Source organism: Pipistrellus hanaki (genome assembly GCF_964339955.1).
Source record: "Pipistrellus hanaki genome assembly, chromosome: 3".
In the NCBI taxonomy this organism is placed as follows: Eukaryota; Metazoa; Chordata; class Mammalia; order Chiroptera; family Vespertilionidae; genus Pipistrellus; species Pipistrellus hanaki.
Window position 1 is genome coordinate 162,098,070 of NC_140505.1, and position 288,358 is coordinate 162,386,427.

General features: G+C 40.0%; 1 protein-coding gene, 1 long non-coding RNA gene and 1 pseudogene across 8 annotated transcripts; all 3 read right to left on the reverse strand.

The window, feature by feature from the left end:
• Positions 1-6,624: 6,624 nt before the first annotated feature.
• On the reverse strand, positions 6,625-210,993 carry PLEKHA5 (pleckstrin homology domain containing A5). 6 transcript variants are annotated; one of them, XM_084877192.1, is made up of 31 exons: positions 210,712-210,972; positions 210,462-210,541; positions 208,159-208,216; positions 93,328-93,411; positions 92,474-92,594; positions 90,040-90,144; positions 88,229-88,301; positions 82,864-82,964; positions 79,466-79,581; positions 75,165-75,629; positions 69,627-70,092; positions 65,890-65,973; positions 63,199-63,318; positions 62,302-62,355; positions 44,191-44,271; positions 39,708-39,743; positions 39,132-39,194; positions 37,928-38,008; positions 37,645-37,794; positions 27,839-27,940; positions 25,476-25,587; positions 22,837-22,883; positions 21,888-22,073; positions 20,943-21,060; positions 17,201-17,319; positions 15,908-16,120; positions 14,611-14,751; positions 13,704-13,828; positions 11,442-11,587; positions 9,876-9,981; positions 6,625-7,499 (listed from the first exon to the last, which is right to left on the reverse strand). In XM_084877192.1, exons 1-30 carry the CDS (start codon positions 210,801-210,803, stop codon positions 9,887-9,889), a joined length of 3,834 nt encoding a protein of 1,277 aa, XP_084733318.1. In that variant the 5' UTR covers positions 210,804-210,972; the 3' UTR covers positions 6,625-7,499; positions 9,876-9,886. The 6 variants fall into 6 exon arrangements, with proteins under 6 accessions (XP_084733318.1, XP_084733313.1, XP_084733314.1 ...); XM_084877187.1 differs by lacking the exons at positions 39,708-39,743; positions 44,191-44,271; positions 62,302-62,355; positions 63,199-63,318 and having other exon boundaries at positions 210,712-210,969; XM_084877188.1 differs by lacking the exons at positions 21,888-22,073; positions 39,708-39,743; positions 44,191-44,271; positions 62,302-62,355; positions 63,199-63,318 and having other exon boundaries at positions 210,712-210,967.
• Positions 185,923-189,147, reverse strand: LOC311619187. Its single transcript, XR_014794457.1, has 2 exons — positions 186,738-189,147; positions 185,923-186,098 (listed from the first exon to the last, which is right to left on the reverse strand). It is a non-coding gene; the product is annotated as an uncharacterized lncRNA (long non-coding RNA).
• A 13,484-nt stretch (positions 210,994-224,477) lies between the features above and the next one.
• LOC311619751 (phosphorylated adapter RNA export protein-like) lies at positions 224,478-234,069 on the reverse strand (annotated as a pseudogene). The gene is made up of 4 exons: positions 234,006-234,069; positions 233,738-233,824; positions 231,278-231,338; positions 224,478-225,239 (listed from the first exon to the last, which is right to left on the reverse strand). The product of its transcript is annotated as a phosphorylated adapter RNA export protein-like (transcript).
• Positions 234,070-288,358: the final 54,289 nt, after the last annotated feature.

Here is a 288,358-nt window from a genome sequence, read left to right on the forward strand (position 1 = left end):
TTTGAATCAATCTGGAAAGATGTATGGCTAAGATCTGGAGGTCACAGCGGCGGGGGGAGTGGAGGCGCAGAGGGGAAGGGCAGGAGGCCTCATCAAGTGGATTTGATTAACGTTATCGCGGATATCAGGGTTTTCTGTGAATGTGCAGTATACACATGTATTTTTAGCAACGTGGAATCCTGTGGAACACATTATTTTGTAACCTACCCTTTTCACTGAGTACACAGTGAGGGAGACGAACCACGCCACAGTGAGCGCCTGCATACCATGGAAAGTGTCTGATTTAGTTCATCAAGTCCCTCCTGGTGGACATACGGGTTGTGGGGCATTTTTTGCAGCGTGGCTCACTCAACACCCGCGTCAACTCCTTTCTCACTGCCCTCCTTTATGCTAAAAGCTGGAAAGATATACACTTGCTTTCCCAGACACCCTTGCAGGTCCGGGGGCCCTGTCACTTGGTTCTGGCCAGTGAGACAGATGGAAGCAGCGGACGATGCTTGCCAGGCTTCCCGCTTTCCGCAGGAGGCACTGCCCAATACGTGGAGGTCACCGCTGACACAGAGCAGGAAGAGAACATCTCTTAGCGAGTCTCCAGTTGACCCTGGGCTCCCTCCCTTCTTATGGCGGGAGACAAGTAGACCTCTTATCTGAATCACTAACAAAGTACAAAAAATTCACTAAATTATTCCTTTAAGATAAAGTCATAGAAGAATTGCCGGTCAAAGAGGATACATTCTTAAGGCTTTTGAAAGGTGTTATCAGTTGCCACTCCCACCAACCTCATATCAATATATTCCTTTCTCTACACCCTAATAACTCTATAACTCACTTATTTACTTAAATACATTTCTAATTTATTGATTTTAGAGAGAGGAAGGGAGAGATACATTGATTTGTTGTTCCACTTATTTATGTATTCATTGGTGGATTCTTCTATGTGCCCTGATTGGGGATTGAACCCACAACCTTGGGGTATTGGGATGATGCTCTAACCAACTGAGCTACCCCGTCAGGGCTCTATCACTCTTTCTTAAAAAAAACAAAAACAAAAAACCAACACAGCTTTATTGAGGTTTAATTGACATATGAAGGATGGCACACATTTAATGTGCACAATTTGATGAGTTCAGACATATGCAAACACTCATGATACCACCACAATCAAGGTAATAGATATCCAACACTTCTGGAGTGTCCTTGCGTCCCTCTGTGGGTATTATTTGGTGTGTGTGTGTGTGTGTGTGTGTGTGTGTGTGTGTAAAGAACAGTTAACGTGAGATTTACCCTTAATTTTTTCCCAGCTTTTACTGATCTGACATACATTGTGTAAGTTCACTTCTTGAGAAATTTTGAAATGCACAATACCATATTGCAATGCCATACTTTTTTTGGGGGGGCATCATTTCCAAAATGATGGGTTAAAAAAATGATTTTACTGTTTTGTATATCTTTGAAAGCCACTAATAATGAGCACCTGTTTCAATGTTTATTGAAAGCTTGTATATCTTTGTAAAACTCAAGTTAGACCAGAGACCTTTCTAGAAGGAATTGCTTCCCTCATCTTTGCTTATGGGCAGTTTTGGGGGACATGGTTAGGCTAGGGACCTGTTTGTTTAAAATGCCAGCAACGTCAGCCCTGGCCAGGTGCTCAGCTGGTTGGAGAATTGTTCGTACACCAACAGGTGGAGTGTTCAATTCCAGTTCAGGGCACCTGCACAGGAAGCAACTGATGCGGACTGAAGGGTCCCGGGTTCGATTGTGGGCTTGATCCCCAGCAGGGAGCATGTAGGAGGCAGCAAATCAATGATTCTCTCTCATCATTGATGCTTCTATCTCTCTCTCTGAAATAAATAAAAATATATTAAAACAAAAACATATTGTCAGGTGAGGATTTAAAAAAAAAAAAAAAAAGCGAGCAACTCCATCACCTGCCTGCCACTTTTCAGTAGGATGAGCTCTGTCTCAGCATTGCTTTTTGGCAGTTTCCAGATGCCTCACAACCCAGCACCCATGGCAGGAATGTAATTGAGATGTTATTTCTAAAAAATAATAATAATAATAATAATAACCAAACAAAAAAACAAAACTGCAAATCTTGGAGCATCTGCTAATTAGGTAAATTCTCAACAAGTTTCTAGGCAGCTCTATCTGTTCCTTCAAATACAAAGGAGCGAGTCATTCGTTTTCCTATGTTGGGCAGAACCAGACAGCTAATAGGCAGAGAATAGAAATTTCTTATGAACAGCACAAATGTCTCCATATAAATCACATATTTCAAATAATATAATTTGAATAGATAATGACGTAATTATTCTTCATGGGTCCTTCTCCATTTTGACATAGAATAATATATCTCCATTTACCCAGTTTAAAAAAATATATATATTTTATTGATTTTTTACAGAGAGGAAGAGAGAGGAATAGAGACTCAGAAACACCGATGAGAGAGAACCATTGATCAGCCACCCTCTGCACACAGCCCACTGGGGCTGAGCCCGCAACCAAGGTACATGCCCTTGACCGGAATCGAACTGGGGACCATTCAGTCCGCAGGCTGATGCTCTATCCACTGAGCCAAACAGGTTTCGGCAATACTTCTTTTTTTTAAAGTGAGCTTTATTGCCCTACCCCCATGGTCAGCAAACTGGCTCGCGAGCCAAATGCAGCTCTTTGGCCTCTTGAGTGTGGCTCTTCCACTAAATACCATGGGCTGGGCGAGTCTATTTTGAAGAAGTGGGGTTAGAAGAAGTTCAAGCTTAAAAAATTTGGCTCTCTAAAGAAATTTCAGCCGAGACCGGTTTGGCTCAATGGATAGAGCGTCGGCTTGGGGACTGAAGGGACCCAGGTTCGATTCCGGTCAAGGGCATGTACCTTGGTTGCGGGCATATCCCCAGTAGGGGGTGTGCAAGAGGCAGCTGATCGATGACTCTCTCTCATCGATGTTTCTAGCTTTCTATCTCTCTCCCTTCCTCTCTGTACAAAATCAATAAAATATATTAAAAAAAAAAAAAAGAAATTTCAATCATTGTACTGTTAATATTTGGCTCTGTTGACTGAGTTTGCCCACCACTGCTCTAGTCGGTTTGGCTCAGTGGATAGAGCGTCAGCCGGCGGATCAAAGGGTCGAGTTTGGTTCCAGTCAAGGGCATGTACCTTGGGTGCAGGCTCCTCCCGTGCTGGGGGCCTGGTCAGGGCTCCCACAGGAAACAACCAATCAATGTGTTTCTCTCATATGGATGTTTCTCTCTGTCTTTCCCTCTATCTTCCACTTTCTCTATAAAAACCAATGGAAAAATTTCCTTGGGTGAGGATTAACAACAACAACAAAAGGGAGCCTTATTAAAAAAAAAAAAAAAAAAAAAAGAGCAAGCAGCATTTTATTGGGAAGATGGGCTGATATCTTCTATTCGTCCCTCTGGATCTGCTATTTTTCAGCTGTGCTCTGCCACAGGAGGCTGACCAGTAAGAACTACATGGGATTTCTCAAATCTCTGGTCTCAGGATTCTCACATGTTTTTACAACGATCGACTCTAAGTAGCGTGTTTTGTGGGTTACATCTATTACTCTTTACTGTAGTAGAAATTAAAGCTGAGAGGTGTTAAAATATTTACTCGTTCATCTAAAATAACAGCAATAAAACCACTACATATTAGAATGAACAGCACACTTCTGAATAAAAAACATTGCTTTCCATCTTTGTTAATCTCGTTTCTGTCTGAATTAACAAAGACAACTCGATTTGCATCTTTGCTTCTGCACTTAAATCTGGTGAAATCTCTCAGGTCAGAGAGCCTTTGGGAAACACCACGCTTCACTATTGAGAATGAAAGTGAAAAAGGCAAATAACATTTTAGTGTTGTTATGAAAATCATTTTGACTTCAAGGCTCTCCTGGAAAAGGTCTTGGAAACCCCCAAGGGTTCCCAGCCACCCCCAACACAACTCCTGTGACCTCTGCATCTCACCGAGTGCAGCCAATGGGAGTCTGAGCAAGAAACAGGAGCCTTAAGCCAGTGCTGTCATGTTCTCCTGGCTCAGTCCCTGCCGGGCTGCCTCCACCAGGGCTGGCTTTGCCTCTGGAAAAGAGTAAGGTTCTCCAGTTCCTTCTCCCCTCATCCCTTTGGGCCACAGTTGTTCCATTATCTTTCTTAGTTCTTCTATACTCTGTGTATATTTTTGTAAATAAGTAAAAGCTCCTGAATTTACCCCAATTTTATTCCACTACCCATAAATAAAAGAAAACTCAACATACAATACAGAGTGATTCTCAAAGAGTGTGCCCAGAGCATCAGCATGAGTATTACCTGGGAACTTGTTAGAATTAGAATTCCCATTTTTGGACCACGCTCCAGACTGGCTAAATCAGAAATGCTAGGGCTGAGGCCCAATAATGTGGTTTTAAAAAATATATATTTTATTGATTTTTTTTTATAGAGAGGGAGAGGGAGAGAGAGTTAGAAACATCAATGAGAGACCTGACTGGTTTGGCTCAGTGATGGAGTGTTGGCCTGTGGACTCAAGGGTCCCAGGTTTGATTCCGGTCAAGGGCATGTGCCTTGGTTGTGGGCATATCCCCAGTAGGAGGTGTGCAGGAGGCAGCTGATCGATGTTTCTCTCATTGACTTTTCTTTTTTAAAAAAATATATTTTATTAATTTTTTACAGAGAGGAAGGGAGAGGGATAGAGTTAGAAACATAGATGAGAAACATTGACCAACTGCCTCTTGCACACCCCCTACTGGGGATGTGCCCACAACCAATGTACATGCCCTTGACCAGAATCGAACCTGGGACCTTTCAGTCCGCAGACTGACGCTCTATCCACTGAGCCAAACTGGTTTAAGCTCATTGATGTTTCTAACTCTCTATCCCCCCAAAAAAACAACAAAAAAAGAAACATCAGTGAGAAACATCAATCAGCTGCTTCCTGAACACCCCTCACTGAGGATGTGCCCGCAACCAAGGTACCTGCCCTTGACTGGAATCGAACCTGGAACCCTTGAGTCCGCAGGCCGATGCTCTACCCACTGAGCCAAACCAGTTAGGGCCAGTGATGTGTTTTTAAGAAGCCTGTGCTGACTTACTGTTTGCAAAGATATAGTTAGCACCTGGCTTTCTAAGATGTTGACAAGAGTTACAGTTCCTTTATGCTGCTTTCTCCTAACTCCGGAGGCTTCCAGGTACCCCAGGATAGAATATGTTTCCTTCGTGAAATAGTTAAAAAAAAAAAAAAGTTGTGCTTAATGAGACCAAAGCAAAACACACACACAATCCAACAGAAAAAGCCCCACAAAAGGTCCCAAACGAAAACCAAAGAGAAACTCTCCCTGACACACTGACAAAAGATCTCTGACAACGACCACATCACAGCTAAAGGGGAAAAAATGATTTGTCGACGGTTTCCCTTGAGAAGACCTGTGCGTGTCATCTTTGTGTAAAACATGTTAAAATGGACGCAGAGAGCCAAATGCTATCCTCCCATTTAACCTCTCCTTTCATTGACCTCCTACAGTATAGAGGGTATCTATTTGCATTTCTTTTAGAGTGATTTCGTTTGGAGCAGATGAATTTTATACATCTGCGTTTTGAATGAAATCTAAATCCTCTTTAATATAGCATGGAGGGGGGAAAAAAAAAAAAAGGAAGACTGACCGCTGCCAATTTAGTTTCAGCCATTTTATACAGGAATCCAAAAGCATCAGATTTCCTCACACTCTGGGAACAATATAGAGCATGAACAAAAGGTTACGGAGGGAAGGAAGCGTAATTGATTCTGAAGAGCGTGAACATCTGCAAAGAATGGATTGTAAGAGAAAACGATCTCTGAGGGTCCCGCTTAGGATGAAACAGTTTCTAGTTACTCATGTCGGAGAAATGACCCTCCGCTCCGTACTGCACCCCTCCCCTCCGTACTACCCCCCCTCTCCTACCCCTTCCGTTCCCCCCCGCAAGTCCAAACCACAGAGCAGAGGGAGATATAGCTGCTTGGAGCTGGTTTCCACAACACGAGGTGGGGAAACCTCAGAAAACTAAATTTTCCCAGTGGTGTTGAGCTGATGGCCTTAGAGGACAAGTCAGAAAAACTGCATTCTGGCCCAAATCCTGTCACTAAGTCAGCGTTTTTCAACCGCTGTTCCACGGCACAATGTTGCCTGGTGTGCCGTAGGTGCAGACAAGACAAGAATTTTATAATTTTTCACTATTTTGTTTACTTAATATTTCATAATAAAGTAATTATAAAATACTTTCTTTGTGTTTATTTGATTCCTATTCAAGAGAATTACTTTATATATAGTCAATATAGGCACAGAGTTAAATTTTTTAACATTTTCTAATGGTGGTGTGCCTCGTGATTTTTTTCATGAAACAAGTGTGCCTTTGCCCAAAAAAGGTTGAAAAACACTGCACTAAGTGAAAGGTATGAAATGGAACTGTGGCCAAAGCAATTTAGCGATTTGGGCCTCAAGTTCCTCAGCCTGACAGGGGAGGCTGGGCTCCATGACGGAAAAGGTCCTATTTGATGTTCTCTATAATGATAAGATGAACATTACACCCCCCCCCCCAGAAGTCTCTTGGTCCTCAGGTTTGCAATTTCAGATGGAAAAAGCAAAAATTCTAACACAAGTGATTTAAGAACATCAACATTTATTTAACATGATAAAAAAAGAAATGAGATATGAACATTTGCATTTAAACAATAGTAAGTAGCCTTTAATACATTACATGTGCTCATTGTATAATATATATACAATGAACATAATTACATTTGTACACAAACTAAGTACTGGATTTGAAAACCTGCTTATTGCTGTACACATCGATTCCAACGAAGTATAAGCCCAGTACTTCAAAATACCCACATTTTTTAATTGTTTTTTTTTCAAGAAACAGTAAGCGATAACATTTGTGTTTAAGCTGACAAGAGAGTGGCAGTAACTGCTGACATTGCAATCTGAATGAGAAATAATTATAGCGGGAAACGAGACATACTTCACTTAGCAATAATAAAATGGCACATTTTAAATATATATATATATAAAATTTTTACAAATCAAGTGAGAAACAAAGCCTTGCAGTAGCCAAAATGGAAGGAAAACACGAAACAAAACGAGCTTCATTGGAAAGAACCAAAATGATGTACTGAAAAGAAAAAGGAACTATAACTCCACCGAGACTCTAGAAACACCCAAACCTGGAAATCAGCAACTAAGTGAGCGCTGGCGGTGGACCACACAGGAAAAAGCACCTTGACGTATGTGCTCTGAAATCATAGCAGCAAGCTGGTGTCAGAAGAATAACCTTGAGATTACGGAGTGCACGTATGGGCCATTAAAGCTGTTTTGGAATAAACATTTTCCAGAAGTGATAAAACGATGCTCTGTGGCCAAAAGCATCAGAACTATGAATTTCATAGATTTAAAATATACTGTACAATATCTTCTCACATCGCCGAAGGCCCGGGTCCTTGGGTCTGAATAGCTTCCGCACAAGTCAGTGTAGCTGGAAAACAAAGAGAGGGAAATTTACTATGACACCTGCAAGTTAACGAATGGCCATTTCCTAAAGCAGTGTTTCCCAAAGTGTGGTACGTGTACCCCCAGGGGTACGGGAAGTTTGGTGGGGGTACGTGTTGCACCCGAGTTTGGTGGGGATATGCAGAGACAAAGGCACAGTGCTTAGCTGCGCCTAATTCTACGTTCTCATGAGTACGAGGGGTACTCAGCGTTAAGAAAATCATAGAAGGGGTACACATATGTCAAAAGTTTGGGAAACACTGTCCTAAAGCAATGAAGGCTGACATTCCGTAACAATAGAAGCATGGCCTTGAAAACCCAAAAAACCTAATACAATTAAAGGACATTCTCTCCTCCCGTCCAAAAGCTCAATTCACAAAGCAAAGAAACATAATGCAATTAAAAGAGCAATTCAGAATCCAAACGATCAGCAAAAAATGAGCCAATATTTGCATAACTCCACAGTGAGCTGCCTGCAAAGCAGTGCTGTGCGTAAAACTTTCCTATGTTCTGTCAGAACTACTAGCCTGGAAAGATGACACAGGCACAGCACAAAGATATAAAATAACCGCAGTTGAGTGTCACTTGTTCGCGGTGGCTGCGTGCCACAGGACTGGAAAACATCAGGCAATCACTGTACCTCATTCGAGTGTGTAATGCTAATGGCTCTGGAAATAGAAGTAAAACAAAACAGAATCCAATAATAACAACTTAAGGAACCTGGAAATGTGCTCGAGTTTTTACTGAACACTTGTTAGTACCAGAACGGCCCGTGTACAAGGAGCTGGACCCTGTTTATCGAACCGAAAGACAAGGAGCACGGCTTCTAATGCACATTTCTCCACCGAGACGGGCGGAGGCCCCCGACCACACCTTCAGACAGGGGGAATCAGATATTCCTCTGCCGGATGTTATTCTGCCACTAGTGAGAGCTGTCCCTTCCCAACATATTAAAAGTTTAAATTCACGAGCGACAGAGGCAAAGGCACAGGTAAGACTGTAACAGATCGATGGTTTGTGACTCCAGAAAAGATGTCAATCCTGTGTACCGATAGGGCTCCAGATAGACACAATCTCAAACAAAAGTTACAAACAGGACAAGACGGTTCAACACAAACCCCTCTGGCTGAGAGGAAGGTCGCAGATCAGAGCTGCTGCCAACAGGTGTGAGCGGAGTGAGTGGGCTCCAGAAAAGACGCTCACGGAACAAACGTGGTCGGGTTAGCGCCCGCACCCGTTTACTCTGAGAATCTGGGAACCAGGCAACGTAACGGTGCTCAGGTCTCAAGGTGTTTTCGCTGCTTATAACTGTGTGACAGAAACTGGCGGCCACCCGACAGCACAAAGATTACTAGATCTGGTAAACATGTTGAGGGGAAAAAAATGCATAAAAGGGCATAGTATGCTCCTTCCGTATCTTACTGATCTTCTGAAAAGTTAATAAGTGTATATCTACTTGCACAGGAGAGCAGGTAGCATTTAGTGCTGTTTAAGTAATTTAAGGTTTTAGTCTTAGTTCTGAAACTGTGGTTGAAGGAACATTACTCCAAGGAAGGCTTTCTCCTCTCTCTCCCTGCCCAAGGCTTTTTGAGTAACTACTTCCCTGTCTTAAAATCCCCCCCCCACCCCCCGCAAACCGGTTTGGCTCAGTGGATGGAGCGTCGGCCTGCGGACTGAAAGGTCCCAGGTTTGATTCCAGTCAAGGGCATGTACCTTGGTTGTGGGCACATTCCCAGTGGGGGGTGTGCAGGAGGCAGCTGATCGATGTATCTCATCAATGTTTCTAACTCTCTATCCCTCTCTCTTCCTCTCTGTAAAAAAAATCAATAAAATATATTTAAAACATTTTTTCCCTTAAATTTAGAAATAATTTCTGATATATCTTAAAGATTTTAATATTCCATCTATTAGACTATCCCATAAACATTTGTCCTTGGAAATAATGAACATACTCCCAATGCGGTAGATAAGTCAAACTAGCTTAGAAACATTAGTCCATCGACATTGTAATGACTTCAACAGACTTCTGCGATCCGGTTATGGAAAGGAACACTCAATGGGAACACAGCTGCAAAACACTGGGAGGCCTGTGCTGGTGTAGGCCGTCCCCGCCCGGTTTTGCTGTTTTCACAGATGAAATAAGAGACAGGGAAAATGCTGGGAGACGCTGGAAGACAGCCAATCCCTGGAAGGGCCAGCGGTGGAAACGTGAGTACTGCCTGTGGTTCCAAGACTTGCTCTGCCAACCATCCCCAGGCCTGGCCCGGGCTTAATCTCCGTTTTTATTCCCTAAACCAGCAAATGAATACAATTCCCGCCGGTCAGGAGGGCCAAGGGGAAAGCGCGAAGGGAAACCACATACTTGGTCCGAGGCTACACACACATGAAATGCGACCCCTCGGTGAGCTGCGGCTGGGCGGGCGGGCCCGGGGACGCGGAGGACTCCGGAGACGAGGGCAGGCTTTTCACTGAAACACCAAGAAAACACGAGAAGAGAAACATCTTTTAGACACTTGGGGAAGGAAATCTAATGCTGCGGAGAACATGTTTTGAGAAGGAAGGAATAGTTAGCTGCATTTGGTTTGTTACTTTCTAATCTGGGAAGGACTATTCAGCATGAAATGTCTCTGGAACACTGTTTAAACTTTTTCTTCTGTGTAGGTCTTAAACTTACATAGTGTTATGTCAATTGTATCTCATAAAAAATGGGGAAAAATTAAAAAAAAAAAGATAATTGATGCTTGGTGCACGAATTTGTGCACGGGTGAGGTCCGGCTGGCAGGGCGGTTGGGCCAAGCTGGCGGGGAGGGGCCTCAGGCTCTGCCCCCTGGTTGAACTCCAGTCCATATCCTGGTGGAGGGAACAATTTGCCTATTATCCTTTATTATATAAGGACTTTTTTTTTTTTTGCTTTGAAGTCAATTTCCAGGTGTCTAATCACTTTTAAAAGCCTTTCTAGTTCCATGCGGGTATAAACCACAGTTTAAACATTGTGGTTTTAATAGTCACAACACCACTTTGACCCAGACGGACCACAACAATAACTAAAATTGTCACTGGCAATGAAAGCATAAGTGAGAATTCCAGGGTACAGCACCTTGTAAGTGACAGTGAGACAAAGGAAGAGAGAGCGGTTACTATTAGTTACAAAGGATCATGCGGAGATAAATTTGCATGTTATATGCATATCAAATGCAAAAAAAATGCTTTATCTAAGGACAATTCTGAATAACTGAATTTCATTGTACCTACCCTTCTGCAAAGTGATCAGAAGGGTGGTGGGGGAGGGGGAGGATTACTAGGAATAGTTTTTTGAGCCGATAATATACATTAGTGGTATGATCCCCACCCCCGCCAAAAGTCCTAAATGCAGAAAAGAGAGAAAAAAGATGTGAAGAGTTTAAAAAACGTGAACGAAGAATAGCACAGAAATCTTTAATTTTTAGCTATGGATTACAGTCTTCTACTATCAAAGAAAAGCCCAGATGTGGGTAATAACCCATTACTGCAGTAGAGGCTTAACAGATCCATTTTACCAACTTAGACATTCAGTCATCCAGTTTCTGTAGTGGTAGGTTTGTGAACACTCTGAAAACCTCCTCTCAGAGACCCTAACAGATAAATTTTCCAAGTTCTGAAGAATCTTCTTATTAGAAAAGAATTTATGGCATGTGTTAAGATTAAAAGCAAAACCAAAATAAAAAAAATGATCCCAATCGAGGACAGCCTCTGAGGGTACCTAGCTGGTTAGGCAGGGGTCACCCTTTCCTCCTTTCTCAGCGGAATCCCTCCTGAAGGTGCTTGTGGGAGGCAAAGGTTGATGGATCTGTAGTCAGGGTACTTAAGCGTCTCTCTCGCTTACATGGGAAACAGGTGCAGAGGTCCAAGGAAGCGTTGGTGAGAAAACCATGAAATGTGTAATATCTACCTGTCGTTGTTAGGTTCCCTTTAGAAGCCTCAGGAGTTAGTTGATAAGATTCAACACTTTCTTCCTGCTCCTCAATATTGTCCTCTGCATTTTCTTCAGGATGGCCTTCTGACTTATGATTTGTGATCTGTGTCTCATCTTGAGGGCTAATGAAAATAGATGTTTTAAAATTTATTACAAAATGCAATTAATTTTTCTTCTAATTTATTAAAATGTGTGTGTGTTGTTTTTTTTTGTTTGTTTTTTTGTTTGTTTGTTCTTTTTAGTTGATTTTTGGAAAGGAAAGGAGAGGGAGAGAAAGAAACATCAATGAGATAGAATCATCGATTGGCTGCCTCCTGCACACCCCCTACTGGGGATCAAGCCCACACAAGGGCATGCGAACTGACTGGGAATCAAACTGGTGACCTCTTGGTGTACGGGTCAATGCTCAACAACTGAGCAACACCAGCCAGGCTGAACTCATAGATTTTTAAAAACTGGGTTTATTGGGGTAATATTGGATACCATTATTAGGTTTCAAGTGCACAACTCAATGAAATACCTGCACCCTGCACCATGTGCCCATTGCCCAAAGCCAAGTCTCTTTCCATCCCCACTTACCCCCTTTGCCTCTTCCACCTCCCCCCCTCCCTTTCCCTCTGGCTGTCCCCATACTGTTGTCTATCGTATGTATATTCATTATACTGGGTGTGTTTCCATCTATGCCTATTAACAAAAAATCAGCAGAGATGTTTTTCTTATCAGCTTTTGCCAAATATTTTGTTCCATGTCTTCAGTGAATAGCAGAATTGAATTTGAAATATAAGGCATTGCTAATAACATTAATTCATAGCATTTCTCTTTTCTAACACTGGTAACTTTTTAAATGGAGGATGACTCTGAGCATATGCACCTAAAGATGCTAGTTAACAAACACAGCTAAAAAAATAAATAGCAGCCGAGACCGGTTTGGCTCAATAGGTAGAGCGTCGGCTTGGGGACCGAAAGGTCCCGGGTTCGATTCCGGTCAAGGGCACGTACCTTGGTTGCGGGCATATCCCCAGTAGGGGGTGTGCAAGAGGCAGCTGATCGATGACTCTCTCTCATCGATGTTTCTAACTCTCTATCTCTCTCCCTTCCTCTCCGTACAAAATCAATAAAAATATATATATTAAAAAAAAAAAGTATATTAAAAAAATAAATAAATAAATAGCAAAGCACCATAACTGTTGAAACACTTATCAAACAACTTAGACTTCTTTTGATCTATGTCTATCATTACAAAGGCAATGTCTATCATTACTTGGCTATAGCTTATGTGCCTGTTGGCATTTAAAGAAAAGGTATCGAGGTGCTCCCCCTCCAGAGAGCATACCCATGCCATTTTATTCCCCCTATTCCTTCCCCACAGGCACTATCCCCTAATCTCTAAGGGACCGCAGGAGACTTAAACCAGAGGTTTAAGTCAATGGGCAGCGGCAGTGCATCCTGGGCTAACCCCCTGAACCTGTCTCTAACGCTCCCCTTTCTCCCACTTCCCAGTGAGCCAAAGCAGCCCAGCCTGGGCTCTCCTGTGGCTTCTATGCCCTTCCTTATTTCACTGCTTGGTCTTCTAAAAAACTGAAGGGTCCCAGGTTTGATTTCAGTCGTGGGCTTGGTCCCCAGTGGGGGACTTGCAGGAGACAGCCAATAGGTGGTTCTCTCTCATCATCATTGATATGTCTCTCTCTCTCTCTCTCTCTCCCTCTTCCTTCCTCTCTGAAATCAGTAAAAATATATTTAAAAATAAATAAATTTAAAAAGGCATTAACTACTTCCTAGGTGCTAAGCACAGTGTTAAGTGCTAAACATGTTTTTTATTTTCTTTCTTTTTTAAATATATTTTATTGATTTTTTCAGAGGCGGGGGGGAGAGGGATAGAGAGTTAGAAACATCGATGAGAGAGAAACATTGACCAGCTGCCTCTTGCACAGCCCCTACTGGGGATGTGCCCGCAACCAAGGTACATGCCCTTGACCGGAATCGAACCTGGGACCTTTCAGTCCGAAGGCCGATGCTCTACCCAATGAACCAAACTGGTTTCGGCTGTATTTTCTTTTTTAACCCTTACAACACATTTGTGAAACAGATACCTTATTAGCCCCATTCTTCTAAGAGAGAAAACTGCACCTTAAGTAGGTATATAGCTTGCTGGGACAGGAATACAAGACTTTTTGACTCTGAAGTTTACCATTTTTAAGCAGTTATGTGAATGATTTGTTTGTTTCCCTTAATTATTACCTGCATGAAACATCTTCTGGCATGTTTTCTCTGTTTCTTCCTTTATCCGTCACTTCCTCAGAATTTACGCCATTTGGTTCAGGCTTGAGAAGTGTCTCGTATAAAACGTTTTCTGTTTTTTTAAACTACAGAATAGAGAAGAAAGTTTTCTTTTTCAAGGCATTCATACCATATCTATATTTAGTAGTAAATCTAAAATAATTACCAAATAAGAGTTTTAAAAAATTATATACTGTCAAATATTTACTGAAATACAAATGTAGGTTCAGGTTGTCTTAAAAATATTAACATTAAAAACATTTTTTTTTGAATTTTTTAAAATATATTTTATTGATTTTTTACAGAGAGGAAGGGAGAGAGATAGAGAGCTAGAAGTGTCGATGAGAGAGAAACATCGACCAGCTGCCTCCTGCACACCCCCTATCGGGGATGTGCCCGCAACCAATGTACATGCCCTTGACCGGAATCGAACCCGGGACCCTTCAGTCCGCAGACCGACGCTCTACCACTGAGCCAAACCGGTTTCGGCTAAAAACATTTTTTATAAGAGTTTATTTGCATCAAACTGACATGCCAAGGAGCAAGATCTAAAATGCCTCAACATTCTTTATTACTAACATGAAAAGTAATTTGCCCAAAGGGACGGAGCACATTGCTTTAGTTAGTTGTTTTGGGATACACGAGTCCAAATTTAATTGGGCCAGCAGCAATTTAGTGCAGCCTTGATTGGCCATGCTTTGAAGTTTTAAAGTAATCAAATTATATAAAACTGATCATTTCACTTAGATCTTTTCATTGCCTTTTGTGGCAGAATGAAATAATACTTGCATCCTTAATACAACTGATCTCATCTTCAAAAACCTACCCCGACCCCTTAGAATTTTCTGTCCAAAAATAAGGTCTGTACCTCTTCACTGAAATCTGTGTTTTGAGGTTCAGCTTCTTTTAGTCGAACCATTTCCTCTGCAGGAGTTTCGTGGTTTGGCTTTACGTCATTTTCTCTAATGACAGTGTCCGGGTCCTTACTGTTATCATCCTTCCTTCGAGTCTGTCCAAAAGACACAGAGCAGTCTTAGGGTCACACTATGCAGCCAATGAGATGGCACCTGCTGATTTCCAAAGAAAGCTACATCTTCACTCAACATGAAAATCAACAGGAACAAGATCTATTCTATTCAATATATATCACTATACTTATATACATCACTTACATATTAATTATTTAGGTATTAATATATGGCATACTAACAAAAGGCAGTATTCCACACACTTCTTCATCCTCATTTCTCTTATTTTTATTTAAAAAAAATATATATTTTATTGATTCTTTACAGAGAGGAAGGGAGAGGGATAGTGAGCTAGAAACATCGATCTGGCACACTCCCCACGGGGTATGTGTCCACAACCAAGGTACATGTCCTTGACCGGAATCGAACCTGGGACCCTTGAGTCAGCAGGCCAACACTCTATCCACTGAGCCAAACCTCATTTCTCTTATTTTTAAAACCAACCATTTTGTAATTTGTAGACTGCACTTATTCAACTGCTAATCAGCTGACTCTCCAGCAGTGATGCCTGCTTTTGGTTAGATGAAAAGGAAATTTCTACGAAGACAGGGAAGCATTTTCAGCTGATCCATGCCTACTATCAGGGATAAATCAAACTGAAGCTACTACGCTCTGCTTTATTCAACAGGGTAACAAACAAACAAAGAATAAGGAATGAAAGGTTGTCAGTTTACGAGACTGAAGCTGAAATGTGATGAACAGCAGAGCTTTAATTTAGAAGCTCTCTCCGGCTCTAATTTAGGTCATGTGAAATTAGGCCACAGAGTCATACACATTTTATTGGGAGGGGAATTGGGGACTCTCTTGGTAACCTGCACGGCATTTTACTACATTTGCTGAAAGCACTTTTATCTTCTTGGTATCTCTGTGGGGGAGAGGGGACACATTGGATCATTACCTGAGTTACAGCAGAGGAGATTAAGTCCACGGCTGGTGCAAAAGCACACAAGCTTTGGTTTTTGAACACAGGGCAATTTCCACTATACTAAGCTGTCCTAGCTTATTATTATACCAGTTAAATAACAAAAATAACTATCCATACAGCAGACACGCGAAAACCCAGAAAACATGTAACTATGATTCTAAGATTCAAGTGATACTAGATTTTCACACAATGATTAAAAGGAACTGATATACCTGGGTAATAACCCTGAATGGATTATCCCTTAAGTTTGAAGGACTCTGTAAGGGTGACTGATCTAAAGCACCAATAACGTTTAATGCTTTCTTCTTTTCCCTTAAGCATGCTTGTTGATGCCTCCTTATTCTTTCCATTTGTTCTTCCACAGTCATCCTAGGTCGAGTAGTTTCCGCCAAACACAGTTGCTCCACTGCACTCCTTGGTCTTTCCTTTAAATTAAAGAATAAACATATGAATACATAATTATTGTGACTTCGGAAAAGTATGTTGAAACAAAATGCATTTCTTTTCTCCTCAAAATCAAAAGTGGAGGTTTTGAATGTCACTTATATAACACCAGAAAGGCAAGTTATTTTAACCTTAATAGGTAATTGGTGATGCACAGTCTATGATGAAAAGAGAGGAGAAAGAGAAAAGAAAATAGTAAGGGTAGCCAAAACCGGTTTGGCTCAGTGGATAGAGCGTCAGCTTGCAGACTGAAAGGTCCCAGGTTCAATTCCGGTCAAGGGCATGTGCCTTGGTTGTGGGCACGTCCCCAGTGGAGAGGGGAGGGGTGCGGGGAGGGGGGGGGAGGTGCAGGAGGTAGCTGATTGATGATTCTCTCTCATCGATGTTTCTGACTATCCCTCTCTCTTCCTCTCTGTAAAAAAAATCAATAAAGTATATTAAAAAAAAATAGTAAGGGTATTTCTCTCTCTATGAACAAATAATAGTATTATAGAATCATGATCACTGTTAATATTGACACATAGCTATTATTTTATTCTACATTAATTATTCCTATAGATCTTTATAATTTTATATTAATTGAAAAGATAGTTCTTATATATAATTTGTCATATTTTTTTTTGTCATATTCTGGGTAGCTATACTTTAATATCTTTCAAAGATAACCATAGACCTTTTTCTTTGTCATACCATTCAGTCTTTTCTTATAGCTTAAAATTATCTCATACCAAGTAAGTAGAGACTTTGCAAAGATGCAAAGTAAAAGTTCTTTTGCAGCTCAAATTTCTAAAACTACCAGCCTGGTTTGGAGCCAGTTTGAATTCAATGATCTCAGATGGAAGTGTGAAACACAGGATTTATTTCCCAATCCCAACTCACATTTCGCAGAGTAGCCAGAGGACTGGCAAACTCCAAATCCACCCCAGGTGAGAGGCCCTGCAAACTCAGGCTAGCTTGGAAACCCACTCACTGGGGTGACCACAGGACACGTCTATCACTCTCCCCAAGGAAATTCTTAGAAGTGTCAGAATCCTTCTAGAAATTAATTTCTAGCTAAATACCGTTCTTGAATCCACCATCTTCTTCGTTTTCCTTAAGGTCACATATGAGGCTATTGTCGAAGATTCGGGTGTTGGTGACTTTGTTCTTGGAGACACCACTCCAACAGGAAAGTGGGAACCTAAAAATTAAAATAGGAGTCATCTCTCACATAACATGGCTTTTTTTTTTTTTTTTTTTTTAACATACTTGATTTCTGAGGCTTTTAAAGTCATAAGACAAATTTATTGTTTGGAAAGAGCCAGGGAAAATGTACTAGCCTTCTATTACCTACTAGAGGCCCGGTGCATGAAATTCGTGCAGGGTGGGGAGGATGGAGTGATGGTGTCCCGCAGCCCAGCTGGCACCCTCTCCAATCTGGGACCCTCTCACAATCCAGGACTGCTGGCTCCCAACTGCTCGCCTGCCTGCCTTCCTGATTGCCCCAACCACTTCTGCCTGTCAGCCTGCTCATCCCCTAACTATTCCCATGCCAGACTAATTGATGTCTAACTGCTCTCCTGCCAGCCTGTTTGCCCCCAACCTCCCTCCTCTGCCAGCCTGGTCACCCCTAAATGCCCTCCCCTGCAGGGCTGATCACCTCCAACTGCCCTCCCTTGCAGGCCTGGTCCCTCCCAACTGCCCTCCCCTGTTGGCCATCTTGTGATGGCCACTTTGTGTCCACAGGGGGGGCAGGATCTTTGACCACATGGAAGCAGCAATCTTGTGTTGGAGTGATGGTAAATCTGCACATTACTCTTTTATTAGATAGATACAGGCCTGGTGCACGGGTGGGGGCCAGCTGGTTTGCCCTGAAGGGTGTCCCTTGGGGCATGGGCGGCCTGGGTGAGGGGCCTGTGGTGGTTTGCAGGCCGGCGACACCCCCCGGTGACCAAAGTGGAGGCCCTGGTATGTGGGGTTTATGTGTCTTCTACAACTGAAACTTTGTAGCCTTGAGTGGTGGCTTAGGTCAGCTAAGGCAGGCGGAAAGCTTGGCTTCTTCTATTGCCTGGGAAACCCAAGCCTCCCTCCTGCTCTCTGTGGCTGCAGCCATCTTGGTTGGGGTTAATTTGCATACTCAATCTGATTGGCTGGTGGGTGTAGCAGAGGTATGATCAATTTGCATATTACTCTTTTATTAGATAAGATTCTAGCTCATAAGCTAGCCAGTGATATTACCAGATAAATTTAGGGTTAGATTTAGAAATAAAGTTCTACAGATTAAAAGATGATATTAAAAATCCTTTGGCTGGGTAGCTCAGTTAGTTAGCATGTCTTGATACAGTAAGGTTGTGGGTTCAATCCCTGGTGAGGGCCCATACAAGAATAAACCAATGAATGCATAAATAAGTGGAGCAATAAATTAATGGTTCTCTCTCTCTCTCTCTCTCTCTCTCTCTCTCTCTCTCTCTCTCTCATCAATCAATAAAAAATATTTAAAAACTTCAGTACCCCTAATCGATCATAGATCCTTGTGGGTTATTTGCTTCCTCAAGTCCACAGAGCTCAGCGGCAGCATGGCTGGAGCCTGCGTTAGCCCTCTGCTGCTACTCTGCTTCTTCAGGAAACATTCACATTTTCAGCACCTTAATGTAATCCTCTCACATCTCTCAGATGACAGAAAGGAGCTGGGAAGGTTTAAGTGATTTACCTATATGTCCTTAATTTTCAGTTGGTCTCTTTCTTTTTTTCTTTTTCTTTTAAAAAAAATATATATTTTATTGATTTTTCACAGAGAGGAAGAGAGAGAGGGATAAAGAGTTAGAAACATCGATGAGAGAGAATCATCCATCAGCTGCCTCTTGCACACCCCCCACTGGGGATGTGCCCGCAACCAAGGTACATGCCCTTGACCGGAATCGAACCCGGGACCTTTCAGTCCCCAGGCCGACGCTCTATCCACTGAGCCAAACCGGTCCCGGCAGTTGGTCTCTTTCAATTATACTGGACTGTCTCAATAAAGAAACCACTAACAAAGTTAACAAAGGTAATCCTTGTCACTTATTCTTTTACAATTAGAAAAGAACTCACATCAACCAGAAAAAAGAAGTGCCTTACACTCCCCCACCCACAAAGGCAAATGGTGTAGGTCAGTCATTCAGGACCCCTTTAGGTTATAAACCAAACAGTCTGCAACTCAATTATTTGCTATTGTTGTTTTTCGATTTTAGAGAAGAAGCGGGGTGTGTGTGTGTGTGTGTGTGTGTGTGTGTGTGTGTGTGAGAGAGAGAAATGTCGATATGAGAGAGAAACACCAATCAGTTGCCTTCTATACATGCCCGATTGGGAATTGAACCACAACCTGGGCATATACCGTAATTTGGCATCAAATCCACTGTATGATGTTTCTCTCTCATCGAAGTTTCTAGCTCTCTATAAAAAAATCAATAAAATATATTTAAAAAAAGAATTCTGAATACAAGGCCTTTGTCAGATGTATGTATTGCTAATATTTTCTTCCATTCTGATGGGCAGAAGTTTTAAATTTTGATGAAAAGTAACTAGTTTTAAATGAGAATAAGTTACAAATATTCTCCCAAGTGATTCAGAATTCACATAACACATTCTCATACATGACCACAATATCATAATATTACTTACTATTAGATACTATCTAGAATATATTTATATTTCCACAATTATCCCAAGAATGTCTTTACAGAATTTTCCTTCAAACCATAATCCAATCAAGGTTCAAACATTGCATTATATCTGGCATTTTCAACATTTTTAATCCTGAATAGCCCCCTTCCTGCTACCCTCTTCCTTTACAATACTGAAGAATGATCAGCATTAAAAAATAATCGTATTATTTCATGGAATTTATTCATTTTATAGAAACTTGATGAAAATTTGTTTCAGCCCTTAATCTTTTATGTATAATTTTTTTCCAGTTTTCTCATCACCACTTATTTTTTATTATTTTTAAAATTTCTTTCTTTCTTTCTTTTTTATTTATATTTTATTGATTTTTTACAGAGAGGAAGGGAGAGAGATAGAGAGCCAGAAACGTCGATGAGATAGAAACATCGACCAGCTGCCTCCTGCACACCCCACACCGGGGATGTGCCTGCAACCAACGTACATGCCTCCGACTGGAATTGAACCTGGGATCTTTCAGTCCGCAGACCAACGCGCTACCACTGAGCCAAACCGGCTTCGGCTAAATTTCTTTATTGATTAAGGTATCACATATTTGTCCTCAACTCCTCATTCCAATCCCCCACCCACCCCCCACTCATGCCCCCACCCCCCTATTGTCCTTGACCACTGGTTAGGCTCATATGAATGCATATTAGTCCTTTGGGTGATCTCTCCCTTTTATCCCCACCCTCCCTTTGAGGTCCAACAGTCTGACCCATAGCTCCTTATCTCTAGATCTGTTCTTGTTATGTATAATTTTTAAATAGAAAACCAAAAATAAAAAAATAACAAAAAGAAAAGCCTTTTACAAGTGTGTCATAAACTTATTTCTCAGTAAAACCTAACAGGAACTGATTTATCCCACTTAGGGTGAACATTCCAGAAATATCAATGTGTTTAAAAGAAGGTGCTGCCTCATGCCTAGCTGAGGTGACATCATATATGGTTTATGGGTCATGTCATTTTTAAATATATGAACCTTCTGAATTAAAAAACTTGTCAGATCCCAAAGTTTTCAGATAAGGGATTGTGGACTGTTCATGTACTAGGTCAACATGAAAATGGAATTTATTGCTGAAATGTCTGAAAACACAGGAGATAAAACACATCCCAAGTTCTGACCTTTAACTGAAGCTTCCATTTCTGAAACAGGTTCTGATTTTTCTTCTCCATTAGATTCATCAACTTCTGCCACAGTTGTTAACTCTGGTTCACTCTTGTAGAGTCTATAATCTGGACCCTTGAAAGGAAGATATGCAATTAAACAAAAAATTGGTGCAAGTTTCTTGTAAAATGTTTACCAATAAAGACTCAAATCAAACTCTAAACATTAAAAGCCTCAGTTACCTATCTTGGGTATAACACAATAATTAATATATGCTACAACTAAGAAGAAAAACAATTTGAAGTATTTTTAACAGGTAAATGTTTTGGTTTTAAAAGTTAGTAATATTCCTCTTGGGAATAGAGTCATTTTTAGAACATTTTTATCATAATACAACTGAGGCCTGAAAATAATCATATCATATTAACTCAATTAGTTCGATTGCCTTTTTCCTTATTCACTTTTCCTTGTTTATTGCATTTTACATTTATTTAACCCAAACCTCCATTTCCAGTTTCCATGGGTGATGTCTCTGAGTGGCAATGTCCACAACCTTAACAGTTTTTCTAGACTGAACTGCCTGCGTGCTTCCCAACCCTTTTATCATTCCCAGCAATCCTTTTCTTTCTGACCTAAAAAGATTCCATTTGTCCATGACATCCCGACATGATAGGTTTAAAATATGACTCATCTGACCATGTGCAAAGCAACCATTTTATATAAAAATATTTATGAAAAATATGAAATTATGAAGGGTGATTACAGTTGTGAAAACATTAAAAAGTGAGAATGATATAACCCAAACAGAAAAAAGAAAAACCAAAAGGATAACGTTAGAAACAAAAACAGCCCTGGTTGAAAGCGGTGTTATAAAAAAAAGTTTGAATGTAAAATAAATTCACTTTCAAAAAAATGAGAGGGCATATAAAACTGATTATTCTGTGGCTACTGCAGCCACTTACACAGTGAGATCCATTTCTTGTATATCCTTGACCTTGAGTCTTCTTGTCTTCAGGCAGATGGACTGGGCCCCTGCTATAACAGAGCAAGGAGCTGCTATCACTGGGCAGAGGGGGGATTATGGGAGGCTGCTCTGTAAAGTCATAGGACCGAGGAAGTGGAGGACGAGGTGGGGCTACTTCCTCTTCCTAAAGATTGTAGAACAGTCACCTTATTTAGATAAGCATACTGAGTTAAGTAGATCTAAATTCTTTGCAATGGTAAGTTAACTTAAATTAGCTTTAAGATAGTTAAAGGGACACTGCCAAGCCAAAAGTCTCATATTGAAAAGTAACACCGAAAATACTTATGGTAAGTCAATATAGTTTTAAATAGGGTTGTATCTTTTTTTTGGTAATTCAACGTCTAAAACAGATACATGAAATGATTGCATTGCATTTTAAAAATAGAAGAGAAAAAAAATTAATTTGAAAATCTTGTTGCCTATGTTTTGTGCCATTTTCAATGGAAGAAAAACAAACATCTCTTTTTGATTGGCTTTCATACATAATTTAAGACCATAGATGCTTTCAATTCGGTTGACAGTATCTCTTTGTAGTTGCAATTTCTTTATAGTATGCACGATACACAGCCAACTTATCTATCAATCATCCTACAAATGTTATCAAGTATAGCAATGATAAAAATTCAAATTACTTTTATTATAAAAAGCATGACAATGTTAAAGTTCTAACATAGAGATGAATAATAGTGATTAAATTTTTTGCATTAAGGGAAGAAAAATCACATTTGTTAGAAGTACCAAATCACTGAACCAGTGAAATTTCAAGATTAAAACAATAACTAGAATGTATTTAAAAAATAGGTTTGTTATGAGTTTATGAATAGACAATTCTAATTCATGTTTTAAACATTTAAAATAACATAGTTAGACAAACAATTCGAACGTACCTCATTTTTGTACTTAACTGTTGTGAAAGGCTTTGATACTGCTATACCTATTAAAAAAGCATAAAAAATAACTTATACTAAACATATCTTTTTAAATCTACAGAAAAAGGAAATAATTTCATTTATTTTAAACTAGGGCCCTTGTGCACAAATTTTGTGCATGGTTCCCCATAGTCCAGTCTGCACCCTCTCTAATTGGGAACTCCTTGGGGGATGTCCAATCTCTGGTTTAGGCCCAATCCCTATGGCCTAAACCAGTGGTTGGACATCCCTCTTGCAGTCTGGGACCGCTGGTTTCTAACTGCTCACCTGCATGCCCACCTGATTGCCCCTAACTGCCCTCCCCTGCCAGCCTAATCTTGCCCCCAAGTGCTCTCTCCTGCTGACCTGATGTCACCCCCAACAGCCCTCCCCTCCTGGCCTGATCTCACCCCCAAATTCCCTCCCTGTCAGCCTGATCACCCCTAACTGCCTCGGCCCCTACCACGATTGGCTTTGTCTGGAAGGAAGTCGTACATACAGAAGATGGCTGGTTGACCCAGTCTAATTAGCACATTACCCTTTTAGTAGTATAGATTGATTAAATATAGGATAGAATTGCTTAAATAGGGGGGAAGCCTTTTTCAGCAGGAGATGATCTTAGCAGACAAAAACACATAATCCCTATATCTGGACTATAGCCAGCCTATGCACTATACCAGTGTTTTTCAACCTTTTTTGGGCAAAGGCACACTTGTTTCATGAAAAAAATCACGAGGCACACCACCATTAGAAAATGTTAAAAAATTTAACTCTGTGCCTATATTGACTATATATAAAGTAATTCTCTTGAATAGGAATCAAATAAACACAAAGAAAGTATTTTATAATTACTTTATTGTGAAATATTAAGTAAACAAAATAGTGAAAAATTATAAAATTCTTGTCTTGTCTGCACCTACGGCACACCAGGCAACATGTGCCGCGGAACAGCGGTTGAAAAACGCTGCACTATACTACCAAACCAGTCATGAAAATATTGAACCGCTTTCTTACATCTTACACCAAAGAGCTGTTGCTCTTAAAACCCCTCCTCAGTCCCCACCTTAGGTTCTGCCTTCACAGTTCACCCAGATTAAATTCTGATTGGTCAGTTTCTATGCTAATTAGTGTCTCTAGGCCTATCTCTGGGCCTGATCAAAGAGGCGGGGCCGATCAGCAGCCCCTGAGAAGGCCCCGAGAGGAACAGAGGCTCGGCTGCCAGTCAAGCCAGGAGAGAAAGGGAGAGGCAACAGCTGATCAACAGCTACCAGCTCAGAACCTGTCCCTCTCTCTGCAGGCCTCCCTCTGGGCCTCCGCAGCCCCCTAGGCAGTCAATGCTCGACTTCCCGTGTTGGTCGAGCCTTGGTGGTTAGGGACCCTGGCTCTTTATATACATAGATTAAACATTCAGTTTCTAATCTCTCTTTTTAATATTTTCAGAATTTGAAACCAACTACCTTAAAAAACATAAACTAAAACAACTTATATAGGTAAGTGAGTTTTCTCAAACATTTACTGGTGTAAGTACATTTTGATATCTTTTAGGAAGGTAATCTGGCCAGGCCTAGCAAAATAAAAATGTGTCATTTCCCACTCCTTGAAATCCAAAAGTACTAGCATACACACACACGCACACACACACACACACACTAATATTCATGACAGCATGGCTTATGACCAAGGAAAATAACAACAAAAACTCCAAAACCTAAAAACATGTTCATCATCACAGAAATGGATATAGTTTGAAAATTTGTTTTTGTTGATCCTCACCTGAAGTTAATTTTATCCCCATTGCATTTTCAGAGAGAGTGGGAGGGAAAAGGATAGAGGAGGGAAGAGGGAGACGGAGAGAAAGAAGGAAAGAGGAGTAGAGAGAGAAGGGGGCGGGAGAGACATCGATGTGAGATAGTGGCGGAGAGTGAACATGCCATACCCTTCACTGGAAATTGAACCCGCAGCCCTTTGGTTGTTGGCTGCCGGTTCAAACACTGAGGTACCAGGGTGCTTTTTTCTTCAAGCTATGTTTTTCTTTCTTTCTTTCTTTCTTTTTCTTTTCTTTTCTTTTCTTTTTTTTTTTTTTTGAGAAAAAGGAAAGGAGAGAGAAAGAAATATTGATTGGCTGCCTCCTAACATGACCCTTACTAGGGATAGAGCCTGCAACCCAGGCATGTGCCCTGACCAGGAATCGAACAAGCAATCTTGTGGTGCATGGGACTAAGCTCAATCAACTGAGCCACACCAGCCAGGGGCACACAACGAATTTGTACACAGCCATTATTATATTGCAGTTAAGAACCAAAGAGCAAATGGCTGATAATAGGTATAGTATGATCCCATCTTCTGTTGTGGGGGGAAAAAACCCTCACCCAACCAAAACACTGTTTGCGTGTCTATAATTACAGTGCACATAACACGATGATTTATTTTTGAGTGGGTGAGGTGGGCAGAACTTTTGCTTTTTTACTTTATGCACTTGTGTACTGACTCAACGTTACCAAGAAGAGTGTTGAAAAACCTATTAAAATAACAAAAGTAACCCAATTTTCTGTGTCATCCCATTTAGATACAATACTATGGCCAATTACTGCACAACACAATGCAAAATGCAAACGTACCTGTTTCCGTAGTGCCTCTTTGCTGTTTGTGCTTACTCAGGCCTTCCATGACATCCTGAATTCTCCAAAGTTCTTTCTGAATCTGTGCACGCTGGATTCCTGCTGATTCGGTCTATCAGTGAAAACAGACCGCATACAGAAAAAAAAAATCATTAAAGTTATATATTCTGCTATTTATATGTTTTATTATTTATATGTTTTTAAAAAAAGATTTTTAGTGGCACTGATAAAGGATAAAGCAGAAAAAATATAATTTTTCAGCTATAAGCGTATTATTTCACATCTCCTCAGTAAGCTTTGTCTTGTGTTATTTATGACTCCAGAAAGAATACTGGTCAGAAGGGACTAAAAATGGAAAACAGAAAAACAGAACAAAATAGAAACTCTCAAAACTCAAATTTAAAAAAAACAGCAACACTTTTTTGGGGGGAGAGGGAAAGCAATGGAAAGTATATTAATTTCTGAAGTCCTAAAACATGTAGACATGCCAAACAAACAAAAGGAGTTTTTGACTCATGGAGTTAAACGCGTTTGCAGAACGAATTCTCAATTTTGGGATCTAAACTTATCACTGCCATTTTCATTCTACGTTACATCCACTGTCTTACTTCTAATACCCCATTTCATGTCCTCAGGCTAAGCACTGTAACTGAACTCTATGAATCTTACTGGTAGATACTTAAGATAACAATAAATATCGTAGGAATGGAACATTATTTAAAAAAATAGACATTGAATAGAAATAAGTGTCCCAAGTCTAGAAACATAAGGACTATGTGCTAACACTGCCTCCAGATGTACTGCATGACCTTAGTGATCCAGCTCTCCAAGCCGCAGGCTGAGAGCACCAAAGCAAAGGAAGTCCTGACACGGGGCCCAAGGCGATGGCAGCCCAGACATGCGGATACTGCTATGAGCACAGGGAGGGAACAGCAGCTACAAATATTTGATACTATATATGCTCTATATAGAATCTGTATTACTTATGCAACAATTAAAAAATTATATATATAAATAAATATATACACACTTGTTAGCAGTCTGAATTTTACTTTTTTATGAATTAAAACTAGTCATGTTCTCCATTCATTTTGCTAATGTACTGTTTCTCAAAAAAAAAAAAAAAAAATCTTTGCAGATCTAGACAGTAACTCTTATTGAAGTCTAGGAGTTAAGACAATTCTTTCCAGTATGTCACCTTTTGAGTTTGTCAATGTTGTCTTCAGTGTTTAGTTATTTAATAAACTCTTTTACAATATGCTTTATGTGTCTGATGCTGTTCTAAGTACTCCAAAAACATCAACCCATTTAATCATTATAAGCCAATAGAAGTAGGTACTACTATTATTTTTATTTTATAGTGTGGAAACTGAGGTGCAGAACTGTAATGTAACTGGTATAAGGTCACATGTGCTATGCTACTTATCGTAGAGTGTGCCTTCTAGTTCTTTATTATTACTACTAGAGGCCCGATGCACAAAGATTCGTGCAAGAATGTGCCTTCCTTCCCCTGGCTGCCAGCACTGCCTTCACTCTGGCTGCAGTCACCTTTTTGCTCAGGCTCAGAGCAACCTTTCCACCTTCCCACACTGCCCAGAGGCCTGGAATGGCTGGGGTGGTGCGGAATGCCTGTGTTGTCACCATGGTAATGATATAAGCATCCTATCCCGCCTTGGCCACTCAGCACCTGCGAATGCAAATTAACCTTCCAGATTTGTTGGGTTAATTTGCATACTCACTCCCGATTGGCTGGTGGGCGCTGCGAAGATAATAGGCTAAATATAGTTTGTTAAAAGAGGCATTTGATATAAAACGAATTAGAATAAGTCAGAATAAACTTTATTTTATTTTATTTTTAAAATATATTTTATTGATTTTGTACAGAGAGGAAGGGAGAGAGATAGAGAGCTAGAAACATCGATGAGAGAGAGTCATCGACCAGCTGCCTCTTGCACACCCCCTACTGGGGATGTGCCCGCAACCAAGGTACATGCCCTTGACCGGAATCGAACCCGGGACCTTTCAGTCCCCAAGCCGACGCTCTATCCATTGAGCCAAACCGGTTTCGGCAGAATAAACTTTATTTTAAAAAAAAGCTAAAATATCCATTATTTGATAAATTCTTTTAATTCAACACCTACCTCAATGCCATGAAGTTAGCTAGGAACACAGAACACTACACTATGCACCTGATGGAATAAATGATTTTAAACAGAGAGAGATGGGAAATCTTGTGAGATAGTAAGATCCCTATCATTGAAAATACTCAAACTCACGTCTTAGGTGGCCAATACTGTAAAAACAGTGATGGGCATACATGAATCTATGAAAATAAAACAACGTAAAAAACATGACACTTATACCTGAACTTCACCAAGGCGATCTAGCTGCTCTTGCATCTGGTTCCTGGTAATAGTTACATCGTATTCTAACTTATCATATTCTCTCCATGCTCGCTCCAGTTCCTAAAAGCGAAAGGGCTTTCATTATTCTAATGTTATCACTGCAATTATCATGTAGTTTATAATGGGCAGAAAACAAAACACCTTTGTAACTAATTTTCCTTTATTGTTTTTTTCCCGTCATTTTTTTAATTTTTAATTTTAATTTTTTATTTTTATTTAAAATATATTTTATTGATTTTTTACAGAGAGGAAGGGAGAGAGATAGAGAGCTAGAAACGTCGATGAGAGAGAAACATCGACCAGTTGCCTCTTGCACACCCCCTACTGGGGATGTGCCTGCAACCAAGGTACATGCCCTTGACCGGAATCGAACCTGGGACCTCTCAGTCCGCAGACCGAGGCTCTACCACTGAGCCAAACCGGTTTCGGCTCCCCTCATTTTTTTAATTAAGGTAATTCTATGTGTACATACCTTACCAATTCCCACCCCACCCCCTTTATTGTTTAAAACAGTTCCTTATATGCCTTGATTAAAATTCTTCCATGAATAAAAACACTAAATACGCTGTATTTTACCATGTTAGGTTTTCAATAACACAGAAGCCTGATATGAATTTAATTACTTAAGAATAAATTTACAGTAACCTATAAATCTAATTCAGCTAACTACACAAGCCATAGACTCAAAGACACTACTCACCTCTACTTTTCTCCTTTGGAAAAACCATCACCCCCAAACTCTAAAATCATAGAGAAGGTTTTCATACTTGGTCTAACTCTATTGAATATAGAACGATTCTACAAGTGCTCAAATTACATCATGATTATATTCTGCTTCTATGGGTTGCAGTTACCCTTCAGACATTCAGAGAGTGGTGGTATGAGGTCAACAACTTGATAAACTAAAATAAGGCAGGGACTATATTTTATTAATTTCAGAAAAAGGAAAGGAGAGGGAGAGAGCAATAGAAATATCAACAAGAAACACCAATGGGCTGTCTCCTGCTTGCCCCATACTGGTTTCATGGAACGACACTCAATCAACAGATCCACACTGGTAAGGTGCAGGGACAGTATTCGATTACTATTTTATCACCAGTTATCTGTGTGGTGCTGGCACATGTAACATAACCAACAAATGCTTACTGAATGCTGTTGTAAAAGGAATTAATGACTCTTGTCTAAGAACCTCCCATGACCAGGAATTTCTTGCCCTGAGCTGCTTTGATGAAACTTCCCTAGGAAAGGTCAGTTTAACAATAGCAATAGTCTGGGGACAGGAAAGAGGGTACTGATTGTGGAAGAAAGTATTTAAAATATTTTAAGAGGGTAATTAAAATAATCTTATTAAACAAATAAACAAACAAACAGCAATATCTCAAGTTCCTAGAGGAACTCTTTTCAAGGTACATACTTTAAAAAAATTAAGTTTTAGAATCTGGTCATTTGGAATCATTGCTTTTTGAGTTTAAGATTCTCCTTAACAGGTTTACAGGTGTGTGTGTGTGTGTGTGTGTGTGTGTGTGTGTGTGTGTGTGTGTATTTCAGAGAGGAAAGGAAAGGGAGAGAGATTTTAACATCAATGATGAAACCTGCATGCTCCTTAGTGGGGATTGAGCCTGAAACCTGGGCATGTGCCCTGACCGGTGTGTGTGTGTGTGTGTGTGTGTGTGTGTGTGTGTGTGTGTATTTCAGAGAGGAAAGGAAAGGGAGAGAGATTTTAACATCAATGATGAAACCTGCATGCTCCTTAGTGGGGATTGAGCCTGAAACCTGGGCATGTGCCCTGACCAGGAACTGAACCGAGACCTCCTGGTTCACAAGTCAATGCTCAACCACTGAGCCATGCTGGTCTGACTCCTTAACAGGTTTTCAATAGGTAGCCTGAGGAGCCTACTAAGCAGATTTCACAATGAATTAAATTTTAAAAAAGCAAAGTAATAAAGGACTGAAGATTTTCATATGATCTTGATGGTATAAACACTAGCCTCCTTACTTGGCTTCAGCAACACTCTTTTTACCGGAATAAACAAGGATATGATCCCCTTTAATAAAAATAGCTTCTAGCCATGTTCTAATTTGTACACACATTAAAAAAAAAAAAAGAGGCAAATTTAGGTAGAGTGCTTTTGAAGGCTTCAGGGAGGGTAAAATGAGGGTAATGGATCCGATGGCAGCCCAGTGATTAAGGGAAGATGGTATTGCCAAACTAACACCTAACACCCCACAGAAAAGCCAGAGTTTGGGGGAAGGGGCACAGGGAGAAGGGGAGGAGAGGAGGAGGTGGGCCCAGGAGGAGGAAGAGGGCCCCCAAAGGCACTTTAGAAGCATCTAAATATAAGAACATTTTATTTTTTTACAGAGAGGAAGAGAGAGGGATGGTTAGAAACATCTATGAGAGAGAACCATGGATCAGCTGCCTCTTGCACACCCCCTACTGGAGATGTGCCCACAACCAAGGTACATTCCCTTGACCGGAATCGAACTCAGGTCTTTCCAGTCTGCAGGCCAATACTCTATCCACTGAGCCAAACCGGTTTTGGCTATAAGAACATTTTAGAATGGTGGGAATCCTCATCTTTCTCACAGAAACAGGAGAAAGAGAGACTGAGAGCTAGAGATCACTTTTCCAATACCGTATTTTCCGGCGTATAAGACGATCCCCTAATTTTACAGTTAAAACATAGGTTTAGGCCTATATTCGCTGTATAAGACTACCCCCCACTTCCGTGGCAACACCAGTTCTTTTTTTAATTAAATTTTTAATGAATGACATTTTTTGAACATACCGTAATATACCGTACTTTGATACGATAAATGGAAGGTCTCTTCACAAAATTCATTTAGCGGCATATGGAGACGTTTTTCGGGATATACTCGGCGTATAAGATGACCCCCGATTTTCGGTTGACCCTTTTTCCATTTCAAAAGTCGTCTTATACGCCGGAAAATACGGTGGTTTAGGAGCGAGGAAACATAATATACTTTCAGTTTTCATAACCTGGAAATTCCCGCATCGCATTGTATCGTTTGGCCCGAGTCCCATAATCCTGTTGGGCCTCCCATTTCTGCCATTTTCTCTCAGCTCCTCAAACATGAAACACCAGTCAGCAGGTGATCCCAAGAAAAGGGGTGGCACTGGCATAGCATCGGTTTCCTTCCAACACCTGGCTGGGTGTGTCATTAAAGAATTTAACGGATTATGCAAGCACAATGTTAAAATCTTTAAATATGTCTTTACTATTTTCTCTCTCTCAAGAAGATAATATATAAGTGCATCAAGGCAATTAAAAGGGTTTTAATGACTTTCAAGTAGGCAATTACCTTAAAACAGTGCTTGAAAATAAAAATGTGTACAGTTTCATATCATACAGTTAAGAGAATGGATGAACTCTTGCAATCTACAACCACATGGATGAAAGTCACAAAGTTAAAGAGTATATGTGATATGATCATATTTTATTAAGATACAAAAACAGGCAAAGCTATTGTAATATATAGTTAACAGTTTAAGTGATGTTTTTGGGAGAAGGCAATAAAATTCAATGCCTTGATTTGGATAGCAGGCATATCTGTGCATTTACTAGTGTAATTTTTGGAGAATATGTTGTCACAGTTAAATATGTGTGCATGCATGGGGTCGTTTCAGGAATGGCAAAAGAATAAAAAATCCCAACTTAGCCAACAAGTAAAATTTTTTGGTTAATCCTGACCTGAGGAAAATTTTTCCATTGATTTTTAGAGAGTGGAAGGGAGGGAGGGTGGAGAAAGAGAGTAACTGATGTGAAAGAGACACAATCCGGACTGGGATGGGGCCTGCAACCTGGGCACATGCCCTTGAGCAGGAATTGAACGTGATTGCGGGCCCAATCGCCAATAAGGGGCAGGCACGAAGGAGGCAGCTGATCAATGATTCCCTCTCATAACAGATGCTTCTATCTCTCTGAAACCAATAAAAAATATATTAAAAAAAAAAAACACTTAAAAAAATTGTAACACCCTCTTTCCCCTACTCCCTTGCTACATATTTGTTGAAGAAAAAGCTTTTTTTTTCTGTAAAGGTTCTCCTACTCTAGGCTTTGCTAACTGAATCCCTGTGATACTGGTTAGTGTGCTTTTCTGTTTCCTATAAATTCGTAGTTAGATATGGAGACTGTTGAGATTCAGACTTGATTTTTTGGTAAAAATACCCCTTAAGTATTGCTGGGTACTTCCCACTGCAGCACACCAGGGGGCTGTCACACCGGGCTGTCTCTTTCTCGGGGATGTGGCTGAGTAATCAGGAAGTAACCAGGGTATTTAAAACCCGTCTTACAATCCTTCAAAGCAGTCCGTGACACTTCACTCGGTCTAAATCCCTCCCTGCTTCCATGCCCCTTTAAGCTTACAATCTTAGACGTGCTTTGTCCACTGTGGTCTAAATTCCCCACTTACTCACGGCCCTCCTGTCTCCCAGCCAGTTTAGAACACAAATAGATTTGTTTTTTTGTTTGTTTAAAAAAATATATATATTTTATTGCCAAAACCGGTTTGGCTCAATGGATAGAGCGTCGGCTTGGGGACTGAAAGGTCCCGGGTTCGATTCCGGTCAAGGGCATGTACCTTGGTTGCGGGCATATCCCCGGTAGGGGGTGTGCAAGAGGCAGCTGATCGATGACTCTCTCTCATCGATGTTCCTGGCTCTCTATCTCTCTCCCTTCCTCTCTGTATAAAATCAATAAAATATATTAAAAAAAAATATATATTTTATTGATTTTTCACAGAGGAAGGGAGAAAGATAGAGAGCCAGAAACGTCGATGAGAGAGAAACATCGACCAGCTGCCTCCTGCACACCCCTCACCGGGGATGTGCCCGCAACCAACATACATGCCCCTGACTGGAATCGAACCTGGGACCCCTCAGTCCGCAGACCGACGCTCTATCCACTGAGCCAAACCGGTTTCGGCCACAAATAGGTTTTAATGGAAGTCTACCCATGCTACTTATAATTGCAATCTCCGTGTCTCAGTTTTCCACTTTCAACATAGTAATAATAGTACCCACGTCAAGTTCATAATGAACTCGGCAGCTCATGAGTGCTGGAGAAATATTCACGATTATTATTACTGTTTCATATAGTGATAGTCTTACAGTGGATCAATACGTAAGCCCTCCAATAGGACAATTCAGGATGACTGGGGGCCTTTATAACTTGCTTCTGATGTCTGAAATCCCAACTTTAGATTTTTTCATAAGAAAATATAAATTTGATTTCTTTTTTTCCCTTTTTTATTTAAAGTCTTTATTGTTGAAAGTGTTGTATATGTTTCCTTTCCCCCCCACTGACCTCTCCCTACCACTCCTGCCACCAGCATGGTTTGCATAATTCTTTTTTAAAAAAATTGTTTGAAGCATTACACATAGTACTATACAAGTTCCAGAAAGTACATGTGACTGTCTCGTGAGGTGGAGCAGGAAGTACAGAAGCCCCAGAATGAAGTGTTTGACTTAAGAGATGCTGACTCTGGTCGACCTTGTTCCCTATTAGTTTCGTCACCTTGGCAAGCCTCTCACTGGGAAACCCCTTGAGCATTCTGCACATTTTCTCAGAATCCTCAGTGGGACCAAAGTCCCGCTGCTCACAGCGGTAACCGACTCAGCAGTGAAACCTTCACTGGCTTTCCCCTCTCCCTCTCCACACTCAGTGCCTCTGTTCCTGCAATCACCTCCACCCAAACTTTCTGAACCCAGTTCCTCATCTCAGGGTGTGCTTTCAGAGGAGAATCCAAACCAAGACAGTTTATACATTATGAAAAATACCAAGGTATATCAGACTGCTTTAATAATCCTGCTCACTAATCGAGTTTAGATAAAGTAGAGGTGAGAACACCACGTGCCTAAAAGCATGTGGCTGTGCTGGGTGGGGCTTATGGAGAGGAGGTACAGCTTCAAGAATTAAATAAAACATAAAGGGAATGCTGCTTCACATGTTTACCTTGTGCTAATCCTGGTTTTATGTACCTACATAGCCAACCAGAGAGGAGATGTTCTCTGAAACCCAGGCTCGATCATTGGATGCCTTAACGTTATGTCTCTGATGTTCTATCTCTTATACCTCAGAAGTTAGATTTGAACCAGTGCCCTGAATCAATTGTGAGGGAATCAGAGGACGCCCTTTGAGATTCTGCTGGCATAAATGTTAAATCTAATTTAAATCTAATCAACATCCACTGAGTGTCCATCCTATGCCCAGTGTGATGCTATGCATCATTTGTGGCCTTCAGCTGCTAATATGCATTAACTTTACATAAAGGCACAAATTAACACAGTTTGTATTCTATGCAGAAGACATGTCTTAGAAGAACACACTGAGGGCTTATAATGATCAATTGAACAATGCCGAAGGCAAGGGGAAAGAAACAACACAGAAAAGTGATTATATGGGATAAAACCAGAAAGCAGGATACTAAAACATGATTAATTTCTATTAAAACATTTTTAATAAACTTCTATCAGTGCTGCAGTTAATCTTGGGATGGAGCAAATTCTAAGCCTCCTAAATGAGATTTAAGCCCATCCCCAGAATTCCCTAAAACAGATATCAATCATGAAATAGCTTTCAACAAAATTTTGCTTTGACTCAGGTCATCACAGGAATACTGAAGCTTCCCTGAGTTTGGCACTGGCAGCCCCATTTCCCTTTCTAATCTCACATTCCGATCCCCGAATTCTAGTCAGCTGGTTCCACTTCCAGCTTCTCCAGACACGTCTTCCACATTCTCATTTCTGTGCTGTGATTCGAGGCATTTTGTCCTGTATGGACCACCTTTCACTTCCCCTTTCTTCCTACCCAAATCCAACCCATCATTAACTGGTTACCATCTTGTGGACATTTCAGGCGTACTCATTTTCTTTATGACTACACTAGAGGCCTGGTGCACAACATTCAGATCCCCTGGGGATCGGGCCTAAGCGGGCAGCCAGACATCCCTCTCGCAGTCAATGATCCCTCGCTCCGAGGCTCCCACCACAGCTGCTACATTCGTCAGCTATGAGCCTGGCTTCTGGCTAAGCTGAGCTCCTCCTATGAAAGCATGCTGACCACCAGGGGGCAGCTCCTGCATTAAACGTCTGCCCCCTGGTGTTCAGTGCGTGTCATAGCGACCAGCTGTCCCACCGCTAGGTCGATTTGCCTATTAGGGTTTTATTATATAGGATTATAAAAATCCATGTAATCTAAGCCTTCAGGTCCAATTTGTTTTCTGGACATAGCACTTCTTAGTTTTGTCATGTTGGGCAAATCATTCAGTTCAATCAATTCATCCAATTTTCAATGCACATCTTAAGAGTGTTGGATGCTACGGCTAGGCGGTTCTGATATCAAGATCACAAGTGAAAGAATATTAAACTTTTAAAAAACACACCTATAACATCACCACATAAGTAACAGACGTTAAATGAGATAATTTAAATAACTTTAAAATCAGGGATAAGCATCCTGCATAATAAAAGGCTAATAAGCAAATCAACTGAATGGTGGGACGACTGGTTGCTATGATGCGGGCTGACCACCCCAGGAGCTGCCCCCTGGTGGTCAGTGTGTTCCTACGGGGGGCGCGCCGCTCAGCCAGAAGCCAGGCTCACTGCTGGTGAGAGCGCCTCCTGCCTCCGCCCGCAGCAGTGCTAAGGATGTCTGCCAGGTTAGGCTCGCTCCCCCTGGGCTCCCGGACTGCAAGAGGGCACAGGCCAGGCTGAGGGACCCCCCACCAAATGTATGAATTTTGTGCACCGGGCCTCTAATATTAAATATTAGATATTTAAGAATCATAAAATCTAAGTTATGATTTATTTAACACCATGCTATATTCACTTAAAAAGAGCCCATGGTGAATTTTAATTAATTAATTAATTTATTTTAAATATATATATATTTTATTGATTTTTTACAGAGAGGAAGAGAGAGGGATAGAGAGTTAGAAACACCGATGAGAGAGAAACATTGATCAGCTGCCTCCTGCACACCCCATACTGGGGATGTGCCCACAACCAATGTACGTGCCCTTGACCGGAATTGAACCTGGGACCTTTCAGTCCGCAGACCAATGCTCTATCCACTGAGCCAAACCGGTTTTGGCTTTTTGTTTTGTTTTTAAATCCTCACCCGAAGATATTTTCCCATTGATTTTTAGAGAGAGTGGAAGGGAGGAGGAGGAGAGACAGAGAGAAATACTGATGTGAAGAGCGACTCATTGATTGGTTACCTTCCACATGAGCCTGCAACCAAGGTACGTGTCCTTAAACAGGATCCAACCTGGGACCCTTCAGTCGTGGGCCAACTGAGCCAAACTGCATAGGGCAGTGGTCAGCAAACTCATTAGTCAACAGAGCCAAATATCAACAGTACAACAATTGAAATTTCTTTTGAGAGCCAAAGTTGTTTTTGTTTTTTTTTGCTTTTCCTTTTTTTAAAAAATTGATTATGGTATCACATAATTGTCCTCATCCCCCCAATCTCACCCCAAACCCCTCCCCACATATGCCCCCACCCAGAGAGCCAAATTTTTAAAACTTAAACTTCTTCTAACGCCACTTCTTCAACATAGACTCACCCAGGTCATGATATTTTGTGGAAGAGCCACACTCAAGGGGCCAAAGAGCCACATGTGGCTTGAGAGCCGCAGTTTGCCGACCACAGGGCTAAGGCAAAAATAGCTCATGTTTGGAACACTATTTTAGTGTTCAGAATCGAAGCCATGTTGAGATTCTGGAATCCTGCCAGCGTGAAAAGACCTTTCTTAGTTAAGCCGTGGACCTTCTTAAAAGGTAGCTGCTCCCTAAGGAGTCCATTGGAGCTACAGACAAGGATGTGTTAGCAGCTTTAACAGGTGGCTTTTGCGAGGATTTCTCTTTCAAAGGCTTGCGTGGGCAGGTGCTCTTACCATGTCTAGGGATGACTGCACACAGGATCTAAAGCAGCCTGTGCAGACTCATAAAACACTTTAATTTAGAAACTGCACGTAAGACTTTTAGATTTAGTAATCCCAAGAGACTCTTTATAAAGCGACAAGACTGTGGGTTAAAAGGTTTGGCTAATTATATTTCTTACCGAAACCTATCATCTAAACTGAGATTACACTGCAGCCATGAAACAGTAATGTTGACAGGCTCTTAGAAGCATTTCACAGGTGCCTTTTACTGAAATGGTTGGTTGAGGGAACCTAATTACCACCTTCTCAAAATTATCCCAACCCATTTAAAGTTAAAAAAAAAAAATTTTCCTTACTATAATAAATCTAAACATATTTAAACATTTTTCATTTGAGTAATATACAAACAGAAGTATTTATCTCCTATGAAAACAACTATTTCACAATAAATAAGATGCCTATTACTAATTAGAGAAATGAAGACCAACCTTCATTTTTTACTATTATTAATAAGTTAATTTCTAGTTATAATAAAGAAATTCTAAAGACAGTCCAATCATATAGAAATAAAGGAAAAACTGCCTAATATTTGAGGGAGTCTTTTAGATATATTTTTATTTTTGTTGATTTCAGAGAGAAAGGGAGGAGGAGGGAAAGACAGAAACATCAATGATGAGAATCATTGATTGGCTGCCTCCTGCACGTCCCCCACTGGGGATCATGCCTGCAATCCCCGGCATGTGCCCTTGACCAGAATTAAACTTGGGACCATTTGGTCCACAGGTCGACGTTCTATCCACTGAGCCAAACCAGCTGGAGCAGGGAGTCTTAACAGGAGAACAGAATCGGCTACTTACGGCAGTGGCTCGCGAAAGCTCTCGACACGTGCTGAGCAGCCCGTTTTGTAAGTCATCCCTCTGCAGCACCACCGTCTGGATGGCTGCTGGGTTATCGGCGTTCATTTCTATCTCTTGGCTGGCGGAGAGCAAAGCCTGCTCAAGCGTGTACTATTGCAATAAAAATAATTACATTTAATGTTCTGCACCATGGAATTAATTCTTTTACTTCAGTTATCACAGTGTGCCAATAATAACCGTATAAAGTAACACCAATTGCAGATAATAAACATAATTGTCCTACTTTCTCCTTGTGGAGCTGCTGGAGTTTCTCTTCCAGAGCATGCACCACTTTATCTTGTTCACAGAGACGGCTTAACTTGGCCTAGGTTGTAAGAGAAGATACCTTTGGTTAGCAGTTTCCCCATCCTGTACCCGGAGGTATAATAGGTTAGCTATCGCTCCTGTAACTGGAGGTGATTCTAACAAGAAAACACACTCAAAAAAGCTATGGAATACCTAATTGTGTCAATCTTTATTTTTTTACTTTTTTGTTAATCCTCACCCAAGGATATCTTCCATTGATTTTTAGAGAGAGTGGAAGGGAAGGGGAGAAAGAGAGAAACACCAGTGTGAGAGAGACACATCAATTGGTTGCTGCCTGTTTTTTCTTGTACATACATACACTTTTACAGCTTCACTTTGGTATATCTGAATTGCCACCATCTCTACTCTCGAGCTTTGAGGCGGTCATTCAATAAAATAAGGGTTTACTCGAACACAAGCATTGCGATACCCTGACATTCGATCTGATAATGGAGATGGGTATGTGATGGATGAGTAGGTGGGGAGTGTATGCAGCAGGAAGGAGATGATGGACATAGGGATGAATCAATCACCCTCATGATACTCAGAATGAGATGAACTTTAAAATTTATGAGTTGTTTATTTCTGGAATATTTCATTTACTATTTTGGATCTGGGCTGACTGCAGGTCAGTGAAACTGCCCAAAGCAAAACCAGGTAAGGGGGAACTACTGTAAACTGAAATGAGAAAAAGGAACAACTCAATGAATAAAGCCAGGGGAAATGAGGGAAGAATGGGATATAAATAAGTAAGAATGCATGGCAAGCTATCAATCTGAAATATGATTAAAAAAAATATGAAATTTAATAAAAAAGGAAGGAGTGATAGAATTTGTAGAGTGTATACTTTCTCCAAAACATTTAGACAATTTTACTTTGTCCTCAGTCCAACATAATTTTTAACGAAATAGTCTTGTACTTGCTCTTACATGATTCTTAATATATTTATTTGACTGCTAACTACGGGAGTGAAGATTTGCTGGAGAATAGACTCAATCTAAGTGCAAAAGAAGAAAATGCTAATTCATTTGATGCCATTTTGGAGGGCAGAAAAGGAAGAGGGATTTTTTGTCATGCTTTATTTACAATGTTTTGGCAGAGAATATGACAGCACTGACAATACACAGCAAAGGAATACTTACATCAATATCTACTTCGTCAGGCCTGTATTTGTATAAGGTGCCTCTGCATTCATCTTGTGACAGCTATAAGGAAAAATGTCATATAGCAACTTTAACACTAATATTCAAAAATATACTTATTTAGCCTATAGTTAATATTTTAGGTTTATATAACAATAATAAAAATGGGGTTTTAATGATTCTTATACTTTCAGAAGTTTAATTCAAACAGAGATCATTACAAAAATAGAAAGATATTTCACAGTGATACAATATGCAAGATACATAAAAAATGGTGTTAACTTCAGCTTATCAAACAAAATAATAAGCTGGTCACACAAAATTATACAGCACCTTACATTTTCCATTTGTAAGACACACATTTTAATGAAAGTTGACAAGTACAATTGTGGCAACTATATTGGATCAAATAATTTGAGTCAGGCATATTTCAACGTCAAAACTGTCATTCACAGTATACACATAATCACACAACTGTGTATGTGTACACTCAAATGTCAACACATCTTAGTACAATTTTACCAACAAAGCTTATAACGTATTGTATACAGATACATAATATATAAACACACATACACAATATAGACTTATCTTGCTCTTCTGTCTTAAGAACTAAAAGATAATGGAGGAAAAGTATGGGTTTAATTGAAAAGAAGAAAAAAATCATTCAAAACCTTATAAAACTGAAAGCCTATATTATATAAACTATGATAGTCAAATTTCATAAAAAAAACTTATATATGTTCACTGACATTTGTTTTACTATACTGTAAATAATAATTATTCAGTGTATTTAAACATGGTTTCTTCAGCTTCTTCCAAATATCTTTTGGTCAAACAAATGCTCCTTTCTGGTTGTGCTTACCAAGATTTCAATAGCCACCCCCATCAGTTATAGACAGATCACATCACAGTCTCTGCAGGCAGTATTTCACTCTCTCGTTTTAAGAGTTTATATTGACTGCTAGGCAGTAAAAACACACAGTAGAAAAATTTAATTGGGGCTCATTGCATGTTTACTAAATGGCACATTTTTTCTCAAAGTGGGGATGGGAGTAATGTATTCCCAACCACATTCTAGATTAGAAAATTAAATTTCATATGTACACATATAAATATATAAGAATACATAAATTATAAGTATATATGCCCTTTCTTTAAAAAACTGCTCGACAGTTCCATCTTTAGAAGGAGGCATAATTTAAATAGCAGATAATTTTGAATGGATCTGGAAATGTGGGAATCAGGGTAAATGCCAGCATTCCAAACATACAATAATAATCCTGGATTTCCGTGTTTCATTTCAAGACATGACTTTCACGTACCTCATGCAAATGAACCCGTGACTATTTAAGGTATGCACAGTGATTGTAAACCACAAAAATTTCATAGAAATGAACATCACATGAAAAATGAATTGTGTCCAAAGTCAATACTTGTGCACTATTTTGAAATAGAGATCACTGAATATGTCCTTAGGAGTGTAGTGTCAATTGTCATTCTAAATTAAAGCTTCTAAACCCAAGAAAGGGATGTATACTCCTATCAATGAGAAATAAGTTTAAAAATGCTTAGATCGATGACAAAAAATATAAGTAATATGAAAAAATAATTTTTTCATTTATTAAGAATTGAAAGATATAAAGCTTTTAGCTACTAAATGTCCAAACATACTTTGCTTATTTAATATTTAAAGTTAAATGCAGAACAGCTTTACTAAACAATGGAGTGTGTAATTTGAACATAACTGGTAGACAGTATCACATCAAAACTGAAATAGGAATTGTATCCTATATGCCAGGGTCAACAGCAAAAAGATTAGTAATTTTTTAAAAAAATATATATTTTATTGATTTTGTACAGAGAGGAAGGGAGAGAGATAGAGAGTTAGAAACATCGATGAGAGAGAGTCATCGATCAGCTGTCTCTTGCACACCCCCTACTGGGGATATGCCCGCAACCAAGGTACATGCCCTTGACCAGAATCGAACCCGGGTCCCTTCAGTCCCCAAGCCGACGCTCTATCCATTGAGCCAAACTGGTTTCGGCAAGATTAGTAATTTTTAATGAAAACTTAGTAACCTGTAATAAGTATTTTGGACATTGGTATGTCATTTTTATCTACGGAATATTATTGCATTTTCATTTTCCTAACAGTTAGCATAGTATAAAAAAGAAAAACATGTACTGCATAGTTATAATTTTAGAATGACATATCCTTATAGATATCTGAATATATTATTTACACAAATTAAATTTTTGTTGTACCTAAAAAGTATAACAGAAAAATTTATTTAAACCTTTTATGAAATAATTCAATAAAGATATTCATTATTAGATATCATTGTTAAACATTCATTATTTAGAAAAACTCTTAAAATAAGCAAACTTCCACTATCCAGTGCTTTTAACCTGTCAGAAGAAGCATATAAGAAAACAAGATTAACCCTTAAATAATTAATTTTTAACCAGGACCTATTTGTCATTACTGATAACCACTGACGCTGTGCTTAAGAAAAGATGGATATAATTTATTCAAAAAACAATTTCCATCTAGAATTGGTTTGTTATTTAGTCCTCAATATGAAAACCCTACTACTAAAAAAATGTAATTTCATTAATATTCAGATTAAATACAATTTGCATAAATTAATGTTTCATGGCAATACTTTTTACCATTTTTCAAAGTCATCTTTAGAAGAAAAAAAAGTCTGCCAAACGTCCTGGGCTTGCAGTACTTCAGCAGCATTAGAAAAACAAATGAAAGTGGCCAGGTAGGAATTAGATGAGCCTGAGCACTGCCCGGCTTCAATTAGAGAAGTGTACTATGCAAACCTGACTGAATGTGTAGGATATGTACTGCATCTTATTTAGGAAGCCAGAACTTTTTCATAAGGTATCTAATAATCTTGGAAAAAAAAAAAAAGGGGGGGGGGGCTTGGCATTAAGCAAAACAAAATTAGTTTTGTCCATTAAAATTCAACTTTCTACAGTATCCCTTGTTATATATGTGACATATGTAGGTACACACAAACCCCAAGAATAATTTTTGAAGAAATATTTAATAATTTTAGACATTACACCCTATGCAGATTCAAAAATGCTCACAGGGCTGTAAGTATTTGCTATTAGTCTGTATCTTTTGTATCTTTTAAAATGATTATTTATCAGGTGATTAATTTCACTGATTAATTATATTATAAAAACCCTGCTTACAACAATGTAATTATGAAAGATGGTAGAATAAATAAGAGGAATTTTTAAAACTTGATGCTTATTTCTTTAGATTCAGTTTTCGGTCCTACTTATTTGATTAATTTTAAGATAATTACTGTCTAGGTAATTTCTTCTTCTAAGAAAATGCCAGCATGAAGATCCTCCTGAATGAAAACTTCAACAGGGTGATTTAGAGTAACAGGTCATACAATATGATATTGTCGCTATATTTTCAGCTGAACTCAGGAGCCATTAATACAGTATTGTAATGCAATGTCAGAAAAAGCATAACAGTGTTTAATGTAAAATCTGATAAAGGTTTACTTTGGATAATAACATGACAAAGGAAACCTGGAGAGAAAAAAAAATTAATATCTCCACATAAAAAAAACAAAAAACAACCCTCCAATTGGAACTCTTAGTGTGACTGAATAATTTCAATCAGCAATGATGTCTGCATCATGAACGCTGATTAGTAATCAATATAAAAAAGAAAAACCAAACCAAACCTAACCGAACAGGAACACCCAGGTTAGCACTTTTATTAACCTAATACAACCAAAATGGCTTTGATCTCAGATCAATTTAGCATCATACAAAACAATAAACAAATAGCTTTGACACAGAAAGGTGTCAATCCCAGAACACGTGCTGAGGTTCTCGGGGTATTACTTTGGAAGGAGGGTGGTGTAGGTTCTCTCATCTGTTGACTTTCAGAATGGAAAGGCTCCATTTTCTGTTGAAAAGTAAAGCTGTTTAACTTTAAATATTTAATACTTTCTCTCTTTATTGCAAATGCAAAACTATGCTCAATCACAAAATATACTTTAAATGTTCTGAAATCTGCTTGGAAGTGAGTCACCCTCCCCCCAGCTGTTTCAATTTCACAGCTGCAAGGCCACGATGCTGAGACAGCAAGGTGACTAAGGCAAACCAGAGTGACCTCAAGGCACTTTAAAAAACAACAGCAGATGTTTTACATATTTTAGTCAAAACATATATTCATTTTTCATGTTAGTTAATTTTCTTCTCTACGATTTAAGTAACTAACAGGTCATAGGCCACAGTAATTTGAGTGTTGAGGTGGAAGAAGCTGATGTTGCAGAACACACAGCTTAGAACATTGAGACCATGAAATAAAAAATAAATAAAAAAGTGGATAAGAATGTATAACATGACTTCTTTTGCAGATCTGCAGATTACCAAGGTCCTACATGAAAGCCAGCCAACTACATACATATTCCGAGTTAGGGGAAAAGAATGAGGAAAGATAGGACTATCTTGATAACTGCATAAGGATGATAAGAATACAGGGAGAAGATACTCCCAGTATGTTAAAAAATGGCCATCTGTAGGTTTTACCGGACCACAGTAGAGAAGCTAGATGTAAAGGACTTCCATACAAATATCACCTATTCCTAAAACATTGAGGGGAAGGGGGGTGGCCCTTAAAAGGAAAGAAAAAATAAATTAAAGTTTTTCCTAAAAATCAGTTATAATGTTTTTACAGTTAATCAATATTAATGGCAATATTAGTAAAAAATTTGCAATTGTACTGCAGACCTCCAAGTACATATCAATCAAATACTCTGCACAAAAACTTCAGGAAAATGGCACACTCAATATTCAACAGCAAAATGTTCAGCGAAGCCATGCTAAGAATACTGCAGCATCTTGAAAAGCATGGATGAATTGCATTTTTCCAAGTAGACAGAAACAAAAACAAAAAAAAATGGAATAAGAAAAACACTGATGTTATGAGTAACTCTGAGGATAAACCAAAACTGTCACTGAGGGATTTTGCAGATGATAAAGCAGTATCATTCACTGTCCAAGACCTTACTTGCTGGTACAGTTGGGGTCTTAGCGCCGAGTTCTCAATCATTGTGTGAACCATGGTGATAATAGGTTCATTTTCTTTCATCTATTTCAAATCAGGAGGAGCATACAGCAAACATCAGTTTACAGCATAGCTAGATTTGAAAGACGACACTGTAAATATAGCCTCTACTTTAATATCTTCCTAATAGTGCAGTTGTTTACATTTCACCCCACAGTTGTATAGATCTCGCTTATATAAACCATTTTGAAATATTTAATATTTTTATAGCATACATTTAAGGTGACACCAAAAAAAGCTTACTAAAGACAATATTGCTGCAACTAGGCTTTGCTTCATATATATAATCAGTATAGTCAATTAATAAACAATCCTACGTATAGAAAAGATGATAAAGCATCATGATTCCAAGGATAAACTAGAGGGTGATAACCAATGAACTTAAAAGGAGAGACACAGCCTCATTTGATTAAACAGTAAAAGAGCTTAAAATGATATTCAGTTCTTTATAAGGTTAATCATAAAATTTAGTTCTCTAAAACATTAAAATTTTAATGTCATAAGATATCCTGTCACTTAGACAAGCACACATTTTATTAGAGTTAATTTAGACCGACATTTATATATACTCTCTTTAGAATTTTCTCACAGTGTAACACCATATGCAGGATTATTTCAAGGATGTGCAAACTAAAATGCACTTAGCAAAGATTCAATGTGTCTCCCTAGCCCTGAAAAGGCTGAAGCCATGCCTCACATTTCCAGCGATGTTGTACTTAATTACTGCCTCTAGAAAAACATTTGTTTGAGCAGGCTCTGGACTCAAGAGTGAAAGCATTCAAAAGACAATCATGGTCTATGCCGAATCCGGTTTGGCTCAGTGGTAGAGCATCGGTCTGCGGACTGAAAGGTCCCGGGTTCGATTCCGGTCAAGGGCATGTACGTTGGTTGCGGGCACATCCCCGGTAGGGGGTGTGCAAGAGGCAGCTGGTTGATGTTTCTTTCTCATCGATGTTTCTAGCTTTCTATCTCTCTCCCTTCCTCTCTGTAAAAAATCAATAAAATATATTAAAAACAACAACAACAACAAAAAAACAAAACAAAAACAATCATGGTCTAGCTGGTCTGGCTCATGGATAGAGGGTTGGCCTGTGGACTGAAGGGTTCAGGGTTTGATTCCAGCCAAGGGCACATGCTCAGCTTTCGGGCTCAATCTCCTGCAAGGGGCGTGCAGGAGGCAGTCAATCAATGATTCTTTCTCATCATTGATGTTTCTATCTCTCCCTCTCTGAAATCAATAAAAATGTATTTTAAAAAAGAGAGAATCATTATAGTGTATATAGAATTAAAGGCCAACAGAGTTTACACCGTTTGTAAGCAGATAAGTCTGTTTATAATTGCAATTTGTGACACTTAGTTTAAATAGTTTTAATCCTCTATATTATAGAAAATAAGCATTTCTATCATGGTTAACCAAGGTTATTTTTACCGATTTAGCTAATCTACAACAAAAGTTTACTAATTTTAAGATTAATAAACACATAAAAGAAGCAAAAAAAAAAAAAATCAATCTTACAAACTGTGTATCTAGACAAGTTTATTTTCAGCCTAGCTTCCAATGTTTTATGTCAATAAAATGTTTTGGTTGTCAAATTAGAAACTTCCTGTGACTGGTTTAAGCTACTTTTTAAAAAGTTGTTTCCAAGCCAAATAATTTATTTTTAAATGTACACATCTACATTTTAGTCCAACTAGAATTTCTACATATTGGGGGAACTCAAACCTCCACATCGCTTAACCTCAAACTTCTTTTCCCCCTTCCAATATTATCCAACAGCATTCGTAGGTGACATCGCATGCATGCAGGAAACAATGCAGTACAGGTTGTATTTAGTGTTGGAAAGGAACTTATAAATAGAAAACTATAGGTATAATATTACCAATAGCTTAAGTCCCCATTCATTTTTGGTATGATGTAATTTGAATTTTCAAAGCAATCTCATCTATACTCCTTATTTCCCAACACCATGCCATGGAGATTAGACAAGAGTCCGTGACTCACGGATTACTGAGGGAGGGGGGTTTGGAGGTGGGAGAAGGGAGAGTGAAGGTCAGGGGCATGAAAGCTTTAGAAGTAATGAAGATCACATACAAATGTAACAGATACTCAGGGTCCCAAACTGAGATTTTTCACTGAGTCTTGGATATCTGGCACTACACACGGGCCACAGTGTGCAATGGCCAGTTCTGGCCCCTGGGCTCGCTCCTTTAAGAGAAACTCCAATAAGGCACAGTCAATGACTGTGTTCATACTCCAAGACTGCGGAATTTACTTAAAAATGTATTTAAAAAGGTCAGGGACAATACGGTTTCCGTAAAGAGGCATGATTCATCTAGTGAAAACTTTTTTTGGTTTAATCCTCACTCAAGGATATCTTTCCCTTTATTTTTTTTTTTAAAAAATTATTTTTCAAATATATATTTTTATTGATTTCAGAGAGGAAAGGAGGAGAGAGAGATAGGAACATCAATGAGAGAGAATCATTGATCGGCTGCATCCTGCATACCCTCTACCGGAGATCAAGCCCACAACCTGAGCATGAATCGAACCTGGGACTCTTCAGTCTGTAGGCTGATGCTCTATCCACTGAACCAAACCAGCTAGGGATCAAGTGATTTGTAGAGAGTGGAAGGGAGGGACACACACACACACACACACACACACACACACACACATATCGATGTGAGAGAGACACATCGATTGGTTGCCTCCTGCACGTGCCCCAACCAGGGATGGGATCAAGACTGCAACCAAGATTTGTGCCCTTGACAGAAATTGAACCTGGGACCTTTCAGGCTGTGTGCCAATATTCTATCCACTGAGCCAAACCAACTAGGTATAAACATGCATATTTACTTTGAGAGGGTAAATATGTATGCATATCAGGGAAGCCATGGTGTGTGATATGGAAATGCCTGTTTAATTTACATGTCAAAGATCATGAAATATTAAGTCACTAAGAAGGAATCAACTGGCTTAGGAACAGAAAAACTAAAAGCAAAAGTAATGCTTAAAATATACCAACTGCAGAGTGTATCAGAGTTGCTTCTAGAGTAGACTTTTTCATTGTGAAAAATTTCAAACATACACATCAGATCCTAGAATTTTTGAATCAGAAGGCCTCTCCTGAAAGCTGACAATTTAGTACAATGAAGGAATGAAAATGTTTGCAGCAATTATTTTGAACTGTGGGAATGTGGATTATTATTTTTTTCTTTTTCTGTAGTTCTCTACATTTCCCAAATTTTCTCTGCTGAGTAGATTCTGCTTTTCTAGTAATATCTGAAAAATGTATCAGAGAGTCAAGAATAAAAATACATAAACATAAAATATGCTATGGAATTATTATCCTCTAGCAAATACCCCTTGGTGACATAAAGAGGTAAGGAAAAATGTGAGCACCGTGTGTTCATATGTTCAATCCTGGAGGTCTCGAGTGCAGGGAGGCTCTGATCTACAGAACAGTTTTCCCAGCCTTTATTTTTTATTTATTTTTTAAAATATATTTTATTGATATTTTACAGAGAGGAAGGGAGAGGGTTAGAGAAGTTAGAAACATTGATGAGAGAGAAACATCGATCAGCTGCTTCCTGCACACCCCCAACCGGGGATGTGCCCGAAACCAATGTACATGCCCGCAACCAGAATTGAACCTGGGACCCTTCAGTCAGCAGACTGACGCTCTATCCACTGAGCCAAACCGGTTTCGGCCCAGCCTTTATTTTGACTTATGAGTCTACAGCCACATTTGAAGTGTCTTGGAAGAAATGTTAATGAATTAAACAGTAAACTACCCAATGCATTTGCAAATACATAGGACTATCTTATAATACTACATTTTATTCCTTTTTATTACTGGCTACTTCAGAAACCGAAGTTCAAGTGTGTATAGACCAGTGGTTTGTAACCTACACCAGGATCACTGGAGGACCTTAAAAAGAAGACAGTCGTTTTGATTCCCAGATAATTCTAACCTAAGTCTTGAGAATTTTTAATGTAGAGAATGTCATTAAAACATCAAGGTGGCGGGCTAGTCTAAAGATTCCTTTGGGCAGAATTCTGAAGGTGTTCAAGTAAGCCAAATGCAATTTTATAACAGTGGGCGTTCCTCAGCTCGTATACTCCTTGCGGGCCCATTTTACCCAAGGTGAAGAGATGGGGTAAGACAACATGCAGAAAGGCAGAAGCAGTGGGACCATCTCAGACTTCCCGTGGGCACCACACCCACTTAGTTCGTGACTCTCAGGAGGACTGGGTAGCGGGCTGTAACAATGGTCTGTCACCACATAAAGGACCTCTCTCCTCGTACCTGACATGCAACAGCTGAATTCAACTCAACACAATAATCAGAATCCCATATGAAGCAAGTTTGGCCCCTATTAGACAATTTCAATGATCTGACTGGAACCTTCACTCTTTGCAGATTTATTGAACTGGAAATAGCAGATCTGCTTTGTCTCCAAATACATCCTAGGCATAGGCTAGTGGTTCCTTTCACACAATTATCTCTGAAATACCCCATATTTTAATACTTAGAAACTGTCTTGTTTCTGTAACTTACACTGAAACCGCACGTTTTATCTGCCTTTTGCCACATAAACTTCGTAATAGTTTTTGAGTTACACTAGTAAAGTCTAACCTAAAAAATAAAATACAGAATGTTCCATGAGCTCTTTGGGATTTCGTCTTCAAGTTCTTGGAAATGGGAATAGCTAACAAATCTCTCCTGGCTTAAATACAAGAATCCTAGACAGCATTATGATAATGGTGTTAACGGCCGACATGCTTTGAGGAATGAGAGCAAGAGAAAGACTAATTAGTACATGGAGGATGTTTAATAATTTACTTGGGATTGAATTAAATGCTCTGCTTCCTGCTTTAATTCCTTCTTTGTAGTAACAGGTAATACAGGCTCAGGTTTCAGTTAATTGCTAAATTATAAAATGCCCATTATTTTATAATAATAAAAATGAGAATGTATGATTCAGACATTCCATTATTTTCATAATTAACTTCAGCAATTAAACAAGAAAACATTTAAGTGGAAACATCTTAAAAAATACACCTCGTTAGGCCAATGCATTTCTGCTTACCATAAAAACACCTATTTTTACTTGAAACTGTAAGTTCAAGTGTTTAGAAAAACTACCTAGAAAATCTGATACTTGTTTCTAGCGTCTTTCTCAGCTTTGAGATACCCTGAGTAATATGAATATAAAGCATTCTTTGTTACTATAAGAAATATCCTGATTTAAAAACTCATCACCACAAAACCTTTTCAACATGATTGTATGTAACTAGATCACACTTGCTAGGATCGGAAGCAGAACTTCCCAACTGACCCTGTGGGCTGGGAATGGGTCACAGGGGAGTGGAGATAGGGACCCGAGACCTCAGCGGGCCAGACATGCTCCCAACAGGACCTCCTCCAGGGTCTCCCAAGGCTGTACAAATATCGCCACTCTGTGTGTCATCCATCAAAAAGCTTAGAAAGCACTAAGATGGTGTTTGAGAAAAACTAGACTTCTTCTTTCTTTGGTGTTCCTAGCAATTATTATCCTCAGTTCTCAACCTGACTGGAAAAAAAAAAAAATTGGAGATTTAAAAATATATCCAGGGCTGGGTGAGCTCTGGCAATCCCGATTGGAGGGGGTCAGGGGCAGAGAGCCTGGAGTATTGGACACTTGGATTTTGTTTTTCTGAAGAGCCCCTGGAGGTTCTGACAGGTAACCAGGCTTGAGAACCAAGGTCCCATCCTGGCATTAAGGCAAGTAATTGAGGACTAATTCAACTGTCACCAGTATGGAGTTTTTCAAAGTTTTAACGGGTCAGTACAAAATGGTGGTCAGGATCCCTGCACAACTATCAAAAGATGAAAAATTTCCAACAATTATCTGAACACAAGTATTGCTTCTAGTGTAAAATATTCTGTTGTCATTGTATAAAATATAGCATCAAGAGACTTAAGCCCTTTAAAAAATAAACTAAGTCTTCTTATTAATAGTGTTAGTGGACTCAGCAGAATCAAAGGGAACCTGGGATGCTAGTCAGGAATCCAGTTTCTATTCGCCAGTTCTATTATTCTAGCGACTTCTAACTATTGGTTTCAAAGTCTCTTATCGCTACAGAAATTAGAGCAGATACAAACGCAAAAGGAACAGGATAATGTAACCCGTGAGATAAATGTACCTGAGAATTTTTAGGGGGAAGGGTAGGAAGGAGAACAGCAGTGAGCAGAGCCAGCATGTTCATTCATATAACTTAGCCTTAGAAAAGACTAATCCTCCAATCTTCCTTTAAGTATAAGAAGTGGTTAAGAAGTAGCTTAATTACTATTGTAGTTTAAAAGTTCATATAATAAATAACCTAGAATAGCACTGTCCAACAGAACGTCCTGTGATGACAGAAATGTCTACATCGGTGTGGTCCAATACAGAGCCACATCAGCACATGCGGCTCTTTCGCCTTCAAAATGTGTCTAGAGCCGGGACCGGTTTGGCTCAGTGGATAGAGTGTCGGCCTGCGGACTGAAGGGTCCCGGGTTCGATTCCGGTCAAGGGCATGTACCTTGGTTGCGGGCACATCCCCAGCGGGGGGTGTGCAAGAGGCAGCTGGTCGATGTTTCTCTCTCATCGACGTTTCTGACTCTCTGTCCCTCTCAATTCCTCTCTATGTAAAATCAATAAAATATATTAAAAAACAAAAACAAAATGTGTCTAGAGCAACTGAGGAAATGACTTTTACTAGTACTATTCCAAAAACATTAACTAATTTGAATGTAAATTTAAATAGCCACAAATGGCTAGTGGTTAACATATTAGACAGCAGGTCTAGAAATTCCAGACCAGTAAAATAAGTATAACTTTCCCCTGATCTGGATCTCATTCACAGGAGATGAAAACCGCTCAAGCTCTACCTTTTTTTTTTTTTTAAAAAAAATATATTTTATTGATTTTTTTTACAAAGAGGAAGGGAGAGAGATAGAGAGCTAGACACGTCGATGAGAGAGAAACATCGACCAAGCTGCCTTTTGTACACCCCCTACCGGGGATGTGCCCGCAACCAAGGTACATGCCCTTGACTGGAATCGAACCTGGGACCCTTCAGTCAGCAGACCGACGCTCTACCACTGAGCCAAACCAGTTTCGGCTCAAGCTCTATCTTGTAACTGAGTTTCCTTGAGTCTGAATCTGTGCTGACAGCTTCTTCTTCTTCTTCATCTTTTTTTTTTTTTTTTTTTTTAAGCGAGCTTTTGTCCTTCCTTGATAACCAATGAGAAGGCCAATTTCTGTGATTTTCCATTTAAATGGAAAATGGACTTTCCCTGTGTTCTAATGACATCTTAGAAAAAGAATTTTTTCTGTTGGGAATCTGTTTTAAGAATAGCAAAAACCCACTGATAGCCTAATCACTGAAGAATCCATTTCTTAAGAATGTCCTCCTGTGTAGATAATCAGCTCTTCAGATGTGAGGCAAAACTAAAAAGCCAAAGAATTTGACATGCCCCGGGCGAGGCTCTGAGGAATGCGAGGGCCTTTAAGGGCCTTTAACGCAGGCCATTTGGACAATGACAATGGAAATGCAGTCCACTCTCACTGGGCACATCTGAGCGGCCCAGAACCTGAGACTGAAGGCTGACTGACTACCTATTGAGACTACTCACTGTTTAACAGGAAGCAGGGAAATGTGAAGTGACTTTTTCAATAGAAGAATGTAAATAAGTCTCTTTATGACTGGTGGGGAAAAGTACGGAGGCCTATTTGAAAAATTTAAAGCAATTAGAATAAACGGACCATGTGGGAAGAATATTACAATTGCTATATATTTGAAAGAACCAGAAAGGAACAAGTTGGGAAACTAACATAGGAGTCTGACATCCCCTTAAAAAAAAACAAAACAAAACAAAACAAAAAAGACATTTCCAAACTGGCTTCAGAATATAGATAAAACCCACTTACTGAGAACTACCCTGAACCCAGCAGAACATAATTTTAAAGGCTACCATTTTGAGTTATATACCTGTGTTATATTTTGAAAAATGCTGAAGGTCTAAGCTAATGTCTTTATAAATCATTAACATATAATTGATCTCCAGTGAGATATATATATATGTGTATTTTTTTTTTATAGATTTCAGAGAAAAAGGGAGAGATAGAAACATCTATAAAGTGTAATTATGCTAATTAGGACAGCCTAATGACCTTCCGGATAGAGCTGGGGCTGTGAGGGCACGAATTTTGTGCATCGGGCCTCTAGTCAACGATAAGAGAGAATCATTGATCGGCTGCCTCCTGTAAGTCCCCCTAGTCCGCAACCCTGGCATGTGCCCTTAGGGGAAATTGAATCATGACCTCTTGGTTCATAGATCGATGCTCAACCACTTAGCCACACTGGCTGGGCCTTTGCAAGTGTTTTAACAATACAATTTTAAAGGGACAGAAGATACCAAAGTGGAAATATCTCTGTTAGCAAAAAAAGATATCTGTTCTGGCCATGGTTATGTACTCTAAAATATGTCTGAGCTTTAAATCAAAACTGAAATATCTTCTAGATGTAAAGATCTGGGTTTTATTAATACAATTGTACTTTACTGAGTTATAATTGGTACTGAGAAGCAAGATTCCTGCCATTAATTCAAAGACTTATCGGCTTATGTATGTAATTAAAGACATAATCAGACCTTAAGTTAACCCTACAAGTGTTTTTGGCATTTAGGCTCAACTTTATTTCCTTCTTGGGCTATAAAAACCACTTATGAATTCTTACTTTGTAAGCACTAACATGCTGCCCTACACTAAGCTCCATAAATCTTTGCTTAATAACTTTCTAAAAAAATATATAATAAAAACACAACATTGAACTGTTACACATTTTAGGAGGGGTGGGGAAATTCTGTTTTAATGAGGAGCTGATAGTCCTCAGGTAACAAAGATCAGCAGCCTGAAACAGAACTACTCTAAGTTTAAGAACAACTCCATTAATTTAAAAAAAGACAAAATTGATGAAAAAAAAATAAAATAAAATTCATGCCCTCGCCAGTTTGGCTCAGGGGATAGAGTGTGGACCAAAGGGTACCGGGTTTGATTTGGGTCAAGGGCATGTACCTCGGTTACAGGCTGGTCAGGGTGCATGCAGGAGGCAACCAATCGATGTGTTTCTTTCACACCAAGGTTTCTCTCTGTCTTTCCCTCACTCTCTTTAAAAATCAATGGTAAATTTGATCCTCAGGTGAGGATTAAAAAAAATACACCCAAAACCAAATAAATAAATACTTAAAAAAAAAAAAGTAAAATTCACTAATACAAAGCATTCCTCCTCGCTCTGTGATGTTAGGCAAGTTATTATAATAGAACAGACTGACTGGGAGTAAGTTCATTAAAACCGAACGGGGTTAAAAGCCACACGAGGCTATGGATGAGGAACCAGTGGGATACTGTACACACAGGTGCTTTGACAACTGTAAAATGACAGTCAAGCTATCAGGGTGCACAGATACCAGACAGGTGCACAGTGTAGAGAAAGGGTGTGCTTTGGAAATGCTTGAGGAACAAAGAGCCGCGGGCTGGAGAGAAGGGCTTACAGGGGAAAAGGTGTTTCCCAGGTTGGGGGTGGTAGTGGTGGAGTGAAGGTTTGAATGACAAACCGAAGAGAAACCTTCTTTTGTAGGGAACAGAAAGCTTGTGAAATTTCCCCGAGTTAGACAAAAGACATGTGGCAGGTGGTTTTTGCTCTGCCCGTGTTTAGTGACTCATTGTTGGGGGTGCACTGAGGGCAGAACTGCCAAATGGAGATCTCCATGAGCAACCAGAAACATAGAACTGAGACTGCGGAGAGGGAGAGTTTGTCTGAGGCACCTTTTGTGCACGGGGACCCACGGGGTGCTCATGCATGCGTAACGCCAATGTGCTGGCAAGCTGGTCTTTAGGGGAAACCCTGGGTCAGTGAAGGGTGAAAGCCGGCACAAATGCTTCCCTCTTCGGTTGCTCAGGTGGGCGATTCTGCAGTGTTTCTATGCATCTGTCCACAAGAACCAGCCAAATGAAGCTCTCACTGCCTACTGCAGTTGATAATACCGCCCTTCCTTCCTTGTTTACTCTCTTCACTCCTGTTGTACCACTCCCCAAAGGAAACTTTCTAAAAAATAAGCCCATGCCGAAACCGGTTTGGCTTAGTGGATAGAGTGTGGGCCTGCGGACTGAAAGGTCCCAGGTTCGATTCCGGTCAAGGGCATGTACCTTGGTTGAGGGCACATCCCTAGTAGGGGGTGTGCAAGAGGCAGCTGATTGATGATTCTCTCTCACTGATGTTTTTAACTTTCTATCCCTCTCTCTTCCTCTCTGTAAAAAATCAATATTACAAGATAGAGCTTGAGCCGAAACTGGTTTGGCTCAGTGGTAGAGCGTCGGTCTGCTGACTGAAGGGTCCCAGGTTCGATTCCGGTCAAGGACATGTACCTTGGTTGCGGGCACATCCCCGGTAGGAGGTGTGCAAGAGGCAGCTGGTTGATGATTCTCTCTCATCGATGTTTCTAACTCTCTATCCCTCTCTCTTCCTCTCTGTAAAAAAAATCAATAAAAAAAATATTTAAAACAATAAATAAAAAATAAGCCCACATCACAGGCTCTGCTTTTTGGGAGACACCCAGGGGCTAGAATGGAAAACAAAAAGGTGACAATTGGTAAAATGACTGGGTGGACACCAAGAAAAAGGGAGAGATGAGTTACTGGCAAGAAGCAGGGGAACCATGGTAATATGGTGTAAGCAATGGCGAGGCCAAGAGGTCAGAGTACTGACACACGTACACTGTTACTCCGCATTCCAAATTCTATTCTACCCACCGTCTTCTTAAAAGTTCTGCCGCTGTGATGTCACGTTCAGCCTAAGAATTTTCTGGGTGTCACCCCTTTCTCTCCCCATTACTTTTAAGATCACATAATCAGAGGAAAGTGGCAGGAAAAGAAAAAGAAAAAAGGAGGAATGGGATGTGAGGGAAAGAGAGACAGTATCGTTCTTAACAGCCAGGCATAAGAAAATATAGATATGCTGTACCATCTAACTACTTTGGGTGAGCAAGCGTTAAAGAACACATGTTCCGTTTTCTAGTTTCCTTGGTTTGCTTTTTCCAAATGCCTCTTCTACATCGCCTAGAAACATTACCGTGTGGAGCTCTCAATCATCCTTAGAAATTGAAGCTCCAGGACCCCTTGAAATATGAGAGAAAATGGGATCTTGTCTAATAGCTCTCGGTAGAATGAAGTTGCTGAGTTGACATGAACAATGAAAGCCATCAAGGATCTTTTCAATCATCTTGTTAGCATTTCTTCCCTCGGAGGGAAGCTGTCTTTCAGGAACACAAAGAACAAAATGCAAAAAAGTTCTCTGGGGTTTTTACCTCGAAGGGTTTCAGCACCAATTACACACACCCAGCTAACCATTCCTTTTCTGCATTTCCCTTGGCATGGTTTGTTTAAAAGTGGCCGGAGTTCCCGTCCATAGAGTTTTCTCACTGTGGTTTCTTGAAAGGATTTAGAAAGCGTACTGATAAGGAATGTCCTCAGCAACCAATGACAGAATATTAGATTTCTCTCAAAAGTCACTAGTAGTTTTAGTATACAGTTCATGAAGTATTAGTGTTTACTAGAAAATCGTATCATAAGATCTGAATAATATGAGCCTGAGCTGGTTTGGCGATAGAGTGCCAGCCTGTGGACTGAAGATTCAGTGAAGGGCACATGCCTGGGGTTGCGGGCTCCAATCAATGACTCTCATCATTGATGTTTCTATCTTTCTCTCCATCTCCTTTCCTCTCTGAAATAAATAAAAATGTATTTAAAAAAAAACACAAACAAAATCTGAATAATATGAAACTTTTGCAAATTCAAAACGTTAGCTTACTCTCCAAGATGTTTTATAAGTATTAAGCAAAACTGATTTTATCCTTCCCACAAGTACTTGATAGTACTTTACAAAAATGTGCTGATAAAACGAGACAGAAGGATTTAGCTACTGACTCTTGTGAACCTTAAACATGTTCATGTAACAAGGAACACCATAGGAATGCTGAAGCTGTATGCTTCTTTTTGTCTACGATGGCAACCTGGGTTGTCATGGGAAACCTCCAGCTCCTCTGTGAGAATTTAAGGATAAGGCCCTTTAGCCACGTGGTATGAGAGAATTGAGAAAACAGATGCAAATTGAGTCATCCCCAGTGGAGTTGGAGCTGTCCTTCCAGAGGAAGGCCTTGCACACCTCTTGCTCCTTTGGAATGTGTGAGCTGGGCAAAATAACCTTTGAACTGGGCCAAACCAACATTGTCTCCCAAACAACTGAGTGTAAAGCTAACAGCCAGGCAGACACCCAGACTAGGGGACTGAAAATTCAGTACGTTCTTTAGAAGTTGCACCACTATGAATAGCTAAAGAATAACTCATTAGCACCAACAGAAATTCCCTCCTTCTATTCACGTAATGATTTCCTTTCGTTTCTCATAAAACTCCTTGCCTTTACCCCGTAATCAAGACAGGATTTGGGTGTCTGCCTGAATCTATGCCCCCAGATTGCAATTCTTTTTCATCTCAAAGAAATGCTTGTTTCCTCTTACTGTGGCCTTTTCTTTTTAGGGCTAGCAGAATATACTATTATAGTTGATGCTATCTTCAGAAATGACTTAGGTACGTTCTAGCTGGGGGGAGATAGTCCAGCTGCGTAGAGGCAAATGAAGTTCATTAAATGATGATAGCAGAGGCATATTCTTTCCTCAAAAAATAACTTTTTAATAAAAAAATATATTTTATTGATTTTTCACAGAGAGGAAGAGAGAGGATAGAGAGTCAGAAACATCGATGAAAGAGAATCATCGATCAGCTGCCTCTTGCACACCCCCTACCGGGGATGTGCCCGCAACCAAGGTACATGACCTTGACCGGAATCGAACCTGGGACCTTTCAGTCCGCAGGCCGACGCTCTATCCACTGAGCCAAACCGGTCTCGGCAAAAAATAACTTTTGAATACATTGGGCACGGGCAATCCCCAACATAAGTGTCACCAACTGAGGCATGTCCCTTTCGTTCCCATTCTCATGCAGGTGTCTCTGATGCAATTAACCATACTGACTCTTAAAGGGAGAGGAGTGAAGTCACAGTTTTAAGGGCAGTTTGTGACAGTACACTCAATGTCACTACACTCTTATATTTAAAAGATGAAAAAAATACCTGCTGCGGGACCAGTGCAAGTAAAGCTCAGCTTTGTTAAACTGCAGAAGTCAAACTCGATGAGCTGCAGCTGGCATTCTCAGAGAGCGTGACTGGCTGCTGAAGAGGTGTAATAGCAAAGGCGAGGGTTGCTATATACTCAGTTCACCCACAAGGGGGCAGCATGCTTAAAAAACTCTTGTGAAACACTGCTCCAAGTTTCTTGATCCTATCTCTCCCACACTGTGTATCTCTTAGCATCTCATTTTCCATTATCGCTGCCTAACGCGGAAACTGACAGGAAGGTTTCAGGAAGAAGGAAAAGGAAACATCACCTAAATTCCCCCATAACTGTTCTTCAATCACTAATAACAGGAAATCAGAAAGAGAAAGCAAGTGCCGGAGAAAGAAACAAGTGGAAGGAGCTAAAATAGGAGGAAAGCTGATGAAGGGATGGGATGTGTTCGAATTTCCTCATTCCTACTAATCCTCCCTTCATGACTGCTCAGAGAGCCCCAGCCTTTGCTCCACGTCTTCATCCTGTCTTGGTTTCTAATGATCATCATTATTAGGACAACTTATGTACAGAAGTGCTTTTAAAAATAACAAGAGCTCTGCTAGAATCTCCCCCCTTGCCACCCCCCATTTTGAAGTATACCTGCTTAGCTCCTCTTCAGCTCCTGGTCTAGATTCTAAAACCCTAGCTTCACTTCCTTGCTCAGTCCAACCAGTTCTACCGGAGCCAAGGACTAGACACTAGTTAGGGTACATGACACACACAGTAAGTAGAGTTGTTAGGTATACTAGACACAGCGTTTTATGGCCTGGACTGGGAATTTAACCAACAGGGTTACTATTAGAAAATAATTTAACAACCAGTACGGGTACAGGAACCCAAACAACCAGTGTGCCCTTCCTATATCTTACAGCTGAACACCAGATGGCTGACTACAATAAGGTGCTCTGGAAACCATTACCTCAACTAGAGGCCCGGTGCACAAAATCTGTGTAAGAGTGGGCCTGCCTTCCTCCTGCTGCCAGCACCAGCTTCCCTCTGGCACCCGGGATTCGGGCTTCCCTCTAGTTCTGGCTTCATTTGGAAGGATGGCGGGTCTAATTAGCATAGTATTCTTTTATTATTATAGACGAATTATGTTTAACTCCACAGAAACATCAGGAACTCCTAACCATCAAATGATCGTTCAGCAGGGCCATACAGTCACAAAAATCATGCTCAATCTGCCCTGTTCTGAGAAGAAAGTGTAGCATGATATTCTCTTTTCCCTCACTCTCAAGGCACTACGACATTCCCTTCCGGAGGCTACTCCATTATAAGGGCGGGTAACCGTGAACTTATTTCCCACTTCCTGGGAAGTACAGACCCATTGCAAAATTTTACTGACAGAGCCTGCCACCCTTTCTGGATTCTGCTAGGAAGAGAAATAAACAAGGGAAAACTAATAAATGTTAAATCAATTTTATAGGTATATTTTAGGATGAAGCTTGCAAGTTTCATTTAAATTGTAACCAAAAGTTCGTCTCATATTCGGTGATAAGTAAGCTGAGTGAGAAGAAAATGAGCTACTGATATATTATGTACTTATTCATTTAAGAAACAGGACCTGGATGAGGTACATAAAGTACACAGTTAGCATTATTGTATATTCCCAGGTAATACTATGGAACTATATTTTCTGGAAATTCACAAAAATAACAAATAAACCTACATTAGTCTTTTTAAAAAATATATTTTGCTGATTTTTTTTACAGAGAGGAAGGGAAGGAGAGAGAAACATCGATGAGAGAGAAACATGCGATCAGTTGCCTCCTGCACACCTCTTCCTGGTTATGTGCCCACAACCAAGGTACATGCCTTTGAACGGAACCGAACATGAGACCTTTCATTCCACAGGCTGACCCTCTATTCACTGAGCCAAACTGGTTAGGCAACCTACACTAGTCTTAATAAATGTAGACTCTGAATAGTCTACTGAGCTATAAAAACAAACAAACTAAAATAGTATACTTCAAAATGAAAACAACAACAACAACAAAAAACGCAGGGAGAAATTCTACCAAAGCTTTTGTTATTTTTAAAAGCACTTCTGTACATAACTTGTCCTCATAATGATAAGTAGAAACCAAATTATATTGCTCAACTTACAGATATCAGAAGTCAAGATTTTTGGATTGACTGTGTAATATGTTAGTCCTCAGAATTCCAATAGGTATTTTTAATTATTATTGCAAGTATTCCAGAAATATAAGAAATGAATTTACTTGTGAAGCAACTCAGAGACCAACCCTTTGTTTTATTTTCGTGAATAATGACAGGAATTGAAAGAACTTAAATCAATTAAAATTCTTCTTTGATGATGGTGGAGTGTGACAAGGGGCAGGAGGAAGGTGAATTTGTTGGCCTTAGGCTATTCTGATGATTTATTAGAGCAAGCAGAACAAGGGTTGAAAATGTGTATCAATTAGTACATGTTCATTTGGTATGATAAATAGCATAAAATGGGACCAGAGCCTTTTCCTTTCACTTTAAGATTTTAAAATCTATTTCCCAATTTGTACTTATATAAAACTGATGAATTAATTTATAAACCCAGGCAAACACTAATGCCTATAAAATTAACAGACCTGGTAATTTAAAGTAGGTTACCGGCAGTAACAAGATTAAAAGCTGGAAATGTTTGAGCTGAATAAAAATTTATTATTAAATTTCAAAGTTATTAATAATTATTTTTATAAAACTTAGTAAGCTTACTACTGATATGAAATATAGGATAGTAAAAAATAAGATGCGAAAGCAGCAGTTATTTGAAACCATAAGTTTTGATTTAAAGAGAGATTTTCTTTAGGAAACCGTAAGGACATACGCATTTAGGAATACCGGTATCTGAGTTTCTGAGCGAAGCTCCCATCGTGTTTTTATAAATTGTCCGATTATCTAAAATTGGCCCAATATTGTTTCCCTTCAGACATAGTCTCAATTCAAAGCAATTCAAGCAGTCAGATTCTGTAATTATTTTTAATATGTTTTTGGTTGATTTCAGAGACTGGGAGGGAGAGATACTAGTAAACATCCATCGGTTGTCTCCTGACTGGGAACTGAACCAGGGACCTTTTTTGGTGCATGAGGAGATGCTGAACCAACGGGGACACACTGGCCAGGACAGGTTCTGTAATGCTTTACATTATCGTATTACTTAAGGGTTGGAATAATACAACTTTATTTTAGGATCTAACACAAGAAAAAGGTGGATTACTGGAAAACCTCTGCTGCCATGTTGAGAGACTAGAGAGGCTCAATAAAAAGTTGAGATTGTAGAAGCCTCCTCTAGGACCACTGGCCGGGTGCAATGGGAAGGCTCAGCAGAGCATGCTCAGAGAGGAAACTGCCACTGTGGTCTGGGTCGCCCAGGTAAAGGGAAGGTTCCTTTGTCCGGGGAAAGAGAGCTGAGGAGGAGCATCTCAGCAAAGAGTGGTATTTTCGATATATTGACCTGTCCTTCCCTAAGATTTTCTCCAGTTCTATGCCTCTGCAATTCCAGTTTTGATTATTGGGGTGAATAATAAATTACAGCAAACCACTAGGTTTACTTCTAGGGAATTGCGATAACTTCAATTCAAATTTATATCACTGTGTTTTAAGCCTCATTTTTGTAACATTCCACTGTTTTTCTGCGCTATCTCTAGCTTTTTTAGATAAAGGAGTTTTAAGACCACTATTTCCCATGTATCGTAGTAGTGTTTTGGCAGTGTGGAATTTTGAGGGGAGACTTTTTTTTTTTTAGGGTGCTTTCAAAGTATACCACATACACTGGTGAAATTTCAGTAGCACCAGTCCTGGAGGGAAAATCTGAATTTGGACTCACGAATGCTGATTTCTAAAGCATCCTCATTGGCAAAAATCATGAAGAAAACGTTTTGCGGAAAAATAAATAAATTTTACGTTTACCAATATATGTATTTTTTTTTTAATTAAAGGAAGAATGACTTAACACCTTATAAAGGGTTATCCTAATGTAAAATCCCCCTTTAAATTAGAAAAATAACTTAAAAAAGCATTACATTATTTTGTTTCAAACAGGCAAAGATAAACATCATCTTTTCCACAGTAACTTCTTTCATGGTAAAATATTCAAGCATGAATATTTTAAAAACAAGCTCAAAATGGATTTACTGAAGAGATGCTGTTTAAGAACATTAAATTCTCATCCAATCAAAATCAAATAGAGAATTTCATAAAAACTGGAACGTGGAAGTGCCAGTCCTGGCTCACGAGCTGCCTGCCACTCTCACTTTTGAATCTTCACCTTAACCAGTCCCACTCATTGCCACCACGGAGTGAAACGGACTCTGTGGCTTAGCAAAGACCCAGCCCTGGGAGGAGATGACAAATAAGGGTGTAGGACGCACATTCAAAAATTATCTTCAGGCTCCACTTCACCTGTCCGTAAACTCCCCCTGGGGGAACAGACTGCACTGCACCTGCCCTCCTCCCCTCCCACCAGAGCAGGCCCAGCGTGGCGCCCCTCTCTTTACGGTCAAGGCCACGCTGAGATAAGCTTTGATGAGGAGGAGGTTTCTTGGGATGATAAAGAAGTCTAGAGAATCCAAGATCTCACTTCCAGGTGACCCAGCATCTGCGTCCCTGCTCCTTTCCTCTACAACTGCCTTTCTACCTGTTGTTATGGTATTCCTGAATTTACCCAGCTATGGATGTCTCATCCCGTCACTTGTAAAAGTCATGCTCTTAACTCAAAACGACAGAGATATCTAAGTAGCCTGAAAAATTGCACTACATTTAGAGTTCTCTTAGGCATTATATGTTAAGAAAGTTCTACAAATCCCACCTGATGATCCAAATAAATGGTGTTCCTTTGAAGATGATGCGAAAGAATTTCATTCTAGTAGGCATCAATCAAGAAACAAAGGAGTAGAGAAAGAAGGGGCAGAATTCATGAAAAGGTCAATTTTGAAATAAGAAAAAGCAGGTAGTTTACCACAACCTATAATATCACAATATCACGGTAACTCTGATACACATGCTCCCCTATACAGATGACATATGAAATTATTGTAAGATTATACTTAGTTTTCTAAGAAATTAAGTGGACATGCACACAGCCGAAATGTTAAGCAGAAAAATCCTTCACATGGCTTCAGCAGACACAATGGTAGAAGCTTTCCAGGTTAATTCTTTTCTGCAGCATAGTAATGCTTCTTTGGATCTTTCTCATATAATTAGAGGCTATTAAACCCTTTGAGAAATGTTTACATGTGTCCATTCTTTTTTAATCAAGAACAAAAGAAATATCTTAAAAGTAATCTCTGATATTTAATAAGTAGTATTAGAACTATAATCAATATAGTAGTATTAGAACTATAATCAATTTTCACCTTATTGCTTGATGGGAAATTATAGGACTTTTCAATATCCGTCTTACCAGAGGCGGAAGTTACAGGATTTGGTTAGGTGACAACACTATTTTGAAGTCTGTTTGAATGTCACTGCTCACAACCAAAAGTTGGCAGGGAAGGGGGTGGATGGAAGGCTAAGGAGCAATGCATCCTCCCGGTATTTTAAGAGGATGTGCAAACACGTGAGTTCTCAAAGGGTCAATAGGAGATCCTAACATTGCTGTCCTTGCGATGACAGTATGGGCTCATGCTCACCACCAATGACCCCGATCAGACTGATTAATAGATGACAATGGCAGACGACACAGACAACGCTGTTCATAGCTGACCTTCGGGCTGTGGGCCTCGAGCTTTAGCTGCATGAGCTGTGCTAACGTGTGCTCCCGGATACTACTCAGTTCCGCTTGCTGCCGTCTCAGCTTTATGAGCAGCAGCGTAAGCTCCTCTGGCTGAAGGAGTACAATTTAAGAATCCAAACAGTGGAAAACAGATTAATGGTTGTCTTAAGGGACAAGACATTAAACCAAGATTTCTTGGCAAGTTTCCTCTCATGGCTGACATCAAACATAGCACCTAAGCACTATGATGATAGGTCCTACATAAATGCATAGACATCTAGAGAAATAGAAGGAACAGTGTTATTTTAAAAGAAGGGCAAAAAGGCAGTATATTAAGGCAATTTTCTCAGAACTCATGAGAGAAATTTAAATGTTAAGCATAAAAAAAAAAAAAAAGCATACTGCTAAAAAGCATGACAAAGATTGCATATTAGAGGTATCAAAAGATTATTAAAACTAGTTCAATAAGATGTTTTAAAATGATACTTAAGACTTTTACACCAACAGAATAATACTGACATGTCCAACCCTCTATTTTACAAAATAGAAGGTAAATAGAAAGAATTAAAATTCACATAACACTTGGACGATACCTTTCCATCATTAAACTTAGTACCTGGGATCTGTTCATTGCTTTCCAGTTATGTTTTTAAATGCCACTGGCAGTACCTTCATAGGATAAAAAAACAGTTTTGACTTTTTAAGAAAAAAAAAACAAAACCAAAAAACTGAATATTCATAGAAAGTTTTCATCAGTTCAGCAACCTCCTTCTACCTTCTGGGGAAAGCAGAGAATCATTGTGGTTTCCAACTGGTTCCTATCACCCCCAAGAGGGAGAAAAATCCGAAGGTAGATAAGATTCCCCACCAGGCCGATCTGGTAAGTTTTTCTTTGTTAGAAATACAGTAAAGTATGAACGCTGGCAGTGTTATGAGCCATAAAACAGCAGTGGGCGTTTCTCTGAGCATGGCTCCGATTAAAAACTGCAGCCAGGCCAGAGGGAGGCCCTCCTCACCTCAGGGCTACAGGGTGCTTTCAAACTTCCAGGCCAAAAGCTTCCCTGAGATCAACTGATTTTCCCCTCAGCACAGCTTTATACCAGCTTCCTCCTGTTGTTCATTTGCTGTTGCTCTTTTTTACCCCATACCGTTTTATTTTTAGGGACAAAAATAATCTTAAATTATTACTTAAAATGACATTAGAAACTTGGGCCTTGAGGTGAGAAAAAACATCAGAAGTAAATAAACCAGTTGCTACTGGCTTCTTTAGATAAAAACTGAGTTTAGAGATGAGACAAAAGTCTTTTACAGTAATAGTCTAAGAATGTGTGTATGACTTGAAGAAGAAATTTCGTAACAAAAAGAATAGTTGCTTTTAAACTGATGCTAACCGCATCTTGTGACCTCATGACTGTGGGTAGTCTCTGTCTTATGACCAAGCCCCTGAGGCCTGACCAGGCAGAGGGTAGGGTGGAGTAAGAGAAACAAATACCAGAGTGCTATTTGGCAGACATACCAAGAGAAATCTTCAAACTCTGGTATGTTGTTTATGGAGTTAAAAAGATAAAGAGATATTCCCACAGAAGGATGGAATATTCCAATTAAGTTTACAAGATATTTGAATTTTGAATCAAAATAAAAAAGAGGCACATCTGACTGCCTCAAAAGTAGATGCTAAATAATTTTTATCCTAAATACCCACTAGAGGGAGCAAGGCAGAAGAAATATTTTATAATATGACATTTAGCATTATCTCATGTCTAATGTCTGTTAGTTAGATTTACAATTTAGTATTTTAAAATTCCAACATCTAAAAGTTTTTAATTTTAGTCAAGCAATATTTTAACCTTGAATGAATAAATCGCAAGTAATTTAAAGCCAGGGAATCTTCCTTATATCTAAGTGTATAAAAGATAAAAGAATGTTTGTAAAATACACCTATGATGAATTTGTTCTGATTACTGCAGGAAGAGAATTTTAAATAAGGAACGACTACAGCATATAGGTCTTCAAATCACATCTCCACAGAAAGCGAAACTACCTACTGAGAGACACTAAAGCATAGTTCTCCTGATAAAAGAATGCCATTAAATAAAATGATGAAAAGTCATCTTTTCTCTTTAACTTGAATAATAGTGTCCTGATAATATAGCTCCTTCTCACCTTGAACGTAACACTGATAATAAAATGATAATGATTAAGTATTTTTATAGTCTCTCTTTCTCTTCATAAATATGCAAATTAGTTTTTATTCTGCTCCAAAGTAGTTAATCTATCTAAAAATCCACAGGAGAAACTTCTTATGAGGCTTGTAGTTTTGACTACACATGGCTGCTTGCTGAATTGGTTCCACTAATGACCTATTCCAACTTCTGTCTTAAGGATGAGGGGATCAACACCCAACGCAGTAGAGAAACCCACTCAGGTTCTACAATAAAAGGTCAAAATACGATCTTAGATGGAGGCAGTCAGACATTGTAGGGAGAGCTGTCCAGCTGGACTCTGAAATGGCTACATGATTCCAAATTCTTCTGATGAGCATTCTCTTCCACAAAAACATGCAGGGCTTTTCTTTGGGAGGCACCGGTTTGAAAATTCAAACTTACAAGCTATGTCAGATATGTGCTATCATGTCAGCACATACATAAAACACGATATGGTAAACAGAGATATCATACTCACTGTTTTGCCTTGCAGGCTCTGGGGACTGACAGACTGTAGAGTCAGGCCAGCTGGCATTGACCTCCTGTCAGGCACATAGACATGCTAGGAAAACAAAGGCACAACATACATATTTCTGTGGTCAATGTGAGAGATGAGAAATCTTAAATTTACAGTGTAGAATACCATTTAAAAATTGCTGTAGTGCTTATGAGAGAAGATAGATAGTGGTGGAGGTGAAAAAGGATATTGGAGGTTTGTGTGTGTGTGGGGGGAGTAAATGGTGATAGAAAAACAAATAAAATAAAGAAAAATAAATAAAATAATTAAAAACAAACAAAACAAAAAAACCAAAACAACAACCCCCCCCCCCCAAAAAAAAATACTTAAATTTCTTGACTAAAATATAGATGCCGACAGGGTAATTCTCTATCGCTCAGTGGTTCTTCAACTTATTGATCTTAGGAGCCCTTTATATCCTTAAAAAGAAAATTTACTGACAAGGGGGATACTGTTTTGCAGTTCTAAAAATCTCTCTAATGTCTGGCTAGATTTTCATATTTGCTGCTGTATTCAATCTATTGTGATAATCTTTCTAGTGGAAGTACACAAAGAAAATCCCACCTACAATATATACATAGATATTGAAAAGGAAGAACTTCAATAGTTTTTTTGGCTGAAACCGGTTTGGCTCAGTGGTAGAGCGTCGGTCTGCGGACTGAAAGGTCCCAGGTTCGATTCCAGTCAGGGGCATGTACCTTGGTTGCGGGCATATCCCCAGTAGGGGGTGTGCAAGAGGCAGCTGGTCGATGTTTCTCTCTCATCGACGTTTCTAGCTCTCTATCTCTCTCCCTTCCTCTTTGTAAAGAAATCAATAAAACATATTTTTTAAAAATAGCTTTTTTGGATAATTGTAAGTATCTCTGAAATTACACTAAATCTTGAGAAGTGATATTTTTTTTTTCTTTTTTTTAAAATATATTTTATTGATTTTTGTACAGAGAGGAAGGGAGAGAGATAGAGAGTTAGAAACATCGATGAGAGAGAGTCATCGACCAGCTGCCTCTTGCACACCCCCTACTGGGGATGTGCCCGCAACCAAGGTACATGCCCTTGACCGGAATCGAACCCGGGACCTTTCAGTCCGCAGACCGATGCTCTATCCATTGAGCCAAACAGGTTTTGGCCTGAAGTGATATTTTCTTAAAGATTAGTTGCAAAGTGGTATCTGAAACTGTATCAATAAACTTTCGCACTCTGTTTCAGTAACATCCATTAGTTTATTTGCAGCATGAATGTGTAGTATCAAACATTGGTCACGTGGAAAATATTGATTTGGTGAGTTATGCAGATTGATAAACTTGATCTCAGCATACAGCACTAGTAATTCCCATTTGTTAGTACCACCACTGATCTTAAAGCACGGGAAAGCTAGCAAGCTCACAGAAGCAGACACGAGATTTCTAAAATTCTAATTTTTGCTTGGAGGGTCAAATGTTGTCACCAGTGACAGATACTGTCAGCTGTTTTCCATGAAGTGATGGGCTAACATTTGAGAAGTGTCTGTCAAATACTAAGTCTGTCATTCGTTTCAATATTAAAACTATACTTTGTCATTCATTCTTTCAAGTAAAAATGTTGTTTCATGAAAAAAATAAAATTAAAAAGCAGCTAGTTCAGCTTGCAACTCAAACAATCATGCAAGTGTTTTTTTCTGGGAGACAACCATTAGTACTCTGATATGCAATAGAAATGCTTGAAGTATATTTCCTATTTCACCACACAGAATATTGAAATGATAAAATTGTCCTTTACTGTTTTATCAAAGGGATTCTTTTTTTGAAATGAGAGAGAAAGGGAGAGGTAGAGAGACAGAGAAAAACATCAATCAGATGCCTTCTGCATGCCCCCTACTGAGGTACATGCCCAAAACCTGGGCATGTGCCCCGATTGGGAATCTAACTTGCAACCTTTTGGAACATGGAACCAGCACTCAACCAACTGGGCCACATCAGCCAGGGCTCAAAGGGAATCTTAAGAGAAACTGCTCCTTTATTTATTTTTATTGCAAGTATAAGGCTGCGAAGCATACAAGGACCTCTAGCAGGGTTTGGAGCCCCGCAATTTAGACTAAGGTACTAGTACTTTTACCCACCACTGCTTTTGCACTCTTTGAAAATGGTAGCACAATGGAAAATGCCTTATTATAATAAACATAGTTTTGAACTTACTTACTTACTGAGAGAATCATGGGGACCCTCAGGGAAACCCCCACCTCCCTCCCAGTGGTCTATGGGCCATACTTCGAGAACCACTGATCACATCCAAGACAAGATTGTTGTCGGGTGGGGAGAACTGGCAATGTTGGGGAAGTTTACTGGGGAGGAGGAATTAACTGGGAACGGAATAAAGAGCACATATTCATTTGCTATTTATTGTTAAAACAGATGATAGGCCTATCTGGTTTGGTTCGGTGGATAGAGCACAAGCCTGTGGACCAAAGGGTTCTGGGTTTGATTCCGGTCAAGGGCATGTACCTCAGTTGGAGGCCCCTTCTGAGGAGGCAACCAATCGATGTCTCTCTCTGTCTTTCCCTCTATCTTACAATCTCTCTAAAAAACCAATGGAAAAATACCCTTGGGTGAAGATTAAAAAATAAACAAACAAACAAACAAACAAACATGATAAATTTTGGCTGGGAATACAAAAAATTCTAATAAATATGAGAACACTTTTCAAGCACACATTAATAAGTTGTATTCGATCAGATTTCTCTAGAACGTTGTTACTATCTTTATCACATACGATTTGCCTTTGGATGTACAAAGTGACAGACACTAAACTTAGTGACAGTGAAGTTCAAAGTGACCCTTTCCTCGGCAAGGCTCACTTCCGCCAATCAGAAACTTCTGGATGACTTGTCAACTTCTAGCTAACTCTTATGTATGGAAAAAGCAAGCAAAGGCTTTAGACAATGATGTACCGGAAAGATTCAGCCCATCACAAAGATAAGAACAAGTGTATCTTAAAGTGGTATAAAGCAAGAAATTCTTTATAATTAAAAAGAAAATAACAGCCATCAGAGAACAGGCTGTCTGATCGGAACAACTCTTTAGCATTATGAGAAGCTAGCTGATCGATAAAAACATCCCAAAATCACTTCTAATAATCTGCTGAGCAATGCTTTAACTGACTTAAGATACGAATTAAAACATGATCTCTTAATCTCAATTCTTTAGAAGTCTACACCAGTAAGCGTCGTTATTCTCATATTAAATTAGTATGTAAGGAGATATTGCAATATGCCATGTACTCAGCTGGTGGTCAGGAGACGGGGTTGGCAGGTGTAGAATCTGCACGTGAGTGAAGAGCCAATAGAAATGCATGTGGTCTGAACCTACGTGGGAAGCGGATGAGGGATGCCACCAAGCAGAAGAATGCATAATGCATCCGCTCCAGAACTGTTCCTGTGCTCCTGAGAGATTTGATAGGAGGTTTTGACACTGCAGAATATTCTTCCTTACTTTTGAAAACAACAACAAAAAAAAGGAGCTACCTTGCCTGTTTCTCCCTATATTTCTGTCTGCACATTCACTGCAGCTGTTCTGTGAGTTTAAAATCACTTAAATAAAAATAAACGCACACCCAAAAATATAAAAATAAATGAATAAATAAACGAGAGACTAGTGTACTAGGAAAAACCCACACACCACAGCACGCATAGAGCAGCGGCTGACACAAGATCAGCAGACACTTACCTTCGGGTGGTGGGCCCTGTGCCTGCGGTCTATCGTCACGTCTCCTCTCTGAATCGGGGAGGTCACCTCTGACCGGTAGGTCCGCTGGGGAGAGTATCCCTGGTAAGCGGCTATTGACCCGTGGGACGGTGACGTGGGGATCGAGTGCATGGTCTGGTCCGAGATGTTCACCATGGTCTTGGGGCTGGGCAGGGTCCCGTGCCGAGGGAGGGTGCTCTGCTTGTTGTAGAACTGGCGCTGCTGCCACTCGTACAGCTGCCACATGGTGTCGTCCCTCATGGACCTCCGCTTCTCCTCGGCGCCCGGCCCCACCGTCTTGTCATGCGCGGACGGGGTGACGCTGCAGAGGCTCTCGGGCCTGGTCTTGCTGTTTCGCGGGAGCGTTCTATACCCTTCAGGGTAGCGGGCCACGACCTGGGCTCGGTGGCTGGGCATATTCCTTGGTAACGTTTGGTAAGAAATTACTCTAAAACGAAAGAATTGAAATATAAAAAATGAAGGGGAGAGTTGCTTTCCAGATTCTGTATTTTTTCCATTTCTGGTAAGTACAATACATCTGAGGACTTTTTTTTTTTTTTTTTAAAGATCAACATATTGATTATTATACAAGGCATACATTATTAATTAATGAACACATTTTAATCTTTTCATGAAATTTAATTTCATGGATTTAGTACATTACATAAACAGCATCTGTCACTTACATAAAAGACCATTAGTTCTGCACAATGTGGTTTAAAGAAGAAAGAATATTTATACTTCTTTTATAACAAAGTATATTCAATATCTAATTTCGTATTTGTCTCACATCTTATTTGTTTTTGTATAAGAAACAAACTCCCAGGATCTCATTCTCATACATATCACTAGACAGTTAAGTAGGATTTCTGTATATGGATGGAATACCGAAGTCTTTGAGTTGTGCCCAAAAAACATGAAGACAGGAAATGAATAATTAATTGCAGGGCTATGTGGCTCCTCTATTGTACCCTTTCCGACAGAAAGCACGATCATGGAAAAGGCACATCAGTACCCTGTGTTTTAAAGAAATAATTTCCCTTGGTTACTTTTCTTAACTTGAAAAATAAAAATCACTTAACGCTAAAGCTAAAAATTTAAAGACAAAATACTCAAAACCCAACATTTCAGTCATAAAACTGTGAACAAAATCTGGCCAACTAAAAATTTGGGAGATTTGGTTTTCTTATGTAGAAGATGATTTTATCACCAAGTTATGTTACAGTTTGAAAACCCCACATCTTATTCTGTATTCAAAATAGTTCCAATTTTTTCTACCTTTTCCCTAAACTGAATTTCCTTCATCATGCTAATTGTTCTTTAGCTTTTCAATGCCTCTATGCATAACGGAACACAGCCCTCTGAGAAGAGAAACACTTCGGCGAGGACCATCTGGTGATGCTGGGGCTGAAGTACCGATGCTCTGACAGGACCAGTGTAAGCAGCTCAGTTCTTTGCTGTTTTCCTTCCATAGACTCCCATCTCCCCTGCGTGGTCTCCCTCCCAGTTCCCCTTTGAAAAAAGGCCAGAGTTGGCAACCATGGCTATCTGGAGAGGGAGCTTGTCAGTCAGGGAATTTGATGCCATTTGAGGAATTCTGCTCTAGTACCAAAGTAATTTACCCGGCATGCCTTCGTTTACTTGCTCTTCCACATACTCAAGAGATACTAGAGTGGCCTTGACATGCAAAAGGCTCTGGATGGGGCACTAAACTACATCACAGAAGCAGACACTGAAAATATAAATGGTATTAACTTTATATCGAGTTTGGAAATACCATATGTACGTGAAAAGATCATTATATGATCATGCAATCATATAAGGAAGGGGCATCCATGGTCCATCCAAAACACACTAAAAACTGCCTGTGAACTAACGTGTAGCTTCCAGTTCGGAAAATGTAACCACAGCAGACAGCTGTCCGTGCTCTGAGGGGCTCCTCGCACGTGAGCTGCACCCTGCTGGAGCGGTGTGTACTGAACTCGATCTGTAAGCCCATCACGTGGTCACCAACACAGGCTGCTCTCCTACTCAGCTGGACTAATGAATGACCACAAAGTTTAAAAGCCTCCTCTGCCAGCTCTGGGACCACTTTAGGGGAATTAAAAAAAAAATACAATAAAAATAGGTTATTGACAAAATAAGTTTATCTTTATTCCATATCCTGTCCAGCATTTTGAGACCCGGTTTTCAAAATCGACAGTTTCCTTCTTGTGGTCTTCCCCAAATAAATTCCAATGAAGTAAAAATGTGATTTACTTTTAAGTGAAAGCTTAAAAGAAGGAACCCCGGGGGCTCCTCCGTCAGGTTTAGTGCTCCATTCACCGGCGGCTGCCTGTCAAGCGCCTGAAAGGCCAGGCCCCAGGCCCCCGCCAAGCAGAACAATGGCCCGAGGCCAGTGCCCCTCGGCAGGGCCCTCCACTCACAAAGAAGGCTGGAGGCTCTGCTCACAGACGCCGGGGTCTATGTTCTGGCTCCGAATTAAACCTGTTTTCTTTCCACCAGAACGTGAAGAAGAAAAGCAAGCCTTTCTTAAAAGTTTTACAAAATAAATGATTACTGTGAAATGCCATTAGGCTTCTACCCACCAACAAAAATTAAGTTATTTCATTACAAAACATCACAACTATTTTTTTCCTCCCAGTAAGAGGTTTACATAATAATGGAGAGGATATATCTCAGTGGTCCATTATGGACATGACCCAGTGAAGCCAAGGCTGGAAGAGCAAGGCAGAGAAACCTTAGCTCAAAATAACCTCGGGCCAGCAGCCTGCAGAAGCTGCCTTCGGAAGGAAAAAGTCACAGAAATGTGAATTATACCCATCAAGGGGCCTAAAAGTGCCTGGGAACCAATTGCCATGCTCAACCATTTTAAAACCAACTCCCAGCTATCTGTCGAACTTTTTTTTTTTTTTAACTTTGAACCGTAAGAAAGTATGATTTTACGTGTAGAAAAGTGATTCCACAAAGATGTGAGATTTGACTTGCTGGGTGCAGATTCTGCAAATCTTCTGGCTGGCGTTTTTAGTGTTGTTTCCTGAAAATGATTACTACCTCAATACGTATTTCCAAACATCCTTTCTTTCTTTTCTTCCCAGAACAATCTCTGGCTCCTCTTCGGTCTAATTAATTTTACTTTTGGGAAATAGCAAATATTTCTGGCAATTCTCCCCTGGGGACGTTAGAAAAGGGAGCCCTGAGGGTGGGGAGGAAGAATACGGGAGTGAACCACTCATCCCCGGAGAATGTGTCTGCACCTTGGGGGAGCGAACCAAAGATGGAGCCAGCGCACCCAGGCGTGTGAGCTGTGCTGCTGGACAGAAGACAGACTCCGGCCGACAACTGTGGATGTTAAGCAAACTGGAGGCACCTTCCTATGCCTTAGGAGTTTCACTATTAAGATAAGTTAATCTTCACTTAATCGAAAACATCAATCAATGCCTTTGTTTTCTGGTTCTCTGTTACTGAGAGGTAAGTTACAATAACTCTGAAGTTAATTTTTATGTACATATGCCGATACCTTAGAGAACTTTTTGAATCTTGCATCATTAAATTCCCGATGAATGACAGAGCCCTTTTTCTCATCCCGCAGGTACCTGTTTTTCCTCCATTTCCTCTGGCCTTCGTTTTTGTCTCCTTTGCAGACAGTCCCTTACTCCTTCCCCTTCACCCTTTAACTTACCCCGCACCATCATTCATGACCTCCTCTCTTCCCAAATCTTTCCCGCACAGTAAAAGGCACCAGGCAACTCTGATGACCAGGGAGTCTTTCTTGATTTTGCTCAGTCACTCACACCGGACTTGAGCGAAACCAGTTTGCAATCAAGCACATTCAAGCACTCCACTAGACAAGTCAAATGTATCTTGAACACATCACATTCCACCCCACCTCCCCTTTCCTCATTTCAGTTACTCCAATAGCTTTTGAACTTCCTCCAATTTATTCTCCAGATTCTGTAGCCAGGATGATCTTTCCAGAACACAAATCTGAATACATATATTCCTGCTTATCTCTCCAGCCTCGTTTCTCATCCAGCATTGTAGCAGTGTACTTAAGCTATACTGGATGTCTTTGGGTTCCTTTCCCTGCTCTCTATCTGTACTTCTGCATATCTAAACCAACAGGAGCATATCTTTGTATGTCGACTGAATCCTGCTCCTCCAGAAAGATTTTTGTGGGAATCTCTAGACTGCACTGGCAGTCCCTGAAGCATGTTCTTATAGCATCCTGTTCTTCCTCCATAATATCTGTCACTAGATACTGCACTCATTTATTTAGCTTTCTCCCCTCCTAGATAAGAACCTCTGGGAGAAATCTGGACTGTACCTTTTCATTGTTTTATCTTCTGGTCCCATGATTAGCACATAGTACTGATCAATAACCGTATGAAAGAACATGTGTGTGCATGAACGATAAATGCTTAGATGAATAAATATAATACTTAGTCATGTGTATTGTGAGTTAAGAAAGTCAGGGAAGCTGAAACTGGTTTAGCTCAGTGGATAGAGCATCAGCCTGCGGACTGAAAGGTCCCAGGTTCGATTCTGGTCAAGGGCATGTACCTTGGTTGCGGGCACATCCCCAGTAGGGGGTGTGCAGGAGGCAGCTGATCGATGTTTCTTTCTCATTGATGTTTCTAACTCTTTTATCTCTCTCCCTTCCTCTCTGTAAAAAAAAAAAAAAAAAAAAAAAAAAAAAAAAAAAAAAAAAAAAAAAATCAATAAAATACTGTATTTTTCGGACCATAAGACGCACTTTTCCCCCCCCAGAAGTGGGGGGGAAAAGTCCCTGCATCTTATGGTCCAAATATAGCCTACACATATACTGTAAAAAAAAAGTTTTTTTACTTGCCCGGCTCTGTGTGGTCTCTGTGTGCTTGCCCGGCTCTAAAATGGTTCTAAATGCTGCTGTTTACTTTACAGGGTTGATTACATGTGTTTATGACTGTGATGTTGGGTTTTAATGCACATAAAATATTTTAGGACACTATTTGTTTCAGAATCTTTTTTTCTTCATTTCCCTTCTCTAAAAACTGGTGCGTCTTATGGTCCGGTGCGTCTTATGGTCCGAAAAATACGGTATATTAAAAAAAAAAAAAAAAAAAAGTCAGGGAAGAAGAGAACTAGAGAGCATAAGCCATTACTTCTGTTACTTGCCACAGGAGATCTCTGCACACGTTACCAACGGAAGTCAGTCAGAGGAGGGAGATGGGGGGAGAGGGGGAGAGAGGGGTATTCCAAACAAACATGATCTCTACTCACAACCTAAGCTTTCTCCTGGGCCACGGGAGAATAACTCCTGGTCATTACTAGTAAAGTTGGGTGACAACAATAGGAGACAGAGAAAAACACACACATTCGATTATTTAAAAAAAGAAAAAGAAAAGATATAGTAACAAAACTATAACATCTAAATCACAATTTAAAGTAACACCTTTAACTGGCATCTCAGAAGCCAATCTCCCCCAACACAGCATGAAAGAAACGTAGGCTCATAACACGCAACAACAAGACACTCACCCCCTGGCTTCTTCTTCCTGACCTCTCCCCTTCTGGATTTTAATCCACTGCTCCAGCTGCTGCATCGAGTTGGTTCTTTGTATGATGCGGTCAGCCTCGGGGTGGAAGGGCCCCGAGTTTGGGTGACTGCCCCCTCTGAGATCCGCCAGGCTAACATTGACTGTTTTGTTCTCTGAACTATTCATATTGACTGGCCTGTAGTGTCCGGTCTGAGCCGGGCCTGTTGACACATCGTATTCAGATGGCAGAGAATTCAACTTGACACTATTGATTTTTGTTAGTGGTCTATCTTGACCATCCTTCTGAAATCCATATTTTTCAGCTTCTAACGCTTTCTTTTCTTCACTTTTGCTGATTTCCTTGTTTTTCTGGTTGTTCTGGACCTCCGGTTTAATCAGCACCCGATGGTTGGGAAAGTTATTGATTTCTTTCGCTGGTGCGTTTTCAGATGTGATCTTGTCCACTCTGAAATCAGAGAAGAAAATCATAGTGAGTCGGACGAAACAATGGACATATTATTTCTGTGATTCAATCTAGGAAAGATATAAAATTACCTTTTACTAAAAAACCCCAAAACACACACAAAAGAACAAAACAAAGAAACAAACAAAAACCCCTAACAGGGTTCACTGAGGACAAGCCAGTACAACTCCTCTGTATGAAACAAAACACACAGAAAGTAAAAAGTGGTGAGTGTACCCACCATTAGAAATCTGGAAATAAAGCAAAATAAGATTGCCCTTTCGCAGTGAAACCACAAAAGCCAAACTTGAAGAACTGCAGCATCTAGCCATTAGAAATAAACAGCATAGTTTCCAGCCAGGAGGGCTAATTCATCATGAGACAAACATGAGTCTGGTTTGTGGAAATGATGACACCAGGAAATTACAGTCTGGTGCTATCAGAGATCTGAACCACATGACTAACCAACTCTGTTCGTGTTCAAGAGCATCCGAGTTTCGGTTAATTGCCCTTGGAGCCAGACTACACATATTTAGCTTCCAGCTCTATCTCCTTTTAGCTGTTCCTGTCTTTGGGCAAGGCGCAGAAAACTGCTGTGCCTCCGTCTCCTTTTTGGTAAATGGGGATAACTGAAGGATGTGAGGGCCAGAGGGGTACATCAGTGGCTGCCACATTTATTACCATTATCACCCCATCCCATGAAGCCATTTTGGATGAGAATCTGGCATCCCATGTCCATCTTTCACCAGAAGGATGTGCCGCTGAACTGTGTGTGTGTCTGGACCACTGGACAGTTTTGCTGCTCAGCATCCCAGCTGCTATCTCTAGGTCTTTCTGATGAGCATCAGCTGCCCTGAGACCGATCACTTCCAGGCTCTGACAAGGCCAAACTGAGCGTCTGAACCTGCATGAAACGGCCAAGATCAAGCCATGCTGGGAGCCCTTCAGGAACTGGCCACACTTCACTACGCAAAAATGCTGTTGAGTCCTAAGCGTGGCACTGCTGCCAGTTTCAGTGACGTGCAGACAATAATCCATAATGCACAGCTGTTGATAGGTAGCTTGGAATATGATCAATGGGACTATTTTAATTTATCTTTATTTTTTATATTTTATTGATTTTTCACAGAGAGGAAAGGAGAGGGATAGAGAGCTAGAAACATCGATGAGAGAGACACATCGACCCAGCTGCCTCCTGCACACACCCCACCGGATATGTGCCCGCAACCAATGTACATGCCCTTGACCGGAATCGAACCCGGGACCCTTGAGTCCGAAGACCGACGCTCTATCCACTGCGCCAAACCGGTTTCGGCGGGACTATTTTCCTTGCAGTGAAGTTCTGGACTACCTATTTATTCAGGTTAGATATATAAAACATCTAGCATCTAGATTGGAAGCAATATAGATACTGAGAAAATTTACTGATATGCTATGCGGAGTGCCTTCCCTCTTGAAAGACAATAGTCAGAAGACTTCGACAAAGGCACACTCATCCTAAATTTGGAGGTGGGGAGGGAAGGAATTTTTATCATGGATATCAAATATCTGGAAAGATTTTTTTAAACTTAGTTACTTCTAGTCTATCTAAAGCTATATTTTAAACTAGACCTTCACTGCCTTTTGTCTTATTCCACCCCACCCCCCCGCCCCCAAAAAATGTAACATTTAAGAAAATGTAATGTAAAAAAAAAAAAAAAATTACACATGCTGAATTTTCTCTAACTGAAATAAAACTGATTCGGAAATGTACCCTAGGATAATACAACTAATGCAAAGCTTGGGCTCTAACATTAAGAAGAGTCATTTAAGTTAATGTAGAAGATACATGCAAATACAGAAAATGAAAATAATAGGCCACGGAGATGGAAATTATTCAGAGAATGTATGTAATGCTTAGATTGCTTTATTCCATCAATGATCTGCACACTAGGGGACTATGTTAAAGTTCACAGCTTAAACACTTGAGGAATTCAGAAGCAATGAACTATCTAGTTAAAAACGAAATGTTATTATCACTTAGGTGATAAGCCTTAATAAATACTTCTAAGTATTCTGGCCATAGGCAAGAGAGCTCACTGCCCTAAAACCAAGCAAAGAAAATCCCCCAATAGTAATGAAATGAAATATGACAGTAATTAGGTACCTTCAGTTTTAATCAATATTAACAGGGCAGATAAAAATATAACAGCTAGAAGTAAAATAAAAAATAATTTCTACATGGCAACAGTGACTGACACCTAAGTGGTGTTCAATAATTCCTGGCTAACCACACAACGGGCTAAAAATTGTTACGGGCACGCAAGGCTACCAGAAGTCAAACCAAAATATTGACTGTCATCTTTATTACCCTAAATTACGAGTAGTTATTAGTTTTTAGAGTGGAAAGTATCAGGAAAAAAAGGTTAAAAGTTCTGAGATTATATAATACTGAAATTATCTGGAAATAAAATATTTTAATTAATATATTGATTTCTGTATTCTAAATAATTCCCTAACAAATTGACTTTGAAGTTAAAATTATTTTTAAGATTTTCCATTAATTATTTTCATCTACATTGTTTTCTCCAGCAACCAGTGCTAACTACTTCACTGTTATGTTCATTCAGGTCATTTTAACAAATGGAATTCCTTTTATTAGGTATCAATCCAGAATATGCATATAGTTGAGGTGGATTTTCTTAAAACTATCTGTCCTGAGTTCAATTACGGGCCTTCTTTTCTTTTTTTTTATGCTCCTTATTTTTCCCATGGCTCAATTACTAGTGGTTACTTAAGTTGCTTTGAACTTGGAATTTTAACAAACAAACCCATAGCATCAACTTAAGTCTTTTAGCCAATAAGTCATAAGACTTTATCTGAACACTAAAAAAGACTAAAGACAATCCTCTTTTTTCCTGAGAAGAGAAAATACCCAGAAGCACAAGTTGGCATTTTCCTTTTAAGACCTGCTCAATTATCGCTGACTGGGAAAAAAATATTTTAACTTTATCATACATCTTTCTTTTAAATTATAGAAATATAAAAAATATTTTTTAAAGCACATTATTCAGCTTTAGAAACAGATTTCCTCTCACTAGTTCTTAATTTAGTTTAATATTAAAATGACCCATGTTTAAACAGGGAAAAAATAACATTAATTTTAATAGTACATGTTCATATTATCAACGAATCTAAGTGCTAAGGTTTCAAAAGAAATGATGTAGATTTCAGCAAAAAGGAGATATATTTAGAAATAATCTATATGCTTGATGTATTATTTTCTGGAGACATTCATCATAAAACAATCAATTAACCAAGCAATGCTGAAACACACACACACACACACACACACACACACACACTTCCCACCAAAACTCAAAACAAAATTTTATTTCAATTTATCAAACTTTAAAAACACACAACATAATTTTTAAAATATAATTAACTTCATGAATATAAATTCTCTTCTAAGATTCAGGACCTTAAAAAAAAAAACACCTATCTTGTATAGTTTTAAGATAACAATTAAAAATGTACTTACCGGAAATTAAAGGTAATTCTGTAAGAAGAAAGAACATTCGGTTTGAATGTTAGAATTCTGGATTCACCTCAGTACACTGACAGGTGAAAATGAATGAGGAGGAAAGGTGGAATAAAAATGCAGGTGGTATCTCAAAACTAACTTAGTAAGGTGTGTTAATTTTATACAAAACATGAATGAATCCTTGGTTTCTAAGAAATGATTTCATACCATGACTACTAAACTAAAATGATATGTACTATGATAATGACATACTTACAACGCATGGAATAAAATGTAAGTGGAAATCACCCATATTTTTCCTACAAGCCTTTACCTTTTCACAGGTTCTGTCTGTACCAGGGCAGCATCTAACATGGCTTTCATCCATAATTCCATCTCCTTTCCTGTATCAGTGCAGAAATAATAGGTCCGCATGTTTGGATGGGCTGCCTGATTGAAAATGACACGATCGCTTTAAATAGGAACATGGGATCTGTAAAAGAAAAAAGAAAAACAATTAAGTGGTTTTGTACATAGATCACTACCATGAAATTTCAAATGAGCAGACTTGTTATATCTCCAGATATAGAAATAAATGATTTAAGAAAAATATAATTCAACCTTGAAAATGTATAAATATTAATTTTTCCTTTTAACTTTACAATTTTTCTTAAAAAAAAAAAAAAAAAGAAAGAAAAAAGAACGGGAAGAAAGGAGGCAAAAAATGAAGCACTTAATTGTGTCGTTCCCATGTAAAAGTCCCCAGCAATTTCCATTTACTATAATTCATGCTTTATACAAGAATGTACCATTCCAGGTTAGTGTGACTCAGTGGCTGAGCATTGACCTATAAACCAGGAGGTCATGGTTTGATTCCCAGTCATGACACTTGCCTGGGTTACGGGCTTGGTCCTCAGTGGGGGCTTTCAGGAGGCAGCTGGTCAATGATTCTCTCTCATCATTGATATTTCTATCTCCCTCTTCCTTCCTCTCTAAAATCAGTAAAAATACATTTAAAAAATTGTCCCAGAGAAACCAGCAACAAAAGTAACAAATATGTACATATCTTAGTATTTCCCCTTGTTAGACATTCTTTTAGTCCTCAAAAGGTGCTACTCTTAAAGCATTACCCTCATCTTTATAGACACCTATATACAAACATAACAGATGTATCAATAATCCCAAATGGTATGTCCCTTTAACTTTTATTCCCAAGTTTCAGGGTTGAAATATAAGTGTTTTGGGTTTGAGGAAGGAGGCCTATGTAAGTGGTAGGTTGTGTTTGTTTGATTTTCTTTATGGTGGGTCAATGTGCCTCTGTTCCAGAGAAACAGGAAAACAGAATGAAGAAGGTACTGACGAGACTGCTACCCAAGTTGTGAGCACTGAGCTCAGCTTAACCCAGGGGCTGATCTGGCAAAGATGGACAGCATCAGCAGTGGCATCCAAGTAAAACAAACAAATGAAGCAAAACAAAAGCAGGCCACGGTGGGGATTCTGCGGGGGAAGCATTCTTCAATTCCATTTGAAGATGCCCATGACAGTTCCTTATTAGAAAATGAGCAACAAGGAACAATAAATAAAGGCTATGACAGAACAGAATGAGGCAAAGAAAAGAGTACTTAGTATATAGTCTGCAAAATATAAAAGACAAGAGAAATAAGTCTGGAACTACAAACTTTATTTCAATATCCTAACTGTCAATATCAGTTAGCTTCTTCAACACTTTCTCCAGAAAGCATCAGAATATAAATAAATTCAATAGACACAATAATCAAAATAACTATATAACCAACAAATCTCACTTAACTATGTAAAAGACATAAAACGATCTATAGATACAATAAAAGTTTAATATGCAAATTAAAAAAAAAAGATCTATAGAAATAACTCAAAAGAGCTTGGCTGGTGTGGCTCAGTGGTTGAGCATCTACCCATGAACTAAGCGGTCACAAATTCAATTTCTAGTCAGGGCATATGTCCGGGTAGCTAGCCTGGTCCCCGATAAGGGGCATGCAGAAGCAGCTGATTAAAGTTTCTATCTCCCTTCCTCTCTTTCTAAACAAACAAACACACACACACACACAAAAGAAATAGCTCAAATGCTGTATGTCGCTAAAATAATTAAAACCACCACAAAGTGTAACTGATCTGAGTGGGATTTTAGAGAAATAAAGATCACTGCCCATATTTTGATCAATGGAAGGAAGACTGGCTGGTGCTAAGAAGACCCAGTTGCAGCCCTGACTCAAGACAGGCTTGCCACGTGCGAAATAGAAATGTTTACTAGACGATGGCAGAGTTCCCTGTCGGCTCTGAGACCCCCCGCACTGTCTAACAGCTGTCTGTGAAGATCCTACTTACCATGGTGGTGAGCAGCAGCAGCAGTGTCAACGGACTGAGAGGTAAAAGCAGCTCATACATTCAGAGGAAACATCACAGAAGAGAGGATTTGAAACAGAAATTACTATCATCGTTACTGATAACATTTAAATTAAATCAAATAATTACAGAGAGAATACAATTAGCAGCCACTTTTATTGCTATTTTAACGTTCTAGTGTTGTTTTTAAGAGCCTAAGAACTGAACAAAATATCCTAGGAATAGTACAAATTCAACAAACCTTGGCCAAATTAATGAGCTAACAAAACAAACACAAAAAAATGAACACACACACACACACACACACACACACACACACAAATCTAAACCCATGGTCAAATAACATTGTCAGTGCCACTCAGTTTTAAATGTATACTTTTTAACAAGGAAGGGGGTAATACTTGGGTCTGCTAGATTTAATAATAAATTTTATGTCTCAACTTAAATGTTTTCTCAAAAGTACCTGATGTTCACAATGTACTTAAGACTAAAAAAAAAAAAAAAAACATTTGCAAATATTCTATAAGATCATAAATGTACATAGTTGGTGTCTCTTATAGTACTATTAGAGGCCTGGTGCATGAAAATTCATGCACTGGATGGGGGAGGTCCCTCAGTCTGGCCTGCCCCCTCTCACCCTCCGGGAGCCCTCAGGGGCAGGAGGTAACCCGGTGATCAGGCGAAGGCAGCACCGCGGCCGGCCCTGGTTATCTGTGCCTCAGGCGGCTCTGGGTGACTGGGCATCCACCATCCGAGGCTTGCCTGCACCTCGGGCCTGCCCTGAGTGGCTGGGAGGTTGAGGGGACTGGGCACCACCATCTTTGAGGGCGTGGCAGTCAATTAGCATATTCCTTCCTTCTTGGCTGTGGGCACTGCCATCTCTGAGGGCGTGACAGTCAATTAGCATATTCCCTTGTTCTTAGCTGTGGGAAGATTTTTTTTTTTTAGTCTTAAGTACATTGTGAACATCAGGTACTTTTGAGAGGCATGAGGGCCAATTATCCTATTCCCTCTTTATTAGAGAGGATTCCCCAAAATTTATTATGAAAAATTCAAGCATTTAGTAACATTAAAAAAAATAGTAGAATTATCACCAGAACACCTATAGCTATATATCTACCAATTATTAGCATTTTTACATATTTGCTTTATCTAGAATCATTCGAAAGTATAGACATAAAGCCTAAATACATGACTTCCTAACTGAAGGATATTCTCCTCTTCAATCACAGGACTATTAACATATTTAAATATAAAAATGACTGACTGAAATATCTTTTTGTAATAATCTATTTTTTCAATCAATGCAAGATTCAAACTAAGAATTAAAAAGCCTGAATATTTCCTTACCTTAAAAGCATATTTGCGATTGATGTGATCCTCGGAGGTAAGCATAGCTATCTGAAAGCTAGGCAACAGTATGCTTCCCAAGATACCCTCTTCTTTCTCATCTAAGAAATAATTGAATATCTGATTAGAATTTTAAATGTTCTCATGAAGAATTAATTTTCTCAAAACTTATTTTGACCAAATCAAAAGGTTTTTTTTTTTACATATAAATGAACTGTATTCATGTACTGTTTAGTCTGGTACTTTATAAGATATTTAGGGAAAATATTAAATAGCCAAAGTATATTCTTCTTTACTTTCAACAAATTTCCCTATCCTAAGCAAATCAAAATTGGTTCCACACACCAGAAAAATGTCAATCAGAAATGAAAGCATACATTTGTTTGGCATATATATGGAATTTTACAAAATCCTCTGACATGTGATTTATTGGAAATATATTGGCATGTAATAAATTATAGGACTTTATATAATTAATCTACCCACATTCCTATGAGGATTAAAAATGCCCAACAATTTTGAGCCCAGACAAATGCATGGCTCTCCTGCTAACAACTTTCAGGCTTGGCTCAAATGACTCACCAATAAGGCGTTCCTTTACCCATTTTAAAATGCTTCCCAGAGCCATCACTTCTTTCTGGAACTTTATTACCCTCCATCCTCAATATCTCTGACATACTATAGGTATTTATCATCTTTCTCGTCTTATTAGAATGTAAACTCCCTGAGTAGTAAGTAGATGATCAAACATTTTTGAGTAATTGAACATACCCGGAAGTATATATTTTAAACTATACCATAAAAATCCTATGCTTTTCAGAACATATAATCTTGATGGTTTGCTTTTATCAGTCATTCTAATATACAATAATGTTGTGGGAATAAATTACAGGCTTATAAAGTAAGCATATAAAATAAACGTAGGAAAAGAAAACACTTATCTTTGCCTAGTATGGATTCATATTAACTTTGTTTGGGGGCAGAGATGTTTATAAAAGCTGAAATACATAGTTTGTTGTTAGAGACTCATAAGACAAGTTAATAAAGCTATGCATTAGCTGATGAACTCATCAGTGAAAAAAAAAAACAGAAATTTTTTTAATTTAGCTTGCCATTTTTTATTATCATAAACTTAACAAGGTATTTTTGTCCTCATTTCTAGAATGGTGAACTTCTAAAATAAAAAGCTGCATTAGAAAGATATTATTTCTATAGCTTGTCTTAAAACATGGAACAAAAACTTGGTTTTATTATACTGTGCTTATTCATGTGTAATTCACAAATATAAAGAAAAAACAAAACTGCAGATTTAGTCTAAAAGGTAAAAAAAAAAAAAAAAAGATACAAAGTTATCAATTATCAAGAATGACAATTTAAAAGAATGAGTGACATTCTGATTTTTAAATCCAATTTTATGTTTATATAAAACAAATCAGAAACCGCTCATAAAGACATCTTTAGTAAAAAAGTCATTATCAAATAATACATTCTTCTTTGTGGAAAAAAACTGACTTTCCTGAAGTTATTTCAGAACGTGCGGAGGGAACACAGCACGGGCCACTTCCCTGTATGGTCATGGATTGTTCTCCGGCAGGGCACCAAGCAGCTGTGAGGTCTCAGGCAGGTCTCAGTATCTGTTTCATCAACCAGCAACGTGAGGAAAACAGGACTTACCACCTCAAAGAATTGTTGTGAGCTAAGACCGGTTTGGCTCAATGGATAGAGCGTTGGCTTGGGGACAGAAGGGTCCCGGGTTCGATTCCGGTCAAGGGCATGTACCTTGGTTGCAGGCATATCCCCAGTGGGGGGTGTGCAGGAGGCAGCTGATCAATGACTCTCTCTCATCGATGTTTCTAACTCTCTATCTCTCTCCATTCCTCTCTGTACAAAATCAATAAAATATATTAAAAAAAAAAAAGAAAAGAATTGTTGTGAGGGCTAAGTCAGTTAATAGACATAAAGAACATAATAATGCATTCCGTACATATCAAGTGTTCAATAAATATTGCTATTATTATATAAAGTTAAAAACTGCATATAAAGCCTTTATTATTTTTAAAAAGATTTTTAATTGATTTTTTAGAGGGAAGGAGAGAGAGAGACACACACACACATAGGCATGCCAGTAACCTCTCGCTGCTTCAAGCCCTCAAGCCCACAACCAGGACCGTAACTTTGTGGGACAACACCCAACCAACTGAGCCACACCGGCCAAAGCAGCCACTAGATTCTTCAAACGTTCCCAATCAGGGCATTCTTCTGTTTGGTTCTGTCAAGCCCGAACTGAATAACTGCCTTATTGTCTATCGCCCAGATGGCGGGATATACTGCCAAGCAAACGGCAAGTGGTGAACGATGTTTATAGGTGAACAAACTCTCTGTGGGGCTCAGCTGAGCCTTTTTAAGGTTGCCCGGCTGTGCAATTTCTCCCCCTGCCCCATCCCACCTCCTTCCCTTCCCTGCCACAGGGAGCTGCCCCTCAGACACTCCCCAACAAGCCACTCATCTCCATCATAGAGTTTGCTTCCTGGGGAACGCTAGCTGGGACAGGAACCACAGAATCTCACCATTTGATTGGATTCAAGTGACATTTAAAATACCCATTTAAATACTCCTGGTCTTTTTTTTTTTCTTTCTTTCTTACTTCTCTGAGTTTATTTACTGTCTCTCAGACCTCTCTAGTAAGTAAACTTCATGAGCGCTCTCTCACGGGTGTTTTGACAGCACCTGAAATGAAGCAGGTGCTGCTCAATAAACATGTGGTGAATGAACTGAGTTCCACGGTAAGTTTTGTCAATAGGCTGGCTATAGGACAGAGCAATCTAAGGGATTTATCAGAGCAGGTTCACGATCTGCCTGCTGTATTGCAAAGCTTCCATCTGGTATTTGTTGCCGACCTATTGTAAAAATAAATAACAAGTCACTTGTTCTCTTTCATTTTCCCTATCTGTAAAACACAAACTGCTTGCTCTGTCAAAAAATTCTGACAGCACACTCCGTGTGTTAGTATACCAGATGCTTTGAGAGATATGGAAAAATGAATGAGGCCAATGCATTCAGCACCCAGGAGAGATCTGGGTTGGGCTAAAAACTGGTGATTAAGAGAAGTGCTTGGGTGACAATTCTGCCTCTGACACTTACTAGTTGTGAGACCCCAGGCCACCAAATTGGCCTTGCTGTCCCTTAGTTCCCTTTTGTATAAATGAGTTCAAGATGTCACATCTTATCAAATGGCGGTGGGGAAGAGGTGAAATAGATCATCTATGTTATATGCTTAAACACTCAAACAACAACAAAAACCACTGCAAACTGTTCTGATCATCTCATTAAAATCTGATAGCTTTTATGTAAGACCCAACATTTTCTGTTGATAAAAATAGTAAAAGTATGTAATATCATATACTTCTTTCTAACCATCTGAAGAACAGAAATGAGTTAAAGGTCATTTATATCCTTTTTGTCCCCCTTTACATTCCTGTCAGTGGGACTACACTAAAATTAATTAATACACTGCATGCAAAATGCATATGGAATCTCACCCTCAACATAGCTTCTGAACTTACCTTTATTTTTCTCAAATTAAGTGAAAAGTTTTTTTATTTTAATAAGTGATGATGAGCACATTTCCATGGACAATACTAATAGCAAATTATAAAGAATTCAGTGTTGTTGTTTTTGTTGCAATTTAACATTTAGAAAATTTTTACATGAGAAATAGTAACAAGCATTTTCTTGTTCTCATTTAAAGCTTGAAACAGTTTATAAATAAGCTGAAAAGGAAAGTACAAACTGTAAGCTTAGGATTGAAGCCTGAGTTACACTCCTGACTTTCCTGAAAATTGTCGAGTATGCTTGGCACCGAACTGAAGATAACACCAAAATTACAGCCTGACCAACATCTCTAGGACAGAATGAAAATTTATAGGTTTAGTTAATTCTGACTCAGCAGCGCTTTTCAACCACAGTCTGCAGTGGGGTGGGAGGGAGAAGATGAATATAAGTCTGGAAATTTCAAAATTTGAAGGTTAATATGCTTTATTATTGCTTTGATAGATGACTACAGAATTTTGCCACTATTTTTTGGGGTACAATCACAAAATAAACTTTAAAAACTGCTGATTGGCCCCAAAATCTTGTCATATATTTATCTAGAATAGATATAAATTATTGATGACATGTTGACAATCTAATTCTTTTGTGACTGTTTCTTTTCTTTCTTTCTTTTTTTTTTTTTTTTTAATATATTTTTATTGATTTTTCACAGAGAGGAAGAGAGAGGGATAGAGAGTTAGAAACATCGATGAGAGAGAATCATCGATCTGCTGCCTCTTGCACACCCCCTACTGGGGATGTGCCTGCAACCAACGTACATGCTCTTGACCGGAATCGAACCTGGGACCCTTCAGTTCGCAGACCAACGCTCTATCCACTGAGCCAAACCGGTATCGGCTTTTGTGACTGTCTCTTACCCGACTTTAAAGTCGGGAAGAAGTGATTGCTCAGATTCATGATTTTATATTATAGCAGAAACAGACTTATATCATGAGCACAGCTCCTGTCCGCCTTTCACAGTTAGGTACCAACTCTGCAAATACCTAACAGATCCATACAGCATATGCACAGAGACTCTGACTTCACACTCTGCTAGTCCTTTACTTAAAACTGTACTGATAACAGAAAACAAAGAAAAAAAGAGATTATGATATCCAGACAGGGTTACTGAAGACTGCTGCTCCACACCTAGGCTAATGCCTTTTATTTCCTCTCCAGCAACTCTGATAGCCTGGTATGCATCCTACAACTTTCTCCACCTTTCAGGGAGTTGTCACTGTTTGTTTGAAAAAGGAGGGGCAGGAAGGGATCAGAATGAATACATTTGTAAGTGATTTTTTAATTTGCCAACACACCCTAGTCGTCTTTGATATTCTAAAAGTCATTTGCTTGGGAGAACTGGGTGTTTGGTGGACCCAAAGCGCATCGGATAAAGGTGACGTGCAAACAGAATCTCATCAGACAAATGATTTTTACCCATTAGGCTCCGTGTTAAAGGATAACGTGATACAGTGGAGATTCATATGCTCTTTACACAAAACAAATCAGATTCGCACCATTAGATTATAGAAACGAGACCAAAATTCAGACTACTCTGAAAAACTAGTATATCATCTTCTGTTCTATCTCAATTACTAGTATTAATATGTCAATGAAAAAGAGGTTTTCTTGATACTGTTTGTTGACATAAAATAACAGATAGAACTGTAATGTTTTTCTCTTAAAAAAAAACAACCACACATAAAACCATACTATACTTAAGATATATTCTATTGCAATTATGAAATGACACATAAGACAGTGGTAAACTCACCTCTATAATAGAAGAGACAGAGGTCAGAGAGCACGAACCAGCGTTTCTTCCACAGCTTCATGCCAGTGCTGTCCTGCATTCAATCAGCATAACAAAAGAACTTGTTTTCATTTCAGGAAATTAAAATCCATTTCTGGTGCACTTATTTACAATGAGCTTTAAAAACAAGGTTTGGTATGGCTAAGGAAAGAGTAATAAAAATTTGGGGTAGAGCCGAAACTGGTTTGGCTCAGGGGATAGAGTGTTGGCCTGCGGACTGAAGGGTCCCAGGTTCGATTCCGGTCAAGGGCATGTACCTTGGTTGTGGGCACATCCCCAGTAGGGGGTGTGCAGGAGGCAGCTGATCGATGTTTCTCTCTCATTGATGTTTCTGTCTCTCTTCCTTCCTCTCTGTTAAAAAAAAAAAAAAAAAAAAAAAATCTGGGGTAATTTTCTAGGGACTTGCATCATATAAAGATATTCCAAAGTACACTTGGTCTCTGAAGAGTAATACAGTCATGTAAAAGGAATACTGTTGAAGCAATCCGTTTTGGTTTCACATTTTTTAAACAATGTGAAATTCACTCTTCTAGAAACATGTCTGCGAGATGTTTCTAAGGATCATGGAACCATGAAGCAGTGCGTGCATTCTTGTAAACCGGATTTAATAAATATGTTAATCGTCAACAGTAGAAAAGTATGCCAGGCAATTTAAAATGACTGTGCTAAAGAAACCTCAGCATATAAATACATTTCACAAACACAGTTTTCTTCTTACGTATACGGTTTGCATTTTGCTCATTCGGCAGAAAAGAGTGCCTATTTGGCAGCTCTTTCTAAATAATTTAGTTCATAAAAATACCAAGCTCAAACAAAATTACAATTTTAATGAAATATATCTTCCCACATGTCCCATTTAGAATAAAGCAAGATTGCAAGAAAATATGAAAACATGGATATGAAAAAGATGGAAAGGGGAAAAGAAAGAGGCCAGTTTTTTTTAAACTATTTTTAAAAAAACATATATTTTATTGATTTTTTACAGAGAGGAAAGAGAGAGGGATAGAGAGTTAGAAACATCGATGAGAGAGAATCATCGATCAGCTGCCTCCTGCACACCTCCTACTGGGGATGTGCCCGCAACCAACCTATATGCCCTTGACCGGAATCGAACAGGGGACCTTTCAGTCCGCAGGCCGATGCTCTATCCACTGAGCCAAACCGGTTTTGGCAGTAAATGATTTTTAAATAAACATGAAAACTTGAACCAAAGTTACATACCCAATCAATGGAGTAAGGAATTGGCAAAACTAATTTTGGGATTCTTTGGATTTTTAAGATGGTCCTCTTCTAATACATTAGCTTAGCTGCCAACCATCTTTCAGAGGGAGCAACATTTAATGAATACTTCATATCAAATTCATTATTAATTTTAAGAATATAATGATTAGGTCATCTCAAAGCAATTAGCACTATTTGACAGAACAAATTATACACGGCCAATGAGCTATTATTTAATTTGTTCTGTATCACCTGTATACATGTAGGATCAGAGACAGAACAAAACCAGACAAAGGTCTTAAATGCCAAATGCATCATCTCAGGTAGCTGGTGGTCATTTAGCTGAAACCTAGTTGCAAACCAGAAATTAAATAAATAAAAAACCCAGCAGCCTATATGCAGTCAAAATAGATGTCATGAAGCCCAATGTACACGCATCCTTATTATTCCAATACATATGACCAAGTTCCAAAAACATTAGTCATCAAATTCAACAGAAAAGTCCCCTCTATTCTGTCCTTTTCCCACACCAAATAGGAAAAAATAAATACCTGCTTATAAAGCCAGCCTCGTCTGACCACCGGTGCATTAGGGTTCCTTTTGATTGAATTTGATCTCTTTCCAAAGTTATGAACTTTTTTCGAAGCCCGTGAGGTCTAAATAGAAGAAAGCACAAGGTGGTATTAATGATTAGATATTTGAGCTTATTTTTCTTCCTTACAAAGTTAATCTCTTTTTCAGATTCCTCTGAAACTTGCAGGACTTAAATCTTTTCAGATGAATTATTGCAATTCTGCTTTTGCTGGCTTAGTTCTTCCAAGTGTAATAATTCCGCACAAAGACTTCTTCCCCCAGGATATTACAAAAGGATCACAGGTTTTATAATCTCTTCTTTAAAAGATGGACATACAATTTCTAAAAAGGCACTGGGGATAGCAGTATTTTGTCCTACCTGTTACATAAATTGAATGAACCCTGAATAAAAATTATTAACAAATCTTGACGAATAAGCCAAAAGACAGAACTTTATGCATTATATCTGCATTGAATAGTGTTTCAACTACGAAAAATTAGCAGCAGGTCACAAGAGAAATATTCAGATATAAAACATAAGCAAACAAATCACACATCAAGTCAAAACAAGGCTTAATGTCATGGACAAAACTGAACTTGAATGATACCAGACAGATGGTGTTTACTATGTTCTTAGAAGTACACATAAGGATATGCAAACTTTTAAGATACTGCTATGTTTAGCATAATGATTTATTTTGGCTTAAGTGGTAGTAGAAACCAATGAACATAAAAACAAAGAAGCTGAATTTTAATTTCTGTATGAAAGTAAGTAATTTCAAGTGATCTCTTAATTTCCAACTTAGAATCTTAAAGCTAGTTTATTTTATTAATATTTTTTGTTTTACCTAAAGCATATTTTTTTAAATAAATTTTAATTTGCTTTTAATGTTTAAATATAATCTAAGACTCAAATGGTACAAAAAATATACACCAGGACCCATCTACTTCCTTCTCAGCTCTGGACACGAGCAGCCAAAGAATCACTGTGTGTGCATCTTTGTGTTTATTTACCTCGAATAATTATTTTCATAGCCATGGAATATCTTCCTACACCCCCTCCCCCTTCAAATGATTTAATATATAATATCTACTATTCTTGGAGCTCCTCTATTTCTTGGAGCTCACTATGTAAAGAAAATGGCTATTTACACTCTTGTCTGTGCTATAAAACTTTTAAACTGTGTAAATCAAATAAGTGAAAAAAACGTGTCCTTTTCTGGTTTCCACTGGCATTTTTTCATATTATGAAGGATCTGATACCCTTTTTCACATACTTTTAGAAAAAAGCTATTTTTCCCCCTTCTATGTGATTTTAAATATGTAAAAAGTGATTTTACATATTTGCCTATTTAAAAACTGGGTTTGTAAGCCCTTTTCTTATTGATTCATAGCACCGCTTTAATTATAAAGGAATTATTCTTTGTTACACGGATTGCAGATTTATGCATGCATGATAATTTTATATGTTTGAAACTCTCAATTTAAGTTCTGAGTTTTATATCATTTTTAGAAAGCCCATTCACATTCTGAGTTTCTTCTTTTCCTTTTCTTTCTTTAATATTTTTTATAGATTTTTTGAGAGAGGGGAAGAGAGAAGGAGGTAGAGAGAAACATCAATGTGAGAGTTAATCATTGATTATCTGCCTCCTGCACACCCTCTATTGGGGATTGAACTCAAAACCTGGGCATGTGCTGGGACTGGGAATTAAACCAGCAACCGTTTGGTACATGGGATGACACCCAACCAACTGAGCCACACTGACCAGGACCTTTCTTTCTTTTTTTCTTTTTTTCTTACAAACAACCAACCAAACCAAACAAACCTTTCATTGTTTTCATTAACATTTCAATACCTGATCTACCTGGAAAATTTTTGTTGTAAAGTATGAGGCATCGATCCCACTTTCTTTCTAGACAATGACTTAGCGGGCCCTAATCCACCTACAATTTTTCTAGATTTAAATTAAAATTATTAATAAAGCATTCTAATATTCAGTTATCCTAGTAGCATTTTATATTATATAAGAACTACAAATTATATAATTATTTACATTTATTTTTAAAGAGATTAAGACGGCTCATTCCAGGTGTACTTAATAGGAATTTCTAGTCCCTTATATTAAATTGCTATTCTTTCACACAAGCACCCATTACATTTGTAAAATTATTTGAAATCTGAACTCTGTAATAATTTTTGAAAATGTAAGTCATTGCATTATTAACACATAATCTTATTACTTTATATTCCAGGCCATTGCTTATGTCAATTACTGCGAATGTAATTAGGTTCATGTAATAATAAAAATGAAATAATTATTCTATAAATATAAAATCTACTGAGTCATAGCAAGACACTGACTATCAATTATACCAGCTATCAATAATTAACAGTAAGCAAAAATAACTTACTCTGCCTACAGGGCTCATTGGATGTACTGCGTAATCGGAAGTCATGTTATAGTTAGAAGCTTCGTTGGTCATACTTATAGAGTGTTCCTTCTTGTCTTCGGATGTCATAGTTGGGACAGTCCTGAAAATATATGTCAGAATGCTAGAACTTTCAGAGTATTTAAACAGCTTTACAATAAAGTTTACCTAGAGTTAACAATGCTGGAGTCCTACTTTCTCAAAAAAGGTGTATAGTAGGTGAAGCTTAATAAGCTCTACAGTCAAGAATTAATGTTTACAACTACTTTAATACTTCTCCTAATCACAACATAAGTATGTTTATTTTAATAAGCATTAATAGATATTCTACTTGGAAATGTAAAAATTTAGTTACAAGATTAGCTATTTAATACTGAAAACAATAACAGCGATATCAATAACTAATATTTGCAAACAGAATTCTATTATAGTATAAGATATTCCCACACATATTTCACTGGATGCTTATAAAAATCCCGAGAAATGGTAATTACCACTATCTCTGATTTAATGATGAGGAAACTGAGGTCAAATTAGTTTCATAGTCTGACCAAGTTTATAGCCTCTGACCTAACACCCTGGGCTCTTGAAATATCTCTTTTTGAACTACTGGATACATATCTTTTGAAATTATATTCCTTATAATAAAAACACTTTTTGGGTAATATTTCTATACCACACAAAATAAACAGATGTCGTTCTGTTATTATACTTGACTGCACATATCCAGATAAGAAAACTGTTGAATTGCACTGCATTAAGTAGAATATGGGTAACAGCAATCGCAATGCGAATGCCATTTTGAACAGAGGCATTCCACGAAAATCTGTACTTACTGTTCATTCACCACAAAAATACAATTGTCCTGTGATGGCTGTCCTGTGACTGGGTGTTTACAGGTCACTTTCCTTTCATTATGGCTGAGAGAAAAGAGAAAGAGAAAATGTATGTATGTACTTTCATCATTACAAACATTTTCCTAATATTCTTATAGCAAAATAGCCACTTCTATATCTATAGTAAAACACTGAAGTTAGTGAATAAAAGAAGACGAAATTCAAACCCATAGCTGTTGAAATATAGCTTTTTACTACCCACTGTGTGTACACATGTAAACGCCACTTACAGATTTACAATACAGATAAGCTCAACTCTCTAGTCTAACCTCAATTCTTTCTTCCCCACTATTTTATAAATAAAGTTGATTTGTTTCCACCATCAATGCATTTTACATTTGATAGGTAGGCCACAAAAGTGAGTAGTAGTATCTACCCACCTCCATTACTTTGTATCTCAATTTAAGCACTTAATGCTAAAATTCACATATGGAGGGAAATTAACAGTACTACTATAGGGGCACTAGCACGTTAACAAATAGTACCATTTGAAGAGCAGTAACTTAGAGTGTTTTTGTTTTACAAAAGAATCTCTATATAAATAATGTAATGGGATTGCTTTTTGTGATATTTGAGGAAAATATGCTATAAAAAAGTGGAATCTGCAGGAGAAAATAAAAACCTTAAATAAAATGTAAAAACAGAAACAAAGAAAAAATCTACTTGTTATGTGTGCTGAAAAAAGTTTTCTTTGAATTTAAGGATGACATCACTTCTCACCCTTTTGGTTAAGATCAAGTGAATAAAAGAATTACTATTTTGGGGGAGGGAGTAAGACTTTTGCATAAGAAATACTATTCTTTCAAGGCTGAGTGATAAGATTAGGTCTTCTACTGTTTTCTTGAAATGAGAGTAGAAGATATCCCCAACTATTTATCTAGCTAAGCCGAAGATATTAGATGCCCAAAGTAATACGCAGTTATACATTGACATAGAACACATATCATCATGTTAAAATTAACATTTTTTTTTCCATTGGGTTTTATCCATAAAACAACCTAACATTGGTATGCTTTAACTTAGAAGATTTACTTTCATTACGAGGAAGAATTTCAAAATGTTATATCATATACTGCTTTTAAATCTTCAGAGATTATTACATGTGCGCTGAATTTTGGGAACTCTACAACCACAAGCCACAAACTTTCTGGCAAACTTTAGACTCTTAAGTTCCTTTTCCAAATCCTAACTGCCATTAATATTTTACTGGTATAGCTCTGTACTTGAAATTCTAGCCATTAAATAAAACTAATACCATATAGAAGAAAAAGTACAGAGTTACAGTTTTTTAAAAAAATTACACATTTGACTGTTGTCACAGTAGAATGATTGGTAGACTATAATAAGCTTCTATTACTATGTCAGTTTTTTGTTTTTTTTTGGTGGTGGTTTGTCTTTATAAAACATACCCAATAAGTGTTAAGATTTAGTGGGTTTTAGATATTTATTTGGGTGGTATTTTTATTACATAAAAAAATAAGCAAGTGCCTCTCTTACCTATTGATTTAAAAACAGTACCATAGTGGAAATAAATTTATGTAATAAGCAATACATTGGTGACAGAATAACAGGAAGTATAGCCTCTGGAGATAACTGGAAAATACTGAAATACTCAAATGTGATGACCACCATGAATGTGTCAAGGCATGTAAATTCTGATATTTAAACAGTATGAAACACTGTGGGAAGAAGAGGGAAACATAACCTGTGACAGGGATTAGATTATCTAATAATGGAAAAATGGAGAATAGCTATTTTTTCCTTAAAGCGTCTCCTTGGGAACGGGCATTAAAGAGCTAGAGTTGGCTCAGTAATAGAACAGAAACACGAAAATTCTTTTTATAAAAACCAATACTGCACAGAGAAAACAAACACCCCCCCCCCCTACATCTCACATCATTTCCCCAAGCTATGTCATTTCACCTGGCAGGGATACAGCAGACTCTAATCCCAATATTCTAGAAGCTCTAAATGATAACAATATGGCTCTGCAGTAATTATTGGGCTAAGAGACTACAATGACTTCCTGAACACTAAATAGATTTAAGTAACCATTAGACAAGGTGTAGGACAATGAAGAAATTTAATTAAAGGAATGATTAAAATGGAGCCCAAACAGTCTCTTCCCTAAAAGTGGGCACTATTTCAATAAAATTGACATTTTTATCATCTCATCTTAAAATAAAACTAAATAAAAATTTCAATATTCCATCTTAGGTAAAAGACCAGTGACTAAAACCAACATCAAACCTGAATATTTTTACATTCTTCTTCTACTACTTAATGTTCTTGTATTAAATTAACATAATTCAATAAAATCTCTAAGAACACTCAGAGGTCTTTTATTGTTTTTAATAAACGAAATAGTCTTTCCTAATATATTTACCTAATTGCTAACACACAGCAAACTAACAGTTTTCTTAAATGTTTACTCATTTGTTCCGACTTATACAATATTCTTAAAATCTGGCTCTTGGTTACTAAATAACACACACACACACACACACGCACACACAAATTAAGTGCATTTTCTAAAATGTTAAATCCCAAAAATCTGTACAATGATATATTTTAAGTTATAGTCAAGATTACTAGAGGTTTCTATAAAATTCAAAATCAGAATAAGATTTTATAGGCAATTAGAATAAAAAAAATTGTCATCTTCTGTAAAACAACATACTTATTAAACAGAAAAACCAGAGTAATATTTTCTAATCATTTTATCAAAATTAATTAAAATCAATAAAATATATGACATATCAAAAGATCAAATCCAGCAGAAACCAGTTTGGCTCAGTGGATAGAGCGTCAGTCTGCGGACTGAAAAGGTCCTGGGTTTGATTCTGGTCAAGAGCATGTACCTTGCTGCGGGCACATCCCTGGTAGGGGGCGGGCAAGAGGCAGCTGATTGATTGATGACTCTCTCATCGATGATTCTAGCTCTCTATCTCTCTCCCTTCCTATCTGTAAAAAATCAATTAAAAAAACAAAAACAAACCAATAAAAACTAAAAACAAACAACAACAACAACAACAAAAACCCCACAAAAGATCAAATCCAGTCCTAACTATAAAAATGTGGTAATTTCCCACTTCCTGACAGGACTGTCCATTCTCATTGCTCTTAAGCAAATGTATTTTATATACATTTTTAGAGATTTAAAAATTTAATGAAGCTATTTTTAAATTTAAAAACCATTCCTTCTTATTATAATGGCATTTACACTTTACTTCTATAACATGTTGCATTTTACGTACAATATCAAAGGATAAACACCATTTCTAAATCATTACAGAAACTAAAAATGAGTTCAATACTGACAGCCAATTTGAAAAAATCAATGTAAATAAAATCTAAGTTTTTCTGGGGGAACTCACACCCCTCCACAAAGGCACTTGTTAATGTAAAAAATTCTTTTTTAACACCTAATACGCTAACTCAGTGGTTGGCAAACTGCGCCGTCTGCCGCACCGTTGACTAATGAGTTTGCCAACCACTGCGCTAACCCTCTAATATGTATAGCAACAGGGCATGAGAGTTGGCTGGCCCACTGTTAAGTACCAGTCATGACCTCTGACCCTGGCACAAAGGAGGAGTGCCTGCCTGCCCAGGACCACGAGGGCCGGCAGGGAAGACAATGAATGATTCCCCGCCTTCCCCCAGTTCAACCAAAGTTTGTCCCCTCCGTTATTTACAAAGCACACGTTTTCATCAGCCTAAACTTGCTATCTTTTTTGCAGTCACAAGTTTGGTTGCTGTTGGTTTTTTTTGAAGGGCCTCAACATTCAGTTCAGGAGTACCATAGGTTTCTTTCTTTTCTTTTTTTTTTTTTTTAAATATATTTTATTGATTTTTTACAGAGAGGAAGGGAGAGAGATAGAGAGCTAGAAACGTCAATGAGAGAGAAACATTGAACAGCTGCCTCCTGCACACCCCCCACCGGGGATGTGCCCGCAACCAATGTACATGCCCTTGACCGGAATCGAACCCGGGACCTTTCAGTCCGCAGACCGACGCTCTACCACTGAGCCAAACCAGCTTCGGCGAGGAGTACCATAGGTTTCACTGTAATACTTGTGCAGCAGTGTGTTCCAGTGTGATTCATCTATTAGGGAACAATCTGAGCATCACATAAATTCCATATTTGCTTACGCGTGAACCTGTCTGTGGGGAACTCCAGGAGAATGCAGAAAACTGCACCCAACAGAATTCCAGCCACACGGTGCACACACATCTCACATCCCCACAACTTCAACCATCGGACAGCGACTGGAGGTCACTGCCTGTTTTATGAAGCACACTCACCCTCACGTGATACAACTTTCTAATTCCATACATCCCTACTTCCGGCACTTCCCAATAACTCACACACAGAAGCCCTTGCAATGTCCATTTCCACAAGCAAACTGCAGGTCTTTTTCAAGGCAAAGTGTACTTGCAGTGTTTATTTATTTATTTATTTATTTATTTTATTTCCTATCTGTTTAATGTGTGTGAAATGGTGCAACCACTTTTATTAGGTTCCTGTGTTTATCTGTATGTGTGACTCATGAACTTTTCTGAGTGGGACGCTCTGAAACCCATTTTTAACAGAAGCCCCATGCTTTTCATGGCCCAATTTTGCACAGTGGGGTGATTTTTAAGAACATATGTGTCGTGTTATAGCAAAACTGACTGTGCTACTATGTTAAGAAGTAACATACCTCTCCCATGCTATTAGAAAATGCATTTGAGGCTTTGCTAGACAAGGTGTCAGAGTTAAAATCCTTGCCAGGGATTTTTACGCTTCATAAATGAAAAGGAAATACTGGAAGATACGGTTTTACATAAGTTGGTGTTTCTAGAGGAATGTGTACTTACAAAGAAGGTATGGAACTCAGCTTGATATAAAACATGCGGTCACAGAGCAAACCAATTCCCATCTTGTCTCTGAACTCACTGTGGCACGGCAAGAAGTCCAAACTTTTCTAAATATAACCCTAGGTGTTCACTTATTCTGCCTTCCAGATAGCTGTCTGTCTGTGAAATTTTAACACACAGGTTTAGATCCACAGTTGCCAACTAGGAGCGATTTCCTCTCTCAGGAGACACTTGGAAATATCTGGCAATAGTCATGAATGTCACAACTGGGAAGTTACTCCTGGCGTAATGGGTAGAAAGAAGCCAGGGAGCTGCTAACCACCTTACAATGAACAGGGCCTTTTTAATAAATAAATAAATAAATAAATAAATAAATAAATAAATAAATATTTTATTGATTTTTTACAGAGAGGAAGATAGAGAGTTAGAAACATCGATGAGAGAGAATCATCAATCAGCTGCCTCTTGCACACCTACTGCTGGGGATGTGCCTGCAACCAAGGTACATGTCCTTGACCGGAATCGAACCTGGGACCTTTCAGTCCGCAGGCCGATGCTCTATCCCACATGTGTCAAACACAAGGCCCGCGGGCCAAATCCAGCCCGCCAGGCCTTGCAATGTGGCCCGTACCGCGCTGTCATCACTGCACTCCGCTGTCAGTTTATGACATTGTCAGTTTATGACTGTTCAGTAAACCAATCGGCCCGCGATTTAGGCTGGATTTTAGATTTTGGTCCCTTCTCTGATTGAGTTCGACACCCCTACTCTATCCACTGCACCAAACCGGTTTTGGCTGAACAGGGACGTTTTTGACATGAAGTACAGCTGGGAAGGCGCAGCGGGGCCGGGATGAGCAGGAGCCAGCAGGCGGGGATGGACTGCCGGCTTTGGCCCAATCCCCGCAGGCCATGCCGAGGGACCCCACCCGCCCACGAATTTGTGCACCGGGCCTCTAGTTCCCATACAAAAGCTCCAGAGGAAGATCATGTTTTTATGCTAGCAAAGGCTGTACGTGAGCAGGTTCTTAAATAGTGACAACACTTAAAAAAAAAAACGGACTCAGCTCTTCCAGGGAGTTCAGGTCTGAAGGAAATAGGTCGCATTCACTAGCTCCATCTGAGGATCATGCTGCATCACAGGCCCAGAAAAAAGGATGAAATCAATGCCAGTTTTAGCAAAGACATCAAGAAATTGACAAACAACATGCCGAAACCGGTTTGGCTCAGCGGTAGAGCATCGGTCTGCGGACTGAAAGGTCCCGGGTTCGATTCCGTTCAAGGGCACGTACGTTGGTTGCGGGCACATCCCCGGTGGGGGGTGTGCAAGAGGCAGCTGGTCGATGTTTCTCTCTCATCGATGTTTCTAGCTCTCTGTCTCTCTCCCTTTCTCTCTGTAAAAAAATCAATAAAATATTTTTTGTAATTAAGAAATTGACAAGCAGCAACACACACTGCTTGCTCTTCGGCATTATGCCCTCTTCACTATTTACTCCCAGACATTTAATCATTCACTATAACTAGGAGATCAAAGGAAAGACCTTCGTATTTAAAGCCTCTATGGCAGTGTTTCCCAACCTTCTCTCATGATGAGAATCACCTGGTGGAGTTGTTAAAACACAGATTCCTGAATCCCAACTAAGAAGTGCTAAACTAGAATTTTTGAGAACATATAGGTAAAATTGCATACCTAACTTAGTGCTCTGTATATAACATCTGTGTTAGAGCACTAGTTAAGTATACAATTTTACCTATATGTTCCCAAAAATTCTAGTTTAGCACTTCTTAGTTGGGATTCAGGAATCTGTGTTTTAACAACTCCACCAGGTGATTCTCATCATGAGAGAAGGTTAGGAAACACTGCTCTATGGAACTATTTCATTCAATAATAATTTGATTTGAAAGGATCTTAAGGTGAGTAAGTCAGTTGCGTATATATATTTCTGGTGTATATATGGTGTATATATTTCTATCAAGTTACATACACAACAAATTAAAAAGGACATGTTTACCAGTGAGAGAAGTTCATTAGTCTACCCAATGGCTTTTCAAATTGTGTATGTGTGTGTGACTCAAACAATAAATCATGTACGTGACTGTACCTGAGAAAAGCGAGGCTAAGCTGTGCTACTTTCAAGTAGTTCTGAGCTTTCTGGTAGCCTACGTACAAAGGGAAAGCTGCCGAAACCGGTTTGGCTCAGTGGACAGAGTGTCGGTCTGCGGACTGAAAGGTCCCAGGTTCGATTCTGGTGAAGGGCATATACATTGGTTGCGGGCACATCGCTAGTGGGGGGTGTGCAGGAGGCAGCTAGTCGATGTTTCTCTCTCATTGATGTTTCTACTCTCTCTATCCCTCTCCCTTCCTCTCTGTAAAAAAAAATCAATAAAATGTTATTTTTTTTTTAAATAAAGGGAAAGCGGATCAACTACAGAGTTCCTATAACCTATTTACGGAAACAGCAAGTTACGGCAATTCTAATAGCAGGTGCTTTTATATAACAAATAGATTGCAAGGCAGTGCTCTGAGGCTAGGGGAGGCCAGTATTTGTGTCCCTTCTAGGGTCCCTGGAGTGAGACAACCTTCTTTTATTGTTCAGTCCACACCCAGCCTTCCCTCAGCAGAAGGCTTAGAGAGGAGAGTGACAACGACATCTCTACAGAACGGAAAGACCCCGCCCCCAGTAGGCGCATCAAATGCACACCACATTTCAAATACAAACCCCAATAGTAAAATGAGGAGAGAGGAAAAAGCGCTTGCTCAATAATATATGGTGTTTTAAATTTCTGGTAAAATGATAAAAGTCAGTGATACTTAAGAAATTATTTCATTCTTAAGTGTTTTCAAACTACTTTCAGGAAAAATAAAAGTATTCAACACAATTAACAATGGGCTGACTTACCACATGTGGTTGAAAAACCCCTGCTCTCCATTAATAGGCCAAAACTATGCAACCTTTATTCAGTGCAAGAAACTTAAGTCATACAGGTAATATACCCTATAAAAAGTTCTTTAAAACATTATGATTTGTATAATTTTTGCAAAAATAAGTATGGCCCTAAACCAGTCTGACTCAGTGGATAGAGTGTCAGCCTGCAGATCGAGGGGTCCCATGTTCGATTCCAGTCAAGGGCATGCACCTTGGTTGCGGGCACACCCCCAGTGGGGAGTGTGTAGGAGGCAGCTGAATAGATGTTTCTCTCTTATCGATGTTTCTACAATACCTCTCCCTCTCCCTTCCTCTCTGTTAAAAAAAAACAACAACCAATAAGATATATTTAAAAACAAACAAAAAAATAAGTATGGTACCGAGTACTAGATTTAAAAATAAAATAAAAAATGAGAGCAATGTTACACTGATTAGTACATATCATATTCTTTGAAACAAGTATAGAAAGGAGCTATACCTGATTTTAAAAATAACAACATTATGACTTCAAGGAGACATGGTTATTTATAAGCATGTAATATAGCAGCACTGAGTGGCCTCTCTTATTTAGAGAGGCACCCTCACAGCCATCGCAAACTGGCTGCTTTAGTCTAAAACATCATGGGTAGACCACAACGTTTCTCTTTATATACTCGTTTCAAAAAAAAGTCTCCCCCATCTCCTGGCCATCTTTTCCCATAATGTCACTAGCCAGATGTATGCCCAGGCCTAATCCAATCAAGAGTAAGAGAACTTCGCCGAAGCCGGTTTGGCTCAGTGGTAGAGCGTCGGTCTGTGGACTGAAAGGTCCCAGGTTCGATTCCGGTCAAGGGCATGTACCTTGGTTGCAGGCACATCCCCTGTAGGAGGTGTGCAAGAGGCCGCTGGTCGATGTTTCTCTCTCATCGACGTTTCTAGCTCTCTATCTCTCTCCCTTTCTCTCTGTTAAAAATCAATAAAATATATTAAAAAAAAAAAGAGTAAGAGAACTTACATCGATCAAGAGTCTCAACTTTGCCTGCTGCCCTCCTCGAGGAGAGTGAATAAAGTAAGTTCTATTACAGCAGCAAGAGAAAGCTGGGAATGGACAGGCTCATCACAAAGAAACACTTCATTTTTCTCAGAGAGGGCAACTCACATCTGTTCCAAGGAAACACTTACACTAGAATATTCAAAACTAGGTTTCGCCATTCTACTGATAAAAGGAAAAAAATGGTTTTATAAACTTTTTCCTTTGAGAAGCTTTGGAAACGTAAAGAGGGCGATTTTACAGAAAGTCAAAACTCTTGATGTTTTATTTCCACTCTCAGAAAATGTTTTGGCCATGCCGAAACCGGTTTGGCTCAGTGGATAGAGCGTCGGCTTGGGGACTGAAGGGACCCGGGTTCGATTCCGGTCAAGGGCATGTACCTTGGTTGCGGGCATATCCCCAGTAGGGGGTGTGCAAGAGGCAGCTGATCGATGACTCTCATCGATGTTTCTAGCTCTCTATCTCTCTCCCTTCCTCTCTGTACAAAATCAATAAAATCTATTTAAAAAAAAAAAAAGAAAAAAAAAAAGAAAAGAAAAAGAAAATGTTTTGGCCAATCAATAAACTATGCCCTGGCAACTTCTTTGTAATTCTCTCCTGTGAGAGTACTTGTAGTTACGTGTGTGTGTGTGTGTGTGTGTGTGTGTGTGTTAAAAACACCTTTATTTTAGGGGTACCTCAGTTACTGTTTTAACTACAAAATTCATTCTCTTTTCTAATTTAAGAAATAAACATTGAGATTTCTATTAATGTATTGTCAACAAGAGTCAATATAGCTCTTCTGAGTGGTACGTTCGACAAAGCAAGCTTTATTAGGTAGTGTTTTCTATGTGCAACCATAGCAATGAGGTTGAACATTTATCCACTATGCATAAAAAATACGTATTTTAGAACTCTGTCTGTCCCACAGAAGAAATTGTGGTTGCCTCTTATTAAACTCAGATGCAAACCGTTTGCATGCTTTGCTCTGAATCATGTATTCCTCCTGAGAAAGAGGGAGGACTTAATTTAGTGTAAGAAAAATAGGATATCATAGTGGTTTGGCAATTCTTCTGGCAACCCTGGGAATGGAGCCAGTATCATGACTTGGACTTCTGCAAGGACCCAGCCCATAAAAGCAGCCACATCCACAGTGTTGTCAGTTTGGAACAAGGCAAAAGAGAAGTGGATACTATGGGAGCTATTGCATTTCTCAATTTTAGGTAGAAAATTACAGAGCCAACAGTTCACAAGTGTAGTTACGACTCTTTGTTTCAGTACCCTTATACTCAAACCAAAAAGAGTATTGTACATTCTCAGTTTAGACTTGGTTTTATTATACTCTCAGTCAATGATCCGCTCCAGGTTGTTTTAAAGTTGAATCACTTTGAGACTCAGTCTCAATTAGGTAAACAAACAAACAAAACACAAAAAGCCACATTTGTAGCAGTGACTTAGCTATTAAATCAGTTCTCTTGTTTATTAAATCAACTGGCTTTATGGTAGTCCAAGTTACTTTTAAAATATGTTTTATGGATTTTTAGAAAGGAAGAGAGAGGAGAAAGAGAGAGAGAGAGAGAGAGAGAGAGAGAGAGAGAGAGAGAGAGAGAGAGAAACATAAATGATGAGAATCATTGATCAGCTGCCTCCTGCATGCCCCACACTGGGGACAGAGCCCAAAACCCGGGCATGTGCCCTGACCAGGAATTGAACCGTGACCTCCTGGTTCACAGGACGACACTCAACCACTGAGCCACACCGTTGGACCAAGTAATTCTTAATATACATACTGTTAAATGTAAAATTCATTAATGTGTTATATAGATAACTATTTTCATTTTTTAATAAAAAGGAGAAAAAAATGTTATGCTGGAATCTGACTACCACAATGACCATTCTTGCAAGTTATTTTTAAACTGAAAATATGATAGCATGAAAAATTGTGCCGACAATTAAAGGCAATGCTTCACGAACAGAAGAAAAACACTAAGAGCGCCCTGCCTTTTTTGGAGAAACTGAATTCTCGGGCCTTGGTTATGTGAAGTAACCACCACGTTAAAAATCTACAAGACTGTAATTCCCGCCCCCAAAAAACATGAAAAGTGTATATGTCCTTTCCCCACATTTAGTTCTAAGTGCCACCTGCCTTTAGCTTAGATTTAACTGCTTCCAGATATCCTGCCTAAGTTTCAGTGATTCAGCTATCCACCATCTACAAATTCCCCTTAAGGTCTTAACCCGTTATCTTCTCCCCTCTCTCCTCTCATCGTTTAGAAAACGGATCACCTCAGACGGGAGCACCTCACTTGAGGGAGCCCCCCTCCCAGCATTCCATCCTAAAACCACCACCTTAATAACGACCACGTGGGCATCACACTCCGTGCTGCTCACCCCCTCAGTTGTGTCACACTCTGTACTTGAAACTTGACAATCAACCCTCATACAGACCCTCTGAGGCAGTGGGCCTCAACCTTCCTAATGCCGCGACCCTTTAATACAGTCCCTCATGTTGTGGTGACCCCCAACCATAAAACTATTTTCGTTGCTACTTCATCACTGTAATTTTGCTACTGATATGAATCGTAATGTAAATATCTGTGTTTTCCGATGGTTCTTAGAATATACACAACCACAAAAGTAATTTTGTTTTCTACCAACAATTCAAGAATTAGGTGATATTTTTGGTTGCCAACCAGAAATCACCCTATGAGAATAGACAACTAAACCATCATTTCTTTTAGTTCTGGCACTTATGTCCCTCCCCAAGACTCTTTTTTTTTAAAAAAATATTATTTTATGATTTTTTTTTTTTTTTTTTTTAACAGAGAAGAAGGGAGAGGGATAGAGAGTTAAAACATCTATGAGAGAGAAACATCGATCAGCCGCCTCCTGCACACTCCCCACTGGGGATGTGCCTGCAACCAAGGTATGTGCCCTTGACTGGAATCGAACCTGGGACCCTTCAGTCTGCAGGCTGACGCTCTATCCACTGAGCCAAACCGGCCAGGGCTGTTCCCCAGACCCAAGACTCTTAAAGTCCCTACCAAGTATCAGCTAAACTTGAATGTGCTAGCAGAGTAAGATTTCTTTAAAAACAAGTAAAATTATGTCACTTTGTTGCTTTAAATCGTGGTTGGCTCTCTGTCCTATTTTTAATGTAAAACACAATGGTTTACATACAGCTATAATTTAATGAATGAGAAGCCTGATTGTTTGATCTAAGGTTAAAGTTTACCATTGAATGATCTATTCAAAAAGCACGTTGGAAGCCACAGAACAATGAAAATGATGACAAGGTGTATTTTAGTGGTTTAAAAGAATGCTTTTTGAAAATTTCTAGTCACCTGCATAAAAATATTAATTGCAAAAGCCTACTGAGGTTTTAAAATACAACTAAGCAGAACCCCAACTCAGAAATATGTCAGCAGTAGACATCTTCTTCTTGGCATTTGAAAGTGATAATGTGACAAATATCTGAATTAATGAAATTTTTGGACTATATCATCTATCTACTTATATTTCTTAATGAATGCTAAGTAGAAATGGTTTATTATAACATGTATTAAATGGAAGGAAGCAAACAAATTAGAAAAGGTTAAATTTAAGTATCATGTCTTTCATGTGCCATCTATTACTTGAATGCTAACCTAATTCTAACCTACATATAACCACACAATTTAAAAAAGAACCAATTATTTTATTGTAGATGAGGCATTCTTTCCTAGAATCAAACTGATAGAGTAAACAACTCAATACAAGTAGAAAAAAACAACAGTAAACATTTAATTTTACTATGCTTCATTTAATAGCATTTATTTTGATACTGCAAGAGCTGTATCTAAAGTTTAGATTCTAAACAATCACTTCAGGAACAAAAATAAGTCACTATAAGTCAAATTACTAATAAGTCAAATGAGATACCTCTAAAAAAATGATACCTCTATGAAACAAAAATATTTTATTTAAAAAAAGGTAGACTTTCTTTCAAAACAGTGTAACAAGTATTTTTGTTCATTCATTTGAGACAGACATTGGTGAAACAGCCTTAATACCATTATAAACAAATAGAGTAATAAAGAAAAACGCAAAGAGGAGCCTACTTAGAGATGGATGTTGGTTAGAACGGGAAGATGTCGCAGAAGTGGCTGCCACGTGAACTGAGCCTCAGAATAGGCACAGCCAGAGGTGGCTAGAACGTGAGCACAGATTGAAGGGAAGGGGCGCAGAAATGGGGCTGAAAATCTAGGCTGTGAGTTAACAATAGGTTCGTGTATATAAAGTTTGTGATGTAAGTTTTGAATCAGTCAATGCATTTGCTCCACTCCTGTCATTTCAATTTCAAAATGATTATATATATATATATATATATATATATATATATATGTATATATTTAACTCTGAAAAGGTCCTCACACTAATGTACTTGTGTGACGCACACGACACTTAATTGAGGCCCGGTTTAGTCAGCAAATAATTATCCCCTCGCACTGAGAAATTCCTCACGTACAGAAAAGGCAGGCGTGAGGCAGAGCTCTGACCCAGAATAGCAGGGCCAGACCCACTTTCCACAGCAAAGACACGGCCAGCAGAGCCAGCAGTGAAATCCAGTGTCCACGGCAGCGCGCTGTGAAGGCAGGTCCGCCCAGAGACACATTTCCTTCGGACCGAGTACGAGACCGCGGCCTGCTATTACTTGGTTAGGTAAGTAAGAGGTTTTTACCATCAGTCAAGATGGATCCTTGTAATACCGAGATCAAGATATTCTCCTCAATCATTTCATTTGCTTCATCCATTCATTTATTTATGCTCAAATATTTACTAAGCAGCTAATATACACAAGGTTTTGTACTGTCCACCACTAGGAAACAAAAATATAGTTCAAGACTATATGCAGCTTAAAAAACACTACTTCATCTGAATTTATTAACCTAAACTCCATACTTAGAGAATAAATAGCACAATTATACTCTCTCATCCGGCTTCCGTGTTGGTGGAAAGGGTTCCTTAAAGCATACTTAATTCATCAGAAAACAGACAAGCACTTTATCCTGGACGGCTTTAGACCCGAGTCAAACCTTTAGGTCAATTTCAGGTTATTCCCCCTCCAGCTCAGCTCATCCCCTTGTTTTGTGTTTTTATGGGTATTTTTTTTTTTTTTTTTGCCCGATTTAATTTCCTGTCCATACAAAAACGTTTAAGTGGCTTCTCCTCACTTGAACTTTCCTGGTATTTAGGCCCATGACCTCTGATGCCATAATGCCTCAAAAACATCCTTGTTTAAAATGTACAGTGAGAAATAGAAATTTACTGAACTACTAAGCAAAACAGAGACAGACTCAGAGATAGAGAGCAGGCAGACAGCTCTGGTGGGAGACGGGGAGGGTGAAGGGTAGGAGAGGGGTTGAGTAAAATAGAAAAAAAAGAGAGAACTCATGGACATGGACAACAGTGCGGTGATGGTGGGAGAGAGGGGTTGAGTGGGAAGAGGGCATAGAGGGGATAAATGGAAAAAATAAAATTAAAAAAATGTACAGTGATATATTCCAACTCATCATTACTATATAACTTACTAAGTTTAAAATATAAGCTATTTTAAAACCATGACAAAATATTCTAAGTGGATTCAGGATAAATTTTTAAAGGGGATAAAAATATTCATGAGTTCTCCATATACTTAAATATTCTCGCTTCAGGCACAATTTTCAGCTGGGAGCTGAAAATTCTGCAACCTAAGGGAAAAAATGTGGATCTCGAATTAAGGCCGTCGAATCAAATAAAATGTACTTGAAACCCTACTTCTCTATTTCTTATGCTTCTAAATATAGAAATAGTATAATGTACTAAGAATCGTAATAGGAGGCAGTTACTGCTAAATTCCTCAAATGTGCTATTTTTGGAAAATTCACATATAAAATGCTGATTTAAATAACTTTCTTTCAACACCTAACCATCATATCCATATACAAAATGTGTATAACAAGTCTTTTTCTTTATGTGCTTCAGAAGACTGATCTGAAAACATTTAACATGTTTATTAAGAATTTCCTATTGTTTTTTCCCTCAACTAGACTTAAAAAACACAAGTGCCTGTTCTTTAAGAGAAAACTTTGTTTGAAATTTCCTCTAAAGGACCTTGAAATCACAAGGCTGCTACTGAATCTAAAATGGCAAAATGCAAAAAAACTTTAAAAGCTTCAGTTTGTACCACATAAATAGTATGAAATTAAAATAGTATCATTCATCCACTCAAAATAAAGAAAAAAAAGTAATAAACAGAGACATTAAAAAAATCTTAATAACCTACTTGTTAAACGAATGCTTTCAAAGGCAACTAAATAAAATGTACAATAGTGCAATTCAAAGAGACACGACTAAATAATGTTAAGAAATAAATCTTTAAAGGACTGTTACCCAGCCTTTACAATCTATCGTAATAATAACTTTTCTTAATTTCTTTAAATGCCCAAATACCATCTGTAATAATCTCCTGTCATTATATTGCTCTTAAATTTTAGGTTAGTGAGGATTTTTATTTTGACTCACATTACTGAAATAGCCCAAATAATTAAAGAATTAAATAAATATCAGCAGCTTCAACAAACTGTTCATTAGTATAGACTAATGCTAATACACTTTGAAACAAAATCATGATATACTGATATTATTAGCATCTCTACAGGAACTTGAGAATCATTCACATCAAGTTCTCTTTATTAAAAAAAAAAATCAAGTCTCTCCTCTGAATAAGTTAAAAAAGAAACAGGATAAATTAAAAATCTTAAATGAGAATGTTTAGGCGTTAAAGCAATTTGCAACGCCCATGCATGTGTGTAGTTTAAAGGTAAGGGGAGACTAAGAAGATTACATCTGAAAAATGCCCAAGTCGTTTGAAAACTTAAATCACGTATCCCACTTCTACACCAATATAATAACTTCGGTTACAGAAACACTTATAAAATGCAAACCCTTTGCACGAGGCACTGTGCCTGGCACCGGGGCCGCAAAGATCACTTGCCACAGGATCATTAGCTGAGGAAAAAAAGAGGGCTACTGCTCCTTTAGCCACGAGCTATTTATAGGTAAAAGTAACAGCAACTACTCACCAGCCTTCATCAGACTCACATTCGTAAACAGACATTCAACGACAGGCAGAAAGGGGACCGGAATGAGAAAGAGAGACCCAACTCCTTTGTCTCCGAGCTGCTCCCAAATGAGCACCGTGGGGACTGAGCGCCCGGGAGGCGCACTGTGGCTGTCAGGCAGGCCTGCCACTCTGCGGGGCTGACACCGGCTGACGTCACAGCCTCACATGTCACCGCAGCCACCGCAAATTAAGGCAGCTTCCCCAGGAAGAAGTGGATGTGATTATGCCTGCCTTCCAGCCCTAACAGGAAAGTGCGACTTCGGTCCCCTTGCAGCTGGCATGTAGCGCAGGTGAACTATCAGCATGCAGGTCTGCAGACAGCTCTTGAAGAAAACACTCAGTGAGAAACTTTAACGTTAGCTCAGAAAAATACGTATTTCCTAGGAAAACTGTAAACTTGCCAATCTGAAGGATTCCTTTAAAAATATTTTGTTGTTGTTTCCAAAATTGATACTTATTTCAAAAATTCTACCAATAAAAGGTAAAAAGAAAGCCAAGAGTCTGGAGTCCCACCACCCAGAAATGGTAAGTTACTCAGGTCTAATCATCACTGATGATGTGAAACATGTTACAAAAGATACAAGTTCTGTAATTATCTTTGTTTTTTTTTTTTTTTTTTTGAAAAAATATATATTTTTATTGATTTTGTACAGAGAAGGAAGACAGCTAGAGAGCTAGAAACATCGATGAGAGAGAGTCATCGATCAGCTGCCTCTTGCACACCCCCTACTGGGGATATGCCCGCAACCAAGGTTTACATGCCCTTGACCGGAATCGAACCAGGGACCCTTCAGTCCCCAAGCCGACGCTCTATCCATTGAGCCAAACCGGTCTCGGCTTATCTTTGTTTTTATTGAAGAAACTGGGGCACAGAATAGTTAGGGAACGTGTCCATGGTCACAGCGCTAATAAGTAATTCACCAGCAAGATTCGAACCCGGGTAGAGAGTCTCCATTGCCCATATCTTTGATCACTAAGGTACACTGTCTAGCAGTAAAAAGAACAGCTGCTAGCATCGGTGCACATCCTTTTAGACTAGAGTCTGTATATATAAACATATATTTATTCAACATGGAAAATCAAACTATACATGTTGTTTTGCAACCTACTTTTTTTCATTCAACAATATGTCATGAACAGTTTTTCATGTCAGTAATTATGTTCCTAACTTTTCCTTTTATTCTTTTTTTTATTGTTAATCCTCACCTGAGGATATTTTCCCATTGATTTTTAGAGAGTGGAAGGGGGAGAGACACATGGATTGGTTGCCTTCTGCAGTCACCCTAACTGGGGCGGGGAATCAAGCCTGCAACCGAGGTACGTGCCTTGACCAGAATTGAACCCAGAACCCTTCAGTCCACGGGCTGACACTCTATCCACTGAGCCAAACCCGCTAGGGCCTAACTTTTCCTTTTATGATCACTGCCTATCACAACTATCTAACCCTGTTTACCACCACACATTTAATTTTTTGTTAATATGAACAATACTCCATGTATATAACTGTCCAGACATACCTGTGCTTTGTGTTTAGCTGTGAAAGATAATTCTTAGAAGCGGGATTGACAGGTCAAAGCATGCGTGTGTTTTCCGCATTTAAAGGTTTTGTCCTCCAAACAGAGGTAACAAGTTATATATGTGTATCTCCATAGATTCGATTCTCATTTCCCCACATACTGGGCATTGGTCATTATTTTTCTTCTTTGCAAATCTAATAGAAAATGTATCACACAATTCTAATTGTGTATATGCGTTTTAACTGCAAGGGAGGTTAAGCCCTTCTTCACATGTCTGTTCTCACAGGAGGCAGCCCAGGTTCACGGTCACACGGACAAAGCTTCTAGTCTGAGGACCCAAGTTCAAGCCCAGCTCTTCTCAATAGTCCCCGCACCACAGGCAAGTTGCTTAGTCTCTCCATGACTCACTCTCCTTATACGAGAAATAAAGATAACTTAATCCTAGTGGGATTTTGGTGAGAATTATATGAGGAAAAACCATGTAAGCAATTGGGACAGTGCCCACCATATGTGTTTAATTAAATGTGAACTCATATTTAATAGCCAACTACATTTCTTCTTGCATTTAATGCCCTTCATCCAAAATGATTAGGATGCTAATAATGTAAAAAATGTTCAGATACCTCAAAGTGAGTTGTCTCACAACTAAATCTGCCAGGCAACTAATTTAACCAGTGTTAAAACACCCCTTTCATATAATACTGCTATAACAAAGATTTAAAATAGCATTCCCAAGCTGAAAAACACACACACACACACACACACACACACACAAAATTGTTTCATCATGTAGTTTGAAATATAGACAGGAAAGCCAACATGGTTTGCTATGTAATCAGAAGGGTTTGCATATGTTTTAGAGAAGTGGTGATTCATGATCTTTCCCCAAAGTGAGGGTTTGGCTTGTCTCAACCATGTTCAGTTTAAACATCTCTCACTAAAAAAAAACAAAACCCATTCTTGAAAACATCAAAAGAAGTCAATAAAACAACTTTTTCCACAGTTCTAAAAGCACAGGACAGCCAAAACCGGTTTGGCTCAGTGGTAGAGCGTCGGTCTGCGGACTGAAGGGTCCCAGGTTCGATTCCGGTCAGGGGGATGTACATTGGTTGCGGGCACATCCCCGGTAGGGGGTGTGTGCAGGAGGCAGCTGGTCTATGCTTCTCTCTCACCGACGTTTCTGGCTCTCTATCTCTCTCCCTTCCTCTCTGTAAAAAATCAATAAAATATATTTAAAAAATAAATAAATAAAAGCACAGGACAGTGCCACTTTCAAATGACCTAACAACCTACAAAAAAGAACATATGATGGTTAAAATGTATGAAGCTTATTATCCATACCCCCCAATCAATGTGACCTCTGTTATGTAATAGTCTTCAACTGCTTTTACCACCAGGGGAGTTATTATTTTTGCAGATCTGGTTTGGGCGTATTCACTGTTTCACAGGCTGTGTGTAATTATCCCATGGAAAAGCAGACATTTCTGTAATATAATTGCAGCATAGTATGTTTGCGGAATCACACAGTGATAAGGTGGCTCTGCGTTTATCAGGAGATAAACAATAATAATGAAGCAGCAGAGATCTGTCAAGAGACTGTAAGAGATTACCAGAGATACTAACAAGTTGCCCAAGTGTCTGGTTTATGAAGTTACCAGCACCCTGCACGATTTCTCTAGGATCTGGGAGGCAGGCCCCTTCCCCACCCACCCCCGGATCACGTGACTCCCACAGGGAACACAGAGCGGGTCAGGCAATGAGCTTGAAAAGAGGGAATCGGATCAGGTCCCTCCTCTGAAGGCCATAACGGCCTGGAACTGACAGTTTATTAGGGAAGAGAGAGCTGTAAACAGATCATTATAACATAACCCGATTTGTGCAGCCCAGAAGGGGAAGAGGCAAAATGCCTGGGGGAAATCTGGAAAATGCTTATTAGCAAAGTAAATGACAGCTGACCTAACTGTTTCAGGAGATTTCAGTGAGAGACAGCAGTAGCGGTACAAGTACAGATTTACGATGCAATCTGAAATGTACACCTATAAAAGGTGCCCAATTAGCAGAGAAATGATTAATTTAAGAAAAAAAAAAAAATGCATACCCCAACAGGGCTAGTCTCACAAGTGCCTTATAAAATTCTCCCCTGGTTTCCCCGAATGCCAGCGCTGCATAGTTTAGCTTTCTCAGCTCTGCCCAGACCACATTTTAGGAAATGAAGCTGAGGCAGACACGGATGGATGCCCCACCTTCGTCAGAGCTAATGAACGTCTTTACATGGGCAGTGACCCTAAATCTCAATGAGCCATTATTCTCTTTTCAGGTATCCCCACGCTAAAAGGCAGGAACCGCTCTTCACTAAAAAGCCACAGGAAAAGCAGTCCAGGAAGGGCCTCCAAAGTAGTCGCCAAAAATAGCGTTTCAGCCGAGACTGGTTTGGCTCAATGGATAGAGCGTCGGCTTGGGGACTGAAGGGTCCCGGGTTCGATTCTGGTCAAGGGCATGTACCTTGGTTGTGGGTATATCCCCAGTAGGGGGTGTGCAAGAGGCAGCTGATCGATGACTCTCATCGATGTTTCTATAACTCTCTATCTCTCTCCCTTCCTCTCTGAACAAAATCAATAAAGAAATATAAAAATAATAAAAATAAAAAAAATAAAAGGAGAAATCTCTTTAAAAAAAAAAAAAAAATAGTGTTTCAATGAGTCCCTCCGATAAGTCTGTGACTAGGATTGAGGACCAGTTGTGACAGCTATACTTTTTCGGTTCTTACTCTTGACGTCACTTGACAAGGTCGCCCTTGACCTTGACTCAGGTGACCTGGTTCCCCAGTGTTCGCTTTGCGTAACAGGCTGTAGTCCAAATGACTCAACCTACTACCCAATGATGTGTCTTCATTATATTGGTGGCAATTTATTCATCCCTGATATCCAAAGGAGAGCTAAAATTCCACAACGCAGCAAACTCTTGGAAAAAGTAATTGGAAGAGTTGAATGATTTAAGCATCAAATTAATCCATAAACATCTGCTTAGGAAGGGACCACTTAAAATGAAAAGCCCTTCACATCTTTAGAATCTTCTCCCCCAGGTGTGGTAGCTACTAAAAAAAACCCAAAAAACAAAAAAAACCCGCTTGCTTCCTAATAGGATTCAGAACTTCCTAATGAAAACTATACGGTTCTCAGGTCATCAATGAGCAAAGGTGGTCCTCGAAGGCCAGTTTACTAAGGCCTTGATTTAGCCATTTTATATTCCCTTCATTTTATTTATTTTCCAATTCTTTTTAAGTCCTTCCTATTTGTGTGTGTGTGTGTGTGTGTGTGTGTGTGTGTGTGTGTGTGTGTATGTGAGAGAGAGAGAGAGAGAGAGAGAGAGAGAGAGAGAGAGAGAGAGAGGGGAGAGATGGGTTGCCAGGACTTCCTACTTGTGGATATCACCAATTTACACAGTAGAGGGTCCAGCACAAATGCTACCTCCTGAGACATTTCCCCAACCTCTGTCACTCAGTGGCTTCCAGGGCTACACATCAGGAATAGCTGGTGTGACCAACTGAACTGCTGTCATACGTACTTAATCCCAAAGGACCTGCCAGCAGGGGTGTATACAAACTTTTGCACAATAAATAAAAAGTATATACTCATGGAGAATGGACTAACTCTAATAAGTTCTTTACACAATGAAATACAAGCCAAAGGGAGAGATACAATCTAAAAGACAATGATGAGGACATTAAAATGGACCATCTTCCTTCCATTTTCCGATGATCATATGAAATCTCCACTTCCGTGCACTAGGGATAATGTCTGGTTATATTTACATCTCCTTTAAACATTTGAACTCTCTCGGTACTTCAAGATAATTTCACCTGATAGGGGAAAATGTATTATGAGTGGTGAATTGTTAGTAGGCTCTGGACTCTAATTGTATTTTCTCCTCTTGTTGACTGGAAGCCTTCCTGATAACATAAACAGCGGATCAACTCATTTTGTGTGTCCTGTGTATTAACATACTGTATTTTTTACAATAAAGTAAGCTAGCAAAAAAGAAAATATTAAGAAAATCACAAGGAAGAGAAAACACATTCACAGTATTGCACATATTTATTGTGGGGGGAAAACTGTGTATAAGTGGGCCTGAGAAGTTAAAACCATATTGTTCAAGGGTCAACTGTGCGTGTGTTTTATGAAAGATAATCTTAAACTCCAGCACAATAAAGAAATCCAGACTCAAAGACACGTTGATGAGTATGAAATAATTGACAATCAAGTTGTGTAAGAAATAAATAGAATTTCAGCTCTAATTTCCTTGCCTACATCCCAATTTCAATCTGAATGAAGACACATTTTAAAATATATATATTTTATTATTATTATTATTATTATTATTGTTTTTACAGAGAGGAAGGGAGAAGGATAGAGAGTTAGAAACATGGATCAGCTGCTTCCTGCACACCCCCCCCACTGGGGATGTGCCCGCAACCAAGGTACATGGCCTTGACCGAAATCGAACCTGGGACCTTTCAGTCCGCAGGCTGATGCTCTATCCACTGAGCCAAACCGGTTTTGGCTGAATACACCTTTTTTAATGATAGTCGAAACTGTAGAATCTAGCTGATTTTCTACAGAGTGATTTACCAATAAAAACTTTATTATTTAGGTACTAAGTTGATTCTACATTTATACCATCTGCCTCAAAGATACATGGTCTGTTTTTGATGTAGGAATAGAATAAAAAACACATTACCAGTTACGTGACATACTGGTAATCGGCAGGTCTCGTGGCAACAACTACAACCAGGACCATTTGCTTGCCAACGCCAAGTTTTATGGAGGTATGGGAATTCTCCCTTAAAACCGAAAAACAAAACAGGTTTTAACTTGCCACTTTTAAAAAATATATATATATCTTATTGATTTTTTACAGAGAGAAAGAGAGGGATAGAGAGTTAGAAACGTCGATGAGAGAAAATCATCGATCAGCTGCCTCTTGCACACTCCCTACTGGGGATGTGCCCACAACCAAGGTACATGCCCTTGACCGGAATTGAACCCGGGACATCTCAGTCTGCAGACTGCAGGCCGACGCTCTATCCACCGAGCCAAACCTGTTTCGGCTAACTTGCCACTTTTTTACACTCACATTCTCTGGCAATGGAGGCATAATTTCTTTGAGTGTTTTTATGTCACTTTTGTATAAATTCCTTGGCCCACAAGTTTTTCCTTCTTTTAAATACAAATATTTTAATTTAATTTAATTTAATTTATTTTTTAATATATTTTATTGATTTTTTACAGAGAGGAAGGAGAGAGATAGAGAGCTAGAAACGTCGATGAGAGAGAAACATCGACCAGCTGCCTCTTGCACACCCCCTACCGGGGATATGCCCGCAACGAATGTACATGCCCTTGACCGGAATCGAACCCAGGACCTTTCAGTCCGCAGACCGATGCTCTACCACTGAGCCAAACCGGTTTCGGCTAAATACAAATATTTTAGAAATTTACTGGAAATGTTATACATATTGCTGCTTAGTGTTAAAAAGAAAAATAAACAAACCCAGGTTGGGATTTAATTTCCTTGACTACTATTAATAGGTTTTTTAATTCATTAAACGAAGATTTACTGAGGATATTGCTCCTTCTCTAATAGGAGCATTTGCTAGATCCTGTGAAAGAAAGAAAAGAAAAAAAGTCAAACCAGTTGTGGGTAAACAAGTACATAACTGAAATACAAGTAAGAATATATGCTTTAGCCCAAACTGGTTTGGCTCAGTGGATAGAGTGTCGGCCTGCAGACTGAAGGGTCCTGGGTTCGATTCCGGTCAAAGGCATGTGCCTTGGTTGCAGGCACATCCCCAGTGGAGGATGTGCAGGAGGCAGCTCTCATCGAAGTTTCTAGCTCTCTATTCCGCTCCCTTCCTTTCTGTGAAAAAAAATCAATAAAATATTTTAGATGTGATAACCCAGTTCTTGCAATGTCCCAGAATTTCTGCCCCGAGCAAAGTAATGAAAGGAGTTACACATTCTCCCCTGAGGTATGGGAGCTGGCTGGGGCTTGGGCAGCATCCTGTCGTTGCAAAGATGGAGCAGACGCAAGCAGTTCTGGGCCCCCTGAGTACGTAGATATTGAGATCCTCATCTTTAGGGGAACATACTGGAATCAGCAGTACAGACAGTAGCCAGGTACTGCAAGGCACTACAGAGTGTGGAGTAAAGGGAAAGAAGCCCAGCTGGCATGGTTCAGCAGTTGAGTGTTGACCTATGAACCAGGAGGTCATGGTTCAATTCCCAGTTAGGGCACATGCTCAATCCCAAGTAGGGGGCATACAAGAGGCAGCCCGTCGATGATTCTCTCTCATCGATGATGTTTCTCTCTCTCTCTCCCTCATCCCTTCCTCTCTGAAATAATTTTTTTTTTTTTAAAGGGAATGCAAAAACCTTTTTCATGGGTGTCTGTCACTTATTGTTCTAAAACTGCTACAACACTGTGGCTAAAAGAGAAAGAACTATTTCTGACAGGTTCCAACCTATAATAATAAAAGCATAATATGCAAATCAACCCAACGACTGAACAGAATGACCTCCCAGACAACCATGCGCTGGCACGGGGCCAGCCAAGGAGGGTGCGATGCTATTGGTTGGGGGGCCTGCCATCGCCCCACAATCACCCTGCCGAGGGAGGCTCGGGCTACCAGCCAGTGGGGCAATCAATGGGGGTGGGGGTGGTGCTGATCGATCTGGGGGGTGTGGGAGGGGGGCGGGGCCACGAGGCAGCCAGGGCCCGAAGGCCTACCCTTGCATGAATTTCATGCATCGGGCCTCTAGTACATTTATAAAATATGAGGCATAGATATTTCATTAGTTAATGACACCAATTCTTTTAAAATGTACACATGTATTTGAAGTCACATGCCTTTGAAGTATAACCATGTTAATTTTACTATATTAGAACACTGGCTGATAATTCCCAAAAATGGTTTAAGTGGAAACAGTCACTGAGATAAACTGCCTGTAATTCCACATCATTTATTTAGGAAAATTATATAAAACTCTCTAAAACTGAATAGCATTTAAGTTTATCTGCAACAAATTCCTTATAAGATCCCAGTTTTTATCTTCTAGCTATATTTTTCTAACTTATCATAAACATTAAAATGAGAAAATTTTATTCATATACGACCTGGTTATACTGTCAGTAACGTTAAAATCCTCACTATAAGGAGTGGAGTGAGTTAGTTGGTTAATATATTAAATACCTTATCAGCTATCCCCATTCAGGGCAACTAAGATCATCACACGACTGTATCAGAGGCTCATTAGCTTCAAGGACATTGGAAATATTGTTTTATGTTGAAACTAGAGGCATGGTTCACAAAATTAGTGTATGGGGTGTGTGTGTGTGTGGGGGGGGGGGGGGGGTGGTGTCCCTCAGCCCAGCCTGCACCCTCTCCAATCTGGGATCCCTCTCACAATCCAGGACTGCTGGCTCCCAACTGCTCGCCTGCCTGCCTGCCTGCCTGCCTTCCTGATTTCCCCTAACCACTTCTGCCTGGCAGCCTGATCATCCCCTAACCATTCCCATGCCAGCCTGATTGATGCCTAACTGCTCCCCTGCCAGCCTGATTGCCCCCAACTTCCCTCCTTTGCCAGCCTGGCCACCCCTAACTGCCCTCCCCTGCAGGGTTGATTGCCCCCAACTGCCTTCCCCTGTTGGCCATCTTGTGTCCACATGGGGGCAGGATCTTTGACCACATGGGGGCAGCCATCTTGTGTGTTGGAATGATGGTCAATCTGCATATTACACTTTTATTAGATAAGATAGAGGCCTGGTGCATGGGGGGGGGGGGGGGGGCAGCTGGTTTGCCCTGAAGGGTGTCCCGGATCAGAGTTGGGGTTCCCTTGGGTTGTGGGGTGGCCTGAACGAGGGGCCCCTGGTAGTTTTCAGGCCGGCCACACCCCCTGGCAACCCAAATGGAGACCCTGGTATCTGGGATTTGTTTATCTTCTACAATTGAAACTGTGTAACCTTAAGTGGAGGCCTTGGCAGGCCTGAGCAGGTGGAAAGCTTTGCTTCCTCTGCTGCCAGGGGCAACCTTAGCCTGTTCTCTCCAGCTCCTTGGCTGCCGCCATTTTTCTTGGGATTTATCTTCTATAATTGAAACTTTGTATCCTTGAGTGGAGGCCTAGGCTGGCCAGGGCGTGTGGAAAGCATGGCTTCCTCCATTGCTGGGGAAACCCAAGCCTCTCAACTGCTCTCTGTGCCGCAGCCATCTTGGTTGGGGTTAATTTGCATACCCGCTCTGATTGGCTGGTGGGTGTGGCTTGAACAGAGTGATGGTTAATTTGCGTATGGTAGGATGAGGGGAATTCAAAGTCTGTGGATGGCTAGAAGGCCCTTGCATAAATAGAAAACCAAAATTCGGCTACCCCAGCAGCCAAACACACCTTTGGAATAGCGGCTTGGAATAGAATTTCGTTTGGTTCTTTGTTCTTCTCAGTGAGGATTCTGCTGCCTGAATCTATTACTCTAGCTGATCTCCCTGTCAGAATATTTCATATAAGGTGCTTACTAGGATTGCTTAAAAAAGACACAAAGCAGGGAGGGACTTTTCTATTCTTACAGAAATAGGTTAAAGGACTGTTTCTGTACCCACTTACTAACAGCTGTGTGTGTGTGTGTGTGTGTGTGTGGCAGAATTCAGTCTTGGACTTGCTTTCATGCTAACTGGTAGCAGGGGTGTGTGGAAGGAAAATAGGGGTCACAAAGATGAAGGCCCAAACGGGCTTACCTCAGCTTCCAACATACCCAGGAATCATTCCATACAACCAGTGACCTTGCTTTGAAACATGCCAAGTTAAATCTTCGATTTAATAAACTATTATGGCTGCAGACTGAGTCTCAGATGAGTTGTTGGTGTGCAAAAGTAGTAGTATACCACCTCCCAGTCAGAACAACAGGCTTGGAGTGTATCCAGTTTCATTTCTTCTCAGAAGCAACTTTTAAACAACACTGAACAGCTCTGAAATGGGGAGGCTTCTCCCATCGTGTCGCATTTTACGATCACTGTCCACCAGATGGCAGTGGTGGTATCATTTGTATTACCTGTGCACTCTCATGTGTCAGAGGCATAGCATGTCAATGGTGGCAGTGGTGGTATCATTTGTATTACCTGTGCACTCTCATGTGTCAGAGGCATAGCATGTCAATAGCTTAGAGTAAAACCCCAGAGGAGAAAAGGCAGGTACACGCTTACCGATGGCTGTGGGGGGAAGGCCCTCAGCAACATTTCAGATGCAGGAATCAAAATTAGGCTAGGACACTTCTTGGCGGTGACGGTTTCTCAGAGGTTCCCTGCTTTTTACCCAAGTGTTGATGGACAATGCCTTTAGGCTGAATTTAGTGAATTTCCAAAGTTACTCGGGTCAGTGCCATGCTGCCCATGTCTTCACGAAAGGCAGTACCATAGATCTGTAGGAGAGTCCTTTGTCACAGTCTGAATTCCACCCCAGGATCCCTCGATTTCCTAAATGATTTTTTAATTTTATTAAAAAATATATATATTTATTGATTTTTTAGAAAGAGAGAGGGATAGTGAGATAGATATCCATGAGAGAGAAATACCATCTCTGCACACCCCCTGCTGGGGATCAAGCGCCTGAAACCCAAGCATGTGCTCTGACTGGGAACTGAACCAGTGACCTCTTGGTTCATGGGCTGATGCTCAACAACTGAGCCACACTGGATGGGCCCTAAATGATTTTTTAAAAATTTGCATAGGGGTTTCACTCTTTTTGCTGTAGAGTTCACTGGATTTTGACAAACATGTAGTGTCATGTAACCACAAATACAGTTTCAGCACCCTAACGTCCCCTGTGCTTCACTGTTCAACCCTTCTTCCCTTCCCCCCAAACCCTGAGCCTTTTACTATCTCTATCATTTTGCTATTCCAGATGTTTGTGGGAATCCTACACAAGGTGGACTTTTTAGGCTGGCTTCTTTCATTTAGCAACGTGCATTTAAAACCCGCCTGTATTTCTGTGTGGCCTGGCCATTTTTTTTCTCCTGCTGAGTAATATTCCTTTTATGGATATGCCACTGATTGTTTATCCAGCCGCCTAGGAAAGGACAGCATCTGGGCTGCTTCTAGTTCTGGCCATTGTGAATGAAGCTGCTGTAGACATTCATGGGCAGGTTTCTGTGTGGATGTAAGTTGTCAGCTCATTCAGGTACATCCCAGGGATCCTGACTGCAGGATGGTACGGGAAAACTCTGCTTAGCTTTATAAGAGGCTGCCAAGTGATCTACCAACTTTGTCTTCCCACCAGCAATGAGTGTGGGTTCTCGTTGCTCCACAATATTGCCAGCAAACGGCATGGTCAGTTGTTTGGATTTAGCCATTCCAGTGTGTGTAGCGGTATTTCATTGTTAATTTGTAGTTTGCAATGATAAATACGCTGAGCATCCTTTAACATGCTTATCAGCCATCGGTATATTTTCTTGGGTGAGGTGTCTGACTAAATCTTTTGCTCATCATTTTATTTTTTATTTTTTAAAAATATTTTTATTGATTTCCTTCAGAGAGGAAGGAAGAGGGAGAGATAGAAACACCAATGATGAGAGAGAAGCATTGATCAGCTGCCTCCTGCACGCCCCACCCTGGGGATTGAGCCCACAATATGGGCATGTGCCCTTGACCGGAATCGAACCTGGGACCCTTCAGTCCATAGGCCCATGCTCTATCCGCTGAGCAAAACCAGCTAGGGCTTGCTCATCATTTTAATTGGGTTGCTTGTTTCCTTACTGTTGAGTAAAGGTATTTTTAATGAGGGCAGTATAGTTTTTTTTGTTTGTTTGTTTGTTTTTTGTGTGTGTGTGGGTGTTCAGATTTACAAAACTTAAAAGAGAATAAATTGACACCATCCAACTCAACAAAAGTGGAACCAATAGCAAAGTCCTTGAGTCTGGCTTTTTCTCCCTTGAAAAGCAGCACATAAAACTGAACAACCCAAATGCCAACTTATGGAGAAATGATGAAAGAAATTAAGGTACATACATAGAAACAGTGTACCACAGAGCTTCTAACATGCTCATTATAAATTCTGATCACATGCTGGCTTTAGGGTTGTCCTATTTAAAATATGGGCCATGTAAAGGGCAACAGCTGCCCTAGACTATCAGGGCTTTGGCAAATATCGTGTTCATTTTCATACTTCAGTCAAGCTTAATGATACAGATTGCAAGCTAGTTAACTGAGATGCTTTCTCAAGTGCCATTGGCCATTTCATTTGGAGATGTGGCTAATAACAATTTAAAGGGAATTAACTTCTCTATTTTCAATAGGAATTATAACTGCCTTCAAGGAGTCGATGTGAAAGAAGCATTCAACCGAGGATAAAAAAATCAGCTAAAGAGCTTTTTTCACTTTCTCCTTGTGTGAGTTATTTTCAGAAGAAAAACCTTTAGCAAGTGTACGTATTTACTGCTATTTTACAGTGTGTTTGACCCAACCAGAAATAAAAGTGTTTCTACTGTCCCTATTTTTAAATGACTCCTCCCTTTCATAACTACCAAAACCAATTATGCAAGTACACCTTAAACTTCCACAATGTTATATGACACATGTATTTAATTTTAAAAATTAAGGTTCCTTTCCCAAATGAGAAAAAAACATGTTTTGGGGTATAATATTCAAATCCTTATCCCGTAGTATTCTTGACAAATAGAATAAATATTTGGTTATTATTATTTTTTCAAATCACTGGTATTCCCAACTTTTTATTTCCAATGTAAAAAGCACTCAGTTCTTGCATCTTTCTACACCTGCCAAACCTCTCCAGAAGCCTGCACCACTCATGCCACTAAAACTGCTTCCCTGAAGGGCAATCGATAGTCTCGTAATTGCTACATCCATGGTCTGCTTCTTTCTCATCCCTTCCATGTCTACCCAGCTTTTGACAACGGGAAATCTTTACATCCTTGGCTTCCACAGCACGGAACGCTCCTGAGTTCAGACCCCGGCTCTCTGCATTAATTTTCTGACTTTCCTCATGAGCTGCACCGTTACTCATGTCCCTTAAGCACAGGCATTTCTCCAAGATGCTGATCTCAGTCCCCACCTTTTTCTGCAATAGGTATGACAGCAACAGCACCAACCAGCACAACTAAAACGTCTGAGCACTAACGTGCCTACGCCAGCCTCTTTACGTATCATGTACTAGTAGTTCATCCTGTACGCGGGGAGCCATTCCATACTCTGCAACTCGGGGCAATCTACCACGTCAGTCAAGCTTTCTCTCCCTTGCCAGGAGTACACTGTATTCCAGATGCCTTATTCTCTCGTTTACCATCATCTCTCCGGTGTTTTAGAACAGGGCTTGTTATGGAGTAGATGTTTATGGAGCACACGATAGAGTATTTATTGTACAAGTGATTGGAAAACTCACACAAATCCCATCTCTCTCTTTTTTAAAAAAATGTATTTTTACTGATTTCAGACAGAAAGGTAGAGGGAGAGAGAGAGAGAAACATCAATGATGAGAATACTGATCGGCTGCCTCCCGCACACCCCCTATTGGGGATTGAGTTGGAAATCTAGGCATGTGCCCTTGACCAGAATAGAACCCGGGACCCTTTAGTCCGTAGGCCGATGCTCTACCCACTGAGCCAAACCAGTGAGGGCCCATCTCTTTTTTGAGATAGGTTGGGCTACAATAAAAAATAGACTACTGCTGAAACCGGTTTGGCTCAGTGGATAGAGCGTCGGCCTGTGGACTGAAAGGTCCCAGGTTCGATTCTGGTCAAGGGCATGTACCTTGGTTGCGGGCACATCCCCAGTAAGGGGTGTGCAAGAGGCAGCTGATCGATGTTCTCTCTCATCGATGTTTCTAACTCTCTATCCCTCTCCCTTCCTCTCTGTAAAAAAAAAAAAATCAATAAAATATATATTAAAAAAAAAAATAGACTACTGGCCCTAGCCAATTCTGCTCAGTGGTTAGAGTGTCGGCCTGTGGATCAAAGGGTCACGGGTTTGATTCCTGGCCAAGGGCTCGTGCCTTGGTCGCAGGTTTGATCCTCGCACTGTCGAGGTGCGAGCAGGAGGCTACCAATAGATGTGTCTCTCTCTCACATCCATGTCTACCCTGCCCCCCATGCCAGTCTCTCTAAAGAGAAAAAAATATCAATGGAAAAAATATCCTCAGGTGAGGATTTAAAAAATATATACTGGCTTAGAGTAGTAGATCATTTTGCTTTACCTTTTGCTGAGATTTCTATAAAAAACCTTTCGAGTATATCTTACTTACATAAAAGATGGGGACTAACTGTTAAAATTATCATTTTATCTTCGGAGATACAAATTTAAGACAGAAACCCAACCCAACACTGTGAGCTAAAATGAGATCTACTAGGTGAACTTGGCTCTTCAGTAAATTTGGTCAGAACAGAGTTCTTTCAGTTTGTTAAGATAATTTGAGTTCTTTAAAATTGCTAAATAAATTTTAGAGTGGGTCTCAGGGATTAGGATTAGTCCTTTATATGATTTACGACCCCCCCCCCCCAAGAATATGGATATATGGTTTCAAATACAAAAATACTTTCAAAATTTTTAAATGTAAAGTTATCTTAACTCCTTATGAGCAACCCACACATGTGGCTAAAATTTCAGTTGTTGAGATATCAGAGTCCCTATTACCCCAGCCAACTCTGCATGTGAGAGAGCAATAAACAATAAAGTTACTCAATATCTGGATTCTGTAATAGCTTCTGTATTATCTATAATTCATAACATAGTTTTATATTTCACACAAAAAATTTCTGACTAACCTAAACAAGCTTAAACTGACAAGGATTCCAAGTATTGCAAGAGAAGAAATAGTTTCTAGTAAGCAAATAAATTCTGGAAGACAAAAGAGAAAAGAAGAAGTAGTATGAAAGCCAGCATCTACCCCTGCAGACTGATGTCATAAACAATTCCTGGTTTTCAGTTTCAGATGAGTTCTTCATACCACTTGCCAGGCAACTTTTAAATTTGCTTTGAAACCGGTTTGGCTCAATGGATAAAGCGTAGGCTTGGGGACTGAAGGGTCCTAGGTTCGATTCCGGTCAAGGGCATGTACCTTGGTTGTAGGCATATCCCCTGTAGGGGGTGTGCAAGAGGCAGCTGATTGATGACTCTCTCTCATTGATGTTTCTAACTCTCTATCTCTCTCCCTTCCTCTCTGTACAAAATCAATAAAATATATTTAAAAAAAAATAAATAAATTTGCTTTCATTCTCCCTTTGGCAGCTGCTCTAAAACATTTTAACCTACCTAATCCTCCAGTGCCCCAAAAGAAACTTTTGTTGCCCTACAGCTCAAATCTTAACAGAAGTTAAGCCCATTCTTATTTCTTCCTTCAAGTCTTTAGAAGTTGAGATGCCTGCCCTCCATTCTCTGATCTGCCTTCCCAGTTTCCCTGGGATCTTGTTCTAACAATTGGTTCTTCCTTTCTTGTAATCTCCGCTGTACTGAGCTTCTACTTACCAGTTGAAAAAATTTTTTAGTTCTTCCCCTTCTTGGATGCATCTTGTCAATTCATTTCTTGGTCCAAAGACTAGCTCCCACTGGTTGGTGGTACTCCATTCCCTCACACCCCCATCACCCCTCCACTCACTGTGAAATTCTATTCTCCACACTCCCCAGTCAGGGTCACTGATGTCATCCCAATGGACAGAAGTCAAAGGATGAGTCTCAGTCCTCATCTCACAGGACTGATGTGTATGGACAGTTATGCTCCTCTCTCTGGGTTTTCCTAATCTCACTCTGGTGTTCTGATGCTAACCATTTCTTCTAGGTTTCCTCTGCCCATCACCTAGACACTGGGTTTTCTTTAAGGTTCTATCTTCGATGCTATTTACACCCACTATGCTTAATTTAATTCACTCCTCATTCAGTGACTCCTGTTATTATTCAACAACGATACTGGTGTTTTAATCACATCTATACATTCTAATCTGCATCTGGCCCTAATATTTTTTTCTTGCTCTGCAGGAACCTAAAGATCTAATTTCTGCTGTCTCAACAAAAGGAATATCCTATCCATATTGAAGATTCAAAACACCCAAACCTATTTACTCCCAGTTAAACCTGTTTATACCCTAAATTCCTCATCTCAAATATAATCCAAATGTGGTGAGGGGTCAGAACCAATGCTACTCTGATCTGCCTAAGCCCCCTGTCCCCAAGCAGCACTTCAGCAACTGTTCCTTGGAGAGATCTCTAAGCCTTAGGTCTCACTGTTCCCGGTGTGGAGTGCTACCCACCCCTGCTTAGCGAATTCTTAGTCATCCTCCCAAACCCAACGCAGACATCATCTGCTCCGGGAAGCCGCCCACACGCTGGGCTCCTACTGCTTCCCCTCGGTGCCCCCTCACTCTGCACACTTCTCTCCTTGTCCTCAGCATGCCCCAGAGGCACGCCACCCTTCTTTGGAGGTTTAGGCACCTGGGTCTGGACTTGGTACGTGTTCCCCTGTATATTTAATTACTTAACAGAAATCACCTCTTTTTAGGCCACGTTCCCCTCTTACTGGCTGGATTAAAAGCTGTCTGAGGCTCACCAGAATCTAGCACAGCGAATAAAATATTAACAACACGCAAGAGTTCTTCGGATTTGAGAATAAGAATTTAGGAATCACACAGATCTGGGTTTAAGTCCTGGTTCTGCTACAATTCTCTCCCTTTCTTGCCATAGCGACTTGTCCTCAAAGGAAAGATGTGTTTCTGAAATACTTATCAAATCACTTCTAGTAGACAAATCATAGCTTCTCATTGATTTAAAGCGTAATTTCAGAAATTTAATCTTAAGGGGGGAAAAAAGTATAGCCTTAAGGAAACATTTTGCTTATATTCAAAATATACTTCCTGTCAGATGGGTGGGGATGGAATTCCATCATAGTTCATCTGAGTTGGGGGAAAATAACCCAAAGATGTGTGCTGGATAATAGACAAGCTATCAGAATTGCCCGCCCAGGTGTCACAGTGCTTGTGTTCAAGTAACCCTTATTGTTACCTAACAATAACCCAAAGCACAAGAGCAGCGAGGCTGGCATATGTCAGAAAGAGGCAGCAAAGTGCCTCTCTCAGTGAAAAGGAGTGAGAATAGTAAATAAGATATTTAGAGAGAAAAGACTACATTCACGTAACTGTTATTAAAGTATGTTGCTGAAACTGTTCTATTTTATTACTAGTTATTGTTGCTGATCTCTTAAGGTGCCAAATTTATAAGTTAATCATAGGTGTGTATGGGTAAGATAGTTAAAATGAGATTTCGTACTATCCATGGTTTCCAGCATCCATGGAACATATTCCCCATGAATAAGGGGGAAACCTTGCATATACTTTTGAGATACCTATGTTAAACCATTTATACCCCTGAGGTCTCATATTAAAATTAAGTAGTTTTTTGTTTGTTTGTTTGTTTGTTTTTAGAGTTAGCTAACTGACCTTGAATTTGTAAAAAAAAAAATCTAGTTTCACAGGAAGTGTACTGGAACGAATTTGAAAAACAGTTAGTTACCTATAAGGGAGTACCCATATGACTGTCAGCTGATTTCTCAACAGAAACTATGCAGGCCAGAAGGGAGTGGCAAGAAATATTCAAAGTGATGAACAGCAAGAACCTACAACCAAGATTACTCTACCCAGCAAAGCTATCATTCAGAATTGAAGGTCAGATAAAGAGCTTCACAGACAGGAAAAAGCTAAAAGAGTTCATCACCACCAAACCAGGATTATATGAAATGCTGAAGGGTATTCTTTAAAAAGAGGAAGAAGAAAAAGGTAAAGGTAAAAACTATGAACAACAAAAAGACATCAAATACATACCTACCAACAAGTGAATCTAAAAATCAAGTGAATAAAAAATCTGAAGAACAGAATGGACTGGTGAATATAATAGAATCAGGGACATAGAAAGGGAGTGGAGTGACAATTCTCAGGGGGAAGGGAGTCTGAGGGGTGCGGGAAGAGATTGGACAAAAATCTTACACCTATGGATAAAGATAGTGGCAGGGGGTAAGGGCATAGGGTGGGGTGGGGAATCAGGTGGAGGGGAGCTATGGGGGGGAAAAAAGAGGAACACCTGTAATAATATGAATAAAGATTTATTATATTAAAAAAATAATAAAGTCATAGGTCCAACTGGAATGTTATGTAACAAGGGTTTACATGAGGGCATGCCTGTAAAGCAAGTTTCAGAAGGTATACTCTGCTTAAGATAACAGAAGAATGCAGCCTTTTAACGAGAGACCACCTCGCCATAGTCATATAGACCTGAAAAGAATGCTGCCAGAAGCTGAATAAATAAGATTGCTAAAGCTTGCATAGGAATTGACCAATCAAACAGAGCTCATGACCCTGATCCCTTACTCATGATTTTTGCCCTTAAAAGCTCCAATTGTTAAGATATCAGGGAGACTTTAAGCTATACAGCTTCCTATTCCATGAAAATGTCATTATTACCCTCAGTTTACAATAAATATGGGGGGGGGGGAGAGATTGGGGTAATTAAAAAAAAACTGTCATACTTTAATTACATACTATACATGAAATATGTATTTCTGCTAAATTAGTTTTAAAGACCACAGAGGACCTACACATTTAAAAATTTTCAATTAAAAATAAGAAATCAGTTGATAAGATTCTGTAAAAGCAATACTTATATCTCCCCCCCCCCCCCCAGCAGCTATCTGTGAATAACTTATGGCACCTCATAAATCTTTGCAAAAGTCCAAGAAACAATCTTATTACTTTAGAAACCTTAAGTAAACCTATTGCCATGGTAAAATAATACATTAAAAAACGGCAGTAAACCGAGTGTGCATGCTGCCCAAGGTCACACGAGTTGAGTCAGTATTTAGAAGAGGGAACAGATTTCTTGAGTGTTATCACCTAGTTCTCATCTCCAACTGTTAACCCTCGCTTTTCACGGATATACAAGCCGAGTGTACACCCACTTCCTTCTCGTGTGCCAGTCCCAGGAAATGGCACGGAGGGGGAAGTTCACAAAACGCAGATATTTCAGGAAAGCACCACATAATTGCCTGGCATTTGAAGGCACCAAGTTTTCAGTATTATCTTCCTGTTTCTCCCACTCCTCTACATAATTTTTCTAGAACTCTATAAAGCACCGCCTATACCTCAAATTCCCTACCCGACTTCCTGTTTCAAATACTATTTCCCCCCAAGGAAATAAATATGATAATTTTTGCTTCCTTCAAATCTCCAAAAACACAAGGATTTACCTCAAGCAGAGTATGCAATTTTAATTTCCAAAAGGATACCCCGAAGATTCGGTTGCCAAGTTTGTGTATTATAAATATATTTAAAAAATCATGTTCGTTACTGTGATATGTAGATTTTAAATATCACTTGAAACTATGGGAATACAATATGGGGGAAATACACAAGATCTCTCCTCACTTTAACTTCATGGAAGAACATGAACATTTTGGATAATGAAAATAATCACAAGACATTTAAATAAAATTATCTCCCCGGTAATCACCATAGTATGAGCTCAAGGGGAGTAAGAGCCCAAAACAGCAAAACTATTATTGAGCTCTAAACACTTCTGAAGCTAATTCAATCTCTAAAGATAGAACAAAATATAAATACGAATGCTGAATAATTGTAACATTTTACAAATACGCTGTCAATCTCATTTTATTTTAGAGTATTTTAAATGACCAATTATATTACAAAACCAATGTATTTTTGAGCTACCGTTTGAATAATATATAGCTATTACTACAAGTATACCCTTCTCACTTTCTTTAAAGAATTCTTGCTCTTAGAACTGAGTGGGACTTAAAACCACTGCCACTTTTTAGATTGAGTAAAGAAATGCAAAAGCAAACATTATAATTTCATTAAAACACAAGAACAAAAATGTTAGACTGTCCAAACCGACAAATCCTGAGCTCCCTCGGCACGCAATTCTGCCAGCATTATTCAGCAGCCGTGAGCAAATGAAATTTGTGAGGAACACGAAGGAGGCGGCAGGCATAGCAATTTATGAACTTGTCACTTCAGAAATGTACAAATGCACTGAAAATGTTTCAAAAGAAAGCTGGGCTGCAGAGACAATTTTCTCCTCGTCTCAGCCAACTTACTGGCTACATAAAGCTTCAGCTCAGCATAAAACAAGCGGCAGATCCAAGGAAAGACACACACAGCCTTGCTAAGGATGGTAAAAGTAGAACAAAACAGCTCATCAACTCACCCAGCAGCCTTCTGCTCAGACCTGCTTTCTTCTTTTCACCTTCGGCTTCTGGTTTCCGAGACCGATTACACGCCCTCTAACAGAATGATGACAAGAGGGCACACCGCGGCCTCTCTTCTGCTCTCTCCCCAAAATAACACCGAACCACACTGCAGTCTCCACAAGTACTCCCAAAGTATGAGCATGCTCAGTACCTAATTTAAAGGACTTGGTACTGCGTCTCGGCACGAGATGGCCTACTTCCCAGACACACCCAGGGAGCTGCAAATGCAATAGAAGGTCCGTAACGGCAGTAAACCACACAGAGCCACCAAGGGAAAACTGATTTGTTTTTTAACTTCCTGATTTCTGTGGTTCTTTTAACTTGGTGTGCCTGGAAATGATTAGTCCTACACTTTTATTAAAATAGATCCTTAGGTTTCAATATTTCACTGTGTCAACAGAAGTATTCCAAAAAAGTGCTGGCACACGAACAGGAAACTTCAGGATAGCCAAGATGTGATCCCCAAAAGTAAACCTGACCACTGAAAGATAAAGCAAACTATAAGCCATTCGTATTTCATTTGTAACCCCTTGTCCTGTCCTCCTACCTATTCAGCAAATAAAACAATCTGCAAACTATCTAGCAGTATTTTAATTTCTCCTTGGGAAATACTAGTAAATATCAGTAAACATTTAGTAAAAATGGTTAGTAAAAAATGTTAGTAAATATCAGTAAATATTTGCTATCTTTAAACTATAGCAATAGGAAATTATATGCTTATATAACAACCAACCTCACCCAAATGTGGCTAAAGCTATAAACAGGAATAAATAAAAAGTTGTTTTTTTTTTTTTTGCATTTTGCAAAAACAATCTTTACAACACCACATACACACCTCTCTCCCTCCCTCCCTCCCTCCCTCTCTCTCTCTCTCTCTCTCTCTCTCTCTTTCTGTGTGTGTGTGTGTGTGTGTGTGTGTGTGTCTCAACCAAACAGTTTACATGTGTATGTTTAAGTGCTCAAATAACTAATTTTTCTGGTAAGTCACTGCCAACACTGGAGATATGGTCAACAAGCTTATCCTCTGCTCTGTGAGCATTTCAATGTTCCCGATATAGAAATCTAGCACAGCAGACAGAGCCCCACCAAAACCACCAGACAACTCTTACAAATCCACTTCCCATTTTCACCTGGAGCAGACAATCAAAAGCAGGAAGTGTTCATACACTCAACACACCAAGCCTGAGACAGCAAACCACTGCAGGAGTGGGGCTGATGCGTCTTTAAACCGGCCCACATTCTACTAAGGCAAGGTTTTCCTCTCTAACAGCCCTTCCTGGCTACTTCTATCACTTCCCTGCTGTAAACTGCCTGTCCACGCCCCACACAAATGTCTCATTTTATGAACAGTGGCCTTGTCTACCCCTTCCTCCCCAGCCTCAAACTAACGTGGAAGGCCTGGGAAAGCAAGAAGGCAGAGAAAAGAGACAAATCCCATAGCAGCAGCTAAATCAAGCCCCTTGTAGATGATGGAACAAGATCGTTAAAAAGTTTAGAGGTTGTAAAAAAGAAAATGTTAAAGAAATTTTTTTTTCAAAAACCACAGAGAACCATTTATAGAACCATATTTAATTCCAACACCTTTCTAGGAAAAAAGAAAGTTAAGTTCAAAGAAAATTATCAACACGTTTGTTTTCTTTAACATTCTACCCATGTAACTCATTCTTATTGATGAGTATTAGGTAGGCCTAACTGCAAGTTCTGTGGATTCTGTATGTGGTATAAGCATTCTAGCTCTAAAGAAGAAAAAAAAAAGAAAAGAAAAAAAAAAGCCCAGGAAAGAGGGAGCACACAATAAAAACCAAGTACCAAAAGCTATAAATGTCCCATGAAGTGCAAATAGGCACCATGTTTTGTGTACTGTATGTGTGAGGGCGAGGATTCTGTAGAAAGAGTCTGTTACCTGGGTACTCGAGAAAAGCTCTAAATCTCTGAATGAGAAAGGTTCTTCACTGGAAAACAATCTACTTTCTGACCTATAAACATGTATGGAGAACTTGTTATAGATGAGATGGTGCAAGAGGAGGAAGAAAAACAAGGAGGATTTAGATCCAGAAACAAATGGCAGAGGAGGAGAGGGGGTTAGAGATCAACCAAAAGACTTGTATGCGTGCCTATTAGCATAACCAATGGACACGGACACCGGGGCGCTGGGGGCTTGTCCTTGGAGATGGGAAGTGTGTGTGTGGGGGGGATTGTGCCAATCAGAGAAAAGGGATACATGTAAAACTTCAGACAATAAAAAATACAAGTAAAAAGAAAAAGAAAAAAGAAAAAAAATCAAGGAGGATTATCTCTTAAAAGAGCTCAGAGGCAAGCGTCCATGTAACTAACACAAGAATATCATGGCAAAAGAGCGGTGCCTCCGTGCGGCCGAGTGCAGAGGGAAGTGAGAGCACATTTTTTTTTTTTAATTGATTTTTAAAATATATATATTTTATTGATTTTGTACAGAGAAGAAGGGAGAGAGATAGAGCTAGAAACATCGATGAGAGTCATCGACCAGTTGCCTCTTGCACACCCCCTACTGGGGATGTGCCAGCAACCAAGGTACATGCCCTTGACCGGAATTGAACCTGGGACCTTTCAGTCCGCAGACCGATGCTCTACAGCTGAGTCAAACCGGTTTTGGCGAGAGCACATTCTGACAGGGGAATCCAGGACAGTGTGTGAGGGGGTGGGCTCTCTGAAATGCCTACAGGCTGAGGAACTGGACCAGAAAGGGGAGGGAAGGAAGAGAAAGCAGGCAGGCGGGAGGCTGAGGAGGAGAGCAGCAGGGGACCTGGGAGCTGGTGTGGGCACCGGAGAACTTGGGGCACGGGTGGTGTAAGGGAATGCTGGGGAGTGGAGGCTGTCGCGCCTGGGAAGGGAAGCTGAGCAATCTGGGATGGCATGTGGAAGCAGATGGCAAGAGGCATGTTACACCCTGGGCAATAAGCGGGTCATATGGTAAAGAGGGTCATGGCCAGACAGCAGAACGGAGGCAGCCACTTTGGAAAGGCAGATACGAAAGGGACACTGGCACAGAAGTCCCTTTTCTAATTCCGTATCGCTGAATGCTCTCTAACCGGAATCCCCCCTCTCTCACACACTCAAATAGAGCATTCTCATTTAAAACTGAGGTTGTCTCATTAATTACCTGTATCCTTTTGATCTTAATTAGAGGTCCTGTTTTAAAAATACCTTTATCTCGCATCACTCACTCTTTAATTTACTTGCTTACTTACCCCCTTTTCTACCGACAAAACCTGATAAAACAGTTCCCAAATGCTGCTCTGATAAGAATGAATGGACATGTGAAAACACATCAGTGAACTAAGGTATACCCTATTTCTATGACCTGGGTGCAGTGAGGTCACTGACCAGGCCAGAAAACACAGGTGTGAAAGGCAGGGGGGGCGTGAGTTCGGCACAAGGAGCGGGGACGGGAAAGGAGACTGCTCGGCGTCAGACAGGCGGACTCGAGGCAGCCGACAGTCGCCTGGTAATATCCACGGCAGGCCAAAGGAAATACACATTGGGAATAAAAAAAATAAAAAATAAAAAATCAGGGCCAACAAGAAGAGCAGCAGCAGAGGAAGTGATGGAGGATGCCCGCTCCTGTGGGAGAGAACAGACCCAGACGGCCTGAGAAGGGAGATGAGAGTGTGGGCATCACCACCAGGAGTAATGTTAAGGAAGGAAACTCAGGGAGGAAACTTCAAGGACGTGGCCCCACGGTCAAGGGCAGAATGAAAAAGGCTGATGCATTTACCTCCTGGCTGCCACAACCCCGGTGAAAACGGTTCTAACAGTATCCCGGGGTCAAAAACCCGCTCACAAAAGGCCTCGGCGGGACTGAGTCCTGAAGAAGGACCTGACAATAATCGCTAACGGGGCGCTCACTTTTGTCAGGCACTGTGCTAAAAGCTTTCTATGAACGACAGCATTGACCCCTGCAACAACCTTGTGTGGTAACTTTATTTAAAATTTCCCATACAGCCAAAGAGCTCTGTTGAAAGTCTTCCCCACGGTCCCACAGCTGGGAAGCGGCGGCGGTGTGCAAGGCTTCCACACTGCGGGGTCCGGTGTCTGCGCTCACTGCTCACCCCCACCTCGCATTCGGCCTCAAACGGCAATGAAAACAGCAAACCTTGGCGGGAGGTTTCAGATATGGGGCTTCATTGCACAGTCACAACATCCCCGGGCAGCAGATCCTGTTACTATTCGGCCTATTTGACACATTTGGAGACGGAAGCGTAGAGGCTCACCAAGTGTCACAGAGATAATCAGTGTTGGAACTGGCTCCAGATTTTGGATTCCAAAATCTATGACCTAAAGGGCAGTAAGCTTGGGAAGGAGGCAAAACTCACTGAGAAAGGAGGCGGAGAATAATTGTGAAAGGAAGAACTGGTAAGCAAAAGGTAAGGGACCCAAGGCGAAGGGTGTGAATCCGGTTTTTTGTTTACTATGATTGACGTTAAATTAAAGTCATAGGACCTACACACGATAAGTGCACAATTCAATGCTTTTCAACAAATATACAGGTTGTGCAGCTATTGCCACATCCCATTTTAGACCATTTCCAACACCTTGAAAAATTCAGCCATGCCCACTAATAATCAATTCCAACTTCCACTCAGGCCTCCAACCAAGAAGATCTCGAAGATGAAAAATAAAGGGAAACAGCCACGGCCACCACTGTCCCCATTTCCTTTTTTGGGACAAACCAATGACAAACCTCAGTACAACACAGCAACCATCGGCCATGAAGCACTGAGTCTCATTGGTAAAGGGTCCCTACTTGTTTACTGCTTTCCCACTCAGAGACCTTTAGAAGGCATTTTTTTAAAAAGGAAAAAATTAGAAGCACTTTGATTTAAAAAAAACACACAAACATTCGATTTAATCACTAACAAAATTAGGATTCCCCCCCCCCGCCCCCCAAATATTGTATATTGCAAGAAAGTCAGCCCTGGGAGATATACAATGAAAAGGAAATAGCCGGAAGACAGAATGTGGGCATATTATTTGCAAAAACCTTGGGCAAAGGAATAAACAAATTCTGCATAATAATTTGTTACTATCTGACAGGGGAAAAAATTTTAATTTAACAACAGATTTTTATAGAATAAACTTAAATATCCCAGTGATTTTTACTGCAGTGATAAACCCCTTAGTATCTAACTTAGCATGTGGCAAGATAATGAATAGTCCTAATTATATATTATTTTGCCATTCAAACTGTCAATGCTTAGAATATAAGATTATCTCTTGCACTTTACTAGAAAAACAAAGGCACACACACAACAATTTTGCTTCTAAATAAAGATATTATGAGGAAAATATTTTTGAAAGCACTGTATTCTGTAAAGTGCAAATGAAAAGTAGAAATAAAGGCGAGGCAGGACTATTTTCTGCTTTCTATTAAGGAGGAACAATAAGAATTTCTTAATGCCTCTTCCCCAAAACCAGAATACTCAATTTCTTTCCATTCTGCCTAAGGAGATAATGTTTGAAAAATATATAGATATATATCTCTTGATTTCAGAGAGAGAGAGGAAGGGAGAGGGAGAGAGAGAGAGAGAGAGAAACATTAAGGATGAGAGAGAAACATTGATCAGCGTCCTGAATGCCCCCTGAATGCTTCAGGGATCAAGCCTGTGACCCATGCATATGCCCTGACTGGGAATTGAATCGTGATCTCCTGGTTCATGGTCAGTGCTCAATGATTGAGCCATACTGGCCGAGCCTGCCTAAGGATAGTCTTAATGGGTTACTTAAAATTTCATATTAAGGCCAAAACCGGTTTGGCTCAGTGGTAGAGCCGTCAGTCTGTGGACTGAAGGGTCCCGGGTTCGATTCCGGTCAGGGGCATGTACATTGGTTGCGGGCACATCCCCAGTAGGGGGTGTGCAAGAGGCAGCTGGTCTGCCGAAACCGGTTTGGCTCAATGGATAGAACGTCGGCTTGGGGACTGAAAGGTCCCGGATTCGATTCCAGTCAAGGGCATGTACCTTGGTTGCGGGCATATCCCCAGTAGGGGGTGTGCAAGAGGCAGCTGATCGATGACTCTCTCTCATCGATGTTTCTAACTCTCTATCTCTCTCCCTTCCTCTCTGTACAAAATCAATAAAATATATTTTAAAAAAAAGAAAAAAAAAAAAAAGAGGCAGCTGGTCGATGTTTCTCTCTCATCGATGTTTCTAGCTCTCTATCTCTCTCCCTTCCTCTCTGTAAAATATCAATAAAATATATTTTAAAAAAATTTCATATTAAGTATGACAGAAATCTATAACTTAAAAAAACAAATCACAAAACCACAATGTGTACCCTTTGTTTTTTCAACTCATTCATTCCACAGTTACTGAGCATCACCTCTGTGACAGACACTTTTCTACTCACTGGTGCTAGTGAGAGTGTTGGAAAGGTCTATGTGCCCGAGGAGCTTACATCCTCATGGGGGGAGAGAAAAGCAATTAACAAGACTATATAAGTTAGAGAGGAAAGGTTATGCCAAGAACTAAGACAGGCTAAGCGCCTGAGAGAAGGGATGGTCAAGAAAACTGCTGAGGAGACAACATGTAAGCACTGGCCCAAACAATGAAGGAAAGGGGGAGAGGGAATCCAGAGAGAGTGGGCAGGAAGAGTGAAGGCTCTAGGACTGGCATCCCTGAAGAGAAGACGGGGTATGACCAGAGCATGGTGGGCTGAGGAGGAAACAGTGAAGAGGTGAGGCCTGAGAAGTGGCAGTTCCACTGGTGCTCGGGTTTTTATAAGCCAGACAGGGACTTTGGATTTTATTCTGAGTGATGGGATGTGATTTCTATTTCCACATTTTAAGAAGATGCCTCTGTCCAAAGTGTGGAGAACGGAGGAGCAGGGAAACAGGGAGAGGCCACTGCAATTGTTTGGCTGAGATAATGGTGGTAAAGATGGGAGGCAGAGAGAGAGAGAAGTGGGTAGATCTGGGCTGTATTTGAAGGAGGGAACGTCAACAGGGCCCCAACAGCCTGGAAGTTGGGTTTGGAGGATGAGTAAAGGAAAGAGAAAAAATGAAAGATGGCTACAAGGTTTCCTGTCTGATTGTGTCTAGCAGACACTATGATGAGATCAGTGAGGAGAGAAGTGGAAAAGGGTCTGGGCTGGGGATACAGATTTGTGGGTGACTGACATAGGCTGCGCAAAGAACCTTGGTAGTATATGAGGTGACCTAAAAGAGAATACACGATGCAGGCTTCATTAACCAGCAATGCCTACTATGCGCCAGGCCCTTTGCTATGGGCTTGGTGTGAAGGGCAGATCCTGTGCCCTCATGGAGCTTACATCCTATCAGAGAAAACAAATGTAAACATAATAAATAAGTAAACTGGACAGGATGACAAAAGGGTACGTGCCAGGGAAAAAAAGGAATGATGGAGCTAAACGAGGGTCATGGTCAGCCTCACTCAGAAAGTGAGATGTGTGTGAAGAGCTGTCTGAGGGGAAGGTCAGTGCGAAGGACTGAGGCAGGAATAAATGAGATCTTCCGAAGTAGGCATGGCCGGCATATCTGAGGAACAGCAAGACAGATATGGCTGAAGCAGGAGAAAAGAGGGAGGCAAAGGCATGGCCAGAAAAGCAGCGGGGAAAGGCAGAGTCAGAACACAGAGGTTCCTCCTAAGGCTGGGCATCAGTGTGGCGTCCGCAGAGAAGACAGCCCTCTCCACAGAAGGGCGAGGAAGGCGGTCCAGCTGGCAGCACAGCTTGGCTCTCAGGGCTGAGCTAAATTCTTGCTCTATCGCACCCAACAGGCAAGGGTTTCAACGTTTTAATCGTGCCAACATCGTCAATCAACTCTGGAATCCAAAATAGTCCATTTTGCTTATTTTCTCACTCAATGATTAAACACACCCCAAAATCACAACTCTAAGCCATTTCTCAAAAAAACATAAAAAAAGAAAGAAAAAGGCCGAAACCGGTTTGGCTCAGTGGTAGAGCATCGGTCCGCGGACTTAAAGGTCCCAGGTTCAATTCCGGCCAAGGGCATGTACATTGGTTGTGGGCACATACCCAGTAGGGGGTGTGCAAGAGGCAGCTGGTCAATGTTTCTCTCTCATCGACGTTTCTAGCTCTCTATCTCTCTCCCTTCCTCTCTGTAAAAAATCAATAAAATATATTTAAAGAAAAAAAAAAAAGAAAAAGAGCAATGCAGAGAGAGAGAGAGAGAGAGAGAGAGAGAGAGAGAGAGAGAAGCTAAAAACTCATAAAATAGTTGGTCTCAGTTTTAGCAGCAAAACAGTACCAACTATCAGTTGTTGAGAGTTATTCCAGGTCCAGTGGATAGATGACTGCTCTTTCATTTGCACGAGAATGCTGACAGGGGGTTTTACTGAGGAAAGGCGATCGATCAGGACTTCACTACTATGAAACGAAGGGAGTGGATTAGGAGTCTGTGTTTTCTACTCTGCCACAGATAAAATCCTATATAATAAAACCCTAATATGCAAATGGACCAAAGGGGAGAACAACCGGTCGCTATGACAGTCTGACCACCAGGGGGAGCACCGCTCAGCCAGAAGCCAGGGCCATGGCTACGGGTGGGTGGTAAGGAGCGAGGGGTCCCAGACTGCGAGAGGGCGCAGGCCAGGCTGAGGGACACCCCTTTCCCCCAGTGCACTGAGCCTCTAGTACCGATAACTGAGCAAAGGAGACAAGGAATTTAAGAAAGGTACACAAGACCTTGTGACACAGAAACAAAACCCTATTCAAAAAAAAAAAAAGTCAGACTCAATAAAATACCACTCCAGGTCATGGAAAGAATGTTAACTATTGCCTTTAAAAATTATCTAGATTGATAGATATACTTCGGTCATTTCCATTAGTGTAGGCAAGGCAAACGCCAGATGCTCATTAGGCAAAGTTATACAAACAGCACCAAGGAAAGAAAACAAGATGCCAAAAATCAGGAGAATAATCGATAGGAATGGCCGCACAAATTAACGTGTATCTGTCCTATGAATCCCGGAACGCGGCTGTAAAAATAATAAGGCAGAACTGTGTGTCGTGGAAGAGATTTTCGGTGTATGTGTATTATCTTGAGTGAAGGAGTAGGGAGGAAAACAGTAAATAGTAACAGTATGGATGAAAGCTACTTTTATTTATTTTTTTTGACTTTATACTTTTTTGGGTGAAAAGCATGTTAGTTAAATAACTAACAATAAAAAAAAGGGGGGGGGGGGAGAGGAACAAGGGTGAGAAGAAGGTTAAAGAACATGGAAAGGAAGACAGGAGCCAGAACAAGACAGGCTTTTGGAGAGAGACGGCATGAGATGTCCCCAGATCCAAGTCTTATCCCCGCCACCACCTTCGGGCAAGTTTAAACTCGCTAAGGTTCAGTCTATTCACGTGCTGAGTGAGGGTAACCCTATTTCTTACCCATTGCAGTTACTGTGAACACTAAATGAGTTGCTTTTGAAACGTGCCTAGCACAGTGCCTAGAACAGTGTAACTGCCCAATAAAGGGTAGCTAGTGTTGTTATTTTCTTGAATTGAAATGCTGAAATAATGTCACCGCTAAATCATTTCCTCTTTTTACCACAATCTTAAAGCATTCTTTATTCTTTATTCTCTTTTACTAGCTTACAAAGTAGATTTTAACAATCACCAAACCAATCTAGTAGGAGAATATAAGCTGATGGCACTATTAGAAATATATTTCATCTTTGTCCTTACTCATTCGACACTGAGCACTAAACCTTGTGCTTCTTATTCAGAAACTTCATATTTCAACTTGTCTGCAGCATGTCAAAGGGCTGGCAGATAACCTGTATCACTTCAAGGCATTCTGCACTAAGTGGGTAAATAAAGGTTATTAACTTAGGGGCATAACCTCAAGACTACATTTTCAAGTAAAAAATAAAATAAAATAAAATAAACTCTAACCATAGACCAGAACAGATTTCAAAGTAGTAAATAATAAAATTCCCACTTTCCAATTTAGAGTTAAGAAACTGATTAAAAGTTTTATATTGCTTTTCCACAATAACCCAATTCAGTCAACATAATGTTCACATTTGCTATTCAAATGCTGGCTTCACGTGTTCCCACTGGGCCCTATTCAAAACTCATGAATTATCTTAATAAACAAAGTCTTGCCTAATGAAGCATTATTAGTGTGAATCTTATTCCTCTTCTAATTATTAAGCCTTCTGAAAAAAAACAAAAACAAAAAACAACCCTATTAACACTGCACCTTCTTTTATTTTTAAAAGTTCACTTATTTGCTACTGTGCTTGGATTTATGCATCTCACCACTTCAAAGTCTAAAGTCTAAAATAGGGTTCAACAAACTTATTCTACAAAGGACGGTAAATATTTTGGCTTTGTGGATCAGTCTTGGTCACAACTATTGCCTCTTTTTGTAATGAGAGAGCAGTCGTAGAGAATGCATAAGCCAACAAGCTTGGCTATGTTCCAATCAAATTTTATTTACAAAAACAGGCAGCAGGTTGAATTAGTTCTGCAGGCCACCATTGCCAACTCCTAATCCTAGATCCTTTAAAGATTTGGTAACACATGTCTCTGACCACTTTGTTATTAAATTTATTTTGGGTCTTCAAGTCATTTTTCATAATTCTGCACTTAACTAACCAAACAGAACTTGCTTAGTCATGGAGCACTTCCTCATGAACCCCATTTCCTAAAACTATTTGTATGCATTTGAATTCTCCCCAAATTTCCTGTGGAAAGTAGGACTATCAGAATGCTGCAATGAAGTGCTTTATAAAATTGAAAAATAAATCAAGTACTTAGATGCTTACTTTTTCCTTTATTAAAAATTCAAGGCAATTATTCATATAGACGATTAATAAAGATACATATCCCTTTAAGGTGTGGCAGCCGGCCTGTGCGCCAGCCCCCAAGGATCCTCTCCTCCTGGCATGCACCCTCTGCTAGAATCCCCTCCATTGCAGCTTGTCCTGGTCTCTTGGATGGCTCACTCTGAACAAAGCCGGCTGCCATGTCAAGAGGGCCACATACCGGTAACCCCGCGGCGAGCCCCAGGTGGAGAGAAACCGGCTGGCCAGCCCCATCTTGCCAGCCATGGAATGCTCCATCTTTTAAGCTTTCAGACACTGAGGCCCCAGCCACTACCCAACTACAGCCTCTTAGGCACCCTCAGCCAGAAATGTCCAACCACACAGCTCGAGAAATCCTGCCCCACGGGAACTGGGAATGCTAAGGAATTCTATACTAAACTAGAGGCCCGATGCATGAAATTCGTGCAAGAGTAGGCCTTCTGCTGGGACAGGTTTGGCTCAGTGGATGGAGCGTCGGCCTGCAGACTAAAAGGTCCCGGGTTCGATTCCGGGCAAGGGCATGTGCCTTGGTTGTGGGCACATCCCCAGTGGGGGGTGTGCAAGAGGCAGCTGATCGATAATTCTCTCTCATCAATGTTTCTAACTCTCTATCCCTCTCTCTTCCTCTCTGTGAAAAATCAATAAAATATCTATATTAAAAAAAATAAAATAAATAAAATGTTTTAAAAAAATAAAGAGTAGGCCTTCCTTTCCCTGGCTGTCGGCACCTGCTTCCCTCTATCCACAAGCACCCTGACCGGTGGCCTGGGCCTCCCTCTGTTCGGTGATCATGGTGCGATGGCCGGCCCCAACCGATTGTATCACACCCGCCTTGGCTGGTACCAGTGGGTGCCACAGTGTGGTCCCAGATGGTAGGGGTCCCTCTTGCTGTTCGGCTGTCCAGTTGATTTGCAATATGGCGCTTTTATTGTATAGGATTTCGGGGTGAGTTGAGTGCATAGCCCTCACCTGATGAGGCTTCGCATTAGCTCATGCTGTATAAGTAAATATTTTGGTCGGTGGCAGCTGGCATGGGTAAACAAGCACCTCTTGACCTGCAGCAAGAAGGTGTTAGGCCGGGACTAGGCTGACATCGGCAACAACTAATTCGGCTGCAGGGCAGCGACGACTGCTTTGCTCTTTGTTCACCGGCACTCAACACGAGCTCGGTATGTGCTCCGAGCAAAGGTCGGCGCCAGGCTATCAAGACAGTCTGATGTCTACACACAGGCGCGTTATCCGCAAGCGCAGTTACGTGGGAAAGAGCAATCCTTACTTCGCTCCCGTTCTTGCCCATCAGCCCTCACAGCTGCACAGAGCAGTATTTTTAAACCCATCCATGGGATGCTTTTTACCGGCACTTTCACAGAAACAGAAGAGGAGGTACATTATTCTATAGGAAAGATAAAGTACTTTTCACTTTATTTATTTATTTTTTTATATAAAGCAATGTATTTGTTTGAGAACAAGGGCTCCTACAATATGCGTTTCTGATCATGGATCATGGTCAAGAAGTTTAAAACCAGTGACACTGAATGCCAAATGCATGAATATCCTGGAAATCCAAGGCGTTGCCATCATCTCCCAGTTCTTACCCACCTCGTCCTCCGTGTCCGACTCCTCTCTGCCTGCCTGTAAAATAGCCGGCCTCCACTGCTCCTCTTGTTTTCACACCCATGTTTTTAAACCTCTGGGGAAGCGGGCGCTGGCCCCGTTGCTTTTTTCCCCTCCTCTCAGTCCTGTCCATCTCGAGGGTTGAGAACAGGGAAGTCCCTTCTCCTTGGGGATACCCTCTTAAAACACGCTTAGTGGCAGTCTCCCAAGGGCAGGGCAAGAGGAAGACCAAGGAAGGAAGGAAGACCAAAGAGGAAGACCAAGGAGGAAGACCAAGAAGAGGAAGACCATACAGGGAGCCTGAAATGTCGGCTCAACAGACACGTCTGACTACACGAATCGCCTTCATTTCTCCAACATGCTAGAAATAATTAGACATTACGCTGGCAGCTGCTGGTTGTATATCATAAGGTTGATTTTTAAAACTTTTATTTTATTCCTATTGATTTCAGAGAGGAATGGAGAGGGAAAGAGTGGTAGAAACATCAATGATGAAAGAGAACCAATGATCGGCTGCCTCTTGCACAGCTGCCTCTGCCCTCTTACTGGGGATCGAACGTGCAATCTGGGCATGTGCCCCTGATTGGAAATGAACCTGAGACCCTTCGATCCACAGGCCCATGCTCTATCCACTGAGCCAATCCAGCGAGGGCTCATAAGGTTGTGATTTTTGACTCCATCATGCCCCAGCAACAATGATATCCTCCACCTAGACTTTCACATTCTTATTACCTACAAGCAGTAATAACGCTCCCTGCTTTTATGACAAGGGGCACCGATGTAGGAAGGATCTGGAGTGCAGGCAGTATTTCCCAGCTTTCTCTTCTGCAGTGTCTGGCACAGCCTTTGCGTTCAGCCAATAAATGAATGAGTGAATATTAAGAAAAAAAATATTCTGGGTGGGGAATTAAAAAAGAGAGGAATATTCATCTAGTCAACTAGAATCCATTTACTTAACTTGTAATGCTTCAAGGGAAAGGCATCTTTCCTAAGGAAGCTTTCCTAGCTTGAAGCCAGAATGTCAACCCCTGAAAATAAAGTGAAACGTTTCCTAAAACTGTATCAGGAGAGGAGGGAGGGTTTCAAGGTTACTCTGAAGTGAGAGAATGAAGGAAAGGTCAGGGTGATGATGGTTCTCCTGTGCCCTGATGGTTTCCTATCAAAAGGGCACAGCGAAGCTCACAAAAGGCCGAGGAAAAAATGAGACTAGGAACAAGAGTAAATTCTAAGAAACACGCCACAAGGAGGAAATGGGGGATCAACTTGTTGTGACCAGATCTCAGCACTTAATAGGAAACTGGACTGATGTCTTCGGAATCGCACAGAAAGGCCAGGAACCAAATTCCCTCCGAGTGAGATCAAGGGAGTGCGGGTAGGGAGGGGACATTAAATCACAAAAAAACATTCCCATGAAAGGAAAATTCTGGCTCTTCCCAAAAGCCTTTTATCTAAGCAACAATCCGGACTTTTGTTAATTATTTAAAAAGCGGTTATTTTTCCTGTCAATACAATTTTAGCACAGTTAGGTCATCCCTCATCCTATCACTGGTCCAAACAAGAATTAAAAATATGTACTACAGCCTGTTTATTGGCCCAAGTCGTACAAATATGTGAACATTGCCTAACTCCTCTCTCTGACCCACTCCTAAGTTCCAGACTAGTATACGCACCTGCCCACCTGAAATTTCTGGTTGTCTTCCCACAACTTCCCCAAAACCAACCTCCTGGTCTCCACCCTGCAGCCCACAACTCCTTTCCGAGGCCCCACCTCACCCCACTTCCCCAAAGAACCAACCATTTTCCTCGTTTCGAACATGGGACTTCCGTCCAGCAACACACATCACAGAGCTGGATTATTCCTCCCGGGAGACCCAACAAACCCTGCACACTCTACCCCCAAACCGCTCTCCGATGAGTCGCCTTTCCTCCATCTCTGCTGACCTGCCCTCCATTCACCCACCGCCTGTTCTCACCGGGAGACATGCAAGAGCGTCCTCACTGTTCTCTGTTTCTCCTGATCTACAATAAATCTAATTCTTCACCCGGCAGCCAGAGGAATACAGAAAATGCAATTCCTCCGTTTAAAACCTTCACCAGCCTCCCATGGCACCTGAGATAAAAGGCCAAGACCTTCACTGGGCTACAGGGCCCTGCCCTGTCTCCAGCTACGGTCACTCCCCACCCCCATCACTCATTCCAGGCACCGGGGCTGCTTCCAGACCATTCCACCTCTGCAGCCTAGAAGGCTCTTCCCTCGCAAACTCACTCCCCTTACTCATCATTCTGGTCTCCACCTACTTAACTGTACAGAGATCGCTCTCATGTCCATTTTTGCAGCCCGTTTGGTTCATCCCTGTGAGCCCAGAAGCCATCAGAGAGGCCCTGGTATAAAATAGAAGCCCAGTAAGTATTCGCTCCGAGAAAGCACTTTCTCTTACATTAATTTCACTTAAATTCTCACTAGGTATATACATAACTTACACGTGTAAATCACCGCTATTTTGTAAAGTAGTAAATGATTGTCTGGCCATGATGCAGTACACCTGAAATAATACTGAATGCAAACTGTAATGGAAAAGTAAAAATTTAAAAAATAAAAAAAAAGTCACAAGTCAAAATACAAAATTACATTAAACTCATAAAAAAGAAAAAGAAAAAAAGAATACACTCTGAACAAAGTACGTCCCAAAGGAAATAACCTCAGCGTACTGTATAATGTATTACAAATCTACCCTGTTGCCGTTGAGGATTACAAACTCATTAATGTATTAATTCCGTAAGTAAAATTTGCAAAAACAAGACTTTAGATAAACAGGCTGTTATGGCTACTCCACGGGAACGCTTGCTCTGGGTTGGCCATTACCAGAAGCATCAATAAAAACGCAGAGCCAGGAAAATCATTTCTAACACAATCTGTTTCTAAAATGGTATTGAAACCATCGTATGAAAAACAGATCGATGTAATTTTAATCTTTTAAATTGCTTACATCCTCTAATATTTTTCCTTCCTCATACATTCAGAATACTGAAAGCATCACTGTTGTATTTTCAAAGTGAATATACCAACCTGAAAACAGACCTTATTTTAGGAAAAATGTATAGAAAATAGAATGGAAAACAGAGGAGGAAAATACTTGGGGGGGGGAGGGGGAAGGGGAGACAGGAGACAGGAGTGACAACTTTAAGTCTTCTTTGTAAATTTACTTCAAAGTCCGGTCTAGACATTTCCCTCTCAGCTCTATCCTAAAAGCCTCAGCGACCGACTGACCTAACAACCAGTCGCTATGACGTGCACTGACTACTCGGGGAAAGATGCTCAACACACAGGATCGGGCTCTCTCCTCTGGAGAGGGCCAAAACTGGCTATCCGACACCCCCCCGAGGGGTCCCGGATTGCAAGAGGGCACAGGCCAGGCCGAGGGGCCCCACCGATCCACGAATCCGTGCACCAGGCCTCTCGTATGTTCTTAAAAACATAGAAAATGTTTAACCCTGAACATGCGTGATGAGGCACACTCTCCGGGCCACCACCAAAACAACTGTATCATTTCCATTTTTTCATCGTGACCTTGATGAGACTAGCAGCATTCTGAGAGGAGGCAGACCAAAAATGGTGCGCATTGCTCCAGGAAAAATATGTAAGTAATCTGACAAAGAATCTCTGAAAAACAAGCAGCCATCTCTGTGAAGCTTGGCCAGCCATCACCTACTGAGCAGATGTACTTCTCACCATTGAGTGGCACAGGAACATGGGCTGGAATAGATCACATTAAAAAAAATTAATATGTTCCGTTCTCACTTTCATGAAAGAATGTTCTCATAAAACTCACTTCTATTACCGTTCTTTTCCTTCTTCCCTAAGTGCTGCATTAAAAAATGTCCGCTTGGGAACAGTGAGAACTTATTGACATTCTCCCAGGGGAATGAAGAATGGGAATTAATGTGAAGATGAGCTGGTTTAATGCTTCAATCCCCTATTTCACTCTAAAATACTTCCATTGGAAATATTACTTGTGTCTTCAAATGGGCCCAAGTTCATTGACAGGTGCTTACAAACTGAGGGTGGCAATGGGTGGTAGGTGGCATACAAAGTGGCCCCCAATGATTCTCACCTCTTAGTACCCTGAAGCTGGTTAGGCCACCCCCTTGCACACTAAATAGATCCAATTTTTTTTTAAATATATTTTTTTATTGATTTTTTTTACAGAGAGGAAGAGAGAGGGACAGAGAGTTAGAAACATCGATGAGAGACTGCCTCTTGCACACTCCCCACTGGGGATGTGCCCGCAACCAAGATATGTGCCCTTCACCGGAATCGAACCTGGGACACCTTTTAGTCTGCAGGCTGACGCTCTATCCACTGAGCCAAACCGGTTTCAGATAGATCCAATTTTTTATACCCAACAGGATACTGTACGAAGGACAGAAGCTTGACTTCTAAGGCTAAGTCACTGAAAACACTGTGGCACCCGTCTTGTTTTCTCTTGAGCCACTCACGCTGAGTGAGGACAAGTACCGGGACCTCAAGAACCGGGCAGCAGATCTTCTCGTCCTCAGGTAACTGCAGCCCTGACAAGATCTGGACTGCGATCTCCTAAGAGACAGAGCCGGAACCACCCGGCTGAATCACTATCACCATTCCTGACTCACAGAGATGCTGAGGACAGTAAATGTTTAATATCCAGGCCTACTAGAAGCAAGCTTTTGAAATAAGCCAGTCAATGAAAGAGAAACACCACATGACCTCACTCATTTATGGATAATAAATAACATTATAAACTGATGAACCAAAAAGATAGATATAGAGGCAGTAAAGCAACAAGCAGACTGTCAAATTACAGTGGGGAGGGGAGGAAGATCTGGGGGAGATAAGAGATCAACCGAAGGACTTGTATACCTGCATATAAGTATAACCAATGGACACAAAACTCTGGGGAGGGAGGGCATGTATGGGGGGGGGGGAATTGTATATGTACAGAGATAATAATTTAATAAAAAGTTAAAAAAAATTCCAGTTGGAAGGCTGAGGCTGAGGCTTAGGCTTAAGCTAAGGACCTATCAATGCGGCAGGAATAAAAGAAAGATGATGCCAAGGCTGGTAAGAGTCTTAGCAAACATCTTCAGAATTGTTTTCTTGCAATGTCTCTTTCAACCACCAGAGGGCAAGCAAGGCATATTATTCTTTGACCTTCTACCACCTAGAGCCTAAAACGCGTTCAGAGTAGGAATAAAATAAAAATTCTGTTCAAATGGAAGCAGGGAGAAAGGAAGAATATCCGTTAAAAAACAAGTTTCTTGGGGTGTTAGTTCAGTTAGAATACAACACTTCAAGGAATGGATACTAATGCACAAATGGTATTCCAGAAGAGAATAAAGCAGAAAAGCACAGACTTCGTTATTAATTAGCAAATGGGGACAATTTCAGGCAACATATGACAGAGCATAGGGAGAGTGGACTGGAACTGGACTTCAATCTAATTTTTGTTTTTTACTCAATCCTTTTTTTCGACCTCTTTAGAAATGAAATGACATTATTCTTTTATTAATATGCGATTATAATTCACCATTTTTGCTCTATATTAACCCAAAAGGAAGCTTTATTGTGCACCTGCTGGAGTTACATCGGTTGCAGTGACCAATCTCACTGACTCAAACCTATTAATTGAAGGCAGGTCACAATGCCCTCTGAAATCTACTATCACAGCAGCACTTCCCGACGGCCCTACTAATTTTAATGTTACCTTCTGGCAAACAGCCCCTACTAAATTATATTTTAAAATATCCAGGATTATGGAAGCTTACTCTGAATGAAAAATTTAGCAAAAGCATTTTCCTTTTTCTTCAAATTACTTAACTTCGGCTCAAGTCAGGGACAACTTCACATTTTATGGGGCCTTTGGCAAATTATATTGCTTTCATAGTTTATGGTCCTATTCCTAGACCTAAGATTTGTGGTTAGCAAGAATGCTTATAAGCCAATAGTAATAGATAATAAATAAAATGGATTTCAAAGAGGATATACTTGCTGAAAGAAACTGGAGATAAAGGGTTAACTCTCGATTAATCTAAAAGGCACCAACAAAATCATCTCATTTCTTTAACTACAATAAATAACAAGATGTTATGTATATGTCTGTACCAAAGATCAAATTGTTCAAGGATGACTATTAATTAATTGTTAATGATAACAATACTGTATCTAGATTTGTGGGGCATATCCTGTGGATGATAATGCTGAAGAAATAAAGCAGAGGCATTTATAATTCAGTTCAGTGGGTCCCTACAGATCTGTGAACCCCTGGGTCATTTGCATACCTTTAAATATATAAGTGCATAGGGCATTATCCAGGGAAATGAGACTCTTACAGCCTCAAACGACTAAAATCCATTTCAAAATGGCATAAGCAAAAGATGAGAATTTATTGGCTCAAATAACTGAAAAGTCCAGGAGTAAATTCAGGAAGGGCTAGATTCAGAGACTCCAATTCATGTGGTAAAAATGTGAATCTGCCAGTCCCAGCCCCTCCCTCACATCCCTCCGTCCCTTCTTTCTCCTCTTTTTCAGTCTCAGGGATAAACAGCTCTAGTACTTCCACCTTTCCAGCTCCCCATTCAACGAAGAGAGATTCCCTTCCTGTGGGGCCTACGAAGTCCCAGCGTGAGGTCCCACTGGCCCCGCTTACGTCATGTACATGCACACTCTCCTGAACAATTACCAGGGTCAGGTCTGCAACAAGCTCCCCGGAGACCCGCCTGAGAGTGAGGAAGGAGCTACTTTACAAGGAAAACACAGGCCAGACTTTAGAGAGGATGACGGGCAGGGAATAAGTGGATGGCATCTAGGCGTGCCCGTCATTTCCGAGGTCCCTGAATGCCCCCTCCGAAGGTAAGTGTAAACAGGTTTAGAGAACAGGTACAATTCTAAAACGCTACCTGAAATCTAACGTTGCTCTATGCGTTCCTATGTAAGTAATGATACATCCTAATCGGATCCAGTGCCTGACTCCTCAACGCATAAGCACTGCATCTCCACATAATCCTCTCTTCTTTCTTAAAAGTATATTTTGTTGATTTTTTTTTTTTTACAGAGAGGAAGAAAGAGAGATAGAGGGTTAGAAACATTGATGAGAGAGAATCATTGATCAGCTGCCTCCTGCACACCCCCTACTGGGGATGTGCCCACAACCAATGCACATGCCCTTGACCGGAATCGAACCTGGAACCTTTCAGTCCGCAGGCCGACGCTCTATCCACTGAGCCAAACCGGTTTCGGCAATCATCTCTTCTTGAAACACTGTTTTCTGACTTTGGCTTCCAAGAAATGCACTAGTCAGGGTCTACCTCTCTAACTTGGTTAGGCGTTCCCTAGTCCCCTCCCCTCATTTTCTATCTTACCTAGCACTTGTAACCAAACGATTCTTGAATATTTATCTCCAGGCACCCACCACCCCCCCCACAAAAAAAATCCTTAAAAAAAAAATTCCACTCTGCTCCATTTGTAAAAGCCAAAAATATATACCCCAAAACTTAGCAGCCACACCCAGAATGTTACAAAGAAACATCTTTTCTCTAACAACTGCATCCTCCTTGCGCCCAGTCCTCCATCTGGGAAACCATCATCGATCACTGTGCTTCTGGATTCAGCTCAGAGGTGACGTCTCTTCCGTGAAACCTTCTCTCCCCGCCTCCCCAGGCTGGGGTGTGTGTGTGTGTGTGTGTGTGTGTGTGTGCGCCCGCCCTCCCAGCACTCTGCCAAGGTCCAAGCCTTGATCCCATTTCAGCGCCATGACCGGTTTCCTTCCCGAGCCCTCACTCTGGACTTGAAATGCGACAGCGAGGGCACAGCTGTGTTTTACATCTGTATCCAAGATGCCCCGCGGAGTGGCTGACACACAGAAGGCTCCCGGTGAAGACTTAATGAACGAGAGACAAACATTTAATTCCTATTAGAGCTCTGCAATTTTCCGAGTTTAAAATATTTACTATTTGCTAAAAAAAAAAAAAAAGACTGCCAGCAAAAAGACAAACAAACAAAAAAACATCTGTTGGGTTTACTCTTCAGACAGACTCGAGTCTTGGTAAGGTCTAGGCAACAAGACTGCCACCGAAATTCATACAATACAAACTCAGGGAATAGAAAGTAAAAAATAAAAATCACTACTTTCTCCTTCCCCTTTCCTTCATAACCCACTGGGTTTAAAAAAAAAAAAAAAAAAAAAAAGCAATGATGGCAGGTAATACATACTAGGAAACTCTTTCCTCTTTAAGGGACTCAATAGAACTAACTAGTGCTTGCTTGCTGTTGGGGCCTTAACGAAGCTGCTATTCCTTGACATGCCAGCAGATGGCCCCTGCAGACAGACAGAGTGGACTGGGAACCTAACCCTTTCCACCCAAAGCCCGTGCTTGCTGAACACATGAACTCATGTCTCTGAGCCTAAATCTCCTCCTCTTTAAAATGGGAACGGCCGCACCTGTCTCACAAGGCTGCTGACAGGCGCCTGGTGCATAGCTGGTGCTCACAGAGGGGCTATGAGGACAGTGACGGCACTGCTCTCTGGCACGGACAAAGGACACGAAGGTCCGCTGGCTGTGCTCAGCTGACACCTCTTCCAGAGCCGCCAGAGAGCAGCTCTCTCTAACCTACTCCAGGCAAGTATTATGATTCGCACTCATCTTGTTTTACAGCTGTTTAAAATACTTCATTCCTTCTTACCATTCCTAAAACGTGGTTCCATTTTAAGCCAACTTGCTCTCTGAACACATCCTTGCTCATTTTCCACCTTTTTAATTTTATTCTTTAAAGAGAGAGTGGAAGGGATGGAGAGGGAGTGGGTGGGTGGAGAGAAACACATCGATGTGAGAGAGACACATATATGGGTTGCCTCCAGTATGCGGGCCGACTGGGGCTAGGGACAGAGCCTGCAACCAAGGTACGTGCCCTCCCGTCCGCAGGCCAATACTCTAACCCCTGAGCCAAACCCGGCAGGGCTCAATCCAGTTTTGTTTGTTTTTTTAAATCATGTAAAGAAAATCTAAAATTAAAGTCTTCTTTAAGAAACACCCAACAAAACGATTTAGAATTAGATTCTAGGTTGTTCAAATTTATTAAGTAGACCCATTACAATAAACCTCAACATTATTCTCTTTGCTTTTCTCATTACGTTGTTCACATCAACACCAAATATTCACAGTCTGTATCGTTTCTGATATCATTACCCATCAACTTAGAAACCTCATCCTATTCAATCTAGTCCCTGACAGCCATCATCACTAAAATAAAGTTAAACATGAAGCACTTCTGATATTTCACTTAAAGGTGTTGGATTATGGTCCTTATTTTTTTGTTTGTTTGTGTGTGTGTGTGTGTGTATGTCTGTTTGAAGAAAAAAAATATGTCTAATATTTGATTTCTTCTCCATTGCTTCTGAATGATTTTGAAAGCACCACAAAGTGATAGTGATTGGGTTTAAGGGATTAGAAATCTAATGAGGAGGGAAGAAGAATGTAGTCAATGCCCCTTCATCATGCCACAAACTGGGAAAACTTACATTAGGTTAAAACTAAATTTCAACTTCTATTTTTTTAAATATATTTTATTGATTTTTTACAGAGAGGAAGTGAGGGGGATAGAGAGCTAGAAACACTGATGAGAGAGAAACATCGACCAGCCGCCTCTTGCACACCCCCCACCGGAGATGTGGCCGCAACCAAGGTACATGCCCTTGACCGGAATCGAACCCCGGGACCTTTCAGTCCGCAGACCGACGCTCTACCACTGAGCCAAACCAGTTTCGGCTTCTATTATTAATTGTAAGCAAAAGAAGGAATTATATACATTTGTTTCCTTCTTTTTTTAAATATATCTTTACTGGTTTCAGAGAGGAAGGGGGAGGGAAACAGAAACATCAATGATGAGAGAGAATCATTGATTGGCTGCCTCCTGCACATCCCCTAATGGAGATCAAGCCCGCAACCCAGGCACGTTCCCTTGACTGGACTCGAACCTGGGACCCTTGAGTCCGCAGGCTGTCGTTCTATCCACTGAGCCAAACCAACGAGGGCCGCATTTGTTTTCTTAAAAGTACCTCGTTGCACAGGAATTTTATCATTCGTTTTAAAGTTTTGTATATTTCTGTAAGAAACTGAAGCTTTTCCCTTCTGGGGAAAGATCAACCTATAAGAATACAACACAACCAAAATATTAAAAATGTCAGAACTATTTCTCTCACTGGCAATAATAACAGAAAGTAAGGAACAGCTTGGGTGGGGAAAAACAAATCTGCTCCACAGCCCAGACTCCAGGAATGTGAAGAAAAAGCGCCCTCCTCTGGCCAAACAAAAAACTTAACATTTTAGGCGCACACACTGAATCCTGTTCAAGACAAATTTTCAGGACTTTAGATGATATATAAATAAATACGAAGATTAAAAAAAAAAAAAAAGTAGCACTCCAACAGTAGGAAATTTTTGTTGCCTTTTTATAATTTGCTGTTTAAAAATAACTACTGAAACCATAAGGTATAAAGCAATTTATATAATACACAATCTCCCCAACCAGATATAATCTAACAGTTCATATTTGTCTTCCTGAGTATTTCTAAAAAAAAAAAAAAAAAAAATACATGCTGCTTAAAATTAAATGCTGGTAAATGGCTTACATTATTAACAGACTGACAGCTCTGCCAAACAGGCCCAGTAGAATGGAAGCACGATTTTCAGTATCATTGTGGCATTAATGTTACCATTGAAATGTTAGGGATGAGCAACCCGCCATTAACGGTAATAATGAAAATGATTCTAATCATATTAGAAACCACTCAATTGTGAGCTATTCGACAGGTAATATGGCACTATGGGAAATAGGCAGCATACCCACCCACCTACCCAATAATAAGTCCATATCCTAATCCTGGAATCTGTGGATATCTTTCTACCTTACAGGCAAAAGGGACTAAGGTGGGGAGATAAGATGGAGAGATTGTATGAGGTTTTGAGGCAGAAGAGGGAAGCAGAAGAGCTAGGTCAAGGTGTGGTTATGGAAGAAGGGGGTTGAGAGATGCAAAACTGCTGACCTTGAAGATGGAGAAGGGTAAAAAAAAAAATAAAAAAATAAAAAAAAATTGTCCCCTAGACTCAGGAAAGGAACATGACCCAGCCAACACCTTGACTCTATCCAGGGAGGGAGTCCTGGGTCAGACTTCTGACCTACAGGACTGGAAGGTAGGAAATCTGTGTTGTGTTTTTTAAAACATATATATATATATATTTTATTGATTTCAGAGAGGAAAGGAGAGGGAGAGAGAGAGAGAAACATCAATGATGAGAGAGAATCATCGATTGGCTGCCTCCTGCACGCCCCACACTGGGGATTGAGCTTGCAACCTGTGAATGTGCCCTGACTGAAAATCGAACAGTGACCTCCTGGTTCATAGCTCAAAGCTCAACCACTGAGCCACGCCAGCCGGGCGAAGTGTGTGCTATTTTAAGGCACAAAGTGTATGGTACATTTTACGGTAGCAACGAAAAACTAATACACTGTGCTAAACATTCAGTCGCTCCGCATACCAGTATTATTAACCCTACTTCAGCCGGAGGGGACTGAGAATTAAACAGAGATAGCGAGTTGACCTGAGGTCACAAGCTACGTAACATCCAGACGTGGCTTTGCCAGTATGACCTCTGCATCGTGACCCCTGAGCTCCACCTCCCTAGACCACGGCCCTCAACCTCCAAACAGGACACTGATGACCTCTGGGTGCTGAGTCCCCGCTGTCAGTCCAAATCGCTCCCTACCTGCTTGTTGCCAGTTTAACACTCACTGTCTGGATTAGCCCACACAACAGGGCCCCTCGTAGGTTACTGTTTTCGGTGTGGGGTCCGGGGTTCGTGTGCCTCCTCCACAGGAAAGGCTCCCCTCGGGCTGAGGGAGCAGCTTTCGGCGGCACCTGACACGTCGCTGAGAATGGAAACGCCCCTGATGACAGTCCAGTGACCAAGTCCTTCAGAGTAAAAATGTAAATCCCACCGGTGATTTAACGTCTATATCCAGCTGGTCAGCCCTTTGGGACTCAAACAGCAGACACACATAATAAATCTCAAAGCTCACAGTTGGGAGATTTGCTTACTACCTGCGGGCACTTCCATACTCTTTAAAAAAAAAAAAAATACATATATATATATATATATATATATATATATATACACACAATATATATGTTTTTTATTGATTTTTTTTACAGAGAGGAAGAGGGATAGAGAGCTAGAAATATCAATGAGAGAGAAACATCGACCAGCTGCCTCCTGCACAACCCCAACTGGGGATGTGCCTGCAACCAAGGTACATGCCCTTGACTGGGATCGAACCTGGGACCCTTCAGCCCGCAGACCAACACTCTTATCCACTGAGCCAAACTGATTTTGGCTCCATACTCTTAAAAAATAAAAAAAAAGTCACTGGCACACTGCACTCTGATGCAAAATGTAAAATTAAATATTAATTATGTAAGAGGAAGGCTCTGAAAGAGTTTTGCTTCAGTAAATGCAATATTTTCATATAAATCTATCAAGTGACATTCTATGTCTATTTATTTATTCTATTCATTTTTTCCCCGTCTCTCTTTCATAAAAAAATTACACCGCTATGTGTTATAAACAAGAGAATACAGTATTACTATTTCCACTGCAACAAGCCTATTTCTCTATTCACCAGGGGGAAACCTATATTATGTCCTAAATTCTATATTTAATTAACATGTCATTCTTTTGCAATTCCAATTATTTTTCAGGTTCCCCTGCAGTCTTCAGCCTTACATATAAATTTACCAAGCTGCAATCACAGCGTATCACAATTGTTTTTGCTATTTTAATATAAATAATAATGTAAAACACAAGCCTTAGCAACAATGCAGGAGGCCTTTAAAAGTAATGAATTGGGGGTGGGAGGAGAAATAGAAATCATTCAATAGTTGCATACAACAGTTAATCTCACATTAAAAACAAAAAAAAAAAACCACAACACACACCAACCTGCGCCCAAAAAAAACTGATTTCAGTGCCAAAAAATTAAAGGTCTTTCTTTAAAATGTAATCACCAGAGTCTCGAGAATCATGTGTGTGTGTGTGTGTGTGTGTGTGTGTGTGTGTGAGTCTGCAATTAAAATGACACCTAAACAAGATTTTATCTTCTTTCTTCTAAGTCTCTGGTTTCTATTCCCGAGAAGAATAACCCCGGTAAGACACACATGGATTTCTTCTACATTTCAACTAATCAGACTAACATAGATCACTTCTCACTGTAAGTAATTCTGCATCTTTTTTAAACGTTCTTTTACCTTTTTAAGAGAAAGCAAATAACAAATATCACCACATTTTGGCCCGCACCTCCTCCGTGGAGATGGGGAAACCATGAAGGTGATGATGCAGAGGGAAGGGCGGGAGCCGAGTTCTACCACTTCCTGCCCAGGATAAACCTGCGTCCACCAGAAAGCCCCCCCAACCCAGGGGAGGAGGCTCCAAAAGCTACCGGTCGCCGACAGCGCTGCCTCTGTGCGACCTCGTTACAACTGATGTCCTCACGGGGACTCTATAACCTAGGGGTGTCAAACTCAATCAGAGAAGGAGCCAAAATCTAAAATCCAGCCTAAATCGCGGGCCGAATGGTTTACTGAACAGTCATAAACTGACAATGTCATAAACTGACAGCGGAGTGCAGTGATGACAGCGCGGTGCGGGCCACATTGCAAGGCCTGGCGGGCTGGATTTGGCCCGCGGGCCTTGTGTTTGACACATGTGCTATAACCTCAATCGTGAAAATTAAGAATGAAATTAACTGCCCACCTGGAAAACCTGGCCAAGCTCTTCCTGGCACGTCCCGCCTCAGGTAAGCCCCCCGTCACAGCCTGTCTCCCCAGGTCCTGTTTGTTTCTCTACAAACGGAGAGTGCTGGCCCAGAACAATCCCCGAGCACGCTCACGTCTTCAACTAACGATGGGACCCAGCCTGCCGGTTAGGCTCTCTGCGCTGCATCCACCTGGGGAAGAATGAATTCTGAACAAAATGCAATGCATGGGTGGAAAGCGAACCAATCTCTGCGACCCTTTTGTAAATGCGTAGTTTGGTAGCAGTGCTTCCTCACCTCTCTGCATGTCATTCTACACAGAGGAGATGCTGATACTCGGGCAGCACCCGGGGCTCATGGGCCAAGGAGACTGCTTGGGGGAGGAGGGTTTCAGGCCCGAGGTCGGGCAGAGTGGAGTGGGTTGCTCAGTGGCTCCTGACACCTGGCCGGGCACACCCGGGCTGTGGAAACTTTGCTGGCTGGATCTCCATTAATTGAATTTTGGAACTAAATATACTTTTTCAAGAGAAATGAAATTAAAACCACTTCAACAATGAATACACCTTACTGTTTTAAATTTAAAGTCTCTACTGCTCCATCCTCAATAATCCTCATTAAAACCCAATGAAACCCAAAGTCATTATTAACATTTTAATTTGTATCCTACCAAAATTTTAAATATCCAAAGGATAAACATGTATGCCTCTATTAGTATATAAACTAATTGGCTTTGTTCCCCCCTCTAAAAAGCCTTGGACTTCAACATACACAATTCTACTATTTTTTACTATTCTATAATTTACATAACTAGCTCATTATTAAGATACTTGAGCAATGATCAGTTATTGCTATTTTTTTGTATGTGTATAAAAAACAAAACTTCAATAACCATCCTGTTACATCATTATAAACTACATGAAAGTTCAACCTTCTATTAATCCAATATAATAAAGATGTAATATGCAAATGGTCATTACGGCATGAAGCGTAACAACCAACCACATAACAACCAGATCACGGATCAGCAGGCGGGGGTGGGGGGGCAGTGAGCTACAAGCGGGTGGTGGAGAGCTACAGGAGGGGGCAGGGCAGCAGGCTATGAGGGGAAGGGGGGGGCAGAGGGAGCTACAGGAGGGTAGAGCAGCGGGCGGAGAACTACAGGAGGGTGGCAGCAAGCTACTGGTGCAGGGATTCGTGCACAGGGCTACTAGTACTATTATATTTGTAGGACAAAGTTGTAGTTTTAGAAAATTGACGAGTCAAAAGAAACGTCTGACCATTTTGTATCTGACCATCTTCACCAGTGTCTAGTCCTGCCAGTAGTAAAAGAGTGACTACCTCCCTCTGTCTTCACTAATTCGAGGTATTACCACACTTAAATCTTGGCCAATCCGATTAGTAAAGAAGGTGTCATATTCCAGCCAGCATTTTTAAAAGTGGCTCCTTGTATTTCTCTTAGTGTGGGCTGACTTTCACCATCCCCATCTTTTATCCTCATTTTCTACCAGCGTGCTCCTTCTTTTCTTATTGGAAATCAAATATTTTAAAATGCTACATATTCAAAGTCGTGATAAAATTTCCCTCATGACAAAAGTAATTCTGAAAACGGACTGTAGTTTCCTTGTGCTGTTTGAAATTCCTCTAGTTATACTCCTGTCCAAGTCCAGCAGAGATGACCGCGTGTAGATGTGTTTTTACCTGCAGAAATCTACTGTGAGGATGTATATAAATGCATCCAAGGGGCGCTCTGGTGTGGGAGAACCGACAAGGACACAGCATCACGCAGCAAGGGAAAGGACCAGAGGCCAGGGTCCAGCAGTTCCGGTCTCAGCTCTGCCACAGGAAGCTGAATAACCAGAGATGCTACCTTAGCCCTTCAATCAATAAAATGAAAAAGCTGGGCAGAATGGTCCCTACCGCCATTCCCAAGCATAAATCCCACGAGTCTAAGAGGGTCCAACATTTTTCTAAGGATCATGAAACACCTATAGTAGGATAGAACTCAATCGTTTTAAAGTAAAAAAAAGAATAAGAAAAAAGAATAAGATTAAAAAAAAAAGTATGATGTAAAAAATAAAACTAACTCATCCTTTTAAGTTCTCAGACACTTGCTGTTAGGTCTTAGGAAAGCACACACACATACTGAATATATTCAAAGCATTCCATGGGATTTTCTGGTAATCACTGTAGGAGTGGTTCAGCAGAAATGAAAAATAAACCTGCTTAAGAGCCCACTGCTATTAAAAGCTGCTTGCTGCTGGAATGACAGCAACGTTCGCGTTATTTTAATTTTTCATCTCGTGGTTTAAAAGGGCTACATATACAAATCAAATTAGACTTGTATTTGGGTTTGTATGCTCCCACCCTTGAAATCAACCGAGATCTGTGATTGAATTTTCATGCTTCCACTCATGGAAACATTAAAAATGTTCTCTCGTTTGAAGTATTTCAAGGCCACAATGCCTACGCTTATTCGTTTTATAGTTTTTAAAAATTGCATTTAAGAAAAAGAAAAAAAAATGCTTCAAACACAAATTTCATGTAGGTGGAAAAATCATTGCCTAGCAACAGTAGCTTTCAGTTTATGAGAACTGAAAGGTGAAAAATGCACATTTCCAGCACTCCACCTAATTCTTTGATTTTTGAAGGCTGTGGGTACAGAGTGGTAGGTAGTTCCTTTCATGATAATCACCTTTCAGTATGATTATCATGAACTGGATTCCAGTGAGACCTGGCCAGTTTGGCTCAGTGGACAGAGCATCAGCCCACGGACTGAGGGTCTGGGGTTCAATTCTGGCCAAGGAAATGTACCTCAGGAACAAGCAATCCATGTGTCTCTCTCATATGGCTCTTTCTCTCTCCTCCCCGTTCCCCTTGTCTCTAAAAATGAATGGAAGCCCGGCTGGCGTGGTTGAGTGCTGATCTATGAACCAGGAGGTCAGGGCACATGCCCAGGTTGCTCAGTGTGGGATGTGCAGGAGGCAGCTGGTCAATGATTCTCTCTCATCACTGATGTTTCTATCTCTCTTTCTCTCTCCCTTCCTCTCTGAAATCAATAAAAAATATATATATTTTTTAAAAAAATGGGCACTAACCGGTTTGGCTCAGTGGACAGAGCCTTGTCCTGCGGACTCAAAGGTCCCGGGTTCAATTCCGGTCAAGGGCATGTACCTTGGCTGCGGGCACATCCCCCGGTGGGAGGTGTGCAGGAGGCAAATGATTGAAGTTTCTCTCTCATCGATGTTTCTAATTCTCTACCCCTCTCCCTTCCTCTCTGTAAAAATAAATAAATAAATGAATGAATGAATGAAAATATCCTATCCTCCGGTATTAGAAACAAAAACAAACAAAAAAATGAAACATATTCAGTGCCTTCTTTAATGATCAGAGATGAAACTATAAATCAGTCACAACACTGTAGGCCATCTCCCAGGCTGTTCTCTATCTCCTGTTTCCAGGGAACCAAAGGAGTTAGTGGGACAGGGACAGCCTCGAATGATGAGTGATTTGTGCATCTTTGAGGAATTGTTAGGAAAGAAAGCACTAGCACCGTGCCATCACCTAGAGTGTGTGTGTGTGTGTGTGTGTGGGGGGGGGGGGGGGGGGGGGGGCGCACAAACAGCCAGAACTGGCATCTCCACCCTCCTCTTCCCTGAGCCTCCTTTCCTCGTTACTCTGATGGGCAGAGGTTAAAAACTGGCAACTGAAAGAAATTAAAACCGTATTTTTCTATAAACAGATGGCCACCTTGCGTAGGACTGTATGTATACAAGAAAGGAAAAGCAGGAGCTGTTTTCTTAACACACACCCCCCCCCCCCCCCCCCCGCCCCATTCTAATGTCCAGGTGCAACACGTACCCCTGTCCACAAGGGGCACGATCACCACCACTAATTTATCCCAGTAGTACCGGGCCCCCTGACCATGGTGAGGTGATATACAGCGCTTGTGTAATTCTGTATTATTTTCCTGGCTCTGCCGTTTGCTAGTTTTTGACCGCGGCCAACTTATTTATGCCTCAGATCCGTCATCTGAAGACCTGGATGACGGTGGTGGTATTCTTTACAGCTGTGCTACTAAGATCAAATGAGTTCATGTATGGAAAGCGCCGAGAACTGCCCTTGGCACGCAGTAAGCACTTAATAAAGGGAATGATGACATTCACTGCTCTGAGTCCTTCCAATAGGTGTGCGGTGGCACCTAACTGTGGTTGTAATTTCCGTTTTCCTGAAAGACTGCTGATGCCGCTGAGCCTCTCTCCGTGTCTCTATTTGTAATCTGCATAATATATTTTTACTTGAAAAGGGTTTTCAAATCATTTGACCACTGGATAGTCTGTCATCCTATTGTTGAGTCTGAAGAGTTCTTTATGTTATTTGGATACAATTCCTTTGTCAGGCATATGATCTGCAAATATTTTCTTCCAGCCAGCTACTTGTCTTTTCTTTCCGTTAACAGTCTTGTATAGAGCAAAAGGTTTTAAATTCGTTAAAGTTCAATTTTTTCCTTATTGTGGATTATGCTTTTGATACCATCTCGGTTGCAGGCACATCCCCAGTAGGGGATGTGCAAGAGGCAGCTGATCGATGTTTCTAACTCTCTATCCCTCTCTCTTCCTCTCTGTAAAAAATCAATAAAATATATATTTAAAATAAAATAAAATAAAAAATCTTCACCTAACCCAAGATCACAAACACTGTCAACTATGTTTCCTTATGCTTTTAAATTTAGGTCTATTGCCCAGCTGGTGTGGGCTCAATGGACTGAGCGTTGTCCCATGCACAAAGAGGTCACTGGTCACTGGTTCAATTCCCAGTCAGGGCACATGGCAGGGTTGCTGGCTTGATCCCTAGTAGGGAGTTTGCAGGAGGCAGTTAATTGATGATTCTCTCTCACTGATATTTCTCTCTCTCTCCCTTACTCTCTCTGTCTCCCTTACTCTCTCTCTCTCTCCCTCTCCCTCTCCTTCTCCCTCTCCCTCTCTATCTAAAAATAAATAAAAACATATTTTAAAAACTTAGGTCTATGATCTATTTTGATTTTTATGTTGTGGACAAAGCAGGGGAGGGGTTCTAGTGAAAGTATACCCTCAGAAGGTGATCCGAAGACAAATTCCTAACTGGGCAGGTTACGGTGGGTAGTCACAACCCAGGCACATGACTTTTTAAAAGTAAAAGGTTTACAGTATTTGCCTTAAGCTAGCCCCGCCCACTGTTTTGTGTATTTAGGTTAACACACCTTGAAAGTCCAGAAGCAATGCCCCAGGAAGGGGTAATTAACCCTCAAGAGGGGCACACACCCTGGTTCACTGTTCTGGAATCCAGCACCACCTTGCTTTCTCCACCTCCATGTGCCATGTCTCCTTAATTTCCAATGTATAAAAGGAGTTGCAAAACTTATTCTCGGGAGCATTTGAGATCGTGCTCTTCGGCATATGTTGTATTTGGCTCATAAAACTCATAAAAATTCTCCGTAAATTTCTCAAAAGGAAATATAAAGTATAAAGTGGGTCAAAGTTCTCTCTCTCTCTCTCTCTCTCTCTCTCACAAGTGAACATACAATTGTCCCAGCACCACTTGTTAAAAAGACTAACCTTTCTCCAATGCAGTACCTTTGCTCCTTTGTAAAAAAAAAAAAAAGAAAATAGAAAAAAAATCAATTATTTTGATCCATTGTTGCCGTGTGTGTGTGTGTGTGTGTGTGTGTGTGTGTCCATCCCTCTGATGCCACACTGCCTTGATTACTGTGGCTTAATATCGAGTCTTAGTGTCAGATAGTATGATTCTTCCTCCTTTGTTCTTCTCTTTAAAAATAGTCCTGGCTATATATAAATAAGCATGTAAATATAAATAAATCCACATAAATTTTGGAACAGCTTACCAAGCTTTCTTAGCAGGGTGAATCCGTACTTACAGCAGCTATTCTTACGGATGCTGTTGGAGCTCAGAGGTAATACTCAGTGTCTCTAAATCCTTAGAGGAAAGGAAGCACTAAACTCTTCCCAGAGGCTGGTGAAGGAGCTGACCTCCATGTTTCCAAAACCATTTATCAAAGTCTTGTGACAGGCTTTAAGTGCTCATCCCCTCCATCGATTTCTTCTTAATAATCTCAGTCTTTTTAAGCATAACTTGATGCCACAGTCCTCAAGCTATAAATAAAGCTGTCTCTCCGAACCCCCAGCCCCCAGCCAAGCCAGGCTGCTGGGGGTTTCTCTCTGGAGCAGAGGAAAAGGAAAAGGTTAGGAAATCTATCTCTATTCTAGCTACTGTTCTCATTTTACATCTCCAGCTGCAGAAGCATGTTCAGCTGATTAAGATTTTATGAACTTCTTGCAATTATCTTATTAGCCAAATACCACAAGACATCAGAAATCAGCAATAGTGTCAGACTGTAATTATAAATGAGGATTTTCCAACTGCGGTTTTACCAAGCATATGGGCTTTGACACAGTCATCCTCCCAAGTAATTCCGCTACCTTCCCAGTATATAAGAAAAGACAGCCAGGCCAGGACCGGCTTGGCTCAATGGATAGAGCGTCGGCTTGGGGACTGAAGGGTCCCGGGTTCGATTCCGGTCAAGGGCATGTACCCTGGTTGCGGGTATATCCCCAGTGGGGGGTGTGCAAGAGGCAGCTGATCGATGACTCTCTCTCGTCGATGTTTCTAACTCTCTGTCTCTCTCCCTTCCTCTCTGTCTAAAATCAATAAAATATATTTAAAAAAAAAAAAAAAAAAAAGACAGCCAGTATAAAAATAACATGTAAACTCCAGAAATGAAGGATGATAAATTATTTATAAAATCACTGCAGGCAGATTTTCCATCTCATTTTGTACAGGAAGTTACTGATACATAGGAACAGGGTTTAAATGCCCTAAAACAAAACCTTATGACAGCCATAGATGCCATTTTCCTCTTTACGCCTGTTTGTGGGGCAGGGGAGTGGGGGAGATGAAGGATGCTCTGTAGATATATACAACTGAAAAATCAAAACTTGAAACACACAGAAAGCCATTAAATTATCTATTTCATATGTTTAAGGCCAGGTTTAAAATTAACCTCTGTAAATACATACCATGCCATACCACCTACAATAAGTCAGACATGCTATCCAGCCTCCTATTTTCCACCTCAGAGGCTAAGAACAAACCTTCACAGAACAGAGTGCAACTATGCCATTTCTGAACTGAGCTTCCTGCTATTTAATTAGGCTAAAGCCAATGGCAAACATAAAAATGCTGTTGTCACCGAGTTTTCTGAATTGCTGCCTCGCAAGTCTCCCACATACAATTAAAAGTTTTTACCTCATGCCTATGTTTTCAATTCCAATTTAGAAACAAAATGCTCGCAGAAACCTCAGTACCCAAGTGTAGGTTTAGTAACAGGGCTTATTTTTTAATTTAAGGGGGGAGGGGGGTGGAGGGAGAGAGAGAGAGAGAGAGAGAGAGAGAGAGAGAGAGAGAGAGAGAGAAACACTCCAGATAAGCCAACCATAAGATTTTTTGCATCTAGGCTATGGCCATACACTTGAATTTCACCAATAAATGGAAACAGACAAGAGAGGGAGTTCGCCACACCGGGAGCAGGTCTGCACGTGATCTTGCTTGGTATTTTAATGCAGGGTTTCTTTCTACGCAGCCTTCTTCCTGAAATGGTTCACTCAGGGCTAGAGGTTGCTGAGGCAGCTCTAGATCAGACAGGACACACATTGTTCACAATGCATCGTAAATACCGATAAACTGTTCATTTCTTTTACATGTTGCTTTTTCTCTACATATAGAGCTTAACATTCATTTCTTACTGAGGGAGGAATGAAAGATTACAAAAAGGTGGACTGTGATGGGGGAAGGTGATGGCAGGGGAGGCTGTGGATGTGTACAGGTGAGAGATACCAGTGTGTGGAAAATCTCTGCACCTTCCTCTTGATTTGGCTGTGAGCCCAAAGCTGCTCTAAAAAAAAAAAAAAATTTTTTTTTTAATTTTTAAAAAGAGAAGAGAAAGTTACACTAAGTAGAAGAAAAAGAGCTGCGAGTTATCAGTAATGGCCCAGAAAGATGTTCAGTCCAAGCTCTGTCTACCAGACTGAGGCCCAATTAAACCTTGACCTGGTTTCACCCGGACTCCTGACAGGAAGCCATGATGGTTCAGTAGGTTGCAGACAACCTCCATTGTACCAACACATCCAAGGCCACAGAAGATCTACTAATGTGTTCTTCAGATCACGCATTTCCTGGGTTTATATATTTTTTTCATCTTTTAATGTTCACAAGATTGGATTCATCTTAGATTCAATGTGTGCATTTCATGCAGTTGTTTATTTTAACCCTAAACTACCGACAAATCTTTCAATCCAAGTGCCTTTGGAAGGCAAAGGGAAACTGAAATCCACCACTGTAGACAGAGGCAGCCAATTAGCACGGCCATCTAAATCCCTGTCAGTGGCTGAGTGAGGCCAGCACTGGACAGAGAGAGGCTCTGATTCCCTTCCAGGTAGTATCACTGGAAGGCAACTAGGCAAGCGACACTGACTTCATTCATCTGTGGCGGCTTTGGTTTACAGCCATCACTTTCTTTCTTTTTTAAGAAACAGCAACGGCCGAAACCGGTTTGGCTCAGTGGATAGAGCGTCGGCCTGCGGACTGAAAGGGTTCGATTCCGGTCAAGGGCATGTACCTTGGTTGCGGGCACATCCCCAGTAGGGGGTGTGCAAGAGGCAGCTGATCAGTGATTCATCGATGTTTCTAACTCTCTGTCCCTCTCTCTTCCTCTCTGTAAAAAATCAATAAAATATATTAAAAAAAAAAAAAAAAAAAAAAAAAGAAGAAGAAGAAGAAAAGAAATAGCAACGAAGAGACCTTTACTAAGGCCCAACGATACAACCAAGTCAGTCACCCGGGTCCAAAATGCTATACAACATTAGCAAAGCTATTAAAACCGTTACTGATAACTCAGTTTTTCTTTAAGGGTAAAAAAAAAAAAAAGGGGGGGGGGAGGGGTGGGGGTGGGAGGAGGGAGAGATTGCACAAGCTTTCTAGGACTACGATCAAGCAATCAGATAAAGCAATTAAATCAAGCAATTTGTCTTACTTTTGATAAAGCTTTTCAAAATAGTAAACTATTATATTTTGTTATTTATCTATCTACTTACTACGATGGGCCAGGAACTTGAAAGTGATACTTTAATCTTATGTGGCAGCTGTTAATCTCACTTTACGGAGAAAGAAACAAGAGACTCAACGAGGCTGCTTGGCTAGAATCAGGCCTGGGATTCGAAGACAAGTCTGGCTGAGTGCAAAGCCCAACTCTTTCCACGTCGTCAAGTTGCCTCCGGCAGATCCTGACTCACTGGATCTCCCTCATCCATGCACCTTTAGCTGCGTTCCTGGACAGAACACAGTCTCAAAATTCGGCATTTACCCACTGCTATCACGCTCTTCCCGTCACGCGAAGAGCTTTCTTATTGATGTGGTTGCTTCTAGTAAAGCATTATGAAAATGAGAATGTGTGCATGTGTGTGTGCAGGTGTGTGGATGGGGAAGGGGGCATGCAAGGGAAGATGTGGAATTTTAGGTAAATTTACAATGTAATCAAAGAAAGGCCAAGATATTGCTATCAACTTTTTTTAAATTTCTCCCTCTCAAAAGAAATTGCTAGATAAGCTACTTCTTTGTGAATCACGGCAATAAACTGCCTTCAATTCAGAGTCTTGTGGTTTCCACAAATGCACTTGCCACAATTGATTTGTTTCATCCATGGCATAAACGTGGCATAACTCACTTTGGCTGCAGAAACTCTGAAGTCTATTTTGTATTAGAACAGCCAATTTGCACACAAAACAGAAAATATGTAATATATATATTTTGTCCCAACGATAGAATCCAAATACAGAATTTCAAGTGAAAAGTAAATCTCAAAAACCATTATGTCAGCCAAGGACAATACTTCAAAAGAAATGAAGCCAACCAGCAGCCAAAAGATGGTTCCTTCTGTTTATCTGAGAAAGTTTATACCCCGGAGACAATCCAAAGCAGTATCTCTGGTCAAAAGATATGGCTTTAATGGACTGAACTCTATGATTCAAACTAATCAAGAACTCCTTCGGGGCTGGCTGGAGGTAGGGAAAAACAAATAGAAGCTTTCAACGAGGGTGAGCTTTTATGAAGCAGTAGTCTCTCCGCTAATTAACTGTATTCCATTCTGTTCGGCCAGAATGGTTACACTGCCCGGCAGTGAAGTACAGAATTACCAACGGTCAGAAAGAAGGCACACAGCCACGGCTGCGTACAGCGGGACGATGACTGGGGAAATCTCCAGCTATCCAATGGCAGGCAGACAAGGGCCATCTCAAGAGGTGTGTCACTGTCCCCAGCAGGATTTCATTTTCTTACACAGAAAGCCGGTCCGGGGTTGGGATTTTTTGGGGAGTAGGGGGTGTAGCAAACTGGGAAAAGATTATGAGGAAAGCAAGGTTCATGGAATTGTGGAGATCCAAGGAACATGTAGTAGACATTAGTTGGGGATGCTCACCAACTCACCATTCTCCCGACACTCAGGGGAGCCCCAAAAGCTGTGTGTCTGTACTGTTAAGGACGGACGAAACCTGAAATTGCTTTTGCAACTTGGCAAAAACAGTCCAATACCCGCAAATGAATAGGACTCAATCTCCTACGCATGGCTCTATCCTCCCATCCATCCAGCAATGAGATTCTCTCTTGGGGATCTGAGATGGTCAGAGCTGTGTCACCTTAAGGAAAGCACTCCAGAGGAGGTTCAGCACCCCAGATTCCTGCCCTACCTAACGTTCAGCGGTGCAGCAAGTCCTTTAACACTGCAGGCTTTCCAAGAACCCTTTCAATAACCAGTTATAACAAATAACTTGACGTTGAAACCCAAGAAACCTAAACAAGTATTTATTACTAGAGGCCCGGTGCACAAAATTTGTGCCCGGGTGTGGTTCCTAGGCCCAGAGTCTGGCATGGAAGGGCAGGTCCCAGGTGGCCTCTGGGCCCAGGGCAGCACCTGGTCCCTTGGGCCCCATGCACTCTCCTCTGCCTGAGTCATGGGGCTCCTAAGTCTGTGGGGTGATCGAGTGCAGGGAGTCGGCCCTGCCCCTTGCTGCTGCCAGTCAGTGTCTGTAGGGTGATCGGGCCCAACCCGGCTCTCTCAGCGCCTGGGAGCCAGGCGGGGGCCCCATCCCCCACTGCCACTGCTGGGCACTGTAGGAGGGGCGATCAGGTTCCACTCGCACTTGCCTTGGCCTGGTGCAACCAGCTCACCTGCTCCACCATCTTGCCGTGGTCCCACTCTTGTCGAGGCCCGTGGGGGGCCCATTTGGGCCGGCAGCACTTCCACTGCCACCTGCTGGCTGCAGTGCCGCATTGCCAATGCCCGGCATGTTCCAAGCCGCCCCCTGGTGGTCAGCGCATGTCACAGTGAGTGGTCGAGGGTACAATTTGCATGTTAGGCTTTTATTATATATAGAATGTTATTATGACTGTGAGCCTAGGAAGCTAGATGGGTAGTTCCAAAGGACAGCACAGCAAGCAAGAAAGGTTCCCGCCTTCTTCTTTTGGAGACCTTAGAACTGTTGCACCTAGACAGACCTGCTCGAGGCATGTTGAGTAAATTGATGGAGAAAATGGTGTTAATAACTTGCAGAGTGACACTCAAGGACTTTGGTTATTTTTCATGGTAACTTAAAGAAATTAAAATGAAATAAAGTGCTATTTTTTAAAAAGTCCCTAGAGTTATCATGACCTTGGTTTCCACTAAAAAGAACCTATTTGAGCTTCAATCAGCACTCGGCCTGGCAGGTATACTCACCTCCCCCCTGACTCAGTGTGAGATGGCACAGGGTACAGGGACTAGCAGCCAAACAGAAGCTCAGATAAATTAGATGTAAACCTATATAATTGGGGACCAGCTAGAAGTAGAGAGGATTGTCCAAATCTCAAAGCATACCATGCCCTCAGAGCCAATAAAAGGGACCTCACCTTCTCTATGACATGGTGCTTAATGCTTAATGATGCTACCTTTTGTTTACCGCCATGCGGCTCTTTGCTTCAAGTGGCCCAGAGGATTGATAGTTTTGACCTTACACCATCCTAATCACTGAATTATAAAGATATTTTAAAATACTTTGTAATAGTTTTAGATATGTTGACATATTGCTATGTACTAAAAGCAGCAACAACGAATGCTGCTGGGACAACTAACCAACAACTTAGCAAAAAGTAAGATTCTATATGCAAAATAATTTCCAGATGAAGTAGAAATGTAAATATGAAGAACAAAGACATAATCATATGGAAGGAAATATAGCTATAGTTATATTTGTAATCTAAGGGTAAATCCAGGTAAGACACCAAAAGGAGAGATCAAAAAAGGGAAAAGACCGAGATTTTACTATAATACAACAACAACAAACTTCTCTGGGAATAAATACATGATAGTCAAAATACAAATTAAAAACATACTTGATAGTGATAAGAAACAGACTAAACATAATGAGTAAAAACGGACATTGAGAGCAACTAATCTGGAGACCAATATAGGAATGTGTATAAAAACCTTAAAAAATGGGCTAACACCCTTTTTACCATCAAATTTTACTCCTAATCACTTATCCTACAAAAACGATTTTCTTATCCAGGATATTCACTTCAGTATTGTAATAGCAAACACCGAAAACCCACCAACATTAGCACATTAAATTATATTCCATCTGTTCAATGAAATAATCTATTGCCATTAAAAAAAATTGAATGAGGTCCATATTCACTGACATGAAAAACAATCACAATGTACTTTAGAAAAGTGTGATCTTGGCCCCCTTTTGCTTCGAGGATAAACGCAAAATTCTTTACTATGGCCTGCATGGTCCTGCTTGGTATGACACCAGCCTAATTCTCCCGCCTCAGCCTGCCCCAGACTTCTCCGTCTACTCTCTCCAGACACACTCCCTTGAGTTCTGCAACCCATCATGCCTCCTCCCATCAGGCCTGCTGGCCAACTATTTCCTGTGCTGACAGTAAACTGCCTTTCCTTCTTTGCCCAAGTACTTCCCATATATCCTGTGGACCTGGATCTCAATTCAGTCAGAATGGGACTTAGGACACCGTGAGCCTCTCCTTCACGAGGCTTTTCACAATCACAACCTGGTTTAGTGACTGTCTCCCTCACTGACACGAAGACTCCACAAGGACATCTGTGTTTGCTCAGCACCATCACCCCAGTGACGAACCCACCACCTCGTGCAATGCAGAGGCTGAATAAACATCTTTTGGTTGATCGAATGCATATTATGAATGGAAGAAATGAGATGAAGTAACAGGCCAAACCAGTAGTAGGGAACAGATAGGATTTCAAAACCTAAAAGCTATCAGCATAGGTAAGAATTGCAAAAAATTTTTATCTCAGCATCAAGACTGAATCTGCCCATAGCCATGTTTCAAAAAAAAAATAAAAAAAAATTGTGTGTGTGTGTGTGTGTGTGTGTAGTAGGGGATGGGGTGGGGGGAGGGCATGACAACAACTCTCAAAAGACTTGCAGAGTCCTAAGCTATGCAAAGAGTAGTCAATGCCAAAGTCAAGACTACTCTTTGCATAGCTTCTTAAATCAAATAAATGAGTGCATCTGCCGCCACCGTTGTCCATGTTACGAGTAAGCAGCTACATTCAGTTCACCCCTTCAGATAGACAAACACTCTTTTCAGCGCCTGTTGGTTTCCAGAAGAATCTGAAATCAGATGACTGCTTCAAGGTTACCCTGGAGATGGCTTTCATCACTGATCTACATGCAAAGTATAGATTGCAAAAGGAAAAAGATCTCGTAAACAGATATAACAATTGGGTAAGCGATGAGGTGGGAAAGGTGGGGCTTTGGTGAGTGAATAGTATCAGTCTGCTGAATTCACAGGCAGCAGGTAGTATTTGTCTCAATAAATATAGGCTAACAACTTCTTTCTAGTCACTTCTTATTTTCTGGTGGTGAAAAGATTATAGAAAAGAGGTTTAAAAGCCAACAACTTATATAATAAACTTGTTAAACAAAATGTTATATTGACCGTGTAATAGAGGAGTCACAAAAAGGGACACATCAAAAGTCAAATGGTCCAAATAATTAAGAAAAACTACATGTATGTTTCCATGGTCACCGCTCCCTTCAAAAGAAAAAAAAAAAAAGTGAAACATATGGGTGGGTTTTGTGTGTGTGTGTGTGTGTTTTTTTTAAGTTCAGCTTATCATTACCTACACAAAATAGCTACAAACATGGAAACTTGGTATTTAGTCAATTGAGAAGACCAGCCAAGTCATAACCTGGAACTTGCCCCGGACCGCGGACAACCTCTGCATAGGTGCCAGGGAGGGGAGTCCCTGGACCACAGCCATAGGCAGCTAAGGTAAGTCAGCGGCAGACGATTCAGGGGTAACAATCAATACCAATGTGTGCACGCTGAGGACAGACACAAAGCTCCTACCAGGGAAAGGTAGCCAGACACTCCTATGAAAGAGAGGCAAAGCAAAGAGGTAATGAGGCAACACTGCTATCTTTCGCCATTTAGGTATAAAACATTAGGTACAAGACATTTAGTACCTTGATGTGTTTGCGTAACTGCATTGCTTCAATGAGATCGATATTACCTGGAATAGGCTAGATAAAATTAAGCCAAGTGTTAAATTTAGGTTATACAATTCTTCAACCCTGCTCTAATTCAGTACTTTTTCCTTTTATGTTTTGACATCAGAAAAGAACTGCTACTATTTTTTTTTTTAAGCCCACACACAATTTATAGGAGGGGAGGAGGGTGAAAGAGCACACAGGAAGAGGCTGCACAGTAGCATTAAGGATAAGGATTTTAGCCCAGCCGGTGTGGTTCAGGGTGAGCGTCGACCAGGAGGAGGTCATGGTTCGAGTCCTGGTCAGGGCATGTGCTCTGGCCCTGGTTGTGGGCTTGACCCCCATTTGGGGCAAGCAGGAGGCAGCTGAGAAACAATTCTCTCTTATCATGGATGCTTCTCTATCTCCTTTCCTCTCTCTGAAATCAGTAAAAATATATAGGGGGAGGAGGGGAAGAAAAGAATAAGGACTTTAGAGCCAGATCTCAATCCCACCACTTGCTACCTGGGTGACCTTGGGCAATCGCTGGTCTCTTTTTGCCTCAGTTTCCTTCTGTAAAACATCCTGAATAATAATACCAATTTCACTGGCACAATACTTGAAGAGGAGTCCTTTTGTCCAGGCTCAATATTAATTTAGTTGGTTTCAATATAAAGCAAAATGTTGGAACTAATGTTTGTGAAAGTACAAAGACCTGGAAGATGGAATGCCTTATATATGTTTCTATTGAGTAAGTACCATTTGCATTTCTTGCTCCCTTTAATTAGAATTCTAAAACTCCACCATGTCATAAGACACATGAAAGAGCTTAAGTATTTAAGAGACCAATTTTTTCATACCTTCATGATAAAGTCTATAAAAAAAGTGTACATATTTTACTTTAATTCAATAGAAAGGAACACCCCCTCCCAAAAACTATTGCTTATTGAGTACTTAATTTGTACAACACAAGTTGTTATGTAGCCCTTACAACTAACCATTCTATAAATCAGATGTGTCCCCATTTTACAGATGAGAAAACTGAAATTCAGAGAGGTTAAATGATCTGCTGAATGACATCTACCTATATGACACACACTGACCACTAGGGGGCAGATGCTCAAAGCACAGGATTGGGAACATGGAACAGAAGAGTTGAATCTAAGGGGGAAGAGATTAACCAAAGATCTTATATGCATACTAGAGGCATGGATTCCTGCACCGGTGGGGTCCCTCTGAAACCAGCAGACCAACATCCCCTGAGGGTGCAGGCCAGGCTGAGAGACCCCACTGGTGCAGGAATCCATGCACCAGGCCTCTAGTATTTAATAAGGATAAAACTGGCATACAGACCCAGGGTATTTCTGATTCCAAAGTCTGTCTTCATAATCCCCAAGTATCTTGTCCTAAAAGTAGCTTTGTTATCTGAGTACAATAGTTTTTAAATATTTATCTTAATCATAGGTAGACTTTCAAAAAAGATTAGATTATCTTAATAAAAACTATGTTTTAAAATAGTAAATAGGTCTTACAGAGCATTAGTTCCACATCTTACAACAGCTTCCAAAATCAAATCGATCAATTGAAAAATCCTTGCATTAACTATTTAGTAGTTAAAAATGTTGGGAACCACCACTTCAGAATATTATTTCTGGAAAGCGTGGAAGGGAATTCTTAATTCTGACTTGGATAAACAGGGCCCACTAATTGGCTTCCTCTCAATACTTGAAGAGGAGTCCTTTTGTTCAGGCTCAATATTAATTTAGTTGGTTTCAATATAAAGCAAAATGTTGGAATCAAGATGCATAATTTCTGGATCATATTTTTATGTTCCAATGGGCCATTCGTGCACAATGTGAAAGTAATTACAATAGGGACATTATCCACAACTGCTAATATTCTGTTCCTCTTTGACAGGAAGTACGGGAGTGGGAGGAGGGGCAATGCAAAAGCCAGGAAGTAAGCCTTGGGGACCCAGGGCCCATCACTGCTGGTACTTTGGTGAACGATGGACAGACAGGTTTGGATTTAAACCAGATCATCCTGGTTAACCACTCGCTCAGGATAAATTCGTTTCTCAATTAAATCCAGTTTCCTAATCTGGAAACTTGTCCAGCACATGCATGCGGGGACGGGCCTTTTATTCCATCTGCATTCTCTAAGGAAGCCTATCCCAGTGCCTCTGGAGTTGGCCTTCCATAAATCTTGGCCACTTTTAAGTGAAAAGCTATTACATCTTCCACATTTCTGTATACGGCGCAAATGAAAACCAAAAGTTATTAAATAATGGTACTTGGGACGGTACCAATGATTTTCCCTTTTTGTGAGCCCTCTTCAACCGGCTCACGGCACAACTAGGAAGTCACCACACCCCCTTAAGTGGTTTCTGTGTTTGAATCGTCTGACCAACACATACAGAGGTTTTAGGGGATAAAAGACATTACAAACCGCATGGAGCAGGAGGCTCCCCAAGGTGGATCCTGCAGAGAACCTGCCCAGTCCCAGTTAAAAGCAGAGGCCGAGCAGGTATTACCGGTTTCCAGTTTGAACTCGTTTTTCTCTACTCACACACTTCAGACCTTCGTTTCTGAGTGTCAGAGATTTTTATCTCTGCCAATTTAAAACTGATTAAGAATGTGGGTGAATGAAACGTTGTCCAAAGATCTGTAAAAAACGATGTCTAGGATGCTGACGTAAAAGGTTCCTATCCCCGTGATAAAGATTTTTTTTTTTTTTTTTTTTCTAAATCCCAGATTTACTGTATGAACCTCGAAAGGAAACTTGGATGAAACCACCAAGAAGGAAGGCATTTATATCTTAGGTTTATAATGGAAACAAAAATGTTGGCTGGGGCATTCAGCACGAACTGGGCATGAAGGTGTATGTGTGGAAGCTTGACCTGAAGAGCGTGATATAGTGTATGTTCCTCACACAGCTGCTGACAGAATACTAAGTAAGAAACCCAAACCTCACACGGTACTTTCCAGAAGGCTGCCCGCAACACATCCATCATCTTCACCCCATCCAAGAGAAGAGATCTCAGCAAGTGGAAAACTAGTCCCTTCAAGGTGTTCTGCACCACCTGAGAGGGTCTTCTCGTCCAGAGGACAGAACCAGGCTGATTTTGTTTTGTTTTGGGGGGGCAATTGGTTTCTTGCTTTTGAAGAGGAAAGTAGAGGAAAAATGGGTTGAGAGAGGGAAAGGGGAGAACGTGTTTACTTTGGAAACCTTTAGTTTATAGGGTCTGTGATACCTGCAGGTAGAAACCGAAAAATGGGTTGGTAGCTGGGGAGAGAAGATTTTAGAGATAAAAATTTAGGAGGTATCAACTGTGGCTAGCAATATTATAGTGAGAGGACAAGGTCACTCCGGGAGAGAGGCTGACACAAGAAGACATGAGAAGGAAATGAGCGGTATTTAAGGTGGAAGAGAAGCATTTTCAGCAGCCCGAGACCTACTACTCAAAGACGCACAAAAAAGTTCCAGTGAGAGCGATGCTGAGCCTGGCACACAAGGAGATTTTACAGAGTGGGAAATGGTATCAAGGAAGAAGGGTAAAGGCCACATTAAAAAGAAACTCATGAATCTACTGGAAAATAATTTGCAGAGAAAGGGGGAAGAGGTATCAAGAATGAGAGCAAGTTAAGAGAAGCCTTTTTCAGAAACGAGGGAAGCAAGATCAAGTTTTCTGATTTGAAGACATGAAACGAGGTAAAAAGGGCAACCATTTAAGCAACACCCTAAAAAGACTTTGGGGTGATTGCAGGACCAACAGCAGAAGTGGAAGAAGAGTTTCTTTTTTGGGGGGGAGGGGAGGGAGACATGGATCCCCTCCTTTAAAAATGAGAATGGAAGTAAAGATGGGATAAAACGATCTCAATTTGGATGGCAAAAAAAAAAGTTCTAAGGCGGCCTCCCTAGAGAGAGAAGGACAGGGGTTGGATAACCTCTGCAGAGGTGAGCAGGGACCTAGATGGTCCCGATAGGGTCACTGAGTATTACTGAGGACCCAGGTGAGAGTTGTAAATTAGATATTCATAATGGCCCCAAACGACAGAGTTAATTTTTTTTAAAAAAAATTTCTCTTTATTGCATATTGCTATTTAAAAAATGTACAATTTCATAACACATACAACATTTTCTTCTTGGTACTATAGCAACAGTTTTGCACCTAAAGACTAAGTGGGTCCAATTACTCAGCTAATAAAATACAAGACATACAATTAAGTTTACAAATTATAATGCTTTTTCTTTTTGGCATTAATTAAAACAAACAAACAAACAAAAAAAAACCAACCCACAAAATGTGAAATACACACCTAAGAGAGAAAAGTGGCTACTTATACCAGCACCAATCTAAAAAAATAGATTCACCCCCTCCCCCAAGAAAACAGAAAAGAACAGATGGGCATTTAGCTGGCGCGCGCGCACACACACACACACACACACACACACACACACACACACAAAACTAGGAATAGAAAACATGAACAAAAAGTCAACCACAGTTTTCCAGAGAACACAGACTCATTAGCAATAAACATCAGAGAGAACCTGGAGGCATACAACTTCCTCTGAGACAGTGTGACAGAAACATCAAATATAAGTGGTATCAATTGCTGGTTCCTGGTCAACTAGCTATGATGTTGGTCAAGCTACTATTTTTATTTTTTATTTTTTTTGTCAGTCATGAAAAAGGGGATAGGAGCTTGTAACACCTTTACCCAATTATCTGGAGTAATAATGAAGACAACACATGAAAAGGCCCAGTACTGTTTGATACTTAGTAGGTACTAAGTAAATTTGAGGGTTATATATTTTTTTCCTGCATAAAATGAGGACATTCGACCAGGCTAGAATCCCATCCACTGTGAAATCTGTCCTGGGTTTAGTGATGTTGGTCCCTATGACTTTTTGCGAGTTCCTTTCCACCACCACCAGGACTAATAACGATGCCATCTTATATTGGACTTGTAAGGTGCTTTACGGTTTACAAAGCACTTGCTTTCATTATCTCACTCATTAGTCTTGACAACAAGCATCTGAGGCAGACCGAACAGTTAAGTGCCATCAATTTGTGTATAAGGAGACAGAGAGGCAGGGAATTAAATGACTTGTCCTAGACCAATTTGGTGTTCATTTGTTCATTTGGTTATCTTTGTTCTGTAAAGTTGCTGAAGTTCATTAAAAGGAAAGATGGCCTGTCCTGCATAGAACACAGGCTCCCTTTGCTTGTTTTCTTAAAAGCTGATTTTACTTGTATCTTATTTTGTAAGATAATAAGCAGATTGGTGGGATGTTTGTTGATATGCGAAACACCTTCTGATGGAGTCTTAAATATTCCTCAATAATTTAATACATGAGAATCTTGCTTTAATTTGCCACATCTTTTCTAAAAGGCACAAATTAAACACTACCCATGAATCAGATAAAAAATCTAAAATCAGATAAAGTACGGAAAAGCAGATTGATGGGATGTTTGTTGATATGCGAAACACCTTCTGATGGAGTCCTAAATATTTATCAATAATTTAATACATGAGAATCTTTCCTGCACTCTACATTTACGGGTATAGTTTATTTCATTGAGGTGGGGCTACAATTTTTACATGAAAATAGCCTCTAATTTGCTTTCTTCTCTTCATACAAATAGTACCCCAAGAAATCAGGGGGAATATATAGAGATCAGGGAATGAAATTCAGAAAAATCTATTAACGCAGGAAAGAAAATGACCTTCATCTTCACTTTCTCCAACTGAAATTTAGCATTTCCTTCAATTATGAATGAATTCAAATAAGAAGCCACAGTTATATTACCAGTACCTTTGATTTTTATCACCAATAGAATTTAGATATTTTATATCATATTATAGTCATTGCAGATACCTTGAAATATTATTTACACTCATCACCACTTCAAAATTACCATAGTTATTAAACTCACTTCTAGACTTTACTTAACAAAGAAGCAGATATTGTTATATCAATCATTTGCTTAAAAACTGTCATATCTGTATTTCAATACAATTGACCTGCTTTGTAAACATGTGTGCGTGTAACATAAATCTTAAAAGGTTAAAAACTTCTGCTAAGATCCTGCAGAATTTCCCTCTTTGTGCTCTAATTCAAGAGATTTCCTCCTCCTCATCCATCTCATCCATCCTGCCTGGCTTCAAAATGCAATGAACACAAAAACAGAAAATGTGAAGAGTGAAATGTATGGCCAATTCTATATTCTCTATTCCTTTTTTCCCCTCTCCTCAAATATGGACACAATGATTATTATTTATACCCACTGCCTCTAAATCAATTTCCCCTCCTAAACTTTGAAATGTCCTCTTTGCTTCCTAAACCCCAACACCACTATCAGTGATTAAAATGTCTATAGCAGACAAACTACAGCTTTTCAAGACCCAAAGACCCATAATCTGTGTAGCTATACAATTGCTAGAGCATGGTCTACCAAAATAAGAGAAAATAGCCAGGTGAGGGATGGAGAAAATGGGCTGGGGAAGGAAGGTGGACTACTGGAAAGAGCTTTATTTATCATCTTCCTAGCAACTGGAAAGAAACAGGAAGGAAGGAAGGAAGGAAGGAAGGAAGGAAGGAAGGAAGGAAGGAAGGAAGGAAGGAAGGAAGGAAGGAAGGGAGATTCACATTCACACCCATGAAAACCACCGGGTGGGTTGTGACACGGCTTTGGAAGGCAGAAGAAATAAGTGAGCGTGCGTCCCTAATGGAAAAAGAGATGCACAGGTTGAACGGAGAAAACAGTGAAAAAAGAAGACGGGCTGGTTGGTTTCTCATAGCAGAAGACAGCCAAGCACCTAGTTCAAGAGTCCAAATAGGAAGCCCAGGGTTCCTCATACTCATATAGCTCTTCTCCACAGCTTCCACTGGAGGCCCTGCCCTAAGCCATAGGAGGCATCTTCAGAGGCTCAGAACTAGAGGCACTTCATCACACTTGCTTAAGAAGAGAGGGGGAAGGCATGATTACAGTAGAGTGAGGTATCTGTCCAAAGAAATTACTGCAAATGTGACGAGGGCCCCCTGGGAAGGCACATGGGCATTCCTTAATTATTGTCAGCTGAACCCAGTGGCGTAGGCAAAGCCACGCCCTGGGAACACGCCTTGCCAAAGGGAAGGGTGTTGTCAGCTTGACCTTCATTTCAGCCCGGTGTGGGGAAGAGGTTTAATATCTAAATCCAGCCTAGCACCAGGAATGCTCAGGGCCTACTCAAGAATGCAAATAATCTCCTTTAGTCTTGACCTTTTGGTGAAACTTCCTGCCATTTTGGATATAAAATAAACTCACGGGATTAGCTGTCGGTCACTGTCCCTATCTCTTCACCCGAAGAGGATTGTGGTCCCACCCGGTCCCAGCTTTTCCCTTCTATCTCTGTGTCTCGTCTCTTTCTTTTATTTCTCAATCCCCAGCCGCCCCTACTCAGGAACTGGACCAGCTCTCTAGCTGCACTGGGCATGGGAAGAGAGAAGTAGCTACACAAATGGATTTAAGTTTTTCCAGTACTGTCAGTGCTACGGATCATAAGCTGGCTGGTTTAAGGACAGATTTACCTACACAATATTGTTTCTAAGGGAAAATGCACTGCAAGTTCTATACAAATGGTTTACATAAAGTCTTAACATGACTCATGGCTGAAAACTACTTAAAAATTTTTTTTTTTTTCATTGATTTGTAGAGAGAGAAAGGGAGAGGGGGATAGAACCTGCCACCTGGGCATGTGCCCTGACCGGAACTGAACCAGCAACAGCCTTTCAGCACACAGGATGACACCCAACCAACTAAGCAACATGGGCCAAGGCCTAAGAACTACTTTTATTATTCTCAAAGTACCAAACAAACGACAAATGCAGCAACAAAAAATAAAACAGTAAAAGTTTAAGAAATGACAAAAACATTAAGATAATGGTAAATCTATTTTAAAATAAATTAACAGGAAATACTTTGATATTTTACACCAATTTTAGTTGATTACTCTTGAGGTTATTAAACACTAGGATACAAAAAAGCATAGTCAAGCTTAAATTTGGTATATAAATTCAATGCTTTAAGGTAAAATTTGATACACACAAATATGGGGTATTTTTCTATGCTATTTCTCTAAAAAAAACTTTTTTCAATAAAAAGTTTTCCTTTTCCTTCTTTTCTTTTTTCATACATAAAACACATTCTCCACCAGAAAAATCAAAACAAGAAATAGTATTTTCATGATATAATACAATGTTATTCTTTTAAAAGATACATAAAAAATTAGCTTTAAAAGCATTTGTTATTCTTATAATTAACGTTCAAATAAAAATGTAACAGCTACTGCTACTTCAAAATACTAGGATGAAATGGCACATCAAGACTGTAAACACTAAAATTAAAAGGCCTACTATATTTTTCCAAAGTAATTGTGAAGGTTGACCCTTCTATACTTCCTAAATTATTACTTGCCTGATTATACCGTCTTATTTTCACCCCCCTCTATAATTTCATGTACTATTTCATCACATCCTTGCTAATATAAAATTTGGAATAAAATTTCTATCCAAAAATTTTTTGTAAGGTCCTTACAAGAGGAAATATTTAAGTGCTTTGTACTTTAAATTCACAAAGCAATCTGACAAGAAATGTAATAAGATTCTAAATCTGAATGGCTGGACTGGATAGTACACATAGAGAAGCTTCTTTCTAATTTTTGGTTTCTTTACATTTTATAAATAACCCCATTTTCTTTGCCTACTTGCCTCAACAGAAAATGTTTCCTCCAGAAGTTTCAATAGAATACTCTTATATGGAAGAGGAGTCAAAATTAAGAAATCCATTTCTTATGAAAGAGTAATGGAATGAATTAGTGGTCATCTTTTTAAAATAATCTACCAAGCTGCTGGCAGAAGAAGAAAAAAAAGTCACCTGGCACATAATAGTAGTTCAATAAGTAATTGCTGAATAAAGGCATTTAGTGCTGAAAAACTTCCAGTGGGAACAGAATGAAAGCTGGACTAGCAACTTGTTCCTCTCATTCAAATTCTTTAAATATAAATTGTGTATTAAGGAAAAACTTAAACTAAGGCAAATGTATACTAATTCCATTATATATTAAATAAAATAAGCTTGTATTTTGATGTAAATATAAGGCAATTGCTAAAACAATAAACCTAACTGTAAACTTCTTGCATTTCCCCCAAATGATTGCATCAGAATAAAATTGCTTTTCAGAAGTAAAAATTGCTTTTCAGAAGTTAAAAGAGCTGATTAACATTAGATGAATAATGTTTTCTTGGGTAGTTGTCCCACCCCCTCCTCATTTACTCAAATGAGCTTGTGCAAATCTAACTTATGGGAACAAAAGACTACCTTATGAGCCCAGGAAAACCTACTCATTTTGTTTTTTGAAAGGGGTATCTAATTTGAATATCAGGATTATATTTCTTTCCTTTGCCCTGAAGGAAAGAACATTTTCAGTTTTGTAGCTGGCACCCACATACTCAATCTTGGTTAATTTCCAAAAGCACATATGTTATAGTAAATCCTCTTCTTTCAATGCCAGAAGTTTTTGCTCTCAGAAATTGTTTCACTGGCACATTCTCAACATAGTATTTCGATACCTGCTAATCCTGGAAAAACAAGAATGGCCAACACACTTTAGAAAAGTAAAGGTTCCATTTTTAAATCTATAAAAGGGGTTGACTTTTTCTTTGAACAAGGTCCTATGTATTAAATCCGAGAGTTCAAAAATAGTTCTCAATCTTGGGTGCACATCGGCATCACGGAGTGAGGGAGGGGTTTTCATTGTGTGATTGAATACACAGCTATTAAACCTGTCACCTCTTCATACATAAAGGATTCTCTTACAAATGAGGTAACAACATTTCGGGCTTAGGAAAGACAAGAGGAACATATTTTGGTCAATCCAAATGAAAGTTCCGTGACATTTACTGAAATTTCTCCAGGGCAAACAATGATTCACTCGAACTGTGAGAGAGCCTGTGAGCGAGAGAGTGAGAGAGAGGCGCAAGAGTGCGGAAATTTTTTTCTTCCTTTAAAAAAATGGGGGTAAGTGAAAGACTAAAAGGAAAAAATTCCATCAAAATACTTGTTTTTCCACACTCTTTCTTAGGTAATATACTAAACGTTAATATATATATGTGTGTGTGTGTGTGTGTGTGTGTGTGTGTAAAGCGGTAATATGCAAATTGTCTGTTTCGGTGTCACAGTAATGACCGAGGCTGTGTGCGCATGGAGTACCTCTACGCCACCCTGTTCACCACCCCCCCTCTGCCGCACAGGCGGCAGCAGAAGTTCCCTCCAGCCTCCGTCCCAGCTCCTGCGGGTGGTGGCGGACAGTGCGGTTCCCTCCTGGCTCCTGGGAATCGGTGGGGCTGGGATGAGCGAGAGCAGCAGAAGCGGCAGGTGGCATTGGACTGCAGGTTTCAGCCCAATTCCCGCAGGCCACCCCGAGGGACCCCACCTGTACACGAATTCCTGCAATGGGCCTCCAGTCTACGTGTGTGTGTGTGTGTGTGTGTGTGTGTGTGTGTGTATGCCTAAGTGAGAGTTTGACCATTAACCAGTAGCTATGATGCACACTGACCATTAGGGGGCAGACGCTCAATGCATAGGTATGGAAACATGGAACAGACTGATGAATCTCGGAGGGAATGGAGAAGGGGGAGAACAGGAAGAGATTAATCAAAGATTTTATACATACACTAGAGCACATGTGTCAAACACAAGGCCCGCGGGCCAAATCCAGCCCGCCAGGCCTTGCAATGTGGCCCGCACCGCGCTGTCATCACTGCACTCCGCTGTCAGTTTATGACATTGTCAGTTTATGACTGTTCAGTAAACCATTCGGCCCGCGATTTAGGCTGGATTTTAGATTTTGGCCCCTTCTCTGATTGAGTTCGACACCCCTACACTAGAGGCCCAGTGCACATATTTGTGCACGGGTGAGGTCTCTTGGCTTGGTCTGCGGAGATCGGGCCAAAACCGGCTCTCCAACATCCCCTGAGAGGTCCCGGATTACGAGAGGGCGCAGGCGAGGCCGAGGGACCCCACCGGTGCACGAATCCATGCACCGGGCATCTAGTTATAGAGTAAGAAACTGTCACCAGTGGTTGGGGAAAGAAAGGGACTGGGGCAGTGGATTAGGACTCTCAGTCTTCTCATAGCCCTTTATATTGCCTGAGTTTATCATCAGCATGCACTGATTTCCTAGTAATTACTAGAAAGATGTCAAAGACTAATAGGAAAATGTTCCAAATCATTAAGTGAATCAAATTATGAATGTGTATACTATGATCCCAATCTTCTTATGTGTGTAAATATATAGGAAGGAAACAAAGACTATATGCCAACAGTTTATATAAATGGGTGATGGGAATATAGGTAATTTTTTAAAATAATTTTCTAGACTTTCCAATAGGAGTACACATTTCATTTACAGTAAAAAGAAAGTTTTTCACTTAAAAATTGTTATGCCCTGTTTGGCTGCTATATAAATGCTGTAGTTAAAAACCCTTTGGTTTAAAAGGAAGGAGTAATTTATGATCCAGGCCTATCCAGTCAGGCTATAAGGTATGTAATGATGATGATGATACAGGTATGGGGAGGAGGTGATGATCAGTGTCCAATAACACACACTTTACTTTAAAAAAAACTAAATACTAGAATTTTATATCTATGAGTTACAATACATACATTTAGGAGAAAGAAAACATGACATTATAAAAAAGTTATTTACGTAACATATACTAAAAAAAAAAAGGTTTAACAGAATGAAAATAAAGTAAGTCCATGGATGATAGACACATACCAGTATGTTAAGTAAAACGAGAGTTAGGACTATCACTAACAAACCACAGAAGCTGACTGCGCTCTACCATAAGACATCCTTAATTCCACCAGACAGACTGTCACCTGAGGGAGCCACATCATCACGCTGTAATAAACAGCCTACCATTGCCAATTATACACAAATTGCTAAGTATGAACATGCAATCCTGGGTATACATAAAAAAATAAACTCACTAAGGCCACTGACACACTCCTGGCCTATCTTTATGATGAAGGAATAACTGCAAATGCTTACGGTAGTCATTTGGCGTGGTTCAAATTAAAAGTTTACTTTTACCTGACTTTCTTTTAACTAAAAAATGTTTACCTATTCTGATATGCACGGCATAAATGGCTTTAAAAGAAAATTTAATCAGTACAACGTGCAGGGGGAAAAAACACCTGTGTAAAAGTAATGCTATTCAGTACTGTAAGTGATGCTATTTTGGCACGAAGTAAACTGTACGGAGTTTTAAATGAAACGCTTAACAGTAGACTACTGCGGGGTGGGGCAAAAGTAGGTTTACAGTTGTTTGTTTGGAAAATAATACAATGCTTAACAATAACAATACAAGAATAAACTCCATGTTTCCTGTACGCACAACTGTAAGCCTGTTTTTGCCCCACCTAGTACGCAGAGGTTAAAATTACAATGACGCCGGGACCGGTTTGGCTCAGTGGATAGAGCATTAGCCTGTGGACTGAAAGGTCCCGGGTTCGATTCCGGTCAAGGGCATGTACCTTGGTTGCGGGCACATCCCCAGTCGGGGGTGTGCAAGAGGCATCTGATCGATGATTCTCTCTCATCGATGTTTCTAACGCTCTGTCCCTCCCAATTACTCTCTGTGTAAAATCAATTAGATATATTAAAAAAAAAAAATTACAATGAAAATGTAGATGTGTAAGAAAGTGTTCCGGCCACCATTCAGTGAAAAAAAAAAGCAGATTGCTAAAAACGGAATGTGGATTATGGCTGCAACTATATGAAAATGGGCGATGGTGATATTGTGTGCAACTATTTCAAAAAACAATTTATTATTATGGATATATTATTGTCGCAACTGACAACATAAAAAATTAAAAATAAATAAGGCTTTTTTTTTTTTTTTTTTCCTAAGCCTAAAGGCTCAGTTTGCTTATTCTGAGATCCAGATTTTTAAGTAAAGGGATCAAGAATAAAGTTGAATGTGCAGCTGTTTGCTTCTAGGAATACAAACAGGAGGAAATGAACAGAGGGAGGCGCATGCCTGTGAGATTGGGCTAACCACGTCATTCCCAGCTGTGTTTTAATTTGTATTGCTAAACAGAAACACACACTTTTCATGACAGAGGCTGAGAATCTCCGCTGGTGCCCAGTGACAGACAGAGGCACCCTAGAAAACACCGGGAATGTTAGACTCAGTAAATTTGCTGTCTGGTCTATATTCTAAATTGTACAGCATCAGTTCAATTATTCAGGAGTTAATTCTAATTGAATGCCATGTAAAAGCAGAGGGGATGATAGAAATGCTTGATAACTTACAAATGACTGAAAAGCCTACACAATAACACCCTCATGTGCTGGGCCAGCACGGCCAAGGGTTCGGTGAGCCTGAGGGGAGGGCAGTGAAAGATTAAAGAAAAGAAAGAGAGTAAGTTGAATCCCCTGTTAGGCCTCAGAGAGAGATCCAGCCAGCAAGCTGAGGGTTTATTTATTTATTTATTTATTTATTTTTAAATATATTTTATTGATTTTTTACAGAGAGGAAGGGAGAGAGATAGAGAGCTAGAAACGTCGATGAGAGAGAAACATCGACCAGCTGCCTCTTGCACACCCCCTAACTGGGGATGTGCCCGCAACCAACGTATATGCCCCTGACCAGAATCGAACCTGGGACCTTTCAGTCCTGCAGACTGACGCTCTACCACTGAGCCAAACCGGTTTCCGCTGAGGGTTTATTTTATAGTTGGAGAAAAACAGGGTAGTAGTCAACATAGTTACAATGTTCTTGTGAGTTTCGCTTGTTTTGCCAGCCTTGCTGTGCTTCCCACAGCCATTAGCTTACCCAGGAAGGACCTAGGGAACTTCATAAGGTCAAGCTTACTTATGCCAAGAGGGCTGTGCCCTCTACACCGGGACTTGTTTGTGGCTTTGCCAACAGGTCAGTCTGAGGCTTAACTCTATAGCCGCTCCCTAACACCCTAATATGCAAATTGACCGAACAGCAAAATGGCTGGTCATTATGACATGCACTGACCGCCAGGGGGCGGATGCTCAATGCAGGAGCTGCCCCCTGGTGGTCAGTCCACTCCCACAGGGGGAGCACCGCTCAACCAGAAGCCGGGCTCACAGCTGGCAAGTGCAGCGACAGCGGTGGCAGCCTCTCCTGCCTCCGTGCACTGCTAAGGACCTCGTAAGGGAGGTCTGACTGCCGGCTTAGGCCCACTCCCTGGTAGGGCAAGTGGGCCTAAGCCAGCAGTCAGACATCCCCCAAGGAGTCCTGGACTGGAAGAGGGTGCAGGCCAAGCTGAAGGACTCTCTCCCCCCAGTGCACGAATGTTGTGCACTGGGTCTCTAGTCCTATCTAATAAAGATGGAATATGCAAATTGACCCGTAACTGCAACAAATATGGTGGTGCCCACAGCCAATAAAAAGGAAATATGCAAATTGGCGCAACAAGGCTAGAGGCGGAAGGTGGCTCTGGCCGGGGCGAAGGTGGTGCCGGCAGCCAGGGGAAAGAAGGCCTATTCTTTTTCTTTTTCTTTTTTTTTTAAAAAAATATATTTTATTGATTTTGTACAGAGAGGAAGGGAGAGAGATAGAAAGCTAGAAACATCGATGAGAGAGAGTCATCGATCAGCTGCAGCTGCCTCTTGCACACCCCCTACTGGAGATATGCCCGCAACCAAGGTACATGCCCTTGACCGGAATCGAACCCGGGTCCCTTCAGTCCCCAAGCCGACGCTCTATCCATTGAGCCAAACCGGTCTCGGCAGGAAGGCCTGTTCTTGCATGAATCTTAGTGCATCGGGCCTATAGTATAAATATAAGGCTGGGCATATTAAAATCAGGCCTTCCCCCCCCCCCCCCCCAGCTGTAAGACAATTAAGTCAATAATAAAGCAAGCTGATATAGACCGAGGTCAGTCCTAATTGCAAAAAGCCTTGTTCTTTACATTTCAAAAACTACAGCAAGATTTTTAATGTAGCCAAAGAGATTAGGGAGGCAGAGAGATGTTCTGTAAGACTTAAGAAAATATTGCCTGCCTTGATGTTTGCTACTGCCTGCATTGTTATTTGTTTCCCGCCACAGCTAGGTTTGAGTTTCCCGCTCAGCTGAGCTTCCCGCTCAACTGAGTACTGCTGATAGAGCCACCCCCGCCCTGGGCTTGACCCTGAGGGCCACTACTGTCCCAAGCCCAGCGGTCCTAATCAGAGAAAAACATCTGTTTCCCTCCAAACCAACTGACCTTGACAAGCTGCTTGTGGTTTTTGCCTTTATAAGCCCGCTGTAAACCCCCAACGGGGCCCTTCCATCAGCCTCTGGGCTGGAGGTTGGGACCCGGCGTCGGTCAATAAACCTTTTGCGTGTTGCATCGAGACAAGTGTTTGTGTGGTTCGTGAGGTCGTCTCCGCCGTTCAGGACAAAAGGCCAGTTCGGGTCTTTCAGTTCAAATGGAGGTGAAGCAATACCTTAGAACACATGTGTCAAACACAAGGCCCGCGGGCCAAATCCAGCCCGCCAGGCCTTGCAATGTGGCCCGCACCGCACTGTCATCACTGCACTCCGCTGTCAGTTTATGACATTGTCAGTTTATGACTGTTCAGTAAACCATTCGGCCCGCAATTTAGGCTGGATTTTAGATTTTGGCCCCTTCTCTGATTGAGTTCGACACCCCTACCTTAGAAGGTGAATGCACTCTTTATAGCTACTTTAGACATTAGTCCCCGCCGCCTCCCCCCGTCCCCCATTTCTCCATTTATTTTATTAATTCTAGTAAGGTAGGGAGAGAGACACACATTGATTGATTGCCTCCCGCATGTGCAGACTGGGAACCAAACCTGCAACCTAGGAATGTGCCGTGGATGGAAATGAACACCACAACCTTTTGGTGTTCGAGATGATGCTCCAATCAACAGAGCCATCTGACCAAGGTATTTTTTTTCTTCCTTTTAAATGAGAACTGTACTGTCAATGGAAGCCCGGACCCGAAAGACATCAAGAAGGAAACATTAAAAAATTTACTATGAAATAGAGATTTCTCAAAGCTATCAATTTTTAATGCCATCAGCTTAAAATGACTACCTTTATACAGGCCGCTTGAGATTATAAGAAAATACACTAATTTTCAACCTAATTTTATACAATTACTTTTTTTCCTAATTTCATTATAAACTTGATCCTAGATTTATGGCAATAGCTGTATCCGTTGAAATGTGCGGAATTTTATTTTATTTTTTTAAATTTTCTTTAAATATACCTTTATTGGTTTCAGAGAGGAAGGGAGAGGGAGAGAGAGAATCATCAAAGATGAGAGAGAATCACTGACAGGCTGCCTCCCACATGCCACCTTACTGGGGATCAATCCCATAACACAGGTATGTGCCCTTGACCGGAATCAAACCGGCTAGGGCTGGAATTTTTTTTTTTAAAAGCTGATCATAATAAACACAGGTTACATAAAATGATTAATAAACTCCATATGTGGGTATTATTCAAAACTCGTTGCTTAAAAAAAAAAGGGGGGGGGGAATTTTAAATAATCAGATCACCTGTTATTTATATTGCCGATGAAAATATTACCATAAAGCGCAATTGCTAAAAGATGTTTTGCAGCAGGGTACAGACCCCTGACTGCCAGCCCACTCCAAGCCTGATTCCCAGCTCTGCCAGTTCTCTGAGGCTTAGGCTCCTCAATTTTAAGGAGATGAAATGCTTACATAGTGACAGGTACATTGAGTGCTCAATAACTAGTGGGTAGTTCTGCATGGCATATGCAGCACATGACTTAATGCATATAAAATGCTCAGCAGAGTGCCTGGAGCATAGTTAAGTGATCCATAAATAGCAGGTATTACATAAAAAGAAGACAAGAACTTAGATCAGCAAATAAAATTAATATAGTCTCTAACTCAATTGTTTTATCAAAATCTGAAAAAGTAAAAAAAAAATAAATAAATAAACAAACAAACAAAAAAACACACACATTCCTAGCATGCAATTTTTTATCCCTAATGTCTAGCACCAAATAGTAGGTAGTAGGTATAGGATAAACATTTCTACATTACTAAATAATGACTATCAAAATCAGTTATGAAGCTGAGGAGTACTAAGTGTGTAGACCTTCTCTATTTCATCTTTGCAGCCCAGTGCCTGGAAGATTATGTAACCCAGTATTCATCTAATTTCATTTTTTCCCCATTCAATTAAAATATAAATTTATTTGAAAATTTTAAAGTTAAAAATCAATACATGGGGCTTTTGTGTTTGGATTATGACATATACAAGGGTAAGAGCCAGGTCTGTCTAATCCATTACTAAGCTTCCTAACAAGCATTCAATATTTAACACATATTAGGGACCAAAATATGTAAATCAATGCATGCTTTTTACTTTTCATGTTCTGCAGAAATAGGAATAACTCCTAACCAGAGTTTGTACCAAACACATTATGGGACGGCTATAATGAAACTGGGAAGATGTTTTAAGAAAAAGTCTTGGCTGGTGTCCAGTGTATTTCAATAAAGCTAGAGCAAAAGAAAACAGACTTGGAAGTGACGAGCAGAATAAGCCGATCACAGTGAAGGCCGAACAGCAGTGTTATTATTATGGATCCCATAAACATTTACTCTAAGTAGCACACTGAGTTTCTGTGTGCTTTCTTAACAAAACTAAACCATAACAATTCAGGGCCGTGTGTCGTTTTAACAATAATACATGCTTTATTAACTGAGAAGCTTCATTCAACCAACTTTCTAGAGTAAAAAGCAAACTTTCCACAGGGCTCTATAAAAATCTCTAATTATTTCCTCTTCTGTTTCCCAGAAGTTGTAATAGTAACTGGTGAGGTTCTATGCCCTAAACAAAGCAAGGAAATGCTCCTACTCAGTCTTTTTGACCCCTCTGCCAACTAAAGAGCATACTCCAAGGGAGGTCCCTGCAATACCAACTTTGAAAGATAATAACTGACATAGGAAACCTCAAAAAGCAAGATTATAAAATGGAAATTATTTTCTAATACAAACAATTCTTTTAAAAAAAAAAAAAACCTAACAGAAATATTATGTAGCAAATCATAAAAATTACCTTCTCTGGCCGAAATCGGTTTGGCTCAGTGGATAGAGCGTCAGCCTGGGGAGTGAAAGGTCCCAGGTTCGATTCAGGTCAAGGGCATGTACCTTGGTTGCCGGCACATCCCCAGTATGGGGTGTGCAAGAGGCAGCTGATCGATGATTCTCTCTCATTGATGTTTCTAACTCTCTATCCCTCTCTCTTCCTCTCTGTAAAAATTCAATAAAATATATTTAAAAAAATTACCTTCTCTGTATATGTGGATCTACCTATAAAAACTATTACTGAGAAAAGGACCGTTCATTCCACTTATCAGGAATGTCTCTGAATATAAACAACATTTTCATTGAGGTAAGTTTTTTCCAGAGAGCTATGTGAATTATTTCAGAGGGCATTAGTAGTACATCAATGGTCCCAACTTAAAATGGTTTGAATTACGATTGATTTTTTTAACTTATGATAGTGCAAAAATGATACACATAATAATTACATGAGACATTCAATATTTTATTATAAACTAGGCTTTGTGTTAGATGATTTGACCCAACTGTACACCTATGTGTTCTGAGCACATTTAAGGAAGGCGAGGCTAAGCTGTGACATTTGACAGGTTAGGTTTATTGAATGCATTTTCAGTTTAGGATGAGTTTATTGGGGTGTTAACCCCATCATAAGTCCAGAAGCATCTGTATTTGGGTCAGTAAAGTGTTATGCTTAGTCCCACAAAAGCCAGAAAACATCACTATTCTTCTCCATGTGTTTGATTATGAGAAATTCTATATTCTATCTATAATAGAATCTTACCACCTAAGTGAAGGCCTTTGCAATGATGAGTGCAGAGCAGTAACACACTTTAGATAAAGATTAATAGTACTTTATTCCTGAGACTACAATTCACACAATTAAATTGTTATTGTCTTTTACATATTCTATTCCAGTTTGAGTCTAGGTAGATCACATTTACAGTCCTGATAATGGTGATTCCGAGGATAATTTAAAAATCTACAGTCCCTCCACAGTCCCCCCACCCATAGCTGGGTTGGTTGCAGCACCTTCCCATACACCAAAGGATGCGTGTTCAATTCTCAGTCAGGGCACATACCTAGGTTGCGGGTTCGATCCCCGGTTAGGGGGCACGTGTAAGGCAAATGATCAATGTCCCTCCCCACCCAAATCAATAAAGCATAACCTTGGGTGAGAAAAAAAAAAAATCAACAGGCCCCCAAATCACACCAGATCAGGTGGATTGTCTGACTAAAGACTATCAGAGAAACACGGAAACGGGAGATCTGAAGAAAAATCAGGTTGAGGGACTTCGTAGAAAACAGTCTTGTTTTCTTCCATTCCTGGCAGAGGCCTCTTACTAGATAGAGTTGCGTTCATTATTCACGAGCACCTAATAAAAGCATTTTACTTAATCTCATGATCAAAACAGGTTCAGAATTGTCTGGATTTCCTTCTTGCCAGGGAAAACAGCTGGTATTATAAAAACACACCTAAGCTATTTTACATAGAGCTTGTCTTCCAAATAGGTGACAATGAGCTTTCTGATAAGCAACGTAAAGAAATACCTAGCTGGCCGAAACCGGTTTGGCTCAGTGGACAGAGCGTCAGTCTGTGGACTGAAAGGTCCCAGGTTCAATTCCAGTCAAGGGCATGTACCTTGGTTGTGGGCACATCCCCAGTAGGGGATGTGCAGGAGGCAGCTGGTCGATGATTCTCTCTCATTGATGTTTCTTTTTTCTTTTTTTAAATATATTTTATTTTATTGATTTTTTACAGAGAGGAAGGGAGAGAGATAGAGAGCTAGAAACGTCAATGAGAGAGAAACATCGACCAGCTGCCTCTTGCACACCCCCCACCGGGGATGTGCCCGCAACCAATGTACATGCCCTTGACAGTAATCAAACCCGGGACCTTTCAGTCCGCAGACCGACGCTCTACCACTGAGCCAAACCGGTTTTGGCTCATCAATGTTTCTAACTATATCTATCCCTCTCCCTTCCTCTCTGTAAAAAAAAAAATAATAAAAATCAATAAAGTATATTAAAAAAAAGAAAAGAAATACCTAGGTACAACATAAAAAAATATAATGAAAATAAATAAATAAATAAATAAATGGACCGGAAAGGGGGAAAAAACACTTTGTCATAACTTACAGAAGATAAGGAATTATGTTAACATTAAGAGTTATATTCATCAAAGGATCACTGAAAGGAAGAGAAGGCAAGCTACAAATGTGAATTTACAAAAGATTATTATCTATACTAAACATACAAAAATCACAAGAAAAAAAAAGACACCAAGAGAAGTGAACCAAAGATATAAACAGGCATTTCACAGAGGAAGAACATGAATACACAATGGACTTAATAAAAGATGCTTAATTTCATTAGTCTGGGAAATTCAAAGTAAAAGCCACAGTAAGAAAACACCATCCGGTTTGGCTCAGTGGTAGAGCGTCGGTCTGCGGACTGAAAGGTCCCAGGTTCGATTCCGGTGAAGGGCATGTACCTTGGTTGCGGGCACATCCCCGGTAGGGGGTGTGCAAGAGGCAGCTGGTTGATGTTTCTCTCTCATCGACATTTCTAACTCTCTCTCCCTCTCCCTTCTTCTCTGTAAAAAATCAATAAAATATATTAAAAAAAAAAAATAGAAAAAAGAAAAAAAAGAAAACACCATCCTTTATTTTGTGTTTTTAACATCCCTATGGTCTTTTTAAAATTTTACCACATGTGCCTGAATCCATATACAATGCATGGTTTAATTTCCCCTGCCTTTTTTTTTTTTTTTTTTTACATTACGAAAGGGAAATTAGTTGATTTGCTTATTGTGTTGAGTGTGTTATTTGTGAGATTCACCCTCAATTGATGTAGTTTATTTTAAATTTTTTTGTATGTTTATACTATAACCATTTCCCGTTGGTGGACATTGCTTCCTGTTTTATTTTACGGCTATTACGTGAACACTAGAGGCCCGGCGCACGACATTCGTGCACGACTGGGATCCCTAGACCCTAGCCATCGATCACATCTGGAGGTTGTCAAATGTTTTCTTTTAGGGGAGGCAGAGGGATGGGAAGGAGGGGCAAGAGGGACCTTCAAAGGTCTGAGCACATTGGAGAGCTAACATTGAGTTTCATGTGTAGTGGTTCTTCGTCTTGTGTTCCTTTATCTCTGCTGTATTATATTCATTCCGAATGTATTAAGTTGACCCTCTCCTAAAGAATCCACAATGAAACAAAACTCAAAAAAGGCTTTAAACTGTCTTAAATCAGATAAATGTGGTAGTAAAATATTTCACCCACAGAGATTAGAAAATTGCTAATTGCATAAAATAGACTCACCTGTATTGTACAGGTTAAAGCGCACAGATTATCTTAACTTGCCTTGTACCTTTCAATGGAACAAGTATGACCACTACAGAGTTAGAGGCAAGAAAGTAATTATTATTAATTATTCTTCATGTTACAGAGTTCCTTCTTATGAGCATAGAGTAAAATTATTTCCAGGTGGTTCCGGGAATTTGTAAATCTTCCACTGTTGTCATTCCTATTTTGTTGCCTATTAGGCAACTTTGTGGTTTAAAGATTATGAAATTTTGCTCTGGTTCACCACATAGTTTAAACTTTCAAAGTGACTATGAGCAAAAGGAAGCAATTAAATATTTACATTTACAATATCTATTTTGTTTATACCGAGTTAAAAAGACCTTAGAAACAAAAACTTGAAAATGTTAATTTGAAAAATCCTGATCCTTGGGTTTTAGACTAGATTTAGTATTTGATATATAACACTACACAATGTAATTAAATCATTGTTCTTTAGCATTTATATATATATATGTATGTATATATATATATATATATATCATTAATGTTTGATATTTTAATAGTTTACATTAGGAAAATGTCATTTTTAATTTAAAAAGGATACTTAAAGTATTCTGGAAAAAAAACAAACAGTAAAAATAATAGACATAGAACTCATAATAAATGAGTTCTATGTCTGTCTAGTAAATAAGCTCCACTGCCCATGCCTCAAGGGACACAGAGCACTTCTGCTCCCTCCCTTTTCCAGTATAAATGACACCTGCTTTCACCACAGGAGCGAGCCTACTGGAGGACGCAAGATCGTGTAAAGAGAGCCAAGTTCAGAGAAGGCCATTCTAGAACTCCCGCCTGACCCACAACTGATCCCACACAACAGTCAGCCCAACAGAAACTAGAGGAACTGCCCAGCCACCGAGGGAGGTGTATACACTAATACAGTTCTTTCTTAAGCCACTGCATTTTTTTTTGGATGGTTGGGTTATAGAGCAAGATTAATCAATCATACCTATTCACCCTGGATAATCAATTACACTTCTCCTTTAATGATTTTCAGGAATTGAAGCCAAAAATTGTGAAACGTTTTAATTTAGGTGTCTTCTGGAATGAGGCTTTAATAGCACACCAGGCAGGAAGTATTACTTGCAGAAAGGATTTATAACCCCATCCCAGGGCTTCATTTCTCCTACCAATAATACTGCTTGTTTTCAACGTAAGAGTTTCTTTAGCAGCTGTGCTGAGAACTGCAGTGTGTGTGCTGTGTGTGTGTGTATGTAAATGCAAAATGGAGGATTAGAAGATGAACCAAACTTGATATGTATAACCTCCTGGGGTACAGAGTATGGGGGGTGGGGAGCATACCTGTTCCAGGAGCAATAAAAACATTTCCCAATACATCTTCCTTAGAATACAGAGGGCTATAGTGTCTGACCTTAAATTGTGATGGATAATTTACTACAATAGTTAAATCACTAGTAATCAATCCAAATGTCAAGTGACAACTTAGTCAAGGAGTTACAAATCACACATTCACGTATACATATCAATACATATGTGACTCTAGCCATCTATCCATTCACCCAACTTTCCATCCACACACACGATCCTGGGCTGTACTTTCTTGATCACTGCTAAAGACACTTAACCTCATCTGTGAATCCTGCTATATCTTTTTCACTCAGAAATGGGAAGCAGCAGTTCTGGTAATAATATAATGGTATTTTGCAAACCAACCCAGGAGAGAATACCGACTGCTGATACCTTATACTACCAATTATATTAGTTGTCAAGGTGGTACCAGGATGAACAAAAGCTTAAGACTCATATTCAAATGTTTCTAAACTATTTGGGCTTACATGCAAGCTCATGAATTGCTTTTATTTTTTAGTGAAAGGCTTTATGATATAAACTCATAGATTAAGGATGATAAATTAAGGATGATAAATCCATCCACATCCTCAGCTAAGCCCTTGCAAACATCACTAGCTTTTCACAATATGCTTTCTCACTGATGCAGAAGTGGGTCTCCAAATCTCCTGAACACAGTGGTCCATACTGCTACTGCTGATCGATTAGAGTTGTGATGCTAACTGAAACTCAGTTACCATCTCTGGTAGCCCATGACATCAATGGTCTGCAACAAACCACTCCTATAGGCTTGTGTCCTCTCCCACCTTTCATTTTGGCCTTGGTCAGGCGACCTGTTTTGGCTAATAGGACATAAGCAAGCCAGATGCAGGCAGAGATTTTATAAGCCCTAGCACACTGGTGCCTGTCCCCTGGTGATGTTTCCATAGAAGCCAGCTGCCATGTTATAAAAAACTCTAAATAGACCACTAGGCGCTAAGAGGCCACAAGGAGAGACCATGGATATTCTAGCCACAGCCCAGTTCCAGTTAAAGACTTCTAAATGAATAACCTCAGTGATACCACACATAACAGAACAGCCTAGCTGAGCCCACTCACCTACAGAAAGGTACGCAATTTAAATTTTTTGTTTGTTTTTAATATATTTTATTGATTTTTTTACAGAGAGGAAGAGAGAGGGATAGAGTTAGAAACATCGATGAGAATCATCGATCAGCTGCCTCTTGCACACCCCCTACTGGGGATGTGCCCGCAACCAAGGTACATGCCCTTGACTGGAATCAAACGTGGGACCTTTCAGTCCGCAGGCCGACGCTCTATCCACTGAGCCAAACCTGTTTCGGCTAAGCCACTAAGTTTTGGGGGCAGACTAATCGCTGTTCCAAACCAACTGAATCACTAATAACAATCCACATGGATTCTCCATCAGTTACCTTTCAATTTCATCAGTCCAATCAAGGGAATTTATTGCAGGTATGAAGAAATGGTGGCACTTTCATAAACGTTCACATACTGTAGGAGAGAATATAAATCTGTACCAATCTTCTAGAGAGCAATTTGGCAAAATGTTAAGTGATGAACCTTTTAAAAAGCTCATATCTTTTTCCAATAATTCCAAGTCCAGGAAACAGACATGCACATAAGAATGTTATATAAGAATTTTCCTCACAGCAAAAAAATTGGAAACACAGCCATCTAAAAATAGAGGAATGATTAAAGTATTATGTATTTGTAAAACAGAGCATCACAGTTTTTTAAAAAATCTACTGAATAGCCCAGCCAGTGTGGTTCAGTGGCTGAGTGTTAACGCATGCAGTAGGAGGGCACTGGCCGGATTCCTGGTCAGGTCACATGCCCAGTTTTTGGGCTCAGTCCCCAGGCCCCCAGCAGGGGGTGTGCAGTAGGTAGCAGATAGATGTTGATGTTTCTCTCTCATTGACATTTCTATTTCTCTCTCCCTCTCCCATCTTCTCTCTCTGAAATTCAATAAAAAGAAGAAAAAAAACACATGTGAAATCTATTGAATAAATATATAATGACATGGGAACCCATAAAGTACATTTAACCATATTTTTTTATTTTAGAGAGAGGAAGGGAAAAGGAGAGAAAGGTAGATACAAAGAGAGAAACGTGGATGTGAGAGAGAAACATCAACTGGTTGCCTCCTTGTATGCACCCCAAAGGGGGACTGAACTGGCAACCTGGGCATGTGCCCTGATCGAGAATCAAACTGGCGACCCTCCAGTGCACTGGACAATGCTCCAACACCAACTGAGCCACAATGGCCAGACCAATAATGTAAATTTTATTAAAATAGCATTTCATGCAAGATTAGTGATAAGACCCAAATCTTTCAAAACATGATTATGCATATATTCAGAAAAATTAATATAAATTCTCAATGCATAACAAAAGTGGGTGGGTTTTTTTTTCCCTTCTTTATACTCTTCAGTATTTTCCAAATGTTCTATAATAAAAATGTATTACTTCTATAATCAGAAAAAAAAAAAACCACATCATAAAACAGGTTGGGAAAAAGCACACCCACTAAAGAGACATATTATTTGCCTGAGAGATTTATTGTTTAAAATGGAATCTTCTGATGTTTCTTTACTAAATTTCTTAAATGCCACAATTATTTTGTGATGGAACAACTTTTAAAAGTAAATGTAGTGCAACGGGTGGATTTTCAACAGAAGAGACAACGTTGACACTAAGTATATAACATGCTCCTTTCCCTCGAGCGTTGCTTTGTCCTGTACGAACTGGGCAAGGAGTGCCTTATTTCTTTTCAGGATTCTGCCATTACTGTCCTATTTTACTGAGCTTTAAATTTTAGGTTGAACAGCTTTATCATATTCAACCAAGTGGGTATTATAGGCACCTTCAACCAAGTTCAGCAAACCCTGTTGGAATTGATTCAGTATTTATTCAAAAGACTGAAACTAATTTTTCATCTCAGAGGTAAATTCTCCCCTTTTTTATTTTTAAGTCCATGCCTATCCAAAATAACATGTGCAATGAATCTAAGTCATTTGGAAGGGGAGGGGAAAACGAAATCCACGCAGAACGTCAATGGGAGATAGGCAGTGGGCATGTTTTGGTAGCAGACGGCTGCAGCACTGACACGGTTTGGGAGTTATTCCCTGAAGTGGCCAGTGATTTTCCAAGAACCAGAGGGAATCCCTGGCCCACCACAGCAGGGTGGAGTGTTGAGCACAGTGAAACTCCGCCCCCTGGCTTCCTCAGTCCTCCTTGCCCATGACAGCCAGTCTAGGACTGGTTTCTCTTGTTTTCTTGCTCAGAATTCAACACTTCCTCTTCCTTCTCACAGGTCCAGGCCTAAACCTGGACTGAAAGCACAGCAATGTACATCCCGCACATTTTCAACGACTCCCCCTGGCCTGAAAGGAGGCAAACGCTTCCTTAGAGAGCAGTGTGAGACCCGGAGGGCTTCTCTCAGGTGCTTCCATGGTGACTGGCCACCTCAGAGGATAATTCCCCCAAGGCACAGAGCTCACTCCCAAGCAGCCAGGGAGTTCCCGCATGGTTCATTAAACTTCTACGTCTGTACACCATGAGGACTGTTTTCTGTTTCTCCCAGGTTTCTGTAAGGACCCACAGACTAGTGTTTTCAGATCTGGTCCGCATTCGCTTTACCAATGCTATCCACGACGGTATAGACTTCGGCATCCGCCCTGTTCTCTGGAATCCACAGCAGCCTAAACTGTGAAAGTTTCTACCTGGGAAGGGCATGATCAATGGCAGGGTGTGGCTCTCGGCTGTCTGCACGCAGCCTCAGGGGTCTCTGCACTACCCGGCTCTGTCAGGCCTCTGGTCCTACCATCAGGCTGCTGGGCAGATCCTCTCTGCCTCTCGGAGGAGAATCCCACAAACCAAACTTGATCAGCAGCTGGTGTACTCACTCCCTATTGGATTGGATAAATGTCACGTGGAAAATACTTAAATTTCACAAAAGAGCCAAATTGTAAAGTTTCTGAATAGCATGAAATTAAGTTGACTGTAACCATCAAAATTCATTCAATCAAGAAATATTTATTGAGGAACTAATAGGAGAAGGGCTTAGGCTAAGGGAACTAAAAATATGGCAACGAGCAAGATTGCTTTTCAAAAAAAAAAAAAAAAAAAGATCGCTTTTCATGAAGCTTACCCAGCACACGGAGTGTGTGTGCAAACAGGTATTAAACTAAGTGTTGACTTGATTCTAAAATATACTGTTTTCTGAAATAAGGATGGAGGGGTTATTTTATATAATATGGTCATGTCTCCCTTTTCTCCTGGAAAGCTGTTATCAACACAATGCTAACTGATAATCATGGCACCTTAAACAAAACATAGCAATTACATATTAAATAGTTAGCCGTAGCGAAATGCGACAACAAAATAGATCACAAACGAAAGAAATGGAGGACAAAAAGCGTCTGGATATAGAGTTCAAATCTACACTTATAAGGTTTTTCAAGAATTTCCTAGAAAAGATGGATAAGGCCTATGAGGATATGAAAAGAGATCAACTAGAATTAATAAGGAGTCAACAAGAAATGATAAGGGATCAACAAGAAATAAAGAATACATTGTCTGAAATAAAAAATATTTTACAGAGTCCTAAAAACAGAAGGGAAGATCGCAAGAATCAAGTCAAAGATTTGGAACATAAAGAGCCAGAAGACACTCCTCCACAGAAGCTAGAAGGCAAGAGAATCCAGAAAATTGAAGATAATGTAAGAAACCTCTGGGACAACTTCAAGCGAACCAACATCAGAATTATGGGGGTCCCAGAAGATGAGAGAGAGCAAGATATCGAAAACATACTGAAAGAAATAGTGACAGAAAACTTCCCCCACCTGGTGAAAGAATTAGACTTACAAGTCCAGGAAGCGCACAGAACTCCAAACAAAAGGAATCCAAAGAGGACCACACCGAGACACATCATTATTAAAATTCCAAGAGCAAAAGATAAAGAGAGAATATTAAAAGAAGCAAGAGCAAAGAAGGTAGTAACTTATAAAGGAGCACCTATACGATTGTCAGCTGATTTCTCAACAGAAACCATGCAGGCCAGAAGGGAATGGCAAGAAATATTCAAGGTGATGAATAGTAAGAACCTACAGCCAAAGATAATCTATCCAGCAAAGCTATCACTCAGAATCGAAGGCCAGATAAAGAGATTCACTAATAAAAAAAAGCTAAAGGAGTTCATCACCAGCAAACCAGAATTATATGAATTGCTGAAGGGGGTTCTTTCAGAAGAGAAAGTAAATAAAGATAAAAATTATGAACAACAAATACGTAATTATCAACAAGTGAATCTAAAAACCAAGGAAATTAAAAAGATCTGATGAACAATATTAACTGTTGAATATAATAGAATCAGAGGTATGGAAGGGGAGTGAACTGACGATTCTTGGGGAAAAGGGGAGAGGGGGGCGTGGGAAGAGACTGAACATAAACTGTGCACCTATGGATGAGGACAATGGGGAGAGGGGAAAGGGCAGAGGGTGGGGTGGGAACCTGGTGGAGGAGAGCAATGGTGGGGGGGGGGAGAAGGAACATTTGTAATAATATGAAAAATAAAAACTTATTAAAAAAAAAAAAAAAAAAAAAACATAGAGAACAAAAAAAAAAAAAAAAAAAAAAAAATAGTTAGCCGTAATCCTGTTAAGAACTAGGAAGCGTAGGGAGAGAATCTGAGGGGGCACAGAACTGGCTCTGGAGGGGCTGCATTAGTCGCCCCAAAATCTCGTCAACGACCCTTTCAAAGGGTGAAGGTGGATCCCGTCTCCTCCTCTGCTCACACCTGCAAAGGCTCATCTCCCTGAGCAACAGCCAATGAGGGCCACCCCCCCTCCAGTCCACCCACTACTTCTCCCATTTCACCTCCCTTTTCTCCCATACTCCTTGCGCATCACTCCTCTCCTGCTCTTACCCTGTGTTTTTTTTCTTCTTATATCATTTGTATATTCTTACATACTATACAATTTACTTATTTGTTTACTCTGACATTTGCTCCCCAAAAGGGAAGAGCTTTTTTATTTAAAAAAAAAATTTTTTTCTTTATTGATTAAGGTATCACATATTTGTCCTCATCCCCCAATTCCCATCCCAAACCCCGCCCCACGCATGCCTGCCTCTCTGTTGTCCGTGACCACTGGTTAGGCTCATATGCATGCACACAAGTCCTTTGGTTGATCTCTCCCCTATTCCTCCTCTCCCCTCCCTTCCCTCTGAGGTCCGACAGTCTGACCTATGCTTCCTTGTCTCCGGGTCCGCTCTTGTTCATCAGGGGGAAGCTTTTTGTTCTGTTTTGGTTAGTGATGGGTCCTAATTGCCAAGGCATATAATTCTGAGTTCAAAACGTGGTGAAGCCGAAACCGGTTTGGCTCAATGGATAGAGCGTCGGCTTGGGGACTGAAGGGTCCCGGGTTCGATTCAGGTTAAGGGCATGTACCTTGGTTGCGGGCATATCCCCAGTGGGGGGTATGCAAGAGGCAGCTGATCGATGACTCTCTCTCATCGATGTTTCTAACTCTCTATCTCTCTCCCTTCCTCTCGGTACAAAATCAATAAAATATATTAAAAAAAAAACAAAAAAAAATAAAATAAAAAAAATAAAAAAACGTGGTGAAGAGTAATGAAAGGAAGAAAGCACCAGTGAATGACTGACTGGAAAATCTTGCCACTGGGACTGAAGTAATAACCAAAGTCAGTTGGCCAAGTCTTGCTCTCTCTTCCTTAGTAGACAGGAACGTCAACGACTTCTGCTGCAGTTTTACTCCTTATCCTAAACGCCCACATCACGCCAATCCCATCCCGTCTTTCTTTAGATATGGTGATACTGTCATTCAGGTTATGGTCCAATCTAATCTTTCAGGTGACTTTCTTACTGCCCCGTCCTGACCCACTCCATGGGGACTTCGCTGCTCTCATCCACTCCAGCGGAACTCTCAGAGGCAGGCTCATCTCTCTGTTTGTGAGAAAGGCCTCTTCCAAAAACCCCATCGAGTCAAGTCCTCTCATACTATCTGGTCAAACCATGATGTGCATTTCATAGTGCTTATCACAGTCTACCATGATATACTTGTGGTTATTTTAGTATTGACTCTCCCACTAATTTAACTCCTTAAGAGTACTGTCTATGTTTGTTTCATTGACCAAGCCTAAACCACTGGGTGCATAGTAAATACTCAGTATTTGTTAAATAAATAATGGATTGGATGAATATGGTATTTCCAACTTGGTTCTGTATATACACAGTCAATTGGGTAGCTGAGAGAGGATTTTTTGTGTGGGTTGGAGGTTGTGTTTCTTGTTCATAAGAGAGGAATGGGAAATAATGTTGGGAGTCCTTTGGAAAGGCCAGATTTTAGCCACCTAAAGTGCTATGCCCAACAGCTCAAAAATCAAAGCATCATTAACACCTCCACCTAGAGTGTCCCCGCCCCCCACCACCTCCCTACACAAATCATTTCTGTAGCCACTCAGACACAAAGGCTCGCAGTGGCTTTTGACCTCTCCTTTCTCTGTCAGCCTCCTAGCTCAGCAAGATTTCTAAGGCCTGTCAACTCCTTTTTAATATCTTTGATCAATGGTCTCCTTCCTTTCTGTTCCCACTGCTACTTGGTTTAAGCATCTGTCTCCTGGATTACAGCAACGAAGCCAGAATTGGTCTCCTTGATTCTAGGCCTGTCCCTTTCTAATCCACGCTGCCTACATTAAAATCTCTCTTAAGCCCTAACCGTTTTTGGCTCAGTGGTTAGAGCGTCGGCCTGCAGACTGAAGGGTCCTGGGTTCGATTCCGGTCAAGGGCATGTGCCTTGGTTGAGGGCACATCCCCAGTAGGGGGTGTGCAGGAGGCAGCTGATCGATGTTTCTCTCTCATCGATGTTTCTAACTCTCTATCCCTTTTTCTTCCTCTCTGTAAAAAAATCAATAAAATATATTTTTACAAAAAATCTCTCTTAAAACCTCCACTCTACATTATGAATACTACACCAAAAGACATCTGCCATGGCTTGCCTAGGAAATAAAAAGTTCAGCCTGACATTTGAAGACCAGACACAATACAGCTCCATCATTTACCAGCAGGGTAGTTATCACTGCTCATCACATACATTATATATATCCCACCCCTATGAGTTTATCCTACCATTCATTTAGATCAACCCGTGTGAATTCCATCCATACCCCCAGGCCTAGCAATCCCTGCCTCCTTCCTCCATGCCTTTCTAGGACAGCCCAGCCCATCTGACAGACAACTACTATCATTTTTTCACACTATTACTCCAATTTCCACACACACACACACACACACACACACACACACACAACTTTTCACCATCAACCCCAACTTATGCTTATCTGTCAGAGAAAGGAAGAACAATGAAAGAAGGGCATTTGTCAACAAATGCTAAAGAACTCTATGACTTTCACAGGGCAGAGGTGGGTAGACAAGGATGTTTACATCCAGGGCCTCCAACCCCGACTCTTCTAACCAATTCTATCTTTTTCTACTCTTCATGTCTCCCCCTTCATTAAACATACACCAGCTTTGCAAATAAGAAAAAAACATCCAGATCATGGGAGAAACCATTGGAGAAATTCAGAGAGGGTTCTCAAAATGCCACCACTCGAGTTGTGGAGACTCCTCTTGTTCATTCCCCATTAACTCCTTCGCAGAGTAGGAGCCAGCATCCTCACGTCACCATGGGCATGGCCTGCTCAGGGGATGACTGGATTCTGAGCATTAAGCTTTTTATTCCAAGGAGAGGACACCAGCAGGCCTGGTCTTGAGCAGTGGTCCTGGGACTAAAAAGATGGACAAAGGGATTCCGCAATAAAATTCACTGTGGTTGGGAGTCCTGGGGTCCCAACCTTGAAACTCTAAATGCATTTTATCATTGAAACACCGCTATTAATGATAAACTTTCCTAATCTGCCACAGAACACTCTTCTTTCCCTTTATGAAGCTGCCATTTTAAAAATCACATTCCCCCCCACTATTTTTTGTTTTAATGTTTTTCTCTTACTAGAATGCAGGCTTCAGGAAGGCAGGGTCCTTAGAGTGTGTTCCCCTTTTAATTTCTAAGTCCCTAGAATAGTGCGTGGTATTTACTAGGCACTCCTGAGTGCATGAAAAGATATGACCAAATTCGAAGACCCTGCCAATATATAAGACTAGGCAACAGGTTTTTGGAAGGTTAAATAAGCTTTTATTTGTAGGCTCAGCCAACTACCTACCACTGCACTTGTTTCTATGAAAGAATGCCTCTAGTCCCAAGCAATCTCCTTATGGAGGGATAAAAGGACCTGCGAATGCTGCCCAGCCCCAGCAGATTTTTTTAGGTGCGGAAGAGTTTTAGCCCAGAGCCCTTAATTCGAATGCTAGTGGCTAGCAGTGAAGGTGTATGACCTACAATTGGTCCTTAACCTCTTTAAGTTTCAGTTTCATCATCTGAAAAAAAAAACACAAAAAAAACCCCCCGAAAGGCTACTGTGAAGATTTAAATTAATTTAATGCTATGCGGAAATGCCCAGCATTATATAAATTTGTGACTCCCACACCATCGCCCTTTTTTAATACATGTCTTTATACTACAAACTCCCAGAAGGTTGTTCATAGTTGTGTTGTGCCTACTGAATTAGTATAAAGTGCTTTACACTCATAAGAATTACTTATTGTAGTCTGAACTCTGTTATGAACATAAAAAAGAAATACAATGTCAATTAATTGTTCTGAGCAGCATACAGTTATTACTTTAGTAATCAAAATCCAATTATTATATTACAGTACTAAGATATATCAAACATTTTAAATATGAAATACACAGTAATATATCCTAATATTCTTGCAGTAATTATTTTATGTTCCCATCTTCATTCACATTTTGGATTGTAGTAATCTATGAAGAAAAACTAAAAAAACAAACAAAAAAAACCATAACATTTTTTTAAATCACCTGCAACCTTATACGGCTACTTCGTGTAAGAAACTCCCCTGATTGAAGGTTAGTTTGAAGTTCTCAGTACACATTAGATGCAGCTATCGCAGATATTGAAATAAAACTCCATTAGTCAAAATCAAACACTGCTCTATTTGCATATCTAAGAAGTTCAATTTTCAGAACTGAAAAAAAAAAATCTAAGCCAAGGAAAAAGCAGTATGAGAGAATATAAGCTCAAAATTTACATACTATTTTATTATCCTACAATGACTTTTTTTCATCTCCCATCCTGCCACATAAAACGATGACCTTTAAATAATCAGAACAAAGTTTCTCACTACTCAGAGGACATTGTTTTAAGACTCACCGGCACTTTAAGTTAACCATCTCAAAGCTTATGAAACACAAAGGAACAGTCAATGACACATCCATTTAAGTTACCCTGACCTGTCGTTACGGCATCATTAAGTGTTATTTTCAAGGAGTAAGCAGAAAGCTTTATAATTTCTAAACATGTAAAATTATTTTCTGTACTTTATGGGCTAAGGCATTGACTATTTTAAGCTACACTTTATAAATTATGAAGCTCACTAACAATTATTTCTAAAGACAAAGAGCATGAATTAAGTTTTAAAAGCAATAAAGAAACTCAGTAATCAAAATCAAACTCCGTGTACATGTATTTACACACACACACACACACACACACACACACGTAATATGATAATTTACAGGTTGGCCGGCTTCAGGTACACAGGAAAAGGTTTCCCAGAAAAGAATGAAAAGTATTAAATACCTACATTTGTGATAAGTTAATTTTCAAATACCAACATTTTTTGGCCTTAGGGATTTAGAGTAAAATACATTCTCTATAGTACATATTCTGCTACCCAACTGTAAACTTTTATTAAAAACCAATTCAAAAAGTGTATGTAAACATAAACTAATTTATCCAACGCATATCTGTACAACTCCTACTCTAACCAGGCCCTCTGTTGACATGAACACGATGAACTTGCTTCCTGCAGCTCTGCAGGGAAGATGCGTACAAAGTACAAACTGCAGCAACCGAAAGCAAGCCCGCACAGCCCTGCCACTGTGGCTTCGTGCTTATCTGTGGCTGTCTGTAAAAGGTGAGAGAGAGAGGCTAACATAGTTAAGCAAGATAGGGAAGCTAAGTAGCTTTCCCAGTTTCCCACAATGCCTCTTCTTGGTAACTGGGAGTCCATTATTTTGTAGATTATTGTAAATTCCCAGAATAGTGTAAAATCCAAAAAAAATTTAAAAATGGGACAGAATTTATTTATTTTTAAAAACTATTTTCTTTCCTTTTTAAAAATATGTTTTTATTGATTTCAGAGAGGAAGGGAGAGGAAGAGAGAGAGAGAAAGAGAGAAACATCAATGATGAGAATCATCCATTGGCTGCCTCCTGCACGCCCTCCCCTCTCACCCCTCACTGAGTATGGAGCCTGCAACCCTGGCATGCGCCCTGACTGGGAATCAAACCGTGACCTCCTGGTTCAGAGGTCAACGCTCAACCACTGAGCCATGCCAGTCGGGCAAAGTGGAATAGGATTCATAAGCTGCCTTTTTCGGCCAGCCTTATATAAAGATGTGAAGACAGATGGGTAGGGGGAGGTAAGAGAGGGTGAATGGGGAATTAAAAATAAAAACAAGACAGTTGTGAAGACAACTCCAAAGTGATTGAGAGGTTTAAGACCACTGTCCAGCTCTTCTGACTCTTCCCAGCTCGGGTGCCTTACCACACACATTGATCCCACGGTCAATATCAAACCATTATCCGAAGATAATGCTTTTTGGCAATCTGCCCTTTTGAGCAATAGCCAACGTATGTTCCAGAGAGAAAGAATTTGAGAGTTAAGTGTTCCTCAAGTTCTCTAGATCTCCCTTCTCGCTAAGGGAGCCTCCCAGGAACACATGATTAGGAATAAGCAAGAGGTTGATGGATCTGTTTTGGGCCCATCTTCCCTCTTTGCATGTGAACAAAAACCCACTCTGCTTACTGCATCACCTCTTTTTCTTATAATCTGATCAATGCCTTTTCTTCATCTAAGAACCAACAAAGAGAAATCACATTCGCCGACATTAATCACTTCCCTACTTCAGATTCCTATCCTTTCTTCTACTCAGAACATTCTAAATATAGTTCCTGTTCCTGCTGTTTCTCATCTTGCTATCTTTGCAGGCTGTTAAGTTCCAAAGGCATGTTTCTGTTATTTTATTACATGGTGTGACCATGAACATAGTAATTCTTCCTCCTACTTTCATGATTAAAATGAGATTCGGACGTGGTAATATATGTGGCAAGCGCTTTGTAAACTGTAAGCTTTTAAGATAAAAGTAGTGCCATCATATTAAAATGTTAAAGCATCCCTAATTGCCCAAAACAACACAAGTAAAAAGTTTCCAGGAAATTACAGTCTACATTGGGAATACAACTAAACTTAAAAGAAATTAATCTTCTGATATAACCCAGGAAGGAAAAACCTATGTACCACTCAACAAATCATAAATTGTATGTAAAATAAGTTCAATGAGTGATGTGCTTCTATAAATGCTCAATTTTGGAAAAAATTACTTTTATAACCTAAATTATTTATTGTTACTTTTAGACACAATTATCGGATGTCTCTTAATACTAAATGATTAAAAACGACTAGTCTTAAAAGGTCCTTGGAGTTAAAGTAAAATTACAGCTTACTTAACTGTCCCTCATTTTCCTGAGAAACTTACTTAAGCATGACACTCAAAAGAAAATTCTTATTTAAGTCAACATCAAAGTAGGTCTAATCACAATGGCTAGTAAAACAAGAGAAAACTCAGTCTCTTAAGCAGCTTAGTTCTAAAGTAAAACATACAGAATAACATTGTGTACTCTCAAATAAACATTCATCTAAGAATGTACACAATCACAGAAATTAAAACATTGAGGATTGTTGTGTCACTCCTATTTTTATAAGTCAGTGAAGCTTATTTAGTTAAAATGATATTGGACAGAAATAAATGAACATCTTCAGAAGCAATAAGACTACATATAAAAAAAATTAAAATAAAAGAAGCATCTCTTTTCATGCCAATAAGCACTCACCCTAAATTAAGACAATAAGCACTAGAAAAAAAATACTTTGATGACTCCGCACTTTAGCTTTTAGGCCATCTAATAGTGTATCACACAATCTCCAAATAAAAGATGTAACTGAAAAATACCCAGTAGTACCACATTTGTGCTTTCTCTATTCTACGTCCAAAAGCAAGCACTCCTAATACCTATAAATATCCCTTGACATTTTATATGAATATCATTCTAAAAAATGTTAAAGTCATACAAGCAATGATAATTTAATGTTAGTATGGCATCCTCTTAAAAAAATGTCACTTGGTAAAAATTAAAAATACCTTACAGGGACCGAGGAAATAAAGGTAACTCTAGCTGGGTATCTATTATTATGAGTAAACTACTGACATCTCAGGCAAATCTTATATTATCCTTCAAGCTTCAGTTCCTTAGCTTTAAGCAAAAAAATTTTAAATGACAAAAAAGCATGCTCTTAAGTAAACAAGCTTCTAGTTTGAAGTAAATATGAAACCACCTTTATTTTCCCTTGGGAGATAAAAATTTTTCCTACATACCGGCATTTGCCCTCAAGCATTGCATTTGCGTCTAAGTACTACCAAGTTAATGGTGCATAGAAATTAGTTCGATAGTTCATAGAATTAGTTCAAAGGTCAAGACTGGCTGGTCATCCCTCCTCTGCATGCTCCACCGAAAGCCTTTTACTCAATCACAGACATCGGTAACACAGTTAGATCTATTTTACAAAAACTTAGATATATTTAAATACTGAGGCAGGTTACAAACAATGCTCGCAGGCATTTGTGAAATATTCAGTACCGGTTTATTTGTTTTCACTTTCAGCCCTGATATTGCTCATCCAACTGTAACCTAGCTTTCCATCACTTCTGCTACTTCTTAACAGCATGGAACAAAAAACACATGAACAGAATTCACATTCAAAGAGGGAGGGGAAAAAGATGACATGCTAAAGACCAAAATATTATAATACTATTATCACCCAGTAATCAGAAAGACCAGAAACGTAATTGTGGCCATACGTGATGTTATTGCCAAATCCATGTGTGCTCAGGCAAATAACATGCAACGAAGAGTGTCATCTTTTCTCTCAAAATTACGCCACCATATGAAGGGGGAAAGGCCCTATCATACAAATTTTTTTTTTAAGAATCATAAGCCTATCTACACACATACAACTAGCTCTTCAACTGAAGATTAATCAAAACATTCCAATTACCAAGGGAAAAAAACCCATAATAGAAAAAAAAAAAACTCACTTTATATAGTATCTTGCACCTTCAAAAGTATATGCTTCTTCCCAGCCAGTGGGCAAATCTAAAAAAACATACATTTCACAATCAGTATTACTTCAATGGAATAGCAAAGTAAGTCTTAATCCATTTTAATCATTCATTTTCATGGACAGTCATTTGCATTTATTAAGTAGGTTTCTAACAAAAAAAATGTGTTAGGCTGGTAATAAAACAGAGTAGATATAATATCATTTTTAGGGAAATGGCAATTCAAATCGAAAGCCATCAGAAAAGCACCTCAATATTAACAATCTCTCATTCTATTAGAGATTACCTGATACGATCATATAGTTTAAAGATCAGAATGGAGGGGACTTATGTTGACACCCAAAAACCAAATCTTCTAATCTTAGGTGAAATAACCCTGAGCAGCTGGCAAAAAAACACAAACCAAAAAAAAGCCCTGTCCATAAAAGGTAACACCTGCTTCTTCTTAGGTATTCTGTGTCTATTTAAGGCCATTCCTTTCGGCTACATTAATGAACCCATCCAGGAAGTGTCACTGATGAGAAAGTACTTCCTAAATACAAAATTAGAGGAAAGAAATCGGGACTTCACATACTTATACATGTGTGTTTCTATAGACTTGACTTTAAGAGAATTAAAGTCCCAAGTAATAAACCTGAATAATTCAGATGAACCATGGTGACTTTACTGCATATTATTTGTAAATGACTAGTGGCTTGGGTTTAATCAGTCTCTCTCGGAAACAAAAAGCATTGACGTGTGTACAAAACCAGAGTCAAAGCAAAGTAAAACCAAGCCAGAAACAAAAAAGATCATGTTGTTTAAAAAAAAGAATGAGAATAAAATTTTCCCGTGGTGTCAAAGTTATCAAATCTAAGCGGATACATATGGGATGCCCATAATCAAAATAAGCAAGAAAAACAATTCCACAGGACAATTAAGTTAAATAACTTCAAATACTATATCGTCTTCTGAAATAAATGTGTTACTATCCATAGGGCAAAGAGGCCAGCAGCAAAGTTGAAATATGTATGCAAACCATCGAAAGGTTATATTTAAGTCGGAGACTGCTCGGGGGAGTTAAACATGACGGTGTGATTAGTCAGAAATGCCTTTTTAAAAATGTAATCTCATGTTTGCGACGCTAACCTTCCCTTTTCCTCCTCCACCTTTTTGCAAATTTAGAAGACATTAGTCACTTTTGGTGCACTCCGGATTTAAAAGAGAAAAGGCAGGTTTGTCCAATAACACCCTGGCCACTTGGGGAGTCACAGAACCCCAGAGTTGAGAGAGAGAGAGAGAGAGAGAGAGAGAGGAGTATCCTGGAAGACAGCTCCCTAAAACACTGCTGGAGCCGGCCTCCCCTCCGACCCAAACTGCTCTCCAGCCTCTCTCCAAACCAGCAGCCTGAGAGGCAGGCCAGTGACGAGAACACATGTTCCATTTCAAAGGCAAACAAGTTTCACGAATGTAAACAAAGAATGACAAAAGAAAGCCAGACCGGCACTGGAGCCGCAGCCAGCCCTGCTCCAGCTCCACGCACATGTGAGCGTGCAAACAAGCTGCCGCCAAAGGCATCGGGGAGAGAGATCTGTTTCCCCGCCGACCCCCTCCAACTGGGGCACAAACGCCCACCCAGGGGGCACCCCCTTGCACCCCCTTGCCCGCCTCCTGGCGGCCGCCGGGGACTTTGAATCGGGCCGGCGACGGCGGCTGCACATGCCTCCTCCTGGGGCAGGAGGGCGAGCCAAGCGCCCGGCGTTTCCAGGGAGGCTCGCAGCACCCCCAAACTCCTCTCTCTGCCTCCTCCACCAGCTACCTACCCACAGAGCCCACCGAGGAGGAGAGGAGGAGGAGGAGAGGAGGAGGAAAGGAGGAGGAGAAGAGGAGGAGGCCGCCCGCAGAAGGCAGCTCTCCCGGAGGCAGGAGGGGATGTGAAGACAGGATCCCGCGGACCAGGGCACGGTCCCGGGCTGCAGGGAGGGGCGCGGGAAAGGACTTCCGAAAGGTTGAAAGGGGGCAGGTTTGTTGGGGTTTGGGAAGGGAGTAGAGGGGCTCAGGAGGGGCTGCAGGAGGAAGCCCTCCGGGTTCCGGGGAGAGGGTGGTGGTGGATGGGGGTGTCCAGGTTGGGATGGGGAGAGGGCGCCGTCTCCAAGTGGCGAGGAGAGGCTGCGGGGCAGAGGGGCGCCCGGACACCGGGGAGGATCCGGGGCAGGTTGCCGGGGGGCGGGCGGGCGGCCGGGCTCTGCCGCCTCCTCCCGGCGGAGCCAACTCCGCTCGGGCCCGGCGGCCGGGGTTACCTGTGCTCTGGCGCCGGTGGCCGGTGACCACGGCCTCGCCGGTGACGGGGTGCAGCCAGGTGGTGCTCTTGGCCTCCTCGCTGCGGGGGGACAGAGAGAGGGGAGAGCCCGGGCGTGAGCGGGGGGCGCGGAGCCCCGGGGGGACCGGGGCGGCGCAGACCCCGCTCGCCCTCCGCCCCGCACCCCGCACCCGTCCCCGCCAGCCCGCCCCGCGCCCCCCGGGCCCCCGCGCCGCCCCCCGGCTCTTTACTTGATGAAGAAGACGCGGCCGCCCCTGGTGATCCCGTAGGTCCAGGAGCGGGGCAGGGAGCAGACCCACTCCAGGTTCAGATCCGCCGCCATGTCTGATCCCCAGCCGCCGCCGCCGCCTTCTCCGGGAGGAGGGAGCGAGCGAGAGAGCGAGGGAGCGCGGAGCGAGCGCGGCCGGAGCGCGCGTCCCAGCCCGGCGCGCCCCCGCGCTACCCCCTCGGGCGGCGCCCGCCCCGCCGCCGCCGCCGCCGCTGGGTCCGGCCCCTCCGCATCCCCGCGGCCCGGCCGCCCCGCCGCGCGCGCCCGGGGGCAGGGCCGGAGGGCGGCGCCGCGCCCGCGCCAGCCCCCTCCCTCCCGCGCCCCGGGCGCCCCCGCCCCCCGCGCCCGGCGCAGGTTCCGGGATCGATGGGGAGAAGCGGCCGGGACCGCGCTCTGCCCCCGGGGCAGCTGCGCCCCAGGCTGCCCGGCCCGGCGCGCGCGGGGAGGGGAGCGCGGTCCCCGCGAGCCCCGCGCTCCGGAGGGCTCTCTGTTCCAACAACAAAAGCCCGGCGCAGGGGCTTTGTTTTAGAAGATCCCTTGGCTCCCCGAGAGATTTTTTTTTCCCCCTAACGTGTATGTGTGTGTCTCTGGAAAATAGAAAAGCTGTTTTCATGAAAGCACGCGGGAGGCTTTTCCTGGTGTGTGTGTTTTGTGCGCCAGATTAGTATCCAAGGTTGGATGAGTGATCAGATCGGTGAACTGTAAGTGGATTCAGACTTGGAGAAAAAAAAACAGATGTGCCCCTTCCCAGGCCCCTTCCATCATGGAATGTCTTATAAAATAAAAACTTGCTTTTTCTCTTACATTAAAAAAAAAAAAAAAAAGATTCACTGTTTGTCAATCTGGAGTTCCACTTTTTCTTATCTCCCATAAATTACAATAAAAGCTCATTCTGCGGAGTCCTTGAAAGGGTGTACGTTTTAAATCCCCATATCAGCCCTACAGATGCCCATTTTCTGAATGGGGGAAAAATGAGGCTGATAGAAACAGCAACTTGCCCAAGGTCGTGTAGTGAGTGGCAAAGCCTGAATTTGGTATTTAGGCTCCTGTATTTCAAAAGTCTATTTGTACAACCACACTGCTATAGTACTTATTTTTAAAATCTTCTTTACCCCCTCTGCTCCCCCACCCCTACCCCTTATATGTTCTTTGAACAGAGAAGGACAGATTTCACTGCAAATCAGATCTTCTCCCTTAACTTAGGAATACTTGCCTCTTCCTATTGTGTCTGGTCCTCCGCCACCCTTGGAATTGCTTATGCATCTTTGCAGCAAGATGACTCATTCCAGCAGGATCCACCGTTCAATAATAATAGTACTCCTGAACTTGGTATTCTTACAGCACCTCTTTTCTCACCAGTTTTGGGTGCCCCCAAAGCGTTATCTCATGCAGCTTCCCCGTAGTTCAAAGAGGCCAATAATCTTTTTCAGTATGTAAGGAAACTAAGGCACAGAAAGGGTAAATAACCTTGGCCAAAGCTATAGCCAGCAAGTCAGACGGGGCCTGGATGAGAATGCAGTTTTAAGGACATTTTCTCTCCTACTCTAATTCCCCAAGGTCATCTGTCTTTGGTGAAAAGAAGTCTGCAATTACTGCTATAATTTTCCTGTCTATCTGCATATACCGGGAGGGAAAAAAAAATAAGGTCACTTTAATGTTTTCTCTTTTGGGTTCCTTTGCATTCCCCTCTTTCATTTCACTACTGATTACTTCTTGACATCTTATCTCCTGCCCACTTTTTGGAAAAGAAAAAGACTTTTTTTTTTTTTTTTAAATCAATGAATAACTAGCAGGAAATGAATGTTCCATATTACCATCAGGGTTCACTAGCTAGAGCATAGCAAGAAAATCAAGAGCTATTGACTTGATATTGTGCTAGCATTACAAATTTAAAAAATCTAAAGCAAATCTTTTTTTTAAAAAAAATATATCTTTATTGATTTCAGAGAAAAAGGGAGAGGGAGATAGAAACATCAATGATGAGAGGGAATCATTGATCAGCTGCCTTCTGAGCGCCTCCAACTGGGGGTCAAGTCCACAAATTGAGCATATATCCTTGACCAGAATCAAACCTGGAACCCTTTAGTCAATAGGCTGACTGCTCTATCCACTGAGCCAAACTGGTTAGGGGTTTAGAAATGTTTTATCTCTTAGTTCAGCTATAATATTTGACTTTAAAAAAAAAATATATATATATATATATATATTTTATATTTTTTTAAATTTATTTTTTAAATAATCAATATATATTATTGATTTTCCACAGAGAGGAAGGAAGAGGGATAGAGAGCTAGAAACGTCGATGGGAGAGAAACAACATCGATCAACTGCCTCCTGCACAGCCCCAACGCGGAATGTGCCCGCAACCAATGTACATGCCCTTGACCAGAATCAAACCTGCGACTCTTCAGTCTGCAAATCGACGCTCTATCCACTGAGCCAAACCGGTTTCAGCAATATTTGACTTTTTGACTGGGTGTTGCTGAGAAGTCTTTAAGTCGACCATATGTTGTATGGGAATTCCTTTTAGCTGTGAATCTTTGAATTTTTAAGACTCATTAGTGCAAGGAATATTTCAAAAAGCGATAGAGATTCACTTAATAAAACATGTAACTTCGGAAACTGCACTTGCAGTGCTTATATGGTAATCTAAAATCTTAAGCACAATTCTATATTTCCAAAATTTAGGAAAAGCAGTAAACAAAATACATAGGGACTTTATATACACAATGAGGCATGCTTTTGGGTTGGGGAAATGATAGTCCTTGTGGCTTCCAGGAACTAATAAAAGTAGCTTCATGTATGAGAATGTCAGGCATTCTGGATAATTTTCACCCTTAATGAGTAAAATTGCATTTTTCTTAAATTTTTTTCTAAATTTCCTTTTTCTATAAACATAGTACCTTATCCTGGTTTGCTTTACCCTCCAGTTATGTGTATATGTGTGTCTCCATCACTGCAGGCGGCTAGGGAACATGTCTTCCTCATCCCTGAATCCTCCTCAACCTTGAGTCAGTACTTGAGCAATTATTGAATCTCATTTTCTTCCCATGCCTCAACCTCCCAATAGAGTTATTTCCAATAACACATCCCATTTTTATCGCCCCACACCTTTTCAATAACTGACTCAGACCTAAAGCATATCTAACCTCTGCTTTTTATTGCATTTTGTTCGCATGTCCATCCTACAAGACTCTTCAGTTTCTGGTATCCTGATCTGCCTTTTTGAGGTGTATTATGACAATTGCAGCTCCTTTGAAAAAACAAGAAGAGGCTTAAAAAGTACTAAAAATAGACATAAAAATAAACATCACTCTATTCATCTATAGAGGGCAACCCTTGTTCTAAAAAGCTTCCAGTTCAAATATTACAGATAAATACACACGGGGACAAGAAAAACTCAAAAGAAAGTTTCTTAAAATATGAAAAAGGAAACAGAACTGGATGACATGTAAGGAAATAGCAAATCAATGTCTCCCCCCCCCCCCCTTCTTTTAAAAGGAATGAAAAAAGCATGAACTCTATAAAGTGGAAAAAGACTTTTTAAAAATATATATTTTATTTATTTTTTACAGAGAGGAAGGGAGAGAGATAGAGAGCTAGAAACGTCGATGAGAGAGAAACATCGACCAGCTGCCTCCTGCACACCCCCCATAGGGAATGTGCCCGCAACCAACGCACATGCCCTTGACCGGAATCGAACCTGGGACCCTTCAGTCCGCAGACCAATGCTCCACCACTGAGCCAAACCAGTTTCCGCAAAAAGAGACCTTTAAGAGAAAAAAGCATATATAAAGAAACATCTTAATTCATAAACATAAATGTTTATTAAGATCTATCAACAAAGTGTTGTGACTTTGATTAGGTTGTGTTACGTTATATATTTTGTTCATTATCGGTTCACAAAATAAAGAATATACACACTTTCTTTAGTCAACTGTAGAGTATTATATATCATGAAAAGATATCAGGACGGGCAAAGTAGAGGATCCAATTACCTTAGTGGAAATCTAGACAGAAGGGATGGAGCTTGAGAGTCTATGACAGGGAAAACAATAATGTGTGGAAATCAATTTATTAAGGATTTCTTTCTCTCTCTCTCTCTCTCTCTCTCTTCTTTTTTTTTTTTTTTTTTTTTTTTTTTTTTTTTTTTTTTTCCTGTTAAAGAATAAACTGACTAGCCCAGGTCAGTATGACTCAGTTGGTTGAAGTATGTCACATGCACTGAAAGGTTTCAGGTTCCATTCAGTCAGGGCACATACCTAGCTTTCAGGTTTGAAACCTCGAGGCAAGGATCAATGTTTCTCTCACATATCAATTTCTCTCTCTCTCTCTCTCTCTCTCTCTCTCTCTCTCTCTCTCTCTCTCTCTCCTCCCCCCTCCTTCTCTCACTTCTTCTCTAAAATCAATTTTAAAAAATATTTTTTTAAAAGAATAAACTGATCAGAGAGTTATGAATAAATTATTTCATTCATTCTTTCAACCATCATATATAGGACCCCTACTGCATGCCATACATTCTTCTGGATAATAAGGATGAAAAGATTTGCCCTGCTTCGGGTAGCTTAGAAAATGGAGATGTAGATATTTAAGGGGAAGTGGCATCTCTTTCCTTGTCATAGAAATAAATCTTCCATACCACTCGTTTTCAAGCTTGTTCTTTGAACCACTCAAGGCCTGTCTCAATCTAGTCTTTTAATATTGATTTTTGGAGAGCTCTTCAATTATGAATGGGGTCATTGAAAGGAATATGTAGCAGCCCTAGTTATTCTGCCGCTGGCTGATCCCTCTGCTATGCTGGGGGTCTAGACTGAGTTGGCACCTCTCTCAAGTCTTGAAAATAAGAAGGGAGGAGATAGTTCACAAATGTCTTCCAGGAGCTTACATCTGAACCCTCGGAGATGTTCAAATTAAACACCTCTTCTCTTACCCCAGTCAGCAAAGCTCCAGGCATCTGCATCCCTGTCTTTGCTGTAAAAGACCCAAATTCAAATGATAAAGAATTAAGAAAAGAAATATGTTATAATGTAGGGGTAGGCGACTGGATGCGGGGGCTGGGGGGTTGGCATTCTGTCAGGAGTCTGACTAAATTTTATATCTGGCTTTGCCATTAATTAGCTGATGACTCTGAACAAATCATTTAGCCTCCATGCCCATTCAAACCTCTGGATCCTCATCTGTAAAGTAAGTGCAGTGATCTACTTAAGACATCACATAGGATTCTTTTCTCCTCTAAGCCTTCTGCTTTTATGGGGTGAGCGCTCCAATGACTAAAATTGGGGATGTTTTGCCATGGTGTACACAAAATGAGATGCCTGCTGCATAGAACTGATTAGGATTATCTGCCACTTAATTTAATAGAAGAGTTTGGAAGCGTAATTTACAACAATCGTTCACGTGCAATATCATATACTTAACTTGTACAAAGGGTTCTGTAATAGACATCATTATTTTAAAAATATTTTTTTATTGATTTCAGAGGGAAAGGAAAAGGGAGAGAGAGAGAGAAACATCAATGATGAGAGAGAATCAACGATTGGCTGTCTCCTGCATGCCCCCCACTGGGGATTGAGCCTGCAACCCTGACATGGGCCCTTGATCAGATGGAACCTAGGGCCCTTCAATCCTCAGCCTGAAGCTCTGTCCATTGAGCCAGTCTAGGGCAGTGGTCAGCAAACTCATTAGTCAACAGAGCCAAATATCAACAGTACAACAATTGAAATTTCTTTTGAGAGCTAAATTTTTTAAACTTAATCTTCTTCTAACGCCACTTCTTCAAAATAGACTCACCCAGGCCATGGTATTTTGTTGAAGAGCCACACTCAAGGGGCCAAGGAGCCGCATGTGGCTCGAGAGCCGAGCCACAGTTTGCCGACCACGGGGCTAGGGTGTAACAGACATTATTAACATTAACAACAAAAAAATGGCCCTAGCCGGTTTTGCTCATGGTGGTTAGAACATGGGTATATGGACCAAAAGGTCCTGGGTTCGATTCCGGTTGCAGACTCAATCCCTGGCCCCAGTAGGGACACATGTGGGAGGCAACCAGTCGATGTTTCTCTCTGTCTCCCCCCCTCCCTTCCACTCTGTCTAAAAATCAATGAAAAAAGGATCCTCAGGTGAGGATTAACAACAAAAACCACACACACACACACACACACACACACACACACACACACACACACACGAAAATGGGTGAAGATGTATAATATAGCCATTAAGTGGCAGACTTAGGGCTTTGACCAGGTCCTTTGGCTATTAGATTTCAAATTCTGTCCACAAGGTGTTCCCTTCCTTCTCTTATTCACTGTGTACTCCTCCCTACCCCAATCCCTCTTACACCCACTGCACTCCGTCTGCTCTCACCACCTCACTGCACCTGCTTCTCTGAGTCATCAGTGTCCCCACAATTTCAATGATGAGGGAGAAACATTGACCAGCTGCCTCCTGCACGCCCCTTACTGAGGATGGAGCTTGCAACCCGGGCATGTGCCCTTGACTGGAATCAAACCCAGGACCATTCAGTCCGCAGGCCTATGCTCTATCCACTGAGCCAAACCAGCTAGGGCTTACATGTAGACTTTTATTAGTAAGTATACATACAGTTGGCCTTCATATCCCTGGGTTTCACATCTGTGGATTTGGCCAACTGTGGATGGAGAACAGTATTTTTGATCTGTGGCTGGGAATCCCAGTAGGTGGGGGGCCAATGTAAGTTATACCTGGACTTTTCACTGCATGGAGAGAAAGGGTGGTGATGGAAGTCCCTACCCAACACATTGTTCAAAAATCAACTGTAATTTTTGAGTCTACATTTCAGCTTAGACCTGTCTCCTTAGCTCTAGATCATAAATCAAATTTCCTTCTAGACATGTTCCATCTGGAATATTCCTTCTGGGTATTCCTTAAGTAAGCCAAGCTCAACATTCCAAAATAAGTCACTTTTCCTTCAAATACATGCATTACCCTTTGCATTCCCCTCTTAGTGAAAGGTACCAGCATCCAAACAGACATCCACATCAGAAATTTTGGAATCGTCCTTCCACAACAAGTTGGTTAATAAATTACATTAACTGTCCAATAAATGTATCACAAAAGTATCTCACTTCCTCATTTTTCATATCCTAATATGAGCATCCATCCTGCCATCAGAAGGATCCTTTTTTTTTTTTTAATGCTAATCTGATTATATTCCTTTCTTGTATAAAATCTTCTCATAAAATCCAAAGCCTGTTGCCTGGCATTGGAGGCCTTATTTGATCTCAGCCCTGCCCTCCCACATGTTAGCCATATGGAACAGCCTACTGTTCTCTGAACAAGCCAGGCTCTTTCAAGTGTCTGTGCATGCTACTCTTTCTGCCAAGAATACTTATGTTTATGTTTAAGTCCTTAATTCGGAAGTTATTTCCACTCAGAAACCATCCCTGATTCCTTTGGGCAAACCTAGTCACTCCTTCCACAATAATTGTCAGTATAGCCTGCTTCTCTTTCTCCTCCCTAAGTTCCCTACACGAAAATATTTTATCTTCATCACTGAGCGTATAATAAATGTTACTTCCATGAATGAATAATAGTACTTACATTTACATAGTGCTCTATATTTTATAAAGTACTCCATGTTTAATTCTTATTTCAGTTTGTATTGTATTGTATTACCAGTGAGTCATGTTTCTACCCTTTCTTAGATTTAACCTTCTCTTTAGCTTTTTATAGACTACTGGAGGCCCAGTGCATGAAATTTGTGCACGAAGGTGGGGGTGGGGGAAGGGTCCCTCAGCCTGGCCTGCACCCTCTTGAAACCTGGGACCATCTTGGGGGATGTCTGGCTGCCAGTATAGGCCCTTAGATTGGGCCTAAACTGGCAGTAGGACATTCCTCTTGCAATCTGGGACCGCTGGACCCTAACTGCTCACCTGCCTGCCTGATCACCCCTAACCACTCACCTGCCTGCCTGACCACCCCTAACTGCCTGTGCCTGCCTGATCTCCCCTAAGCACTCTGCCTGCCTATTCGCCCATAACCACCACTGCCTGCTAGATCACCCATAACCACTCTGCCTGCCTCCCTGATGGCCCTTAACTGCTCGTCTGCCTGCCTGATCACCCCTAACTGCTCGCTGGGGGTGGCCAGCTGGGGTGAGGGGCCATGGTCATTCTGGTCTCTGGTCATTCTGGTCATTTTGCTATTTCAGTCGCTGGGCTTTTATTGTATAGGATTCCATAGAGAGGAGAAAAAAATGGCGCAGGCCCAAGAGCAACATAGCAGTATCTGCAGTAGCTGGTTTCTATAAAGTGTCTACCTATAATTATATTGAATGAGATATTGAAGGACAGAAAATACACTATATTTATTTATTTATTTAAATATATTTTATTGATTTTTTTACAGAGAGGGAGAGAGAGATAGAGAGCTAGAAACGTCAATGAGAGAGAAACATTGACCAGCTGCCTCTTGCACACCCCCTACCAGGCATGTGCCTGCAACCAATGTACATGCCCTTGACCGGAATCGAACCTGGGACCCTTCAGTCCTCAGACCGATGTTCTACCACTGAGCCAAACCGGCTTCAGCTATATTTATTTGTTAAAGGGATTTATGGAAACTTATGGGACGCTTGGGACTTGAGGCAGCAGCACCAACATATCAACTCTGAGTGGCTTCCTTCACATTTAAAAGTGAAGGAAAAATGCTGAGATATAATTTTTTTAAATTTTCTTGTTATTATTTTTTAAAATTTCAGGTTTTTCTCTAAACTTATTGGGATGATATTGGTCAACCTGAGATATAAATTCCATTATAAATTCTGAACTTCTCTCAAAGAAATTCTATCTTGATTAAGCTAATGTTATTGGAGGGTGGGGCAGGAGGTATAATCTGCTACTCTTCTTACCTTATACATCATGTCTATCTTACCAGCACTTAGCACAATGTCTCGTATATCAGGTGCTCAAGATTTTGAATGAATGCATGAATTTCCACACACACACACATAAAAATTATATACATAAAAATTGCCTCATGCTTCGATAACTCCTAATTACTTCTTTTTTTAGATGAACCAGATATTCTCATTGCTTACCTTACTATTTCCTGAGAGTAAGACAGGTCTTTACAGAAGCTGCTTTAACTCATTCTGGTAATTGGACTATTAATTTCTTTGATATCTCCATTTGAACTGTAACAGTCAAAAGTTAGTTGACCTTCCAAATAGCCGCACTACTTTCCTCTCTTTACAGACTACGCATTGGCAATATGTTATCCTATTATTGCAAATAGCAAACAAAACTGACAGAAAACTTGAACCAAAATAGGTACTTTTGCCAATTGTGTGCTGATGGACATATGTTGTGTTGTGTTTATGTTCTGCTTACCCAGCTCTCCGGGAGATGCTCAGAATACCAACCATGCCAACATTAAAATTCTCCCAAACACTTGCTCTGTGGAAAAGCTTACTTATTAAGGTCAAGACAAAGTTGTCAAGAAGATTTATATCGTGTAGTTTGTTCTACATAGGATGAAGTCTAAAGAGTAAACATTTTAAGGGGGGAAAAAACCAACCTTTCAGATTATTCCAGTTCATTACTTGGTAGTGTGTTTTTATTTCACGTTTTGATATGCAACAAAAAAACGTTAGACTTAGAGACCTAAGCTTTGTGTAACATTGGTGCAGCTTGATTTTACTGTACATGTCTTTGTAAAATGGCGGCATGTTTACCCACCACATTTCATCATGTGCATTGAAAATAAATAACATCATGAAATAGCTTGAACTGCTAATATAAATGCTTTAAAATAAAGATGGTGTTTTTAAAGAGAACAGAAGAAAAGTAACTTAAATTAGTGCAATTTGCATGCTGTTCCCATCTCTGAGCAGCTTGCTGTGATTTATTCCTCTGTTATCCATCACTTACTTTTTAAAAATATATTTTTATTGATTTCAGAGAGGAAGGGAAAGGGAAAGAGAAACACCAATGATGAGAGAGAATCATCCATCAGCTGCCTCTTGCATGCTCCCCACTTGGGATCCAGCTGAAACCCAGGCATATGCCCTGACTGGGAATTGAACTGTGACCTCCTGGTTCATAGTCGAGGCTCAACCACTGAGCCACACTGGCCAGGCGGTCCATCATAGTTTCAAAATGATCACTCAGAAATAAAACTGGGGTAGTAGTTGTTCCATTCTGATATAGTGGCATATTAGAATTGCCTTCTATGGTTCATTTAAGGATGGAGATGAGTTGCTTTTAGAAGCAGTTAAAAGAGAGAGAGAGAGGGGGTGGGGGGGAACGAGAAAGGGAGAAAAGAAGGAAAGGAGGGAGGAAGGGAGGAGGGGACAGAGGGAGGAACCACTCTGTACCATGATTCTATTTATCTATGAGTTAATGCTTTTGAAGCTCAAATTGATTTTTCAAAGTCTTTCTTTTTTTTCTGTTCAGCACATCCATTACAGACATTTGTGTTTGATAATTCCTTCTTTTCAGACCAGAAAAAAATGATCATCAGAAATAACTTTCTCTTTTTCAATCCCTTCACACTTAAAGGTTAATGGTTGCAGTGCTGTGGGAGTAAATATAATTCAAAGCAATTAGGAAGCAGAATCAGAAGGGAGAAGCTGAAGGAGACTACTGATGGAGATGGGTTAGAGCAAAGGGCTGAGCCTCACAGAAGGAAGACTCTTCACCAGGCCGCCCGAATGGCTCTCCGAATTGGTCCAAGGTGTTTATGTACCTAAATAGCAGCCTCTTGTGCAGTGTTCAGGAACTCATTGAATCAGAATTGCTGTGGCTTGAATAGGCATCATTTTTTTAAATCTTGTTGTACAGGAGGAAGCAGAGACAAGACAATATAATTGGCAGAGCCCAAAGCAAAATGAGAATGCTGGGCTCCGTGTTCAAAAATTCTTAGGCATTCAATGGCAACGGCAGAGCATTGCAACCATCACAGGATGCCTCTGAGAGTGGGTCCTTTGTGACTACACAGCCTGTGTGCCCACAGGGCCACTCCCGAGACAAGGTCAGGCAGGTTAAATGATTTGCCGAAGGTGATAAAACTGGTTAGGAGAGGATCTAACGTTCTGATTCTTTGTTTAGTTTTTTCTTTCTTCTGCATGCTATTATTTCTTTATATTTGCTTCCTGTTTAGCTTAGAATAACATAGATTCACTCATTCATTATTTAATAAATATCTCTTGAACACAGACTATGTGGCAGGAACTATATTAAGCACTCAGCAAACATTTGGAGGGCAACTTGGCCATACAAGACAAATGCCTTAAAATGGCTCTCTCTTTCTCCCTTCCTCTCTCTATTCCTTCCTTCCCTCCCCCCCCTCCCCATTTCTTTCCTCCTCTCCCTGTGTCCCTCCCTCTCTCTTTTCTTTTTGGCACCTGTTTGGCCCAGAAGTAACACTTTTTGGAATTTATCTAAGTCAGTAATATGAAATGTGAGCAACATTATACATATAGAGCTGTTCATCATAGTGATATTTTTCCCTTATAAATGCCCAAGAATTTGGGGTTTTGTTAGGCACATTTTGGTATGCCTATGTTAAAAAACGACCATTAAAATTTTGTTTATAACATATAATTAGTAAAAAAGCGCAAAGTTTAAGTAGTATAGCAATATTTAAAAATTAATTTTTGTTGTTAGAAAATATGTTTGTATCCTGGCCAGTGTGGCTCAGTGGTTGGGTGTCAACCATGAACCAGGAAGTCATAATTTGATTCCCAGTCAGGCCACATGCCTGGGTTGCAGGCTTGATCCCCAGTGAGGGGTGTGCAGGAGGCAGCAGATCAAAGATTCTTCCTCATCATTGATGTTTCTATCTTCCCGTCTCCCTTCCTCTCTCTGAAAATCATTAAAAATATATTTAAAAAAATAAAAATATCTGTTTGTAACAGATATTTTGGGAAGGACATATGCCTAAATGTTAATAGTGATTAACTTTTTGTAATTAGTTTTACTCTTTGTATTTAGCTATATTTCCCAATATTTCTTTATTGAGCACATATAATCCTTTTTGTTTGTTTGTTTTTTAATAAATCTTTATTGTTTAGATTACTACAATTGTTTCTCCTTTTCCCCCCCACATAGCTCCCCTCCACCTGGTCCCCACTCTACCCTCTGCCTTACCCCCTCCTCCCCCCACAACTGTCCTCATCCATAGGTATATGATTTTTGTCCAGTAATAACAAAATTTTAAGTTCCACATATATTTTTACTATGGAAATCTATATTTTTTTCTTTTTAAAAACAATTTGTTGAATTTATTGGGGTGACATTGGCTAATAAAATTATATATGTTTCAGGTGTATTATTCTATCATTAATGTTTTCTTAAATGCCTAGAGAAGAAAAGCAGCAATTCTGTTTTACTACAGAAAAATATTAATGATTAATTTTCATATATCAAAGTTTATGATGGAATAAACTAAATGTTCATCATAAGCTTGAAATATTCCCCTTACAGTTAGTTGAAAGGATTTTTACAGGTTATATAATCTAATCTTCCAAATGACAAAATTGACTCTACAATATCCTGTGCAAGTAATATAAACTTACTGAATTTAGAGATGGATTTATTTCAGTCATGAAAAAATGGATCTTAGCTAAATTATAACAAAGAGAAGCTTATTTGAAACCAGAACACTGATATTCTGTGACCTCACTACGGATGTTAGGTGTAACTGTGTATGGTAAAGGAGAGGGTGTGTTATTGAATAGACACTCTGTGAAACATCCATCCAAATTAACAGTTGACTTTTGGCCACTGTACCTGTTATTTAGTGTCACCACTCATCAGAAACTCTGTTTTTAAACGCCTAGATAGAGGAATTAGGAGCTCTTCACCTAGAGTGCTGTCACAGAGTCTGGTCTACCTAGGGCAAGGGGCTCATTTAGAACCTCCCTTGGTGACTTATTTTATTTTTGTAACTGCATGGTTAAAATTTTTAAAATAATCACTACATTTTTTTTTTAAATGGAAAGGTAACTTTCAAAAATTAATATGAAATTAAAGACACCAGAAAGACATGCAAAATAATATGGAAAATAGTTACACTCATAGGAACAGAGTAGAAATGTTGTTGTTAGTGATTAATAAAAAGGGTTCATACTTTTTAGCTATAAGATTAATTAATATAGTCCAACATAGTGACTATAGTTGATAACAGTGTATTGTACAATAGAAATTTGCTATGTAGAACTGTTTTCACCAGAAAAAAAACGGGTTTAATATGTGAGGTGATGGATGTGTTAATTAATTTCATATCTTTTGATATCTGATATCTGTACATATATCAAATCATCACATTGTACACTTTAAATATCTTTCAGTTTTATTTCACAATTATATCTCAACTAGAGGCCTGGTGCATGATGTTCGTGCACGGTGGGGGGTGGGGGGTGGGTAGCTGAGGGGGTTCCTTCATCTGGCTTGCACCCTCTTGCAGTCCGGGACCTCTCGGGGGATGTCCCCAAGGGGTCCTTAGAGCTACCACCACTGCGCTCTCCAGCTGTGAGCCCGGCTTCTGGCTGAGCAGCGTTCACACTGTAGGAGCACACTGACCACTAGGGGGCAGCTCCTGCAGGGAGCACCTGCCCCCAGTGGTCAGTGTGCATCATAGCAACCAGGTCATTCCACCATTCGGTTGATTTACATATTAGCCTTTTATTATATAGGATAAAGTTAAAAAACAATATGAAATCTGGTTCATTTTAAAATCCAAATTTTATAAAGAAAACACATGCAATTCATGAAAATGATCAACCTCAAAGGCTTCCTCTGCAACCAAGTTGGTTTCTCCGTGTCCTTCCTGCGATTCATCAAGAGAGGCCAGGGCCTCGTTTGTGTTGCTTCCAAACATTTCTTGTGATATATCATCATCCTCTTGGAAATTTAGACTTTTAACAGCCTGTTTCATCTTTCCCCCCAACACTTGTGTTCTCTTCTTCCCAACAGCATTTTTATTTTCAAATTCCTTTTGCTTCTCAATGTAGGAAATGTCCTTAAATTGTCCCTCACTGATGCTAGGCGTGTTTTCCCGGAGAGCCAGGGAAAATTCACCTGCTGTTCTTCTCCCACTGCCGCTCATTATAGAAAGGCCACCATTTTATTCAACATCAGTAGTTTTCATTAGAAGTTCAATTGCCTTTTTGTTTACAAACATTCTCACTACTCAGGCTACTAGATCTTTCTTTGGTTCCTACAACCTGTAAGTCATTTCATTAGCACCTTATTCCTGAGAATCCTTCTTTGTGATTTCATACCAGCCTCTGTGGTTCATTTCTAATCTGTCTCCTAGTCTGTCTTTGACAGGCCATTTTTGTTTGAGATGACCTTTTCCTCCTCCTTTGAGCCTGTTTTCTTTGCACATCTCATGCATTCATCTAGTTCTTTATCTAATTCTGTTATATGTTCTTGAGGCTCCCTTACAAGTGACTTAGCAGGCAAATAAGTGCAGGGCTCAGAATGCCTGCTTTTCTCAACAATGCTCCCATTTTCAGGATACCATATTTAGTGGCCACTGAATCTTAATTCTGATCCTGGGTCACGGCACCTCATGTGATATTAACTTCTTCCTGTAGCAAAAGGCAGTTTCTGGCTGCTCCGGCCAAATGTCACATCGACATGGATTTTCAAATTATTCATTTTTATTGAAGGCATAAACTTTTAAAAAAATAGGTTTCTTAAGATGATCCAAGAGTTGACTATAGTTTACAAAACAGATTAAAGAAAAATATGTAGGAAGTTATTACAAATTATTCTTTATGTCATTGAAGTTGGATTTAAGGATCTCAGGAGGAAAAGAAGAGAAAAATCATTATTAGTTGTTTTTTTATTAATAAAGTGTGCAAAAATAAAATTAGTTTTGGCAGTCCTTAAAAACAGAAAAAATGTGCAGAGAAAATTGTTTAAAGGATTATATGAAAATGTTTAAAAAAGTATATTTATTGATTTTTTACAGAGAGGAAGGGAGAGGGATAGAGTTAGAAACATTGATGAGAGAGAAACATAGATCAGCTGCCTCCTGCACACCCCCTACTGCAGATGTACCCACAACCAAGGTACATGCTCTTGACTGAAATCAAACCTGGGACCTTTCAGTCTGCAGGCCGATGCTCTATCCACTGAGCCATACTGGGAAAGGGCGAGGACTGCATGAAGGTACTCTATATTGTTCTTTCCATCTGGTTTGTAGGAGTAGTTTTGTGGACAGATTGACTGTCAATTAAAATTTAAACCAAAAAAACTTTGAGTTTATTTTATTATTATTATTCTAAATAAATCTTTATTGTTCAGATTATTACAATTATTTCCTTTTTCCCCCTGTAGCTCCCCTCCACCAGGTTCCCACCCCACCCTCTGCCCTTACCCTCCTCTCCCCACCCCTGTCCTCATCCATAGGTGTACAATTTTTGTCCAGTCTCTTCCCACCTCCCCACCTTCTCCCCCCCGCCTGCTCCCCCCCCCCCCGCAAGAATTGTCAGTCCACTCCCTTTCTATGCCCTGATTCTATTATATTCACCAGTGTATTCTGTTCCTCAGGATTTTTATTCACTTGATTTTTTTAAATTTATTTTTTTAAAATATATTTTATTGATTTTGTACAGAGAGGAAGGGAGAGAGATAGAGAGAGAGTTAGAAACATCGATGAGAGAGTGTCATCAACCAGCTGCCTCTTGCACACCCCCTACTGGGGATATGCCCGTAACCAAGGTACATGCCCTGGACCGGAATCGAACCCGGGACCCTTCAGTCCCCAAGCCGACGCTCTATCCATTGAGCCAAACAGGTCTCAGCTATTCACTTGATTTTTAGATTCATTTGTTGATAGATATATATTTGTTGCTTATAATTTTATCTTTACCTTCTTATTCTTCTTCCTCTTCTTAAAGAATACCTTTTAGCATTTCATATAATACTGGTTTGGTGATGATGAACTCTTTTAGCTTTTTCTTATCTGTGAAGCTCTTTCTAAGCTCTTCAATTCTGAATGATAGCTTTGCTGAGTAGAGTAATCTTGGTTGTAGATTTTTGCTATTCATCACTTTGAATATTTCTTGCCACCCCTGTCTGTCCTGCATAGCTCCTGTTGAGAAATCAACTGACAATCAGATGGATGCTCCCTTGTAGGTAATTAACTGTTTTTCTCTTGCTGCTTGTAAGATTCTCTCTTTGTCTTTTGCTCTTGGTGTTTTAATTATAATGTGTCTTGGTGTGTTCCTCTTTGGGTTCCTTTTGTTTGGGGTTCTGTGTGCTTCCTGGACTTGTAAGTCTATTTCTTTCACCAGTAGGGGGAAGTTTTCTGTCATTATTTCTCCAAATAGGTTTTCAGTATCTTTCTCTCTCTCTTCTTCTGGCACCTCTATAATTCTGATGTTGGTTTGCTTGAAGTTGTCCCAGAGGCTTCTTACATTATCTCCAACTTTTTGGATTCTTTTTTCTTTTTGCTTTTCTGGTTGGTTATTTTTTGCTTCTTTGTATTTAAAATCTTTGACTTGATTATCACGATCTTCTATTCAAAACTTTGACTTTAAAGGCTCTTTTTGTGCTTGTGTTTCAATTCTTATGATTCTAGCATTTCCAGTACCAAGCATCATCAATGCTGCCTTCTGGTCATGACTGGGCCTGCCTGCCCTTCCAATTACCCCTATTCCAAAATCTCCCTTCACCCAAGCCATAAGAATATTTCTACATTTAAAAACAATCTACATCTAGGAATTAATTGGTCCTTTCATAGGCCATATTAAGATATGAATTACTGATAATCTGCCCTAAAATTCTAAAAAGAGATTGTTTATTAGTAGATAAAACATTCAATTAGTAGAGTTTCAGGCAGGAGGCAGATGTTTTTAGATAAAGGGAACAATTTGATAACTTGTAGAAGTAGATAAAATTAAGAGGTCCTCCTAACTGTGTTCTGTTCAGGCTTTAAGATTCTTGGCCTCTGACGCTAGGCATATACTACCAAGTACATATTTTAGATCATTTTTGCCCTTCCATTAGAACCATGGTAATCTCTGTGTGTTTTTTGTGTTTTTTTCCTTTTGGAAACTGAGCTGTTGCACAGTTAACAATTTTCCCTGGTTTACATTTTATATATTCCTTTTCCCAGATCCACCCCATGAGAGTTGTTTCTTTCCAGCACTAGCCACAGTCTCAGCTTGGGTAGACTGCACCATTCCAATTTGTTTTGCTTGAACATTCAGCATGATGATCTATCCCCAATCCATTAACTAATATTATCTATATATATATATAGAAGCCTATGTGACTGTTACGACTGACGACTGGATGACTAGATGACCTGCCAACAGCTATGACAGACACTGACCACCAGGGGCAAGACACTCAACACAGGAGCTACCCGCTGGTGGTCAGTGCGCTCCCATAGCCAACCTCCCACGGCTGGCCAACCTCCCACAGTTCCTCCCCTGGCTGGCCCCAATCAGCCCTGATGAGGATTGGGTGAGACAGCCCTGATGGGTCCTGATTGCCAGCCAGACCAAGGGACCCCACCCATGCATGAATTTGTGCATTGGGCCTCGAGTTTAATATAAATTTCCCATTATGGACAGTTGTTGCTCACAGCAACCTCAGAAATGTTCAATTGGCTCCTTTCTTAAGGTCTTTCTTTAAAATGCAAATACTCCAAGTGTGAATAACACTTTCAACTAATTTACACTGAGGTGTTAGTATTTATTATTATTTTTCTTATAGCCTTTTACCTCAGAAGGAATATAGGGAAGTTAGAGAATGGAGGAGGGATGCTATGGAAAAGGAAAAAAAGAAGGAAAGAGGCGGGATGAGGAAGGATTATAGAAACTGATAGCACCTAAAGAATTCATAAGTTAGCCACCTCATGGTTTTTTACTTTGGATCAACATTTTAGAATAACATCTGGAGGCAGTTCATTAAACGAGTTTACTGTTTAATTTATACTTCTAAGGAACCCAAGGAAACATATTCTGAATCCCAGGTTTCCAAATATAGAATTTTTTATAAATATTGATCCAGACATTTCATGGTATATTTATTATAGAGAGACAAACTTTCATATTCTTGATAAATAAAGGTTTCTACTCACATATCTCAAGGCCCTGTGAATTCTTTAAAGTTAGTAAAATAAAAACTTTTCCTCAAAGTGTGACAATATTATACATGCCTTAGGACATCTTTTATAAAAAAATAATAATTAAAAAAAAGAAAGAAAAAAGATTTTCTCTAATCTATCTAAAGAAAAGAAAGACATCTACTGAACGTGGAGCAAGAAATATGGCCAAATCTCCCAAGGGATTGAGGACTGAAAAGTTATGGTGACTAAGACAACTTTTGGTACATTTTTCCTTTCTCTCAATTTTACTCCCTCCCCCACCGCACATTTGCCATAGTCTTTAATTCTCCTTATCTCTGTGTTTCTATTCTCTTTACAGAACAGCTTTCTTCACTCCCCTTTTACAAGGCACATCATGTAAGGTTGTCAGATTGAGCAAATAAAAATATAGGAGCCTGTATTTTACTTGGTAACTCCAAAATCATGCCTGCCAACTCAGTGTCCTCATTTATTGGGTCTACCTGATTCATGACCAGAGCTAATTTACAGGAGTTTCTCTGTCCTAATTCAAAATTCAGGGGGGAGAATCTAATTAGTTCAGCTTGGGCCAGTGGCCAGCCCTCGTGAGTAAGGCCCTCCTAAGGCCCATCTCTATAGGTGGTAAGCATTGTCAGCAGAGGGGTAAGTGCTGATGAGTCAGGCCCAAATGTTACCTAATAAATATAAATGTAGGTTATAAGTATATCTTGTTATACATATAAAAGTTGCTATTAAAAGTTTGTTGAGTTTGTATACCAAGTGTTTTATTGGTCATGTATTCCCCAGTATTTGGCATATGGTACTTCATACATGCTGGTAAATTGAGTTAAACAAGAAACATTTCAAAAATCATTCTATTTCTCTGTTTATTTGAGTATCTGAAAATGTGAATAAAGACCAGAGCAATTTTTCAGAATTAGTCTTCTAAGTTGGTAACCATGTTGCTTTTAGAGGATCCTATGTAATAAAAGCCTAATATGCTAAGTGTCTGGTTGTCTGGATGTCCGTTCAACCAATCAAAGCCTAATATGCTAATGATATGCTAAGGCTGCTCAAGCACTCACTATGACATGTGCTGACTACCAGGGTGCAGACAGTCGACTAGTCGACTAGTTGCTATGATATGCACTGACCACCAGGGGGCAGATGCTCTGACTGGTAGGTTAGCTTGTGGCTGGGGTCTGTCGGATCAGGACTGAGCAAGATGGGCTGGACATGGCCTAGAGTGCGCCCCAACCCCCCCAGACCCTTCCTGGCTGGCCAACCTCCTGTGTCCCTCCCCGGCCCCAAAGTGCACTGGTGGGGTCCCTTGGCCTGGCTTGCACCCTCTCGCAATCTGTGACCCCTCAGGAGATATTAGAGAGCTGGTTTTGTCCTGATCCTGCAGGCCAGGCCGAGGGACCCACTGGTGGTGCATGAATTCATGCACTGGGCCTCTAGTAATATAATAAGGGATCAAATAGAGACATTTGTTGATTTGACATAGTGTAGACAGGAAATCACTAAAAAGCTCAATGACTAAAAAGCTCAGCAAATATTTCCTCTTGGGCACATTTTACCAAATGGATATCTTTTAAAAGTACATAAATTACTTGGCCAGTGTAGCTCAGTCATTGAGCATTGACCTATAAACCAGGAGGTCATGGTTTGATTCCTAGTTAAGGCACATATCCACGTTGCAGGCTAGATCCCCAATGTGGTGCATGCAGAAGGCAGCTGATAAAGATTCTCTCTCATCATTGATATTTCTATCTCTCTCTCCCTCTCCCTTCCTCTTTCTGAAATCAATAAAAACATATTTTAAAAAGTTTAAAATTTCATCCGAAACCGTTTTTGGCTCAGTGGATAGAGTGTCAGTCTGCGGACTGAATAGTCCCAGGTTCGATTCCGGTCAAGGGCATGTACCAGGTGGGGGTGTGCAGGAGGCAGCTGATCAATGTTTCTCTCTCATCGATGTTTCTGACTCTCTATCTCTCTCCCTTCCTCTCTGTAAAAAGTCAATAAAATGTATTAAAATAAAAGTTTAAAATTTCAGGTTAAATGCTTTTATTTTATTAAACAATTTTTAAAAACCTCTTTTGATGGACCATTGCCCTTGTGTTTTCTTGCTTCACGTTGGGCCACTCATAATACTCTTTACATGATGATTTAATCCTGTTTTCAGGTTGCTTTATGCACAGTAGTAGCTGGTGACTTTTTATTTATTACCTATCAGATACACGATACTAACTAAATAGGGGATAAAATCATCTGTATGATCAACATCTATGACTAAAAGTCAAAGTACTATCAATCCTCTCAGGGTCATTATATTATGAGAAACAGAGCATGGAGGGGCGGAAATTGAACCTGACCTGGGCTAAAAGACGCATGGTCTGGGTTTATATCCTAGCTCTCGTTACTATTTACTGTGATGACTTAGGCAAGGTTCATACTCTCTCTGTCTCGGCTTCTTTAAAGCAGGAATAGATAAATATGCCAGGTTATCTGCCAGAACTGTTAATCAAATGAAAAAATGTATGTGAAAGTGTTTTGAAACTATAAAATACTTTACAAATATAAAATTTCTCTTGTTGTCTCATAAATCATGTTACTATCTAAGAAAAAAATGTGCCCTGGCCAGTGTGGCTCAGTAGTCAGAGCAGTGGCTATGCACCAAAGAGTTGTGGGTTTAATTCTGGTCAAGGGCATGTACCTGGATTGCAAGTTCGATTCCTGACGTCTGTGGGAAACAATCAATCAATGTGTTTCTCTCAGATTGATGATGTTTCTCTCTCTCTCTTTCCCTTCCTCTCTCCCTTCCATTCTCTCTAAAAATCAATGGAAAAATTGTCAGAGTATTAACAACAATAACAAAAATGTCATTTGCTATATTGATGGCTTTATGAGATAGAGGTATAAGCTATAAAGATAGAATTATTCAAAGGAAGATAATTCGTTTGAAATAAATATTACTTTATTGTCTTTAAGGGCAAAACTATTCTTATTGCTTATCATCAGTTTTTAATATCCACACTTATAAAGAGTAAGATGCAAATTGACTGTACTTTCACAACGCCCACCATCCAATCAGGAGTGAGTATGCAAATTAACCCAACAAAGATGGTGGGTTAATTTGCATACACAGGCTCCAAGCAGTTGGGGGCAGGGCGGGGCACTTGTGTTGTCGCCATGACGACTATGTAGGCGTTCTGCTCTGCCCCAGCTCCAGGCCTCTGGGCAGTGTGGGAAGGCGGAAAGGTGGCTCCTGGCTGGAGTGAAAGCGGTACTGGCAGCCAGGGGAAGGAAGGCCCATTCTTGCATGAATCTTCATGCATCAGGCCTCTAGTATATATATTTAAAAAGTCAGTGACTGATCACTATGATGCTTACTGTGGCCAGTGAACTGGCCCAATAGGGGGTGAGGCAGGCTAGCCAACCTCCTGCAGCCCCTCCTCCTGGCTGGTCCCACTGCCAATTGGCCTCTTCCACCCTGATCAAGGGCGAGGCAGCTGGCCAACCCCCTGCAAAGCCTCTCCCCAGCTGGCCCCACTCCTGATTGCCCCCCTTACTCCAATAGGGGCAGGGTTCACTGGCCAATCACCTGTGGGCCCCTCCCCACTGCCGGTCCGGCCCTGACTAGGCCCCGATCAGGGTGGGCTGACCAGCCAACCTCCTCTGTCTCCTTCTCCCGACAGGTCTGGCCCTATCTGCCCCAATCAGGGCCAGGCCGGCTAGCCCCCACCTGTGCATGAATTCATGCACTGAGCCTCTAGTATAATTTACAATGAACAGAAAGCACATTACGCTTGGGGGAAATATGAGCCATACAAAACAAAACAATGAGTAATGAAGCACTTATGGTTACCACACTGTTAAAGGTAGGAATCTTTGAGGTGTTCCCTGTTTGCTGTGCCACTTTCTCATCCCTTATCCTCATGTTGTTTGAATTTCCAGAGAGAAGGAAGGTCCTAGCTATTAGTGCATCTCTGGACTCACATAGTCTTTAATATTGGTACCCACTCATTTCTCATTTCATTTTTTTCTCCACGATCTTCAGCCCCACCAGTTAGTGAAAATGAGACGGAATGTCTTCTCACAACATTGTGAGGAAACAGATTTTTTTCTGTTGCTGAAAGCTCCCCTTTTCTTGTAATGATTTTGGAACATACTAGTCTTGTCTATGATGATTTTTAAGTCCTAACTGGGGCCTGGTATACATAAATGCCCAGTAAATGACTATTAAATTGATAAATTGTAGCTTGGCTGAGTTATAGTCTCAAGAAGAAAGAGAAATAGCTTTTTGTTAATTAATTGATTTAGCTACATAAAAATCATATTGCAAAGAATTTGACCTTGAAATTTTCTATGGATGCAACCTTTCAATATAAAGTTGTTGTGGAACAGAATATTAATATTAAATCAAATACTTCTGACTTGCCTTATTTGGGAACACTTGAAAATATTCATTTCAAATATTGATAAAGAAAGCAATGTCCATATCCTCTTTTGTATTAATGATTTTACTAGTTTTTTATTTTTTAAAATATATATTTTTTTATTGATTTTTTACAGAGAGGGAGAGGAGAGAGATAGAGAGGTAGAAATATTGATGAGAGACATTGACTAGCTGCCTCCTGCACACCCAGAACCAGGGTTGTGCCTGCAGCCAATGCTCATGCCCTTGACCGGAATCAAACCTGGGACCCCTCAGTCCACAGACCGACGCTCTATCCACTGAGCCAAACCGGTTTAGGCTTACTAGTTTTTTTTTATTTTTATTTAAAGTTTTAAAGCCAGTTGAAATAATATCTAACCAAAGTGAATTGGATTTCAAGTCTGCTGTTAACTTGGAAATGATTAACATTTACAAAGGAAAGACAATCAGGCTATTGCCATCCAAGTTTTATGCTTACGAGTTGTGGAAAGATTGCTTATTTTAACCAGTGGGTTGATCTGGGATGATGAACTTTTAAAACAAGATGGACTATGGCCAACTTGACCTAGAGACACAGAAAATGAGTTATGAAAATTAAACATAGGCCGGATAAAGTTGCGCAGAGGGGCAGTTTTTAATATGCAATTTAAATACTAGTTATTATTCCATATCTTTTGTTAGACTCATAGATTCTTTACTTGAAACATTCCAACTAGTTAATATATCAGGTTTGCTCATAAACTTACTGTAGAGTCTAGAATTGCTCAGCATCTCATGATGTTCTATTTGTTTCATGCTGCTGTTCACCATTACCGTTCCGTCTTAACAGAATTCTGTGCCTTGTTTATAGTGCCAGTTTTCTGTTCATATGCTTGAAAAAATTATCTTCACTTTGTAGCTTTGCCTTGTGACTTGTTTCTCGCTTAGGCCCCAAGTTTCTGCCTAACTGGTTAGAGGAATACTTCTGGGCTTGCCACTGTAATTTATTTAATCAGGTCCAGGTCATGGGAACAGAGCAACGATTCTGAGAATGATTTGCCCTTAGCTGAGGTCTGGCCACCCCAGAGAATAGACTGAAGAGTATGGGAGCCACAGCTTCCTGTCTCAAAGCAGGAGACATGTAGCCCTGAGAAATCATTTTGGGGGGAAAATTTGGAAATTGACCTGAAAATGGGAGGTGGAGAAGGCGGTGGGTTGGGGAGGTAGACTGAAATAAAATATCTGCCATGCTTGAATCACATTTGTAATGGTTATTATACCAGAGCTCAATTGTCTTGTCTTGCTAAAATGAATGTAATGTATTTTTTGCTTCTATTTATCAGTAATCACATTTATATATATCAGTCAAATCTTTCCTTTTGGATGCCACCAAAACTTCTTCTGCCAAATTTTACTAAATTGAGTTTTATTTTATTTTATTTTTTTACTTTGATAGAAAACTTTTATCTATTTATTTATTTTGTTTAAATTGAGCTTTAGATTATAACTATAAATTCATTTATCAAAAGAAGATTTCTCTATTAAAGAAATAGATACAACCTTAGAATAACAACAACACCACCAATCTTACATTATAATACAGGGAACATTTTGACATTCTTCAGAGATTTTTTAGGTATTAAAAATGAAGACAAACATTAGAATAATGGTATAGTAATATATATATATCTATCTTTATGTTTGCTTATTTATACAACACAGTTAGTAATAGCATAACAATCTTTGCCTCCCATTCTTCCCCATGCCACCGAGATTATATAAAATTACATCTAAGAAGCACTTTTATCCCGTTTGAAAAAAAAAAAAAAAAGTCCCATAGTGGATAATTAAAAATTTCCTTTTTTCCCCTCCAATTTTTTTTCTTAAAGAATGACTTGGGAATAATAAAGGTAAATTACTTAAAATGGACAGTATTGCACATGCAAATAAAACCAAACTCTGGATATTGTAATTTAAAATATGTTTGCTTATATTCAGTTCAAAATATTACTAAGATAAACCTTGCCATATGCACAGGATTCTGACTGAATCCTGTAATTGTTGCAAACCCAGCTAGAACATATTTGGAAAATCTGGCCTCTATTGGGCAATGCAGTCAAGAGTGGGGGTGGATGTGGTAAAAAATAAGGTTCTCATAACATTCTCATGAAAGTTCAGTGGCCAGAGGGAAAAAAAAAAAAACTAAGTCTTTCGTGTCCTTATCATGTTTGTGCAACATTTAAAAAAAGTACTGCTCTGAGAATTATGCAATAGAAAGTAGTCATAGTTAGAGCTTAGAAGATTGCAATACTAGGGACACAGATGTCATTTAGCTACGTGCTGACTTACCTGTTCAAGCATGTCTCTGCTGTCCCTGAGTATTCATCAGAAGTTCAGGGATAATGACAACTAAGATTTTAAGTACTTGGTAATGTACATATACAGCATTTGTATAATAACTTAAAAAAAAAAACAACCCAGAACAATAAAGCTTGCCCTAGAGTTAGGTACATATGTATAAAATAAATGGCATTTCCTAAAATTATACTTTAAAGTGTAAATTTTTTAGCAAAAAAAAAAAAAAAAAGAAATGAACTTTCCCACTAGTGTTGAAATTTATAATATATTAGGTGATCAAGTTTTATTAGAAGTTTCAGCATGTCAACTATTGGTTCACTTAGGGGTTGCACAGAAACTATTAGACAGAATTTCAAATATGATTAACTTGTTGAGACACTATCCAAATCTTTTTGCCTTAATTTGATGATCTTTTAAGGAAAACAATTATAAATGATCTATCTATCTATCTATCTATCTATCTATCATTATCTATCATCCCTGGTTCTCCTTAAACTCCTATAGAATCAGTGTTAAGTTTCCTAATATAGGAATATTTATAGCACACAAAGAAAATAGTTATGATAATTGAATACTGTTCCTGGCTGGGTAGCTCAGTTGATTAGAACATTGGCCCAATACACCAACGTTGTGGGTTTAATCCCCAGTCAGGACACATGGACACATGCAAGAATCAACCAATGAATGCATAAGTAATGCATGGAACTGAGCTACTTCTTTCTCTATCTCTCTTCCTTTTTCTCTAAAATTAATCAATAAAATCTTTTTTAAAAGGTCATTGAATACTACCTCTGTAATGCAGAAATAGTCAGAATTCAAAATAAGGGTACAGAACTTCTGGAAGCCTTTCTTTCCTTCTGACTAAACCTACCCCGCCCATCAGAAGAGATCAAAGTTCAATGGGTGAATAAGCACAAGCTTCCTGTAAAACGAAGGCTCGCAGACTTTTCTCAAGGTGACTCTTGCCAACAAAATGCCACATACCCCATTATCTCCTTCCAAGTAATAGGTGCTTTTCGGAAATTTATTCTTAATATTAGTCCCTTACTAACCTAATAGTTCACTGTTCCAAGAATACACATATGAAAGCTCTTATGTATTGTCCAGTAAGTTTCATTGTGATAGGATAGTGCTTAAATGTAAGAAAAGTCTTTAAAACTCTTATGCATACAATAGGGGGAAAATCTTATAGAAATAGCCATACTTAAGAAAAGTAACCCAGCTGGAGTGGCTCAGGTATTGAACATCAACCTATGAACCAGGAGGTTGTAGTTGAATTCTTAGTCAGGCACATGCCTGGGTTGCAGCTTGATCTCCAGTGTGGGGCATGCAGGATGCAGGCAATCAGTGATCCTCTATCATCATTGATTTTTTTTTTTAAATCTCTCTTTCCCTCTCCCTTTCTTTCTGAAATCAATCCTATAAAATAAAAGGCTAATATGCAAATTTCCCCCTCAAGTGGGAATTCAACCAGGGGGCAGGGCCTGCCAGCTGTCCATGGCCTTACCCCCCAGCCAGCCCCAATAGGAGCAGGCTGGCAGGACCCCACCCATGTACAAATTTGTGTACTAGGATTCTAGTAAATATATTTAAAAAGAAAAAGAGAGTTTGTGATACCCTTGTGAACTGATCTAGAACTGTAGATCTTAATATTTCTAAATTCTTAGAGAGAGAGAGAGAGAAAACAACATGTTTTAAACCACCAAGCATTCCTAACTGCAACTCCTTCGAAAATGGAAGGTGACCTTGTTTTAGAGTATCATCCTTCTTTGTTTCAGAAGCACTCATATTTCACTAGTTAGTCATTTGTGAATTAATTAAATAATATTTCTTTTAGTTGAGAATCTGTAAATTAAGTACCCATTATTACCCTTACTGATAAAGTCATCATCTCCAAAACTAGATCCCCAAGTCTTTGGAGGGGGTTGGGGGAAGAGATACATCTTTCTCTGAAGAGATTTAATTTATGGCCTGACTCTGCTTCCTCTAGTAGAGTCTGAATCAGGGTCTGGGGATATAGGACATGGATTGAGAGAGAAAAAGAGATCAAAAAGGAAATTATTTTTGCCAGGGGGATTCAGTGGATTCTGGGAGAAATCTGAAGCAGCAGCCCAGAGGAGTTGACATAAAACACCCAGCATGCATTTGTGGAACATGTGAGAACTTCTGAGTATCTTCATAAAGTATGGGGGAGGAGATGGACTCCCTGCCTTCCCTTGCATGGAGGCTCTGATTCTTCTTGGTTAGCCTTTAAAGAGAAAAGTGAGGTTGAAAGGCCAGAGAATTGTTATGTAATTCATTTCATATGAGTATAAGAAATGAAATCCTATGGGACACTGACGTACGAGTGTCTGGCAGTAAAGAAACAAAATTATATCAGCCAATTCCAGACCAACTTGGAGGGAAAAGAGAGGAAGCTTTAAATATAAAAGTCTATTACTTCTCCACTAAATGTGACACCTCACTCATGTGTAAGGACATATAAAAATACATAGGTGTGCAAAGAGAATGATTTTAAAGCCACCTAAACAAAAATTTATAAAAGGCATACTGTTCACTGGAAATGCAAAAAAGATAGAAAATCTAACCCTGCCCTTGAGAAGTTTACCATGATAAAGTCTAATTTGCATGACAAATAGAGAGACACATCTGAGAGACCAAGGAAGCATGTGCAGAAATCAGTATCTTTCTTCCCAGACAGGATGCACCTCCCTGGACCATAATGACTCAAGGTATAGAATATGGTGACTACTCTCAGACCAGATTTGGGATGTGGGAGCCGAGAGCAGTGGGGGTTCTGCAGAGCAGTCCAGATGTCAGTGGGATGCAACTGGGGCATCCAGTTTGTCAGAATTCAGTAGAGGAGGGGAGCCCCATTTGCTACTCCTCTGCAGGAAGGGGAATGGAATGGAAGGGTGCTATGTAAATGTAAGTGAATTTACAGAAATCTAGAGCAGGAACTGAGAGCCACACCACCAAAGGTCTAACTTAGGTCAGTTACTTCACCAATCCACCCACTCTTTTTTTTATTTTTTATATTTTTTATTAATAATGGAACGCTTCACGAATTTGCATCATCCCTTGCACAGGGCCATTGCTAATCTTCTCTGTATTGTTCCAATTTTTAGTATATGTGCTGCCGAAGTGAGCACACACTTTTTTTTTTTTTTTTTCAAGAGGTCACCTTGAAAAACATGCCTGGGTTGTTTTCTTTTGTTGTTAATACTCACCAGATGTTTGTTTTTTCCCCATTGATTTTTTTTTGGGGGGGGGGGGAGAGACAGAGTGAGAGAAAGAGAGAAACATTGATGTGAGAGACAACATCGGTTAGTTGCCTCCCACACTTGCCCTGATTGATGGCCAGGGATTGAACCTTCAATGCAGGTATGTGCCTTTGATCAGGAGTCAAACCCAGAGCCACAGTGGCCAGGGTGATCCCCTTATTTTCAATTACAATAATTAATTTAGGTGAATCACTAAAAAGGTGATGTTTTAAGAAGCTATTTGAATATTTCCACCTAGGCTTAGATGAGGTCTAATGTGATGATTCTGGATAGTGATTGGCTTCCACCTACTCTGGATTCATTTTGGAAGTAAATATTAATCTTGGTTAAGAATAATGAAATTATGTCAAGGTGAATTCCTTGCCCTATAATTGAGGTTAAGTCTTTTGTATTCTAGATCTAGGGTTCAGATGGGCTCAGGGGATCTGCAGAATAATCAGCTGCAAATATGCTGATTGTAGATGAGTAGTATGGTAAAAGTTTCCGTAGATATTATGGTTTTTCTGTTACCGCCTGTGACCAGGTGACTTGAGAGTCTCACTAAGTGCAGGAAGCAACTGTTGAAGAAGAGCCAACAGCTATTTCTTTGCTGAGTGGGATAATACATAAACTGTGTTGTCTGGTTAAATGAGAAGCTCTATGAAAACATAATGGTGCAATAATAGTTCTAACAGCAGTATTCTGTAAAACTAAATGAATTCCCTAAACTGCCTTTTAAAAAAGGTGATGTTTTATTTAAAACATGGCATTTACATTACATTTCATTTCCTTTTTAAAAAAAACAAAAAAAACAAGAGGTGTTATGGTGCTAAAATCATTCTGTACTACATTTGCTTTGTTTAATGATAGTTTTCCTGTATACAGTATTTATCCAAGCTGACATTAAAATATGAGCTAAAGTCCAGGAAAAGAAAGCTAGGAGAAGTATGAATGATCATACAATCAGAAACAAGTAACAAACATGGGGTGGGGCTACTTCAAGAAAAGGCACATATACAAAATATTCTCCAAATGCTTTTTTAAAAAAAAATCCTCACCCAAAAACATGTTTATTGAGTTGAGAGAGAGAGAGAGAGAGAGAGAGAGAGAGAGAGAGATTAATGTGAAAAATATAAATCAATGAATTACTTTCTGTACTTACCATGACCATGGATCAAACTCAAAACCTAGGTATGTGCCCTGACTGGGAATCCAATTTTCAATTTTTTTGGTGTACAGAATAACACTCCAACCAACTGAGCCATTGGACAGGAGTTTCAGATGCTTTTTTAAAAGCATAGTTCTCATAGTTATACTTGGAATAGTTCAGGTTAGAGTTCTAGGTATTGTACAAATATTCCACCTTTGCTCAAACTTTCTTGAAGGCAACACTAATTGCCCTTAGTCTTATAGACAATATATGTCAAGAGTAAAAAAAAAATCATTGCAAAAAACAAAGCCAGGACTCCTGACTCTTATTTCTGCTATAGACACTCTCTCATCTGAAAAAGTTCCACCTATCTGGAATCTTCACTCTGAAATCTTAACAGGAAGAAATCTCTCAGAAAGATGCTACCTTTGGCAGTATGCATTGACCATGGCTGGGGTAAAAGTCTGCTTTTGCATTTTGCCACTTTTATTTGAGAGCTAGAGGTCTGGTGCACAAAAATGCCCAGCCAGTGCCCACTCCCAGTGTGGGACCCCTTGGGGGATATCTGACTGATGGCTATGCCCAGTCCTCAGGGGGCCTAAGCTGGCTGTCAGACATCTCTCTGGCAGCTCAGGAGCCCTCAGGGGATGTCCAGCAAATTGCAATGATGGCAGTTTGGCCACAGGGTCTCATTTGAAGTCTCTTTTTCATACACTATATTCAAAATTTTTTTCCTTTCTATTTCACCCTTGAGCTGCTTAGAGTTAAGAAATCTGTCTGCTGAGAAGTGTCTGCCTCATTTGTAATTAACACATCCAGGGTCAACTTGAGACCATATAGTTGGGGATGATTTAAACTTATGCACAAGCCACAAGGTGTCAAGATCAGGCACTCCACATTTCCCTTCTTCCCAAACCCCACTGCTGAATGAACTCTGGAGCAGCAGGTTTCTTAAATTTGCAGCAAATCATTGAAGTTGGAGTCTCCTTAGTGCTCAGTGCACATAAAGTACTCATCTATCTAATTTAGTCTCAGCCCTGGCTGACAAACAAGGTAAAAATAGCAAAATTTGTTATACTCCTTCCCGTCTCAAAGGCCTGTGCACAGAGGCTCTTTCTCTTTAGTCGAATGGTTTCTTAGCCTGCAGAAGGAAAGCTGCATCAAGGTAGTAAGTTGTAGCAGTCTGCATCCTGGGGCTGCCCTTATCATTCCTAAGACCCACATGACTGACACATCTAAATATGTAAAGAGGTAATATGCAAATTAGGCCAGCACGCTACAATGGGACGACCGGATAGGTTGCATCCCAGGTGAGGCCCGGAGCAGAGATGAAGACAGAGACAGGGGAGAGCCTGCCCAAGCTGGTGTGGCAGCTCGGTCAGCCCTGGAGTGGACACAGGCAGGGGGTCAAAGGGGGCCTAGAGCGGAATTCAGGCGTGGGTCCCGGCCACCCATGGCAGTGGTCTGGCCTGAGCCCTATGGCAGCTCATGGGGTGCCTCCTCACACAGCGGGAGGCGGGGCACCTCCTCGCGCCATTTCAATAGTGTGCTGGGCCTCTCGTTTGTTTATAAGATTAACATGGACGAGTCTGCAACCTTTGCAAGGCTCAGTGGCCCAAAGGTGTCTGCTGGATGCTACCCATAAGTAGAACCCCTGCAGCCCCTGCCTCTATGGAAACAGCTGTTCATCTCTGGAAAAAACTGCCATACATTTCAGTCACCATTATGCATGAATTAAAACTCAAAACCTCACCGTCAGACTGTAGTAGGAATCTGCCCATCTGTTACGTCAGCTTGGCTAATATAAATCTCTACAAACCACTAAGGTCAAAATGTCTCACCATTACACAAAAATCTAAAGCCCAGAGTCACCTGTCCTGACTTCATCAAACTTCATTTCTCTCTCTCTCTCTCTCTCTCTCTCTCTCTCTCTCTCTCTCTCTCTCTCTCTCTCTCTCTCTCTCTCTCTCTCTCTCTCTCTCTCTCTCTTTCTCTTCTCTCTCTCTCTCTCTGTATTTCTGCCCTCTAATTCCACTTTGTTTGCTTTATTTCTAAATGTTAGCATCCAGTTAAACACTTTAGGGAATCTTCTTAAAGGTCCACCAGACACTGCTCTTCTCCTTCTAGATTCTGAACACACTGAGAAATGAAATAAAAGAGTGGGGTGGAAGAAATGTCTGAACATCACCATTCCTACCAAGAAAGCCTTCATTCAGGAACCAAATGGACTTTTCCATACTGGACCCCATCAGTAAGGTCCCAGCAATGCAGCGCCCCCACAAGGAGTGTTTGCATTGGTCATAGTTAATGCAGGTGAGGGGAAGGCAGTGGTTCTGGCTCTACTTACAAGTACCAGATTAGCCTTGTCATGTTGGACTGTTTCATAATTCGAGAAAACCTGATTTTGTTCACTAAACTGGAATTCAGCAGGAGTTCAACAGCACCCCTCATCTAGAATAAGAATTAATTCAGTGGAACCGGCCCTTTACTTTTGTTATTAGGGTGTAACAACCACGTTCTGTTAATTACAGAAGCTTTGCTTCATTTTTCCGGAAACACTGGTTAGGTCTGTTGAAAATCAGCAGCCAATCGGCTTAGCTACAGCTGGTAAACAAGGGCCGGGTTCTGCTCTCAACCTGCCTAGGTTTCTGAGAGCAACTCAATGGCACTCAGCCTGGAAGATCTGTTTTTTGTTGTTGCTGTTCTGTTGTTGTAGTTGTCGTAGTACTAGTTGTTGCTGTTGTGTGTGTGCATGTGTGTGTAGGTAAGTAGGACAGTGGACAGGGAAGAATTTAATGGAAAATATCTTTTTAAAAAAATAGTGAGAACTGAGCTACTGTAATAAAAATGTGCCTTTAGTTAGCAAATGTGAAATAAAATTAAAGGCAATGAGTGAAAGTTTACTGGGAAAACAAGGAAGGAATAAAAACATTGGAGGAAAATAATACTCTGAAATAGGAGAATGGCTGTGGAAAAACAAATGTCTAACACTGAAAAGTTGTAATTTGCTAAGAAAGTGTGACCTAATCTTTTCTAAATAGAGAGAAGAGGAACTAAGAAAGAGCAGAGATTTAGAAGTATGGTATCATATTTAAGGAAAAAAAGTCTGCAAACAATAGGGCAATAAAAGCAGTGTTAGTCTAACATGAATGCTGAACTAGATTTTTTTTTTTTTTTTTTACAATAAATGGCCTAAGGGATTTTGTACAACTGTGTAATTTAAAAAAGGCAGGGGTTTTTTTTTGACATGCAAGAAAAATGTGGTAGAGGTTTTAAAGCTTATTATTATTATTATTATTATTTTCAGTGAATGAAGAATTTTCTATCCAAATGTAAGCCTTTATTTTATGTAGTTACCATATCTAATTATATCTAAGTAGAGGCATGGTGCATGAAATTCATGTAGTGGGGCAGGGGGTGCTCTCTCAGCCCAGCCTGCACCCTCTCTAATCTGGGACCCGTCGGTAGATGTCCAACTGTTGGTTTAGGCCCCATCCCTCTTACAATTCGGGACTGCTGGCTCCCAACCACGTGCCTACCTGCCAGCCTGATCACTCCCTAACCACTCGCCTGCCAGCCTGATCGATCCCTAACTGCTTTCTCGCCAGCCCAATTGCCTCTAACTTCCCTCCCCTGTAGGCCAGTTGCCCCAACTTCCCTCCTCTGCCTGTCCAGTTACTCCCAGCTGCCCTCCCCTGCCAACCTTGTCACCCCCAACTGCCCTCCTCTGCAGGCCTGGTTGCTCCTAACTGCCCTCTCCTGCAGGCCTGGTCACCCCTAACTATCCTCCCTTGCTGGCCTGGTCACCCACAACTACCCTCCCCTGCCGGCCATCTTGTGGTGGCCATCTTTGACCACATGGGGGTACCCATCTTATGTGAGGACGTGAGGGGTCAATTTGCATATTACCTCTTTATTATATAGGATATCTTAACTTATACTGAGAGCTATGCCAAACGATCAAGAGTATGTTATATTTTTAAAACTGGGAAATTAAATCTTCACTGTTTAATAGAAGGAAAACTAGGTCAGAGTTTAATCAGCGCTAGATGGGCCAGAGTGGAGAAAGAAAGGATCCAGAGCCTGGCTACCTCCACCAAAATAGCACAGATGACCAGGGGGCCAGCTATAGAATGAATCAGCAGGAATGTCATGAAACAGAATCTCATTCAGGGACACTTAAAGGTTGCCAAGAAAGCCCAACATGACCTGGTGTTTGGGGACAGGCCCCCAAAACTGGGATTGGTCATAAACAAAAGGAAAGCTTAGCCCAGAAGGTCACGGTTAGATCCCCAGTCAGGGCACATGCCTGGGGATCTCTAGTAGGGGTGTGTGCAGGAGGCAGCTGATCAATTATTCTCTCCCATCATTGATATTTCTATCTCTTCCTCTTCCTGCCTCTCTGAAGTCAATAATATATATATATATATATATATATATATATATATATATATATATATATGTGTGTGTGTGTGTGTATTTTGTATTTATATATATATTTAAATATATATATATATATATATTTTTTAAAAAAGCCCATTTATTAGAACAGTATTTGAACTCTGTCCAAGATGATTAATCTACTGTTATTAAATATTCTCTGACTGAGGATAGCTTTAATTTCAGAGATTGGCATGGGAATGAATCTGCAGATGGCTCAAAATCAGAAGAATAGCAGAAAGGAGCTATTACAAATTAAGGATTTTGCGAATGGCTTTAGGAAATAGAAGAATAGGATTTTGAAATAGATATCAGAAAAATGAGTTTCTATTGATTTACTACCTGTTGGTTTATGATGTGGTTATGTTTCTTTCTAAACTTTAGGGTATTTGGTAAATATTCCAACTACAGTCCTTTCATGAACTTCTACTACACTTGTAGCACCTTTTATGGATTTGGGTTGCCTTGACAAAATGAGGCTAGTTACGGCATATGTACTAGTTTGCTAGGGCTGCCATAATAAAGTAGTACAAGCTAGGTGGCTAAAACAACAGAAATTTGTCTCAGTTTTAGAGGGTAGAAATTCAAGATCAAGGTGTTATCAGGGCTGGTACCTTCTGAGATCTGTGAGGAAGAATCTGTTCCAAGCCTCTGGTGGTTTTTGGCAATCTTTGACATCCTTGGAAGCTGGAAAAGAGTGAGGAAAGAGGGGCCAGCTGGTGTGTATTTTTGGATTGCTTCTCAAAAATCCCCTCCTCCTCCACCCCTTCCCCCTCCCCATTCTCCTCCCCTTCCCTCTCCCCCATTCTCCTCCCTTTCCCCCTCCCCTATTCATCTCTTCTCCCCTCCCCCTCCCCCATTCTTCTCTCCTCCCCCTCCTCCTCCCTCTTCTCTTCCTCCTCCCCCTCCCTCTCCCTCCCTTTCTTCTCTTTCTCTGACACCATGGCAGCTGGGGGAACCGCCTGTGAGCTGGGCTGAGTTGAGGGGGAGGTGGGCTGGGGGAAGAGACCTCTGCTCCTCCTCTCTGAGCCTCAGTTTTGGCATCTAGAATAAGGGCAAGACAACCCAGTTGCTGGCTCCTGTTAACTCAGGTGTTCCAGGAAGAGGAAGCCCAGGCTGGACTCATTAGGGGGAAGACCTGGGAAGTAATGGCAGGGCAGGGGAGTACCCTGCATCATCCTGCAGCTGGGGACTTGGCAAGGCTGTGAAAAGTCCCTGAGTTACAGCCTGCATTTTCCAACAAACAGCCTGCCCTGTGTGCCCACTGCACTGTCACTGCCAGGGAACCCCCCAGGGAGCGGGAGACAGGGCGGGGCACAGACACACGGATGGATCTCCCTGTGAGCCCTGCAGTGAGCGGTCTAGGGGGTCTCCCCTGCTGGGCACAGGGCTCAGCTGTTCCCAGAACCCTGTCAAAGCCCCAAAAGGAGGAGCAAGGAGGGGTCCAGTTGCTCCGATGACTACAGACGGGCCCACACAAACAGGAACACGTGCTCGCCCCGTTCTGGGGCCAGAATCTGAGATCAGGGTGTCTGGGGCTGTGCTCCCAGGAAGGGCTCCAGGGGAGGGTCCTTCCTCCCTCTTCAGCTTCTCGGGGCTCCCGGCTGCATCCCTTCAATCCTCCTCTGTCCTCACATGGCCACTTCTGCTAGATCACGTGGCCCCACACCCTTATTCACAAGCCCATGCTCACGTGATCACCTGGTCCCACCCCCTTGAGACCTTGGATCGTCTCTGTTTCGCGGGTGCCACCTCCCCGGTTCGCTGTCTGCCCCTGCTCTCACACCTATCAATCGTCCCTTTGCCAAAGTCCTTCCAGAAAATTGTTTGTGTGTGCCATCTCTTTCCTGCTGGGACTGTGAGAGCTGGGATTGTAAAAGAGCCAGGAGAGCAGTGGTCTGTCCAGGGTCCATGCAAGAGGTCCAGAGGGGCCTATGCAGTCCCTCCAAGGCTGGGGGAGAGAAGGGTGGTGAGGCAGGGGTGCTGACTAGGAAGGGGAAAGCCCTCAGGGCAAGTGGGGCACACACATAATCACCCCACACTCCTCTGAGGAGCAGCTGTGGCCCACTGTACAGGTGAGGCTACTGCAGCACAGAGAGGGTGAGCGACTTCCTTGAGGGCACACAGCAGTTAAAAGGGCAGAGCTAAACATGGAACCCTGGGCTGCCCCCAGCCTACGTCTCCTTTACCTGTGACCTCTGGGCAAGTGGCCCCTCACCCTGTGACCATTAGCTCTGATGGGCTTCACCTTTGCTCCCCATCCCCCTCCTCCACCCACAGTGGAGAGGGGTCCTGTCATTGCAGTTTCAGTGCCTCTGGTGGCTGCTCTCTTTGTCCCGAGGTCCCTCCCAGCTGGAAATCTTGGCGGAGTCTAACTGCATTGGGTGAGGGCCCTCACCATCTGTGGCTTGGGTTGTAAAGTACTATTATCTTTCCTGTATCTGGCTTCCTCTGCCTGCCTCCCTGGCAGATTCTGTTTACCTAGAAAAGAAATTGATTCAGTATCTACAAACCAACTGACTTTCTGCATTCAGTTTGTGAGACGTGGCTCTGCCCTGTTGCTACCTGATGCCACCCCTCCTCCGTGGCAGCATCTCTCACCCGCTAGAGCCCTCATTCAGCACACAGCACCCTCAGCGCTCCCCTGCAGCTCCAGGGACCTGCTGAGCCCAGGGCCCTGCCTGCAGTCCTAGGGTCCTCAAACCAGTATGGGAGGGGTCGATGCATTGACCCCTTCGACAGAAGGGTGCAGACACCAGATGGGCAACCCTCCTGCCCCCACATCCCTCCCCAACCCCTCTCTCCCCCACCAGACACTATGGGCACTGAGTCTGTGCTGACATTCAGCACCTGGAGGGCTCAGCTTGCGCAGTGTGCCCACCAGAGGGGACCCTTCTACAGAGTGGCAGGCAGAACAGGCCTCCCAGGGCAGCTGGATGCCCACTTGGCCCCAAAGCCATCCTTCAGCCTCCCACTTACCCCTTCTGAAGGGAAACCAGGTGTGGTTTCCACCCAGCCCAGCTGCCTGCCTTGGGAGGCGGCCTTGAGTATTTACACGAATGAAATAAATAATTTATAAAGCAAGTCCTGTAGAGTGATTTCTATTCTGAAGATTTAAAGAAGCAGCTTCCTATTTCTGTTTACACTGCTGAATTAAAGTGAGTCACAGTTTAGAATTAGTCTTCTGATATCACTTTCTTAAACAAAATTGGATTTTAGAATTGAGATATATAATTGACATATGCTACATCATTAAAAAAAATATTTTTAAATTGATTTCCGAGGGAAAGGGAGAGGGAGAGATAAAGAATAGAACATCAATGAGAGAGAATCACCGATCGGCCGCCTCCTGTAGTCCCCACACTGGGGATCGAGCCTGCAACCCGGCCATATGCCCAACCTGGAATCTAACCAGGACCTCCTAGTTCATAGGTCAACACTCAACCACCGAGCCACACCATTCAGGCACCTTACATCACTTTTGAGTCTGAAAACCTTCCCATGACTTTCAAAGAACGTAATTCACAACAGCACAACATCAATATACAATTTACAACTTTTCATCAAAGCCAAGAGAAACCAAAACCCAGTAAGGGCCTAAATCTTCTTTTGAATAAAGATGAATGTTCATAAAATATCTACAAGAATGGTGTACCATTATAAATACGACCGCCCAGAGATGCCATTAGCATCACTTGACAAATCAGAAAACTTCATCTTCGGGAGAAGGCCCTGGAACGTGCCACTCCTTGCCAATGTAGGCCACAAGGACCAGGCGTCAGCTCTCTGGGTAGGGCTCCTGAAAGGAGGTAGATGACAACCAAGTGAACAGAGCGGACTAGAACACTGCAGGGAGCAATTCCGGGGTGTGCTGAGAGCAACTTGAAAAGCTCCACGGCAACGTCATTAGAGACAAGTAGAAAACTATTGTTCCTAGCAGAGCCAATTTGCATACGCTGAGTTTAGATAAACTGAAAATTCGGATTATCTCTCAGATAAGAAAAGTGCTGACAGCAAATTCCACGGATAGCCAAGCCTCCTCTTTCTCTCTCTCTCCCTCTCTCTCTCTCTCTCTCTCTCTCTCTCTCTCTCTCTCTCTCTCTCTCTCCCACCCAGTTTCATATCACTTTTCATTGCATCCTGCTCTAGAAAGGTTTGTCCGTTTCCTGTCCATATTTTCAATTCCCTTTCATGTTCCTTCAGTCCACCTCAGTCTGGCTTCCAATATTACAATGAAAATGGGACTATTTCTTCACCTTAAAAAAAAAAAAAAATATATATATATATATATATATATATATATATATATATATATATACATATACACACACACACACACACACACACACATATATATATATATATATATATATATATATATATATATATATATAATTGATTTCAGAGAGAAAGAGATAAAAACATCAATGATGAGAGAGAATCACTGACCACTGCCTTCTGCATGACCCCTACTGGGGATCAAGCCTGCAAAACCCAGGGCATGTGCCCTTGACCAGAATCGAACCTGGGACACTTCAGTCCACTAGCCGACACTCTATGCACTGAGCCAAACTGACTAGGGCTCTTCTTCTTCTTCTTCTCTTCCTCTTCCTCCTCTTCCTCCTTCTCCTTCTCCTCCTTCTCCTTCTCCTCCTCCTCCTCCTCCTCCTCCTCCTTCTCCTCCTCCTCCTCCTCCTTTTTCTTCTTCAATACCATTTTATAATTGTTTTACTCTTTAGCTATTTTATGAATGCCTTTTTTATTTTTTTATTGAAAAAATTAAATCTACTCCTTTTATTAAAAAAAATGAAATCTACTCTCTCAACAAAATTTTAAGTGTAGATTTCTATCTGTACCTTTACACTTGCCCCCCCCCCCCAACCCAAGTTGGCTAATTTCTATCATTCTTTAAAATTAGCTCAGATTTTCTCCAAAAAAAATTTGCTTTAGTACCTTAAAAACCTGGTTCTATGCCTCCTAAATAGATGAAAATATCTCTCTTTACAGTTTCAACATTAGTATTATAAACACCAAGACTGTGAAACTCCTTGTACAGCGACCATGTCACAAAGCCAAGTTGCACAGAATCTGATATGTACACATGCATTGTGCCAGTTATTGTGAAAGAGGTGTTTGGGTATCTGGGAGGATCTGAGACCTAGAAGTAATTCTTCATCTTCACTCTGCACTTCCTATCGCAACTTTTGCACAGGTGAAATCAGGTGCAAATGTTTATATGTAAGAAAACAAAGAGAAGGAAGAAAGACATAATGGCCAGCTGAAGCTTGTGATTGTGAAGGGCTGAAGGGCAAATCTACATATTTGCTTTGGAGACTGAGAACTGCAGTAAATAGGCCCTTAAAATGTGTATAAGCTTTTGTTGTCTTTAGCATCTGCTGACAAGGCCACCTCTTTCTTCTCATCAAATTATATTCCGATTTACTGCCTCTTGGAAGCATTATGAGTGGGTGTCTACGTGTTCTCAGGAACTGTCCTACTTCTAAAAAGTGTTGAAGCTAGTATTAGAAGTCCTGGGTAAAGGCTTTAATATTCAGTCGATATAGTAGATATTTGCTTATTGATTTATTTATCTCCTGGCTTATTCTGAAAAGAATATGAGGCTGATTATAACAAAGAGTACATATAATCCAATAATAATAACACATAGACAGAAGTAGGACTAAGCAAAATAATACAAATATGCAAGTCATAAAGGTCAACATAGTTGCTTTAGACATTAATTCTTTCATTTATCCACCAAATATTTATTTGTTTGTTTGTTTATTTAATTGAGAGAGTGGAAGGGAGGAAGGGATGAGACAGAGAGAGAGAGAGAGAGAGAGAGAGAGAGAGAGAGAGAGAGGTGAGAGAGACACATTGATGGGTTGCCTCTTGCACACACCCTGACCAATGCCAGGGATTGAACCTGCAACCCAGGTACATGCCCTTGACCTAGAGTCGATCCTGTGACCCTTTGTTGCAAAGGCCAATGCTCTACCCATTGAGAAACACTGTCTGGGGCCACCCACCAAACATTTAGTGGATGCCTACTATTACTAGCCATTCATGGGTTCAAATATGGCTGTGAGTTGGTTGGAAAGCCAACTCAACAAAAAAAGGTATCATCAATTACATAAGTCTTATTATTAGATAGGAGGAGGTACATAGTTTCTTCCGGGAAAAGAAAGCTTTCTCTAGTAATAAATTATAAAACAACAACAATGAGAGCACAAATATTTATACAGCATTTGATATAGTAGATAGCGCATCAGAAGAGAATGTCTTTAACAACTTATAATAGTGAATTTATATGTTCTGATATGAGAACCAGATAGAGGGCCTCTTTGAAGAGATTCAAAACAGACCAGAGACTGATAATGCACACAACTGATAATGCATATAACACACACATATACCTAACTAATACATTTTAGTGGCAGTTTAGTGGGAAAACAGCAGACTTGAAATAAGGAGATATAGGATCTGTCTCAAGATTACCAGTAATTGAATAAATTACTTATGCCTCTTCACATCAAGCATAAATTGATCAGTATAATAATACTATAGGTATAAATGCAAAATGCTTTGTAAATTGTAAATTGTTACAGAAATGTTACTTTTTAAAAATTATGAGCACTTTCAGCATAAGAAATATATCTTATTTATTTCTGGGCTCTAAATCCCATATCCTCACCATAGTAGTAGGCAAGAAACATCTGTTTATTCATGAAGTAGAAAAAAGGATGAGGGAAGGCAGAAGAAGACCCTATTTTATGCCCTTGGAGATTATTTGACTATTCACAGTTTAACAAAAAATCATTAAAATTTCACATTCCTAAGTATAAAAACTACCGTCTACCTATAGAATCTAAGGATAATAAAGTATAAACAATAACTAGTTTGTTTTACAGTGAGGCTGGGAGATTCCTCCAGGCATGGTAGGGAGCAGTCATATTCAACAAGGGACTTAGCCCGAGGTCTGCTTTCCCCTCCTGTAAAATGGAACTAAGAAAACCCAGCATGCAGTTTAAATAGTAACTGACATTTAAAAAAAAGAATGTTTTTTCCTGCATGTAAAATAAAAACTGTATTGTCGAAAATTTGGACTATATGAAAAAGAAAACAATGAAAATCATTCAGAATTTGAACATTTAGAGGCATAATTTTTAATACTTTGATGATGATCTTCCAATGCAAAAAGGAATGTGTGCACAGACTTGGCATCATCATGCATACTATTTTGCAACTTTTAGTCTCAGTAAGACTCAAGATTCTTTTACAAAACGATATTTAATAGCTCCCAAGTAATTCAATTAAGTCAATAATATTAATTGCTAAAGTCTATTGAGCATTTCTGTGTGCTAAAGCCAGATATACTTTAAATACTTATTTAGTTCTCACAATTACTCACTGAAGTTATTTATTTTTATTTTTTTTGTAGAAAAGCAAGCAAGAATTTATTGACCATAGCAAAAATACACTTAGGACAGTGAGTCAAGAAAGAATATAGAAGTAGCAACAAGAGAGAGTAGGTTGGGCTGCTTTGGCTCACTGAGAAGTCGGAGAAAGGGGATCCTTGGAGACAAGTTCAGGGGGTTAGCCCAGGATGCTCTGCCGCTGCCCGTTGCTCCCTTGGTTGCAAGTCTGGTGGGGACCCTTACAGTTTAGGAGATGCATGCCTGTGGAAGAAGGAGAGGAGGTAGGGAACAGCATGGGTGTGCTTCCTGGAGGGGGAACTCCCTAGGACCTTCATGTTAAAGGCTTCACCAAGGTTATTTTAATGTGAGGAAGCCAAGATTTAGAAAATTTAAATAACTAACTTCATCATTGTCCACAGGTAGTATGTAACATGAACCGAGATTTGTATCATTCCAAATACTAAGGATTTAGTCACTATAAATGAGTGGCTCATGTGTGGCAATAACAGTTTATTTAACCAGTTTTGTGTTCTTGGACATTTAGGTGATTGCTAATTTGATGATGTGAAAAAAATATATTATGACTGCCATATTTAATGGGAAATGTATATTCATAAGGAGATGACTTCTTTATGTTAAATTGCTAGAAGTAAAATTGCTCAGTCAAAAGAACTGCACAATTTTAAGAGACTTTTAAACACTTACTGCCAAATTGCCCTCTGGAAATATTGAAACAATTTATAATAGCTAGTTTCCTAAAATCTCCTCAACACTAGATACTGTTTTTGCTTCAGCTTTTAGCATAAAGTTTTCAAGTTGTGCCAGGAAAGTAGTAATTCTAAAACTTTAAAGGGGGTAAGAGATTGTCCTTGAAAACTGGGCAGACTAGATCTTGATTCCATCTATGGGGTACTGTATCTGAGGAATTAAATCAATAAATAGTTTGGGGAGGAACTGGAGCCCAAAAATCAGGACTTTGAAAACTTATGTTAGCAACAGAGTTCCCCTCTGATTTTTGAAGAATTTAAATCAAATAAAAACTACATGGAGAATTTGCTTTGTCTTATTCCAAGGGAAATTTCGATGGCAATGCATCTTCTCTGTGATATATTACATTATATACATGCACACAAACTTGATAGAAAAAGAATGATTTTTCAAGGTCATTTTTAGTTCTGTGAATATGGTGCTGTTGTTTATCTTAATAAAACTTGTCCTCTTCTCTTTCTAAACTTCTTCAGATATTTGAGATCGAAGGACAGCAGAACCAAGGTTGGATGAAACCTAGAGAGAGCTAAGGCAAAGTCTAGTAAGATGACGACTGGGACACTCATGACCTGGATTTTTGCCCCAGTTCCTTAATCCCTCAGGCAAGATTCTTAATTTCTTTAAGTTATATTGTCTACTTGACCAAATTAGTGTTTTTCACACTGCTACAGACATTCTAAAACATTTGATTCAAATTTCACTTTTAATGGCATTTTTTAGACTGTTAAAAAATTTCAATTGGTATAAACAAAAGATGTATAATCCCCAATTTTAGCATTTTAAGAAATTTATTTTATTTATTTATTTAAAAAAATATATATTTTATTGACTTTTTACAGAGAGGAAGAGAGAGTTAGAAACATTGATGAGAGAGAATCATCGACCAGCTGCCTCTTGCACACCCCCTACTGGGGATGTGCCCACAACCAAGGTACATGCCCTTGACCAGAATCAAACCTGGGACCCTTGAGTCCACAGGCTGACGCTCTATCCACTGAGCCAAACTGGTTTTGGCAAGAAATTTATTTTTGTTGCTGAAGGTATTACAGATATTCCCTTTGTTTTTTTCCCCGTTGACCCCCTCCATCCCATACCCAATTTTAGCATACTTGAGACCACCCAAACACTGTTACATCAACCTCTTTTTCTGTGTTAATCATGGAATAAAGCCTTCTATGTCTATATTTGACTGCCTTATAAATGTGTCGTTGACTAAGAAGAACCTAATTCTCAAAAATTCTGCACATTTCCTACAAATTTAGGCCTATGTCCTCTCATCGGAAACCATACAAGTGAACACAGAGGCTGCCATCAAACAAATGACAAATCAGATGCATGCACATTTGTCTGGCCTGATTCTGTTGACTATATAAGCTTCAGTGGTGTCAATCTAAGTGACTGCCTCCATTGAGAATGCCTATGGCAGCGTGTTTAAAAAAAATATTTTATTGATTTTTTACAGAGAGGAAGGGAGAGAGATAGAGAGTTAGAAACATCAATCAGCTGCCTCCTGCACACTCCCTCCTGGGGATGTGCCCACAACCAAGGTACATGCCATTGACCGGAATCGAACCTGGGACCCTTGAGTCCGCAGGCCAACGCACTATCATCTGAGCCAAACCAGTCCTGGCTGGAAGCATGCTTTATGCTTGTTTTTATTTTAGATGCTTGTTACTATGCTTAACTTTTACATATATACTTTTTTTTTTTTTTTTTTGTGAAGTGGAATAAGTCCTTGCAACTAGAAATGAATTACTGGTTAAAAGGACATTTAAAAAGCAAATGTGAAGATGAAAATGATAATATCGATCAGGTTCACATTTTAGGATAGATGTGCTGTATTGATTAAGCTCAGAAAAAAAAGCCCTCATACTATAAACTACTAAATGCATTCTTCAAATCTTATCGACCAAACTGACAACAGTATGCAAATGAAAGCAATATGCAAAAAATTCTCTTTAAAGTCACTATGATACAAGTTTATATTTACTTGGCAATTCAGGGTCTCAGTGAATTACAGCTACAGATTAAAGTGTCAGTAAAGAAATGAAAACTTGAGAGCACTATTTTTTTATATCCTTTATTTATCCCTAGAATTTGGTTTTATGGTAATAAAAATGCCCAAATCTTCAATGTGATATACACATTGAAATTTTGCAAGATACTTCTATGTTCTATGACAAGTTATAATACCATTTTGAAATAAAGTTTTGTAAATATAAAAATGAGAATTCCAGATTCTTTCATAAATATTGTGAACTCCTCCAATCCAGAGATGGAATATATTTCCCACTTGAATCTGAGCTTGCCTCCTGACTTGCTTTATAACCAGAATATTGCTAAAGTTATACTGCTCAAAGCCTTGGAGGTCTTGCCTTTCCTTCCCTCTTGCAATGCTCTGGCTACCATGAAAAGAAGTCAAGCAACTGAATGATGACAAATGCTGCAGAAATTAAGCTTAGTTAACAGCCATCACCAAGTCCCAAGACATATAACTGAGACCTTTTATTTATTTTTTATTTTTTAAAATATATTTTATTGATTTGGTACAGAGAGGAAGGGAGAGAGATAGTTAGAAGCATTGATGAAAGAGAGTCATCGATCAGCTGCCTCTTGCACACCCCCTACTGGGGATATGCCCGCAACCAAGGTACATGCCCTTGACTGGAATAGAACCCGGGACCCTTTAGTCCCCAAGCCGATGCTCTATCCATTGAGCCAAACCGGTTTCGGCATGAGTGAGACCTTTTAGACCTCCTTCCCCCAGGCAAGTCATCTGAACAATGCAACTACAAGAGTGAACTCAGGCACACCAGTGGACTTGTAAGAAAATAACAAGTTATTTCGTAAGTCACTGTTATAGTAACAACTATGGGAGCATATCAATAACATTATCTGATAACATACATATTCTAGAATATATTTAAGAATGTATATTGAACTTGTATTAGTTAAGAGGCTTAAATTTAATTAAAAAAATGAAAAAATTATAGAGATCTACACTTGAAACATATATAATCTTATTAACCACTAGAGGCCTGGTGCATGAAATTCGTGTACGGGTATGGTTCTTAGGCCTGGCCTGAGATCAAGGCCATCTTCCCGGCTGCTGGCAGCCAGCCCTGCCCCTCTCCTCCATCCACCCTTGGCTCCCCATTCGCCATTGGGCAATTGGAGCCTGCTGGCTGGGGGAGGAACCAAGAGGTTGGCCATTCCTGCCCACTCGCTGGCTCTGCCCCCCGCCGTGGGTTGCCCTCTGTGTGTGGGGGGACCGGTGGGTAGGGGGCCTTGGCCTGATGCCGCCCGCATCTATTGCCACCCATTTCTGGTTCCCCATTCCCAGCTATCAGAGCCTGTGGGCTGGGGGCAGCTCCTGCATTGACATCTGCCCCCTGGTGGCCAGTGCATGTCATAGTGACCAGTTGTTCTGTTGTTCAGTCAATTTGCATATTATCCTTTTATTATATAGAATTGTCACCTCACCCAATAAATTTAATTTTAAAAGAAGTTGAGAATTCTTTACAATGCAAAGGGTGATACTGCAAATAGTCTGGATCTCTCGGTTTTGCCCAATTTATGGTATGTTCTGGCATACAGAAGTATAGACAATATAGTACTTCATCAAGTACATCATTCAGAGAAGCCAGAAAGAAAAGATGAATTAAAATCTTTTTCCAAATGTAGAAATGTCTTCAATGACTGTGTAAGAGCAGTGGTAAGGGCAGACAAGCATCAGATAATTTGTGACTAGTAGAAAAGTTGTTGCCAAAATTTACTTAATTAGTCATATATTATATAAGACAATTACTAGCTATTAAAAAAAGAAGATTCTAGCATCTTTGCATATAGTGCATGCAAATCTCAATTTTATTAGAGCTTAAATTTTTAATTACAGGATATTCAGGACTATTGGTAATGATATGAATAGTAAACTGTAGAATCTGAACAAGCTCATGTTTGTTCAGTTCAAGATCCCAATGATTTACAACTATAGATACAAGTGTCAGTAAAGAAATGAAAACAGTTTAGACTCAATGTACAAAACAACATAAATCTGATTATCTTAAACATTTTAGGAAATATTTGACAATGTTTCCTCAGGTTTCTGAAATTTTAATACACACACACACACACACACACACACACATTGATTTCAGAGAGGAAGGGAGAAGGAGCGAGTGATAGAAACATCAGTGATGAGAATCATTCATCGGCTGCCTCCTGTGCCTGCTACTGGAGATTGAACCTACCACCTGGGCATATGCTCTGATGGGGAATCAACCTGTGAACTCCTGGTTCATAGGTCAACCCTCAACCACTGAGCTATGCCAGCTGGGCAAGTCTCTGGGATTTTAAAAATACACCATTAACCATGTTATAATTTAAAAATTATTTTTCTACCTAACAATGAGATTCTGAAAAATCTTGATTTTCTCCACACAGAACATTTGCCAATTAGGGACTGTTTATAGATATTGTTACTTATTAAATACTAGTAGCCCTGTACAAGAATCCATGTGCCAGTAGCTCTCTGTGGGGCCTGGCAAATCTGTACCCACTGCCCAGAGGCTCTTTGCAGCCCAGAGGCCTATCTGCAGCTGGGCACGGATTGCTTGCCTTGTGCCGTGGCAATAAAGGAAGCATTCCGCCAGGCTGTTTATGCTGCCCGCTCTCAGCAGCTACCCCCTCTCTCCCCTAGGGCTGGGGGACTCCGGTGGGGCTGAGAGGATTGGGCACCACCATCTTGTGGCAATGGGCACCACCATATTTGTGATGGAGTGACAGTTAATTTGCATATCACCCTTTTATAAGATAGAATTGAAATGGCACTTTTCTTTCAAATGCCTTGATTGGTTTCCCTGAATATGGTAGCTTGTCTCTACAAAGGGCCACTATCAATTCCTTCAATTCCTTCTATGCACATGCTATTCTCCACATTGGGAGGTAGAGTCCATTTCTCACAAGGCTTTAATGACTTGTTGGGTCAATGGAATATGTTGGAAAGGATGTTCTGAACTCCTGAAGCTAGGTTACAAGTAGACTTGTAGCATCTGGAAAGGCCTCTTAGAGTTCTCATTCTTGGAACCCTGAACCATCATACACATTTCACTACTCTGCTTCCGTGACCACATGGAGAGGCCCTGAGTCTGTATGAAGAGGAGGAAGGGCCCAGCTGGGCCTATCTCCCAGCTGCTCCCACCAAATATCAGACATGTAAGTGAAGTCATTTTGGTCACTTAAGACCAGGCCATCTATCAGCTGAGTATCACTGAAGAGTGACTCCAGTCACTGCCATACCAAGCAGAAGAAACCAACCATCCAAAATTCTGCCTCAATTCTGGACTTAAAGAATTGTGGCTTTTTAAGCCACTAGGTTTTAGAGTAGGTTTTTTTCTTTTCTATTCTTTTCTATTCTTTTCTATTCTATTCTTTTCTTTTCTTTTCTTTTCTTTTCTTTTCTTTCTTTCTTTCTTTCTTTCTTTCTTTTTTTTTTTTTTTAAAATATTTCAATAGGTAATTAGAGCACTGAAGAAAATCTGAGACAAAAAGATAAATCATTAAAAAGTTATTACCACTACCATCTACTTATCTTGTGAACCAGGTAACAGAAATGGGGAATACAAAATACTATGTTCAGTTCCCCTACTAGAAATAAACCGAGCAACATAGCTGATATAGGACCACATGTTTGATTTAAGACTACAACTGACACCAATTACCTTCAATTTTTTATATTTTTGCTTTGGTAAAATAGCTGTAGTGTTTTCACTTAAAAAAAATAATCAATGCACATTATAATTTGAATTTAGAATGAAAGTTTGTTACTCTAACATCACTTTTATCCCTTAGGGTCTCTAATAATATTCTATTTGTAATATTCTATCTGGGAAATAGTTTCTGAACTTAAGAATGAATACCACTGGAAAATATTCTTAGTGTCTTCTAGTTCCAATATTTATAAAATATGTCACACTGGGCATGACAGATTTTAAGTGGATTTTGATTTGAACCACATTCTCTCTCTCTCTTAGGGGTATCAACATTTTTTCTTCTTGGTGTTTAGACAGGATATTTTTCTTGAAAAAGAAAGCAAAGTCTCTTAGAAATAATAGTGCCTTAATAGTGGTGAAATCATTTCCATTTTATATGGTCATGGTGTTATAAATCTCAATCCACAGATCAAAGTACGTAAGAAGTGTACCTTTATGTTTCAATAACTCAATTTCTGTTTAAACACCCATTCCTATACTACTAACTGTTGTTAATGCAGTCAGTTCCCTTGTACCTCTATTTCTCATTACCTTGGGTTGCATTTAATATCTGCAGGACTTACATCTAAGCCCTCAGGGCTAAAAAGGACCTTTGGTCAAACAGGAATTTCTGTGATACCCATTGCCCCATACTGTTCAGGTACCTTATCATGTGTGCATTCTTTATTTCTGCCTGAATGAGGCCTTTAGATCTGGCAGGGCTCTTATCTACATTCACATCTTTTTAGTGTTCTTGAAAAATCATACTGCTGCTCCATGCCATTCTAGGATTTGTAAAGCTCAGGGAGACTGTTAAGACCTTTTATGCCACATTTTAGGGGCCTGTTCAGAATGCAGGGACCAGTTTCCTTTGTTCTAAGACTCCACAAACTGCTTGGTTCTTAAAAAAAGAGCACTAGCTTGTGATTCTGTCCCCTCTACGTGCCAGGGAGCCTTATGATAGTGAGGAGCCTAGGCGAGGGGTTCTCACTCTTTATATTTTCTCCTAGCTTGTTCAGATGCTCTGAGTCTTTCCTGGTCTGCAGAGGTTCCCCACCTGCCTAGGTTCATGATATCCTTAGTATGAGAATAATTTTTTTCATGGCATTCTTAGTCCCAAACAAACAAACAAACAACAAGCAACCAAACAAATAAAATATCTAAACACTTGATGGTTTCCTTTATCAAATAGTTAGATTCAAACAATTTAACAGCAGTAGTAGGTGCATCAACAGCTCAAAAATTCAAATATGCCGCAATGGTCCTGTACTAGTGAATTCACCAAGGTGCTTAGGGTGCTGCGGGCATGGGCTACTGAAACACAAAATCCAAGAAGGCGCCCTTCTCTGCTGTTCTGTGCCTTCCTGTGTGCTGGAGCTCAGAAAGCCTACCTGTCTGATTGGCAGCTGTGAGTGATGGGCTGCTAGCAGGGGAACAGAACATAGTGGAAAGCAAACGCCATAAAAACAAATGAGTTCAGTCAGGAAATCAGAGCCATTGGAAGTGTTATTGGAACAAGGGATTTATTATAGTAAAGGCAAGGAGCTCGGTGAAGTGAAGGTTTGGAACGGGGATGAGAAGGGGGGATGAGAGGAATGGGTTTTAATCAATCTGTGGTGACAAGTCAAAGACTGCAGGAGCCCTAGCAAGGTAGCCCCGTTGGTTAGAGCATCATCCCAACATGCCAGGATTGTGGGTTCGATCCCCAGTCAGGGCACATTACAAGAAGAAACCAATGCATGCATCAATAAGTGGAACAAAAAATCAGTGATTTGCTCTCTCCCTCTTTCTCTCTAAAATCAACTTGAAAAAAAAAAAAAGAAAAAAGAAAAAAAAAAGACTGTAGGAAAATCCAAGAAGCCAAGCACACAGAACACAAAGCATGAACTCATGGAGAAGTCTCTAGACAATTTAGCCCTGTGGGTACACAGCCAAGTCTCAGGAGTCACTGTTAGTAAAGCAAGATTTTAGAGGAAAAATATATCCACATATGTGCAGTGATGGTGGTTGGAGAGAATTAGGAGGAAAGCCGAACAAATAAAAGAAGTTTTATTTAGGAAGATCAGGAGAGGCCAGCCTTTTCAGATAGCTAAGCAAATAGCCCCCATAAGAGAAAACAAACAAACAAACAAACAAACAAACAAAAAAAACAAAACAACCCACATTGGATTCTGTAGACAGGAAAGTTTTAGACAGAATAATAAAACTAGACGTGCTTTCTTGAGAAGGATTACCTATCTTGCAATAATTTGCACCTCTAATAGTTATTAATGTCCTCCATAAGAATGATTGTTGTACCAGTTGCTAAAAATAAGGGAAATCAGGGCTAAGTGGTGTGAAGAGATTCCTGTTTCCAAGTTTATAATACAAGAGGAAACCTTCAAATGCTTGGTGATCACGGGAAAGGCAGCCATATTTCCAGACAAACTGGGTTTATGAGTTACTCTACTGCCATATTTCCAGACAAACTGGGTTTATGAGTTCAGTTTGAAACTGTCACAACTGTAAAAGCCGATGAGCACAGAAAGAACATGCCATCCCATGTAACTCAATTCTGGCCTTAATTACATGGAGTTTATTATAGTGTAAATATGAATTAAGTGCTCATCTCTTCAACTCACTTTACTGGCACTAAAAGGTTAGCAATCTGCTGGCCTAATGCTATCAGGAACTGCAATGATGATTTTGGGGTGTTTGAAAATCACAAATTACAGTTCTCAATGCATAAACTCCTGAAAAATGTGATCGGATGTGCATTTGTCAACTAATGCTAGATGACAAACAATCATAAAATCTGGTGGCATAAAACAACAGGCATTTATTCTGTTTACCCATTTGTGGGCCAACTGGAGTTCAGCTGCTCCAAGCTCTGGCTGAGGATTGGGTTTAGGTCTCCTGGAATATTCTTTCCAGGGCTTGGGTCAAAGGGGTAATGGGTTCCCTGCGGAAGTTTTCTCTCATGTCAAGGAGAAGGAGTGCCAGAGGGCAAGTCCAATTACACAGGCTCAGTTCCAGCCTTTGCTCCTGTCAAGTATCCTACCACCTTATTGGTCAAAGCAAGTCACATGGTCAGATCCAACATCCATGGGATATGGAAGTATATTTCTCCCACGGAAAGGGCAAGAGTGATTATTTTCTTAGCAACAATTTAATCTACCATAAGATGCCTTACTTATTGCTTTCTCTTATGCCTCAAATTTTAAGTTACTTAAGTTTAGATTCAATTTTAAAGGATTAGAAAAACCTTGGGTTATAGTAGCTTAAACCATATAGAATTTTATTTTGTGCATATAAATGAAGCCATTAAAAAAAAGAAAAAAGAAAAAGAAGAGAAAAGCAACCTAAAATGGCATGGTATCTCCATAATCTTTAGGAATCCAGTGCCTTCTCCATAGCTCTATTCCTACTTCTAGGCCCTAAGATGGATGATTAAGCTTCAGCCGTTACATTCACTCTCCAGACAGCAAGATGAAGAACAGAGTGAAAAAAGTTACATTTCCTCTCTTCCCAGAGGTTGCACATAATTCTTTTGTTTACATATTATTGGCCAGAAATTATTTGCATAATTATGCTAGCAAGAGAAGATAAAATTTTATACTTTATTCTTAGAAGTCTCCAGGTGGCCATGTTTCCTGTGAAAAATAATGGATTTTATGATGCTAATATACGATTGGGGAAGAACAGCTGTTAATGCAAACAATTGGTAGTCTTTGCCACAGAATTCCAAAAACACTGCATTCTCAGCACTACCTAGTCTTTAAAGCAACATTTCATTGTCTTCTTCCCGGTTTTTAAAATGAAAATAGAATTGTTAATAAATAAAGATGTCATCCTTTAAATTAGATTTCTAAATTATTTTTAGTGATAGCTGGCAAGCTGCCAAAGGAAAAGAGAGGGAATGAAGTTTCTACCATGTCTATTTCATCTCAAAGTGGTTATCTACATCTACCACCTTCCAGGTTGATCCTGAAAACGAATTCCAGGGAGAACCATACTTTATCTTTTTCACTCTAATATGTTAATTCTAACTCGTGGGTTCTTGAGAGATTTCAACATTTCCTGTTATGAAGAAAATGGTTCACATTGAATTAGCCCGCAGACATGGATGAATTGCTGCTTTTCATCATGATCGTTAGCCTGTAATGAAGGTTATACCTTGCTAGGCCTACCCCACACAATTCTTTTTCATGAATCTTTATAAAATTTATGACATGTTGCAAAATGTCGTGTTATATATGATTTTCTCAGAGAAACTAGAGCTATTGTGCTACCCAAATATATCTTAAATCTTAATTTTTGCCTATGCTTGCGCCACCTCAGTAGTGACCCCATCATACCTACTCTAACTTTATCCACTCATTTAAGACTTAAAACAAAGATTTAGTTCCTTTTTCTTTCTTTATTTTTTCTCTATCACCATTTCCCCCCTAGACACTTTTCAGCATCACCCACCTTCCTCCAGCACTATAATCACCACACTGCTGTGCATGTTCGTGAGTTCTTTCTCCTTTCCCCCTCTCTCAATCCTTCAAACATTTACTTCCTTAAAAAAGCTTCTCACTGAAACCAGTTTGGCTCAGTGGATAGAGCGTTGGTTTGCAGACTGAAAGGTCCCAGGTTCGATTTCGGTCAAGGGTATGTACCTTGGTTGCGGGCACATCCCCAGTAGGTGGTGTCCAGGAGGCAGCTGATTGATGTTTCTCTCTCATCAATGTTTCCAACTCTCTATTTCTCTCCCTTCCTCCCAAGCTTCTCTAGAATCCCACAATCACAAGTGATTTCTCTCTAAATCCAATATAACTGAATGCCATAGTCATTCTTTCCTTTATTAATGCCCAATACCTACTCTGTGTCTTCATTCATGGCATTTACTAGTATAGCCTAGTGTGGGGCATTAACCAACTAATATTTTCTCATGTACTAGCTAGTATATACCACATTGTATTTCTATTGTTTATCTTGATAACATTGCTTTCAGTGTGTAGAAGCACTGAATAGAAACAACAACCTGTAAAATTGTGCCTGGTTATCGGTATATCCTTTTGACACCTAATACTATGCCTTGCACTGTTAGTTACATGTTCAGCAAAAATATTTGAGAGTGAATATTCTATGGACATAAAACTATGGGGAGGGAGGGGATGTGTGGGAGGGAGGGAGGGGGGCAATAAAAAAAAATCAAGAAAATATGTAAAAAATAAATAAAAAAAAAAAAAAAATATTTGAGAGTGAATATTCTTGGTGTGTTTTAGTTACTGCCGTCCCCCTTCCTCCAGAGAAGCAATTCCAAGGAAGTATGTTACCATTCAGTTAACTGCTGTAGAAGAAATTCATTTAAAATCGAAGCACGCCCTTTAAAATATGTACGTGTATCTTCATTACTGGAGTAGTGAGGATGGAGAAGAATCTACAATATGAAAAAATCCAGCATTTGCCTTATTAGAAATGCAAAGTGTTCGAATATAAGATTATGTGAATTTCAGGAGACAGCGTCAGATGTCCAGACTTGCAAAAAAAAAAAAACAACCACCCAAACACATAGATAAAGCAAAAGTCTGTCTACTCTGTATCTGCCTTCCGTGATTAAGAGGCAGAAAGAACAAACCATAAAGTGATATATCCAGGCATTCCTGGCAATGCTTGCAGCCTGCTATAATCACTGGGTAATATGTTTTCTGGCCCAGCAGCCTTTTCCTTGTTTCTTATTATTCAGGCTCCAGATCTGTGGAGAGGATCATAATTAGGAGTCTGGTCATTCTTCCCCCAACTCGGATTCAATTAGCCATATGGTACAGGCAGCGCACACAGTGGCTGTCAAACTTCAGCAATTAGCAAAGGGAGAAGAAGGTTGTGGGGTCAAAAGCGTGGACTTATAAAAAGCTGTTGAAGTACAGGCGACTCCTCGTTATGGCGCATTAATCAGAGTTTTGCCCGGTCATTCATCAGTCATCTCTGTGGACCAACTCTGGAAATAACAGCCTCTCCTCCACGTATTATATCTCTGAGCAAAGGTATCAGAAAATGAAACGAGTAAATATGCCATTCTGTTTACACTCTTCATCTCAACAATGAAGAAAAATCAATAGGCATTTAGAATATGGCAACTGCACTTTAATTTATTTTTTAAGAACATTTTTATTGATTTCAGAGAGGAAGGGAGGGAAAGAGAGAGAGAGAGACAGACATCAACGATGAGAGAAAAGCATTGATTGGCTGCCTCTGGCTTGCCCCACTCTAGGCATCCAGCACTAACCCAGTCATGTGCCCTGAGCAGGAATCAAACCGTGACCTCCTGGTTCATAGGTCGATGCTCAACCATTTAGCCATGCTGGCATTTCTGGCAATTGTACTTTTAAATGAAGGCTTTCATGGAAGTAGGTTTTTTTTTTCCTCATAAGGGCTGATTCCAAACAAATAAATGATTTACTTACTACTCATTGTAAAACCCTTTATGCTTAATTGGGGCTGTGCTGGGTCAACCCTGCAACGGGGAAGCCTTACCGTGGAGGGTCACCGTTAACTTCCTTTCAGTTGGAAAAGTGGAATTGAATTTAAGCATTTGGAATTCAAAGCTGTGTCAGTTCAGAATTTTTCTTTTCTGTTCCATGCTGATTTGTTAGAGAAAGGCGGTTGGAAGCCCTGAGGATAGATACATTTTTCAAAAATAGTTAAAAGAAAATGAGAATTGAAACGTGTTCTTGAGGGAAAACTCACATAATTATTAGGCTTTGTGAAGAAATCCACTGCTTTTTGAAAATACTTATTAATTTTTGGCTAACCTAACCACTTATGGTTTCTCCACAGAAGGAGGAACCGAGTTACAATACAGCCACACTCCATTTAAAATAACTTATTCCACGTCAGGTCTGCCTCCCAGGCTCACTTCCTCCTAGAAAAGGCCTAGTATAAAGCCCAGTAATAGTTCCAAGAGTTCTACGGAGAGTATTTCTTCATGGTGGGCTTGAGTATTTTACCTACTATAATTTCAATGTCTCATATGATGTCACTTTAAATCATTTATCTCTGGAGTTTGCTCTAGGCTGGAAATTATCTTTGCTAAGAAAGTTCTGTAGTATTTAATCAGGAAATTAAAAAAAATTTTTCACTTTAAAAAAAAAGATGTTTTCATTGATTTGAGTGAGAGAAAAAGGAGAGGGAGAGAGAGAGAAACATCAACTGGTGGCAACCCAACTCAGGGACCAGACTTGCATACCTGGTTATATGCCCTGACCAAGAATGGAACCAGCAACCTCCCCCCCCCCCCCCCCCCCCCCCCCCAGACAACACACAACCAATTGAGCCACACCAGCCAGGGCTAATCTGGAATTTTTAAATTCTCTATTTGATCGGAGAAAATAAAAATTTATATTTAAAAATCCTCTTCACTGGTCCTCTCCCTCCCCCAACTAAACCTCAACTTTTCCTTGAGCAAATTCTCAAAACTAGTATCTAGACAAAGACACAAACTTAGAGCAAAAGAAATAAAAAGTATGTCCTTTTTCCGCAGCCATGACCACTAAACTTTATTCAAGGAGCCAATTTGCTCTAGCATGGTAAAGAGGGTTGCTGTTTCTTCACCAAACAAGTGAATTTTAGCTCAATTGTACTGAGCACATAAAAATTCCCTTTCGATTTCTTTTGCTCTAACTTTGTGTCCTTGTCTAGATACTAGTTTTGAGAATTTGCTCAAGGAAAAGTTGAGGTTTAGTTGGGGGAGGGAGTGGACCAGTGAAGAGGATTTTTAAATGTCAATTTTTATTTTCTCCTATCAAATAGAGATTTTTTTTTTTTTAAACATTGAGAGGTTGAACCTTAATCTGGTAGAATGGAAATTGAGGAAACCAATAAAGCTACAAAAATAGAGGTGTGAACCTTTAGAATTTTTTCTCTTTGAGGTAAAAAAAATGGGAAAGCATCTTGCTAAGAAGTCAGGGCACAGATTTCTGAGTCCTTTAAGAACTACCAAATGCCTTAGCTTTAAGCACTTTAACGTGAATAACTTAATTGGAATGACAAAGGAGGTGAGGGTTGCCAAAACCAATACATTAAATGCCTGTCAGGACAGCAGGCTGCTCAGTGGTAACAGATAATTCACTCAGCAATGGTGCTCCCTCCTGTGATGCTGGCCACAGGGATGCTTCCTTGCTGTTGGCTCTCATTGGTTTTAAATGTGCATATTGACAGTTAGTCTCCCGAAAACAGAGCCCTCCAATGGAGGTCCTCAAGGGTCCGTAGATGGAGCAGCAGAAGAGAATTTTTTTCTCCCTACTGGGAGAGTTTAATTAAAACTACATGTGGTTCGAATGGCTGCTGTTCTTTTTCTTCTGACAATCCTTGCAAATCACTTTTCACAAAAAGAAAACTCTTACTATGTCCTTCATGTAAATCTGTGAGATGATAGCTGTAGTAAGAATTGCTGTGTTGGGCTGAAACCGGGTTGGCTCAGGGGATAGAGCGTTGGTCTGCAGACTGGAAGGCCCCAGGTTCGATTTCAGTCAAGGGCATGTACATTGGTTGCGGGCACATCCCCAGTAGGGGGTATGCAGGAGGCAGCTGGTCGATGTTTCTCTCTCATCGATGTTTCTAGCTCTCTATCCCTCTTCCTTCCTCTCTGTGAAAAATCAATAAAATATATTAAAAAAAAAAATGCTGTGTGGGGCTTTAATATAAGATTACTGAGAGTACAACACAAAGGCAAGGGCTGAATTTAACAGGCCATTGGCTGCAAGTAGCAGTGTCATTGATACGAGCAACTGGTTCATGTAGCCAGTATCTTTAAGTTTTAAAATTTTGAAATTTAAAACATATGCAGTGAAATCCTGCCATTTGTGACAACATAGATGGATCTTAAAGACATTATGCTAAGTGAAATGAGTCAGACAGAGAAAAACAAATACTGTATGATCTCACTTATATGTGGAATCTTAAAAAAACAAACAAAAAAACCCCCATACCACACCCAAGGAAAAAAACAAAAACCTTGACCCATAGATACCGAGAACAGATTGGTGTTTGCTGGGGAGGGGACTGGGCAAAAGTACAAACTTCCAGTTTTAAGATAAGTAAGTCTGGGGATGAAATGTATAACATGGTGACTACTGTATTGTATATTTGATTGAAAGTTGCTAAGACAGTGGATGTTAAAAAAGTTCTCATTACAGAAAAAAAAAAAATTGAAATGCCTGAGGTGATGGTTAACTGAATGAATTATTGTGGTATTCATCTCTCAAAATAAATAAACGTAAGGGTTTCAGGAGCTCTGTGCCAGGAACTGGGTGCAGAGACTAAATATATATATTTTTATTATGTTATAGTAGTGTAATCTCATTTATTATTAGTTTACATTTCCCTGGGTTTACATTAACTCATGAGTTGAGTGCTTTCCATATGTGTTTTCTTTATATATATATCATATAATTAAAAAAAAAATTTGCTTCAGAGATGAAGGGAGAGGGAGAAACATAGAGACATCAACAATGAGAATCATTGTTCAGCTGCTTCTTGTATGACTCCCACTGGAGATGCAGCTCACAACCTGGGCATGTGCCCTGATCAGGAATTGAACTATGACCTTCTGGTTCATAGTTCAGCACTCAACCACTGAGAAACACCTGCTGGGCTATGTAGTCATTGGTTATTTGGATATCTTTTGTAAAGAGGCTGTTTAAATCTCTTGTTTATTTTCCTATTTGGTTATAAGCCTTGATTACTTTTATTTCTTCTTATTAACTTGAGGCCTGTTGCACAAAGATTCATGCTAGAATAGGTCTTCCTTCCCCTGGCTTTGCTCCTGGCCGCCAAGGAGCCTGCAAGTCTTTGCTCCCTGCCAGAGTGCTGCTCCTGTACCTTCCTCCACCCCCTGCTTTCTCCTTCATAGCAGGCAACCCACCCTGCCCAGCTGCTCCACGCCTACATATGCAAATTGACCCAATATATGTTGGGTCAATTTGCATACCCACTCCTGATTGGCCAATGGTTATTGCAGAGGTATGGTCAATTTGCATATTTCTCTTTTATTAGTATAGATTTGTAGAATCCTTTATGTGTGTCAAAATATTGTGTTCCGCTCGGTGGCTTACTTTTTACTCTCATACTGGTTTCTTGAGAAACTTAATATAAATTTTAATATAAATATAGTAAATTTTAATATAAATGTTTCTCTTATGATTATGCCTTCAGTATCTTGTTTATGAATACTTCCCCTGCTCTAGTTCATGAGGATAGATTCCTATATTATCTTTAGAAGCTTCAGAATTTTGTTTTGCACATCTAAATTTGTAATCCATTTGGAGCTGTTTTTTTTCTGAATTGTACATGACTGGGCTCAAGGTCAATTCTACCCCTTTATCCCCAGGATATCCAATATGCTCAGCAACATTTATTGTAAAATTCTTCTTTCCCTTCTGAAGTCCCATCTTAGTCAGTCGGGAACCTATATATGCATGGGTTTATTTCTGGAATCTTGTTTTTTATCCCCATTGTTTTGTCTGTCCTTTTAACATTACCAATAATGTCTTAATTGTACATTAAGGGAAATATCAATGACCTGTAGAATAAATCCTCTTGCCATGAACTTCTTCAAGAGTGTTCTCACTATTTTTAGTCCATTGCATTTTCATTTTGGAATCAGGCCAACCCATTACATTTTAATATATTTTTTAGAATCAACTTTCTGAATTGCATAAAAACAACAATAACAAAAAAAACAACTAATACACATAAACATGCACAATATACATAAACATACACATAAAATAAATTAAAAAACTGATGGAATTTTACCTCAGAAGCACTGAATGTGTAGCACAGTTTGAAGAAAATTGACATCGTCACTTGGTCTTCACACTCATCACCACGGTATGTCTCTGCATTTAATGTGGTCTTCTTTAATGTATTTCAGTAGTATTTTATAGTTTTCTGCTTAGAGATTCTGTGTATATTATGTGAGATCTGATAATCTTATATTTTCTACTTTGTTATAAATGGTATTATTTAAAATTCCTTTTTTCTGTTAATTGGTGATATAAAGAAGTGCATTTTAGTGCATTTGTAGCTTCTAGAAGTGAACAAGGGAATATACTTCATGACCTTTTGGAGGAAAATATGCTCTGTGTATTTTTATGTAACCACCTTACTGAACTCTCTTATTAATGCTAACTATTTATAACTGTTTTAGAATTTCTTGTTTTCCCAACATTACTGAGATATAATTGACATATAACATTTTATAAATTTAAGGTGTACAATGTCATAATTTGATATATGTATATACATACATTTCTTTATCCATTTGTCTCTTGACAAACACTTCGGTTGTTTCCATAGCTTGGTTATTATGAATAATGCTGCAATGAACTGAGGGGTGCAGATATCTCTTTCAGAGAATGATTTTATTTCCTTCATATAAATATCCAGAAATGGAATTGCTAGATCATATGGTAGTTCTACTTATAATTTTTTTGAGGAACCCCCATACTGGTTTCCACAGTGGCTGCACCAATTTACCTTTTTCTTTTGGAATTTAACAAACACACGCACATATCATCTATGAATAATGAAGGTTTTATTTTTTCCTGTCTTTCTTTCCAATGTTTTCTTCCTCCATTTTTTCTTTTTTCTGTATTAGCTGCGTTCCCTTTCCGCACTGGCTGGGACCTTCAATTCACTGTTGAATGGGAGTGGTGATAGTAGACATTCTCATCTTGTTTCAAGTCTCAGTAGGAAAACTTTCATTATTTCACCACTAAGCTTAATGCTTGCTGTGTATTTTCTGTTGATACTTTTTCAAAATAAGGAAATTTCCCTTTTTCCTGGTGTGCTAAGAATTTTTATTATTAATTTTATTCCAATGTATTCTCATTTATTAAGATGGTCATATCATTTTGCTCCTTTATTCTAGTAAGGTGATACATTCCATTGATTAATTTTTGTAAGTTCAACCAATCTAGTATTTCTGGAATAAACCCAAATTTTAATATTTTGTTAAATTTGATTTGTTAATACTTTATGTAGGATTTTTCAATCTGTGTTCTGGGTAATATTGGCTTGGAATTTTTCTTTCTCATAATGTTTTTGTCATGTTTTGATTTCAATGTTATGGGAAATGATGGGAAATAGTCTCTCATTTACTGTTCTGTAGAAAAGTCTGTTGAAATGTTTGGTAGAATTCACCAGCAAAGCCATCTGGGCCTGTTGTTTTTCTCTGTGGGAAAGAATTAAACTGAGAATCCAGTTTCTAAATAGTTATAGAAAATTTTCAATTTTCTATTACTATGTTAGATGTGGAAAATTATGTTTTTGTTCATATATCTAAATTTTAAAGATTATTACATAAAGCTTTTCATAACATCCTTTTGAGATCATTTTTATGTCTGTATGATCTAAGGCAGAAGTTAGGAAAACATAGATCTCAGATCAAATTTGGCCCATGGCCTGCTTTTGTTTGAACCCATGATCTATGAATGACTTTTATATTTTAAAGGGCTATTAAAAATAAACAACAACATATGCACACAAAAATATTTGACAAAGATCTTTTTTTAAATATATATTTTATTAATTTTTCACAGAGAGGAAGGGAGAGAGATAGATAGACAGAAACATCGATGAGAGAGAATCATCGACCAGCCGCCTCCTACACACCCCCCACTGGGGATGTGCCGGCAACCAATGTACATGTCCCCAACCGGAATTGAACCTGGGACCCCCCAGTCCGCAGACCGATGCTCTATCCTAGGGGTGTCGAACTCAATCAGAGAAGGGGCCAAAATCTAAAATCCAGCCTAAATCGCAGGCTGAATGGTTTACTGAACAGTCATAAACTGACAATGTCATAAACTGACAGCGGAGTGCAGTGATGACAGCGCGGTGCGGGCCACATTGCAAGGCCTGGCGGGCTGAATTTGGCCCGCGGGCCTTGTGTTTGACACATGTGCTCTATCCACTGAGCCAAATCGGTTTCAGCTTGACAAAGATCTTAATTCCTGCTCTTTCCTTTATAATTCCTTCCCCTTTATTTCTTTGATTTAATTTCTATTCTCCACTATCTTCTTGAGAGGCCAGTTTTTGTAAATAGTCTATGTATATTGGAAAAGATGAAGTTTACTCTCATGTTATTGGAATGTTCTATATCCTTACTGATTTTTTGTTTTCTTATTCTATTAGTTGTGTTAAAAATCTGTTTGATTGTGGGTTTGAAAACTTCTTTTTGTAGTTTTGATAGAACTTTGCTCTCTATACTTTGAGACTATGTTACTAGATTTATATAAATTTAGAATTGTTATACCTTTCTGATGAGTTAAACCATTTATTATTATTGGGATGATGAAGTGCCTTCTAAGCAGTGGAACACTAAACAAAGTACAGGTAGAGGAAAATGTGAAATATACTTTGGGATAGGAAATAATGTCATTTAATTGTATTGTGAGGTCCACTTAAAAGGGGAAAGGAAGCTGTAAAATTACAAGAGATCATCAATCAACTGGATACAATTGACATCTACAGATTATTTCATGTAGCAAAAAAATACACATTCTTCACAAACTCCCATGAAACATTCACTGAGTCAGACCATAAAACAAACCTTAAAGAATTCAAAGAATAAAAATAATACAATATTTGCTCTTAGACTACCATGGATTTAAACTAGAGATCAATAACACAAAGATAAATAGAAAAATCCTAAAATATGTGGAGATTAAACAATAGACTTTTATTTTTAAATATATTTTTATTGATTTCAGAGAGGAAGGAAGTGGTAGAAACATCAACAATGAGAGAGAATAATTGATCATCTGCGACTTGCACATCCCACACTGGGGATCGAGCCCACAACCTGAGCATGTACCCTGAATGGGAATTAAACTATGACTTCCTGGTTCATAGGTTGATGCTCAACCATTGAGCCACACTGGCCAGCCTAAGCAACACACTTAAGACATGGATTAAGAAAGAAATCTTAGGAGAAATAAAATATTAGTTTGAACTAAGAAAAAAATGAAAATACAACTTATCAAAAAATTTTTTTCACGTTCCAATAAACTTTGTTTTTGAACAAGGTCACAAAAAAATGAATTTTGATCCTTACTCACAGTATAAGTTTGCTCATAAAGAGAAATCCAACTTTCAAAAATTCATGCATCCTTTTCTTATTTTAGAATCATTTATTCATTTATTTATTCAATGTTTAAAGTTTTACATGTCTCCTTTTTCCCCAATTGCCCCCCTCCCCCACCTTGTCCAGTCATTCCCACCCTGGGCAAGCCCCCATTGCCCCAGTGTCTGTATCCATTGGTTATGCTAATACTCATGCATACAAGTCCTTTGGTTGCTCTCTAACCTCCCCCTCGCCCTCACCATTTGTCTCTAAATCTATTCTTGTTCATCAAACAACTTACCAGAATTTCTGGGATGCAGTGATAAGTACTGTGTAGAAAGAACTTAATAAGTATTGAATGCCTGTATTAGGAAAGAAGAAAGATATAAAATCAATTATTGGAGCTTCTATTTTAGGCAACTAAAAAAAGATGAGCAAATTAAATCCAAAGTAAGCAGAAGGGGAAAAAGAATTAGAGCAGAAATCAATGAAATTAGAAACAGGACATCAATAAAGAAAAATCAATGAAACCAAAGCCGCTTATTTGAAAAGATCAATAAAATCAATATGTCTGTAGCCAGGCTAACTAAGAAAAAAAGAGAGAACACAAATTACTAACATTAGAAATGAAAGAGAGGCTATTAACACAGATCCTATGAACATCACAACAATAATAAATACTATGAACAACTCTATACCCACAAATTTGATAATTTGGATGAAATGAACCAATTCCTTGAAAGATAACAATTTGCCAAAATTCTCACAAGAAGAAGTAAATTATCTGAATTGCCTATAACTATTAAGTAAATTAAATCAATTATTAATAACCTTCCAAAAAGTAAGTCCCAGTCCCAGAAGGGTTCATTGGTAAATTCTACCAAATATTTAAGGAAGAAATTATACCAATTCTCTACAATATCTTCCAGAATATATAAGCAGAGAGTACTTCTTTTAAAAAAATATATGTTATTGATTTTTTACAGAGAGGAAGAGAGAGAGATAGAGAGTTAGAAACATCAATCAGCTATCTCCTGCACACTCGCTACTAGGGATGTGCTCGCAACCAAGGTACATGCCCTTGACTGGAATTGAACCTGGGACCCTTCAGTCTGTGGTCCATCCAGATCATAGGACATTATTCAGCACTACAAAGAGAGGAGCTATCAAGCCAGGCAAAGAGATGGAAGGAACTTAAATACATATTACTAAGTGAAAGAGGCCAATCTGAAAAGGCTACATCCTGTATGATTTCAGCTATTCAGCATCCTGGAAAATGGGTTTTGCCAGGGGTTGGGACATGGGGAGGGATGAAAAGGCTGAGTACAGAGAATATTTAGGGCAGTGCAAATACTCTTCGCGATACCATAAGAAGACTACATGTTAACATACATTTGTCTAAAGTAATGGTCGGCAAACTGCGGCTCACGAGCCACATGCAGCTCTTTGGCCCCTTGAGTGTGGCTCTTCCACAAAATACCATGGCCTGGGTGAGTCTATTTTGAAGAAATGACGTTAGAAGAAGTTTAAGTTTTAAACATTTGGCTCTCAAAAGAAATTTCAATCGTACTGTTGATATTTGGCTCTGTTGACTAATGAATTTGCCGACCACTAGAATGTGCACCACTATTAATGAATGGTAATGTAAACTATGGTCTTTATGTGCTTACGATGTATCAGTATAGGTTCATCAGTTTTGCCAAATGTGTCACTTTGGTGGGGATGTTGATAATGGGGGAGGCTATGCATATGCAAGGGTATATGGGAAATCTCTGTACATTTCCCTCAATATTGCTGCGATTCTGAAATTGTTCTAAAAGAAAGTCTTAATTAAAAAAAAAAAAGATGGAAACTTTATTTTGGTTGCTTTAAGTGTCAGAGGGAAGTGTTTGCACTTAAACCATTCAGAGAATTTTGAACCTGGTTTTTCTTACCTAAACTCAATCTGGTCATCATCACAAGCAATAAGGGAGACTTTAAGGCTTTACATATCTTTTTTACACATTTAACCACAATAAGTGGTGTTAAGCATTTAATCTTAAACATTCAGTTTTAATGTTTATCCTATCGTCTCATCTCACTTTTCTCAAGAAGCCAGGGAGGGCCGAGACCGGTTTGGCTCAGTGGATAGAGCGTCGGCCTGGGACTGAAAGGTCCCAGATTCAATTCCGGTCAAGGGCATGTGCCTTGGTTGCGGGCATATCCCCAATAAAGGGTGCGCAAGAGGCAGCTGGTCGATGATTCTCTCTCATCGATGTTTCTAACTCTCTATTCCTCTCTCTTCCTCTCTGTAAAAAATCAATAAAAATATATTAAAAAAAAAAAAAGAAGCCAAGGAGGTGTAGACATTTTTAAACAAAAAGAATGAATGAGAGCCTGTTTATTACCCTTTTGTGAAAATACTCATACTAGGTTTTCCTTTGTTTTCTTCTAAACAATGACCTTTGGGGAAAAAAAATAGTGGTGGAAAAATCAAGTGAAAGTCTTGCATCAGAACCGACTCAGTGCAGAGCTGCATGTATTCTAATCTTAATCGCACGGCTGTGGTGTGATTCTGGTTTGGTGGGTGGAGACGCTACATTAAGATTCAAGACGCATTCAGCTCTGCCAGAGTTGCAAAGTGACTTGCTCAACAACACTGGGGTTGAAGCTAATTAAAGGAGGGTATGGTGCAAGGGCAGCAGCGGAGGGTCCCCGAAGGCTTGATGCACAGTACACAGATGCTCATCGAATGAACAGAAAGATGCTCTGGGCTTCAGACTAGTCTCAACGCCTGTCTCAGCTAACAGCCACCAAGTCCATAGCAACCATAACGGCAATGATTTGTCCGAATGACTGAACTCTTCATTTTTTACTTCTCTTAATGGGACGCCATCTCCCCAGCCTTCCATCACTCAGGTCTAAGGGTTCTGAAAAGAGCAGGTTCCAGCTGGGATGGGATGCTGGTGTCCTTATCTGACAGGAGAGATATCTATTTTATGACCAATTCTATTCCCTTACGTGTAATGAGACCACAGATAAGTGCTTTATCTGCCTCTGCTTCCTTTTCTGTATGTGTCTTCTGAAGATAATAGAGTTATACCTTCTCCTTACACACTTTAGTGACACACGCGTGAAGATAAATTGAGGCTGAGTGGTAATGTATCTGCAAAGTGCCAAGAGCTCTGGGAATACAGGCTATGTATAAATAAAATTTATTATGAATGCCTGAATATTAATAAAGGCTTTTATATTTTACCCTTGTGACACTCTACAAAGTCACAACTGTTGACTATCAAGCAGACTTTGCTACCCACCCAAATAACACTTTCCAAACTCTAAGTTAGTCCCTAGGAAATAACCATGGAGAAGATAAAAATCTTTCTCTGTGCTCTCAGGTTCCCCTTTTTCCTTCTCGGGAGGATGCATCTATGCCAGCAAATAAGTTCAGGGCTTTCACAGACTTTCTATTACATACCTTCTCAGCCAAGGATTTCATAAATGTTTCCATTGAGGTAGAAATGATGGACACACGCCTAATGTGTTATCGTTCAGCATTTTAAAAATTTTGAAATTTACAGTCTTTAGCCAAGTGGTTTAATCTAAAATGAGATTTATCAGGTTTCAATCTAAGTATCAGGAGGAGGTGTTTCTTTTTTCCTTCTTTCTTTCTTTCTGATGGTGGTAGGGGTGAGGAAAGAAGGGACGTAGCAAGTTGGAGCTTTTGAAATCTTACTGCATGGGTATAGGTATTAAAAAATGACTACAGTACTGAGCACTTTATGTATTACCAACCACATTTATATACTATTAAATGCAACTCTCAGGTAGGTAGGACTTCCTTCATTTTATAGCAAAGAGTATAGTAGTCCTCCCTTATCCATGGGGGTTATGTCAAAAGCCCCAGTGGATGTCTGAAACCATAGGTGGTATTGAACCCTATGGATACTATAGGTTTGGTGGGTATTTTTTTTTTTTTACATGCATACATACCTATAATAAAGTTTAATTGATAAGTTAAGCACAGGGAGAGATTAATAACAATAATAAAATAAAACAATTGTGAAAAGATATTGTAATACAAATTATGTGACTGTGGTCTCTCTCGCTGCCTCACTGTACTGTACTCACTGTGCACACCTTTCACTGAAAGGAAGCTCTTTACAGCTTCTCTGTGGCAGCCCTACTACTCTTGCACTTTGTGCTCATCATTAAGTAAAACAGGGATGGCTTGCACACAGCACTGAGGTGATGGCACCACACTCAATCTGATAACCTGGTGGCTACACTACGTGATTCACAGGCAGGGGCTGGATACGTGCAGACGCCGGACAAAGGGCTGAGTCACCTCCCAGGCCGGATGCAACCAGACAGCATGGGATTTCATCATCGTATTCAGAACTGCCAACGGTGTAACACTGATGAACGGTTTATTTCTGAATGTTTCCACTTCATATTTTGGGACCTTGGCTGACTATGTGTAACTGAAATCTCAGAAAGGGAAGCCGTGGGCAAGGGGGATTACTATAGTGAAGCTTGAAGAGATTAAATGATTATATGAAGTCACATAGCCAGAAAAGAATTGAGTTGCCCTCAAAGTTGAACCCAAGCTTGGTTGACTCCAAAGTGCTTTTCTTTAAAAAAAAAAAAAAAAAAAATTTTTTTTTTCTATTGACTTCAGAGAGGAGAAAAACATCAGTGGTGAGAGAGAATCATTGATCAGTTGCCTCCTGAACGCTCCTTACTGTGGATCAAGCTTGTAACCTAGGCATGTGCCCTGATCAGGAATTGAACCATGACCTCCTGGTTCATAAGTCAATGCTCAACCACTAAGCCATGCCAGCCAGGCCAAAGTGCTTTTTGTTAACAAATCCTAATTATGTAAAACTTCCCCTAGGATTAACTTTGGATTTACCTCCTTCTGTTTCATTCTTACTGATTGAGCACACATCTTTTGATGCTAACAGGTCTCTGTGTCCCTGACTCTGAAGTTCTTGTAACTAAAATAGACATGTGTATACTCAGCAAGTTCTCCAGAACTAATTATGTTGTGGTGAAATGTCATCAATACATCTTTGGTGTCTTCCAAATGCTTTTCAGTATTTCATCAAATTTAATGATGAATGTGTTTCATTATAAATCAAAAGAAAATTAATGTTACTATAATACATTTATGTATGACTCACTCTGAAGGCCTTTTCTTCATCAGCAATTTTCTTTTTTAAAAAAAAATATATTTTATTTATTTTTTACAGAGAGGAAGGGAGAGAGATAGAGAGCTAGAAACATCGAGGAGAGAGTCATCTCCAGTGGGGAGTGTGCAAGCTGTCTCTTGCACACTCCCCACTGGGGATGTGACTGCAACCAATGTACATGCCCTTGACCGGAATTGAACCTGGGACCCCTCAGTCCTTAGGCCGACACTCTATCCACTGAAACAAACCGGTTTCGGCAGCAATTTTCTTGACACTGTGCAGCATTTACCATGGATCTCTCTTTACTTCCATTATAGTGTATGTTTTTACTTCTCTTGCTCCCTCTTCAGTGTTTTCTCTTGTTATTTTTTGCTTGTTCTCCTCTCTTTAACAATGTATGCCTCCCAAAGCTCTTATGTAAGAATCCTGTTATGTTTTCTTTCCCAATTTTCCTTAAGTGTTTGCAATCTTTATGCAGGCTTTTATTTCTTTACAGCATGAACCTTGATTCAGGCAATTTAGACTTGAATTTCCATTCATTTTCTTCTGTTGTTTTTAAGTATACTTATGCTTGTCTCTCACACACATAAGCACATACACCTCATTCAGTCCAATCTCTGTGTTGCCCATAGTATGGTAAATTACTACATCAAAGAACTCATAACTTATACTTTTTTTCTATAACTTTAAAAAAAAGTTAAAGTGAACCCTGGCAGGTTAGCTCAGCTGGTTAGAGTGTTGTCCTGGTATGTCAAGTTTGTAGGTTTGATTCCTGTCAGGATATGTACAAGAAATAATCAATGAGGTCTAGCTGGTTTTGCTCAGTGGTTACATCGTCAGCCTGCAGACTAAAAGGTCCCAGGTTCGATTCTGGCCAAGAGCACATCCTGGGTTGCGGGCTCGAAACACCAAAAGAGGCAGCCAATCAATGATTCCCTCTCATCATTGATGTTTCTATCTCTCTTTCCTTCTCCATTCCTCTCTAAAATCAATAAAATATATTAAAAAAAAAAAGAAATAATCAATGAATACATAAATAAGTGGAACAACAAATCAATGTTTCCCTAGCTCTTTTTCTTGCTCTCTCAAATCAATCAATAAAAATAAAATAAAGCAATAGAGCTATATGGAAGTTAGATTCCTAATCAAATTAGTGACATATAGTAAAAGTTTATTATTAAAATTAATAACTAGTATTAATTTATTAGAGCCATTATCAAACTTTGTGAGTGCACAGTGTCATTTTCTTATATTTGTTTTTTTCAGAAATACAGACTGCCACATGCAGCTCCTTATTTTGATGTTTCCGGAGCCTTGGAAGCTTGACTACCCTACATTCTGAACACTGAGAGCTTGTTTGGAAGTTCTAGTAGGGAAGCACAGCTGCATGTATACCCCTGACTGAAGAAGGACCACTCCTCTATCAGGTAAGGTCACCCTCTACCACCAAGCTTGCAGCCTGAAGCTTCAGGAGAGATGCACATAGAGCAGTGAGGGAGGAAGGGGACACCTGCCTAGCCAGCCAGATCAGCTGAATCAACCATGGCCATCAATGGGGAGACAGATGTCACAGCCAGATCATTCTCACAGCCTTCTTATGTGGTCCTCTCTCATCCATAGGCTTCTCTCTTCTTCACAGTTATTCACTCACTGCCATTTCATGACTCAGCGGCCTGTCAACAAAAGTATTAACTGGGACCATTGATGACATGTCCTCTTGCCACTTCCACTCATTCCACTGCCGTTACTCTGGTTGTTTGGTCTTTTATCCAGAGCTCTCTCTCACTTAGAAAAATTAAAAAAATTTTTAGGCTTCACAATATGTCAGGTGTAAAACCCTTGATTTCATCTATTAATATCCTTCTCACTAGCTCTGTCCTAAAGTAGAGGGAAGTCTCACATCAATAACTATAATTTTTTTCTTTTAAAAATTGCTACCATTTCCCAAGGACAATCTGAAAATATTTAAAAGAGAAAATAGTTTTAAAATGTTTCTTTACAAGTTCTGTGGTCTATTTCTCCATGTAGCAGAGAAACACCCTATTGACTTTTCCTTTCACATGTAGTTCTACTGAAAATTATCTTGTGAAGATTCACTTTTTTTCTCTCTAGGGTATTCTTTCAATTACACTAATTATGATAAATAGAAACTGCACATTTTAAGACTGTAAAATTGGCCCAACAAATGTTTGTTATAGGTAGTTTTTTTTTAATGTTTAAATTTGATTTTTAGAGATGAAGGAAAGAAGAGAGAGACAGGGAGAGAGAGAAACATAAATCTAAGAGACACATTGTTCCATTGTCACTCACACGTGCCCTGACTGGGGATCAAACCTGAAACTTAACTATGTACCCTGATCGGGAATTGAACCGCCGTACATGGGCTGAATATCTGAGCTTCTTCACCTATTCAATTGAGCCACATCAGCTAGGGCTGCCACAGGTTATTTTTAATCCTAAAAAACAATTTTTTAAAAAACCATTTCACACAAAATGCTATAAATTACTCTTGTACTCATAGATTATCCTGCAAGATACATGACCTCTATCCAAAGTATCAGAAAGAAAACTTACTGCTTCTTCCCTTTGGTGTTCTTCCCTCTTCCTACACACACTTAATGAAGACATCTGCCTGACAATATTCAGCTTGTCAAATTAGACAAAAAACAGCCCAATCTTCCTTGTCATTTGCAAAAAGAGTAAACCAAAAAAAAGGAAGCCAGAACTATATACACTCTATCATGCTCTTGGCCCATTCCTTGCTAATCTTAAGAAGATTGATGGATGCTGAATGGTTTTTACAGTTCTCTTAATTTTGATGCTCCCTCCTGAAGAATGAATTTTTATTACTAATGAAATGCATGTGCAGCATGAAAAAAATGGAAATTGCTAGAGAGGAAAGTGGATGGTAAAAATATCTGGGCTTTGTCACCTATTCAAATTCTTGATCCACTATGCAGAAAACTCTACCTGTTAGAGTAAAGGAAGGAAATAGAATAGAAACAAAGAAGCAGGTTTTCTAAAAGGGCTTAAAATTAACTCCAAGTATCTATAAATAACCTGACATATGTAAGATTACATATGTAAAATGCTGACACACTCATGTCTGCTCTCTATGTAGCCTCTCTTGTCTTTATCCCTTACCCCGTTCAAATTTATTCCCTTTCTTCTCTCCTCCTTCCCCACAACATTTTCAACAGTAGTCTACATATACTGTAAAAGAAAAGAAATGATCTCTTATGCACATTTGGAAATTACTTGTTTGTGTAGACCGGCGATTTCAACTGCTTTGCTGCAAGAATTTTTAAAACATGCACTACCTGAGTATTTAGTTAGGGGCACTGACAATCTTTTCCCTTAGATTATCAAATGAAAAACAACAACAACAAAAAAGACCACAGCAAACACAACAGTAGTTGTCCAGGGGGAATGACCTGTCTTGAACCATAAATATATAGGTCATATAACAGAGTTGCATCTTATTGGTCACGTTGCATGATAAGGTTGCATCTGTTTGGTTAATTCTTTCTTTATTTATTTATAATGTATTTTATTGAGCTTTTTACAGAGAGGAAGAGAGAGGGATAGAGAGTTAGAAACATCGATGAGAGAGGATCATCGATCAGCTGCCTCTTGCACACCCCGCAATGGGGTTGTGCCTGCAACCAAGGTACATGCCCTTGACCAGAATGGAACCTGGGACCTTTCAGTCCACAGGCTGACACTCTATCCACTGAGCCAAACCGGTTTCGGCTGTTTGGTAAATTCTTGATACCAGAGATAATTATATACTAGTATAGGCCCCTGATTATTTAGATCATTTTTTAATTTTCAATTATAGTTGACATAGATTATTATATTAGTTTCAGGTATACACCTGAGTGATTTGACATTACATAACTTACTAAGTGATCATCCTGATAAATCTTGCACTCATCTGACACCATACGTAGTTATTAGAATAACTAGTATTCTAATAACTACGTATGGTGTCAGATGAGTGCAAGATTTATGATTTCATGTAGGGGCTGGGTCCAGCCGGCCACCTTGATGGGGCCCGATTGGGCTGGGCCGGTGAGGGGGCGGGGCTACAGTGCATGTCATAGTGACTGGTTGTTCTAGTTGCTTGGCTTTTATATATTTAGATTATTAACTATATTCTCTATGCTGTACTTTACACCCCCATGACTATTCTGTAACAACCAATTTGTACTTCTTAATCCTTTCAGAAAGCAATAAGAATTGAGACAGACTTCATTTTTAGGTACTTTAGGCAATAAGGTGATATAATTAATCAAAGGTGAGAAAAACTGAATATGAGCTGGAATAACATCCTCAACTATAGCAAGACTTGATATAAAAGACATTTATCAGTTGGATAATTTCTAAAGCAGTATCTATTCAGTATCAGCATTGTTCATTTCAATTTAAGGAAACAATACCCAAATGTGAGTCCTTTTTCCATTTAGTGTTCCTCATTTCACTTTCTCTTTTTCCACTTCTGGTTGGCAGATCAAATAATCTTCCCTTTATAATTTCTTAGATTTGCTTCTATGTTCCTAAAAGTTTGTCAAATATCTTTTCTCACAATTTATTCTTATATTTGATTCTTTGGTCTTTTTAAGTTATCTCACATCCTCACATTGGTTGCATTAATTATTTTTTAAAACATATTTTTAATTGATTTCAGAAAGAAAAGGAGAGGGAGAGAGAGATAGAAACATCAACGATGAGAGAGAATCATTGATCGGCTGCCTCCTGCCCGCCCCACACTGGGGATCGAGCCCACAACCCAGGCATGTGCCCCGACTGGGAATCAAACTATTGAACACACAGGCTGGGCTATAAAGTATTTTTTTTTTAAAGCAGCAAATAATCTCATCTACTTCTGAGGCAGCTCTCCTTCAGTAATAACTAAGTTATCTCAGCAAGGTGGAGTGGAAAATGGCATTACAGCAAAAAGCTTATATTGCATTAGTTAAGTACCAGGAATGACTGGTACTTAACTGTTAGTAGTATATAATCAGAGATAGGAGACTAAACAACAGTGGTAGCTATTTTGGATAAATTCCTGCTCTATTAATTGTTATACATTTTGATAGCAACTACAACATGTCCCTAATAATAATAAACTACAAGTGATCAAATTATGCCTCTCAATCATCAAGATAACACAGAAAGACACTGTGAAAGCAGCAGCTATAAAATGCCCCATACTATCTGAGTAACCAAAGAATGAGGGTTAAGAAATCAGTAGGAAGAGCCCCCCCTTTTTTTTTTCTTTCTTCCTTACCTCTACCTTTGAAATATGCAGTTTCCTTCCCAAACACTGGGAAAATGCCTACTAGATCTGATTTTCTTTTCCAACTCAGCTAGTACAAGTCTTGAAAAATGAAGTAAAAAAAAAAAAATAGCATAACACCCTGCATGTTATGATTAGAGAGTATTATCACATTTAAAATGAAGTGAACTAATAGGAGAAGGGATGGACAATGAGAAGTCACTTTATCTTTTTAAAAAATTTGATTTTAGAGAGAGATGAAGAGAAAGAGAGAGAGAGAAACAGATTTGTTGTTCCACTTATTTTATGCATTCATTGGTTGATTCTTGTATGTGCTCTGACTGGAGATCGAATCCACAATCTTGACATATACAACCAACTGAGTTACCCAGCCTAGGCCAATGAGAAATTGCTTTTAAAACAAAGCACATAAATATAAGGCACAGAGTAAATTTAATGTGAAGTTCCTGTTGAAAATTACTTCCTGTATGTCGGGAAACCTTTATCAATTTGTAGATGTCAAACAAACGATTAAAGATAAGCAATTATACTATGAACACATCCAATTAATAAGAATATATTGAATGACCACCTGCCAGGTATTGCTTATAAAGGCAAATACCTGCTCTTATGGAGCTTAGGTTTACTGGTGATGAGAACATAGAGAAAATCACTAAACAAATCCGTATACAGTGGGTTGGATGGCGGGAGTACTATAGAGAAAAATAAACCAGGAAGAGTGAGAGAAATGGTGATCGTGGGCAGGAGCCAGCTATTTATACAGAATTATCCAAGAGGGTCCTCGGTGAGAATGTGGCATTTGAGCAGTGATGTGAAAGACGTCAGGGAGTGCAGTCATCTCTGTGGATATTTGCGCAAAGGGTGTCCAGGCAGAGGAAACAGCAATTGCAAAATCTCTGAGGAATGAGCATGCTTAGTGTTTGAGAGGAATAGAAAGGAGATCACATGGCTGGACCTGAGTAACAAGCAGGAATGTGGTAGGAGATGAAGTAAGATAGATAGGTAAGTGGGTGGGGCAGGCAGGTCAGATTAGGTAAGTACTCACTAGGACTTAACGCTTTAAAAGATCACCTGGCTGCTATGTTGGGAATACACTGTTGGAGGCAGGGACAGAGAAGTAGGGAGACCAATTAAAGGGTGTGTGCCTTAGTCAGTTGCACAGACTGAGTGGCTTATAAACCACCAAAATATATTTCCCACAGTTCTTTTTTTTTTTTTTTTTTTTTTTAATAATATATATATTTTTATTGATTTTTTTTTTTTCAGAGAGAAAGGGAGAGTTAGAAACATCGATGAGAGATAAATATTGATCAGCTGCCTCCTGCACACCCCCTACTGGGGATGTACCTACAACCAAGGTACATGCCTTTGACTGGAATCTTCAGTCCGCGGGCCGACACTTTATCCACTGAGCCAAACTGGTCAGGGCAATCCCACAGTTCTTGAGGCTGGAAGTCTGAGGGTTCCAGCATTGCTAGGTTCTGGTGAGGCCCTCTTCTGGGTTACAGAGTGCTCTCTTGCTGTATCTTCAAATGGCAGAAAGAGGGCCAGCGAGCTCTGGGGTCCCTTTTATAAGGACACTAATTCCACTCAAGTGGGCTCCACCCTCATGACCTAATGACCTCTCCGAAGGTTCCACTTCCAAGAACCATCCCATCGGGGGTTAGGATTTTAACATATGAATTTTGGGGTGACATAAATATTTAGTTCACTGCAGGGGGATTATAATAAAGCTGGAAAAATGTGACTTGGACTAGATTTTTTTGGAAGTGGTTGGCTGTTACAAATGAAACTTCTATGAATATTCATGCACAAGTTTTGTATGAACATATGCTTACATTTCTCTTTGGTATAAATACTTTGGAAAGGAATAGCTGGGTCCCATGGTAAGTGCACATTTAACATTTTAAGAAACTGCCAAACTCTTCCAAAGTGGTTGGTCCATTGTTGAATTTCCAGCAGTAATGTGTGAGACCTCCAGTTGTTCCACATCCTTGCTAATGTTCTTTATTTTAGCGATTCTAGTAGATATTTAATAAAATTTTATTGTGGTTTTAATTGACATTTTCCTAATAACTAATAATGAATGTCTTTTTATGTGCTTATTTGCCATCCATATCTCTTCTTTGGTGAAGTATGAATTCAAATCATTTGCCCTCTTTAAAAAAAAAATCAGATTGGCTATTTTATTGTTGAGTTTTGAGAGTTCTGTATATAATCTGGATTCAAGTCCTGTATCAAATATGTGATTAGTAAATATTTTCTCCCAGTGTGTTGTCCGTCTTTTATCCTCTTAATATTTTTTGAGGAGCTGAAGTTCTTAATTTAAATTTAAAAAATGAAAAAGAAGAAAAAAATTGGGTCCAATATTTAATCCAGGATACAGATTCTAGGTTGGTGGGCTATTGTTTTCTTTCAATGCTTTCCTTACCCTTTATTTTCTGATTTTAATATAATATGCATATGTATAGATTTTTGTTCTTTTAAAAAATATTTATCCTGTTTGGTGCTCTCTGAGCTCCTTGGACCTGTGGTTTGGTGTTTGACATTAATTTAGGAAAATTCTCTGTCTTCACTGCTTAAACTTGCTTGTGTTTCTTTCTCTCTTGCTTTTCTTTCTAGTATTCCCATTATGAATACCTTTTGTAGTTGTTTCACATTTCTTAGATATTCTGTTCTGTTCTTTCCAGTCTTTTGCTTTTTGTTTTTCAGTTTTGGAAGCTTCTGTTGTCATATCTTCAAAGCACAGAGATTCTTTCTTCAGCCAATTCCACCTTATTCAATCATTCTTCATTTCTGTGATAATGTTTTTGTTCTCTAGTGTTTCTTTCTTTTCTTTGGAATTTCCATCTTTGTTTACATTATCTATCTGTTTTTATACATTGTCTACTTTCTCTGTGAAAGCCCTTAGTATATTAATCTTAGTTATTAAAATTCTTAGTCTGATAATTGAAATATTCGTGCCATGTCTGACTCTAGTTCTGAGATGGTTCAGTCTCTTCAAACTGTGTTGTTTGCTTTTTAGGATGTCTTGAAAGTTTTTGTTGAAAGGCGAACATGATGCACTCAGTAAAAGGAACTGTGGTATAATGACTTTGAGCCACGTAGTGATAAGCTGTGGGGAGAGGGGAAGTGCTCTCTGTAAATTAGGGCTCAGTCTTTTGGGGAGCCTGAGCCCCTGGACTATAAACTTCACTGCTGCTTCTCCTCCCCGCTCCCCTGCATCCCTAAATGATACAGGATGGCTAGAGGGGGCTGGAGTTGTGTGTTCCCCTTCCCAAAGGTCAGGTAGGCTCTGATAGAATCCAATAGTTCGGGTTTGGTAAAATGGCTTTTCTTGAGGGCAGGCCTTTTTAAAAAAACAGATCACTTTGGTGTATTTCAAATGGTTCCTTCCCCCTTCCCCTTGCTAGAAGCATGAAGGGGCCTTTTTCCTGGTATGCACTGTGAGGACCTGGTAGAGCTCCTGAAGGTAAAGCTCATAAAAGTGTGCCCTTCCTTTGACCCCTATTTTTGGGTTTTGTGAAATTTTAAACTGTTAGACTTGCCAGTTACCATACAGCAGCGGTTCTTAACCTGTGGGTCGAGACCACTTTGGGGGTTGAAAGACCCTTTCACTGGGGTTGCCTCAGACCATCAGAAAGCACAGATATTTACATTATGATTCATTTTCAGTAGCAAAATTACAGTTATGAAATAGCAACAAAAATAATTTTATGGTTGGGGGGTCATCACAACATGAGGAACTGTATTAAAGGGTCTCAGCATTCAGAAGGTTGAGAACCAGGGGACAATGAAATGATGTTTCTCTCTCTCTCTCTCTCTCTCTCTCTCTCTCTCTCTCTCTCTCTCTCTCTCTCTCTTCCCTTCCTCTAAAATCAATCAATAAATCCTTGGGTGAGGATAAAAGTAAAAATAAGTTAGATGACAAAGCAACTTTAAAAAAAATATATTTTATTGATATTTTACAGAGAGGAAGAGAGAGGGATAGAGAGTTAGAAACATCTATGAGAGAGAATCATCGATTAGCTGCCTCTTGCACACCCCCTACCGGGGATGTGCCCACAACCAAGGTACATGCCCTTGACCGGAATTGAACCTGGTACCTTTCTGTCCGCAGGCTGACGCTCTATCCACTGAGCCAAACCAGTCTCGGCAGATGACAAAGCAACTTATTGTGAAGCTAATGGAGCTTATACGTCAAGGCCCTTCCTTGCATGGTTCTTCCCAAGGTCCCGGGTATGACCCTAGCAATGTGCTCACATGGTCAGATGATTTTGTAAGATCAGCAAACTTTTATCTTGGTTCAGACTCCTGTCTTTACTCAGGTCTCCCTCACACTTCCTCTGATGCCAGGCATTTCAGGGATGCGATAACTGACCAGGAAACTTCTGCTGCCCGCCTGACATTGTGACACAGACGTGTAGGATCAGAAGTCCCATTGTGATATAAAATGTGTCCTAATGTAGACAGTGGGAAAGGAAAGGCTTTTAACAATAGGAAGCCAGAATCTAGCCTACGGAAGATACTTTTACTCATCAGATTTGTAAAATTGTAAGCAGAGCATCCACTTCTCATTATCACCTAGTAATCAAAATAGTTATTTTCCCATGTCAGGAATATAATTAATGTTTAATGTAGTGCCTACAATTATAAAGTACCACAGTTTCTTTCTTTTTTGGAGGAGATCACACAAAATAAAAATTATCCAATCATTTCTGTACTTATCGGTCATAAACTTTAGCAATATTACAAGTCTCTAGACATACTGCATATAGCATTTTAACATGCCAGGTCACGTCCTAGGGCAGTGGTTCTCAGCCTTTCTAATGCCTGGACCCTTTAATACAGTTCCTCATGTTGCGGTGACCCCAAACCATAAAATTATTTTTGTTGCTACTTCATAACTGTAATTTTGCTACTGTTATGAATTGTAATGTAAATATCTGAGTTTTCCTATGGTCTTAGGTGACCCTGCTAGAGTTCTCAACCTGTGGGTGCCAAGAGAGTACTGGAAGTATCAGGGGGAACACTGTGTAACGTATATGATTGTCTAACCAATATATGGTACATCTGAAACGAATACAAAATAATATTGAATGTAAACCATGATTGAAAAAGAAAAGAAAGAACATGAACTTATTGTAGAAGAAAGAAAAAAAATTACTCATCTAAATATATACATACATGACAATAGATGCCTAGCAATAACCAACTGAATACAAAGAATCAAAAAAAGTTGAAGTTTTAGAAATTATGAAAGGCAAAAGCTAAGCATCTGTGTAAATAAAATAAAACAAACAAAAACCCCCACAAGAAATAAAGGGTGTAGAGTACAAAAGGTGGACTGAATGGAGGGTGTATCATCAGGTAGGAAGGTCTCTTGGAAATTATTTGAAAAA

Excerpts from the sequence above, each read along its gene's own strand:
- PLEKHA5 (XM_084877192.1), bottom strand. The coding sequence starts at position 210,803 with ATGGCGGCGGATCTGAACCTGGAGTGGGTCTGCTCCCTGCCCCGCTCC. Across the intron at positions 93,412-208,158 it reads GGTGCAAGATACTATATAAA|CCATAATGAAAGGAAAGTGA; the intron begins GTGAGTTTTTTT and ends CTTTTCTCTCAG. Across the intron at positions 38,009-39,131 it reads CTGACGAAGTAGATATTGAT|GCCAAGTTAAGCCGTCTCTG; the intron begins GTAAGTATTCCT and ends CTTACAACCTAG.